Raw genomic sequence first — 288,358 nt, forward strand, 5'->3', positions numbered from 1 at the left:
AATGACGACAGCTTCATGTTCAGCAGTCAGTCGCGAGCGATTTAGTCAGTACCTTGCTGTGATTTTGGGATGACCTGTAGCTCATTTCAGACTGTGACCATACATAAAACACCATTGTTTGTCAGAGATTAGTAAATACATTATAGATGTGCAATATCATGCAGTTAAACGTAGTAAGTTGGGTTTAACATAGTGCCTTTTTGGCCAAGTAATTTATAATGTGGATTAAAGGCTAATTCCTCAAGGTCTGCCTAGCTATCTTTTCTTTAATGTATACATTATAAACAATATAAACATTACATGAACCTAATACATACATTCTTTAAATTGTGACTCCTGAAGTCAAATAGAAGTAACTTTCCACCAGCTGTGAAGTCCATTGCACATTGAAAACTATTAGATGCCTTACACCATTTTATAGTATCTGTCACATTCCAATATTTTGCCACACTGTCATCTATTAGTAAGGACAAGGTTACACTGGAGGTTGTTGGTAGCTTCACATATCTAGGCTTCACAATCACTCGCAATCTGCTGAAGTCAACATACACATTACAAAAGTGAGTTTTGAGAAAGTTTGTGGCTCAGGTTGAGTTTTGGACGTAGGTTTGCTTGCTGAGCTAGAAGGTTCATTTCCAGACGTTTCGTCACCCTACTAGGTAACATCTTCAGTGGGCCTCCAGGTGAAGCACTGCTGCTGATTCCTGCTTTCTATTTGTATGTTTGGGTTGACATCACCAATGCAAAGAAACCCAAACATATAAATAGAAAGCAGGAATCAGCAGCAGTGCTTCACCTGGAGGCCCACTGAAGATGTTACCTAGTAGGGTGACGAAACGTCTGGAAATGAACCTTCCAGCTCAGCAAGCAAACCTACATCCACATTACAAAAGCTCAGTGCTATGTCCAAGTTGACAAAGAGAGTTTGGAACAACAACAGTCTGAGAACACAAATGCAGGTTAACAAAGCTGTGTCCTCTGCACGTTCCTCTACAATGGTGAGATCTGAACAACCATAAACTGGGCAGGAGAACAACTCCAACAATTTCCACCTTCACCACTTCAAACTATTAAGAGATTGTGGGAAGAAATTTACATGTCAGCAAAACAGCTGCAATGAAGTTAGCCACTACAATTCTGAAGAAGTGTCATTGGACCCAAAATTTTGACTTTGATTTCTCTCCACAGGTGCTGGCAGACCTGCTGAGCTTTACCAACAAGTTCTGTTTTTGTTTCTCATTTCTCGCATCAGCAGTTCTTCTGATTTTTATCTACAACAGTTATGGATGGAATCAAATATGTTAGAGATGTATGAACCAAGAGTGTGATGTGATGGATAGAATGAGGTCACATTTTTTACTTTATAACTTTTAGTCATTTTTTGTATGTTAACTTAATTAAATTTTACAGAGCAAGTTCCATAATGCATCCATATTTATGCGGAAACTTCAAATAAGTGATTGTGTTTCCTTTAACCATAGAACTCAATATTCACCTCACCAGGAACAAAGCAGGCCATTTACCTATTAAACGATCAAGATATGGTAACATGATAAAGAATGCTTGGCTGAGAACTGTTCATTTGATTGCAGATGTTTAATTTATAATTTCAGATAATTAAAGGAAACAAACCTAATGATTAGAGATTTAAACTGGTGTCACTTTCTCCTCAAAAATGTATAATGGTTAAATGATAAAGTGCCAAATACATTTGTCAGTCTTCAGTTTAAAAATGCCTTTAAACTATTTCTACTTAACACTATATAATCCCACATAGTTATATAAAGAGAGATAGGTTTAATCTACAAATGCATATACACTATAAGTGATCTACATGGAACAAAATATATTTATTGTGTTTAAGAGAGTGATAGGACAGAGAAAAGAGAGAAAATATTAGTTTTTTTAGTTACTAAGTAACAGAATATAATTTAGCACAGATGGATTCACAGAGTGTGTTTCTGTCTTGTAACATAAAGATCAGTCTGAGGGTATTTTTTTTATCCCCAAGTATACATGCTGTTAATCTCCAACAATTTACTTTTAATAAACTCTTCAAACAAAGGTTTATGTCACATATCAGGATAAACTTATTTTATAATGCATTAGAGCTTAGTTTGCTGCTGATTGCCATGCTTTACATCCGAGAGTATTAGCTATGATTGTTTAATGAAATATTGCCAACAAAACAGAATAAATTTTAATAAAAATATTGTAAATTTAAAATAAAACAACTGTAAACAGAATTATCTCAATAGTATAATGTCCTGGCAACAAATTTCAAAAGAGTTGCAGACTGCACAAGGTCATTTGCCACCTTTGTTTATGCCACAATTTCTTCTCTGGAGAGTTTTCATTTCTGAGATATTGTGTTTTAATAACTTTGCAAGGGATAGGCCAACATTAAAATTGGGGTGAAAGTGTTTTTGGGGCAAAACACCACACTAAATTTGTGATCATATTCTAAATTCCTTCCCTCCAACCACATTTGAGCTGCAGCATTCTGCAAAGGAGGACATTATATTGTTGCCATGCCCTGAGGAGCTTCGTCCAATGACAGTTTATTACATTTCAAGTGACGCGTCCACAATGACCACTAGAATAAAACGTATTCCTTGGAGAAATTAATTTTGTAACCAAAAATAACACATTCTTTCTTTCTGTATTTTATCTTGACTCAAGCTTTAAAGTAAATTTAGCTTATATTACCAGAAACATTATAAACATAACATTCATCTAAGGCTGTACCATGAAAACGCTGGATCACCTAAAGCAAAGTTGTATGCATTCAAATGAGCAACTTCACTTTGGCAATATGAAACAATCTATTCTCCTGAAATATGCAAGTCAGTCATGACACGGTAAGGAGCCATGAACACCCATGTACAGACAAATTCAATCCTTTTGTTCAAATCCTCAGTTGTTTCTCTGCTTCACTTCCCCATATTTCTTTCCATTTCTATGTTCACATTGTTTCTTGTTCCAATCCACAGACTTATGTGTCAATGGTATGGAGCAGTTCTGACCTCTCTGAAGCAGCTTCAAAGGGGAATTGCTACAGTGGAAATTTAAAAAAAACTACAAAGGATTTGAGGGATTTGAAGCATTGAATGTGAGCACCTGATTTACTGACTTCTAATGTATAATGAAATGCATCAATCTTTGTTCAAAAGACATGCTGTACACACATGAGGAACTGAATACATTGTGTAGAGAAATACATTCAGTAACAGAAGTGTGCATGCACTCTGTCGTGAGACTAATCAAATCGACATCACAATATTAAGGGATGGGAAATTGAAATATTAAGTGGTTTTCTTGAGGAACAATATTGCATAAAACACAAAGCTGCACAATCTGGAGACAAACATTGGCCATTCTTACATTAGAAAGAAAGCTGCTCTGTAATTAAAAAATCCATTAGCTCAATAGTGTTTGGTGTCTTTGAGCTGGAAATATCAATATATTGCATATTGATTCCATGTCCTATATATTTTATATAATTATTCATGAAAATTCCTTGGATATTCATCTTTGGCTTTTTTTTTCATGTCTCAATGTGAATGTTGATGATCAGAATGCTCCATGTTGCTCCTGCACAATAGCAACGACAAGCAGAATATGCTGGCAATCTGACTACTTCCAACCTTCCAAAAAATAAGCAAGTCAAATAAGGGAAACAAAATGCTGACAGTACATTGCACTGTAAAAGAAGAAAGAATTGAGAATAAGACATGACTGCAGCCTTAAACCCCTTCCATAATAAAGAGGAGCTGTTGCTATTTCGCAACAATAAAGCCAATTCAATTCAATTCAGTTTAAGTATTTGATACAATATTTAAGATTTCTTTTTGTTTTGGCACTTAATCTTCATTTTCTCATTAAATATGGTATTAACAACAACCATACTCTATGATTGTGGATCTTCACCCACAGGGCAATGGCTGAACTCATTAGAAAATCCATGGTGTTTTACAGAAGATGGTTTTATCATTATGATATAACATTTGATCTTTCGTTGGGAGCAGATATTTTCGCTAGAAAAAATCTTGAGGGCATTCTCAGTGCTTAGTACTTCCATTGAATGAAAAGGGAAGCACTACGACAGTTGCTAGCACTCTAAACTAAGTACAAAGAGCCACATTGCAGTTCCCTGATTTTGGTGACCAGGAACAGTTGTGTGACATTTCTGATTGCTGATGTTGCTACGACCGGTGGAGGGTTGTGTGATTGGTGCTCCCATCTAGTCCCTCCTAAGGATCATCTATGATGGATTCTATAACCAGGCAATTACTCCCACTCCTTTTGAGTGGGTGGCTCTTTAAGCAGCATTCCAGCATATTAGTAAAGACATGAGCAGGCCCCTTTAACCTTCTGATATCTAGTTCAAAGCCTTGCTCAAAGGATTTTCACTACAATCTAATCAGGCTTCAAAGGAAAGCTGGAAGAAGGCCCAAGTTATGTCACAGAATGAAACAATTTCAATTTTAAACTTCAGCCAATGGGGTTTGGGAAGTTGGGGGAGCTGAGGCTTCATTCTCTGGCTAATATTGAATGTGTTTTCCTTGTGTCTTCTGGATCATACCATTTTCTGAAATGTTGGTGTAATATGAGATCTTCATAGAACCCCCATAGTGTGGAAACGGGCCCTTCGGCCCAACAACTCCACACCAAGCCTCCACAGAGTATCCCACCCAAACCCTTTCCTCTACATTTACCCCTGACTGATGCACCTAACTTATACACTGAACACTATGGGCAATTTAGCATGACCAATTCACCTGACCTGCACATCTTTGGACTGTGGGAGGAAACTGGAGCACCCAGAGGAAACCCATGCAGACACGGGGAGAACATGCAAACTCCACACGGACAGTCTCCCAAGGCTGGATTTAAACCCAGGTTCCTGGCATTATGAGGCAGCAGTGCTAACCACTGAGCCACTGTGCCACTTTGTTTTAGCAATGGCACAGACAAACTGACTGTGCTGAAACATTCCAAGCTTTCTGTGTGGGATTCTTAAAGAGGATGGATTCTGGAAAGTATCAACATCAAAGTTCATATTATCTCAAGTGATGCTGCTGCAACTGCCTGAAAACTAACTAAGTGCCATGTCATTTGGCCAGTCATGTGCTGGCATTACTGGAGAGAGATTTCTTGATCAGCCACAGCATATTGTGCTTTAGACTGCACAAAAGAACAAAGTAGGACAAAGTAGAAAAAAAGAAATGATTAATGTAGTGAGTGTAGCAAGATCAGCGAGGTGGACATCATTGAATATGAGTTCCCTAATTGGGGCTGGTAGCCTGGTCCAATCAGGGAACCCTGCATGACAGGTAAAAACCAGAAGTGTCAAAAGTTCTGTTCACTCTGAGAGCAAACTCTGAGAAAGCCAAACCACTTTCAAGGACTCTCCACATAAATAAAGGCTGACTTTGTGACAGGATGACAGGATACCGGCCACAGTGGAGTTATTTCAACGATGTCTACCATTACGTTTCTGGACATTTCCATAACCCCTGGTACACTTCCTGGCAATGAGAAGTCCACCGATAGACCATAGGCCAGTTTTGCTATTTACTGGAAAACCACATATTTAGGGCCAGTCTTGACTACATTTCTTTTTTACCTGGCACAAGAAAATAAAAAAAGTGTTCATATTATAGAAGGGGAGGTGCTGGAACTTTTGAACACATAAATTTGATAAATCCCTGGGGTCTGATCAGGCATTTCCCAGAATGTTGTGGGAAGCTAGGGAAGAGATTACTGGGCTTCTTGCTGAGATTTTGATAACATAGATAGCCACAGGTGAGGTTCCAGACAACTGAAAGTTGGTTAATGTGTTGCCATCATTTAAGAATGGCTATAAGGAAGAACCAGGGAACCATGGATTGGTGAACCTTGTATCAGTGGTGGGTAAGTTGTTGAAGGGGATTCTGAGAGACAGGATTTACATGCATTTGAAAAGGCAAGGACTGATTAGAGATAGTCAGAATGGCTTTGGGTATGGAAAATTGTGTCTCCCTAACCTACAGAGTCATAGAGATGTACAGCATGGTATCAGACTCTTCGGTCCAACCCGTCCATGCTGACCAGTTTTCCAACCCAATCTAGTCCCACCTGCCAGCACCCGGCCCATATCCCTCCAAAGCCTTCCTATTCATGTACCCATCCAGATGACTTTTAAATGTTGCAATCATACAAGCCCCCAACACTTCCTCTGGCAGCTCATTCCATACATGTACCACCCTCAGCTTGAAAAGTTGCCCCATAGGTCTCTTTTATAATTTTCCCCTCTCACTTTAATCCTATGCTCTCTAGTTCCCCGACCCCAGGGAAAAGGTATATTTATCCTATCCATGCCCCTCATGATTTTATAAACTTTTATAAGGTCACCCCTCAGCCTCCAATGCTCCAGGGAAAACAGCCCCAGCCTGTTCAGCCTCTCCCAATAGCTCAAATCCTCCAACCCTGGCAACATCCTTGTAAATCGTTTTTGAACCTTTTCAAGTTTCACAACATCCTTCCGATAGGAAGGAGACCAGAATTGATGCAATATTCCAACAGTGGCCTAACCAATGCCTTGTACAGCCACAACATGGATTCCCAATTCTTGCACTCAATACCCTGACCGATAGAGAAAAGCATAACAAACGCCTTCTTCACTATCCTATCTACCTGCGACTCCACTTTCAAGGAACTATGAATCTGCACTCCAAGGTCTCTTTGTTCAGCAACACTCTCTAGGATTTTACCATTAGGTGTTTAAGTCCTGCTAAGATTTGGTTTCCCAAAATGCAGCATCTCGCATTTATCTAAATTGAACTTCATCTGCCACTTCTCAGCCCATTGGCCCATTTGATCAAGGTCCTGTTGTAATCTGAGGTAACCCTCTTCACTGCCCACTAGACATCCAATTTTGGTGTCATCTGCAACTTACTAACTATACCTCTTATGCTCACATCCAAATCATTTATATAAATGCTGAAAAGTAGCTGACCCAGCACCGATCCTTGTGGCACTCCACTAGTCACAGGCCTCCAGTCTGAAAAACAACCCACCACCACCACCCTCTGTCTTCTATCTTTGAGCCACTTCTGTATCCAAATGGCTAGTTCTCCCTGTATTCCATGAGATCTAACTTTGCTAAGCAGTTTCCCATGGGGCACCTTGGCAAATGCATTGCTGAAGTCCATGTAGATCACATCTACTGCTCTGCCCTTATCAATCCCCTTTGTTACTTATTCAAAAAACTCAATCAAGTTTGTAAGACATGATTTCCCACACACAAAGCCATGTTGACTATCCCTAATCAATCCTTGCCTTTCCAAATACACCTACATCCTGTCCCTCAGGATTCCCTCCAATAACGTGCCCACCAAAGATGTCAGGCTCACTGGTCTATAGTTCCCTGGCTTGTCCTTACCATTCTTCTCGAAAAGTGGTACCACATTATCCAACCTCCAGTCTTCCTTCTCCTCACCTGTGACTATCAATTATACAAATATCTCAGCAAGAGGCCCAGCAATCACTTCCCTATCTTCCCACAGAGTTCTAGGGTACACCTAATTAGGTCCTGGGAATTTATACACTTGTATGATTTCAAGACGATCAGCACTTCCTCCTCTGTAATATGGACATTTTTCAAGATGTCATCATCTATTTCCATACATTCAATCTCTTCCATATCCTTTTCCACAGTAAATACTGATGCAAAATACTCGTTTAATGTCGCCCCCATCTTCTGCACCTCCACCCAAAGGCCGCCTTGCTGATCTTTGAGGGGTTTAAAAATGTGCTGCTAGAAAAGCGCAGCAGGCCAGGCCGCATCACAGGAATAGGAGAATCGACGTTTTGGGCATAAGCCCTTCTTCTCCTGTTCCTTTGATGCTGCCTGGCCTGCTGCACTTTTCCAGCAACACATTTTTAAGCTCTGATCTCCAGCATCTGCAGTCCTCACTTTCTTCGGGTTGATCTTTGAGGGGCCCTATTCTGTCCCTAGTTACCCTTTTGTCCTTAATGTATTTGTAAAATCCCTTTGGATTCTCCTTAACTCTATTTGCGAAAGCTATCTCATGTCCCCTTTTTGCCCTCCTGATTTCCCTCTTAAGCACACTCCTACTGCCTTTATACTCTAAAGATTCACTCGATCTATCCTCTCTACACCTGACATATGCTTCCTTCTTTTTCTTAACCAAACCCTCAATTTCTTTAATCACCCAGCATTCCCTGAACCTACCAGCCTTCCCTTTCACCCTGACAGGAACATAGTGTCTCTTAATTGAGTTTTTTGAGGAGGTGACAAAGACTGATGAAAGCAGAGCAATAGACATTGCCTATACGCACTTGAGCAAAGCATTTGATAAAGTTCCACATGGTAGACGGGTTAATAAAGTTAGATCACATGGGATTCAAGGGGAGTTTGCCAACTGGATATAAAATGGGCTTGGAAATAGAAGACAGAGGGTGGAGGGTTGTGCTATGGACTGGAGGCCTGTGATCAGTGGTGTGCCAGAAGGATTGCTGCAGGGTCCACTGCATTTTGTCATTTATATAAATTATTTGTTTGTCAATATATGCAATATGGTTAGTAAGTTTGCAGATGACACCAAAATAGGTGCTGTAATAGAATGACAGATGGAGTTTAATTTAGATAAATGTGAGATGCTGCATTTTGGTAAGGCAAACTGGGATAGGACTTACACAGTTAATGGTGAGGTTCTGGGGTGTGTTACCAAACAACAAAACTGAGGAGTGCAGGTGTATAGTTTCTGGGAAAATGGAGCCACAGATAGGCAGGGGATGAAGAAGGCATTTAGTATGCATGCCTTCATTGGTCAGAGTGTTGAGTATAGGATTGGGAGGTCATATCGCAGCTGTACACAACATTGGTGGGGCCACTTTTGGAATACTGCGTGCAATTCTGATCTCCCTTCTATAGGAAGAATGCTGTTAAACTCGAAAGGTTGCAGAAAAGATTTATAAGAATGTTGCTGGATTGGAGGGTTTGAGCTATAGGAAGAAGCTAAATAGGTTGAGTAAGGTGAATAGCCAAGATCTTTTTCCTAGGATGGGACAGTCCAAAACTACAGGGCATAGGTTTAATAAGAGGGAAAAAGTTTATAAAGGACTTGAGAGGCAACTTTTTCACGTGGAGTGTGATACATGTATGGAATGATCTGCTGGAGGAAGTGGTGGAGGCTGGTACAATTCAACATTTAAAAGTTATCCGGAGGGATATACAAATAGGAAAGATTTAGAGGGTTATGGGCTAAATGCTGGCAAATGGGACTAGGTCAGACTGGGATATCTGGTCCGTGCAGTTGAGTTGGATCAAAGGATCTGTTTCCATGCTGTGTGACTCTGACTCAGCCTTCACTGCTCTCTGGGAAGAGGACTCCAAAGATTCAAGACTTTCCAAGGGAAAAGTTTTATACTCTTGGCATAGACATCATTTGCATCAACAAGCTCTGGGTGTATTATAGACACAATGACGTGTTCTTCAATTCCTTTCTTTGTTATGGGCAACAGAAGCATGTCAACCTCACTCCGTGCTGCTTTTTCCATTGCACATCATGTCCTTTGTGGTGACGAGCAAGTTCCTACTTCCTCCTCCGCCACCAAAAATCGCTCAGCCCCACCTTGTCATATAACTCACTGAATGCAACCTCCTCAAGTTAACTAATCACATCTACTGTGATCTGGGATAGTACAAACTTTAATTATAGAGATACCAGGCTGTGTGGCATCGCTTTCCCAAAACTCATGGGTATAGCTTTAAGTCCAACTGGCAGCAACAGCCATTGAGCTGAACAGCAGGAAAATTTCTGAACAGAAAACTCCTGCAGAGAAACCACAAAGGACACCTGTACGTCAATGAAAGCTTTTTTTAAAACTAGTTTTAAGGCAAAGCAGTGAGAACGGTAAAAGCCGACTGGCAGCAAAGAGGATTAATTCAGGTCAAGGATCCACGAAATGAGGTTGATCTACTGAAAATAGATTTAAACCCTTTGAAGAAAATACCTGAAAAACTAAGTCAGGATGCAGAGTTATTATTAGCTTCAGATTGTTCACTTGTTAGTAAAATTGTCAACCAGCAAGTTAAAATATTATAAAAACAGTCATAATTGAAAAAAAATTTTGTTTTTCTGAAATTGGAAGATTTTGAACCCTATTGGTTAAGTGAGTTAAATCATTATTATTTTAATCGTGTGGCTGAGAAAGACAATTTTTATTCAGTAATTCAGATGTTTTGTGGAGTTTAATTTTTAAAAAGGCATTGGAGATCAAGTAAAAGAGCTCTGTCGAATTTCATGCAAGTATACCTCAGACATAGAAAGAAATCAGCAAAAAATACGTCATTTTTGAAATAATAAAAGAATCAATAAATCTAATTACTTGAAATCAATTTGAAAAAGTTTCTACCCATTGATCTTTTAGGAATCCTTCAGCCAGTTTGGAAATGGAATAGCATCACACACCTGGACAAAGATGCCATATTGGTAAAGGAAGCTAAAGTTAGCTAGAGTTTTGATCTCTTGGGGAAACAAGGGGCCATGGGAATGAGTGGGAAATATATGTAAAGTCAGAGTGCAGGCTCAATGGACTGCATGGTCTTCTCCTCTCTCCTCTTCCTATTTCTTAAGGTCTTATACCTCCAATTCCTTTCAGACATCGCATGGTAATCAAACAGAACATGCCAACCAAAGTGCTACACATGAATCATGGTTGATTTATTCTTATTTAAGGCCAACACTTCTAGTTGTTTCTTCAAAAAGCAGGCATTATTGGACAACATATCGCTTCCTCTAAACTTTCCCTGCTTTCAGATTGGAATGACAATAAATCAATCATGTCAAACCAAAGCTCTCAACATTTAATAGAGACTCAACAAAGATTAGCCAAGATACATTTCTGTGCATACACAGAGAGAAGTGCCTGGGAAAAAGCCTTGACTTTGGAGGTCTAATCATCTCCACCTGCTTCATTAGTAATCTTAGTTAGGAGTAGAGATGCTTGTTGATAATTCTGCAAAGTTTAATTCTGTGCAGAATTCTTTTAAAGAAGCTGCCTAAATCACCAACTGCATCCATGTTCAAGCTGACAGTGACAGGAAACATTTGTCACATTTTAACGCCAATTGGTGACCAAGCCCAGGAAGGGAAATGTCAAGCCTTCTCTCTGGGCCTCCGGTGGTAGCTACAGTCGATCTGTGACCCCATGCAGTGTTTTCATCAGGATCACGGGGGGTCCGGGCTGGTTCCCAATGGGAGGTTGCATCCTCATGCCTAGAGCCGTGAAGTGGGCTAAGTTGACATTGTCTTAAATTCTGTTTTTTGTAAATATTTTGTCTTTATTATATTATCATGGAAGGACTATTATTCAGAACTTTTTTTAATGTTTCCAACTTATTACAATGATTTTGTACTTTTTGAAGGTCTGTAATTCTGGACTTTTTATTTCTTTATTTTTCTAAATTATTTTCTGAAGAATTTGTACTCAAGAATTTGTACCTTTGTACTTTTGTACTTAAGATGGTGCCATAAGTGGCAACTTGTAAACTTTTCACTGTACTCACATGAGTACATATGCCAATAATGTTAATTCAATTCAATTCACCTTGCCTTAACATTCAACCTCATGATCTTTAGCAAATACTCCATTATCAACATTGATGGTTTCCCAGAACTATAAGTTTAACTGTAGAAATTAAAGACAGAAACTCTCATCTCCTGATCCCTCAAAGCCTCTCCTGCATCTCAAAGCTCAAACCAAGAGCGTGATGGAATAATCACCACTGTTCTGAACAGGTGAAGTTGAAGGAATGCTGAAGGTGGTCAACATAATTCAGAAAACTGATTTATGTCTTGTAACAATCTTTTGCAGTTTGCTTGAATACCCTTCTCCAATAAATTATTCCATGTGTGAAATAGTTCTTTTAAAGTCCACTATTTACATCTAATGTTGCCATTTATGAATTGTACCCACTGTTGCCAATGTGAATGTCTCAATTGTATAAGAATATCAAAGTCTTGGGCAGTATGCTCAATCAATTTTGTGTTTTAAGGGACGAATCTCATTAGCAACACTATGACATTTAAGCAGTTCACCAGCAGTTAGAATCTGCTAAGATCTGCAGCATGTATTTAAGAAAACAAACGCTGCTTTCTACAGCTTCAAAGAGAACAAGCACCTGTCACTTCAAAAATGCTTTTGAAATGAGATGGAAACACATAATATAATTTCAACCAGGCAGCAAAACTTTCCTCACACAAATCGGAAGGGTTTGGAGGGATATGGGCTGGATGCTGGTAGGTGGGACTAGGTTGGATTGGAATCTGGTCGGCATGGACGAGTTGGATCGAAGGGTCTATTTCCATTCAGTACATCTCTATGACTCTAAAATCATACATTAAGAGTTTATCATCGATCCAGAAAGTTAAACTAAGTTGTTGGTACACAGGCAGGCTTTCCCTAAGGTGGTAGGGGTCGGACGTGAGAACTGCATCAAGGTCCCCATTCCATCAGGGAAAATGGTCCTCCATTGGTATTTGGTTGCGGATGCCCCTAAACTCACCTGGAGGAAGGTTCCTTGTTCAATTAGGGAAGGTGGGTAGCTGTGTGTCCCCGTCCCCGTCCCCATCCCTACTAATGGAGGAAACTAAAGACCAACTGGACAATCCTAGTCATCTTCTTATAAGTGGGATTAACAAGGACTTTAATGAATCAATCAGTTACTAGCATAAGGGCAGGTAGATTTTTTTTAACTAGCAATAATCACCAGTAAAAACACTGTGTATCCAACTGAGTAATAACAAGCAAAGCCCATTACAGGCAACACATACTATCAAAGGTGGACGGGGGAACTGGTGGTGGTAGGAGAGCAGGAAGGGACTAAACCAAAATTAAGTTGGAGGTGGAAATAAAGCATTGTGTCCCAAGCAGTGTCCACTTCTCTCTAATGACATCAAAAGCAGTAATGGTCACTGTGTGCTCCTTCTCCAAGGATACTTGGGCATGGATCTAGCTGCAGAAGAGGGGCAGACAGTCAGCAGGGATTACCCCCACCACAACCTGATGCCTACACCTGTTTATAGCCCTAGTAATCTTCTTATTAGTGAGCTTAGCAAGGGTCTTAATGAATTCAATCAGTTACCTACATAACGGTGCATAGACCTGCCTTTACAAAAATGGACTCCTCTGGGAATGGTTGACACTGATACTTTCAGTTCCCAGCTAACTCTGTATCTATTTCTGGTGAGCCATGTCCCAATACTTAACTCACTGTCCTTTGCATATTAAACTATACAATATGGAGCAGCAACAAGCATCATCAAAATTCTGAAGTGATTTACTTTTGCAAAGAATTGTTCAAGTAGCTGTTTGGTAACTGAAAACTTGAGTATTGCTGAATAAGGAGATGTGCTATCAGAGCTTTTTGTCTTGAAGTCATTTGGAGAGAATCAGAAGAATACCAAATCTTAAATTAATATTGCATGAGAAGAGGCTGTTCAGTGGTTGGCAAAGGGATGATTTGCTTTGGGAAACAATTGGTTCAAAACATTACCATGGGGAGTGCACCAGGTATTCATTGCCCTTTCCCCACAAGCTTTAGTTTGGTTGAAAAAGCCATGATAAGACCATAAGACATAGGAGTGGTAGTAAGGGCATTCGGCCCATCGAGTCCACTCCGCCATTCAATCATGGCTGATGGGCATTTCAACTCCACTTACTCGCATTCTCCCTGTAGCCCTTAATTCCTTGTGACATCAAGAATCTATCAATCTCTGTCTTGAAGACATTTAGTGTCCCGGCCTCCACTGCACTCTGCAGCAATGAATTCCACAGGCCCACCACTCTCTGGCTGAAGAAATGTCTCCGCATTTCTGTTCTGAATTGACCCCCTCTAATTCTAAGGCTGTGTCCACGGGTCCTAGTCTCCTTGTCTAACGGAAACAATTCCCTAGCGTCCACCCTTTCCAAGCCATGTATTATCTTGTAAAATGATATATTATCTTTTTGTTTGCAAAGGTCAGTCCCTGTGTGTGTGGATGCATATGGTTTCTAATGTACAGAAGTGAACCTGACTGTAAGTTAAGACTGATAATCTTAAATTGGTTGTTTGTGCGATTCTTAGGGAATCAGGGTTGTTTTGTAAATGTTACCCAATTCTGGAAACACATCTAATGTTGAACACCGAGTTCTGAATTTTACAAGCGTGAGCTGGTTGGTTATGGTCAGTACTCTGTCTGTTGAAAGTAGCCAAAGGTTTGATATTATCCTCCAGACAGTGGAATGTGCAGCCCACATACCTGCAATCAGACTGGTTTTGAAATTCATATCCCCGCTATTCATTTGTGTTTTAGATAGAAAGTTTTTTGGAACGGCTAGTTTCATCTGCTTTCTCCCGTCAGAGGTCAGAGGTAAGTTGGGCACTTTCCAGGACCAAACATGCCTGAGGCCCATTCCCAAATTTGCATAACATACTGCAAGCAATGAATTGATTAGAGACGCCAATTGGATAGCACTTATTTGTATCATCAAGCATTAACAGTGAACAAGTGGTTCAGGCACTTTTTCCAAGATTGCTGGTAAGGACAATCCATAATTGTGGGAATTCCAATCCATATATTGACCAGTGAAAGTGGGGATTGCAATAAATCAAGGTAGAGATCCTATGAGTGGATTTATGAACCACTGTGTTGTGCAAGGGGAACTTGTTAGACTGTTCCATTTCAAAGGTGAGTTCAGGTGTGAGTTGGAATCCATTAAACCGTGTAAGGAAATTCTTAAATGAAGGCATAGATTAATACATGACAAAGGTATCATCTACATGTTGGAAGATGCAATGAATAGAAGGTTAAGGGTCATTCGATAGAAGGTATGGTTCTCATAAAGATCTGGGCCTAAAGGAAATCTGTCGTGATTGGAACGGGGTGAGGTGGATCCTGCTGACTACAAGATCCTTGATTGGGATTGTTAACCTGGGCCAATCAGGGATCTCACATTCAATGAGATTCACCTGGCCCTCATTCCAAACATTACAGAATCCTATGCTAATTCCCCTTCACTGTTTGATGACACAGCATTGCCTTCTATGAAGGGCACTGCTTGTCGCTGGCCACTTGGATGTTTCCTTTCTTCCTGGTGTGGAAATTGAATAAAGATTTGTACACCTTGTGTCTTTCACTGTGTCTCACACCTGTGCGCACACACAACATGGGTGCTGGGGAAAAATAAGCACTACTGCAGTTAGGCAGGAGTGTGGGGAAAGGAAAAAAAATTAAACAGGAGCATCAAAGGTTCTCTCCGCTCTGAGGAAGCTGGATCAGTGTCACGGCCTCTCCATTTGTATCAGGAAAGAAAAATCCTAAGCTAGTACCATCTATTGGAAAGAAAGTAAGCACGACTGCTGTACAATGGTAGTGTGAGGGAGAAAATAAAATCAACAGGAGACACAGAATCTTCTCAGTTTAGGGATTGACTCTGAATTGGCTGGTTACAGCCAGTGTACTGTGCACATGGAAATAAAGGGTGACTTGGTGACAGGATACCAGCCACTGTACAGTTATTTCAGAGGTGATAGGAGAAAACAGTACATGCCTGAAAAAAAACACCATCTTTTTGAGCAAAAATGGTGTTGTTGAAATCTGAACTCAACTATATAAAATTCAGAAGTTCAGATAAATACAGATTCAGACATTAACAACTAGATTACCGGGATATAATGACATAGTGCAAATATTCATGGCTTGATGAGCAGCACTAGTGAATAAGCTTGCCATAACAAGTGGACATAGTGTTGCTATTGGTCTGAAATACAAGTCCTGTTTGGTCTCCCCTCACAATTCATGCAGAACTGTGATCTGACATTCTTGCATCTGTCCTGAGAGTGCAAGATGAAAAGATTTAACAATGCATCTTTCTTCAGTAACTTCTCAAATCTTTAAAGAACAAGTAGAAGTAAAGATTTGAGAATCCCACAATTCCAAAATGTTGATAACACTCGCTCCTTCAATTGGAAGATGTCAGTGCTGCAATCTTTAGCAATAATTTCCTTTTTGGGGTCAATTTCATGCTTTCAGAAACAATCAGGCCTTCATACATCAGACGTAGCATGTGTTAAAAAGACCGAGTAAGGCTCCTTGCGCGTTACATTTGTACAATGTATCATTTTTAATCTCGAATATAGATCGACTGGTTAAACTACTGCTGCTATTTCCAATTTCCACACCAACCATCCTTACAGTCAGTCAACTTAATAAGTTACGGGCAGCTTTTGTACAGTAAAATTCTGTTCAGCAGGAATTGAGTTGAGACTTGCCCAAAAGTATTTGTTATAACTAGTGGAAGACAGAATATTTAAAAGCCATCAGTCAAGAGCTCAGCCAAAGTCCCATAAGTGAAATGAGAATACCACTAGCCAGAGTGTAACCACAGCTGGATTGAGAATGGTGAATCTCAGTTTTTGAGATTTTATATGTTGGCTTCCACCCTGTCTAAATAGAAAGTGAACAAAAAGCATGATCATGTGTACATAATGCACATGCATATAAATATGATGCAGCTGTAAGCATATAAAATATTCACACAAATAACTTATGAAGCATGTATTACTCTGAAATTTGAACTTCAACTTCCTTTGCAAACTCGTATGTTGTAGAGTTATTATGTGATTTTGTCATGTGGAAGATATAGACATCGCAATTGTAGATATAACTATGTGAAGAATGAGCACTGTGTTGCAGGCAGATAATCACAATCTTTGAAATATATCTTTCATTTTCTTATATGTTCATGCAATATGGGAGTTTCTGGCCAGATCTTTTAGTACCCACCCATGCTGTTAAGAGTCATCCATATTGTGGCTCTGGGATCATGTGTAGGCCAGACCAGGTGAGGATAGTTGATTCTCTGCTAACATTAGTGAACCACATGGGTTTTATGACAATCGATGGGGCAGGTAGAGACTTGGTCACCATTAGTCTAGCATTTTATTGAAGATTTTTATTGAATTCAAATCTACCATCTGTAATTGACCCATGTCCTCAGAACATTAATTTCGTGTTCTGGGTTACTAGCCTTGTGATATTCCCACTGTGCCTATTTTTTTTGAAAGAATAATAAACAATATTTATGAGTACGGATGAAGACAAAGAATTACGCAAAATTATTAGCATAGAAACAGATCATTTTCCCAAGTTAGCCTTGTGCTGGTTCTCATGCATTGACCAAGATTAACCCCATATTGAACAAGTATGCATCAGGTGTCTCACTTTCCTGCTCAGTCAGGAGTGAGACACCCAAGCTGACCCTTCACCAGGCAGTTTAAATGTCAGCAGCAGGCTTTTCACTGAATTGAAATCCCAGTGGTGGTGGAGGGACAGGGCAGGGCGGAGGGGAGAGTGGGGGGTGGATGGGAGCAAAATCCTGTTGGCCAAAGGCTGGCAGCTCTCTCACCCCGTGACACCACCACGGAGACTGCAGCAGTTGCCAGGGAGGATCTTGAGCAACAAAAACAGAAATTGCTGGAAAAGCTCAGCAGGTCTGGCAGCGAAGAGAAATCGGAGAGTTAACATTTCGGGTCAGGTGACCCTCCCTCAGAAGATCGCGAAGACTGTTTTTAGGAGGGGAGGGGGAGGTTTTCCTGGGATTGGGAGTCACGGGGAGAGGGGGTACTGGGGCTAGTGCTACATCCTTGCTTTAGGTCCACAGTCCCACACAAATGAGTGTAGATTGAGAGACACCCTACCCCCAGTTGACTCTGGTTTACCAATCAGTCAGGTTAACTGGTGTTTTTGTCTCACCTGGAGTTGTGGTAATTGCATCTCAGTTGGGAATAGACCCTTATGTGCTCACTTATTGACCACATAAGGACTTCAATTGGCAGTGGGTTGGGAATGGCATTCCTGGCTGGTGGAGGCAGGAAGATGGCATGATTCTGGGACAGTACCATCTCGCCTAATGGCACTGCTTCCTGACTTCCTGTTCCACTGCCCTCCCCGGGTCGGATAATCCTGCAACTATTTCGGCAGGCATAACGGGCAAGTGCAACCACATGCAGGAACCTCCCAGCCAGCAAAGCACCAAACAAAAACCTCCTGCGTTCCTTGATGCCACGAGCTGTCAAAATCCTGGAGCTAGGCAGGACCACTCCAAGATGGCTCATTATTTTGCTTTAAGCCATCAATCATTTCATGGACGTTTGTTTAGCCTTATCAGCATATTTTTGCAAAGAGGGTTTGATTCTTTTTCTCTGTACCTTTGATGATTGTGCCCTTTTCATCACTGCATCTTCAGTATCACACTGGAGAATCTTGCATCCTTTTTACAGATGGAAGCAGGTGTGACATGGTCAGAAGCTAATTTTAATTTGTTTTACTGGCTTATTGATGCTTCCTGCACAGCGTAACAGTTGGATTCTCCTTCATTCTCAGTCAGGGGTTTAATCAACATCCCTCTTCCAAACTGTTCTTGCTGGATTTGTATTTTCTGAACACAGATGATGAAGATTGCATTTATCCTAGTACGGGGAGAAAAGGACATTTCTATGGCTGATATGTAGTTCTATTCAATAGACTTAGAAATCTGGTTCTATATCTTAAAAACAAAAGCAAGTTTGGTTTTTCTAACAAAATTTAAATTGGCCTAGAAATTTATTGGTATTATTTGCAGATATAACATTAAAAAGCTATTGTAGGAAATGGCCTCTAGAAAGGCTGTAATATTTTAAATGAAATGATTCATTTTAATGATTTATCTGGTTAAGCTCATTCACATATGGTCATGATTACTTATCTTGCAAAATCAATCAAATTATAAATAGGATGGCAAATAAAACATTAAAGGATTGTCTCTCCTTATTGCAGTCTTAATTAAAATTAATAAAAGATGAATCAAGATAGTCCAGGAACAAAATAGTTTGGAGACTCATACGGCAAAAAAGGACATCACTTGGCCCTTCATGCTTGTGTTGGCTCTCTGCAGGAGCTATCCAAATAGACACACTTTCCTGTTCTTGCCCCCAAAACCATGCATTTCTTTTCCTTTTACAATGTTTACTTAATTTCCTTTTGAAAGCTACTAAGGCATCTGTGTCCAAGCAATGATTTCCAGATCATAACAACTGATTTATAGAAAGAAATCCTATCACATAAAGCCCCCTCCACCCTACCCACCCAAACTCTTCTTCTAATTAGAGGACTGTAAGATTTACATTTCATGCTAATGTTCCTATCTCCGGAGTTCTGAGCGAAAACCATGGCCTTGTTGTCCAAGTAGCTGTAATGATGGTCCAATTACAACTACTTTCAAACTTTCCCAACTCAACACTGCTAAGTGTTTTTTTCCAGGATATTCCACTCCTGGCTGTCACAGAATTATGGTGCACATTGTCCATTGTGATTCTTCACTGGAGTGGAATAGAGTTTGAGGATTTGCACGGTTTTTACGGCACTAGCCATTGTTTGGTAAATGTATAGGTGAGGTCTAAATGCTAATGCATGTATAAGAGAATTGCTGATATAGGTAAGTGGATAGAAGGCTAGGGTAGGTAAGATTAGTGAGGTAGTCAATGGGTGTTATTGGTAAGTAGGTGAGATGATAGGTGGATGAGATGGGTGAGGAGCAGGTAAGTGAATTGGGACTTGGAAGAGCTGGTCAGTAGGTGAATTGGCATGTGGGTCTGGAGACAGTTTGGTCTGATTGTAGGGGTAATCAGGTTGGGTCAGGAGGGTAATGAGGCAGTTGAGAGAGCTGGTCAGCTTGGGGGAGTTATCAGGTCAGATTGGATGGGTAGTTGGTTTGTCTGGGAGTAATCGGGACAAGTTGGATGGGGAATTGGATTGTCTGGGGGTCGTAATCGAGTCAGATTGGCACAGTTGTTGAGTGATCGGGGGAGAGAGAATAGTTAAATTATGGGATGGTCAGGGAGTGGGGCTGGTGATTGGAGGGGTCTGTGAAATGATTAAGAGATTAGTTGTATTTCTCTGTACAGTTGGTTCTGGTATTACATGTGTTTCTTCAATATGAATTGGCTAAAATGAGATTGAAGAATTTAGACCATTATTTGTAGAACACAAACTTTCCTTACTTATTGTTGTGGTTCTGTTCGCCGAGCTGGGAGTTTTTGTTGCAAACGTTTTGTCCCCTTTCTAGGTGACATCCTCAGTGCTTGGGAGCCTCCTGTGAAGCGCTTCTGTGCTGATTCCTCCGGCATTTTTACTGGTTTGAATCTGCCGCTTCCGGTTGTCAGTTGCTGTCCGCTGCAGTGGTCGGTATATAGGATCTAGTTCGATGTGTCTATTGATAGAATTTGTGGATGAGTGCCATGCCTCTAGGAATTCCCTGGCTGTTCTCTGTTTGGCCTGCCCTATAATAGTGGTATTGTCCCAATCGAATTCGTGTTGTTTGTCATCTGAGTGTATGGCTACTAGGGATAGCTGGTCGTGTCGTTTTGTGGCTAGTTGGTGTTCATGGATGCGGGTTGTTAGCTGTCTTCCTGTTTGTCCTATGTAGTGTTTTGTGCAGTCCTTGCATGGGATTTTGTACACTAAGTTGGTTTTGCTCCTGCTGGGTATCGGGTCCTTTGTCCTGGTGAGTTGTGCAATTTCTTGTCTGTATTTGTGGAGTCTGTTGTGAGCATCTGTAATCATTACCTGGATCATCCTGAGTCCATTCTGTCTGGCTGTGTCCCTGGCTTGTGGATTGTTGACTGGTGGTCTGTATCTGACACATTGTGTCAACTCACCAGGACAAAGGACCCGATACCCAGCAGGAGCAAAACCAACTTAGTGTACAAAATCCCATGCAAGGACTGCACAAAACACTACATAGGACAAACAGGAAGACAGCTAACAACCCGCATCCATGAACACCAACTAGCCACGAAACGACATAACCAGCTATCCCTAGTAGCCATACACTCAGATGACAAACAACACGAATTCGATTGGGACAATACCACTATTATAGGGCAGGCCAAACAGAGAACAGCCAGGGAATTCCTAGAGGCATGGCACTCATCCACAAATTCTATCAACAGACATATTGAACTAGACCCTATATACCGACCACTGCAGCGGACAGCAACTGACAACCAGAAGCGGCAGATTCAAACCAGTATAAATGCTGGAGGAATCAGTACAGAAGCACTTCACAGGAGGCTCCCAAACACTGAAGATGTCACCTAGAAAGTTTGCAACAAAAACTCCCAGCTCGGCGAACAGAACCACAACAACGAGCACCCGAGCTACAAATCTTCTCACAAACTTTGATTTCCTTACTTACATCAGCTATAGCATGATTCTGGTCCCGTTGGTTTAAATGGTGCTGTTATTATGTGATTTTCTTACATTGTGGGATTGCATGGGAACAGAACTATTGCTTTATATCACAACAGATTCTGACATGATAACGTGATAGTTCTGTTTCCATGTGATCCCACTGCATAAGAAAATTGTGTAATGGATGTAAGTATGCTTGCTGAGCTGGAAGGTTCATTTTCAGACGTTTCATCACCATATTGGGTAACATCATCGTTGAACTTCCAGTGAAACTTCGCTGGAGACTTTCACTAATGATGCTACCTAGTGTGGTGACGAAACGTCTGAAAATTAATCTTTCAGCTCAGTGAGCAAACTTACATCCAGAACCTCAAACTGAGCTACAAATCTTCTCAAAACTTACTAAGATCGTGTAATAGCAGCACTATTTAAACCAACGGGGCCAGAAATCATGTTATAGCCGATACAGGTAAGGAAAGTTTGTGTTTTACAAATAATGGTCTAAATTCTTCAATAGCGTTAAAGCCAATTCGTGTTGAAGAAATGCACATTTTAGCAGAACTGACTGTAGCATTCAGGTAAATCCCATAGAACTGTCCGAAGTCTCTGATGTTAACTCAGAGTTGGAGATGTTGACAAGGGGTGCCAGGGAGTAGTATGCTTGCCAGGCAGCTCCCACCCACACTGATCAGCATGCCATAAATGTGAGGTTATCCACTTTGGTCACAAAAACAGGAAGGCAGATAATTTTTTTGAATAGTGGCAGTTTAGGAAACGTTGAGGGGCAGCGAGACTTGGGTGTCATGGTGGAATAGTCGCTGAAGGTTGGCATGTAGGTGCAGCAGATGGTGAGGAAAACTAATGACGTGCTGGCCTTCGTAGTGAAAGGATTTGAATATTGGAGTAAGGATGTCTTGCTGCAGATATTAAGAGCCTTAGTGAGGCCACACCTTGAGCATTGTGTGCAGTTTTGGTACCCTTGTCTGTGGAAGGACATTCTTGCTATTGAGGGAGTCCAGCGAAGGTTCACAGACTGATTCGGTGGATGACGCATGAAGAAAGACTGGATCGGATGGGCTTGTACGCACTGCAATTTAGTAGAATTAGGAGGGAATTTCATAGAAACATGTAAAATCCTGATGGACTGGACAGGCTAGATGCAGGAAGAGTGTTCCTGATGTTGGAGAAGTCCAGAACTAAGTGTCACAATCTACAAAGAAGGAGTAAGTCATTCAGGACTGAGATGAGGAAGAATTTATTCACTCCATTGTGAACCTGTGGAATTCTCTCCCACAGGAAGCTGTTGGGGCCAGTTTGTTAGAGATATTCAGGAGGGAGCTGGATGTGGCCCTGTGGCTAAAGGGACCAAGGGGTATAGACAAATAGCAAGTTTGGGATACTGAGGTTGCATGTTTAGCCCTGATCATATTGAACGGTGGTGCAAGCTTGAAGGGCCGAATGGCCTACTCCTGCATCTATTTTCTATGTTACTAAGCCTTCCAAATGTTACTGACCCTCACCTTGTTGCAAACTGGAGCCTGGAAGACCTAGCCCCATGAATGAATTGTTTCTCCTGCTTTTCCACTCCTGTCCCTCCCTCTGTAACCAAGAAACTAACCTGTGATTTATCACCTTCTTTAAAAGAGGTCTCCATCCCACCCAGGTGCCCACTGAAAAATGACAATTAAATGAAGAGAGTGGATTTGTTGAACTCAAGGATGCATTGTCTAAGGAGCAAATCAAAACCATATTGCAATGAGATCTGCCTCTGTAGATTTTGTGATCAATACAGTGTGAACCTGTGTGCAGCAAAATAATTTGTGAACTTAAAAAAACAGGAACAGGAGTTGGCCCCTGACCTATCAAGCCTGCTCAGTGTAGATTCAAGTAGATCACAGCTGATCTTTCTGTGGACTCAGTTTCACTTACCTGCCCTCTCACTATAACCCTTAATACCCTTACTGTGCAAAAATCTATCTTTGCTGTAAAAAGATTCAACAAGGTAGCCTTAACTGCTTCACTGGGTAGGGAATTCCACAGATAAACAGACCTTTGGGTGAAGAGGTTCCTCCTCAGCTCAGTCCTAAATCTGCTCCCCTTTATTTTGAGGCTAGGCCCCCGAGTTTATGTTTCACCCACCAGTGGAAATGTCCTCCCTGATTCTGTCTTATCAATAAACTTTTGTCAGCCGGTTTTCAAAACAAATAAAAACTTTTCTCTCTCTTTCTGCCCAGTTCCCCAAAGCCTCTGAGATTGGATGTGCAAGTTGACCAGGGTGTGTTTTTGGTTGTGCACAGCATTGGAGATACAGATGCTCAGTGTGATGTGACAGAGACAACTCTCCTCCACCCCACCCCCTTCACCTCTGTCTGAGATGGGGGAGTGGGGGCGGCAGGATGATTGACAGTGGAGACAGGCAATAGGAGGGGCGGATTGTGCAGGACGGCTGTGAGGGTTTGTCCAATGATTGGTGGCGGTGGGCGGGTGCCCAGGAGCGGGCTCGCTGTTTGTAAAAAAAAGGGATCTCCGGAGCTGGCGGTGAGCACAGTAGGACAGGAATGGCGCTGGGCATGATACCTGCATGAAGCGAGTCAGCGGGATTTAAAGGGTGTTTACTGGGCGTCTTGGCTTCTAGTCGCCGCCAAGTTTTGCATTGCATTGATGTGCAGGAAGACTCGCAAGATTTGCATTTACAAAATAAAGAAAAGGAGAGAGGGGGGCGGTGGTGGAGAAGGAGGAAGGATTCAAGGGAAATAAAAGCAAATCTCTCTCATTAATAGGAAATGGAAACTTTCGGGTCAATAGACAAGCAGCTTCGACTGGAGAATCACAGCAGCCCAGTGGATTACTTGCACCAGAGGTACGCCAGTACTTACGAAAATACTTTCAACTCGTGGAATGATTACTTGGGGTTGAGCACTCTGGTGGGGAAGGCTGTGAGTAAGGGGGGGAAGAGCGGACTGCACCCGGCCAGGGAACTGAAGCTGCAGTCCCGGGCACCGTGTATCAGCCACTCCCTGGAGCTCCGGGGGCTCGGCTTCTGCTCCCACCACGACGCGCTGCTCGGCTCCGAGTTGGAAGGCAGCTTCAGCCCTTTTTCGGCTTACCCCGCGGCCGGGGAGCCCTTACCCCATCAGCAGCAGCAGCGCCTGGAGCGGGAGCAAGGGGGCGACTCGTCCTGGAACCGAGTGGATGTGATCATGATGGAGAACAGGAGCCACCTGCAACTCGCCCACTACCAGCAGCAGCAGCAGCCTCTCCCTCCAGCTCCAGCACCACCTCCTCCTCCTGCTGCTGTCCACAGAACCACCAGGGCTAAGGCCGAGCTGCAGATCTGCGTCTTCTGCAGGAACAACAACGAGTCGGTCACCTTGTACACCACCCACATCCTGAAGAGCCCCGATGGCAGGGTGCTCTGCCCCATCTTGAGGCGGTACACTTGCCCGTTGTGTGGTGCCAACGGGGACAACGCGCACACCATCAAATACTGCCCACTCTCCAAGCTCCAGCCCAGTATCCCAAAGGTGAAGACTAGAAACTGCGTTAGCAAGAGGGCCCGTTAATAAGGAACTATCGCCCCTATTACAAACAAGGAAGGCATTGTGAACCCAATTTACCCCCCACTCCCCCAGGCTTTGTAGACTAATACGTGGACATTTTATTAAGACTATATATTTTGAGTCTGGGAATAATCGTTTTATAGTGACTGAATGTACTCTTTGTCTAAATTTGTTTACAATCTAATGTTTCTGGTGGAATATCTAGCCCAGAAATCTACCTCAGTTATATAAAATATATAGTTTATGGAACTAAGAGAGCGCCATAATTTTTTTCTTTTGCAAAATCTACGGCGTGCATTTCATCTTCGGAGAATTTAAGGTAACTCAGTAATTATAATGTAGAAAATGTATTTTGATTTCCTTTTTTTTGAATGTAATGTTTGCTACTTTTTAAAAGTGAAATGTAAAACAGATATAAGGATTACTAATGAATAACTGTGTTAACAACAGTACGGGGAACCAATAAATTTTCACATTTTAGCAGCTCCTTTTGTGTGTTTCGTTTCATGGTGGGAGAGAGGCCAGATCTTCAGCATCTGTCTCCGGGCGCCGTCCTATGGACAACAGCTGAAATGCAGATTCCGCTTGCCCTCATAATGCAAAACCCTCCTTGAAGCCCAAGGACAGAGTACCATTGATAGGTTGATAGTCACATTTTGTTTTAAAAAAAAATAAAGCTAGTGACCCACCAAGGATCTCGTTGTAGCCGAACCGATTCGCTGACGTCTGCCTAGATTTTGGAAATACCAAACTGGTAATGTTTATTTTTAATTGGAACTTGCTATCTAGGCAAAATATTAGCAATTGATCTGCTTGTTATTTGAAGATTTTCACTTGTGAATTAAACAAAAATTGTGTTTTAAATGACAACCACTTCTTCAAGTATATCGCTTTTTGTTGAAGGTTCATGATTTTCTTTGGGTGGGGTAATCTTCTGGAGCAGGGGAGATAGTTGTTGGAGAGGACCTAGTCTTGTGGATGGATGTTGGTACTATTTCTAGCAACGCATCCATTTGTATGTTGTAGTATCTCCTACAACGGAGAAAGTGAGGAATGCATTTGCTGGAGATCAGAGCTGAAAATGTCTTGCTGGAAAAGCACAGCAGGTCAGACAGCATCCAAGGAGCAGGAGAATCGACGTTTCGGGCATAAGCCCTTCTTCAGGAATTATGCCCGAAACATCGATTCTCCTGCTCCTTGGATGCTGCCTGACCTGCGATTTTCCAGCAACACAGTTTCAGCTATCTTCTACAACGATCAAGTACAGCTGAAGCACTTTTGACACTTTTGAAGTCATTTCTGATATTGGTCATGTCGCCACTGTATACTCCAAATGTTAATGACTGAATATCTCCTTGTGATGATACTACGTGACACTACTGGTCTCCTGCCCAATATTTAATTCTTGCTTTTCTTTCTCTTCCATCCTAGCCCCACCAAGGTAAGTGTTGTGGGGATTTATTTACATCCATGTTGACTTGATGCCATATCTGAAATGCAGCATTTGTGGTACTACCAGGAGTATTGGGATTAATCTGCATGAGTCCTGGAATTACTTGTATGTTGTAAAGTGCTGAGTTCATGAACTCAGCACGAGTCTCAATGATGGGTATTGAGACAACTGCTGCTTGTAATCAACATCAATATGTTAGATGTAAAAACCCAAAGCTGGTCAACTTTGTAAGTATCAAACTAGATTTGGTTGATGCAATATACATAAAATAAATTGTACATCACCCAACAATTCTGTGCAAGTTTCACAGGAATGAATTATTTTTCTTAGCCATAAACATCACATGTGGAATTGTTTTCAAAGCAATTCCACCATTAAAAAGATTGAATACTTGACTTCCCTTTTCAACACAACCTACTCAAGATATTATGTCACATCTTCAATTTCCAAATCTGTGTATGTGTAAATATAGTTCAATGCTAGTATTCACGTAACATAAGGTTGTGGCTTTAAGCCCCACTGCAAAAAATGAAAACTTCAGTAATACTAATGTAATCTACATCAGAGATGCTGCATTATTAAATAGCAAAACGGAGGGCCCTGTTCAAGTGGTTATAAACGATTGCATACAATATCAAAGTTCAGGATTTATCTTAATGTCTAAACCAATGTTAAACAAAGATTTGTTATATATTGCCTGTTTGTGGGTTATTAGAGTGTATATATTGTCACTTATTTTCCTGTATTAGTGAATGTACACCAAAAGCCATTAATTGAGAAGTTCTTGGATTTCCTGAGAACATGAAAGGTAATATACAAATTAGTCCTTTTCTCCAAAGACTATCAAAAGCAGCAACAGCTTTGGATGTACAGGGTAACCTTGGAACAACGGTGTGTGGCATTTTATAAAATAGTAAGCATTACAGACTAGGTGGATAACAAGTCTTTTTTTTGTGGGGGGGAGGGGGGAATAAATTAAGAATGCGTAAAGCTGTTATTAGTGGTACTCCTGTGTGAATATGTTTATAATTAAATAAAGCCGGTTGTGTGAAAGTTGAACTAAGTCTTTTAAACTAGTATTGCACCTTTAGTTCACATTTCAACAGTATTGCATGCAGTTCTGGTCTTTCTACTATAAATAGAATATAGGGGCATTGGGAAAAAAATGTTTAAGAAGAGTCAAGGTCAATAACAAATATTTAACAGGTTAGGCCAAATAGTCAAAAGTGTGGCACTGGAAAAGCATAGCAGGTCAGGCAGCATCTGAGAATAAGCTCATCAGGAATTTGGGGGGTTGGGAGGAAAGGAATGCGTTAGATAGATTAAGGTGGAGGGTGATGGTGATAGGTTGGAGTGGATAGGTGGGCAGGAAGGACAGTTCACCAGGGCGGTACTGAGTGGGAGTGTTGGATCTGGGATAAGGTGGGCAGAGGGAAGATAGGCTAAATAGCCTCAGACTCTTACCTAGAGAGAGGATGACCATTTCAGTCCTTCAGACCTCCTCACCATAAATCTTAACTGCTTTATCCAGTTTTCTCATTGAGTTATTGTGTATATTAGAGGTACAATTGTCAGTCTTCATTAATCTTTGAAATTCTCTTTCACAAAATAATGACTTCTAAGAAATGCTTCCACTTTCCCATTTAAATTGGAATCCCTTTGTACCCCTTTGTCCTGGATTTGCAAGAAGAAATATTCTGCATTTACCATCTAAAGCCACTTTTAGAAACTTGTATTTTTAATAAGGCCACCTCATTCTTCTAAAGACCAAACCTGCTTATTTTATAAATGAGCTACCTCCAGTATATTATTTTTAAAAAGACCAAATTGTATACAGTAATTTAGGTATGATCTGAACCACCCATGTACTGTTGTAACAAGATTTCCCTACTCCTAATCCATGCCCTGACAATAAAAGGGGCACAAAACGTTCAGCACATGGGCAAGACCAGATGGATTAACAATAGTAGGATAGCATTAATGAATCAAATAAGGAACTTAGTACCAAATTGTTAGAGGTAAATAGGTGTATTTAGTTGGACGGTTTTTACGCAACTCAGTTATGAAAAACAATGGGAGAAGACCCAAGTGGAACATGAACACTGTGTGGACCAGTTGGACCAAATGGCCCGTTTTAATGCAACTATAATACTTCCATTAGTTTGTTGTTGTAAGAGAATAGGTATGCCTTTCAATTTTCTTTTACAACTTTAATTGTTGAACTGGTTATTCACTTTCAAATATCACTGAAGCAGCATTGGCAGTCTTAATTACATGCCAGTAGTTGAAAAGAATTATGAAATGTACAGAACAAACATTTTTATTCTCACACTAGATCTCATTATTTTCTGACTAGCCTAGCATTTATTGCCCTTAAGATGGTGCTACGTTATCTTCATGAACCACTGTAATTTGTGGTGAGATGGGAATTACAGGATTTTTGACTCCACAAAGAGGAGCGATAAAGTTTCATATCAGGATACTATGCAGCAAGGGCTGATCCATGCAAGTGCTGTCCTTTGTCTTTGTAGATGGTGGAAAGTTGGAAGCTTCTGGCATAGGAGTCTTCATGAGTTGTTTAAAACTAGAAGACTATTTGAATCCTCTTGAAAAAAAGACAATTTTGCAATAATTAACCTTTGACTGGACATTGCACACTCAGGACTGAATTTCCAGCCGATATAATTTGACTCCTACAAGTGGCAACAATATAACAAATTCAACAATTAAAAGCTAGAAGGGAGCATGAAAAAGCTTTAGCAGGTAGGATTTAGGAAAACCTTGAGGCGTTCTACATTCATGTAGAAACAAGAGGATGACCAGAGTGAGGATAGGGCCGATCAGGGATAGTGCAGGGAACTTGTGCTTGAAGTCAGAGGAAATAGGGAAGGTTCTTAATAGTTTGCTTCAGTATTCAATACGGAGAGGGTCCTTGTAGTTTGAGAGGACAGTGTGAAACAGACTGATATGCTCGAACGGGTTCATGTTAGGAAGGAGGATGTGCTGAAAATTTTGAAAAACATAAGGATCTGGTAATGATCTTTGTGTCTTCACTGTTCACTGGAGTATTCCCAGATGATTGGAGAGCAGCAAATATTATTCCCTTGTTCAAGAAAGACAGTATGCATAATCCTGGAAGTTACAGACCAATCCTTCTTACATCTGTGGTGGGCAAATTATTGAGATGGGATTTATGATTACTTGGAAAACCTCAGTTTGATTACAGATAGTCAGCATGGCTTTGAGGGGGGCAGGTCATACCTCGAGCCTTAGTGAATTCTTTTGAGCATGTGACAAAACACATAGAAGGTTAAGCAGTGGATGAGGAGTACATGGATTTTAGCAAGGCATTTGATAAGGTTCTCCAAGGTAGGCTCATTCAGAAAGGAGGCAGGGAAATCTGGCACAAAGTGTGGTGCCCTTCATCAGGAATTGTGCTCAAAACATTGATTCTCCTACTATGCCAGCACCACACTCTTAGACTCTGATCTCCAACATCTGCAGTCTTCCCTTTCTCCCAGGGAAATCTGGCTAGCTGGATACAGAATTGACTGGCCCATAGAAGTCAGAGGGTGGTGGTAGAGGGTAAGAATTCAGCCTGAAGCTTGGGGACCAGTGGTGTTCTGCAGGGATCATTTCTAGGACTTCTGCTCTTTGTGATTTTTAAATGTCATGGATGAGGAAATGAAAATGTAAGTTAGTAAGCTTGCTGATGACAAAAGTTTCGTGGAGTGGTGGATAATGTTGTAGGTTGCAATGGGACATTGACAGGGTGCAGAGCTGGGCTGATAAGTAGCAGATGGAGTTCAAGCTGGAAGATTGGGAGGTCATAGATTCATAGAGATGTACAACATGGAAACAGACCCTTTGGTCCAACTCATCCATGCTGACCAGATATCCTAACCTAGTTTCATTTGGCAGCACTTAACCCATGTTCTTCTAAACCCTTCCTATTCATACACCCATCCAGATGCCTTTAAGTATTGTAGTTGTACCAGCTTCCACCACTTCCTCCTTTAGGTCCATTTTAAAACTTTCCCCCTCTCACCCTAAACCTATACTCTCTAGTTCTGGATTCACCCACCCCAGGGAAAAGACTTACTTAGCCTATCCATGCCCTCTTTTTGGAACGTCAAATTTGAATGCAGAATACAGGGTTAAAGGCAGGATTCTTGGCAGTGTGGAGGAACAGAGGAATCTTGGGGTCCATGTCCACACATCTTACCTGTACTAACTTGGGTAGCAATTTGGAGAGAAGGCATATGGTGTGTTGGCTTTGATTAGGAGGGGGATTCAGTTTAAGAGCCATAAGGTTATACTGCAGCTCTATACAGTCCTAGTTAGACCACACTCAATATTGTGTTCAGTTCTGATCAACACCTTATAGGAAAGATGTGAAAGCTTTAGACAGGGTGTAGAGGAGATTAACCAGGATGCTGTCTGGAATGGAGGGCATGTCTTCAGAAGGGTGAGGGAGCGAGGGCTTTTCTCATTGGAGCAAAGGATGAGAGGTGACTTGATAGAGATGTACAAGGTGATGAGAGGCATAGGCAAGAGTGGATAGCCAGAAACTTTTCCCCAAGGCGGAAAAGGCAATCACGAGGGAACATAATTTTATGATTAGAGGAAGGTTAAGGGGAGAGGTAGGTCATTTACACGGTGGGTGCATGGAATGCACTGCCACCGTAGAACCAGGTACATGAAGAACATTTAAGCGAGTCCTGGATAGGCACATGGAAAACAGTAAAGTGTACGGTAAGTTAGTTCGATCTTGGAGTAGGATAAAAGGTCAGCACAACGTAGAGGGTCAATGGGCCAATGTTCTAATTAATGCAAGCATTTATTTAACAGGCAAAAAGTGACATAGTTACATCCTTAATCAGAGTTTAATGAAACAACGACCAATCAAATAAAGCTTATTCATTGTGGGGTGCCATGATGGTTAATCTGGGGAGCTCAGCCTGTTAATGACAATGTTCACAGGAATTTGATGTGGTAGAGGGAGATTGAGCTGAACCATTGGAAACTGCTTGCTGTTAGTCAATTCTACTAACAACCCATTTGCCATCAGATTATTTATTTTAGTGAATTAATTCTTGGGTGTGGGTTTGTAGCACTGGCAAGGATGACAATGATTGATTATGTCGCCCTAGTTACTCCAAAAGGTATTAGGCCTTTTTTTTTTTGAAAAGGATACAGTCCATATAGTGAAAAAGTACTATATTATTTCCAACTATGGAGCATCTGCAGGAGTTACAATTACACAACAGCAATACATCTCAGGCAGAATGAGGTAAACGAGATCCTGGAACTGATGGTGCTCCCATTTACCTATTACCCTGGGTTGTATGTTACATGACAGAATACAGAAACACCACAATCTACCAGTCATCTCCAAGCCACGTGTCATGCTTATTTGGAACTACTGTGCTGTCTATTCACTGTCACTACCAAAAACTCTTAGTGACTTGTCAGTTTCCTCTCATATGGCACAGTGGTACTGTTCCAACCACTAAGCCAGGATGCCCAGCTTCAAATCCCACCTTTCCTAAGTGGTGAGAAAGTACATCCCTAAACAGGTTGATTAGGAAAATATCCACCTTGATGAACACCTGCAATGACATCCTTACTTAGATGACTAGCCTTCAACAACGTCGATCACTCAATCCATTGGTACCGCAACGGTTTTCAACTACAATTCTGAGAGAAAGAATAAAGCTTTTTGGTTCCCGTTTGAGTACATTTTCAGCACTAATGGGACTGGATGAGAGACCCTACCATTGCAGCGCACTGAGTGGAGCCTAAAACAGTTATATGGCCTGGAAAGAGGAATTCACGGCAGGGAGGGGCTATATACATGTTTATGTGCTGCTGAAGCTTCGGCCATGGAGAATCCAGAGAAATGCCGCTCTGTGGAGAAACCATGGAAGTGTGGCAACTTTGGGAAAGGCCTTCGTGCCCCGTCTGTGTGGAGTTTGCACATTCTCCCTGTGTCTGCGTGGGTTTCCTTCGGGTGCTCCGGTTTCCTCCCACAGTCCAAAGATGTGCAGGTCAGGTGAATTGGCCATGCTACGAATTGTCCATAGTTGTTGGGAGTATTAGTCAGAAGGGGGTGGGTCACTCTTCGGAGGGTTGATGTGGACTTTAGATTAGATTAGATTAGATTACTTACAGTGTGGAAACAGGCCCTTCGGCCCAACAAGTCCACACCGACCCGCCGAAGCGCAACCCACCCATACCCCTACATTTACCCCTTATCTAACACTACGGGCAATTTAGCATGGCCAATTCACCTGAACTGCACATTTTTGGGCTGTGGGAGGAAACCAGAGCACCCGGAGGAAACCGATGCAGACACGGGGAGAATGTGCAAACTCCACACAGTCTGTCGCCTGAGTCGGGAATTGAACCCGGGTCTCTGGCGCTGTGAGGCAGCAGTGCTAACCACTGTGCCACCGTGCCGCCCACTTGTGGGCCAAAGGTCCTGTTTCCACACTGTAGGGAATCCAATTTTTTATAAAAACCACTGGGCACCATTGATGACCTTAATGCTTCCTTCAAGTTATTTTCAATATGTAAAATTACTGATTACCTGTGCCCTCAGCTGACTAATATGCTGGTTTCCTTGTTTGTGCTGTATTTATTCTATTCATTTCAGTGGATGCTAGGCTACTTAAACTACATGGTGTGGAATTGAACTCATGAGCCAGACAGGTACCAGATTCCTCTTCCCCTCCCACCCAAACTAGACTATTCAACAGACCACTCGCTGCTTTTAATTTCCAATCTTTAAAAAAAATTCTCAAATTTAAATTCTCTAGCTTACTAGTGTTACCAGACTAGCAAGCAAGCTAATCATTAATACTAGAATCTAAACTTCAGATAATGAGACACATCATTATTACAAAAACAAAAAAAATTCACTATGATCTTTCAAAAATTCCTTTTGATACATTTTAAAAACAGCTTTCATTCTTGATTTACCAACTGTATTTAAAAAGATTAAATTTGCATACCTTCCATCTGTCAGCATCACTGCTCCCTCTGCTGGCAGAAAAGAATATTGTTATTTTGCATTGTAAAGGAACTCATTTTCTTTCAATTTTGTCTTTTCTCTGTTTGTAGGATTAATATTTAATTTCATTGGCCAGAACAATATGTTTGGTCCAATTTGAACTTTTCCCATAGCATGGAGGAAAAAAATTGATTAATCCAAATGTAGTCACTTATGACAATACATCATGAAGTCCCTCCCTCAAAGTACAAACATCTTGCATTAAAAATGTATAACACATTGGCTTCAGAGTGCTGTGGAATGTGCAATAAAACACCATCCATTCTAGGCACCTTATTTGTATGTGAAAATGAAATAGTAAAACTGGCATCCAGAGAAGGTTTCAGATGCGCGTCTTCTACTCTTCCCCAGTGGAAAGTGTAGCTACAGGTTAACTAAATTTGAGTGGCAGAGAGGGCATGCAAGAGAAGTATGTAAATGTTGAAGTGTGATGGAAATAAATGCTCCGTCAGATAAATAGGAATTTAGTTCTTCAAATTTTGACACTGATCTTTATTATTCTTTTAATCAATACACATGACTAGCTAAGCCAGCATCACATCTTCCAAGTACTCTGGAGTTGTGGCAGCTACACACAGGTATCTGTGACATGTAGAGAAAAATAAACTGGGACAACTCACCTTAGTTGGTCATAAAGTGGTAACTGTATCAGCCACACAGGAGACCAAAGCACTTAGGTCATTCATTTGCAATATTCAGTGCATTTTCCAAATGAAAAAAACAAACTAATCATAGATTTATTTTAAAAATTTGACCATTTTAGCTGACTTACCAATAATAATATGTAACAATCACTACCACAAAGACAGATTTGATGAGGAAAACCTTTATTCTAAAGTTGGGAAGAAAATTAGGTCCAAATCAAGTTAATAATCCAAGTGAGAGGGGGTAGCAAACCTGACCAAAAATACTCCAAATTGCAAAAGGTTTAAATAGGGAGTATGCGACTTTAAAAATACACTCAATAATTCACAATGTATTATTTGTGAAAGTAGCAGACATACTGGCAAGACATGTACCGGTACCAAATAATTGGATGATAAAAGCCTTTAATCATGTCTCCATTATACAGCAAGGCTACTTTATCCATGTTAGCTGATCAAATTTGGAGAGAGACGTAGGCTGGTGTGTATTTCCTTTTCACATTACAGTTGCACTAGATGCTAACTGTATTCTGTTTACTATCAAAGTTGTCATAGCTCATTTAAGAAAACTGGGCAATCTTGAAAATTCAAGGTAGGCAGTTGTCATATTTAGGTTATCAAGTGAAATGTTGACAGAGTAAAGGCAAAGCTTTGACATGCAACAGATGTTTCATTTAGCAGGCTTCTATTATTTTAGCTGCATGATCGGCTTGTATTAAATTTGCTGTACTAAAATAGGTACATGCGTACAGTTTAACACGTCAATTTTACTGGTTACTTGCAAAAAATTTGATAGTTTGCCACAAAGTTACTGTTATTCAGATTCAAAAGAATTCAGCTAGTTGCCGTGGTAAATTGGACATGAAGATTAAATTTAGCGGCGAACAGTAGTCCAGCCTTCGTCATCAATGACATTTTTGATACGACGCGATGCCTCTTTGTCCTTATCAGTTTTCCAGATCGATTTGTCTTGGTCATTGTCCTTAAGTGGTGGACCTTTCACAGGAGTATCCTGCACCTCTTTAGCTTGGCTTTCACCTTGGCGTTCCTCACCACGTCGCCAGGTACCTGTGAACCAATTTAATTTTACACTGATGACTGGAGAAGGGGATTTAGAAATTAACTTAGTAAGGAATAATATTTTGTAACTGAACCACACAGACGTATTAGCTCACCAAGAACCTATATAAAAAGGTCCAATTTCAGCAACAGAAAAGCTCAAAATATTGCAACTGCATCCTCGCTCAGACCTGAAAAGGAGCTTACACTTCAAATAATTTGCATAATTGACTTCTCTAATACCAAATGTCTCAACACCATGAGCATACACTTGGACAGAATCATGTGAAATCATATTCAACGGATAAATTCCGTTCTAATCCATTTTATATCCCCCCTCCCCCCACTTCCGTTCCGTTCAAGTGTTATTTGCCACATATATGCCCAAGCCAGAACGTTATCCAGGTCTTGCTGCATATGGACAGACTTCTTCATTATCTAAGGAGTTACACATGAGACTGAATCCTATATAATTAGTAGACATATGAAAAGGGAACATGATGGTCAGGTACAGCAAATCAAATCTCACTGAAAAAATAACAAATTCAAAGTTTAAAATGAATAAATGTGTTATTCCACACATTTAAAGTTTATACACTATGCATATAATGGAACATTTTACACCATAGTTATTCATTTTGTCTAATGTGCCTGTGATGGCTCTTAAAGACCTCTTCAGTTTCCTTAAAATCTCTATAGTTGGCAACTGAAAGTTAGGCATTATAGAAACAAAATACAGTACTGAACATGCTGAAAATTGGAGCTAAAACAGAAAACGCTGCAAATGTTCGTGTGTGACAGCAACTGCAGAGGAAGAAACAAGTTGATATTGGAGGCTGATAATCTTTTACCAAATCACTTGATTTTGATGTAATACATTTGACCTAGTAGCATTACAGGGAGAAGTACATGTCAGTCTTCAATATATTTTGCAGTAAACTTGCTGAAACCAAGAATGTGCTGAAACCAAGTTCTTGCCCATTTTGCTGTACAATAGGTTATCTTTTGAGCACACTCATTCCATTTTTCTAATTCAGTTTTTTTTTAATCCTATAAACCAAATGCCTCACACTAAGCTTTAAAAACAACAGTTGGGGTGACAAATGGGATATTTACTTTTTGCAGCATTTTCATGGTTATGTCAGTGATGGATTTTTTTTTAAAGTAGCAGCACTTAGAAACTAGGAGAGAGAAGAGAGAGAGAGAAAAGAGAGAGAGAGAGAGGGAGAGAGAGAGAGAGAGAGAGAGAGAAAGCGCGAGAGTGAGAGAACTGCAGATCCTGGAGATCAGAATCAAAAAGTGTGATGCTGGAAAAGCACAACCAGTTAGTCAGCATCCGAGAAGCAGGAGAGTCGACGTTTCAAGCATAAATCCTTCATCAGGAATATGCTTTTCCAACACCACACTTTTTGGCACTGCAAAGAAACTCTAGTAAGAATGCCCTAAAAAAGAAAATGCTGAGTAAGTGATTCATTCTTCTTACAGAAATCTACATTATTTCAATCAAATTTTTTGTTTTACCATCATCTCGATCACTTCGAATAGATGCAGCACGGCGCTCTGGTTCATCTTTACGAGTCCTGATGTCTCTGCGTTCACGCAAGTCTCTACGATCTCGATCACCATCCCTGTCGTCACGTCGTGGAATTTCTCTCCAGCTACTAGAATCTTCTGAGCCGCCACCACGTCTCCAAGGACCATCATCTTTGTCTCTGTAAAAAAAGCAAATCCAAGTTAATAAAATGCTAGCATTCAGAAAAAAAATTTAGCCTCGTCTTCATGACTATTTCCATGTAGAATTTTCACTTCAACAGCAAAAATATACAACATGGTCTGAAGAAGTCATACTTTTCCGCACTTAGTTAGCATCTTAAATCAGCTTTGAAATCTGGGTGAAATGCTTGATAATTTTAAGTGGCAACAGTCCAGCTATCTTAATATTTCTCTCTGACTTTCAATTTCACAGACAGTGACTTGTAAAAAAAAAGTAAAATCTTGCAAGTGAACATGAACAGTTCTCCACCCATAGCTCAACAAGTTTATCAAATAGGAGGAAGTGTGGACGCTTGACACAGACTTAGTCTGGTATCTGTGCTGAGTGAAGCAGTCTCAGCTGGAACAGCAGTAAAGACTCCATACTCAATTATGGGCTTTTATGTTCCACATTAAAACAGCCACATGCGAAGATCAGAGTTCCCAATCCTGATTGCTATTTGTCTGGATGCACACCATCACAGATGAGGGAAAAACAAAGTCTTTCTGGCCACAAAGATGAATAACCTTTAGATTTACTGTTAAAGCAATACTTGGGAATGGTATTGGAGGGTTTTCAGCAGGATTCTGGAAAGGAGTTCACTTTTAGAAGGAAGTGGAATATTAAATTTTACTGTTTGGATAAAATCCAAAACATCCTAAATGTTGAGATAGGAACAGGGATGAAGAGCAATCAGAGTATACACCTTCGCCAAGCAATTAGAATGTGACATTTACCTTCTTTTCTTTATTACTTAAAGAAAGAGGAACATCCATAAGAAATGGAAATTTCATTAACTGAATTATCCAAAAAGAAAAAAAGAAGTTGTTCATAAATCTCTATTTACAAACCTAAATGCAATACGGCGATCACGATCTTGATCTCGATCCAAATCACGATCTCTGTTATCTTCTGAAGACCTGGTGTCTCTGGGTGGGCCCCAGCTTTCTTCACGTGCTTTTTCCCTTTCTCTCCATCCACCACCTTTAACACAGTAACACTTCTGCCATTAAAAAGATGCTCTACTTATAAGGGGCTAAAAGCTCCCTTGTCACTAAGTTAATCTATCAAGCACTTCTTAATTAGCAAAACTTCTAACTTATGCTGAAGGCTTGTTTTGAAACAACTACATTTGGACAGATGTACTGAAATTGTTTGTACTGACTCCCATTTCTACAATAATGAGCATGTGGAATGCAATTGCTCAAGAGGAAGGCCCACATTCGCGTTCCCAAAATTAAACAGGAAGAGACAACTCAAAGAAAAGTTCCAAAATTGTCAACAGTTTACTTTGCACCTACAACCAGAAATTGTACATTTTAAAACGTACAAGAACCCAAATGCCTCTGTTAAGCAAGAACACATCCAAAAGAAACAAAAAAGTTAAAAAGAATTTTGTACCTGGTTTATCAAGTGGTCTCCATGGGCCAGGCCTGGAATCGTCCACACGTCGAGGACCTCTGTCATCATCACGGCGGGGGCCTCTGTCATCATCCCGCCAAGACCCCCTGTCGTCATCACCTCGCCTGAACAACGGCCCACGATCATCGTCCCCTCTTCTAAACAATGGCTCCCTATCATCGTCTCGCCTAATTCGGTCGTCCCCACGACGGAATGCTGGCCTATCATCATCAAAGCCACGGCCTTCCCCTCGGCGCCACTCGCTAAGAAATATGACAAGCCACAAACCTATTACAAAATTTTCATAACCCTAACCTACTAAATGTCACAATTGACCTTTCATATACAGGACATAAAATTTCAGGCTATTTTTATTAACACAAGTAGTCATCAATGAGAGGAGTCCAGGAAAACACAGCAGCCCAAGTTTAATAGAGAAAGTTGAATTACTGCAATTGGAAGGATAAATGAGGTGATTTTACAGGCTCATTTCCCATTACTGAGATAAAGCTTTCAATTTCAGATTCCCAGATAAATGGAACTCCACCAACAGAGATTTGAATCCATGCCCCCAGAGCATAGGCCTGGATCTATGGGTCACTAATCCAGTGACCAATATTTCCACTAGGCTTCACAGCTGTGCTTCGAGATTCCATTCACAGCGATCAATGTCAGCATGCCAATCAGGGCACTGATGTCTAGTGCTGAAAGTCACTGCTGCACACAGACCTTGGAGGCATGCACAGGTGTAAATAAAATTAGAAGAAAGACTGATAGTATCACTGTCACCATATCCACAAATTCAGTTATGTGGCAATACTAAGAGCATCTGGAAAAGTAGAGAGAATTAGGAACAATAAAAGCCAAATTTGTTCAAAGTTGGCAAAGCAGGTTATTGAATTAAAGAGGCAAGTTACGATGAACCTGTACAAAATCACACATTAAGTTAAGCACTCTAATTCTAGGCAGCATTCTGGAAAGATAGGAAGGCTTTAGAGTATGCAGGATAAAGCTAAGTTGGTTCCATGGATGAGGAATTTGCATTACAATGACAAATCAGAGAAATTGAAGTACTTTTCCTTTGACAAGATTGATGTTCCACAAGCTGTCTAGATAGACTTGAGAGAAAATTACTCCAGCTAGAAAAAGGTCAGGAATAAATGGCACCATGAAAAGACTGATTCGTCAGCAAGTATCTACGCCAGAATAGTAATTCAAAGGAGAATTACATGAGCACCTAACAGGGAAAGAAAGCAAGGCTACCAGAAAAAAAGCAGGGGAATCAGGCCAATTAAATAGCTCTGCAGAGTTGGCACAGGCTCAAAGGATCAATAAGCTTCACTTTTATGATTTGGCTTTGTGACTGATTTTAAATGATTCTTTGAATGCTGCAAACCATATTCCAATAATATTGAATCTGCTTCCATTAGATTAAATCTCAGAAGTAAAGTAGATGTACTTAGAAGAATTTTTTCCAGGCATAATTATATAGTTACGGGGAATAACTGCATACTTTCCAACAAACAGTCAACATTGAGCTGAAAAGCCTGTCTGTGCTGGGCATTTTATGATCACTAACTTTGTTTTAGCCATTATTTTAATTTAATTACATACGCATCAGTTCCTCCGCGTCTCCATTCGGATTCTCTTTCTATAATACGGGAATCCCTCCAACCATCTCGTTCAGAGTCTCTGTCACTCCAGCGCTGAGATTCCTGACAAAAGAGAAATAAAATCAAATATATAACTACTGCACCCACAAATTCTGGCTTCTTCTTTCAAAACTTCATTGATTACTTAGTAATTAGTTGACTCTTAGGTAATTAGAGATGGAGAACAAATGAAGGCCTAGCCAGTGTTGTCCACATCCTATGATTTAAAACAAAAATTGCATCCATGTTAAATTGAAAAAAAAAGCAATACTTCAACAGAACAAATCTTGTTGTGTGCAAACATTATCTTAAAGTAAATTCAAAATTGACTGCAGGCGACTGCAATAACATGATTTTTAAATTTAGAGTTTGTCCACTAAAGACCCTAGATCAATGACTAATGTAGCAAAGCTCCCACTAGTTAGGAAAAGGGAAAAAAAATCATACTTTCAAATAACTGAGCTTGCAATAGATTGGAATGCATAAAAGCAAATCTTTGAACAGCACGAACAATTCATCTGAAATCATCTAACAAGGTAAAAAAATGGCAGCATTACAAATGATTACAAGAAAAGAGAAATCTTAAACATCAACTACTTTTCTAGTCTTTCTTGATCTTTAAATGAATAATACAGCATAAACAAGCCACTTCACGCAGTAAACACATCTCTCACAAACAAACTTTAGATTTGTGATGTCCCTAAAAATAATCTGCATTTCTGACAACTGGCCAAGCAGCAAGGTATTTGCTATGGCTCACGAGATTAACTTAGTTCTTTAGCTCAAATTACAGTTTTCTGTTAGCTATCGAAATGGTTTATTATTATCATGCTACTAGACCTCTTGCCTCCCTTCAAATGGATTACAGCACGCAAGTTTCACATTGACAATATTCTTTACTGAAAACTGGAGATGGTGACAAAAGCCCACGATGCAGCATTTAATTCTACCAGAGATGGGACAATGAAAGTAACCTTTTCACTTCCTGCGTGAGAAGTTTTAACTTCTCACTCAAAACAGTACATCTCATCAAACCCACACATTTCAGGCAACGCTCTGGATCCCTTCTGGCTGAATTGAGCAATTGAATACCTTGCTTTCATGCAGTGATCTATCGTGAATGTGAGGAATGCACATCCTAGATGATCAGATTTCCACTTTTGCTGTTATCCCACCAAGAGCAAATCACGATTATCAAGAAATTCTGTTATGCTTCAAATAGCTAAAAAGCATAGAACAAATACAAAGTTAACAATAAAGAGATTTTAATACCTTCCGGCGAAACTGATCTTCAGCATATTTCCTTTCTTCCTCTTTACGCCGTTCGCGTTCTTCAATTTCCATTTCTCGCTGGCGGCGTTTCCTTTCGGTTTCCTCCAATTTTCTTAGCTTTTCTTGGTATTCACGCTCTTCTGCTTCTCGTTTTTCACGTTCACAACGTTCCTTCTCTTCACGCTCTATTAAGGAATGCCAAAAATGAGAACCTTTCTTTGCAGTAGTTCATTTATTCATATGGTTGTGAAAATATATAACAACTAACCCTTCTTAAGTTTTTCTTCTTCCAATCTCTGAGCTTCTTCCTCTTTTTGGATGTAGTAGAGCCTGCGTCTTTCCTCTTTACGTTGTTTTTTACGCTCTTCTAAACGCATCTTTCGTTCTTCATTCAGCCGGTCTTGGAAGTTCTTTAGTTTCTCCTTTTCTCAGAATAAAACAGAATGCAACTTAAATACCACCTTTTACCTAGTTCTGCTATATTCAAGTAACAAAATAGCCTGCCAAGATGAAAAAATGCTTCAAAATCAGATGATTTCTTGGATTACATGGCCAAAAACATAAGTCAAGCTACAATATTATTAACAAGTTATTTAATAAATTGCAGACCTCATAGACAGTGCGACGTGAAGCCATAAGCTTGGTGAGGAACTGGTCTTGATCCTCCATCATTCTTGACATTCGATTTTTATGCTCCAGTGCTTTCTCACGCTCCACCTTCATACTGGTTATCTGCAAACAGAAGAACTTTACAATCAGTTACAGGCAAACATGTAATTTGCTAAACCAGAGAAAAACTTGAGCTACAACACAGAAGAATACAAAGAGCAATGTGTCTAAAAATGTGCGCTGAAGCAAAAAACAAAAAGAATATCTGAAAAGCATATTACATCACAAATTACATCACTCACCCTTTCTTCCTCTTGAAGTTCCCACAATTCCATATCTTTTATTCGCTGTTCCTCAAATGCTTTTTTGAGTAAAGGTATTTCTTCTAATCGCTTGGCTCTTTCATAAAAGTCAATCTGCAAAAAAATACCAAAGTTGGTCAGGAGAGTTACCAATAGCTTTAAAATCTGTCACAAATATCAAAGAAATTGGGAAGAGTTTTAAATCTTGGGTTAACAAACACAGTGTGACAACATCAAGGGCTACAGTTATCAGCTCTTCAAATTTAGAGTAGCAGCAATATTCTGCAATAGTTAGATTTACAGCACAAAACAAAGCTTCAGCCCACTGAGTCTGAAAAAACAGGCACCTAACCATTCTAATCTCACCGGCCTATAGACTTGTATGCCTTGGCAATACAAGTGCTTAAAATTACTTAAATGTTATGAGACTTTCTGCTTCTAAAAGGCAGTAATTTCCAGATTCCCATCATCCCGGGGGCAGCGTGGTGGCTCAGTGGTTAGCATTGCTGCCTCACATTCTCAATGCCTCAAAAATATGCATAGTTTAACAACATAGAGTCATAGAGATGTACAGCATGGAAACAGACCCTTCGGTCCAATCCGTCCATGCCGACCAGATATCCCAGCCCAATCCAGTCTCACCTGCCAGCATCCAGCCCATATCCCTCCAAATCCTTCCTATTCATATACCCATCCAAACGCCTCTAAAATGTTGCAATTCTAACAGCCTCCACCACATCCTCTGGCAGCTCATTCCATACACGTACCACCCTCTGCGTGAAAACGTTGCCCCTTAGGTGTCTTTTATATCTTTCCCCTCTCACCCTGAACCTATGCCCTTCTAGTTCTGGACTCCCCGATCCCAGGGAAAAGACTTTGTCTATTTATCCTGTCCATGCCCCTCAATTTTGTAAACCTCTAAAGGTCATCCCTCAGCCTCTGACGCTCCAGGGAAAATAGCCCCAGCCTCTCCCTGCAGCTCAGATCCTCCAACTCTGGCAACATCCTTGTAAATCTTTTCTGAACTCTTTCAAGTTTCACAACATCTCTCCGATAGGAAGGAGACCAGAATTGTACGCAATATTCCAACAGTGACCTAACCAATGTCCTGTACATCCGCAACATGACCTCCCAACTCCCTCTGACCAATAAAGGAAAGCATACCAAATGACTTTTTCACTATCCTATCTATCTACGACTCCACTTTCAAGGAGCTATGAACTTGCACTCCAAGGTCTCTTTGTTCAGCAACACTCCCTAGGACCTTACCATTAAGTGTATAAGTCCTGCTAAGATTTGCTTTCCCAAAATGCAGCACCTCGCATTTATCGGAATTAAAATCCATCTGCCACTTCTCAGCCCATTGGCCCATCTGGTCCAGATCCTGTTGTAATGTGAGGTAACCCTCTTCACTGTCCACTACACCTCCAATTTTGGTGTCATCTGCAAACTTACTAACAGTACCTCTTATGCTTGCATCCAAATCATTTATTAAATGACAAAAAGTAGAGGGTCCAGTACCGATCCTTGTGGCACTCTACTGGTCACAGGCCTCCAGTCTGAAAAACATCCCTCCACCACCACCCTCTATCTTCTACCTTTGAGCCAGTTCTGTATCCAAAGGCTAGTTCTCCTTGTATTCCATGAAATCTAACCTTGCTAATCAGTCTCCCATGGGGAACCTTGTCGAACGCCTTACTGAAGTCCATAAAGCATATTACTTTGAAATATTATTAATCTGTATTTTCCATTTCTTTACCAGCTGGCCATTCTTGACAGGCTGGAAGGACACTGGCCATTTGCCAACAGTGCTTAAAATAGTCACTTGTTACCATACTTTGCCCCACCTTCCGAAATAGGAAAACACTTAGCTTGAACTCTGTGCTCTATTACAATTTGGTAATTAACACATGGACAGTTGCAGATACATTACTTTATCACTTCATACTGCAATGTGAAGCACCACCCTCAATCACTGAAAGAAACTTTTGCTAGTATTTCTATTGTTAGGATGAAGACTAACACAGCCAGCTTGCCCTCATGATCACTTAGTCGTCTTAATTTAGCTATCACGTCAGTACCAGCACCCCTGCTCTATCTTTCCAAAGCTTTGGTACCATTTTCTTTTACTATAAAATAACTTTCACCTTTTTTTCCTGATTTTTCAGACGTTCTTGAAGTTCCTTCTTTTCTTTCTCCAACTGCTCAACCTGCTTCGCCATGATAAAATCTGGATCCAGTTCTTCAAGGTTCTGAAAAAAATCAAGGGATCACAATCAGATATGGCACACTGAAATATACTGAACAGAGTGTGTTATTGACATACAGATATTGCCTACCATACATGAAACTGAAGAAACAGACAGATGTTGGAGGAGGAAAAAAAAGGATTGAAAATTAACAAGTATGCATTGTTCGTTTCCAAATTGAACAAAGCCTTTATAGAGCAGTTAGCAATTCACATTCACTTCCTGGATTGAAGAAATGCCACTGAATAGCACGGCTATCTAATAAAAGGACTTAAAATAGTTAAAGACTTTGACGGAGTAGATAAGTGTTTTAACTTGGTGAAAAACAAAACTAGATGCTATTAATACAATTGAATTAAGAAATCAATTGGGGAATTCTGAAGAAACTTTTTACCTAATGAGAGTGTGGAACTCCTCTTTGCAGGGGATAATTGAGGTGAACAGATTATTATTCTGATTGCAACACATAGAAGAACAACAGGAGGATTAATGGGCCAGAAACTGTGGCATGCAGGGTGGGGTGAATAGCCCTTTTCTCTGTGAAAATTTGTGTAATATTATTGTCCCCAAACGAAAGCATTTTATATTGGAACTAAAAGATGTTCAAACAGAAATTTACTGAACTGTATTTTACCTCAATGTCAATATCTCGAAATGCCTTAGCTCCCAGTTCAGTTTTTTTAATCTGCTCCAGACGCTCTCGCACATGTTTCCGTTTGATGTTTTCATGCTCCTGCATAAGACGCTCTTTTTCTCTCTCCTGTGCCTCTTGACGTAAACGCTCTTCTTCAGCTTTGCGAACTTTCTGAAGTTCTGCCTCTCGCAACTCCATTTCTTCTTTCTCCCGCTGAACATTCAGACTTTCCAGACGTTCCTTTCTCTCCTCAATAGTCTGGCGACGGGCAAGGATCCGCTGGTGCTCCTTTCTGGCATTTTTCAAGTAAGCACTGACAGCTTGCTGATGCTGCTCTTCCTTTTCATGCTGAGAGATTATAGAGGAAACATGGGCAAGGAAAATTCATGAATACAAAGTCCTAACAGAACTAAAATTCCTAATACTTAAATTCATAATGTCTCGCAGCTCACTCGACCGAATTGAGACAGAAAACAGGAAGGTCCTGGCTCATCTTCAGTTCACGCTGAGTTACCACATCCCAGCTAACTATCAGGACTTATTAACTAAACTGATCTAACGAGATTGAATGTCCTTTAAGTCATCAGTGAGCATATGGTATTTATAACAGCTTATTTAAAACTCTGCAAACCAAATAATGAAAATGGTCAACAATGGAATGCATCATCTACATTTAGGATGCACAAACCATTTTCATTAGTCTGGTAAACTTTGTTTCAAGGTGGAAACAAGTCAAAGTGTAGCAATACTATGTCCAAGGCTGTAAAGTTTAACATAGCAAAACAACATGCTTGTATGCTGAGACCGCTACTCCTGGCGATTTAGAATTACTGGACCTATTAGGGTACTGATTTGCAAGGTTACTTAGTCAAAACAAAACTTACAAGCAAGTGTGTTGGCTTGACAACTTGGATAGCCTTCGCTAATGCGGCAGACATTGCGGTCAACTGACTTCTGATCTGCTCTGAAGGCATTGGCTGCAAGTAAGGACCCACTGGTGAATCTTCTCGTGGAGAATAGTTGAGATCTGAGCCAAAACTTAAAGTACGAGAAGAATGATCTATGCGAACCTAGAACAAAAACAGAGTTAACAAAAACAAAACAAATTTGTCAGTCATACAGCATGGAAATAGACTCTTTAGCCCAACTCATCCATAGTGACCAGGTTTCCTAAACTGAACTAGTCCAATTCGCCTGTGTTGGACCCATAGTCTTCTAAATCTTTCTGGTCATGTACCTGCCGAAATGTCTTTCAAATGTTGTAACTTCTCCTAATGAAAATAACTGCAAATGATAATTAAAGCCACATAAAATTACATTAATCATATCTGAACCAACCATTCTAGATCCATCTATTGACTGCACTTGAAAAATATACTTTTTTGAATATATCTGACCAAAATCCAGTCTTGGCTGGAGCAGAATTAAATCAACCCAGAAGATTATGAAATTTGTTTAAAGGACAATTTTACTAGAAATTACTGCACTCAAAATTGCATGGAACTTTTACAGAAGCTCTTCCAATCTCCAGCTGTGCCTTCCAGCATGAAAGTCAGCAAAATACATGTAAAAACAGCATGGATAACTACAAGTTACAGGACAGTCAGACAGAGTTATTTTCCAATACACATGTTGACAACTTCCTCTTGGAATTACAAGTTGTCTACAAGTACTCGTTCAGGATTTGCGAAATTACTCAGATACAAGTTAGATCTTTAATCTTACATTAGAGAGAATGAACTACATTGCAACAGACCTCCACAAATTTCTGGTCAAGTTTATTGTGTTATCAGCAGTGTAAACTCCCTCAAAAATGTGTCCAGAACTTCCGTCAAGTCTCTCAAAGGACTAATTTTAGCTAATTACGTGATGAGAAATACCTGCTTCTAATGCAACACAACATAAGATTTGATTTCTTAAACTTCACTCCAATAATTAAGCTCAGTATTTGAAATCCAACAGAACTCTAACACCACTGCACAGGTCAATATGTGATTGTTGGCATTACCTGCAAATCACAGTGTCTGGCAGCATCAACGATGGCACGCTCCAATTGAAAGGCATCAACAAAAGGAACCAAGGAAGCCAAACGAGTAAATTCTATGCTTTGATAAATCTGAGCTACCTGTGGAAATAAAAATGGTACTTTATCAATCAGGATTGAATCAAAAAAGCTTGCATGTTTTCCAAAGAAACTGTGTAGGTTTATGGCTATGTAATTAAGGCTGATGTATTAATTTTGTGCTTCAAATCAAATCTAATTGAGATCTATTGAACTAGGCTAAAACACATTTACACCAATGCCATTACAAGCTGCCTTCATCCTCAAAAAGGTAGGCAGAAAAAATCTGAAATGTTGTTGGAATAATTTTAGGATGCAAGTTTGATCACTTGCATAATTGGTTAGCACTGCTGCTTCAGAGAAAACATCAAAAAGGAAGAACCAGAACTTTCTAACACTTCTACACCAATACACTTCAAGAAATCATTCGCCTCTATACCATGGTTACAATTTGCAGCATCTACAAGAGGCATGTTACACAACTCCAAATCACTTTCTAGACTCCAATCTCTTGACTGCAAAGACAACAGCAGTAAATGCATGGGAAGACCATGCTTCCAAGTTCCCATTAAACAAGACTCTCTTGATTAGGAAATGTACATCTGTTTCTTCACCACTGAACCAAATTCAAGAACTCCCTAGCTATCACCACCATGGAAGCACATATATCAAGATCAGGGACGCTTCAGTCCAGTGTTGTTGTCACTGTGTTAGGAATCCACAAGTACAGGCTGCTGTTCTAGTGACATGGATTCTAATTCCATGACTGCAGATGGCAGATTATACAACAAAAAAATTCTGGAGTGGAAGTGCTCATCACATTTCATGAGTGATAAGAAAATATTTCAACTCTTTGAAGGCATTGTAGTCAGCGTTTTGGTACGGTTTACAAGTTGATCATGAAACAAAATACAGGATAAGTATCAAATTTAATTGTGAATTTCTAAATGACAACAGCTGAAATTTTATCCCCTGGATGTGACTCTTGGAAACTGCAATATTCTAAAACAGAACATCTAATTGCTTGGCTTTCCTGAACAGGACAGAATTGGTGCAACATTAAAATGCATGCAGGGTTCTCAAGTGAGAGGCTTAAGGCAAAATGGAGCAAAAATACTCTGCTGTCCAAAATATAACAAGAGTAACCTTTTCTAAAATGACAGCAAGATATCACCACATATTAGATTATATCTGAACTTGAAATCTTCGTACTAAGTTTCCTAATGTAAAAGGGAGTGATTTTTCTCAACTGTTCCATGAAAATATGTACACACCTGTTGAAGGAGCCGAAGGATAGTATTATTCTGCAAATGAGGCACGTAATGCTGGAGATCAGGTTCTTTCTCTGACTGGTCTCGGACCCAGTCAAGGACCTTGAGTAGAAGAGAAAGACAAAAGATATGGTTTACATCATGTAGACCTGAGTATTTATCTAAAAGAGTGTATTTAATTTGACTGTTATGCAGGATAGTGATTAAAGCAGAAAAACATGATTTAATGCAAATGCAGAAATGAAGACCTGATCAATTTTTAACATACTAAATCAAAGAAATTTCTGAATGCCAATTTTTTAAAAACAAACAAAACATGCTGTCATGATATTGGGAAAATTACTGGCTAGGCCAGTATTTATTGGCTACCTCTAATTAGTTGCAAAAAAGTGGTAGTGGGAAGCAATCCGTTTAGTACAGATATACCAACAATGCTGCTACAAAGCAAGTTCCAGGGTTTTGACCCAGTGACAGTGAGAGAATGCTGACTGGGTCCCAAGTCAGAATTGTATGCAACTTGGAGGGTAACTTGCTTGGTGCTCCTATGTATCAACTGTCTCTGTCTAAGTGAAAGAGATCGAAGGTTTGAAGGAGGCTGTTGATAGAACTTTGGGAAGCTGCTATGAATGATGATGGCTGGGAGGAGATAGGCAGCAGTCATGAAGGTTGCTTTGTTGTGGATGACTTCAAGCCCCTTGATTATTGTTGGAGCTGCATTCATTCAGGCAAGTGACCAGAATTGCATCTCCTTACTTGTGCCTTTTAGACGAAGGATAGGCTCCCAGGAGACAGAAGAGTTACCCGTCAGAGTTCCGATCCTCTGATCTACTCTTGTAACCACAAGATTTATATATCTGGTCCAGTTCAATTTTTTCAATAGGATGAGGAGAATTCAGATATAGTACAGAGCTAGAGTTAACAGTGAGCACCCTACCCCCACCTGGATATATTTGGTAATGTTAATACCATGTATAAACATATGTAACTATAAAATTACACCCTCAACAAATAATAATTAAATATAATAATACAAAATAGCAAGGGAAAACAACCCCGCTCCTAGAGGCAGAGGTAAAATAGAATAAGGTAACCACCTCCCCCCCCACCAACATGAACTAAACCCCCCGGCTATAATAAATATATATATTATACACACAATAATTAAAAAAAACAGCTCGGGGGGGGGGGGGGGGGGGGGGGGGGGGAAAGAGAGAAAATCGTTAAATCGACAACAAATAAATAAATCCCTCTCCCCACTCCCCAAGATAATATTAGACAGCAAGGTAAGAAGAAAAGAAAAAGGGGGGGGGGATATAAACCGGAGTGGGGGGAAAGGCAAACCAACATCCATTGTCTCTTACAATTTATCTAAGAGAGTCCAAAAATTCCTTAGCCTTTTCTGGCGATCCGAAGTTATACCCGGATCCTTCATGGTTAAAGCGTAGCGTCGCTGGGTAGCATAAGGAGTACTGAATATTTGAGTCCCTTAAACACTTTTTCGCCTCATCGAATGCCTTCCTCTTTCGGACCAGAGCTGGGGAAAAGTCCTGGAATAACATGATCTTGGATCCTTTATAGATCATGGCTTGGGAATCTTTTCCATGATTTCTAGAGGCTTCTAGGAGTATCTGCGTCTCCCTATAGCTCTGCAGCCGGAACAGGCCCGGGCGAGGGCTCTGGGTCGGGCCGGGCCCGCATATTGCAGGCCCATTCCACCCTTACCTGGCCTGATCCAGCCTCCACATTTAAAAGTTGTGACAGCCACTGGTCGAGGAACGCTGTAAGCTGGCCTTCCTCTTCCCGTTCGGGAAGGCCCAGCAAACGAATATTTTCTCGGCGACCTTGATTATCGAGGTCATCAATATGATTCTCTAAGGTCCGGACTCGCTGTTTGAGAGTCCGGACCCGATCCACAACCGATTGCGCTGTAGTTTCGGAGGTTGCGGCCTTTAGCTCCGCCCCTCCGACTCGGCGCTTGATTTCTTTAATGTCTCAGTCGTACTTTTACAGCGCGGCCGAGAGTGAGTCCCATCGATTTCAGGATTCTTCAATGAAAGCGTCGATCTTCGCATTCAGCTTGGAGATGATTTCCATAAGGCTTGCCACTGTAGGCAAGTCCCCCGGGGTGGCTGTGGACGCCTCTGCTGCAGCTGGAGATGATGGGGGAGGGGTTCCTGCTTGCTGAGAGCTGAGGGCTCTCTTCCCTTCAGTCATTTTTACTAAAGATTAGATTTTTTAAATTTAATACTAGACAACTAATTACATTAAATAAAAGCTATTTTAAATGATTTGGTGAGTGTGGTGGGGGTGGGTGAACCACTTTGCCCAAGTCTTGGAGGAGCACTGTAGACTCAGATTTGCTGGGTCGCCGCCATCTTGGATCCCCAGAAGCCAAAATGTTAATCGGGTCTTGATGCATTTTGAAATGGACAACATCAGTGTTTAAGGAGTGAGAATAGTGCTGAACATTGATGCTTGCCCACCCCCACCTCTGGCCTTTTAATGGAAGGACAAACAATGAAGACGACCATGAAAATGTCAAGTACGATCACTAACCTAAGGAGGTGCTATAGCAATTATCTTGGATTGACCTGAAACCTCTAATATCTGCTACCATCTTCCTTAGTGCTGGTATCACTCCAAAGAGTACAGCGCTCCCCACGCCATCCTCAACTCCAATGGTCATTGACTTCAGTTGTGAGAATCCCTTGATTACATACTCAAAGCTGCCTTAACGTTAAGGTCAATCATACTCACCTCTAGACTTCAACTCTTTTGTCCTGTTTAAAGAATCTTACCATTTTGCAATATAGGAAATAAACTTAACGTACTTACCTAAAATGTACGGAGGGGACTGGCAGTTATGGTTACATAATAAGACCATCTGCTAATTAACCTCCAATTTTGCTCTCGCACATTAGAAATATCATTGATCTCACAAGAACAAAGAGCATGACAATGAGAAGGTGCTGAAAGCAATATTACAGCAAATTGCAGTACAAAACCAGGAAGACAGGATTTGGCTGGTCAGTCCTTCAAATATTCGGTTAAACATTTTATGAAAATCATAGCCTAATATAGGAAAATGGACTTAGAGTATGTTCTCCGATAGGGTGTGCATGTTGCTGGGAAAGCACAGCATCCGAGCAGCAAGAGAATCAACATTTCGGGTATATGCCCTTCTTAACTTCATTACATTCTTCGATATCCTTGTCAAACACATATTGACTGCCATTTTGAAAATGATAATCAACTCAAAGTAAGAATGCTTTTCAATTTTCACCCCTAAATTTCAACTTCACACCTCACGCTGAATTCATCCTAGGTAGTTTATTTCCATCCACCGTATAGCATTTCTTTAACCATGCAACTTTGCTTAGAGGAGCTCAAATTTTCAAAATCTTAGGATAGTTTTTAAATTGGATTGTAACATAAATAATTCATTTTGTACAGTCAACTGATCACTTCTAAACAGTTCAGAATGTCAAAACTAAATGTTATTTGTTACCTTACTAACACGTCCACAAAGTTTGAGCGGGTGGAATTCCACTTCCAACCAATTATATACACCCTTCACTTCAGGTGCAGCATACTGCATCACATTGAAGCGAACCTTTGTAAAAAGAAAAGTTGGTTCAGAATGAAGGCTGAATGAACAGTTAAACAACTTACTCTCAAAGTCAATTAACAAAAGAATAATTGGCAGAATGTGCAATTGTGCTCCTATCAAAGTTGAACATTCTCACAATTGCACTTTACTGTACCACATGCCACAAACCCTGAAGGATCCCAATATACCAAGAAGATATCACCTGCATAACTGTGCCTTGTTTTGATTTTGATTCAGTCACACAATTATTAGTAGTCTCAAAAAGAATATCAAATCCTACGATTTTTCAACAGATTTCTGCTCAGTACAGGACCATCAGTGCCTGAATATTCCTTAATTACACTTCATCCTAAATTTAAAATTGGATTAAGCAAAACTGATCATCAGGATTGTGGTCAAATAAAAACAAGGTGATGGTTTTATGCTGTTGAAAAAAGGTGGTATGGGGAGCAAATGGAACAAATTTAAAGGTCAGAGGGCAAGGCAGAGTAGAAACCACAGGTATTTACCATATATCAAAAGGGGAAGGTAATAGCTGCAAAGCGACACAGGCTCAGAGTTGTTGTAAATGGAAGAACAAAAGACAGCTCTGCTGTCTCTGTTAAGAAGTGAGGCAGGACAATAAAGTGATTAACAGAATCGACGGTCTGAGTTTGTCCAACAAACATCAGTTGCTGTTCCTCACTGGACTGGAGCAACAGACCCAGAACAGAAATGTAAGTAAAGTGGCATATTTAAATGGCCAGCAACATTCTCAATTCCAAACTAAGTTATATTGGACTCAAGATGTTAACCATTTCCCTTTCGCAATTCACAGATGCTGCTCAACATGCTAAGTTTTTATTTTAGATTGCCAGCATCTGCAGTAACTTGATTTGTGTTTTGGTGGTCAACAAATACTTGATAAAAATTGATGGGGGAGACCACCTTGCATCTCCATTGCAGCACATCAGAAAATGTTTTGCAATCTAAAAAGAATCTAAATGAGCAACAGTTAAAATAAAATACATCTGCAAGTTATAATTCAACCCTGGAAAGTAAATTTATTAACTATTACTTACTTCATTGGGAACCTCACCACTTGAAGTTTAATATAGCTTGCTCACTTCAACTTACTAACAGTTCAAATTCTGTATCTGAATCACCTTGTCTGAAGGAGACTGGCAGCAGTAGTACACTTGAATCAGCCAAGCTGCTAATTAACCTTCAACTCTTATTCTGGCACATAAAAAATCTCTCAAATCTCAATAAGGCTGAGAATGAGATAATGAAGTGTGCTTTATTAGTGGCAAATCTGTCCATTAGTACTTTTTCAGCACAAGTGAAAATGCTTCTTCAAAAAGAAAAGGATGTGAATTTCTACCATTACATGTCTTTTTTGATGCTTTCCAATTCCCAATCCCTTACCTTAATTACTAAAACAAACTTCATTCCTATATTAAAATTATACTGTGGAATGGCATTGTAAATGTTATTTTTTACTGGATCAGTAATACATAGAATGCAAGTTTAAATCGTTTCAAAGTGATTATTAGGATTTAATTTCTGTCAAAAAGACCTGAAGTGCTGATGAAAAGATACAGGATAGTTCCAAAACCAAAAATGCTTCACCGAATTCCTTTCAGGAGGAATCCTATATTTTTTACTTCATCCAGCCTATCATATATGCCTCACCAATGCAATCATAAATGCTGGCCCTGCCAGTGGCATATCCTGAAAAAGGAATTACAAAATTAAAGCTTGCTCCAGTGGGATACAAACTTGGGCATGCTAAAAATCATACCATGTCATTAATCAAACTTTGTCGAGTTGGAGGTGCCTGTAAGCCCAACAGCGTAGCTAATCGTCTGTGCTTCTCAACAATAATACCGTCCATGTCGAGCAATCGGGCAATGTCTGTCCTTTCGGGCGTAATCGGAATTGATAGAGTAGCTAAAAGGACTCTGGTAGACATCCTGTAAAGACAGCAAATCAAAATGTTACAGGATACTAAAAAATTTGTTGCAACAAAGAAATGATGCATCCAAGATGAGCATTGATTAACTGCTAACAATAGTTTCAAAAGAGAAAAAAAAGATTTCACTACAAATTTGATGTCTGGGGAAACTGATTGTGAAATGCTTCATCTTATGTTATGTATATGAGCAACACACTTAACATCCTAAGAACAGAGTTGACTTTGGGTGTACTTAATGCAATAACCGATGATTTTGGACAGGCAAGCCTTTGGAAAGTAAACAGCAAATTGATTAGACAGTTATAAATGAAGAAATCAAATCTCACTCGTAAGCACAAGTCAAATTGGAAACGGTTTACTTTTAGACCTGCTATTACAATCCAAATTAGACATAAATTCCCAACATTATATCCATTACCACAATTAAAGGCATTCTAGCCTGCAGCTGTATGGTTTGCTGAAGCTCAAGAATCTTTCGAGAGAGGATTTTAGGCAATAATTAATGCCCAATTTTTTGTAAAATGTTTTACAGTTTACTTTCTTCTCCCCAAAAGGAAAAAAAACTGTGACATTTCAATATTCTCATCTTTTTTAGATTATTGTGATGAAGCTTAAAATAAAAGGAATGGTATTTTGTGATTAAACACTATGACAGCCCTCCCGATTTGTTTGATTTCGGATTGTAATAGTAGGCGGTTTTCATCAACAGCCCCTATTCGGTAGATAATGATTCTGTTTTCCCTGGATCCATCTTTTATTCCATTCCTTGCTCCATTACCGTCTCCTTTTGCCTTTTAATGCCTCCCATCTTATCAAAGACTTTCACTTTAAGTTTCAACTCCTTCCACTCATCTAAAACATATAATACCTTAATGATTTTTTAATTTTGACAGTGATAACTGACCTGAAGCATTAACTTACAGGGTGACATGGACTTTCAGCCTCTCTTTTACTTTCAATTTCCAGCTTCTACAATATTTTGTGGCGTGAAGGCCAATTTTCTGCAATTATATTGATATAATTCTGCCTTCAAAACCCTAAAACAGGGAGCCTCATCTGTGACAGCAACCCACTTAAAATCATTGTGCTCAATCTAGACTCAGTCACTGTATCATTCATCGCATTCAAACAATGAGAAGACCTACAAACAGACCTTGAGGTTGGCTTTATACCCTTATGGGAAATTTGGGATCCCTTACCTACCATTCAATGCATGTAGATAATAGTGCATCAACCACACTTCACAATCTAATTTTTGTACTGCTTCCACCTTTCAGTATGTCGTTTTTCTCCCCAATATTTATTTATAATCTACAGCACTTGTGTTTATCACTAGCTATGCATTTAAGTATTTCTCTACCTCTGCATCTCCTCTGGAGAAAGATTTTTTCTCATCTCTCTGGACAAATGGTATAGTCGGTGAAGAGTAGATGCATGAAACAGAGCATTTCCTGATTTCCAGAAAACTGTGGAAACTTTATTATAGTAGTTAGCCATTAGCTGGGGTTTGGGGGGCTTCTTGGACAAAGAAAATAGCCCATGAATGTCTTCTACAGCCTTGAAAGCTTCCTATTAAAAAAAAACAAACATACTTCATAAACAAAACATTATACCAGAATCCTCAACAATCCAGAGATTTATGAAAAGTTTTAACTCCACATAGTTGAATATTTATTAACAAGTTGCTTGACAGTTACAAAAAAAGTTAAATATTCACTTAGGGAGAGATGATTCCAGTACACACCTCCATCATCAAGACACTTACTTAATCGTGACGCGGGAACGAAAATTAAATCCAATGTTGCCTCAAATTTATTACTGATACATTCTGCAAACTTAGGTCAGTAATGCATAAGTGTGTACCATGGTTAATAAAGATTAATATTTGCCAGCAGTTTTTTTGCATTAATTGCTCGGCATTGAATAAACTTCATTGCAGCCGGTGTCTGCAACTTCAAACGCACTCTACAATGGCAAGCTAAGGAGGACATGCTGTGGTCAGTTGCTAACATGTGGAAATCATGAGTACTTTATTCAGATTCTAAATAAGCACATCAGTGCACAATAACTGCAACATTAACTTATTTGTAGTGCCGTACAAACCATGTGCAATACAAAATAAGGTTCTAGAATTTTGAAAACCCAGAATAAAGCAAGTTTCTAACCTTTTAACATCAGCACACAGCTATTGATCATTTTGAAAAAATGTTAAGTAAAAGAACCAAGCTCTATCAGTCAGTCAGTCATTCTGTGCATGTATCTTCACTCCTTCCATGACAGAAGCAGAAGTGCTAGAGGGAGAGCCCAGATGAAAACCTCATTCTGGATTGTTGGGTTAATTCAAGTTGATTACTTAAAACACAAGAATACAATTCTCTTCTAAACGTTTTGAGGTTCAGTCATATGTGACTATGGGAAGGATCTAATGCAAATAAAAGAACAAAGTCAACTCTGATCCAAATCAGTGCAGGTATCAGTTACAAAGGAGGTATGTCCTTTGCTACATGCTATTCAATTACCTCGAAAGTCATTTGTGTAGTGTTCATATTGTCATGCTTCATTGATGCAGTTAAGTGGGGATTGAACATACCTATCCACTTAAAAATTCTGACTCCCTTTATTATTAAAGATCCTACAAAGTAAGAATTTTGAATCCTTAATTTGTGCTGATTATACTCTGAGCAACCCCAAATTTTACAGCTATGCTTTGTGAAGCCAACTCATTATGGATGATCTGATGGTATTTAATGAAGTTCAAATATTACCTGCCAAAGTTCCATACTAATTGCACTATCAAGTTGTACAAGGCGAGTCTCCAGATGCATGGACTGGCTATCTGGATTGTTAAGGTTGATTGCTGTGCTTTGGTTGTGGTGACGCTGGATCTGTCCCAAGTGTGTACGCAGGTTGTCACATAGTTTGCGGAATTCTGCTTTTCGAGTGTACTGCAAGCAGAACTTAAAAGCTGAAAAAATAATTTGATCATATAAAAGCAATTCCAAAAACAAATTTCCAGAACCAAATGCAACAGATTACAAATTTCAGCAATAAGCAGAACAAGCTAGTAAACATTAGAATTCTGAGTTGCTCGCAGATGAGTATGGGAATAGAGACTCTTGTACATTCAATGGGATTCATCTAATTGCGGAATGTTTCAGATATTCAAGAAAAGACTGAAACGTCTCGGTCTAGAGATGTTTTTCAAGTAAAATTATTTTGTTATAAATGGAATTAGGCAGAGTCGATAAAACAAGTCTAAATTCTGCAGATAGTGAATGAGACGACATTAAAGTATAAAAGAAACATAGCACAAAGATGAGGAAAAACTTGTATAATGTTAGAGCCTGTGGAAAACAATAAAATTTTGCAATTAAAGCAGAGATGACATCACCATTAAATATTATTTTCAACAGTTAAGGGAAGGGAGGATTGAAGTCACGAGGAGAAAGAAACATGGGAGGGTCAAGCTGCAGTTGGTCATGGCACAAATTAGACAGAAAATGAAGGTCAGCGAAGAAACTCTACCTTGTTGTGCGATATCATGATAAAGGCGCTCCACTTTAGAGTTGTTCCGTAATAAATCCAAACATTGTCTGTAGGACTCCCAAAGAAATTTAACCCATGGAGTTAGCAGCAGACGATCTGTACGATCTTGAGTGTCTTCACCACTAACAGCACTAAGCAGCACGCTGCAAATATTCAACATCAAAAAGCTTAAATACATCTTGCCACCCCAAAAGTTTTTGTACAAGAAAATCAATAACATTTGTATAGAAAAATGGCGGCAGTGTAATAGCTTAAAAACTGCAAGTGTAGATTAATACTCAAAAAACCAAATTAACTTGGATTGCAGGAGCAACTATTTTGCACATTTATAAAAAGGTCCAAACCACGAGCCAAAAACATCCTTTCCAACCAGACTTAACAAGAACTAAATACCTTTAAAGAAGCAGCACGTCAAAACATTGCAGACAATACAAAATATTACAAACAAGCAGTCTTTAATGTGACATCCGAGTTTCAATGCTGTGCATAAATCTTAGCCATTTTGAGAAATACTGAAGTTTTATTCCCACCAATGCATGTTTCCACAAGTACATCCTACAGAAATTACATCAAGTTATCCACTTCAATCATTGAAGTCATTTTCTCAGCAATAGTATGATATTAGATGCCTGAATTTCAGGAGCAACTTGGTTCTTTTGCTTCAGTTCACTTGGCTTATTCGGATATTACCGCATTCTCAGTAATAAATTACATGGTGATCAGTCATCCACCTCCTCGCTGATTTATAATAACTAAGTTTAATACTGGTAGCAAAAGAAAAGTTCACTTTTCCAAAATTTGCCAATGTTTGTTCAGAATGCTCAACTATGTCATATGATTGATTTAATTTAAAAGGTGGTGGGAGTTTCAACAATTTATTTTTAAATGCTAGAATGGCAGACCAGCCAGTTACTTAAAAATGATTTTTTTTAAAAAAGTAACCTTTTATACAAGAAAACCAAGATTTTTTTTTAAAATTCCCAGTTGTGAGCAGCATTCTTTTCCCTCATGCACTAATTAAATCAGCTTGAAAACACTAGTTAGCCCCATTAGTAATAAAGATGTTTCCAGTACAGAACAAAGCACCATATAATTTGTCACATGGCCATGTTATACGATCTGAAATGCACTTCAAGTGATGGTGTAGTAAACTCTAGTATGACTCTCAAAAGGAATTTGTGGAAGTAGCTGGAGGTAAAATATCAGGGTAAGGGGAAAGTGCTGAGACGAGACAGATATGCAGGTGCACAGGTTCTTGAAAATGAAGTTGCAGGTAGAGTAGTGAAGAACACATTTGGCATGTTTGTCTTAATTGGTTAGAACACAATGCAGCAGTTGGGATGTCATGTTGTGGCTTTAAAGGGCATTGGTGGGACCACTTAGAATACTGCATTCAATTCTTGTCTCCCTGCTGCAGGAAGAATGCTGTTAAACTTGGGATGGTACAGAAGATTAAAAGAATGTTGCCAGGACTAAAGGGTTGAGTTATAGGGAGAGACTGAATAGTTTAGGTCTTTTTCACCCTGGAACTAAGTCAGTGGGGTAACCTTTCGGAAGTGTACAGGAGGGTGAATAGCCAAGATCTTTTTCGGGGGGGTGGGGGCATCCAAAACTAGAGCCATGGGTTTAAAGGTGAGAAGGAAAAGATTTAAAAAGAGACCTGAAGAGTCACTTTTGCACAGAGGGTAGTGCATGTATGGAACAAGCTGCCAACGGATGTAGTGGTGGTGGGTACAATTACAACACTTAAAGAAGGCATCTGGCTGGAAAAATGAATAAGGAGGGTTTACAGGGTATGAGCCAAATTTGACTAGCTCATTTTCAATTTTCGTGAAGATTTGTAACTCAGGTTGAAGTTCAGGTTGTAAGTTTGCTCACTGAGCTGGCAGGTTTGTTCTCAGATGTTTCGTCACCATGCTTGGTAACATCAGTGAGCTTCTAATGAAGTGATGGTGTTCTGTCTCACTTTCGATTTATGTGCCTTGGTCTCTTCAGTGAGTGATATAATTTCCAGTTCTTTTACTCAGTTTATTATATAAACAGGGTCCAAATTGGTGCATTTCTTTTGGTGTGTTCCGGTTTGATGCCAGACCTCTAGGAAGTCCCATGCATGTCTCTATTTAGCCTGTCCTAGGATGCATGTGTTGACCCAGTTGAAGTGGTATCCTCCTTCGTCTGTACGTAAGGATAGCAGTGATACGAGGGTCATGTCTTTTGGTGGCTAGTTTCCTGCCTGTCTCTCCGATGCAACATTTGTTACAGTCCTTGCAGGGTATTTTGTAAATGACATTTGTTTTGCTGGTTGTTGGTACAGAGTCCTTTAGGTTCATCAGTAGCTGTTTCAGTGTGTTAAGTAGGTTTGTCGGCTACCACAATGCTCAAGGGGTCACAGTAGTCTGGTAGTCATCTCCAAGATGTCTTTGACGTATGGTAGAGTGGCTAGAGTTTCTGGGTGCGACGTGTCTACTTGTTTGGATTTGTTGTTTAAGAATCGGCAGATTGTGCTCATCAGGTACCCATTCTTCTTGAATACGCTGTACAGGTATTTTTATTCTGCTGCATGCAGTTCCTGGGTGCTGCAGTTTGTTGTGGCTCATTTAAATACTGCCTTGGTGCAGCTGCGTGTGTGGATGTTCGCATGATTGCTCCTGGTAGTTAAGTATCTGGTCAGTGTGTTGGTTTCCTGGAGATGCTGGTCTGCAGTTCTCCATTAACTATTCCATTTTGTGATCCAACGCAAACTTTGGGTCTGCTACGTAGATGACACCTTTGTCATCACAAAACAGAAGAAATCAGAGGAAACCTACATCAACAACATTCTTACTGGCATAAATTTCACAAAAGAGAATAGACTCCCTTTCCTAGATATCACAGTGGAAGGAACAGTTAATGGACAACTACAGAGGTGCATCTACAGGACAGCAACACACACACAGACCTGATACTTAGCTATAGAAGCAATCATCCCAACACCCAAAAATGGAGCTGCATCAGGACATTTAAACGGACCACAATACACTGCAGTGCTGAGGAACTACGAACAGTAGAACAAAAAGTACCTATACAGTTTATTCAAGATGAACAGGTACCCGATAAATATATCCACAAATGCTTAAACAAAGCCAAACAAATAAACACAACACACCCAGAAAATCTAGCCACACAACCATACAAAGATGTCTCAGAGATGACTATCAGACTACGGTGACCCCCTGGAATCGTGGTAGCCCACAAACCTATCAACACACTGAAAGAGCTACCTGATGAACCTGGAGGATCCCATACCAACAACCAGCAAAACGAATGGCATTTACAAAATACCCTGCAAGGACTGTAACAAACACAACATCATAGAGTCATAGATGTACAGCATGAAAAACAGGCCCTTCGGTCCAACTCATCCATGCCAACCAGATATCTCAACCCAATCTAGTCCCACCTGCCAGTACCTGGCCCATATCCCTCCAAACCCTTCCTATTCATATGCCCAACCAAATGCCTCTTAAATGTTGCAATTCTAACAGCCTCCATCACATCCTCTGGCAGCTCATTCCATACACACACCACCCTCTGTGTGAAAATGTTGCCCCTTAGGTCTCTTTTACATCTTTCCCCTCTCACCCTAAACCTATGCCCTCTAGTTCGGGACTCCCCAACTCCAAGGAAAAGACTTTGTCTATTTATCCTATCCATGCCCCTCATAATTTGGTAAGCCTCTATAAAGGTCACCCCACAGCCTCCAACGCTCCAGGGAAAACAGCCCCAGCCTGTTTGGCCTCTCCCTATAGCTCAAATCCTCCAACCCTGGCAACATCCTTGTAAATCTTTTCTGAACCCTTTCAAGTTTCACAACATCTTTCCGATAGGAAGGAGACCAGAATTGCATGCAATATTCCAACAGTAGCCTAACCAATGTCCTGTACAGCCGCAACATGACCTCCCAACTCCCGTACTCAATACTCTGACCAATAAAGGAAAGCATACCAAACACCTTCTTCACTATCATATCTTCCTGCGACTCCACTTTCAAGGAGCTATGAACCTGCACTTTGTTCAGCAACACTCCCTAGGACCTTACCATTAAGTGTATAAGTCCTGCTAAGATTTGCTTCCCCAAAATGCAGCACCTTGCATTTATTTAAACTCCATCTGCCACTTCTCAGCCCATTGGCCCATCTGGTCCAGATCCTGTTATAATCTGAGGTAACCCTCTTCGCTGTCCACTACACCTCCAAATTTTGGTGTCATCTGCAAACTTACTAACTGTACCTCTTATGCTCACATCCAAATCATTTATGTAAATGACAAAAAGAAGAGGACCCAGCACTGATCCTTGTGACATTCCACTGGTCACAAGCCTCCAGTCTGAAAAACAAACCTCCTCCACCACCACCGTCTACCTTTGAGCCAGTTCTGTATCCAAATGGCTAGTTCTCCCTGGATTCCATGAGATCTAACCTTGCTAATCAGTGTCTGATGGGGAACCTTGTTGAACGCCTTACTGAAGTCCATATAGATCACATCTACATCAGACAGAGAGGCAGAAAACTAACCACCAGGATACACGAACACCAACTAGCCACCAAAGGACATGACCCACTATCACTAGTATCCTTACAAACAGACGAAGAAGGATACCACTTTCAACTGGGACAACACATCTATCCTAGGACAGGCTGAACAGAGATATGTATGGGAATTCCTAGAGGCCTAGCATTCAAACCAGAACTCCTCCAATAAACACAGATTTGGACCCCATTTGCCAACCTTTGAGCAAAAGAACCGGAAATGATATCACCCACCTTAAGAGCCTGAGTCACAAATAGAAAGTGGGACAGAACACCAGTACTTCACAAATCTCACTGACGTTACATATCAGTGATGAAACATCTGAAAACAAATGTGCCAGTTCAGCGAGCAAGCTTACAACCAGGACACAGTCACAGTCAGATTGGGATGCCTGGTCAGCACAGAGGAGTTTTACCAAAGAGTCTGTTTTCATTCTATATGACTTTGGAGCAAGGCTATCCAAATTCCTCTTGCAGAAAGCTGACACAAAATGTGCTAACCATTCCATAACACATACATTTGATTGAATTTAAAAAAGTGCAGTTTTATGCTTTCATAGGACGTGGGCATCACTAACTAAGCCAGCATGCCCATCCTTAATTGCCCAGAGGGTAGTTAAGAGTCAATCACATTGCTCTGGGTCTGGAGTCACATGTAGGTCAGGCCAGGTAAAGATGGCAGTTTCCCTCTCGAAAGGACATCAGATAGTTGGGAAAACCTATCTTCAATGTCATTAGACTCTTAATCACAGGATATTTTTATTGAACACAAATTCCACCATTTGCCATGGCAGGATTTGAACGTGGGCCTCAACACAATACCTGGATATTTGAATTAGCAGTCCATAATACCATCACTGGGCCATTGACTTTCCCCCTTAAAAAAAAATCAATCTAATTCTGTCAACAGAAATTCATGACAGCAATTAACCGGCCAGCTTCCATCAGGTCAGACACTGTACACAGAAGGTGATACCTGTAAGAAAAGTAAGGTAAAACAACCATGCACCAAAACTACACAGCTGTGTAAACACATCTTCAGTTTTTAAATAAATTACTCTGAATTTCCTGTATCATTCAATGCACACTGCTGTATTCTGTTGGAAGGTTACAGTTTATGACTTTAGGTAAATCAGAGCTTCAGGCTATTCACTGTTACCAACGAAGGAACTTCAGTGCAGAGTACTGATGTTACATATTCTTTCATATCTGCTTGGGGACTGCCAAACAAGAGCATGCAAGTGACCAGCACGTTAAAACTTTTCATATCCCACAATTTAAAAGAGCTCAAAACGATAAAACTGCCATCTTGAAATCAAAGACAATACCACTTTCTGGCCTTAAAAGAAAAACCATTTAAACAAAGCACTACCACTGTAGAATAATCAATTTAAAACTCCTATCAATCATTTATCACAAATTTATTTTCAGTAATTTCAGAGGTCAGCACACAAAATCACAAAAGTCAATTCTTTTGGACTCCAGATGCACAAGACACTGAAACCAAAACTCGTGACAGCTTACCTCTCTGGAGTTTGAATATTGTCCAAGTCTTCAATATCAAGTACCATCTGTTGAGACTCTCCTTTAGCAGCTTCAGTCTTTTCCTCAGCTAACTTCAGATAAGCTCTAACCACATCCTCTAAGGACTTGATATTTACCTGTAAAATGCAAAAAAAAAGAGAAAAAAACATAAGGTATGCCAGCAGAATCAAAGCCAAACTCTTGCCTAACATAAAACTGGCCAATTTGGAAATAACCAGTGTCACAATTAAGGATTTAAGTATCCATGAAACTGTTGAGGTATAGAATTGATTTCAAAATGTTGCTTTAATGCATCAAGCACTCACATTTAAAAAGTGGTAAAAACAGTTGCCATATTACCATGACCTGTGGATGTAACTGCTTGCTAGCTTACAACCATAATAAATATCACATCCATTTTGTTGGTGACACACTGAATGGTGGCTGGCAGGGAGTGTAGAAGTCTAACCCTTTTTGACAGCAAACAGCAAAAGACAAACAAAAAAACCCTAAACAGATACAGAGGTCAGGCTAAATCTGCAAAAACAGTATTAGCCAAAATAAAAAAGGTCTGTGGCAATATGCCAGTGAAATGAAGTACTGGAGAGAATTGTCAAAATTTCTTCAAATCAAGGCAGACAGACAATCTAGCATGAAGTGCATCATATGGCTTTTGTACAAAATAAGTCGAATTGTGCTGTCTGAATTGAGTAGTCCTATCATAACTGCAATTCAGCATCCTTGGGAGATAGAAGTATACACACATGTAAATGGTTATCATACAGCACCATAAATGATTACATAAAATGTCGAGTGGATAACAGCCAGTCGGAGCCAAACACTACTTAGGAGGAGCCACTGAAGCAAAATTGGAAGCAACAACTATTTTTGAATTTCAATAGGTAGAAGAGTAGATAGATAACAGGCTGACATTTCATTGAAAAATAATCCATCCATTCCGGGATTAAGGTCGAAACACTTAAGTGACCAAGTTCAATGACTTTCAATTAAATATTTACTGCTAGATCCTGGCTGAAAATGTGTTGCTGATTAAAGCGCAGCAGGTCAGGCAGCATCCAAGGAATAGGAAATTCGACGTTTCGGGCTAAAGCCCTTCATCAGGAATGAGGAAAGTGTGTCCACCAGGCTAAGATAAAAGGTAGGGAGGAGGGACTTGGGGGAGGGGCAATGGAGATGTGATAGGTTGAAGGTGGTCAAGGTGAGGGTGATAGGCCGGAGTGGGGTGGGGGCGGAGAGGTCAGGAAGAAGATTGCAGGTTAGGAGGGCGGTGCTGAGTTCGAGGGAATCGACTGAGATAAGGTGGGGGGAGGGGAAATGAGGAAACTGGAGAAATCTGAGTTCATCCTTTGTGGTTGGAGGGTTCCCAGGCGGAAGATGAGGCGCTCTTCCTCCAACCTTCGTGTTGTTATGTTCTGGCGATGGAGGAGTCCAAGGACCTGCATGTCCTTGGTGGAGTGGGAGGGAGAGTTAAAGTGTTGAGCCACGGGATGGTTGGTCCGGGCATCCCAGAGGTGTTCCCTGAAGCGTTTCGCAAGTAGGCGGCCCGTCTCCCCAATATAGAGGAGGCCACATCGGGTGCAGCGGATGCAATAGATGATGTGTGTGGAGGTGCAGGTGAACTTGTGGCGGATATGGAAGGATCCCTTGGGGCCTTGGAGAGAAGTAAGGGAGGAGGTGTGGGCGCAAGTTTTGCATTTCCTGCGGTTGCAGGGGAAGGTGTCGGGAGTGGAGGTTGGGTTGGTGGGGTGTGTGGACCTGACGAGGGAGTCACGAAGGGAGTGGTCTTTGCCGAACGCTGATAGGGGAGGGGAGGGAAATATATCCCTGGTGGTGGGGCTGGATCCTGGGACCAGTGAATCTCAAAAGGAGTCCTGAAAGTCTGGGTGAGGTCATAGTGAATTCCGTGCTTTTAAAATGTAACTTTTTATTTTGGTGCAGGTCAAAAAAAAAGAGAAACTGGAGTAAAAGCTTTATTTCCACATCCTACTCAACTATAGATCAAATTAGACATCATTCAACCTTCTTGCCTTGTATAATCCAGGTTTCTGTTTACAGAGACGGATTTATACGTTTTCAATATTTATTGTAAGTTAGAGTTTGAGATCTAGTAATCATGTTTCTGCATCTCCAAAAGTTAATTATTAACTTGCAAGTATTTCTGTAGCTATGGTGACTTTTTTTTAAAAAGTGTTACAGCCCTACCTTTAAAATTAATAGGGTTTTTGTATACACTAGTCATAAAATACTACTAAACAAAGTAAATAAAACTCTACTTTGCAAAGTCATGAACCTAAGAGAAACACCTTTGGCTTAGAGATCTTTTGTTGCTGGCAACATCCTTGGATGAATAAGGCTGTAAAGACCGATGGTCCTGAAGAGGGAAGAATATAGCAAAACTAGATGACCTTAGAATAAAAGGCTGTGTGTTAGCCCCAGTCTAGACTTGCTGGTATAAAACCTGGAAGAAGAGATTACTTAAAACGCCAAGTAGGTTTTGGTTCAGATGTACAGTAGCTCCAGAAAACCGCTGTCTGCGTCTCAGACTAAAAATTAAAGTTACAGGTGACTTAAACCTATTGAGATGGGGACACCTTTGACAGTATTGTACGAAGTGGTGTTTCTGGGTACAATACAAAAGCTACTGTTTTTCTTTTAGCTTAAAAAAAAATTATACATTGTATAAGTTGAAGTTTGTAAAAGATGGTTTGATTTATTCTATTTTATTTTGCATTAAACAGTTTTATTCTTTAAGCAAAATCTGCAGTATTGCTTCCGCGTATTTCAACAAGAGACCATTTAAAACCAAAACAAAAATCAAAACTCAATACATCAAGCCATGTTTGAACCTGGCTTATCTAGACATATAATATAAAAAATAAAAATAAAAAAAATTTATAAAAAAATAAAACACGGTTGGGGTCATAACATCAGTTTTAGCCCATTACTTGAACTAGTGGAAAAGTAACTCTCTTCTGGATTGGCATTTACCTCATCCCACTGCCACTAAAACTTGCACCATGACTCAAGCTTGATTTGTCAAAAAAATCTGCTGTTCAATCTTCTGCATTTAATTAGCATAAACAAAATTATGGAAAAGCACTTCACAAACGTACTCTTTTCACATTTCACTCCTATCCTTAAACTATCCCACTGGTTTCTTCATTGCTTTGCTCACCCGACCTCAAACCTGCTATCATCCTCCAATCCAGTTCATGTGCTCTCCTCTTGCCTCTAAACTTGTGTCCATCACACCCTAAAAAGACCTCTTTTTAGCCTTGTCTCTTTTCATGCAATCTATTTCAATTTACTTCTCTTCATTCTTATTCCACTTTTTTCTGTGGGATACTTGCACATTGAACAGATGTTGGCTGAGAGTTATGTCCCTGTTCATATGAATCTTTCTACTGCTGTATTTTCAAAGTGAAAAAAAAAATGCACAAGGACAAGTGAGAAATAGAAAAACATGCACATTAAAAGCAATGGTAAAATCATTAAGATTTTGGATTCCAGAAATACTATTTGAACAATAATTGGCCACTAAAAATGCTATTTGCAAATTTCCAATTGGCCAACTTCAGAAACATAAAACTTGAAAGAAATTAGATTATTAATGTTCATGCCATGACCTTTTTCAATCTGTGTACATAACATTCCACAAGTTCAACTTACCTGCTGGCAGATATTCTTGTATTGATACAATCCTTCCTTTGCTAAGTGGCTCTTGCGAAGATCCACACACAGCTCCAGGTATTTGAGCATGATCGGCTCGTGTATTTTCTGCCATGTTCGATGTTTTTTGCTTTTAATAACATCATACAACACATCAAGAGCAGGTTGTTTTTTGCCAACTTCCAAGAATTCTGCAATTAAACAATAATGTTTATATTAAGGATCCACAGATCACAAACTTGCAATAAAACATTCACCAAATTTTAAACAAGGCAGTGTAACCAAGAAGTCAAGACAGACAATAGAACTTTTCCACTTGATTTACTTAAAACAACATTTGTGGATGACTTCAGTTATCAAGCTTATAAATGTTATTCAATTAGAAAAACTAATTCTAACAAAAAGATCAACATTTTCTCAAGCAGGTCAGAAGTATTGAATTGAATTTATTGTCACGTATACTGAGACAGTGAAAAAGCTTTGTCTTGCTAGCAATACAGGCAGATCAAATAGTTAAGTAGCCTAGATAGTAAATAATAGACAGTGGCAAAAACAAAAACACAGATAAAGGCGAATGTTAAGAGTTTGAGTCCATTCAGTATTCTAATAAATCGGGCAGAAACTGTTTCGAAACCAGCTGGTGCGTGTGTTCAGACTTCTGCACCTTCACCCTGATGGTAGCGGTTGTAGAGAAACATTGCCAGGGCGGGATGAATCTTCGAGAATGCTAACGGCCTTTCCTTGACAGCAGGCCTGGTAGATGGATTCTATAGATAGGAGGTTGGTCTGTGATTGTCTGGGCAGAGTTCACTATTCTCTGTAATCGTCTCTGATCTTGAATGATATAGTTGCCATACCAGGTAGTGATACATCCAGACATAATGCTCTTGATGGCACACCTAAGTGTTGGCAAGGGTATGCGCCGTCATGCCAAATTTCCTCAGCTGCCCGAGGAAGAATGGCGTTTGTAACCAGCGCATCCACATGAAGAGTCAAAGAAAGCTTGTTGTGGATTACCATTTCCAGGAGCTTGACATTCTCCACTCGTTCCACTTCGCTGTTAACGTGTAGGAAGGTATGAGTGACATCCCCCCGAAAGTCAATAATGAGTTCCTTGGTTTTGCCGGCATTGAGAGCACGTTGTTCTGTGCACCATTTTTCCAGGTCTTCCACCTCCTAGCTGTAGTCTGTTTCATTGCCATCTGAGATTGGACTAACTATGGTGGCATCATCAACGAACTTGTAAATTGCGTTAGTCTGGTAGCTGGTGACGCAGTCATGGGTATACAGTGAGTATAGTAGGGGGCTGAGTACGCACCCTTGGTGGGCACCATTCTTGAGCGTTAGTGACGATGAAATATTGTCCCCAATCTTCACTGACTGTGGCCTGTGGCTCAGGAGACTGAGGATCCAGTTGCAGAGAGGGGGGCTTAGTCCGAGATCACCAAGTTTAGTAATCAGACTCAAGGCGATAATAGTGTTAAAGGCTGAACTGTAGTCAATGAGTAGGATTCTTACGTAGCTATTCTTGGTGTCAAGATGTTCTAGGGAAGAATGAAGGGCAGGTGATATGGCATCTGATATGGATCTGTCGGTCCGATAGGCAAATTGGAATGGGTCATGAGTAGTGGGGAGGCTGGACTTGATTAATGCCATGACCAGCTTTTCGAAGCACTTCATGACCACCGAAGTTAGGACACTGGGCGGTAGTCAAGGAGATAGGCTGCATGAGCCTTCTTAGGCACAGGGATGATGTTGGCCCTCTTGAAACAGGCAGGGATGGTGGTGTGCCGCAAGGAGAATTGAAGATGTCTGAGAAGACCTCTGCCAGTTGACAGTGCATGCTCCGAGTGCACAGCCTGATATGCCATCTGGTTCCATTGCAAATCCCAGTAAATTGCAAGAATTGTTCACAACATAATCAAACTCTAGATATAGAAATGAGGCCAGGGTATTTCTATGAAATGTAAGCATGATACTGGAGCAATATAACTCCAATTTACTTTAGAATAAAGTGGAAAACTTGCCACTGCTTGGTACGAAGAACACTGACTGTTGTGGAACGGATGTCCAACTGAAAGATTTGAACAAATAGGAGTGGAATTAAGAAGAAATCCAAGGCAATAATCTCAGCAAACTATAAGCAAACTGGCATAGAGTAAATGATTTTCCATTTACGGGACAGTGGCACTGGTACCATGGTAGAAAAGGTTTCAGTGGGGCAGGCAGTGCGTGTTTGTGAACGTGTGCGTGTGTTTGTGAACGTGTGCGTGTGTTTGTGAACGTGTGCGTGTGTTTGTGAACGTGTGTGTGTGTATTCGCATACATAAGTGGCAGGTCTATTCAACTATCTCAATGGACAAGAACCCGTACAAACCAAAAGGTGGATAAATCTCCAGGAGGTGATCAAGTGTATCACAGGACAATGTGAGAAGCTAGGGAAGACAGTGCAGGGGCCCTGGCAGAAATATTTGTGTCATCTACACCTATAGTTGAGATACCAGATGACTAGAGGATGGCTGATGTGCTTTTATTTAAGAAAGGCTGCAAAGAAAAGCAGGGAAATAATAGACATGAGAGTCTGACATCAACGGTGGGATTCTTACAGTTAGGATTTACCTGCACTTATCTGGCTTGATGGCAAGAGACAGAGTGGAAGAGGGGTGTTGTTTTTTAAATGGGAGGCCTGTGACCAATTGTGTTCCGTAGAGATTGTTGCTGGGTCCATTTTTGTCCATCATTTATATAAACGGCTTGGATGAGAATTTGGGAGGCATGGTTATTAAGTTTGTGGATGTCACCATTATTGGTGGTATAGTCAAAAGTGAAAGTTATTAGAGATTACAAAGGAATCTTGATCAATTGGGTCAAGTGGGCTGAGGAGTGGAGTGACAGATGGAATTTAATTTACATAACTGTAAGGTATCGCATTTTGGTAAAAGGGCAGAATTTATACAATTAATTGCAGGGCTGGGTAGTGTTGCTAAAAAGAGACCATGGGGTTCAGGTACATAATTCTTCGAAAGTTGCATCACAGACAGACAGGATGGTTAATAAAGTGTTTAGCATGCTTACTTTCATTGCTCAGACCACTGTGTAAGTGAATTGGATCATTTTGCGGTTACACAGAATGTTAGCGAACCCACTTTTGGAGTACTCTATATTGGCTGCCCTACAATGGGAAGGATGTTATTAAAATTGGAGAAGGTTCAGAAAAGCTCTACCAGGATGTTGCTGACACTGCTTGATGAGAGTTAAGGACAGGTTAAGACATTTTTCCCTGAAGCAGAGAAGGCTGAGGAGTGACCTTAAGAGGTTTGTAAAATCATGAGGGGCATCGAGGAAGTGGGGAGGCTGCAGAAGGATCTAGATAGTTTGGGAGATTGGTCCACGAAATGGCTGATGGAATTCAACATGAGCAAATGCGAGGTCTTGCACTTTGGAAAAAAGAATAAAAGCATAGACTACTTTCTAAACGGTGAGAAAATTCGTAAAGCCAAAGCACAAAGCACAAAGGGACCTGGGAGTGCTAGTCGAGGATTCTCTGAAGGTAAACATGCAGGTTGAGTCCGTGATTAAGAAAGCGAATGCAACATTGTCATTTATCTCAAGCGGGTTGGAATATAAAAGCACCGTTGTGCTACTGAGACTTTATAAAGCTCTGGTTAGGCCCCATTTGGAGTACTGTGTCCAGTTTTGGTCCACACACCTCAGGAAGGACATACTGGCACTGGAACGTGTCCAGCGGAGATTCAAATGGATGATCCCTGGAATGGTTGGTCTAACATACGAGGAACAGCTGAGGATCCTGGGATTGTATTCATTGGAGTTTAGAAGATTGAGGGGAGACTTAATAGAGACGTACAAGATAATACATGGCTTGGAAAGGGTGGACGGTAGGAAATAATTTGCGTTAAGGGAGGAGACTAGGACCCATGGACAGGCCTTAGAATTAGAGGGGGTCAATTCAGAACAGAAATGCGGAGACATTTCTTCAGACAGAGAGTGGTGGGCCTGTGGAATTCATTGCCGCAGAGTGCAGTGGAGGCCAGGACGCTAAATGTCTTCAAGGCAGAGATTGATAAATTCTTGATGTCACGAGGAATTAAGGGCTATGGGGACAAAGCGGGTAAGTGGAGTTGAAATGCCCATCAGCCACGATTGAATGATGGAGTGGACTCGATGGGCCGAATGGCTTTACTTCCACTCCTATGTTCTTATCACAGTTTCAGAACATCAGTACAGGAGTTCCTTGGGATACTGCCCTCAGCCTGACCATCTTAAGATGGTTAATTTCACCAGTGCGCAGTGTGTGCCATTTACAAAGATGCACTACATTAACCATAGAGCCTCAAAAGTACTGTACAACCAATGATCTGTGCAACCTAGAAGGACAATCGCAGCAGATGCTTGCTAACTCCAATTGCAAGCTTACCTCCTAACCACACACCAGACTTGGAACTATCACTGGGTTAAAAAAAATTCTGAAACTCCCCTAACAGTAGTGCAGCAGCACCTTCATTGAGGGACTGCAACAATTTTTGAAGGCGTCTCATCACAAACTTCTCCAAAGCATAAAGCTGAAATAGTTAACAACACCCATATCCCATGAAATAAAGGAGACATCCATGCCTCTTAAAAGGGAACCAATAATAGACACGTCACTGGCTTTTTGCAATCAGATATCCCGATAGCCACACTTTCCTCATTGGGATCTTGCCCAGAGGATCTGCTGGGTTCAAATTTCACCAGCCTCCATATTCTATTCATTAAGAGCTACCTATTTTGACTCTGCCAGTAGATCCATCAGCAGCCATCTTTCTAGTCCATTTACCCATAAACAAGTTTATAATTGCTTCGGGTCAAAATAGCATTGTGGTAATATCGCTGGACTAATAACCTAGCTGAAAATGTGTTGCTGGAAAAGCGCAGGTCAGGCAGCATCCAAGGAACAAGAAATCCGACGTTTCGGGCACAAGCCCTTCGGGTTGTGCCCGAAACATCGAATTTTTCTGTTTCTTGGATGCTGCCTGACCTGCTGCGCTTTTCCAGCAACACCATTTTCAGCTCTGATACTCCAGCATCTGCAGACCTCACTTTCTCCTGGGACTAATAACCTAGTATGTCCAGGCTAACGATGTGGGGATGCAGATTAAAATCTCACTAAAGGAGTTTAAATTCAATTAATAAATCTCACTAATTGAATTTAAGTCTCATTAATTATGACTGAAACCATCGTTGACGCGTTTTTACAGCAATGTCCTTTAAGAAAGGAAATAACTGTCCTAACGTGACCTGGTTCACAGGTATCTCAAGAACAGCAGCAGCAGCAGCAGCAGCAGCAATGTGGCTGACTCTCAATGTGACCTCAAAAGTGGTTTCACAAGCTGCTCAAAGTCAATTAGGGGTGTGCAACAAATGCTAATCTTTCCAGTGGTGCTCAATTCCTAACAAAGCATGTTGAAACTTCTCTTCAGAGGCCACTCCTTCAGCCATTAAATATAAGTCAACTTTGATTATTTTCTTGAACATTCACCATATCTCCCCATTTCCTGCCATCTGAGCACAAATGTGTCAGTCTCCCAATACCATAACAGAGACCTCAAGCACCATCCTGCTCTCAAAACTACTCACTACTACAGACTTCTAGCAAAGATAGTCTCCTGCTCACATCCTGTTTTTATTTCCATCAATAAAAACCAGTCCCTTCAAATCTTGAGTCCTGACTTGCTCACTCATTTCTATCATGAAACTTATGAATTTTTATCAGAATTAACAGCTTCCACTCAATCAGCTTTGCTACGCTGTGCTTCCTACTCCCCCAGGAAAGCATCTGTCCCTTCACATAACCCTGAACATGGATCACTCTCTCACATCATTCGTATGCTCAATACTGCAGGGTGTATACCTCTTTTTCTATTGATCCCATTCTTAATATTCCCTCTATACAATGTGCAACTAACTTCTCAATTACTGATACACTTCCTCTGAACACTACCATTGCTACCCATTTAAATTTCTACAACATTATAGCATTTAACTGACTGAACGGATATGACCGATTTATCCTTGTTGCATCACCTCTCCGCCACTGACCTGTTCAACAGGATTGCCCATGCTTAGAACACCAAATTCCATTTGAAATCCCGGTTCCTTCAAGATGCTTCTTAGAATGCACCTCTTCAAACCAGCTTTCAGTCACATTCTTTGATTTAGTATTAAGTGTTCCATATGCTTCTGGAACTTTTTTGTTCAAGGGAAGATGACAAAGATCTTATTTTAAATGTCATTTCAACATATCCAAAATCCAGTCAGTCAGTCATAGGTGTAGCTGAACAGTGTAAAAGCTAACTGTAAAAGGCAAACTTATCAGTACACTAGGCATCTCAAGTGTGTGCCAAGATACAGTGGAAATGAAAAGTGAGCCATTTCTCAAAAGAACACTTCCAGCTGTTACAAAAAAATTGATTTATAGTGACAGAATGATACACAATCAACATACATAAACCAAGTCAATAATTGACTCAGGGTTTTGTTTTTAATGCGATACAAGTATATTATATATGACTTAAATAAGAAATATCTTTTTGGAAAGTTCACGAGATCATCAGCAGAGCACTGGATTGTGCTTACCAATGATGAAATGCACGATCACTGCGTGCCGATACTCAGACCAATGTTCACTTGGACAAGGAAAAAGAGACTGACAATGATAGCCCATATATGACTGGTTATATCCCCCCCCCCCCCCCCCCACAGTGCAACGCAGTGTATCACTTGGAGCTGGTGTACTTGGCCACCTTCTCTGTTCCTGCTGACACTTCTTGACCAGTGCCACTGGCAGCAGTACACATGGTAGTCTGGATCTCTCAGAAGCTGATGGTGCCACACTTGTTGTAATAGGCCAGGTGTAAAGAGTCCCCTATGATGCACTCGAAAATATCATTGATGAACAAATTCATTATGTTCATGGCCTTTGAGATGTCAAGAGTCAGGGTGAACCCACTTCACTTTGTAGATGCGCATAAAGTAACTTTCCTGGACTTAGTCCTCCTCTTGCTGCACTTCACAGCTTGCTTAGCAACCTTCTTTGCAACTTGCCCTTCTTTTCCTCAACTATGGTGACCAACCTCTGAATTGGATTGATTAGGTGAGAAGGCAAAGGGAAATCCAAAGGAATTAAAATCATACAGATCATTATGTGGACCAAAGATAACAGTCAAAATGACTGCAAGTTAATTAAAGTCAGTGTGAGACTAACAATTGTCTATTTCATTTGTTAGCAGGAATTCCAAAACGAAGCATTCAGCACAAATCAAACATACTTCAACTACGAAAAAGTGATATTTTTCCAAATTTTTTAGATCTACATTGTTAGGTTTCAGAGCACCGCAAGACTTTGGCAAACTTCTTCTGACAGAGTCCTTGGGGACAGGAGGAGACACGTTCACTCATGTTCGATTGGTCTGTATTAGCTATACTTCAGAACCTATATGCAACCTGCAGTCATTATCACTCATGGCAAATGCTGCTTAAATACTTTTCAGAAGTTTGTTCACTCCTTCAAAATGTCTTGGCTTGCCTCTGCATGTTCACAATGTGTTTGGTGTCTTCCCGAATAAACCTTTTCCATTTTGGTCAGTGACAAGCTCGAGTCTTCTACGATTCAGCCAGCATGTTTGATTTCAAGACAATCACCAAAACATATCCAGTCCTCTGAGAGTTCCAAGTAAAGTAAAGGACCAGAACTCTGAGATTAAGCATTTAAGCAATGGTCCACCCAGTGGAGCATCTCAATCCTGGACAAGTTGCTTGAGGTGTTGCTATGGGGTCTTTTTTGACATAGGATTTGAAGCATCTTGTCACTGTGGTATGTCTCCAATGTTTTCAAGTGTCAGCTTCAATTGTCCAAAAATCTCCATCATGCATATTAACAAAAAAGTCACTGCAATCCATTAAACAAGAATGTTTCTTTTTTATAAGAAGAAACAGCATCAGCCACTGTAAATAGATGTTATCACTTTCACTGAAGCCTCAGACTTAACTATGATAGCTGATCAAGTTGTCTCAAATTTGACTGGCCTCAAGTCTGGCTGGAATCCTCTGCCTACACTGTGCAGACATGCAAGATGCGACTCTCACTAATACAATTAGAGACCCAGATCAATAAAAATTTGGATCAAACAAGGCTGCGTCATTGAACCAACTGAAAAAATTTCCTCCTTTGGTATACAAGCACCAATATTCCATTACCTCTAGGACTGTGTATGTACTGACACCGAATCCTTTTATTTTGCTTCAGGTAAGTAAATACAGTATCCAAATTTGTCCCTTAGATCCAAAATAGATGACATCACATCTCCATATTGAATAACGTCTACATTACTTTTGACTTGTTAATCTACAGCATGTCATAATTTCCCACTGTAAAACAGCTTATTGTGCCCTCCCAATATGCAAACTCCAAACTGTATGTTGAATAATATAGAAAAAAAAGGGCCACTCAGCCTCAATAGTCCATGCTGGTGATTATGTTGCACAAATATTTCCACACATCTGACCTACATTACTGTAAACTTTCAAACCGTATTAAATTTCTCTCTCAGGTACTTTAACATTCTTCAGAAAACAACCATGCTATTAGCCTCAGCCAGTTTTTGTTGTGCCAACATCAACATTCTAATTACCCAAGACAAGAAATCCCTGATACCTTACAAGGTTACCTTTAGCTACATCTTTTTATGGAACCCCCTTTGCAGAATCTCAGAGCAAATGCTTTCTGAAAGTTAAAACTACTAAATCTTTTGTAAAAAATATTTCCATAAGACATAGGCACTGGTCAAGCCACCATGAAAAGGTGGTGGCGAGTTGCCTTTTTGATCTACTACAGTTTTTATACTGTAGGTAGACCCATAATGTCATTAGGGTTAGAATTACAGGATTTTGATGCAGAAGAAGTGAACAGCAGGATAGTGAGTGCCTTGAAGGGGAAATTGCACATATATAAGCAGCAAGTCAGACAAGACTTCTCAATGTGATTTGTATTGATCAGATTAAACAAGTTAAACAGACATGAGAGCTCAGAAACTTCACTTGTACTGATGCTAAACTAAGTACTTTTTCTGATATCATTCCCTCCCCACGAGCCCCAATAATTTGTATTACTTTTAACATTTCCTGTCACGTATCATGCAAAACCTCCCTTCTTACTGGTTTCATACACTTCCTAATGGAGAAAGTAAGGACTGCAGATGCTGGAGATCAGAGCTGAAAATGTGTCGCTGGAAAAGCACAGCAGATCAGGCAGCATCCAAGCAGCAGGAGAATCGATGTTTTGAGCATGATTCCTGAAGAAGGGCTCATGCCCAAAACGTCGATTCTCCTGCTCCTTGGATGCTGCCTGACCTGTTGCTCTTTTCCAGCAACACACTTTCAGCTCTACACTTCCTAATGACCTAGATATCCTTATGGTAATTTTTTTAAAAATATAATCCTTAAAATTTCCAATTTCCTTGGCAAGACCCACTGTAAAATATAGTTTCAAACTAAACCACATTACACACCCCAGATAATCACACCCAACTCCCAGTTAATAGATCAATGACTAGCTTATCACTAACAAAACATCTCAGAGCAAACTAAAGCTAGATAAGACCATAAGCAGATCAGACAAATCAAACAAAAATTGCCTTAATTAGAATAAAAATCATTTAGAAAAAAAAGGGAGACCTATTATCATGGCAGTATTCAGAACATTCAATGAGGGGATTAATTGAGATCTAAACAACAAAAATAAATTATCACGACGTTGAATAAAAGACATTTGGTTTGTTCTGAGGGCCAGTAACAAAAGGGAAGATTAAGATATTCATGAATCATCAATATGGCTTTCAACCTCGAAACAAAACTAAACATTATATAGTACCAAACATGCAAAAAGGTAGAGATGTCTTATAATTAGTTTACTGATACATTAATCTTGGCTTAAAACTACAAATTAGATTTCAATTTAAGATCAGGAGAATTTCACTTCCGGGACAATGCACAAATCCAGATGCTTTTCTCAAAGTAAATAAAGGCAAGTGACAAGTGAGCTTGGTTTGCTATATTTTATATAAAAGCGAGTCACTCCTAAGTTGATAAGAGGTCAAGCAACATGTGCATGAGCCACAGGCCTGGTGCAAGGCCGCAGCCTCTCCCTCCTCCAGGCCTGCGCCACCTCAGCTATACGGCCCAGGCAAGATCTCACGCCACACTAACCCCAGTCGCTCACCATTGGCTCGTTTCAGAGCGTTCTCCGGTCTCTGGAAATATGCCGGCATGGTTTCAGACTCCGCACTCCCTCCCCAACCAGACCCACCACCAGCGGAGCTGCACGGCGCTGAACCGACGGCTTCAAAATGGAGGCCAGCGTCACGTGACACACACGACACCCACGTGGGCCGCCCGGCGCCCGCCGGCACCTTGCGCAAGCGCACTCTGACATCACGACGCTCAGCGCATGCGCTAAGACCCGTTGAGTTGAAGCGGAGAAGTCTCTCAGGTTCAGGAATAGCTATGTCTGTGGGCAATTTAAAAACCAGTTAGCAGCATGGTAGGGAAAAAAAGACCTTTCATGACCCCAGAACCCTTGGGTGCGCCAGTTTAAGACTGAGATGAGGAGGAATTTCATCTCTGAGAGGGTTGTTAGTCTTTAGAACTCCTTGCCTCAGAGAACTGTGAGGGCAGGCTCCTGTATATTTAAGGCCAAGGTAGATATATTATTCAGTCGGGGAATCAAGGGTTACGAAGAAAAGGCAGGATAGGAGTGTGGAATCAGTCATTATTCTATTCAGTGTTGAGTCGGCTGAAGGGGCCTGATGGCCTACCCTTGTTTCCATTTATTATCTTCATGGTCAATGGAATACTTCTTAAGTTTGATGTCATGCAGGAATGTGTTCAGCAAGCACCCAAAAACAACAACCAGATAATGACCATAATTTTCTTAAAATATGATGACAACTTGAGAGATGAATATTGACACTGGGTAGAAGTCTTCTGTCCTTCAAAATAATATCATAGGATTTTATATATTTTCCTGTGAGGATATAAACTTTAACATCTCATCCGAACAACAGCAACACTGATATTCCATCTGGGAACTCAGTTTGTTATGGTTTGGAATGGGACTCAACCCTTCTGACTCCAAGCAAGAGTGTGACCATCTGAATCGCAGTTGTCATGATAAGGAATGAGTTTGTTAAAAAAATTGATCTATTACTATTGTTTAGAACAAAGTTTGCAGTTAGGATAAACATTGGATTAAAAATCAAGAAAACATTGTACACTAGTTATTGGAATTATTATGTTAAAATTTTGCCTTATAGCCAAAGGGCACCAACTTCACAAAAAAATTATCATGCTTTCATCATCAGCAAATAATAATGTTTCCTGAGATTTCGCGTTGTAGTATTATAAATGTGATTATACTGCTGGACCCATAATCCAAAGAACTGAATTCAAATGCTGCTAGGCTATGTGGGAATTAGAGGTTACTTTTTAAAAATCTGGAAATAAAGGCTGGCACCAATAAAAGTGAATAGATAGTTTGGCATTTACTAATGTCGTTTAAAGTGGGTGAGTGGGATGCATGTGGTGGACCATCCTTACTTGATTTGATATAATGATGACTGATCTCACACTGATTCTTAAACAGGTTCTTTTCTTTTGAATGTAGACAAGTTTGGAAAATATTTATTTTCAGTACTACTATAATCTGATATTCTTCAGGTAAACAAATTTATTTTCCTTAAATAATTAAAATCTACAACTTCAATTTAAATAGTTTGTATTGATTTTTAATTCTTTTGTAAGAGTATCATGAAAGAAATTTTCTGTTTGGAATATCTGTTACATTTTTAAAACAAATGTGCTGATTTCAATTAATTTACAAATGGATATTATCAGATTAATTCTGCTTGAGAAAGTGTAGGTCCATGAGACACTATTAGAGTTTTGTCCAGCTTATTCATTATGTACATGCAAAACAAATCAAAATGTAGGGCATGGCAGTAAAAATATGGGAAATAATGCCATGCCCCAAATTCAATATCCAATCAAAGCAAACCGACTAAGGGACCTGGAAATAAATTATGACAATAGATTAGCAACAGATTATAACCCTGACTCCAAAGCACTGGCAGATAATGTGCAGTCACAGGTGTTACACTGAGACTTTGTGGGTAGATGGTGGATTGATAATTATATAAACTTGGTTTTATATTTATATAGCACAAAAAATAAAACTTTTGTTTGTTATTTTTCTTCATGGTAGATCCTGGTTGCACTTTAAATTTAAATAGTGACCTTGTGCTTCAAAAGTTTGGAGAGCACTGAGCTTAGAATATGTAAACAAAGGGGTATCCGACCAAGCACTAACACATGAACTGTTAATCATTTCATTTATACTTTGTATTTTTAATTAAACAAAAATATATTTGAATATGTAGCAGGCACAAGAAGACAATGAAATTCTGAAAAGATCTCAGCTTTTTTATTTGGGAGCCAATGTACAAGACTGTTTTATGTTATTATTTTAATATTTTAAAGAACACTTTTTAAACAGCTCATTTTGACAGGAGACAGGAATCATTGTGGAACACCCTTATCATAATATTCTTGAAGCTGTCACAAACTGACTTTTTTTGGGTGTTGATGGAATGGCTATGCATTTTATGTTAGTGGTGAGATGATGGCCTAGTGGTATAATCGCTAAACTATTAGTCTAATGACCCTGGTCATGTTCTTGAATGACAGATGACTAATGGTGAAATTTGAATCCAATAAATATCTGGAATTAGGAGTCCAATGATGACTGAAACCATTGCCCATCTGGTTCACTAATGTCTTTTAGGGAAAGAAACTGTCATCCTTACGTGGTCTGGCCTACCTGTGACTCCAGACCCACACCAATGTGTCTGACATTTAACTGCCCCCGGGCAATTAGGGATGGGGAATAAATAAGGAAGGAATAAAAAAAAAGTTTATTTACACAATGATAGGCTTCAATTTTGATTCCGAATAGTCATTATAAGATTCCTCAAACAGGAAGCAAAGTTCAAAATATCCTGTTGTCGTGAAGGCTTCAGTCCGTAAGCGTATGTAGTACCATTCTTTGCACGTCTCTGTCCGGTCAGCTCAATCTTTGCACAATCCCTTAGTGACAGCCGGACAGTTTTTAATGTGAAGCTAGAGGTCCTGAAAGATTACAGTGCGGAAAAGTTGTTTGCATTTTTGACGGAAAAATCACCCCTTCCGAAATTAAAAAAAAAGTGAAAGAGTAACAGTTGTAGTAAGGTTGCATTAACTCTAATAGCGAGAAGTTAATGACAACCTGCATTGTTGAAAATAACTGACATGAACAAGTGGTTGCATTAATAGTTACATTGTGTCAGACATTGTATCACTAGAGAACTTCAGTGATAGCTACAACTGGCAAAGTACAGCAACAGTTTCATTTCAGTCTGTAGTGATTTATTGTTCAATTCCTGTTGAAGATATATTCGGAGGGAGTGTTTCCCCATTCATTTATAGTAACGGAGCTGCTGACGCGTTGGACAGACCATGGCTGAGACGCCTCTGATGCTGAGTGTGGGGCTGGTCGGTAAGAGTCCGCAGTCAGGAATCGGATTGTAATGTACACTGACATCCTGCGTTGTCCTAAGAGTGCCCAATGATAGATGCTGCTATCCCATTTTTTTTACGTTTATACATTTCGCACTTCGGGCTGTCTTTTCCCCTTGTGTATGTTGTACCAGCTTGAAGAAATATCCAGTTTAATATAGGTTACAATCTGCGAATTTTATTATTTAATTGTAAACACATCCGCATATATGTCCTACGCGTTTTGTCTCCGACATCGAAGCAGTTGATCAATTGTAAACATTTATGTTAAAAATGGGATTTCCGTATTTCCTATTTGGTCACATGGTGTAGATTTATACCGAGGATTGAGGGCCTGTTCCGGCAGCTTTATCGATCTCTGTCTCGGAGAGAAAACGAGACATTGGCGTGGTCAAAAGCACCGTAAAACAGTACCAATTCGCGGAACAGGACTCGATCCTCCATTTCTCCTAACCAACTGATTTGAAGTCTCCCCGATCCCAGGATTGTGCAATTTTACAAGATGCCATCGCTCTTTTAAAAAAATGCCTTTCTTTACTTAGTGCAAAACAAAGTAATTGATAAAGGTTGATAATTGACTTTTGTAGCTCATACTCGAGAGTGGTGCTGGAAAAGCACAGCAAGTCAGGCAGCATCTGATAATCGACGTTTCGGGCATCAGCCCTTCATCAGGAATGAGGCTTTCGGGCCTGGGAGCTGAGATAAATGTGGGGGGTGGGGGTCTTGGAGGAAGGTAGATCGGAATGCCATGGGTAGATGAATGCCAGGGAGAAGGTGATAGGGCAGAGAGGAGGGTGAAGTAGATAGCTGGGAAAGACTATGCACAGGTCAAGAGAGCGTTGATGAGTTGGAGACTTGGGACTGGGATAAGGTGAGAGCTGGGGAAATGTGGAAACTGGTGAAATCTACATTAATCCTGTGTGGTTGTAGGGTTGCAAGGCGGAAGATGAGGCGTTCTTCCTCCAGGCGTCGGATGGTTACGGTTTGGCGATGGAGGAGGCCAAAGACCTGCATGTCCTTGGCGGAGTGGGAGGGGGAATTGGCATGATCAGCCACAGGGCAGTGGGGTTGGTTTGTGTGGGTGTCCCAGAGATGTTCTCTGAAATGACCTGCAAGTTGGTATTCTGTCTCCCCGCTTTAGAGGAGACTACATCGGGTGCAAAGGATACAGTAGATGATATTTGTGGAGGTACTGGTAAATTTCTGTTGAATGTGGAAAGATCCTTTAGGGCCTTGGACGGAGGTGAGGAGGGAGGTATTGGTGCAGGTTTTACACTTCCTGTGGTGGTAGAGGAAGATGCCAGGAGTGGGGTGAGGGCTGGTTGGGGGCATGGATCTAAAAAGAGTGTCGTGGAGGGAATGGTCTCTCCAGAATGCTGATAGGGGTGAGGAGAGAAATATATCCCTAGTGGTGGGGTCTGTTTGTAGGTGGCAGAAGTGGTGGAGGATGATGTGATGTATACAGAGATTGGTGAGGTGGAGGATGAGGACCGTGGGGTTCTGTCCTTGTTGCATTGGGAGGGGTGGTGTTCAAGAGCGGGTTGCAGGAAGTGGAGGAGATCATTGACCGCGTGGGAGGTAAGATTGCAGTCTTTGAAGAAGGATGCCATCTGGAATTTTTTCAGGTCGAATTGTTCATCCTGGGAACAAATACGGCAGAGGCAGAGGAATTGAGAATACGGGATGGTATTCTTACAGGAGGCAGGGTGGGAGGAGGTGTAATCCCGGTAGCTGTGGGAGTCTGTGGGTTTGTAGTAGATGTCTGTGGTTAGTCAGTCACGGGAGAGCGACCTTTTGTAGCTCATAGCCCTGTTCAAACACAAAACCATACTTGTGTGTTCGCATTTGGTGGACACTTCATTGTTAAAGACATTAGAGAAGTCCTGAGACTGTAAGTCCCTAGTAAATAGTGCATAGATAACCATTAAAAAGAGAGTCTCAATATGGTTGTATAGAGTCCTTTCAGGACATTCATTAATTCTTCCATATGATATTTGATTTGATTATTGTCACATGTACAGAGAAACAGTGAAAGTATTATTTTGCATGCTATCCAGGCAAATCATAGCATACATAAGTACAGGAGAAAGTGTGGTCTACAGATGCTGGAGATCAGAGCTGAAAATGTGTTGCTGGAAAAGCGCAGCAGGTCAGGCAGCATCCAAGGAACAGGAAATTCGACGTTTTGGGCATAAGCCCTTCATCAGGACATAAACCCTTCATACATAAGTACATCATGGTAACAGAACAGGGTATAGAATACAATGTTACAGAGAAAGATCAACTTTAATATATGAGAGGTCTGTTCAAAAGTCTGATAAATGGGGAAAAAACTGCTCTTGCATCTATTGGTACATGTTTTCAAATGTTTGTCTCTTCTGCCCGCTAAAGAAGGTTGAAGAAAGTATAACCGGGGTGGGAGGGGCCTTTGATTATGTTCACTGCTTTCTCGAGGAAGCATGAAGTATAGATAGATGGAGTCATACAACATGGAAACAAACCCTTCAATCCAACCAGTCCATGCTAAACATAATCCAAATTGAACTAGTCCCACCTGGCCCATATCCTTCCAAATCTTTCCTGTTCATGTACTTATCTCTTTTGTACTTTTTAATTGTACCCACATCCACCACTTCCTCATGAAGTTCATGCTACTGTGTACCACCCTCTGTGGAAAGAATTTGCCTCGCACATTTTTTAAAATCTCTCTCCTGTCATCTTAAAGTGTACTCCCTGCCCTTGAAATCCCCCATTCTAGAGAAAAGACAACTACCATTAATTCTACCTGTACCTCTCATCATTTTGTATATTTCTACCAGGTCACTTCTTGAACTTCCTACACTCCAGTGATAAAAGTCCCAGCCTATCCAGTCTTTCTATACAACTCAAACATTCCAGATCTGGCAACATCCTGGTAAATCTATTCTGAACCCTCTCCAGCTTAATGTTATTCTTCCAAAAACTGGGAGACCAGAACTGGACACAGTATTCCAGCAGAGGCCTCTCCAATGTCCTGTACAACCTGGGAGGCGGGTTTGTGTGATGGACTGGGCTGCATTCACAACTGTCTATAAGTTGGGCAGAGCAGTTGCCATACTAAGCGGTGGTGCTTCTGGATAGGATGCTTTGTAATGTGCTATAAAAATTGGTAATAATCATTGTGGACATGCATTTAATTCTTCACAACATATTGATTTTTAAAAGCATATCATTGTGAAATGTGGAGCTGCTGCTTTAAAGGTGAATTTCCTGACAAGAGTTTATATAAAATGCAAAGTTAAAAATCATACAACACCACATTATAGTCTCAACAGGTTTATTTGAAAGCAGTAGCTTTTGGAGCGCTGCTCCTTCATCAGGTGGACAACCATCTAATGACGGAGCAGCGGTCCGAAAGTTAGTGCTTCCAAATAAACCTGTTGGACTATAATCTGGTGTTGTATGATTTTTAAATTTGTCCACTCCGGTCCAACACCAGTTCCTCCACATTATATAAAATGCATTTTTACTATTTCAGTAGTGCTCTTTCACATTCTCATAATGAATGTCCTTCCTTCCTTAGAAAAAGACACAAATGGTGATGCACTGTGGGTGTGGTGCTATCCTACTGTCACAACAGAATTCCGTGAGCTGCTTTTGAGGAAATGCTGCCTTTCTGATGAAAATGATGTTCTTCACACCTTTGTCTTTGGCCAGTTCAAAAGAACCTGGTATTATATCACAACCACACAAGTCCAGGATCCCACTACATTGTCAAAGGTATACAACGCTTTATGGATTTGTTTTAATCCGAGGCCAGGCTTTCTTCTCTTCCTTGCTCTCAATCTCAGTTTCCACATACTACATACCACATACCACATTTCTGTAATGTCAATATTATGTAATAAGGCAGCATGAATATGGAGAACTGTATGAAATTATAGCCACATCAAATTGCATTCTTAATTTCTATTTCTAATTCTGCGTGAGAGTTAAGAATTGAAATAGAACTCTAATTGTGACAATGACGAGCATTAAATATTAGTTGTATCTTATTTTTCATTCTTATCATAGGTGACCCATTTTTCTATTGTTCTGACTGCCAAAGACTTTAACCCTGAGAAATATGCATCATTTGGGAGAGTATTATGTAGGTGAGTTATAAATTCTGAGATCACGTTACACGTTATATTGAACTCTTTATGGATTTAGGTGAAGGTTTTACATGTAATGGCTTTCATGGGATATGGTCATCATTGGCAAGGTCAACATTTGAAGCAGATTGCTCTTTTAAAACAAATTGATGATAGTTTCTTGATGGACATTACTGAGTCTAGATTTACAGTTTGGACACATTTTTGCTCCTCTATATTACAGTCCAGTGACATTACCACTAAACCACCATCTGTACTATTTTGCCCTGGACATTTCAAATGCTCAGTGACTCATAGCTAAAATAATTACAACTTACCAGTTTACATGCAAAGAAAAAAAATAAAATATTTAAACAATTTCCTCAGGGGATAAGTTGCTGAGGAACTTTCCTGACCTCAGGACATCCTAAAGAAATGTTTTACACATAATGAACTTTTCGTAAGGTTTCCTAAAGAGACAATGGAATCAAATAGAATTGGTTCATTAAAATACAAATTAGGTAGCTTTATTTAATAAAATAATATTTTGCGATGCAGAAAATGCTACTTTGAAATAAGATATGTAGTAGATGTAACCTGCTTGGCAGAACTGATAATTTTGGATCCAAAGTTCCTAATGCTGTGCACCATTGCAGTTTTACCTAACTTCAAGCCTGCATTAGGTAAGGACAAATTGATACTGATTGATATCATGATTAGGCAATAGTATCTGAGTAATTTCTGCACTGCTATCCTGTGTAATGCAGTTTATTGTGGCTTTATGAGTATCATAACACAGAGTAAACTCTCCTGCTTAATTTAAAACCAGCAACACAGAAAAGATTTGTCCCACGCAGTAATCTGTAATACTTAGAGTGGCCAAGAACTAAGTAAAAATTGTTATACTTTAAGAAATAAAGTTGTTAGAGTAAAATTAACTAACAAGTATTTACCATTCCTTATTTTAACCTATCTGTTACCTTCCCTTTTATTATGCTGTTCCGATAAAACTCCCAATTAAGACTTACAAAACATCACTTCTTATCTCAAAACCAGGCAGCTTTAGGTTCTTGGTCTTCGGATCTTCCTGTGTCTTCTTTTCTCCTTGTTAGGAATTTCTGTAGCACAGGTTACTGATCAAAAAGGTACTTTTAAGAGAGATTTTTTTCAAGCAGTCTGTTACATGCTAGGACTTGGCAGTTCTCCTCCCAACTGTTCAATTTCCCCTGTCTTATACCCCAGAGCACTGGATTCTGTCATTGGCTTTTAAGATTGTCAACATACTCAATTCAAACTTGATTGGAAATTGGTATTTTTTGGGGTATAATTTAAACTGTTTGGCCAAATTCAAATTGGTTTTTGTCTCCAAGCAATGAACTAATTGAGTTGTTTGACCCTGTGTTACATTGTTACCTTGTTGAGAACACTTGGTGCTGTGTCTGCTGCTTTTAACTCTCTTAAAAGATACACCCACATCTTTATAATAATGAGACAGTCACTTACTCTGTTCTCTACTCACCATATTATTTATTACAACATAATGATATTGTAGGTTCCTGAATTACATGTATAATATGTTTAATTGTACTAATAATACTTACATCGATACAATCTGGGATTGAAGTGCACATGCCTGATTATATTTTGTGTTTCTTCATGGGATTTTTGTGAAATTGGCAAGGCCTGCAATATTGCCCATCCCCAATTGCCCTTGAGATGGTGGTGATGAATTGACATCTTTAACAGCTGAAGTTCTTATTCTGCAGTTATGGAGGAAATTCCAGGATTTTAACTAAGCAGTATGTGGATAAAGAAAGCTCAACTCCAGAGTCAGAAACTTGAATCCGAAAATATTGTTGTTCTTGGCAATTTTGAAATATAATCTTTGTGTTTCGAAAAGTGATACTCACTTGAAAAAGAACCCTTTCTAAATCAGAAAGTTAGTATCTCTCTATATATATCAATAGCATAACAGTCATTAAAAACAAACATATTTCTTTACATAAAGGTAATTATCAACTTTAATGATGTTAATATTTCTGAAGGATATACATGAAATATGGTAGCCCAGCCAAAATGATGGAAGGTTACATTTCTGTTCTTACTAATGGCATCTGTCAAAGCGAAGAGAATGGATCATTTCTTATGAAGGATTATGATGCAAGAAAAGCATACCTTGCTGGATCCATTAAAGGTAAACACAAAAACCTGTTAAGGTTTTACATAAACATAAGATTCCTTTTGAAGTTTTGAATCTGCTTGATGTCAAGATTGAGCAAATATGGTCACTTACAATATGCACGAACAAAAACAAAAATTGTTGGAAAAACACAGCAGGTCTGGCAGCATCTGTAATGAGAAAACAGAGTTAATGCTTTGGGTCCGATGCCAAGCAGACCTTTACATCATTGACGCAGTAAGCTATTGTGTCAAAAATGGTAGTTTGTAATTATCACAAATAGTGGGACATCTGGAGCTGGGCAGGCTAGATGTAGAAAGAATGTTCCTGTTGTTGAATAATTCCAGAACTAAGGGGTCACGGTCTAAGAATAATGGGTAAGCCATTCAGGACTGAGATGAGGAAGAATTTCTTCACTCAAAGAGTTGTGAACCTGTGGAATTCTTTGACATAAGTGTTGGGGTCAGATTGTTTGATGTATTCAAGAGGGAGCTGGATGTTGTCCTTACAGTTAAAGGGTATGGAGAGAAAATAGGAGTGGGATACTGAAATTGCATGATCAGCCATGATCATATTGAATGGTGGTGCAGGCTTGAAGGGCCAAACAGCCTAACTCCTTCACTTATTTTTATATTTCTATCTACTCCAAATGTACTTACATCTTATGGCAGAATTGTTTAATTTTCTACTGAATTCATTTTAACTTAATTATTTTACACATTATGATCTATTATCCATTGTTCAGTAACTGTTCTTATTTTCATTTTGCACACAGCGGTCTCTTGAAAGTAGATAACCCTCAGCTGTTCACTGGTACCTCTGTGATACTCACATTCACCTAGGGATTCTATAGCATAGTGGTTAATAATGGTTAATTCTGGATAATAATCCAGAAACTCAAGTTCAAATGTCATCATGGCAGCTTTGGGATTTAAATTCAATTAATTTAGACATTTAAAAACAAACCACCAGTATTTGTGAATAATGTTTTGAAAAGCTGTCAGGTTCACCAATATTTAAGAAAAGAGATCTGCTGCTCTTACCCAGTCTAGTGGGTCACCATCACCTTTTCGTGGACATCTTCATGAAAGACTTGGAACAAAATTACAATTCTTAATGTAGCAGCGAGTGTCACACGACCATGGAGAACATTGTAGATTAACTCAACTCTGACCGCACTAGACTTCCACATATACAGATATTTATGCAGAGAAAATGAACAGCAACCATAAGTTGTGAGTATAGTTCACTTTGGCCTGAAATAGTTATTCCTCAGTTCAATCCTTCACTGAAACTAGATAACTGAGTAACACAGTCGCACAGTAGTTAGCACTGCAGCCTTACAATGCAAGGGACCACAGTCTGATTCCAGTCCGTGGTGACTGTGTGGATTTCCGCCGGTGCTTCAGTTTCTACCTACAGTCCAAAAATATGTAGGTTAGATGGATTAGCTACAGTAAATGCAGTTATGGGTATTGCAGATCAGTGCAAACTCAATGGGCTAAATAGCCTCTATCTGCACTGTCAAGATTCTATGAACTCCATACAAAGTGAAAATCATGTTGGTATGAAATGGTTCTCTTAAGGGAATAAAGTCACCGTATGCAATAAAGTGATAACGTTGTGAAACAAACTAGGAATTCTTTTGGCTCCAGTGAAATGCATTTTTCTTTACCAGATGTAGTAAATCAGTTTGGAATGGAAACTATTATCCTGTATACTGCACTTCTGTTGAAGAAAAGAATTGTGGTCTACCACCCACGCATAGAAGCATTGCAGGAGTTTACCAGGTAAAAACAACACATAGGGTGGCACATAGTGTTTCACTGCATTTGCATGATATTGTCCACATCTTCTAAACTTCCTACTTTGGGTGCCATGATAACCAGATATTGCTATTTCCATTGCTTTATCTCTGAACCCTGTCCTGCAATTTTAATGGAAAATGTTGAGTCACAATAAATGGAGACACATTTTAAAAAATCATTTATGACACCAGAATGTCTTTGGGTGGATATGCATTTATTGCTTGTCCTGATTATCTTTGATAAAGTGGTAATGAGCTGTCTTCTTGAACCCACTTCAATCCATTTGGTGTAGTTTTTGTGATAGTGACACAATGTATCATCTTGAAGCTAATAACTGGAAAAATGGCCTTTTCTGGTAGATCCTTGACTCTTGCCCTTGCAGAGAAGCCGGAAGAACAAAGCAAAATCACTGGCTTTAGTTCCCTGTTCTTTAAAAGTTTGTCATTTCAAAGTGTGGTGACAGAGAATTGTGACAGATATTCATTTTACTTTATATTCCAGGACCTTGCCTACATTAGCTTGGCATAGGCAGGATTGGTCAATACTTCATCCTTATGTGCATTTAAATCAAAATGAACTAGAGGCCTTGAAGACTTGTGCTGGTAGGAATACTGTTTCTTTTTCAAATCCACAATTAAATCAGTTTTTGCTGTGCTACTCCTGCAATATCTAATTTCACCTGGAACTTTGTCACTCAATAATAAAATCCCTTTGTCTAATTCTGGGATGTATAAAGTGGTTGTAAATTACCAACTATCGATGTATCTGCTGGCAAACATTGATGCTTTTTCCCCTGTAACTCAGAGTATATACTTCTAGTATTTAATGACAGTTCTAAGAATTGTTTTCATTCAACACACAGGCTATGTAGCTGGTTTCACAGACTTAAAGGTGACTGACCGCCTAGACATCTACGATGTGTTTGTGAACCTGGTGGAAAGTGAGATCGTTGTTGCCCCACATGCTCAAGGTATCAATGGCTCTTTAGTACTTCACTACATTTTTTGTTTTACTATCATCCTGTGATCCATCATCCCTTTATTCACTGACCTACACTGCCTGTACACTTTCAGCTCTCACTCAAAACCAATGCCCTTAGTATTTGATATTTCCATCTTCAGAAAGAGATTCCAATTAACAATCCTATCCATGCCTTTCATAATTTTATATACTTCTGGTCGCCAGCGACACAATTGTAGCGAATACAATCCAAGTTTGTCCAAAGCTCTCCTAAGAGCTAATACACTTCAATCCAGGCAACTTCCTTGTAAAACTGTTTTGCACCCTCTCCAAAGCTTCCACATCTTTCCTATAGTGTAGCGAAAAGGATGACACACAATATCTAAATGTGGTGTTACTAAAGTTTTACACAGGTGCAACACGTCTTGCCAATTTTCACAGTCAGTGCCCTAATCATTCAGGCAAGCATGCTGTTTGCCTTCTTTACCACTTATGCACTTGCCTTGCTACTTTCAGGGAGCTGTGGACTTGCATCCAAAGATCCCTCTGTATACCAATGCTCCTAAAGGTCTTGCTATTTGACCTCCTAAAATGCATCACCTCAAACTTGTCCCGACTAAACTCCATCTACCATTTTTCTTCTCAGCTTTCCAACTCATCTATACCCTGCTGTATCCTTTGATAACCTGCCTCACTATCTACAACTCCATCAATTTTCACATCATCTGCAAACATACTAATCAGACCCTCTACATTTGCTTCCAATTCATTTATATATATAAAAAACAAATCACAGAGTTGTCAGCGCTGATCCTTGTAGAACACCACTGGTCACAGACCTCTAGTCAGAAAAATACCCTCCACAACTCTCCCATATCTCCTACGACCAAGCCAATTTTGTATCCAACTTCCCATGGATTACATATAATATAATCTTCTGGATCAGGCTATGATGAGGTAACTTGTCAATTGTCCCTTAAATTCCCATACAAGAGCTCCTTCTGGACATTTTAGTCAGGTTGGAGGGGAGGAGGGGTAGTGGAATCTTTGGCCATTGATTTCTGGCCTGACAACATTACCAGTATGCTACCACCTCTCCCATTCTGTAGTGACTTCACATATGAAAAGGTTGAATCTCAATCTGGTCATGATGTCCCATGAGGGAATGGGATCCAGAATGCTGAATTTGCTTTCTTCACTGCCTCATTATTGTAGCATTAGCAATCACAGCATGATGCAACTTGCTTGTGTCATTTTGAACAATGGTCTAGCAAGTTCCTCCTAGTCATTGATGCCAATGCTGTTATATTTCAAAGAAAGCTTCAAAGTGACTTTGTAGCATTTTCTTCATCATCCCCTGGAATGCTGCAGGTGTGAGAGTTGAGAAAAGAAAATCTGACAGGAGGGATAATGTCATAGTCATAGAGTGATACAGCATAGAAACAGGCCCTTCAGCCCACCATGTCTACGGCAACCAACAAACACCAAACTACATTAACCTTACTTATCAGCACTTCGTTCTTAGCCTACTATGCCCTAGCATTTTAAGTACTCATCCAGATGCTTCTTAATTGTTGCAAGAGTACCTCCATCATCCTTCTCAGGCAGCATATTTTATAATTCTATCACCCTTTTGGTTAGAAAGGAACTGTTCCCATTTCCTCTAAATCACTTATTCCTCTCCTTAAACTTAGGCCCTCTGGTCTTAAACATGTCTGTCAAGGGGAAAAGAATCTCGCAATCTACTGTTTTTGTTTCTCATATATTGTATATCTCAAATCAGCTCCCTCTCAGCATTCTCTGCTCATAGGAAAACAGACTCAGCCTATCCTGTCTCTCCTCATAACTGAGACTTTTCAACCCAAATAACATCCTGGTGAATCTCTTCGGTACTCTCTTCAGTGAAATCATGTTCTTCCAATAGTGTGAACTGAACTGCACACAGTATTCCATCTGTGGTCTAGCTAATATTTTATAAAGTTATAGAGTCATGGAGATGAACCGTACAGAAACAGACCCTTCAGCCCAACTTGTCCATGCCGACCAGATATCCCAACCCAATCTAATCCCACCTGCCAGCACCCGGCCCATATCCCTCCAAACCCTTCCTATTCATAAACCAATCCAAATGCCTTTTGAATGTTGTAATTGTACCAGCCTCCATCACTTCCTCTGGCAGCTCATTCCATACACACACCAGCCTGTGTGTGAAAAAGTTGCCCCTGAGGTCTCTTTTATATCTTTCCCCTCTCACCCTAAACCTACACCCTCTATTTCTGGACTCCCTCATCCCAGGGAAAAGACTGTCTATTTATCCTATCCATGTCCCTCATGATTTTATACCCCCTTAGCTTCCAACGCTCCAGGCAAAACAGCCCTAGCCTATTCAACCTCTTCCTATAGCTCAAATCCTCCAACCCTGATAACATCCTTGTATACCTTTTCTGAACCCTTTCAAGTTTCACTTCATCTTTCCGGTAGGAAGGAGACCAGAATTGCCTAACCAATGTCCTGTACAGCTACAACTCCTCCTTGACCTCCCAAATCTTGTATTCAATACTCTGACCAATAAAGGAAAGCATATCAAATGCTGCCTTCACTATCCTATCTACCTACCACTTCACTTTCAAGGAGCTATAAACCTGCACTCCAAGGTCTCTTTGTTCAGCAACACTCCATAGAACCTTACCATTAAGTATATAAATCCTGCTAAGTTTTGCTTTCCCAAAATGCAGCACCTCACATTTGTCTAAATTAAACTCCATCTGCCACTTCTCAGCCATTGGCCAATCTAATCAGGATCCCATTGTAATCGTTGTAACTTTCTTCACTGTCCACTACACCTCCAATTTTGGTGTCTTTTATGTACCTTTTATGGTCACATCTAACTCATTTATATAAATAATGAAAAGTTGTGGACCCAGCACTGACCCTTGTGGCACTCTACTGGTCACAGGCCTCTAGTCTGAAAAACAACCCTCCACCACAACCTCTCTCTTCTACCTTTGAGCCAGTTCTGTATCCAAATAGCTAGTTCTCCCTGTATTCCATGAGATCTAACCTTGCTAAGCAGTCTCCCATGGGGAACCTTGGCAAACACCTTACTGAAGTCCATACAGATCACATCTACCACTCTGCCCTCATCAATCCTCTTTGTTACTTCTTCAAAAACCTCAACCAGGTTTGTGAGACATGGTTTCCCATGCACAAAGCCATGTTGACTATCTCTGATCAGTCCTTACCATTCCAAATACATGTACATCCTGTCCCTTAGGATTCCCTCCAACAACTTGCCCACCACCAACGTCAGGCTCACTGGTCTATAGTTCCTTGGTTTGTCCTTACCACTTCTCTTAAGCAGTGGTACCATGTTAGCCAACCTCCCATCTTCCAGCACTTCACCTGTGACTATCGATGACATAAATACCTCAGTAAGAGACCCAGCAATCACTTCCCATAGAGTTCTAGGGTACAGCTGATTAGGTCTTGGGGAGTTTTCCACTTTTATGCATTTCAAGACACCCAGCACTTCCTCCTCTGTAATATGGACATTTTTCAAAATGTCACCATCTATTTCCCTACATTCTATGTCTTCCATGTCCTTTTCCACAGTAAATACTGATGCAAAATACTCGTTTAGTATCACAAGACTTCGGTGCTCCTATATTCTACTAATGAAGGCGAACAACCCATATGCCTTCTTCACTAACCTGTCTACAAATGCTGACATTGTCAGTGATCTATGGACTTGGAACACCAAGGTCCCATTGTTGCTCAGTTCTCCCTAGGGACCTACCATTCATTGTGTAGGATATTCCCTATACCTGATGAAGGGCCTTTGCCCAAAACATCGATTCTCCTGCTCCTCGGTTGCTGCCTGACCTGCTGTGCTTTTCCAGCACCACTATAATCTAGACTCTGGTTTCCAGCATCTGCAGCCCATGTTTTTACCTGTTTCCTTATTAGACCTCCCAAAATGCATCAGCTCAAAACTATCAGGGTTAAATTCCATCTGCCACTGCTCTGCACAATTTACCAGCTGACCATTATCAAATTGTAGTCCAAGATCATCCTCCTCACTATCAACAACACCATAACTTTTTGTGTCATCTATAAAATTACTAATTATACTTTGCACATTCACATCCAAGCCGTTAATGCACGTAAAAAACTGCAAGATCCCAGCATCAATCCCTGTAATACACACTGGTCACAGGCTTCGAATTACAAAAAATCGATCCTCCACCATCATCTTTTCCCTCCGATTTGTAAGCAAGTTTTGGATTCAGTATGCTAATTTGCATTGGATCCCATGAACTCTTATTTTTTGGACCAGCTTTGATATGGGACCTTGTCAGAGGCCTTACTGAAGTCCATGTAAACAACATCAACTGCACATTCTTCATCAATACATTTAGTTACCCTTTCAAAAAGCTCATTAAAATTAGTCAGAGAGGATTTCGCTCTAACAAATCTGTGCAGTCTATCCCTGATCAATCCCTGCCTTTCCAAGTATTGTTTAAGCCAGTCCTTTAGAATTTCTTCCAATAATTTCCTCGCCTTTTAGCTAGCAAGATATAGAGTCCAGTCCATTGCATTTGGTTTTGTATAAAGTTTACCTGAATGCTCAGAAATTGGCTTCAGCATACCACTGGCATTTGTTCGATAATCTTCGCAGAGTCTCTAAAATGTGATAGAGGTATTGTTGATGGAATTTCTTTAGCATACTTACATGTTGCTGATAAACAGTCCAGGACTCACTACACAACAGAAATGTGGTGATGGTGACAATTATCGCATACACTGAGACTTTGTTGACTTAGAGATCTTTGTTGTCAAACCTCAGTGGCCAGAGTTTGTTGAAAGCTGAACTGATCTGGTGTTTGGTCTCCTTGTCAATGGTGGCCTTTTGAGAGAGGTCGCTGACAAGGTGTAGCAAGTGTTCAACATATTCCAGAATCTCTCCTTTTAGGAATTGGAATATTTGGCTGACAAAGTCTGAGTTGATATGAGAATAATTTTGCCAACATTTAGGGACAGGCTGAATCTCATGCATGCTGAATTTAAGAGGTCAAAAGTAGCTTGCAAACCTGGGGCAGAGTGGGCAACAGCACTACTGTCATCTGCATACTGTAGTCCTCTGGTACTCAGTTTAGTTTTGACATAGAGGCAACTGAGGTTGAAGAGTTTTCCATCCAAGTAGTATTTAGCAGTGAGCCAGGGACAGTTCATTTTGTACGAATAACCATTATCAGGTAGATTGTAAATTGTTGAATTCTTTATATTTTTCCAAAGCTTATTTTATATATGGACAGAGCAAATTAATACAGTAAATATTGGTGGCTGCAGATCTCTCACTGGTACTGTTAGTGTTTGGACCCATTTGAAGTTGTTGATTAAGAATAGTAAACAAGAAGCATATTGATATGATATTGAAGCATGAGTTTAAGTGTAACTTTATACTTTACAGGGCATTGCAAAAACCTGTTATTGTTAGCGTAATATTGTACCATTTTGAATACCTGTAATATTTGTAGTAGCTGTTGATGCCACTGCCATTAATATGTGATGTTAGTCAGAGAATCAAGATATGTCACCAATACGTTAAGTATTCTATATAGAGATCTCTTTTTGTATCACTTTAACATCCCATAAGATTTCCCTGCCACACTTTATTGGCAAAGCTAATTGTTGTAAACTGTCTTACTCATTAGGAACAATACTTCAGTGAGAATCGCAAACGCAGGATGAAATTATTACTGATCTTATTATTACAATTTGATGACAATGGTGAACTGTTTAAAATCTCTCTCCCACAGAATCAATGACAATGGGTAAACTGCACAAGGACATTGGGCAATTCATTGTTCAATCAGCTAATGACCCAGAGAAATCAGATGGTCAAGTGATTAAGGTGATTATTTACCATTAAGTCTTTGTAGAACTTTGCAGAGTGTATAGTGATTGTTCTAAGGGTCTTATGGCACAATGGTAGTGTCCCTACCTCGGGTCCAGCAGATCTAGGTTCATAACGCTATCCTGGAAGTATGTCGTAACATCTGATCAAGTTGATTGAAAATATCTTTTACTAGCAGACTACAAGAAGTGCCTTGTAGAGTCTTTATTGCTGAGTAAGGAAAGCCTCAGTTTGAGCCTCACCTGTTCCTTAGGTGTGTGATAACATGTCTGAACGGGTTGATTAATAGTGATTGTTTTGAGGGTCTTGGTGAGCAGTGGTAGTGTCCTCATATCTAGACTAGAAAATCCAGGTTCAAGTCCCACTTGCCCTAGTTGTCCCAAACAGACTGATTAAAAGTAAGTCCAGCAAATGGATCACTCAGTCGGAGTTAGATGTTCATATGTCTATTCATATCCTTACTTTGTTCTTTAAGTTACTTTTTGATGATTATTGATCCATGGATTCCTGTCCATCTGTTCCAAATGCATTCTTTCTTAAAACCTTTATTTCTACTAGCATCAGAGAACAGAGGGGAAAAAAAAACTTCTGATAAACTTTTCAGAGGTGTTTGGGGGATTGGCATTCTCAGCACTCCACTTTGACTTAGTATACCTACAGTCCGTCCTCCACTGGCAAAGCTCCCTGTTTGATATTTACAGGTATAACTGTAAATAATAACTTACATCTTAGAATCACACAGTTCAGAAGAGGCCCCTCAGCACATCAAATGTACACAAATACTTCTCAATCTACACTAGTCCCACTTTCCAGTACTCTGAGTAAAGAAGTTTCTCCTCATCACACTCTTGCTGACATTCTTGACCCCTAATAGTTACTGACAGACCAACTAGTAGGAACAGAATATCATACTTTACTCTGTCAAAATTGTTCATAACTGAACACCTCAGTAAGGTAATCTCTCATCTTCTCTGCTCCAAGGAAAATTAGCCCAATTTCTGTAATCTTTCTTTGTATCTAAAATCCCTTATTCCTGGTACCATTCTAGTAAATCTCTTGTATTTTGTCCAGGTCTTTAACATCCTTCTTAACTACAGTGCACAGAACTGGACAGAATACTCCAAATGTAGTCTGACCAATGATTTGTAGGGACATAACATCATTTTCTTGCTTTTAGACTTAATGCCTCTACTTGTAAAACAATGATCTTATAAACATTCTTAACTGTTTCAATTTGCCTGGTCACCTTCAGAGAATAATGCACGTGCATCCTGAGGTGCCTCTGCTCCAGTAATCCCCTCTAATTGTATCAGTGAGCCTGTATAGTTTCTCTTTCTTCCCTCTACCAAAATACATTACCTCACATTACTCTGCATTAAAATTAAACTGCTGAGTGTCTGCCATTTGGCCAACTTGTCAATATCCCTCTTAAGTCACTCAGCATCACTGTCACAATTTACAATTCTTCCTAGCTTAGTATCATCTAAAAATTTAGAGATTTTGCCTCAACACATATCTTCAAATCATTTGTATAAAAATCAGAAAAAGCAAGAGTTCCAAGACTAATCCCTAGGAACTTGTCTCCAATTTGAAAAATGCTCATCAGTACCTACCGAGTAAAAAATGAGGTCTGCAGATGCTGGAGATCACAGCTGCAAATGTGTTGCTGGTCAAAGCACAGCAGGTTAGGCAGCATCTCAGGAATAGAGAATTCGACGTTTCGAGCATAAGCCCTTCATCAGGAATAAGAGAGAGAGCCAAGCAGGCTAAGATAAAAGGTAGGGAGGAGGGACTAGGGGGAGGGGCGATGGAGGTGGGATAGGTGGAAGGAGGTCAAGGTGAGGGTGATAGGCCGGAGTGGGGTGGGGGCGGAGAGGTCAGGAAGAGGATTGCAGGTTAGGAGGGCGGTGCTGAGTTGAGGGAACCGACTGAGACAAGGTGGGGGGAGGGGAAATGAGGAAACTGGAGAAATCTGAATTCATACCTTGTGGTTGGAGGGTTCCCAGGCGGAAGATGAGGCGCTCCTCCTCCAGCCGTCGTGTTGTTGTGTTCTGCCGGTGGAGGAGTCCAAGGACCTGCATGTCCTCGGTGGAGTGGGAGGGAGAGTTAAAGTGTTGAGCCACGGGGTGATTGGGTTGGTTGGTTCAGGCGGCCCGGAGGTGTTCTCTGAAGCGTTCCGCAAGTAAGCGGCCTGTCTCACCAATATAGAGGAGGCCACATCGGGTGCAGCGGATGCAATAGATGATGTGTGTGGAGGTACAGGTGAACTTGTGGCGGATGTGGAAGGATCCCTTGGGGCCATTGTCTCAGCCTGCTCCTGCCCCACCGAACTCATCTCCCAATACCTCGACACGGTCCTGTCCCCTTTAGTCCAAGAACTCCCCACCTACGTTCGGGACACCACCCACGCCCTCCACCTCCTCCAGGATTTTCGCTTCCCCGGTCCCCAACGCCTTATTTTCACTATGGACATCCAGTCCCTGTACACCTCCATCCCCCATCACGAAGGACTCAAAGCCCTCCGCTTCTTCCTTTCCCGCTGCACCAACCAGTACCCTTCCACTGACACCCTCCTTCGACTGACTGAACTGGTCCTCACCCTGAATAACTTCTCTTTTCAATCCTCCCACTTCCTCCAAACTAAAGGAGTTGCCATGGGCACCCGCATGGGCCCCAGCTATGCCTGCCTCTTCGTAGGATATGTGGAACAGTCCATCTTCCGCAACTACACTGGCACCACCCCCCACCTTTTCCTCCGCTACATCGATGACTGCATCGGCGCTGCCTCGTGCTCCCACGAGGAGGTTGAACAGTTCATCAACTTTACGAACACCTTCCATCCCGACCTGAGATTCACCTGGACTGTCTCAGACTCCTCCCTCCCCTTCCTAGACCTTTCCATTTCTATCTCGGGCGACCGACTCAACACAGACATCTATTATAAACCGACTGACTCCCACAGCTACCTGGACTACACCTCCTCCCACCCTGCCCCCTGTAAAAACGCCATCCCATATTCCCAATTCCTTCGTCTCCGCCGCATCTGCTCCCAGGAGGACCAATTCCAACACCGCACAGCCCAGATGGCCTCCTTCTTCAAGGACCGCAGATTCCCCCCAGAGGTGATCGACGATGCCCTCCACCGCATCTCCTCCACTTCCCGCTCCTCCGCCCTTGAGCCCCGCTCCTCCAACCGCCACCAAGACAGAACCCCACTGGTTCTCACCTACCACCCCACCAACCTCCGCATACAACGTATCATCCGCCGCCATTTCCGCCACCTCCAAACGGACCCCACCACCAAGGATATATTTCCCTCCCCTCCCCTATCAGCGTTCCGCAAGGACCACTCCCTTCGTGACTCCCTCGTCAGATCCACACCCCCCACCAACCCAACCTCCACCCCCAGCACCTTCCCCTGCAACCGCAGGAAATGTAAAACTTGCGCCCACACCTCCACACTCACTTCCCTCCAAGGCCCCAAGGGATCCTTCCACATCCGCCACAAGTTCACCTGTACCTCCACACACATCATCTATTGCATCCGCTGCACCCGATGTGGCCTCCTCTATATTGGTGAGACAGGCCGCTTACTTGCGGAACGCTTCAGAGAACACCTCCAGGCCGCCTGAACCAACCAACCCAATCACCCCGTGGCTCAACACTTTAACTCTCCCTCCCACTCCACCGAGGACATGCAGGTCCTTGGACTCCTCCACCGGCAGAACACAACAACACGACGGCTGGAGGAGGAGCGCCTCATCTTCTGCCTGGGAACCCTCCAACCACAAGGTATGAATTCAGATTTCTTCAGTTTCCTCATTTCCCCTCCCCCCACCTTGTCTCAGTCGGTTCCCTCAACTCAGCACCGCCCTCCTAACCTGCAATCCTCTTCCTGACCTCTCCGCCCCCACCCCACTCCGGCCTAATCACCCTCACCTTGACCTCCTTCCACCTATCCCACCTCCATCGCCCCTCCCCCCTAGTCCCTCCTCCCTACCTTTTATCTTAGCCTGCTTGGCTCTCTCTCTTATTCCTGATGAAGGGCTTATGCTCGAAACGTCGAATTCTCTATTCCTGAGATGCTGCCTAACCTGCTGTGCTTTGACCAGCAACACATTTGCAGCATCAGTACCTACCCCTCTGTTTCCTATCTTTTAGCCAACTGCTGATCCATTGCTGCAAGGATTCAGTCCCCAAAATGTTCTAATTTGCTAACCAACCTGCCATGTGTCATATCAAATGCTTTCTGAGACTCCAAATATACAACTTCTACAGCAGTACCCTCATCCCAATGCCTGTGTCACCTCATCAAAGAACTCAGTCAAATTTAAAAATCACACACCAGGTTATATAGTCCAACAGCTGCCTGATGAAGGAGCAGCATTCCAAAAGCTAATACTTCCATATAAAGCTGTTGGACTATAACCTGGTATAGTACAATTTTTAGTTTTTTCCAGCCCAGTCCAACACCAGCACGTTCACATCATCAATCAAATTTGTCAGACATGACTTGCCCATGACAAGTCTAGTATTCTTTTATATTTTTCTCTAAGTGTATATTTACCTTATCCTGTATTATGGCCTCCGTAGTTTGCCCATTATTAATGTCAAGTTGATAGGTCTGTAGTTTACTTGACTCTCCTTTGCCCCTTTCTGAAACAATCGTACCATGTTTGCAATCCTCCAGTCCCCCAGGACTATATTTAGAAAAGCGTGGAAAATTTCTGTCAACAACTCTGCAATTTCCTCCCTCACTTCTGTCAGCAATATCAATGCATTCCTTCCCAACTTGGTGATTTCTCTACCTGGACTTCTCCCAGCCTTTTTTAAGAGTCTCTTCTTCATCTATCACTGTACTGCTCAGTTGTTCAATACACACGTTTTCAGCACGGCCATTGTCACCAATTTCTAATTTGTTAAAGATAGAAGCAAGGTACTTATTTAGCACCTCTGCCATAGCCTTTGCTTCAGTGAGCGGCTTACCCTGCTTGTTCCTTATGGGCCCTACTCTGTCCTTCACTAATCTTTTATTATTATTATTATTATGTTTGAAGAACCTTTTAGCATTTGTTTTCGAGCAGCCTGTCATCCTTTCCTTATGCTTCCCATTAGCCTTCGTTATTCCAGCCTTAGTCTCTCTTCTACATTTTAGATACTATTCCTGGCTCTATTGCTTTATTATTCCAGTTTGCATCATATGCTTCCTTTTTCTTATTTTCTAATTAATATTCTTAGTTGTCCAGAATATTCTTGTTTTGGATACCCCATATTTATTTCTCATAGGCTTGTACCCTGTTCATCTCTATTTTTCAACCACTGTTTTATCCAGAAATATGTGTTTCCAATCAACTACTCCTGTTTAAAGTTTAGATCCCTAATATCTACCTTTTTCCAGTCTGGCATTGTAATAATTTATCGATTTTAATCCTTTTACAACTTAATATTGATTCTTATTACGTTTGCTACTTCCCAAATGATCCCTCACTCTGATGTTCTCCCCAGCTGGCCTATCTCATTCCCTGGGACCAGATCCAGCACAGCCCCTTCCCTGGTAGGACTGGAATTGTACCGTTCCAGATAGTTCTCCTGCACATATTGCAGGAATTTCTCCCCTTCCATTCCCTACACTCTACATTAGCCAGTCTCCCCTAGGGTAATCATAATCACTAATTATCTCATGCTTACTTGCACTACAGATTTCCAAAATCTGCCAATACAAGGAGGCGATCTCCTTGTTCCTCCGAACTTCATAGATGGAATTTAGGGAAATCTGCCACTGATCTGTGCATCTGACCAATGTGTCCATATTCTCCTGTAACCAAAGATTTCTTCCTCACTGTCAATCAGCAAGGCTATCTTTGTGTCATCCGCAAACTTACTATCATCTTCCCACATTTTCTTCTCTATCATTTATATGTAACACAAATAGTAAGGCATCAGCACTGATCTGTGGTATTCCATGGGATACCAGCCTCCAGTCACAAGAAACAAACACTGCCTCCTGCACTCTATTCTGACCATTAAGAAATCGAGTTTCGGGCAAAAGCCCTTAATCAGGAATAAAGGCAGTGAGCCTGAAAGCGTGGAGAGATAAGCCAGGGGAGGGTGGGGGTGGGGAGAGAGTAGCATAGAGTACAATGGATGTGTGGGGAAGGAGATGAAGGTGATAGGTCAGGGAGGAGAGGGTAGAGTGGATAGGTGGAAAAGGAGCTAGGCAGGTCAAACAAGTCATGGGGACAGTGCGGAGCTGGAAGTTTGAAACTAGGATGAGGTGGGGGAAGGGGAAATGAGGAAGCTCTTGAAGTCCACATTGATGCCCTGGGGTTGAAGTGTTCCGAGGCGGAAGATGAGGCATTCTTCCTCCAGGTGTCTGGTGGTGAGGGAGCGGTGGTGAAGGAGGCCCAGAACCTCCATGTCCTCGGCAGAGTGGGAGGGGGAGTTGAAATGTTGGGCCACGGGGCGGTGTGGTTGATTGGTACGGGTGTCTCGGAGATGTTTCCTAAAGCGCTCTCCTAGGAGGCGCCCAGTCTCCCCAATGTAGAAGAGACAGCATCGGGAGCAACGGATACAATAAATTATATTAGTGGATGTGCAGGTAAAACTTTGATGGATGTGGAAGGCTCCTTTAGGGCCTTGGATAGAGGTGAGGTGTGGGCACAGGTTTTACAGTTCCTGCAGTGGCAGGGGAAAGTGCCAGGATGGGAGGGTGGGTCGTAGGGGCGCGTGGACCTGACCAGGTAGTCACGGAGGGAACGGTCTTTGCGGAAGGCGGAAAAGGGTGGGGAGGGAAATATATCCCTGGTGGTGGGGTCTTTTTGGAGGTGGTGGAAATGTCGGCGGATGATTTGGTTTATGCGAAGGTTTGTAGGGTGGAAGGTGAGCACCAGGGGTGTTCTGTCCTTCCCAGGATTGCGAATAGGCCACAGGATCCCTTTTATTCCAAGATTTCACCTTAAAAGAGATCATCTTGAAACAACAATTTTACAAATTTCAAAGTTATAACACTGAACCATCATCCCCTCACAGCAAATAGGACTGGGCAACAAATGGTTTTAAAAATTCCAGGAAAGTGTCAGTAACAGTTCAATTTTTGAGGTTGAAGATCCAATTAACTTGCAATTAGGTAAGGAACAAGCACAATATATAGCAGAATGGGGGTTTCGTCATGTGATGGTAGTGTCCCTCCCACTGAGCCAAAGGCCTGAGTTCAAGAGCCACCTACTCCAGAGGTGTGTAATAACATCTCTGAACAGTTTGGTTAGGAAAATATATAAAGCAGAACAGATTTGCCCCAAGTTATTTCCTACTGGAATCTGAAGCTTTTCCTTTTGGATTAGTTAACTCAATCATATCACAGTGGATTATTAGTGACCTCTTAGAAATATAAATTCAGCACAAAGGCTACAAATGCATTGGAAATTAAGCTGAGACTGCTTCACTCCCATCTTGTCTTTTTGCTGTGATGGGTTTTCCTTCTGTTAAAAAAAGGAGTCTCCTGTGCCACATGAGGAAAAAGAAAGCCGCAGATGTTGGGAGTCCAAGGTAGAAAGCAAGAGGCTAGAAGCACACAGCAAGCTGGGCAGCATCAGTGCATTAAGTGAGATAGACAACCCCAATACATTCTCAACCTCTCCCGAGGCCTCATGAAACCACCAAAAGTGGTCCCTAATTTTTTCCTCATTCATTCACAGGATGTGGGCGAAGCTGGCTATTAGCCACATTTCTTGTCCATCCCTCGTTGCCCAGGGGCCAGTTAAGAGTCAATGAGAGAGTAGCCCTTGGGTCTGCTAGGACTAGGACGTCTTTACCTTTTACATCCCCCCCCCCCCGAACGTTGACGGTAGCTTCCAAGCTTTAGGGAGGTTTTTACAGATTGCACATCGAGTTTGATCACGGGGGTGTTGGTGAACAGACAGCAAACTCTTTATTAAACACAACAGCCAAGAGAACCTGATCAATCTGACAGGATTAAAAGTCACACAACACCAGGTTATAGTCCAACAGGTTTAATTGGAAGCACACTACATTTCGGAGCTTCCAATTAAACCTGTAGGACTATAACCTGGTGTTGTGTGATTTTAACTTTGTACACCCCAGTCCAACACCAACATCTCCAAACCAATCTGACAGGAGCTCGCGCTCTCTCACACACACGCCCCCAAACAGCCCGCGGGACTTACAACAGCTGCGGCACGGCCACAGTAATACCGGCTGGCTTTTCTTCTCAGAAACCAACCTCCTCAGAACTCCTTTCGAAATTACACAATCGAATGTTTTTAACCTCCACCGCAGCAGTAGATTAAAGGACCCGTGGGTGACAGTTTGCAGCACCGCCTCATGGGAGTTTGACTCCGCCCTGCAACGTGACAATACGGGCGGCGCCATCTTTGATTCAGGAAGCTGCCGGTAGTTCGCCCCAGCTGTTTATGCGCGTGCGCAATATCTATGCCACCTAGTGGTGTTTACGCTCCTCTGTTCAAATCAATTCTTTTTTTGCCTGGAATTACAGTTCTATTATTTGCTTGGATTTTCTTTTTTCCTTTTCTAAATACGCTAATTCTTATGCCAGTGTGCAGTTTGGCTTTTTGCCTCAGCCACATTAGCACTCATAGCTGAACCATGGTATTGTTGGGTATGAAGGTATGGGTTACATCATAACCAAGGCTAACTCTTGTCTCCCAAGAGTATTTGCTGATTATATGACCCAAAGCAGGAGCCCATGCTAACTTTCCATTGTTCACAGAATCGAAGTCAGGGTAACAATGCTACTATTGTCCAGCTGAGATGAGCTTCTTCAACAATGAATAGACAATTAACCTTCAGACCTCCCTGGTTTCTGCAGTTTGTAGAGCAAGCAGAGGGTATAGATCTAAACAAAAATGAAAAGAAAAACAAGATTCCAGACTCCATTACTCTTTGTGCTGACTTCCATTTACATGATTCCTTTCAGGACATTTCACAGAAAACAAAAGAAATTTTGGCTAACTTAGCCTCACTGGCACCAGACGAAGGGGGAAAACCCAAGATCACTCTGGAGATTCTAAAGGAGCGCCATTTTCCACCTGCAATTGAGACCTTCCTCTATCACGTAGCAGCTGCAGAGCAAATGCTTCAGATCTGACTCTTGCTATTTACAGTGGGAAACCTTTCATGTAGTCGACCAAGGTGAATTCTTAGACAATATTCAGCTTAAAAGCTGCTTTGGGCAAATGAATAAATGATTAAAATTGAACTGGCGCACAGCACATTACTTGCTGTCTTTTCAGTAATTGGCCCATCAATTAAATGAATGTGTATATATAGACTTGCATATTAAAGAATCACCTTACTAAATCTTTAGTGAAGGAATCCATGTGCAAGTCCACATTATTCTTCACAAGTTATGTACTTAACTAGAAAAAACACAGTAAAAATGAATACTGCATTAACACCTCGAGTACACTTCAAAATTCAATATGACCAGTATGTTTATTAGCTTATTTCACTGCTTTTTTATGTTTGGGTTGTCAAAACTGATTTTCTATGAAGTGATGTTTAGGGTTTATTGGCCCTCTTCAGAAACAACCTGCACTGATTACAGGGTTCCACCATGGGAAGTTTATCCCGATCCTTTCTGTGTGAGAGTACCTTTAACACATGGCAGTGATTTAGCAAAGTTCCTAAGTTTATAAGATATAGGAGCACAATTAGGCCAAACAGCCCATCAAGTCTGGTCCACCATTCGATCAAGGCTGATCTGCTGATCATTCCCATTTTCCTGCCTTCTCTCCATATCCCTTCAATCCATTACCAAATAAACATCTGTCTAATCTGTCTCTTCCTTAAATATATTCACTGTCCCACATCCACCACACTTTGGAGTAGTGAATTCCACAGTGACTCAAGGGTAATCAGGAAAATAAATGCTGGCCTTGCTAACAATGCTCGAGAATTTATAACTAACCTTATGTAAAGTTCGGTGTGTATTGTGAACATAGCAATTGCTACATTCCAGATAGTTTTCATTCTGATGATTTTATGGTTGGTTCACATATTTCATTGACTTGATTTGTATTTTTCTTCTTTCTAATGGTCATCTTCTACTTGTTATTCAGCAACCATATTCCTCAAGCCTTTCTTTCAACCCACTGAATCCCACTAGCAAATATTCTACCTAATCTCACAACAGAAAAATAAATTCTCAAAACACACTCCCATGATACAGCCTTCCCAGTGTCCAATTCATAAAAATGTTGCCTTAAGTGTAATGGAGACTGAGATGAGTTCATTATTATAGGCAGAATCGTCTAGGGGGTTTCTAGGTGATGTGGGCTGTGGTGAGATTTGTGGCAGAATTGGACAAGACATTCAGTAACACAGACTTGGATGTCAGAGCATTTTGGATCATCTCTTCTTCTTTTGGAAAGTGGCATGGGAAGTTTTTCGCTAGAAGTAGCAAGTTGCCAATTAAGAAACCTAACTGGATGCTCACAGCATCCCTGCCTTGTCTTGTCCTTTTGCACTTTACCCTTGCAGCCACAGATACTAGGCTCATTATTACTTCTATCCTGCCTTCACTCAGCCCAAGCACCAAGGTAGTAAGAATGCCATGATTATCAGCGGGTCTGAATCAAGTCAAGCAAGGCAGCCTTTGTTCAGGGGCTCCTGGCATACAAAATCAAAGACAGCCTTCAATACAAGTGTAGGAGCATGGAAACTGTCAGTCAGGCACTCAGGATGTTCTACACAAAAGGGTGAGGATCCAAACATTAGGCATCCTACCACCCAGTCTTGAGTCTTTCTACTTTTTTGGGGGCTGCTTTCCTCCTGAAACAACAGAGTCCTATATTCAAAGGAGATGAAAGCGGGTGGCATAGATCTCCAGAACTGTGCAGGACAGGTCTAGACCAAGTGTTTGTCCAGGCATATAACTGGCTTTTAAAGATGGCACATATGCAAGGTGTGCTAGTAAATTCCAGGATATCTGCTGGGTGGTGTGTGTGGCTCTGAGAACAGTGTATGGGATGTTGTGTGGCAGGATATGTTAGTTAATGAAACAAAAAATAGAAGTTGCTGGAAAAGCTCAGCAGGTAAAGCAGCATCTGTGAAGAAAAATCAAAGTTTTGGGTCAGTCTACCCAAAACGTTAACTTTGATTTCTCTTCAAGGGTGCTGCCAGACCTACTGAGGTTGTCCAGCAACTTCTGTTTTTTTTTCTGATGCTCAGCATCTGCAGTTCATTCAGTTTTTATTTGTGTAGTTAATGAGACAGGCTTGGTAGATTTAGTGAGAAATCTCTCCACAAAAACTCTACACAAGTTGGACTTAATCAAAAAAAAACACAAGATTCAGCCATACATTCTCTTTGGAATAAAATAGCAAAGGTTACATGTGTAGCTATGTTCACGACACTGGTGTCAAATTCCTGAACCACCACAGGCCCATTTTGAAACCCAATTTGATGTTGCATTTTTTAATTACTCGTCAGCTTCAGTTGATTTTTATATTTTAGAAAAGATCAGCAATGGTAGCTGTGCTCATGACATTGAAGCTATAACAAATGCTTGTTTGAACTTCAGAGTTGAATAAAGCTTGACGATTTGGACTGAGACTATTCATTCTACCCTGGAGCAGTTTCTTTACCTCAGGGTCTTTGTAGCATGTTGGCTGTGGAGATTAGAAGGATGCTACCGAGTAAAGAGAACGTAGGAATGGAAAAGTATTGTGGCATTTTTATTTTGACGAGTATTGGGGATTTGGATGTATTTATTTAAAATATCTCTGAAATTGAACTGAGAGAATCTGGTCCTCGATAAAAGTAGATTGACAGGAACCGATACCAATATTGTCTTCCAACTTACGTTCTTGCTCAAAACAACAAAAATCGGGACAAATCCATTGCAGCCCATCAGTCTAACCTTGATCGTCAGCAAAATAGTGGAAGGGTATGTCAACTGTGTTATTAAGCGACTCTTTTCTTTAACATTCCATAGGATGTGGACATCATTTGCAATACCAAAGTTGCCTCTAATCCCTAACTGCCCTTGAAGTGAGTGGGTTGCCAGCTCATTTCAGAGGATAGTTAAGAGTTAAACACACTGTTGTGGATCTGGAGTCACATGTAGGCCAGGATAGAAGATTTTTCTTCCCTAAATTATATTAGTGAGACAGATGAGCTTTTATGATAATCAATGAGTGTTTAACGGTCATTATTTCTGAGACTAAATAGTTTTTAATTCCAACATAAGTGGCATGAGCACCTGTGGTGGGGTTTAAACCCATGTGTCCAAACATTAATCTGGGCTACTAGTTTGAGTCCAGGGACATTTCTATGACACCAGTAACCTGCTCACTTTGGGTTCTGACAGAACCACTCAGCTGCTTAACTCAACACACAAGTGTCAGGAAACAGCCACCGCCAATAAGAGACAATCTAACCATCTTGCTATTGACATTCAATGTCATTATCCTCTATGAATCCCTACTAACATCATCTTGGGATTCAAACGACCAGAAACCTGACTGGATCAGCCATATCATGGCTACAAAAGCATGTCAATAACTGTAAGAGTTGATAAAATGTGGAGCTGGAAAAAGCACAGCAGGTCAAGCAGCATCAGAAGAGCAGGCGAGTCGACGTTTTGGGCAGGACTTCTTGAATCCTGATGAAGGGTCCTGCCCAAAATGTTGACTCACCTGCACTTTTGATGCCACTTGACCTGTTCTTTTTCCTGCTCCACATTTTATCGACTCTGACTTTCCAGCATCTGCAGTCTTCACTATCTCCAAGTTGCTATCAACAACTGTAAATCTTGCAGCAAGTAACTCACTTTGGCTCCACAAAGTCTTTCCACCATCTGCAAGGCACAAAGAATATAATAAATATTACCTCATGAAGCTTGAAACCATCCAGGACAAAGCAGCCAAATTTTCACATTAACTGTCCACTCCCTCCACCTCTGAGCAGAACTGAAATGGACTAGAAATGTTTTTATGTTGTTGACAAAGGGAGGAGTGAGTGAAAGAAACAGGTAGTGAGAGTCCCTAAAGCAAAAGACAAAAGGGAGTGGTAGAGGAATGATCGAGATGTAAATAGGCGTTTGATACGAAAATAAGAAAATGGGCCCCCTTTGCAGAGAGCAAAGTACACAAGACAAATGTGATACTGGGGATTTGTAATCAAAATGGAAGTCAGAGGACATGCTCTGATGTTGTCAAATGGTCTGAGGTTCATATGTATGGAAACACTATTGCAATGAGTTAGACAATTAGTCATGACTCAGTTCATCCCTGAAACATAATACTCTAGGTTCAAATCCTGCTGCAGATCTTCAGCACAAAAATGAAGGCTACCACTTCAATGCAAGACTAAGGAAGTGCTGCACTGTCAGAGGTGTTGTCTTTGGGATAAGACATTACTCTGATCACAAACTTTGGTCTAATGTCTTGAAGGAGTTGAGAATATACAATATTGAGGGTGTGAATTAACTTCAGTAGAGACCATCATTAATTCCTCAGTCTTTAAGAAGTCATACAACTATATAGATTGGAAACTGTTGGTTTTTGTGGTGAAGAGATACCATTCATCCTTCCAGGACAGAAGATCTGGGTTTAGGTCATACTTGTCCCAGAAATGTGTTATAACACATCCAAACAAAAAGGTTAAAAATAAGTTTTAGGTAGGAAATAGTTTGAGAGATTAAACTCTAACTCGTTTTAATTCTTCCAAGTGTGTTAGTATTGTTTGTATAAACAATATTTTATATCAGAAAGAATTGTTGTGAATCTTGATTGGATTAAGCCACTTTAAAAGCATTGACGCAAGTGTCACTTCAACATGAATTGACGTATTTCATCTGTTTTAGGTACTCAAACTAGAACAAGCAGCTGAATGAAAAATAGGAGTTTTCAATAATAATGAAAAAAATTGTTGGTTTAAAAAAGGAAACATTATTACCAAGGTGTGCCATGATTATTCTTTTTACTTAAAAATAACAGATACAAAACAATAAATAACATGTTTGGCAATCATTCACAGTACACAGAGTTCAGCCGTCAGAGATGGATATGTGGAAATCTACTTTGGCCTATAATAGAGACTCAAGGCCCAACCTGAGTTGGGCCCCAGCTCTCATTAGCAAATTGACAACAATCTGTGGATGCCAAACAGCTGTGCAGAAACAACTTACAGGTTTCAACTTGAGATGATGGCACACCAGCTGGCTCCCCAGCAGTGGTACAAAGATCAGTCTTAGGTTATGGAAAGAGGAAATTGAGGGGGGAAAATTGGGAATTTATTGGAAGGGAGCTTCAAAAAGATGTTTGGTCCATGATTTGCAGATGTTAAGTGATCCAGCAGTTATTTCATTTGAGTCTCTGTGTACCTACCCTTCCATGTGTCATCTGCCATATCAGATGCTTAGGCATACGTGGCCTCAATGAATTTCAAGCCATAATGTTTCTGTACCAGAAAAGATACACATCCAAATTCCTCAACAACTTCATGATTAAATATACTTAGCAGCATGGGGCTGAGCCACCCATTCAGACTGGAAAGGTCTCACATTTGTTTGTGCTGTCATCAGGACAGAAATTATGGCAGTAAGATATAAACTTTGCATTTTTATATACATTCGATATATACCTCTGTACTTCCACGCTACAGAATGAAAGGCAAATCATGCATTGAGTGTTGTTCTTCATTACCATACAATGTCTTCTGCCAATGAGTGAGGTGATCATGGGCAGACACAATGACGTTCCATGGTAATGTCATCCCAAAAATGACGAAGCTCCCGTATAAACATGTTACATTTCCAAAGGAAATAGAGGACTGTACGCATGAAAATGTATTGCAGCCTTAAAGACAGGATGGAAAAATCTTGGAAATCCATTACAGATAAAAGGTATTAGACTACAACACATTAAAATGTGGGGAAAGTGGAACATTTTTTAAAAAACTGGTGCTAAAATAATTAATATTTAGTCAAACATTATTAGTTGTTACAGTATTTTACATTACTACAAATACTAATGCACCAAATAAAACTTCAGCTGAGTATGGGATCTTGAGCTACCTTGTTTTGAATTATTGTCTATGTATGATGAGATTGGTCCATGTGAACAATTTAACTTTAGGCACAATGCAATCTTATTTTGTGATATCTCTTTCATAACCCTCTGTTGTAATAAAGACTGTCTTCTGTTGTGGCCGATTGGATCAAAGCTTCAAGATTGTCCCGTTTTATCTGAAATAAAACTAACAATTAGTTTAGATTTTAAAAACAAATGCTACTTTGCTTGCAGAGTGCGGTTCTAAATTATCTACCTTTCACTCTTGTATTGTCCATCTCTTCCTCCAAAGCCAATCTTACTCTCAGATTGTTCCCTGCAGTTACTGGAATGGCAACTGAAGTTGGAAAAAGCTAATCATGTAACATCCACGTTTTAATGTTTTACCAAAGAATTGCGAAATGAGACACTTTACAGTCTTCTGTAATACTGAAATCTGTTCAGATTTTCAACCACTGAATTCTGTTCAGATTTGCAACCACTGAATTGATTGTTTGTATGAATTTCTCTATAGCAAAGATGGAAATTCACAACGTTTCTGATCTGGAAGCCTCAACACCAACATGATGGAGTTTTTGCTATATATTGAGTTGCTGGACAAGCCACACACAGAGTCATACAGCATGGCAGCAGATCCTTTGGTCCAGCTAGTCCACGTCAATCATGTTCCCAAATTAAACTAGCTCCACTTGCCTGCATTTGACCCATATCCCTTCAAATTTTTCCTATTCATGTAATTATCCAGGTGCCTTTTAAATGGGAAGATTGTACCAATTCCACCATTTCCTCTGACAGCTCATTTCACACATACTCCACCTTCTGTGTGAAAAGGTTACCCCCCCTCAGGTCCCTTTTAAATCTTTCCCCTCACGTTAAACCTATGCCCTCCAGTTTGGGACTTCCTTTACCCCCGAAGAAAAAAAAAGATCTTGGCTATTCACGCTATCCAAACCCCTCATATTATAAACATCTATAAAGGTCACCCCTCAGTCTCCAACACTCTAAAGAAAAAAGCTGAAGCCTATTCAGCCTTTCCTTATAGCTCAAATCCTCCTGTCCCAGCTACATCCTTGTATATCTTTTCTGCACCCTCTCATGTTTAACAACATCCTTCCTATAAAAAAGGCCACCAGAATTGCACACAGTATTCAAAAGTTGGCCTCACCAATGTCTGTACAACCACAACATGACATCCCAACTCCTATTCTCAATGTTCTGAATAATGAAGGCAAGATGCCAAACATGATCTTCACCACCCTGTCTATCTGTAACTTTACTTTCAAGGAACTATGCAGCTGCATCCTAGGTTTGGTGGCACTCCCCAGGGCCCTACCATTAAGTGTACAAATCTTGTCCTGGTTTGCCTTACCAAAATGCAACACCTTACATTTATCTGAATTAAACTCCACCTGGCACTCCTTGGTCCATCTGATCAGGATGCAAGTGTATTCTGAAATAATCTTCTTCAATGTCCACTACATCATCCTTGCCTGAAGATGTTACCTAGTAGAGTGACAAAACGTCTGGAATTGAACGTCCCAGCTCAGCGAGCAAACCTTCATCCAAAATCTCAACCTGAACTACAAATCTTCTCAAACCTCGCTAACCATCTATATTGGTGTCGTCTGCAAACTTACTAACCATATCTCCTATATTCATATTCAAATCATAGAAATTTTCACTTTTAAAATTGCAAACCTTGTTCTTCAAACTGGACTGCCCTGATCTACAGTACATCAATTCTCCCCCACCTCCACACAATTACAACCACAAAACAAAATGCTGCTCTTAGGATGGTCATTTGGAATTAAATAAAATATGAATTATTCTTTTTCTAACCCAGTCATCACACTTTCAAACCAGTAAGAAACTGCATCATCTGATTTGGCTGCCCCAGTCTTTAGATATCGCTGTTCTGACCCTGTTATAGTGTATTACTGAGACCCAGTCACAAAGTCACAAACACATTTCTCAATTTCAGGTTTTGCAATGATTCTTTTTTTAAGAGTTACTATAACTAAATATTATTTTAAGTATTTTCCTGCACTTAAATGCTAACACATTGACTATCAAGTTGCATAGTTAGAAACGCTGTGCTTTTTATCTTCATGTCCTGAAATGATGGGTTTGAAGCAGTGGTTTCCAAACTTTTCTGTACAAGTTACTATATGCAAGTATTAACACTCTCATGGTGGGTAGGGAACAGGGGAAAAAAAAAGCTCAAGTCTGCAAATCTTTCAGGACGTCTTTGTTAATATCAACAAATTCCAAGGGGATCAAGTCAAAACTAGATAAATCAAGCATCAGCTACTGAAAACAAAAAGGTGCTATCTTACAGTAAAGTTCTAACTCATCAGTAGCACTCTTGCCTGAATCAGAAGGCCATGGGTTCAATTCCTACTTCAAAGATTTGAGCACAGAAATCTTAGCTGACACTGTAGTGCAGCACTCCAACAGTACTGCACTACCAGAGGTGCTGACATTTGGAGAAGGCATTAAATCAAGGCCCTCTCTGCTCCATCAGCTGGATGTAAAAGATCCCTTGCACTATCTCAAAGAAAAGATGGTTCTCAATCAACATCTTTAAAAAGGACAGATCATCTGGCCATTGTTTTTTGTGGAAGCTCGCGGTGCACAAATTGGCTGCTGCATTTTTCAGATTATACTATACTTCAAACATACTTGATGGCTGTAAAGACCTTTAAAATGCTGATCATGAAAAAGTGCTAAATGCAATTTCCTTCTTTTTCATTTTGTTTAAGATACAGCCTAAAAACAACAGTACCAATTCAAGAAATCCAGTAAAACACAACCCTAATGAGAATTGGGAAAGAATCTGATAAGCCCACAGACAATAAGGGAATCCAGTCTGAAAACCATCATGACCATTAAATGAAAACATTAATTCCAAAGAACAGCAAGACAACTGGTGTTTCCAGCAAAATACAGAACAACAGAATTTTGAATAGAATATACTACATGTTAAACACATTACATACCTTCCCTCTCTGAGGATACAGGCTAAAAGAAATGGGGACCATTAGTCCAAATACAATAGCCGTCATTACATGTCTGAAAGGAGCTAGAGCAAGTGGAAATCTTCTGATGAAATTTGTCCTAGAGTAGAAAAAGTATTATTGAGTACTTAACATTAACAAGAATGTAGTAGGGAAAAAAAAAATCACAACATGGGCATTTGTATGCATGTTGTTCAAACAGCTACTTTGGCCCCAACAACGTCCAATTCTCAGTTGATATCTCTCCATCTCCTTCTACTAATTTAAGACTCTCTTGTGGACAGCTGGTAGCAATCTTGCCCCGAGTTAGAAAGCTTTAAGTTCAGATCCCACTCCAAGGCTTGAGAACAAACATCAAAGTTGACACTTTGGCAGACCTTTGGAGCTAGGGCCTTTTAGATGTGATATCAAGTTGCAGCCCTGTTTGGATGCACAGAAAAAGTTCCCATGGCATTATTACTGTTCTTATGAGCAGAAGGATATGGTGCAAAGACAGGTATATGGAATTAAGCTCAGATCAGCCATGATTTCATTGAATGATGGAACAGGCGTGAGGGGCTGAATGGTGTACTCCTGTTACTATTTCAAAGAAAGCAGGGGAATGACCCCAATTTCTTAGTCCTGCTCCTCCAATAATGTCACAAAAAGCCATTATCACCTTGCTATTTGTGGGAGCCTGCTGTGCACAAATGGCTACAAGTGTGTTCTAATAAGTACTTAATTAGGGAGAATCCCAACATATTCTACAAGTATTGCATGGAGAATGGAACAATCAGAGAAACAGTAGAACCCATTAGGGTCCATGTGGGCAATCTGTGCAGGGAGTCCTAGGATTCTGGTTGGGTATTAAACAAGCACCTGACATTTGTCTTCACTGTGGAGGAGGCGGATGCAGTGCTGCATTCAGGAAGGGGAATTGTGAGATTCTTGAACAGTCTGATATAGGTATTGAGGTGGTATTAAAGGTACACAGAGACTCAAATGAAATACCTGCTGGATCACTTAGCATCTGCATGGGTCTAGAGTCACATGTGTAGGCCAGATCAGGTAAGGATGAGTTCCCTTACCTAAAAGACACGAGCAACCTTGATGGGTTTTCCAACAAACAACAGTTTCATGATTATCATTTGACTCTTAATTCTAGATTTTTATTGAATTCAAATTCCACCATTTGCCATGGGGAATTTGAACTCAGGCCCCAAAACATTTTCTGGTTTTCTGGATTAATAGTTAATTAATAATAGCACCAGGCCATAGGTTAATAGGGTAGTTAAAAAGACATATGGGTCACTTGCCCTTACCAGCCATGTGACAAAGCTGTTCCTTTAACAAGGTTAGGTTGTCCTTTCTTTTCCCCTTGTAAATGATATACGTTCTGAATCGTTGTAGGTTGAAATGGATTTTAGGGCCAGTTTGTTTACAACTAACAGATACTGTCTCAGGCAGAAGGCTTTCAAGTTTTTAAAAAAGACTTGCATAATTAAAAGGGAGTGGTCAACTCTAGCAGCTCTGGTAATTCAGCAGTTGCAGTGAGTGTGTATGTGGAAAAGAAAGGTTGCGGAGTCTCACTCTCTCTTCAAGCCGATGGGAGCTTGTCTCACTTTATCTTTTGCGCCATGGGGTGTTTATTGGGATTGTTGCAAGTATTTTGGAACAGCATAATTAAATTGGGATAGTCTGTTTTGTATTCAGATAGGATAAGTTATTCGGCATTCTGTTTTCTGTTCTTTGTATTTCATTCAGTAATCTTGTAAATAAATTCTGTTTTGTTTAAAACTAAGTAATTTGACCAGCTGATTCGCTCCTGGAATATCCATTGGACACCTGATTAAATCAAATACAAAAGTTAGGGTCTGGGCTACCTTCTTGAAATATTTTGAGGGGTCTGGCCTGATCCATAACAGTCGTGGCATAGATTATAAGAGCAACAATATTAGATTAGAGCTTCACAAAACTTTGGTGAGGCCATGACTGGAGTAGTGTGTGCAGTTCTGGTCATCACACTACAGGAAAGATGTTACTGTACTGGACGGGTTACAGAGGAGGTTCACCAAGGCGTTGCCTGGGATGGAGCAGTTTAGCTACAAAGATAGGCTAGACTTATCCAGCCTGTTTTCTTTAGACCAGAGAAAGCTAACAGGAAATCTGATTGAACTGTGTAAGATTATGAGGGGCCGAAACATGCTTGATAGAAATTAGCTTAGTTCCTCCTTAGTTGAACAGCCAATAACAAGGGAGCATAACTTTAAGGTGAATGGCAATAGATTTGGAGGGGATTGGAGGATTTTCTTTCACCCAGGGAATGATGTAAATCTCGAAGTGGAAGTCGAAAACTTCATAACTTTTAGAAAGGTACTTGGATGAGCACTTGAACAATCATAACATTCAAGGCAATGGGCCAAGTGCTGGATAGTGACACTAATGTAGGTTTAGTAGTTTTTGTCAGTGCAGACTCAATGGGCCGAAGGGCCTCTTCAGTACTCTTAAGACTCTGAAGTGCCTTGGGATAACTGGTGCTCAAGAAAAGCGCTATAAGAATGCAAGGCTTTCTTTTTACTTCCTCATCTATGATGTAAGAAAGCTAAAAGAAGTGAAGCTGGGGAATAGTATGGAAAATGAAATAAAACACTGTTTAAGATAATGCAGTGAGTTTTTATCAATTTCTAAAAACTGGAACAGTGTTTAGAGAAGAACATGGAGGCAGAACTTTGATGCAATCTAAAAGGCAATGTAAGACTTTTTCAAGAATATTTCCTACCTTTGTAAATAACTGACAAGTATGTTGGGTGCAGCCACTGTAGTTCCAACTAATACTGCTCGAGAAAACGCTGTCTCTTTTATTGCCTAGAGGGGAGTAAATCAACTTTGTAAATACTGTGACTAATCTCACAGTCAAAGATGCAACTTTTGGTTTTAACCCACAAGCTCACTTAACCCTTTATCATATCCAATATATAGAAAAATAATCACATCCAGGACACGAGAGTGGTGAGAAGTCAATCAGCAATAATGAATAAAATATCAAGATCAATTAAATGCAGCACTTCCTTTATGAAATATATATGGAATTTAATTTTTGAATATTACAAATGAAAATAAAAGCATGAGGTTACATCAGTGTAACATAACACTCCCATCTTCAAGAGCTGCTCATTAATCCCAGATGTGTTCCCAACAGCTCCAGAAGTATATAATGGTCTCTAGTGGGACCAAAAGCAGTCACCAAGAAGAAAAACATGGATAACCAACTTGAAGTCAAGGCATTTATTTGAAGAAAGGATTGGAGACTCCAGGTGAGGGAAGAGTTGGATTGGAGGGGTTTTAGAGGTTGTGGCAGGAGTCAGAAAGTGTGTTTCTTTAGCAACAATGCCAGGAAGGGATGGTGGGACTGGTTGGTCAGGGAGAATAACCCTACCTTCAAGCCAATTTTGTATCCATTGGCTGACTCCCCCGGATCCCATGTGATCTAACCTTGCTAACCTGTCTACCATGCCTGCTGCTATGTTCTTATTGATAGTCAACAGTGTGGTGTAAAACATGTGTAGGTCAGACTGAAAAGGTTTTGTTAACAATATTTAGGACTACTTTTTCTGGCATTAGCTTAAATTTAAATTTCACAAAATTATGTGACAAAGTCAGAGTTTACAAACTTTTATTTGTTAGCTCATGAATATAGTCAATATGCAGTAAGATGCCTTACCTTAGTTCCAGCTAATTCAGAGATTCCTACCACATTTCCATTCTTATCGACAACTTCAATTCCTTTGTCAAATTCAATGCCTCTAACTATTGCCACATTCAGAGCACTTGCAATCGCTGTGAGGAAAGACAGCAGCGAAATCAAAATTTATCTTAAACAAGTATCAAAATCAAAAACATAAAATAGCATCTTAGCTCATTTTGTGAATCATTCTTGGATATAAATCTTAAGTACAAGAGACAGCGATAACTTATGGCTGGTCAAGTCTGAAAAATTAAGGAAAATGTCCTTGACTTTATCCTCATGTTTTCCAATAGTGATTAAAAAATAGAGGAACAAAAAAAATAAGCTTTCCCCTACTTTATGCATTTTCCCACAATCCCTGAAGTAAGACAGTGGGAAAATATCACTGCTTCTTACTCTGCTGACTCTCTCTAAACAGAAGCCAAAGGTTTATGAAAATGCAAACAGGTGATTTGTACTCCAATTGCTTCCTGGACTTGTAGGGTAAGCTCCCCAGCTTTGTTTGTGGTTCAGTGTTTCATAATAAACAGCAAAACTGAAAATTACAAAAGACAAGAAACAGAAAACCTAACCTGAAATGTAATGACCTGGAGAACAAATTCTCACGCCACACAATTGATGTGCTTTTATGCAGTTGCAGAAATTGTATCATTTCTTTTTATGTCAAAATTAAATTAGTCTTTTTATTAAGATTAGACAGATGCAATGCCTCCCTACTCTACTCCTTCATATCATTATCAAAGTTAAAAATCACACAACACCAGGTTACAGTCCAACAGGTTTAATTGGAAGCACCCTAGCTTCCTGGTGTTGTGTGATTTTTAACTTGTACACCCCAGTCCAACACCAGCATCTCCAAATCATATCATTATCAGGTAGTCATGTTCTAGATGCAGCGTGAGGTATCTTTCACTATTGTACTTGAACTTTAACCTCTTATTGCACTATTCTGATAATCCCGGTGCCCTCTCTGGTGCTTCAATTAATTGCCTACTTACCAAGTACAGGAACTGGTAGAATCTTTCTGAACACAGTATGTACTATAGGACTGTTAGAGGTATAGCGATTCATCACAAATTGAGGGAAAACCTAATTTTAAAAAGGTTTTAGAAATGAGTAAAACATGAATATAAATATTTCTAAATGTTTGATATACAATATATGACATGCTTAGGATTTATTAAGTAGCAGCTTGTATACAAATGAGCATATAAATTAGGAGGAATAGGCCATTCATTGCCTATTGTTTAGCTTTTGATAAGATCATGGGTGATTTGATCACTACATTCCCAAAAAACTTGTATTACCTTGTTGATCAAGAATCGAATTATCTTAGCCTTAAAGATTTTCAACAATCATGCTTTCAATGCTCACTGGGAAGAGATCCATAGACTCACCACCTCCAAGAGAACACATTTATCCTCACCAATGTCTTAAATGGCTAAATAGCCACAATAATTTCTGCATTCTTATTTTCTATCAGATGGTTTGCACTGCAAGTGGCTGTGGATTTCAGGTGAGCACAGAAATGGACTAAGATATATTCTGTTGCCGAACTATTGGCTGACATTCAATGGGAGGGCTCAACTTGGTTGAGTACTGAAGGACCATCAGCTCAAATGGAACCACGTCACAGAGCAAATTAGCATCATCAGAAGAGATTGTACAACGAATAAAGATGCAAAGGAATGAGAGTGGGTACATCTTTTCAATACTTTTACCTCGTATCAAATGATAATATTTTGAATGGTATTAAAGTGAACATGAAGTTAACAAAAGCCGTGGTAGGAGATAGATGTTAGAGAAGCATTCAGCCAAGTATAAAGATAGAAATACTTGCAATATGCACACAGTTTGTATTTTAGAATAAGTTCATGTTGGTTCTTAAGAATAATCTATTTTTTCCAAGTCAAAAATAAAAATCACCTTTTACTGCTTAAAAAATGAAAACTAGATTTTTACAAAGTCCAAGATGCATCTCCAAACAGATGAGGGTGCTGCATGGCACCATTGTTGAATTACATTGCATAATTTCCCATAAAACACATAGCATTTTGATTACATACTCCCAAACATGTAGTATAGGTTGCAGCTCCAACCAAAAGAAAACCTTGTTGTAGAGAAACATTTTCATCCTAAAAAGAAACAGCATTGTGAAACAAAAAATTACTTTGCTTCAAACACGAAATGTAGATACAATAATTGACATTTAACATGTAATTTTAAAAAAATTAATTATTTTCAAATGTGTATAGTTTTATATATTCATAAATGGCGAGTTCATGTTATGGGAGATCTGAAGAGACCATTAACCTGAGACTGAAACAATTAGTGACACAGAGGAGGTGGCTGTGTAATTATTCTGGATTCCAAGATGTTGTTCAAGATCATTAAGTTATCTGACCCAAGTACTTTGAGCTCTTTGTATGAGATTTACTTTAAGCAATTTCAGCTTACTTCCTCCATTTTCTTGCGACATTGAGTACAGGAGTTGGGAGGTCATGTTGCGGCTGTACAGTACATTGGTTAGGCCACTGTTGGAATATTGCGTGCAATTCTGGTCTCCTTCCTATCGGAAAGGTGTTGTGAAACTTGAAAGGGTTCAGAAAAGATTTACAAGGATGTTGCCAGGGTTGGAGGATTTGAGCTATAGGGAGAGGCTGAACAGGCTGGAGCTGTTTTCCCTGGAGCGTCGGAGGCCGAGGGGTGACCTTATAGAGGTTTATAAAATCATGAGGGGCATGGATAGGATAAATAGACAAGTTTTTTCCTTGGGGTGGGGAGTCCACAACTAGAGGGCATAAAAGAGACCTAAGGGGCAACTTTTTCATGCAGAAGGTGGTACGTGTATGGAATGGGCTGCCACAGGATGTGGTGGAGGCTGGTACAATTGCAACATTTAAGAGGCATTTGGATGGGTATATGAATAGGAAGGTTGAGAAGGGATATGGGCCAGGTGCTGGCAGGTGTGACTAGATTGGGTTGGGTTATCTGGTCGGCATGGACAGGTTGGACCAAAGGGTCTGTTTCCATGCTGTACATCTCTATGACTCTATGATTGTTTTTCTGTGGAGTACCTCCAGCAACGTTGGTGCTCGTACTCAGACTTTAGTGAGAAGTCAGTCATCGGCTGAGCAGGATAAATCTGGGATTACCCTCTTTTATTGGGGTTTGATTCAATGTGTGGCTTGTCAGGCTACTTAAGTGAGCAGTTAAGAGCCAACCCTATTATTGTGGAACTTCAGTCACATTCAGGGAGGTCTGGTTAAAGATGACAAGTCTGTGTCCATAAAGATGATTAATTATCCAGGTGTGATTTTGGAATCTGAAACATTCATAGCCGGCATTTTCTGGAACCATTGTACGCATTCATAAAAAATATATTTGACTCAAGCTGAAAAGTTTTGCACTTACTTTACGGGTAGTTTTATTTCTGTTTGCGAGGTTAAAACCTGCACTGTATGACTGAAAGAGAAACTATAAACAAATAAAGGAAATAATATTAATATATTTTCTAACAGCAAGTGTAAGTTAACATTAAACAACCGAAATTCTATTACAGACAGGTGTTACAACTGTTTTAGAACTAACAGCCCAATGGGAAAGTGTAGAAAACGTGAAATACTTCATTTTTAGTTCAGTACTCCTGTTAAGTAGCTAAAAGAATGTCCTATAAAATTAAGACCTCTCCATGTGTGTACGTGTGAGTGAGAGAGTGAGAGAGTGAGAAAATAGTGGAAATACTCAGGTCAGGAAGTACCTGAGAGATCAAAGAGGTTTCTCGCGTGAACGGTCTTGAAAAAAAAAAGTTACAGATGAACAGCTTTCAAAAAAATGAAACAAAAGGAATGGGTAGGACAGTAACATCAATAAATAGGTTAATAAAACAAACAACTGTGGATGCTTGAGATCTGAAACAAAGAAAACAATAATTGCTGCAGATACTCAACAAGTCTGACAGCATCTGGGGAGTTGAGAAACAGTTAACATTTCAAGTGCAGTGACCCCTTTTCAGAGCAATACTTATTTACCTATTCAAGTTGAAGATAAACGATTCCTTGCTACTGGTTCAAAGAAGGGAATTATTCTTCAATCATTGGCACAAATTAAGATTATTTAGTTATCATGCTGCTGTAAGACAGAGCTTGAAGGGCAAAAATTAGCCATGTTTCCTACATTATAACAGTGACAATACTTCAAACAAACTTTATTAGCTGCAAAACATCTTGGACTTTCTTGTGGCCAGGGAAGACTTTTGTGACGGCATGGTGGCTCAGTAGTTAGCACTGCTGTCTCATAGCACCAGGGGGCCTGGGGTCAATTCGAGCCTCAGTGAAACGTCTGTGTGGGGTTTGCACTTTCCCCCCATACCTGCATGGGTTTCCTCTGGGTGCTTCAGTTTCCTCCAACAGTCCAAAGATGTGTAGGTTCGGTGGAATAGCAATGCTAAATTGCCCATATTGTCCAGGGATGTGCAGACTAGGTGGTTTGGCCATGGGAAATGCAGGGTTATGGGGATAGGTTAAAGCAGGGGGTGGGGGGGGAACTGAAGGGCCTGCTTCCACACTATAGGGATTCTATGATATAAAATGCAAGCATTTCATTTCTCAAGCCACTGGTTCCTTAGAACTAAATATTTTTGAATAAATGGTGTATAAATTTGCTTCTTCTCTGATATGTCAAATTGTGCAGTGTCTAATGCAAAGATGGTTGATCCATAGGTCACTCACAACAAAGTTTTGCCCTTCGTTTTAAGCTTAATCACCATTAATTGTAATTCTTCTCACATTCATTTGTAAAACCTTTATGAGTGATGACTTCATGCGTTTGACACATAATGCTAGGTTATTTTTCATCTATGACACACATGCACAATACTAACACACACAGTTGTCCCAATTACTAGCTTCTCACAAAAATGCCATACTGTTTATGTTTATTCATACATCAGAATAGTTGGAAACAAATTACGTCCAGTCCAAATTACCTGCCAAAATAAAGCTGGTTTCATCCCTCTGTGAGGCAGAAGCATAGCCACAACCTGATTAAAAGCAAACTAATTAGATCATTTGAAATCATATAATAGATGTATTTTATTAAAAGGTGATATATTCATATAGTAGATCAAATTTATATCCATAGTCAAAAAAACATTTCATGAACAAACATCTCTCACTCCAAGTTCTTTTTCCATTCAAGTTTTTTTACATGTTTAAAAAAAATTAGAACTTTACTACATTAGAAGGTTTTGTTTGTTGCAAAACAGCAAAGAATTTGGGAACTGGGATTTTGTACTCATATAAACAACATCTCTCCCTATGATTCAATTAATCTAATTTAAACCTTTAACCATTTTGAAAATAGAACCAGTCTACTAAATATTCACGGAGTTTTAGCTCTTACCAATGGGATAGCAAGTGGTGTAAATGCTGGAAGGAATGAAGAAAGATAAACGATTGATTAGAAACAAAGAAACATTTATGGCCCAGATGGAGGCCATTAGGCCACCTTCATCTGTGCTATTGCAGCCTAATCCCAGACAAGCTCTCTGTTGGTAGTCTTGTTTTGGAATCTAAAGCGTACATCCACATTATCTACCAACTGCCTCTACTGTTCTTTCACAGTGTGTTCTAAATCCCATTTCCTTCCGAGTGAAACTAAATTACATGACGCATCACTTATCTTTCTATCAACTATTTATATCCATGACCCCAGTCTATCAACTTCTCTGCTAATGGAAACAGGTCCTTCCTCTAACTAGACCCCTAATTTTGTTTACACTTTAATGAAATCTTTGATTTCTATTTCAAAGAAAACAACTCCAGCCTTCCTTCTACTCCTTCTGAGCTAAAATTTTCCATTCTGTGTATCATCTCTATAACCATTATATCCTTCTATATAGTGTTGACCAGAATTCCATGCAATACTCTAACTGCTGTCTGGTTTATACACAAGGTACCAATATTTTGTGAACAATAGCATGCATAGAGAATTTATTAATGGATAGTGAGTATAATCGGGACATTTTCAAATTGGCAAGCAGTGTGTACTGAAATGCCACCGGGGCAGTGCTGGGGCATCAGCTATTTACAATCCACATCAATCACATAGATATATTACTCTATATAATTATAGAAGAGAAAGTGAGGTCTGCAGATGCTGGAGATCAGAGCTGAAAATGTGTTGCTGGAAAAGCGCAGCAGGTCAGGCAGCATCCAAGGAACAGGAGATTCGACGTTTTGGGCATAAGCCCTTCATCAGGAATGAGGAAAGTGTCACACTTTCCTCATTCCTGAAGAAGGGCTTATGCCCAAAACGTTGAATCTCCTGTTCCTTGGATGCTGCCTGACCTGCTGCGCTTTTCCAGCAACACATTTTCAGCTCTATATAATTATATCTAAGTTTGTTTGCTGATGCTAAGCTAGATGGAAAGCACACAAAGAGGCTGCCCAGAAATATAGAGAGGCTAAATAAATGGGGAACAAAAGGCAGATGAAGTGTAATGTGAAAAAGTGTGAAGTTACAGAAAATATTTCATTTTCAACAAGGTATGAAACTTCTAGGTGTGATATTCAGGGAGAATTAAACATACTCATGCAAGGCACACATAGTTAGGATGCAGGTCCAGCAAGCAATTAGAAGGTCAAATAGCATTTTGGCCTTTATTACAGGAGAATTGGGATACAAGGATAAAGAAATGTTATTTCAAATGTATAGGGCTTTGCTGAAACTACCATCTGGATACTGAGTAAGGTTTCAGTTTTGATATTTAAGATGACAAATGCACGGTAGAGAGAGAAAACAGCAGTTGGATGAATAATGGTGAGCTAGAGAGAACGAAAAGTTGCTAATAGGGATTATTAGAGGGTACAATGGGTTGGCTCTGATGAAAACAGCCCATGTGATTACATAATCAGGGGTGTGGGGGTGGATAAAGGACATGGAAGGCAGTGTTCAGGCTATAAAATGATTAAACTTGATATTGAGTCTGAAAGCTGCAGGGTCCCCAAATAGAAAATGAGATGCTGTGTTCTTGGGATTAAAGGCTGTCCTATAATGAGAAGCTGAGCAGTTTGTGTCTTTATGGTCTGGAATTGAGAAGAATGAGAGGCCACCTCATTAAAATGGACAAGTTCCGAATGAAGCTTGATAGCGTCGATTGTGGAAGATTGCTTCTGGTTGGAGAATCTAAAACACAATAGGAGTCTCAAGATGAAACAGATCATTTTAGACTGAGGGGAGAAGAAATTTCTTGACTCAGAAGTATTGCAGATTTTTCAAATTCTCTGCCCCAGAGTGTGTGTTGTGGAGTCGATTATATTTAAGGCTTGGATAGACAGATTTTTGGTCTCTCAGGGAAGCAAGTAGAAAGTGAAGCTGAAACCCAAGATCAGCTATGATTGTACTAAATGGTATAGCAGGTTCGAAGGCTATTTGTTTCACTCCTGCAGTGCTCGTATAACCTGCATGTTGTTATGCTCAGAGGATTTCCATCTCTCAGTAGCAGTGAATCTGTGGAATTCTTTACTGCAGAAGGTTATAGATGCTGGGTCATTAAATATATTCAAGGTTGAGATAGACAGATTATTAATCATTAAAGAGAATCAAGGGTTATGGGGAAAAGAAAGAAAAATGTCCAATGATTATAAGATCAGCCATCTCATTGATTAGCAAAGCAGGGACTGAATGAGCTGAATGGCTTACGACTGCTCCCATGTCTTATGGTCTTACATATCTGCTAAAAAGGAACATATCTAATTTCCGCTTACAACCATCCCATCTACCTGTTTTGCGACCTTCAAAAGGTTTGTGGACATGCAATTAAAGGTATCTCTATTCCTTTATACTTTCTAACATTCAACTGTTTATTGCTTATTCCATACCTCGTTAACATCACCCCACACTCCTCTGGCTTGAGATTCTATTTCCTCCCAACTGATCAGTCCATTGATATCTTCCAGAAATCTACACTTTTTTCCACTAATATATCTCAAAATATTTCTATATAATCACACGTCACATGCAAATTTGCATGCAGTCAATTTATACTGGTTTCTTTGAACTTAGCAGGCAGTGATTTATACGGAGCTACAGCTGAACTTCAAGCAGTTAGGCTGCAACTGGCCTAAAAGGTGCACTGATTTACAGTAAGTGAAATTTTTAGCTTTTAAAATGGAAAGCAGCATACATCATAACTGGGTTTGAGATTTCCTGTAAGCACATCACAAGAGATCACTTACAATCCTGAAGCAAAGAAATACAAGAAAGGAAGCTCACAAATATTGAATAAAATTCACCTGAAGCACGGAAAATGGTTGGTAACACATCTCCAGTATCTGGATGAACTGAAGACTAAGGAGACAAAAGGGTAGAGAAATAGGCATGACATTAACCACATCAATACTAGAGGCAACTGCCAAAAACACCAAGGTTTAAAAACCGATTACTTAGCATTCATCACCAAACTCCACAGCACCTGTATTGAGAAGTAATTACATTTGCTTTATTTGCCCCAACAAGATGCAAATAGAAGACATTTCTAAGGTGTATAAATTCACAAAGATTTTCAGCTATGCCAACACCATCTCAAGTACTGTGTAAATAGAACACAGATGGTCAAGTGTTGCAACCAGTCTCTTGTAAGGAATTGTGTTATCACAAAGGTTAATAGAACGTTAGCCTTCATCACAAGGGGACTGGAGTTCAAAAGGGGAGCAAGTTGTTTGCACAGATACTCTATCTTATTTCCTCAACTACAGAGGACTGAAGAATGATGTAATCAAAGTATTTAAAACTTGAAAAGGATTTGATTTGAAATATTATTTCAATGGGCTTGGGAATTAAGAACAAGAGGACGGAATCTTAAAATTGAAGCAAGACTGTTTAGAAGCAAAATCAGAAAACACTTCCTCCACATAAAAAGGTAGCAAAAATCTGAAACACACTTGGGTGGCACAGTGGCTATAACTGCTGCCTCACAGCGCCAGGGACCTGGGTTCGATTCCAGTCTCACGTGATTGTCTGTGTGGAGTTTGTACATTCTCCCCATGTCTGTGTGGGTTTCCTCTGTATGCTCCAGTTTTCTCCCACAGTTCAAAGATGTGCAGCTTAGGTGAATCAACCATGCTAAATTGCCCATAGTGTACAGGGATGTGTAGGTTAGGTGCATTAGTCAGGGGTGAATGTGGAGTAATAAGGTCAGGGTGGGTCACTTTCGGAGGGTCAGCGCTGACTTGTTGGGCCTAATGACCTGTTTCCACACTGTTGGGATTCTATTACTATCTTTTCTAAAAGTGTCTAAATACTAGAGCAATTGGACTTTCCAAGATTGAGAAAGAGACTTTTGTTAGGCGAGGCCATTAAGTCATATGAAGCCAAGGTAGAAAAATTAAAGTGAGGTACAGATCAACCGTGAACTAAGTGAGCAATGAAGCTGGATGATGTGGTTGAATAGTCTTTTCAAATCGCTCTTACTTCCTGTTTCTAATATCAAAAATTCATACATTTATTCACTTATCCATATTTTTGTCCCTTTTTTGTAAGTAGTTAAGTTTCAAAATAGACGAAGAGCTTCCAGAAGTAGAACCTTATTTGGGTATAGGGGTCTCTCCTGTTGGTTTAGGAGTCAGTGAGAGATCCGAGAATGCCCTTTTTCATGAAGGTCTGCTGTATCATGATCCAATCAGGCAATGGCAAGGCTAGCAGCAGACCTGTCTCAAGGATCAAGACCCCCGATGGTGGTGTTCTCCCCCCAGTGAACACAGCTGGTCAATCACAGATCAGCAGCTCCACTGAAGAGACCATGACTGCTGCCAGAAGGAGACCCAACCACCAACCTCACACAGACCCACTACCCCAGGAGACCCCATGATCATCCAGTGACTTGAATCACAGATAGATTGTATGGGGTGGGGGTAGTGGAAGGGTCAGGAGGAGTAGGTGGAATGGATAGCCAAGTTGAACTCACATTGGCTCCCACATTTTGCAATATCCAGTCCTTCAAGCAAATACCTATTGTCTTTAATTGACCCTTCCCCCCACCTCCCACTTTAACTGGCACTTAATGCCCTCAACTGGCGGTAGGGCAAAAAAATCTTATTCTACCTTATGAAAGCTCAAGCACCTTATGATAAGTTTTGCTCACCAGAGTAAGTTTCAATGCTTGCTTAATCTGAAAGAGAAAAAGGGTAAAGATTTACAAATCAACTGGAGCATGTAAAGTCAGTCATAAAAATAATTATGGAATGAAAACCTATAATTATGGGTACACCTTAGAGCCTTACTTACCTTTTCATTTTCCACCATTTCTTTCAGACTTGGGAGGCTGCCCTGAAGCAGAGTTTGTGCATTTTCTACTTCCTTCTGTTGAGGAATATATGAAAAGCATTTCAAAAAAAAGACAGCCGATTCTGTGATTTGCACCAACCATCTGTATCTATCCCTGACAACTTCTGCTCATTAAACTTTATAGTGTTCAAATTAATGTGGTATTGTCAAATCATTTTAATTCATCTTAACCTTTAGAAATTTTTCATTAGGTGATGCATTCACCAACAAGACATCAGGCCCAAAATGTCTGCTCCGTTAAGTGGTAGGACATGGATTCACATCATGAGATTCCAGTGAGGAAAGGGGATTCACTTTGCCTCATATTTCACAGCATGAGGACCTGGACAAAGATGTATATTTCATCACAGATAGGAAGAAATAGGACCAGGAAATGCCCAAGGGATAGTATCACATCTCTGGCAGCATGAAAACAGGAAAGGCAACAGTTTGACTGTTCCTCCCCACTGCATAAGAATGGTTGAGTAACCTACAAACTAGATTGGGCAAATTGAGGGAACAGAATTGTGTTCCTTTTCCACTTCAGCTAAAACAGCTGATTTAATTCTACAAAGTGAACATTTCATCATCCTATCCCCTACATGTCAATACATACATTGAATGTAGACAGCAAGAATGAAAGACACATCCCTTCCCTCGACTAAGGTCACAGATCAAAAGAAAATGATCAGCAAGTTAGCATGGCTCGGCTAGATATATATGTGCATTTTTGTTTGTAAAGGCTGTAAAATATTGTTACGAGGTAAAAGTTCTAAAGGCATTAACACTCAAGTTAAATTGACACCACCAATTCTACTGATGTAATATTCTGTGCATAAGATAGTATTTAGAGGAACTTTTAGAGGAAGCAGATGTACCTATACGAGCTGTCCAAGATCTCTGTAATTATACCTGGTCAAATATAGTTGTACTTATTGTTTTCACAAAATAACACTTCTTGTTATCGAAAAATAGTATCTCTTCCATAGGAACACTCCATAGACACTGGTATATCTGCGTGTGCTGATAACTGGATAGGCCCAAGAGAAAATAAACGCCACGGGTAATAAACCATCCAATACTACAAGTTGGCAAATACTATCAGCAGTCATCAGTTGTCTCATACAATTTTCAATGACTTTCTCAACAACATCAGTGCATATTGTTCTCTCTAAGTCTGCAAGGTAGCAATCCTGGGGTGAACAATAATTCATAGGTCTAATCATCGTCAAGCTGCTTCATGAATGGCCTTCCTTTTGTAATAAGTCAGAGTTGAGATGTGTGCAATTATCAGTGAAAGGTTCAGCACCATTCAAGCCTCCTTGAATATTGAAGCAAGTGTGTATTCAAACAAGAAGGCCTGGACAATATCTGCATCTGGGCTGAAAAGTGGCAAGTAACATTTGCACCACACAAGTGCCAGGCACTTTAAGAACAGAACATCTAGCCATCACCCAAGCCATTCAACAGCATTGCCTTCACTGAAGCCACGTTATTAATGTCATGGGGTTACCACTGACCAGAAACTGAACTAGCCACACAAATACTGTGGCTTTGAGTGGAAGTCAGAGGCTTGGAATTCTGGAGTAACTCACCTTCTGACACCCATATTTGTTTACCCATCTTGGGCACAAATCAGGAGTGTGATGGAATACTCTCCACACACATGGGTGAGTACAGCTACAACAACACATGACGTTGACACCACCCAGGACAAAGCAGCCACTTGACTGGCATCGCATCTACAAACATTCGGTCCCTCCACCATCTATGCTCAGTTGCAACAAAATGCACTCCAGAAATTTACCACAACGTCTTAGACAGCACCCTGCAAAAACATGACCATTTCCATTTAGAAAGAGGAGGGCAGCAGATGGATGGGAATGCCACCACCTGCTAATTGTCCTGCAGGCCACTCACTATCCTGACTTGGAAATAGATCACCATTCCTTCAGTGTTGTTATGTCAAAATCCTGGAACTGCCTCCCGAATGGCATCGTGGCTATATCTACGCTAAATGGGCTGTAGTGGTTCGAGAAAACTGTTCACCATCACTTTCTCAAGGATGACTAGAAATGGTAAGCAAATGCTGGCCCATCTAGCAATGCCTATATCCCGTGAATGAATAAAAATTTTCAATGAATACAGCATAAGCCATCTCAAACTTTACAAATAAAATTATGTTGCAATTCATAGAAATATGGGCATTCCTTTGTGCTGGGTAAATGGAATGAGTATTTATAAAGCAATTGAATTGTAACATTTCTTTCCACCTGGTGAATAGAACAATTTGAGATTTTGGCCCTCAGATGAAAATACTCAAGGTGTACCTAATGCTGAGGCAAGAGTGATTTGTCAATAGGTTGAGCAGCAACTCAGATATAAAGTAGCCACAACTGGATACCTGTCTTGTAATTAGCTTACAGGTATTCACTAGTAAAATTTGCTTTAAAATAATCTACCTTTCCGTGGATGGAGTGAAATTATCCTGAAATAGTAATGACAGAATTGGTCTTTAATTAACACTAATTCAATATTGTTTTTAACTTTCATTGTCATGCTTCCGTTCTGCTGTTAATCTGGATGCAATTGATGATATCGATCAAAGTGAATCAGATGCTATATTATTTTTTGTCAACCTGAAGACATATGTTTCGAGCTTGCAACGTGTTATATTGAGATTTAACAAGTTTGCAATTCGGCAACAGAAGGCACAACTATCAAAAGCTGAAATTATTAAAATCAGAGATGTTCACAAGATTACAAATTACACATAGATCTCCCAGAGGGCTGTGGGACTCAAAAGATTAAAAACATAAAAAGCAGCAAAGCCCAACATTGATTTGACAATTGGAAAGGGAATTTTAAAATGACGAAACATTAGAACCAGAGGCTAGGAATATTGTAGTGAGTAACTCACTTCCTCACTCCCTGAGGCCTCTCCAACATCTACAATGGCACAAGTTAAGAGTGTGATGGGATACTTCTCACTTGCCTGAATGGGTGCAGCTCCAACAACACTCAAAAAGCTGGACACATCTACCCCAGTCCACTTGATGTGTGCCACATCCACAAATGTCCATTGTCTCTACCAATGGTGCTTAGTAGCCGCAGTGTGTACCATCTACAAAATGCACTGTAGAAATTCACTCAAGATCCTTACAGAGCACTTGACCACTTCAAATTGGAAGGACACAGGCAGCTGATACACAGAACACCACCACCTGCAAGCTCCCCTCCAAGCCACACAGTATCCTGACTTGGAATTCCATAGCTGTTCCATCACTGTCACTGCCTCAAAATCCTGGAATTCCCCCCCTAATGGCATTGTGGGTCAATCTACATCACAAAGTACAGCAGTTCAAGACAGCAGTTCACCACCACCTTCTCAAGGGCTACTAGGGATGGGCAATAAATGTTGGCCAGCCAGCAATGCCTATGTCTTGAGTGAATAAATCAAATTTAAGTGAAAAAAGCACATACAATTAGCCGTAACTCTACTTGTAATCAATTTTGTTTTAAATTAAACTCTGCTTACATTTGATGCTAATAATGTTGTTGGATCCAAGATATCCAGCCATTGAAGCAACCTACGAAAGAAGGGCTGTAGAACACAATAAATTAACTTTAATAAACACAACATGAGCAAAACTAAACATATAAACAGTGACTGTAACCTATTATCAAGTTAAACATGGACAAGGAAACCTCCTGTTGATGACCAACAAAGAGCCCCCCCACTCGTCCTTCAGTGTCAGTGGGCCAAGATCCTTCCTAACAGCACTGTGGATTTACTTACACGTAATGAACTTTAGCGGTTCAAGAAGGCAGCTCACTACCACGTTCTCAAGGGCAAATAATAATGAGCAATGAATGCTGACCTGGGCAATGAAACCCAAATCCCAGGAAGGTAAACTTTCAAAGTGTTTTCAATTTTATGAACTTTGAACATTTTTTTTCCAAGGAAGAATATTTTTGAACAGTGAAGTCATGGCCATTCTATTCTATTAAGCTAGTTTGTTGTCAACAATTGTCAGGAACAATCTTTCCACAACAATTAAAAGTTTATACTCCTTTTTTAATGTTTAAACAACTAAGAAGTTAGTAAAGTTTTGTTATGTAGAAAGTTGAAAGTAATTAAAGCAGCATTTTACTAAATTTTATACCTGTCATGATCATAGTTTTCAGAAGCCGAGTCTTTGAAAACAAAAATGGATTTAAAAATAGCATTGAACAATGTGGATTGTATTCAGGACGTGATGCACTGTGTTTTGATGTTGGAATATCTAGCCAAGGTCAAAGGTTGTCGTTATGGCAGAGTGCATTTCAGCAGCGCATGTATTGTTTAGGATAATGATTTTGGTTGCACAGGCCAGCAATCTGGTGAGGAAGAAACAATTGCTGTTCCACTGTTCTGCTGCATGTAGGCAACTTCACCTTCAGCACATTAAAAGATGGCAGTGGGCCACTGCCTCCTTTTAGCAGACATACTTAGTAAAACTAGGCACTTCAGGTGATTAAACGTGGATGCTCTGGTTTGAAACAGCAAGCAGCTGACTGTCAGGAGGTTTTTGAGCATATTAGGCTAGACTAGATAAAGACAGATTTTCATCCTTAAATTATATTAGTGAACCAGATGGGTGTTCAAGACAAGTGATGATAATCATGAAACTGTCATTGAGACTAGCTTTCAATTCCAGTTATGTTAACTGAATCTAAACTCCACCTGCTACCATGATAGGATTCGAATATGTGCGGCAAAGCATTAGCCTGGTCTTCCAGATTACTGGATCACTGCCGACTACAAGAGAGACCAGAGGGTGGACAGAACGTGGAGGCTGAATGTGTAATGGTTGACCCCAGAAAATACTGAGGAACTCAAAAATGGATGACATTTTGGAGAAATATTAAAACTGTACTTCAATTCTTTAGCAGGGAAGACAGTAACTCAGTTGTGACATAATCCAAAGGTTGCTTCTGGAAAGCTATCAGTAGAAGATTAGCTTTGGCCTACCAAAAACATATTGGTCTTCCACTGCAAGAATGAATTTCATGTCTTCAGCAATGTGGTCTCGCTTTCAATTCAAGGTCGAAATTATGACCCGCAGTAGTGGTTTAATGTTGTAAATTGGCACTTGGATTACATGCTGAAGGACACCCTGAAGTGTGGTGCAATTACTGCAAAGGCTCAATGTGGATGAGGCCACACTGTAGAACTGGCTTACCACAGCAAAGTGAGTGGTGGAAAGCCAGTTTTTTAAAAAACCCTGGTGTTGTCTGAGGAAAACCAAACTGATCAATACTGTGATATGCAATTTCTGAACTGCACTAAAATAATAAAAGCAAAATAGAGTGGATACTAAAAATCTGAAACAAATGCAGAAAATGTTGGAGAAACTCTGACATCTGACAATACTTGTGGAGAGAGGACAGTAAAATATTCTGAAGTCATATCAAACATGAAATATTAATTCTATTTCTCTCTCCACAGATGCTGCCTGACTTCCTGAAGTAAGTGAGGACTGCAGATACTGGAGATCAGAGCTGAAAAACATGTTGCTGGAAAAGCACAGCAGGCCAGGCAGCATCCAAGGAGCAGGAGAATCGATGTTTCGGGCATAAGGAGGGCTTATGCCCGAAACATCAATTCTCCTGTTCCTTGGATGCTGCCTGACCTGCTGCGCTTTTCCAGCACTGACTTCCTGAAGTGTGCAGAAATTAATCTTTCTACAGCTTACATATGCATGCATTTTTGAAGCAAAGTCAAACCATGTTCTTCACAGTGCAAGCTAAGAAAGCAAATAAAATAGCCTCAGCTTAGAAGAATGAACGTTGGAACGCTTTAATGCCAGGATAAGAGATGATTTTGAGATGCCAGTGTTGGACTGGGGTGTACAAAGTTAAAAATCACACAACACCAGGTTACAGTCCAACAGGATTATTTGGAAGCACTAGCTTTCGCAGCGCTGCTCCTTCATCAGGTGACTGTAGAGTATGGAGGATAAGAGATGGCTGAGTGAGATTTCTGTATGGGGACGGTGATTTTGAGTAGTTTGAAAGAAAAGGTACCGGCTGAATGGGACATTTGCTGCCTCATAGCAGTCATTTAGGGGCTAATATTTCATGAAAGTACTTAACGGGTTAAAATATTTGTTAAACCAATACAAATACCTGCTCTCTTCTCCACTGGTTGCAATTGACCTCCATTGGATCCTAATATCTCAGAGTCAGGCTTCAACCCAGAACCTTCCCACAACCGCCATCTTGAACTGAAAGCGAGGCCACATAACTGAAGGAAACGAAGACATGAAGATTCAACCGCAATTGGAATCATAATAACACAGCAAAGCGCCTTTAACCTCAACATCGCTGTGCAATTCCAAAATATAGAGAAATGAATAAATTCCAAATCTTTATCAAGCGGGGGAAAAAAAATTATTAGAGCCAGGGACAGCGACACCGCGCGGCCGGGAGGAGAGGGAGCAGCGACGCCGCGCGACCGGGAAGAGAGGGAGCAGCGACACCGCGCGGCCGGGAGGACAGGGAGCAGCGACACCGCGCGGCCGGGAGGAGAAGGCGCAGGAGTCGGGGGTGGGCAGACAGGCTGCCTCCATGCGGGTTCTGAGTGTCGGTGAGGGCCGGGCCGGCGGACGGTGTGTGTGTGTAAATGAAGTGTCGGCCGGTGCGTGGACGGTGTTCGCTTCCGCAGTCGGGGCGGTGAGAGGTTGACGATGTCGTTGAGGTAGGTCGGGGCCCGGAGGTTGCGGAGAGAGCTGGGTTAGTCGGGGATCAGAGCCGCTGTCGGCCCTCAGCAGCCGGCAGCTGGGTCACAGAGACCCCTCCCCCAGACAGGGAGGGAGTCAGACTGTCAGGAGGGAGCAGAGATTGAGGGGAGCCAGAAACTCAGGCAGGTGTGTGGAGGGAGACCATGGACAGGGGGGGGGGAAACATCCTCAGGAAATGAACCAGGACAAAGTGAGAAACTCAGAAAGGGGATGGGGATGGGGATGGGGGGGGGAATTCCAACAACGTAGAAAAAGATTGAGGAAACAGTGCAATCAATGGGCAGCAAAATCAAACTCTTGTGATTTGAAGGGAGAGGGAGGAATAACTTGACTCCCTGCCCCCCTCATCTGGGGGAAAACCAAAGATCATTTGGGTTATTTGAGATAAGATCCACTGCCAGTTCAAGAAAACTGGGGTGGGGTGGGATTTGGTTGACGTTTCTGATCAGTCAGTGACACAATCCAAATAAATCCATTCACAAAATAAAGGGCTGTATGTGAGTGTGTGTGTGCGCGACACACTCTCAGAGACCAAGCACTTAATGTGTAACTCTGTGGAAAATCAACCTTTTTGGCCAGCTTTTTGTGAATTGTGTTTTTTTTTTCTAAACTAAAGAAAGTTAGCTTGAAAGATGAGACTTGTGACATTCTTCCAAAAAGATATAAACAGGTTAAGCCAGTGAGCTGAAATTTGGCAGTGCAGTATAACATCAGAAAATGTGAGGTTGAGCAATTTGGCAGGACGAATAGAGGAGCTGAATTTTATTTAAATGAAGAAAGACTGCCGAAAACTGCAGCACAGAGGTATTTGGGAGTCCTTACACATGAATCTCAAAAAAACAACAAGCATCAAAGTTCAGCAGGGACTGTGAAATGTTAACCTTTATTTCAAAGGGAATAGGGGAGAAAGTAGGAACATCTGACTAAAACATTACAAGGCACCAGTCAGACCACAGCTGGAATACCTTGGAACAGTTACCTACTGTGATATTTGTGAATTGATAACAGATCTGTTGTGGTGCCACTTGTGAAATATCTGTCATGTTTTAAACTTTACAAAATGTTTTCAAAAACAAACTCTTTGATTTTGTTGTTGACTATGCCCGCTTGATCCCAAAGTGAATATGTGCAATGTATTATTTATATCATTGCAAAAGAGTAATACTGCAGATGCTGGGAACCTGAAATAAGAACCAAAATTGCTACAAATGTTCAGACCAGGCAGAATCTGTTTTTAGTCTCTTCAACCACAATCTGTGAATTTATAGCCCAATTTATCCCTGCTGCTTACTATTAACATCAGTTAAGGCTATCTACGCTCGTTCAATAAGGAGTTCTGGAGAATGTGCCAAGAACAGTGCCGAGCATGTCTTAAAAAGAAACAACCTGATATGATAGAGCTACAACTCAGTGGATGCAGCTTGCGCTAGACCAAGCAAAATGATCCCAAAACCGATGGGTCAGATCAGTGGTCTGCAGTGCTGTCATGTCCATCATTTGAATGATGCTGGAGAATTAAACAGTTAACTAGAAGAGGACTCTCCACAAATATCCCCGTCCTCAATTGTGGGAAACCTCAGTTTGCCAGTGCAAAGGACAAAGTTTGAAGCTATCTTCAGCAAGATGTATTGCTTGAGTGCATGATGCATTTCAGCCTAGCAACACACATGCCAATGTGATACAATGTGTTTAATATCAAGAAATGGCTGAAGGCACTGGGTACTGCAGTAGCCTGGCTGTAAAACTGAATAATTGTCTCCCTCCGCCATCTGCATTCATAGCCTGGATATTCCAGTAAAACTATGACATGTCATTTACCTGAATATTTGGTTGCTTGAGTATGGGAACAAATCCGATTTAACCAATTACCACCCTATCAGTCATCAGCAAAGTGATGTGAGATGTCATCAACATACAATGAAGTGACAAGTTTTACTCAGCAAAATTTGTGAATGCATAATCAGTTTAGGTTCCAGTCGGGTACTTGGCTTTTCACTTCATTACATCTTTGGACCAAAATATGATAAAGGAATTCAATTCTAGAAGTGCATATGATTTCTCATGATGCCAAGGCAACGTTTGATTTAATGTGTCATTAAGGAGCCCAAGCAAAACAGGAGTCAGGATATATGTGTCCAGTGGTTGGAATCATGACTAGCACAAAGGAAGATGGTAGCTGGAGGTCAATCATCTCAACATCATTGTAATGGATCCTTAGTGTAGTGCGGCAGACTCATGTTCAGCTGCTTTATCATTGATTTTTTTTTCTCCATCATAAGATCAGATTTTGATTTTGGCTGATAATTGAGACTGCACAGAATCTGAGGTAGTTCATGTTCAAGTTCATTATCACCCAGACAACATTTAGCTTGGGCTGACAATTGGCAAGTAACATTCTCATCACGCAAGTGTCAGGCAATGATTCATCTAGCCTCTTTACTTGATTCCTTCAATGCTGTTACCATCACTGAATTGCCCACCGTCAACATCCTAGGAGTTAGCATTGTGCAGAAACTTAAGTGGACTGCCATATAAATACTGTGGCTACAAGAGCAAACTAGAGCTAGGAAATCCACGGCTAATGAGAGTCCAGAGAAAGTATATACCTTTTAAGGTGAAAGGAAAGGCTGGTAGGTACAGGGAATGCTGGATGACTAAAGAAATTGAGGGTTTGGTTAAGAAAAAGAAGGAAGCATATGTCAGGTACCGACAGGATAGATCAAGTGAGTCCTTAGAAGAGTATAAAGGCAGTAGGAGTATATTTAAGAGAAAAGTCAGGAGGGAAAAGGGGGACATGAGAGATTTGGCAAATAGAGTTAAGGGGAATCCAAAGGGCTTTTACAAATACATTAAGGACAAAGGGGTAACTAGGGAGAGAATACAGCCCCTTAAACATCAGCAAGGCAGCCTTTGTATGGAGCTGCAGGAGATGGGGGAGATACTAAACCAGTATTTTGCCCCAGTATTTACTCAGGACATGTAAGATGTAGAATGTAGGGAAATAGATGATGATGTCTTGAAAAATGTCCATATTACAGAGGAGGAAGAAATGCTTAAAAGTGGATAAATCCCCAGGACCTGATCACTGTGGGAAGCTAAGGAAGTGATTGCTGGGCCTCTTACTGAGATATTTGTATCATCGATAGTCACAGGTGAGGTGCCGGAAGATTGGAGGTTGGCAAACGTGGTGCCATTGTTTAAGAAGGGGGGTAAGGACAAACCAGGGAACTATAGACCAGTGAGCCTGACATTGGTGATGGGCAAGTTGTTGGATGGACTCCTGAGGGACAGGATGTACATGTATTTGGAAAGGCAAGGATGATTAGAGATAGTCAACATGGCTGTGTGCATGGGAAGTCATGTCTCACAAACTTGATTGAGGTTTTAGATTAGATTAGATTCCCTACAGTGTGGAAACAGGCCCTTCGGCCCAACAAGTTCACACCAACCCCCGAAGAGCAACCCACCCATTCCCCTACATTTACCCATGACTGATCCACCTAACACTATGGACAATTTAGCATGGCCAATTCACCTGACTTGCACATCTTTGGACTGTGGGAGGAAACCGGAGCACCCGGAGGAAACCCATGGAGACACGGGGGAGAACGTGCAAGCTCCACACAGACAGTTGCCCGAGCCGGGAATCGCACCCGGGTCCCTGGCACTGTGAGGCAGCTTTGCTAACCACTGAGCCACTGTAACAAAGAGGATTGATGAGGGCAGAGCAGTAGATGTGATCTATATGGACTTCAGTAAGGCATTTGAGAAGGGGGACTGGTTAGCAAGTTTAGATCCCATGGAATACAGGGAGAACTAGCCATTTGGATACAGAACTGACTCAAAGGTAGAAGACAGAGGGTGATGGTGGAGGGTTGTTTTTCAGATTAGAAGCCTGTGACCAGTGGAGTGCCACAAAGATTAGTGCTGGGTCTACTACTTTTAATCATTTATATAAATGATTTGGATGTGAGCATGAGAGGTATAGTTAGTAAGTTTGCAGATGACACCAAAATTGGAGGTGTAGTGGACAGCAAAAAAAGGTTACCTCAAGATTACAACAGCATCTTGATCAGATGGGTCAATGGGCTGAGAAGTGGCAGATGGAGTTTAATTTAGATAAATGTTAGGTGCAGCATTTTGGGAAAGCAAATCTTAGCAGGACTTAATGGTAAGGTCCTAGGGAGTGTTGAAATTAGAGTGGTGCTGGAAAAGCACAGCAGGTCAGAAAGCATCTGTGGAGCAGGAAAATCGACGTTTCGGGCAGGAGCCCTTCATCAGGAATGTGGCTCTCATTCCTGATCAAGGGCTCCTACCTGAAACATCAATTTTCCTGCTCCTCGGCTGCTGCCTGAGCTGCTGTGGTTTTCCAACACCACTCTAATCTTGACTCTAATCTCCAGCATCTGCAGTCCTCACTTTCTCCTAGGGAGTGTTGCTTAACAAAGAGACCTTGGAATGCAGGTTCATAGCTCCTTGAAAGTGGAGTCGCAGGTAGATAGGATAGTGAAGAAGGCATTTTATATGCTTTATTGGTCAGAGTATTGAGTACAGGAGTTGGGAGGTCATGTTGCAGCTTTACAGGATGTTGGTTAGGCCACTGTTGGAATATCGCGTGCAATTCTGGTCTGCTTCCTGTTGGAAAGATATTGTGAAACTTGAAAGGTTTCAGAAAAGGTATACAAGGATTTTGCTAGGGTTGGAGGATCTGAGCTACAGGGAGAGGCTGAACCGGCTGGGGCTGTTTTCCCCGGAGCGTCGGAGGCTGAGAGGTTTACAAAATTATGAGGGGCATGGATAGGATAAATAGACAAGGTCTTTTCCCTGGTGTGGGGGAGTCCAGAACTAGAGGGCATAGGTATATGGTGAGAGGGGAAAGGTATAAAAGAAATTTAATGGACAAATCTTTCACACAGAGGGTGGTACGTGTATGGAATGAGCTGCTAGAGGAAATGGTGAAGGCTACTACAATTGCAACATTTAAAAGGTATCTGGATGGATATATGAATAGGAAGGGTTTGGAGGGATATGGGCCAGGTGCTTGATTGGATTGGGATATCCGGTCAGCATGGACGCGTTGACCAAAGGGTCTGTTTCTGTGCTGTACATCTCTATGATTCTAGTGATCACCTCCTTATTCTCACCTACAAGGTGCAAGTCAGGAATGTGATGGGCTATTCTCCACTTACACAAATGACTGCTAGTCCAACTACATTGAAGACATTTGACTCCATCTGTACTCGCCACTGCCTCGGGAAGGCGACCACATAATCAAAGACCCCTCCCACCTGATTATATTCTCTTCCACCTACTTTCATAAAAGTCTGAATACATGTATGAACAGATTCAGGAAAAGCTTTTTCCCTGCAGTTATCAGACTTTTGAAATTCCAGATGTTAATTCTGATTTCTTTTTCTCTCTCTGCAGTTGTAACACTGTGTTCTGCTCTCTATTCTGCTGCTTTGATGCACTTTGTATGGTATGATCTACCTGTATAGCATTCAAAACAACATTTTTCACTGTATCTTGATACATGTCACAACAATCAATCAAAATCAAACTCAATCTGGAAAGTGGCACCCCATCCACCACCTTCAGCATTCACTCCCTTCACCACCTACGTACAGTGACAGCAGTGTGTAATACACCAGTTCACCAAGGTTCCTTTGACAGCATCTTTTTTGAAATTAATTCATGGCTCATTTATTGACCAATTTAAGAGGCAACTGCATTGCTGTGGGTCAGGAGTCACATGTAGGCCAGACCAGGTAAAGACAGCAGATCCTAAATAACATTGGTGAACAAGATGGGTTTTTCTGACAATCGACACCAAGTTAATGGTCATCATTAGACCTTCAATTCCAGATTTGTATTGAATTCAAATTCCACCATGTGCCACGGTGTGATTCAAACCCAAGTCCTGAGAACATTACCTGGGTCTCTGGACTAATAGTCCAATAATAATATAATCAGGCCATTGCCTCGCTAACTTCCAAACCAAAGTTCTTTACCATCTGGAAGGACATGGGCAGCTGATACTTTGGAACACCACCATCTGGAAGTTCTCTTCAAGACAGAGACCAGACTGACTTTGGAATTATATTCTTGTTCCTTCATTGTGGCTGGATCAAAAGCCTGGAACTCTGAAACAACAATGTGGATGTACCCACCCCCTAAAGGCTGCAGCAGCGGTTTAAGCACGAAGTTCACCATCACTTTCTGAAAGGTATTTAGAAATGGGCCACAGATGCAGCTCTTGCAAGATCAACAACCTTCTCTTGGAATTGGAAAACATTGGAGTTGTAAAAGATTTTAAGCAACTTAAACATTGTAGGCTGATGGGAGAACCTATGGTAGGATGGAATGCAGGAGTGATTACATGACAAAATGGATGTTAGTATAAAGCAAAAGGCATTTAAAGGAATAAAAGATGAGCCGCAGTGAGTTGTGAGTAGTAATAAAGGAACCATCATCAAAAGCTGCTGTCAGGAAAAATGGGGTTATTTTTATTAATAGAGTTGGCAGCATCTGAGGAGAGAAAAGCATAGTCAACATTTTGAATAGAATATGACTATTCCATGCTAAGATAAATTATATTTGTCTTGAAGCATTAACTCTGTCCTTCTCTTCACATATACTACCGAATCTGCTGAGTATTTCCAGCTTTGTTTTTATTTCAGATTTCCAGCAACTACAGTACTTTCTTTATATTTATACCAATGCATATTTGAAAAAGGACAGGTAAAGGTTTTCTGACTGCTTTTCCATGGAGATACATTTCCTTTCTGTCAACCGTACCTATGGAAAAGACTTACGCACAGATGTTGACTGTCAGGGTAAGCTTTAACTGGCACTGAGAATAAGATTCATTCATCAGTCGACCTGTATCCTGTTTGTGTTCCACAACAAAAGGACAGTTCTATCCAATTAAGCGGTTGTGAGTCTGTGCTGACGCGTGTTTTTGTGGCAGTGATCCCTTCACTTGGCTTAGATGGATCATTGTGAAGGTTGGAAACCTGCTCCACTCCAAATGTGCTTGCTTGAAGTTTTAAAATGCATTTATATATAAATAAAGGAGGGCTTTATATTACTACAATGACCTTATGTTTGTTGTCTCTGCATGTGATTGTATTATAGTTTGACGGAAATGTAATACAAGAAAGAAATCGAAAATGCTGCAAGTGTGAAATTTCCAGGACACTAGACATCAAAGAGGATTTGAAGGAAAAGTTTAAGTAAGTGAGAAAAGATTAATTGAAGGGGTAGGTTTGTAGAAGGCTTTTGAAGGTGGAGGAAGTTGAATATCATTTAACACTTATTCTCGAAGATAAGAAAATGCTGATTAAAAGCTGCCACTTAGAGTTGGATGTTGGCAGCTCTGTACTTGAAATATTATGTTTTTTTATAAAATTTGATGTAAGACTTTCTAAGGTAACTTCCTGGAATGTGCTTTCTTTTTCGGGCGTAATTTAGTTCATGTTAGTGAAAGTTTTGATTTAATTAACTTTGGAGAGTAAGACCAATTTAAGCCAGAGTGAAACTATAATTCTCCCTGACCCAATTCTTAGGCTCATTAGAGTTGCTGTTGCAACTAACCTATTTGTAACTGAAAGGTTAACTTAGAATATAAAAGGTAACACAAGAGTTACCAGAAGTTTGTAGTGAGTTTACATTAACAGATCCTTTACTTATGAGTGCATTAGCTTTCCAGTGCAAATAATCTGCTTCTCAATTATTTTGAAAGCTTTTTCAGTCCCGTGCAGTTTGATCCGGATCTCCTCCTCCAGTATACTACAATGGCTGCTTTGATTATTGCATAAAATGAAAGCTCAATATCTGGTTTGTAGCGCATTCGCACTGAGAGTTCAGTGATGGTATGAAGCCTGAAGATACTAAACCCGCATAGTCTGAATCTCTCCGAATAGAGAGTACAGGACACAGAGTCTTTGTGAGTTTCCCTAATGAAGAGCTGAGCCTTGACACCAAGGTCATACTATGGTTGTTTCCCTTGTTTTTAGTTGATTTGTTCTGGGAGTGTGGTTGTTAGAAGGAGTACCGATGCTGATTTGTACAACAACAGGCCAGGATCTAGCAGTTTATTACTCCTGGGAAGGTGTGGCTATCATCTGAGTTGGTCATCTTTGTTACCCCTGCAAGATCACCCCATCATGCCACACAGGAGCAAAAAAATATTTGGGTGAACCTATAGAACGGTGTCCCAGCAGCTAGGGGCTGCCTTCAGGAGAAAAGGTAAAAGATGGGACTAAAGTTCATAAGAATAATAATGGAATGATAGTGGATCCAATAATCCATAGACCTTTGTGATTCCAACCTGTAAATTGGGATTTGCAGATTTTGGATGGTTATGTTCAATCATTATATCAGATTGACATTCTGGAGTTTTATCCCATCACTTTAGGTAATTGGTGACTATGTTTCTGAATTTCCTCATAAAACGGTCATCTGTAAATGTCATTTTTCTCCAGATTAAGTACTGGGAAGAGTATTATCATCCAGATTAAATGTGTCATAAGCCTGCTTCCTAATTGGATTACTTGTACCTGCAATTGTGGAATAGCTAATGAAAGGTACCAAACAGCAATGTACTTAGTATTCCATTGACAGATGTAAATGGAGACCCAAGGACTCATGAAGCACAAATATTGGCAATGACCACAGCTGAAGGGGTACAAATTGATACCAGGCAGTTCTCGGAGGTTTATTTTTACACTTAGTCATTTGAGTGGAAATGGGCTTGATAGCTTGAACTTTGTTCTCATTCTGATCAGATGTCATTATTTGACAATAAGAAGTTCCCTTGCTGAATTGAGAAAACAAATCTTTGCATTAGTTTCCCTGATAACTGTTTTTCTTTGTGGATGCTGGCAGGGATTGAATTACAGCTCCCCTGTAATTAGCCCCATGGTTGAACAGCCAACTGACACTCTACATCTTGATTATTTGAGGTGGTCAGACCAGGGACATTCCAGGTTTCATCTTGTTCTGTGTTTGGTCAAGAAAGATGTTTGCGGGAATTTTTATAGTTGTATGTCTCAAGGCTGAGAAGAAATATCAAAATTAAATTTATATGTGCATCAACTTGTGGATACTATTAATTACTTTCTTAAAAACGTTTCCCATTATTAAAAATCACACAACACCAGGTTATAGTCCAACAGGTTTAATTGGAAGCACACTAGCTTTCGGAGCGACGCTCCTTCATCAGGTGATTGTGATAATGTTATACTCCCTGTGCGTATCTGAAAGAGGGATGCCAGAAGAGTAGAGTCACAGAGATGTACAGCATGGAAACAGACCCTTCGGTCCAACCTGTCCATGCCGACCAGATATCCCAACCTAATCTAGTCCCACCTGCCAGCACCCGGCCCTTATACCTCCAAACCCTTACTACTCATATACCCATCCAATGCCTTTTAAATGTTGCAATCGTACTAGCCTCCACCACTTCCTCTGGCAACTCATTCCATACACATTACAACCTCTGCGTGAAAAAGCTGCCCCTTAGGTCTCTTATTTATCTTTCCCCTCTCACCCTAAACCTATGCCCTCTCATTCTGGACGCCCCGACCCCAGGGAAAAGACTTTGTCTATTTATCGTATCCGTGCCCCACATGATTTTATAAACCTCTATAAGATCACCCCTCAGCCTCCGATGCTCCAGGGAAAACAGTCCCAGCCTGTTCAGCCTCTTCCTATAGCACAAATCCTCCACCCCTGGCAACATCCTTGTAAATCTTCTCTGAACCCTTTCAAGTCTCTCAACATCTTTCCAATAGGGAGGAGACCAGAATTGCACGCAATATTTCAACAGTGGCCAAACTAACTTCCTGTACAGTCACAACATGACCTCCCAGCTCCCATACTCAATACTGCAACCAATAAAGGAAAGCATGCCCAACGCCTTCCTCACTATCATATCTACCTGCGACTCCACTTTCAAGGAGTTTTGCTCTTGTTCTTTGTTCAGCAACACTTCCATTAGGACCTTACCATTAAGTGTATAAGTCCTGCTAGGATTCCCTTTCCCAAAATGCAGCATCTCACAGTTATCTGAATTAAACTGCATCTGCCACTTCTCAGCCCACTGGCCCATCTAATCAAGATCTTGTTGTAATCTGAGGTAACCTTCTTCGCTGTCCACTACATCTCCAATTTTGGTGTCATCTGCAAACTTATTAACTATATCTCTTATGTTCACATCCAAATCATTTCTATAAATGATGAAAATAAGTGGACCCAGCACCAATCCTTGTGTAAATGTTCTGGAAATTCTACACAGTATGGTCGGTCTTTTTTTTCCCCTGGTTCCTTGGTGAATCAACTTTATGGTGTGATTGGATTATTTACCAGAGCAGGAAGGAGGGACTTTACATAGAATTTATGATTGTATTCTGCAATACTATTTTAATTTACCCTTTTTTTCCCAATGTGTAAAACCACTGTACTTTGTATCAAATGGTTTGCATTCTGAGTTTTCAGTTTGGAATATGTGTTTGTAAGCATGAATTGGGTGCGAAAGAAAGTACAAGAGAGCAACTCCAGCAAGTTCCACCTTCATGGTAGTGACCTTCAATTAAATAATACTGAATATCTCTAATACACTGAATCTGGTATTGTTTGAAATGACAATACAAGCTATGTTTTTGCACCAATGCCAGTTGTCAACACATGTTAATAAATAGCTGATGAAGTAATCTTGTGGTCAGCCTTCAGAGGCCAGCCTGGTGCTTGATTGGTCTGGGTTCTTGCATGCATCTCCCACACTTCCAAAATAAATTATTCACGCTGCCTTAATTACTGTTGCCTCGATAAAGAGCTATGAGGTCTGGAACTTTAAAGATCCACTTTTTTCTGGAATATCAAATATTGTTGAATTTGTTTGTGGTGCAGGTGTTAAGTAAGCAGAACCTGGTTTGAACCAGTATTTGAATAACAGTGGTACAGGATTACTAGTTTTGATGTTTAAAATTTAGAATTTTACCCTCATTTTGGCTTTTCTTATGTCTTGAAGTTGTCAGCATTGATTGGGAGGCCAGATGTCTTAAAACTATCATCAAGCTCTACTACTGAGCAAGTACATAGAGCATAGTCATTGAAGGACTCATCATTAGCTCTTCCTTCATGTGTGGTTGCCTTGAACTCACCGAATGGATGGTTGAGTTGATGTATGCCTGCCATCATGGATTGATACAGAACAGGAAAGTGTTAGATTCAATCTGAGCCAAAGTGATATTGAAGGATGCAGCAACATATGGATATGAGGGCAGAGAATGGTTCCCACTGTCAACTACTCCCCATACTAGAGATAGATATTCTTTGTGGATGCTGGTAAGAATGGGATGAAACTTAGCTGTGATTAGCTCCATGATTGAATAGCCAATTCACATGCAGGATTTTGGTGAATGAATACCAATACGTTTCACGTACGCTGTTTTCCATGGAACTGTATTTTAGTAATGCCAAGTGACATCTGAAGAGAAAGTTCAAAAATGAGGAAATAACGAGAAAGTAACATTGTCATATTCATGAGAAGCAAATTTAAAGCATGACTGTTAATTTTATAGTTTGTCCATTTTGCAAGGTTATGATTTTTCCATGTTCAATTTTGCACGTGATTCTGTAATGAAACTCCTGTCTCCCAGTGACATTGCAGGACTTGGTACTACCCCTGTTCATTCAGCAAAGTCAAGATCCTGCAGTACTCTGCAGCAAACTCTTTTAGTGAATTACCTGGTCAGCAAAAGAAGATCAAATGCTGAATAGAGGTTATTTCATTGTGCAGTCTGCTGCTGACCATATCTGTTTTCGGTTGAATCACTGAAAAGCTGTAAAATTACCTCAGTCTTCAAAGATAAAATGATTTCTGTGTAATTCATGTTTTTTTTAAACAATGGTTTCTTCACATCCAAGTGTCAAATGATGAAGAAGGGTGTCAGCTGACCCTCACTCAGTTGGTTATCCTTTAGTTGGAGATAGTGAGGACTGCAGAGGCTGGGATGTCAGATTGCTGGTTTATCTGACAATCCTGTACTTACCTCACATCCTTAAATGCTTATAAATTAGCAAGCATATTGGCCGCAAGATGCGCCCTTAGCCCTGTTTTCTCCTCTCTCGCCTGAATGCAGAAGTCAGAAAAACTAAAACCGAGACTGTGATCCAAAAGCATCACAGTCCCATGTAACATTGTATTAACTTGCTTTTATTAAAATAGAGCGTGAGATTTTTGGAAGGAGAAATTTGAAGGTGAGAGCTTTAAATCTTTGAATGCAGGACAGTTACAATTTGGGCCTGGTGCAATTCATAGAATACAGATAAGAGGGCCGGATGCAACTATGTTAGAATAATCAAAACTGGAAGTGGAAAGCATACATGCGGGTTATGGCATGGGCGCTGAGGTAGGCATTTTATAGATGTGGAAATTAGTAGTTTTGGTGATGTGAGGGGCGTGGGATAGGAAGCAAAGTTTAGAAATGAAATTATGCATTGCCTGCTGAGTCATAGGGGTTGGATAAATACTGAAATGTATCTTCTTTATTTATGGGTCTCAGCAGTGTGCATTGTTCCACCAAAAGCAATGAGATCTTCGGAAAACAGGAAAACAAAAAATACATCCTGATTCAGTATCTAAATTAAGACATACTGTGATGTTGTCACCTTGCTCAGAGAGTCAACCTTCCACCTTGATGATTTCTTGGGCAAAACCTGTTTAAGGAGCTTGTTACATCTTTATCAGTCTTGACATGTCCATTTAGGATTTTAGGCCTGAGTGTATGTGGATGTTTACTAGTAATCCTGCATTGTTTATCATGGTTTCCTGGATGCTGAGATCAATGCATTAATCTAGAAGTAAATTCTAGTAGAATTAGTAGGTGTCATTCTCTTAGGGTCATAGAAATATATAGCATGGAAACAGACCCTTTGGTCCAACTCATCCATGTCAACTAGATATCCTGAATAAATCTAGTCCCCTTTGCCAGCATTTAATCCATACCCCTCTAAACTCTTCCTATTAATATAACCACCCAGTTGCCTTTAAAATGTTGTAATTGTACCAGCCTCCACAACTTCCTCTGGCTGCTCATCCCATACATAAACCATCCTGGGCACGAAAAGGTTGGCCCTTAGGTTTCTTTTAAATGTTTCCCCTCTCACCTTAAACCTATGCCCTCTAGGTTTGGACATGCCGAATCCTGGGGAAAAGATCTTGTCTATTCACCTTATCAATACCCCACATCATTTTATAAACCTCTGTAAGGTCACCCCTCAGTCTCCAAGGCTCCAGGGAAAATAACTTCAGTCTATTTAGCTTCTCCCTATAAGCTCAAACCCTCCAACCTTGGCAACATTCTTGTAATTTTTTCTGAACCCTTTCAAGTTTCACAACAGCTTTCCAATAGAACAGAGACCAGTGAAAACTTTATATTTTAACTTTATATCAAAGGATCCTTCCCTATCTCTTAAACACATGTACTAAACTTAAATGGAAATTATGCCCATGATGGTCCTGGTGTTCTCTGCATTGTTCCTTGAGAAAGGGGCAGAGTCTCTATCTATAGCTGTGTGAAATTGGCTTTTCAATCTGCTGGCTGAGCAAGTGTGTCAATCCATTGGGCTAAGGAATTGCAAGATTGGAGCTAACAGACACTTTTCCTTTGGCTATTATGCAATCTGAATCACAGGAGAGTAGACCCACAGCAGCTCTTGCACTCAAATGACCAAACCAGCTCTTCTATGGCAAGAGTCATGTTTTTCACTTTTGTTTTTGCCCCAATAAATGAATTAAGTTTCTTAATTTGCAGCTCTCTCCAATGTTTGCACAGGCTAATGTATAATAACGGTAGCATTGTCAATCTGGTCACATGTTGGCAATCTTCCACATCTCTCACTCTGACAATTTGCTCTGAAAGAAGGTGGAAGGAAAACACTGTGAATGTCGCCGTGCCTTACTTATCTGTTTCCAAGAAATTGGCACAGGTACCAAACAGGGTATTTATTAGGAGACAGTTGACAGTTTCCGAAGCATGCTGTAAATATTAGAATTTTGTAAATCATTTGTAAGGTGTTCAGATTCAAGCATTTTGTAACATGATTTATTTTACTAATTAATTACGTGTGCCAGTTCACTAGTTGATACTTTGTGCTTCAACGGTCATCTTTGTTTCAAGCAGTCAGAAGCAAACTAGCTTCACTTTATCCTAAGTAAAAACTGGAAGAACTCCAGATGCTGTAAATCAGAGACAAAACCAAAAGTTGCTGGAAAAGCTTAGCAAGTCTGGCAGCATCTGGAAGAGAAATCAGAGTTAACATTTCAGGTCCGGTGACCCTTCCTCAGATCTGAGGAAGGGTCACCAAACCCAAAACGCTTCACTTTGTCCTGCCTGCGACCAAGTGTTAAAGCAAGGAAAGTGGTAAATGGAGGGGCAAAGATTCAGTTTGAACTCTGTTTCAGCTTACTGTGTGACAGGATTTGTTACATTGTCATTTTCTGTATTAAATATTTGATTTGTAGAATTTTCATAACAGGTGGCATACTTTTAAATAGATTTTAAGATGCAGTAATGTGTTATCAGGTTTCATTGCCTTAACACAAAAATATGAAGCATTGGTTATATGTGTATTTATAAAATTCATACTTATCATAAAACAATTAGCAAAACAAATAGAATAGTACACCAAATAGCCAACAGTTTGTGGACAATGTATTGAAAGCAATCATGTTTGAACAGCATAGTGCCCTAGTTTGAAACATATCTTGCGTATTGTGTCTCATTCTGCACAACCACGATAAAAAAGAAGAAACTTCAGATCAAGGACATGATGGGAGAGGAGACTGACTCTTTTGTTCAGGACTGAGTTGTAAGGAGTGAAGAAGCTGAGACACTTTCATCCATGAAAGAACGGAATGCAGAGGAATTGAAGGTAATAGAAAAGTGCCGCTTCAAATAAAACCACTGACAGGAGAAAGGAGCACAGATTCAGATTAACAAAAAGATGAGTTTAAGATTAAAATCAGAGAGTTTTTGGCAATTATTGGAATTTATTATCTTATTCACCCCTTCAGTTTTAAGGAAACCATTGTCTCAGTTTCTGTATCCCTCCGTGAGCTGATCCCTTACTGTCTATGTAACTCTTTAGTCCGAAAAGCTTTTGAAATCTTTGTGCTCCTCTGATTCTAGTTTCTTTCACATGTCTAATTTTCACTATTCCATTACAGAGGAACCTTGATTATCCGAACGATACAGGGGGGAGTATTTTGTTTGGATAATCAAATGCCTGATAACACTGTTTAGCTAAGCATCGGGACCTTGCGGTCTTGTTCGGATAATCCAAAATTCTGATAATCGACGTTCGAATAATCGGGGTTCCTCTGTATTGGTGGCTATGCCTTCAGCTGCTTTGATCCTTGTTTTGGAATTTCCTTTCCACCTCTCTTTTGTTAAAATACTCCTCAAAACTTACCGTGCTGACCATGGCTGGGCGACAGAAAAGCTTTTGTTCTCATTTCTCTGTTGCTCTTGCTAGTTGGGTTGTTTCATTACAATAAATAAAGGTGCTGTGTAAATGTGAGTTGTTGGATGCAGGGGAAAACAGCAAAAGTTGAAACCCTGCAATCAATTAACAAAGATTTAGATCTGTGATTTTTGGATGAACTGAACTGAGTTGCACAACCTTTCTAATCTGTCTGCTATTTTCTCCTATGAATTTCAATTGTCAATTTTTTTCCCATTTATTTTACTCTAATACCAATAAGTCAGCAATTTATTCCATTGCAAGTGGGATCTTCATCTGTGTCCTATCAATAGTGGTAAAGTGTTTTTTTACAAAGTTTCCTATTTCAGAATTAACTTGCAAGCCTTAATTGTCGGCTGTGTTGAAATGGGGAAGAATAAAACTTAAAATCTTCAACATTATCGAAATTTATCACCTTTGTACATTGTTGAATGCAGTTATGATTTCTTCGATTTTGCATTTAAAAATGCAATTGATAGTTATTTCAAATTATATATTATTCATCTGCCAAATCTCTTTTGGGAGCCTTTAAAGTAGTAGAGAGACAGGGTGGGGGTTTCCGAAGTAGTAGTAAAAATAGAAAGACAGATAAGGATGGTTCTGAATCAGAAAAGAGCATGTTTGTTAAAAAAGGCAGACACAAGCAAGTCAGAAAACGAGCTAACTAATTAATTGAAACTCAGGGAGGATAACATTATCAGCCTTCTTAAGTTCTGTCGGGCTGCTAAGATGCAATTAAAGTACTTTGATAATATCTGAATCGAGAATGTGGTGCTGGAAAAGCGCAGCAGGTCAGGCAGCATCCAAGGAGCAGGAGAACCGACGTTTTGGGTATAACCCCTTCATCAGGCTTGAAACAGGGCTTTAACTATTGCTGTTTCCCCAGTATCCAGCAACTTACTTTTACACAGCACCACTATTTATTGTCATAAAACAACCCAACGAGCAAGAGCAACAGAGAAATGAGAAAGAAAGCTTTTCTGTCACTCAGCCATGGTCAGCATGGTAAGTTTTGAGGAGTATTTTAACAAAAGAGAAGTAGAAGGGAAGTCTGATGAAGGGCTTATGCCCGACATGTCGATTCTCCTGCTCCTCGGGTGCTGCCTGACCTGGTATGCTTTTCCAGCACCACACTCTTGACTCTGATCTCCAGCACCTGCAGTCTTTACTTTCTCCTTTAACTACTCTCTAGTAAGTTCTCTTGATTGTGTTTTTGAAGTGCAAGATTATCATCCTTCCCTTCAAATGAATACTTGATCTTTTTGTTGAGGCAGAGTACACATTTTACTGTACAGTAGGCCTTAGAATCACAGAATCCTACAGCAGAGAAGTCCATTCAGGCCTATTGTGCTTATGTTTTGAAAGGGTCACTCAGTTGCTTCTAGTGTCCTCTTTCCTTTTTGCACTGCAGAAGGTAGGTTTTCAAGTATATATCCAATTCTATTTTGAAAGTTACTATTGAATCTGCTTCCACCACCCTCCTGCTATAGCCAGGTCATTCAGAAGTTAGGGTGACCTAATTTGTAAAATGTTTACATCGTATAATGACCTGTTTAGAAATCAGTCTAGTTCTACAAATTTCAAAGCAATCCAATTAACTTTTGACGCTGACTTTCAAATATTCACATCTTGGTGCATTGAAAAAAAATAAAACAGAACAGTATAAAGTCATTGTAGTGGTTTGCTCAATTTTAACAAAGCAAATACAAGAATGTTTAACTTTTAAAAACTGAGTTTTGGTGGTAAGCCAGATAGTTATCCATTGGGCGAAAGAACCAATGGTAAGTCAGTTACCAAGGGCTGATGTGACTCAAGTCAGATAATACCAGCAAAAGGTTATTGTAGTTTAACTTCTTATCCAGCACTTTTCCTGAAGTTGAAGTACTTAAACTATGCAGTGGGCTCATAATTTTAAAGTAGAAATCCAGTTATCATTGGAGCCCCAAATCACTGTTTGAGATTTTATTTTGTTTAAAGCTATCTGATTTTCCTGATCTTTATGTAAATATAAGCTTTAACTTAGAAGCAAGTTTGTGGTGCTGTCTTTGATACTTCCAGAACATTATGTGCTCCTTTATAAACCTAATAGCATAATCTTGTATGGAAGGAACATTGATAAGTTCAATGAAGTTAATTAACAGGAGGAATAAAAGCTGGCACCTACTTCTTGTTACAGAATATCTTTGGATGTTTTACAAAGCAGATTGGCTATGAAATAGAAATTGGGAAGAGGAAATTTGAGGAGGGATTTGAAGGGGCTGATTGAAACAGCAAGGCAAGGAGTTTCAGAGGTGAATTTCAGAATGTTGGCCTGCATTGGTTTGAAGCCTTTCCACTAAGGCGAAGGATACATAGTATTTCTGAGTTGTAGGAGAGGGCACATGCTGGGTTGAAGATCTAGGGGAGGTTTTGGAAGGCTTGACTTAAATCACTGAAAGATCTTTAAGCAGATGTAAAAATTTTGAAATTAATGGGAGCTTTGAAAACCAGCTAGGTAGGATTTACCACTATACCCATTACAAATTGTCATTATATCACAATAGCGATAAGTGTTGACCCAGCCAGCAATGCCCACATCCTATAAATGAATTAAATACAAGAAGGGGTGCACCAGTAATGAAGTTGACCATTATTATAATTTCATATCACCTTATGAATCATGTCATTACTGTCAACCAGTCAGTTGTCAACATGAACCTCATGTCAGTAGTGAACAGCAAACTTTTGAAAAAAAGTATTGGACAGAAGACTTGAAAATGTGCCAGTGGTGTTGCAACAATGATTGCTATACTAATAGCATCAACTAGTCAAGAAAATCAGGGAACGACGTCGTTTCATGTTTCATGTCAGGGAACTTATAATTGAATTTCAATTGTATACTATCTACTTTCTCAATTGACTGCTTGAAGTTTGATGGACAACAGAGCCAGGATTATCTGCTAGATGAAGGGACAATGAGAATTTGGTGAAAGAAGGAATTCACTTGTAAGTAGTTCATATAGTATGTTACTGGATAAAAGTATGCAAGTCTAAGGACATATTAAACTAAAAGTATATGTTGTCTAGGTAGATTGATTATTACACAAAATGTCCATCATGTGGAAAATCCAAAATGATTTGTCTGTCTGAAGTAACCACAAATAAAAGATCTACCTCAAATTGAACTCGGGTTCCTAAGTTTAAGGAGTGGTTGCAATCACTGAAGGATATGTAGGAGGTTGAGAATTCCCTGAAGCATACTCTTCAGGAGTTGATCATCCTGCAGCTGCAGAGAATTCAGGAGAATAGTGAGTGGGTGGCAATTTGGCAAGATATAAATAAGCAGAAAGAGCAAGAGTCCTCTGAGAGTGTAACACGGTGAAACCAGTTTCTAGCACTGAATACTGCTGACAACATTTGGGGATGGGGCTATTTTTCCTACAGTGTTGGAGGCTGAGGGGTGACCTTATAGAGGTTTATAAAATCATGAGGGGCATGAATAGGGTAAATAGATAAGGCCTTTTCCCTGGAGTGGCGGAGTCCAAAACTAGAGGGTTTAGGTTTAAGGTGAGAGGGGAAAGATTTAAAAGGGAACTAAGAGGCAAGTTTTTCAGGCAGAGGGTGATGTGGGTGTGGAATGAGCAGTCAAATGAAGTGTTGGAAGCTGGTACATTTAAAAGGCATCTGGATGGGTATATGAATTGGAAGAATTTAGAGGGATATGGGCCAAATGCTGACAAGTGGGACTAGATTAATTTAGGATATCTGTTCGGTATGGATAAGTTCAACCGAAAGGTCTGTTTCTGTGCTGTGAAGCTCTGTGGCTCTATTTCAGCTTTACACAGTCAGAAACACAATAATGGCAGAATGAGGTAACCAACTGGGGAGCACTTCAAATTATAGGGGAAAAAATGGTATTTGAGGTATTGGAGGATTGATGGATAGACGTTTCTGAGAGCACTAACTTAAATGATGCCTGGTGTCAGGGTGAAGGCTATCTTTGAGACATTGTGAAAGATTTTGAGAAGGATACCTGCCCGAATGGGCACTGTGTAGGAACCAATGATATATGTCAGAAGGAAAGGGTTATGCTCTTCAATTGAAGTTTCATGAGGTTATGAGTGTGGTGATCAGGGACAAATTGATGTTTGTGGCAGCAGATTCTGTAGTAACATACGAAAGAGAATTGGATAAATACTTGAAAAGGAAATATAATTACAGGGCTTTGGGGAATTGAGAAGGGTTGAAATGAATTGGTGAATTTTTTCAAAGGCGCAATGCATTGAATGGTTTCCTACTGTAATGTATCATTCTTCATTTTAACACCTTGTTCAGGCGTGTGCTTCACTTGTTACACCAATTGTCTCCTTTCTGACTTAAATCATCCTCACTTCTCCTTTAAATTTGGACGATGCATTTACTGTCCGGTGTCCAGGATGTTGCTGCATGAGGCTATCATGGCAGATAAAAGAGGTCTTATTGTGCTGATCCTGTAGGATTGCTTTTCCTTAAGTTCCCACTTCCCTCTGGCCTTAAAGAGTTGATTTATGCTGATGTACAGTCCTACAGTTGACCAGGAAGCGGAACCAAGACCGTACAACTCTGCTACTTGCTTGCTCTAGTATCCAGGTTTTATGTAAGAGACTAAAAGCGGATCCTAACTTCCTATTGTTCATCTTAAACCATGGCTCACTAATTAACAGGGAGAAGAGCTTTGACTTGTGTTCTTTTCTGTCTGTTGCCAGTGTCTACTATAGGGCCTCTACTGTACATGATCAGACAACACAGAGCACACTTGGGATTCTTAGTGGTGTGCAGTACCAAACCAGTAAATGTATAAACAAGAAACAAGAGCAGGTCACTCGGCCGTTCGATTCTGATCCATCATTCAATAAGATTCATGCTCCTCTGATTTTAATCTCAACTCTACGTTCCTTCATGTCCTGGATAACCTTTCATTCCCCTGTTATCAAGAATCTATCTATCTTTACCATAAAAATATTGAACATTCTACATCCACTACCCTTTGGGAAAGGAAATTCCAGATACTTACCTGTTAGGGAAAAAAATCAGCGTGTGTATACATCTGTTGATATCTACCCTTGTGTATCCTTATATTAAAACAGATGCCATGCTCATCTGTTTTAACATTTCTGGTATTACAGTATCTAAAGCAGAGTTGGAGTTGCTTCCTTTGTCCTGACAGGTATTCAACCTTCAACAAATACCAGTAAAATCTGCTTAAACCAGTAATTCAACTTTACCTTGTTGTGGTCGTTTGAGTGCAGAATGATTGATGTGATTCCCCACATAACAGCTGTACTTTGAAGCCCTTCTGTAAATAATATGTATATGAAGTATAAATAACCTGTCAGCTGTGGCACTGTTGAAAACACACTTGCCTCTAAATCCAATGGTGTTTGTTAATGTTTTACTTCAGTATTTGTTGAGCACAATGTTTAATGCTGACATAACTAGTACAGAACTGAAGGAGTGCTGCATTGTCTGCCTGATCTGCGTGCTTTTCCAGCACCACTTTAATCTAGACTCGGGTTTCCAGCATCTGCAGTCCTCACTTTTGCCTTGTCAGAGGGACCTGTCTGTCCTTTTTATTCTATGTGAAATACCTGATGGTGCAATTTCGAGAAAGCCAGGAGTATTCTCCACAATGTCTTGGCTAATACTTATTCCTCAATCAACATCAGAAAATCATATTTGATCATTGTAACATTGCTGTTTGTGGAGCTTGTTGTGCCAGTTAGCTGACTTAGCTTACATTTCCTGATTTGCAATTATGACCAAATACTTAGAACACTTTAGTTATGAAAGGTACTAAATAAGTGAATTTTTTATTATTATATGTGAAATGCTTGAAAATATTTCTGAGATATAACGAAAAGCAAATGTGATTTTTTTTAAAGAAAAAAGGAATGTTTTTGCAATGTACAACTTCATTACATATCTACAGTTTTATATTCAAAATGTATTAAGCTTTAAGACCCTTTGGCTGTTCCAAACTATTAATCATCAGTTGGGTTGCAAGGATAAGATGCAGTGCTCTTTGAGCTGAGATCACAAGGTTAAGTGGGATCTCTCTGAGTTCAATACCAATTTCTATGTTATCACAATGCTGCAGCAGTGTCTGCAGCCTTTTCCAATAAACACAATGCAGTCCCCAATCTATCACTAGAATATGGAGAGCAATTTAAAAGTAATCTCCTAGGCACTGTAAGGCAAGTGAAGTGTGAAATTAGACCTGCCAAATGCCTGGATGGATGCTGTACCACTCGAAAAACATCCCAACTATTCATTTAGAGCCAGCTTGAACATTTGTGGCCCTTCTGTGTTTGAGTTTGTATCACCTGAAACATGGTTTTTCCTGTTCACACAAGCAGTTACAGTCAGGAAATCTTTATTTATTAATGTCAATTGCAATATTAAGATTTATTGCTGTAATTAGCTTGAATATTTTAGAACTAAACTAAGTTACTAACCACACGTTAACATACTAGCCATTTGTGTTCCTCTAAAGTATACTTAGATGCTTAGTAACATTTGTGAACAATTTGGTGCTGTCACTCAAGAAACTTGCATCATTTCTTGTTGTTATACAGTGAAAGACTTATATGGTACATTGTCACAATTGGAGAGGTCGTAGTAAGAGAACATAAGAACTCGGAGCAGGAGTAGGCAATTCAACCCCTCAAATCTGTCCTGCCATTTAATGCAATCATGGCTCATCTCCACTTTACTGTCCACTCTGCAAAAACCCATTAACAAATTAAACATTTGTCTGTCTCCTCCTTAAATTTACCCAGCACAGAATCCAGCACACTTAGGGATAGTGAATGCCATTTCTCCTCATTTGTTTTAAATCTGCTGCCCCTTATCCTAAAAATGTGACCCCTCAATCTAGATTGCCCCATATGAGGAAACATCCTTTCTGTACCTACTTTGTCAATCCCTTTTAGCATGGTATATATGTCAATTAGGTCTCCTGTCATTTTCCTGAACTCTAGAGAGTACAGGCCTAAACTGCTCAAACTCTCTTCATAAGACAAACCCCTCCTCTCTCGAATCCATTTAGTAAATCTCCTCTGAACTGCTTCCAATACGACTGCATCCCTCCTCCACTAAAGGGGTCAAAACTGAACACAGTACTCCTGATATGATTTCACTGATTTGTACCCTCTATTCTTTTCTCAATAAATACCAAAATTCCATTTCTTTTCATTATTACCCGCTGTACCTCCATCCTAGTTTTCTTCGATTCATACACTAGGACATCCAGATCCCTCTTTACTGAAGCACTTTGAAGTTTCTTTCCATTTAGATCATATGTTGCCTTTGTATTCCTCTGACCAAAATTGATAACCTCACATTTATCCACATTAAATGTTGTCTACCAAATTTCAACCCATTCCCCAATTCTATCCATATTCATTTGTAAATTTCTTATTTCTTCATTACAATTTACTTCCCCACCTATTTTAGTATCATCTGGAGGAGCCACAACCTAATGTCCTGCGGACATGGGTTCAAATCCCAGCATAACAAATGTTGAAATTTGAGCACAATTTTTTTAAAAAACTGGGATAATTTGCCAGAGCGTTAAGGGCTTAAATGAGGTGGAATTTGTTAAGTGCATTCAGAAGGTTTCCTCAAGCATATATAGAGGGTCCTACTCGGGAGAGGGAAAAACTCGCCCTACTCTTGGGAAATACGGCGGGACAGGTGACGGAGGTGACAGTGGGGGAGCACTGTGGGACCAGTGATCATAGTTCTATTAATTTTAAAATAGTTATGGAGAGGGACCAAACTGGTCCACAGGTTTAAGTTCTAAATTGGGGCACAGCGAAAGTTGATGGAATTAGATAAGACTGATTGGAGTAGTTTGTTTGCAGGCAAAGGGACGTCTGGCAAGTGGGAAGCCTTTAAAAGCGAGATAGGCAGAGTTCAAAGCCTGTTCCTGTGAGGCTGAAAGGTAAGATTGGTAGGAATAGTGCACCCTGGATGACAAGAGATATTGGTTCTTTAACCAGAAAAAAGGTGGAAGTATGGCTCAGGTACAGACAGCTGGGATCAAGGAAATCTCTGGAGGTGTACAGGAAATGCAGCAGTTTACTGAAGAAGGAAATGAGAAGGGGGAAAAGGAAGCACGAGATAGCCTTGGCTGAGATTGTAGGGTGAATTCAAAGATGTACTTTAAGTATATTAAAGGAAAAAAATACTAGAGAGGGAATAAAGCCCCTTAAAGTGACATGTATGTGGAGAACCGCAGGAGATGGGTGAGGGTCTCAATGAATATTTCTCCTCTGTGTTTACCATGGAGAAAAATATGAAGACTTGGGAATGTGGGGATGTTAGTGATGATATCTTGAGGACAGTCCATATAACAAAGAGGAGGTGTTGGATGTATTACAATGTGTGAAGGTGGATAAATCTCCTGGTCCTGACCAGATATATCCAAGAAAACTGCAAGAGGTTAGAGAAGAAATTGCGGGGCCCCTGGCTGATATTTTTGCATCATCATTAGCTACGGGTGAGGTCCTAGAAGACTGGAGGGTAGTGAATGTTGTGCCATTAGTCAAGAAGGCCTGCAAAGAAAAGCCTGAGAACTATAGACCAGTAAGCTTAACATCTGTGTTGGGTAAGTTACTTAAGAATATTCTGAGGGATAAGATATACATGCATTTGGAAAGTCAAGGAGTAGTCAACATGGCTTTGTGAGTGGGAGATCATGCCTCACAAATTTGTTAAGGTTAATTGATGAAGTGACCAGGAAGGTTGATGAGGGCAGGGCAGTAGACATAGTTTATATGGATTTCAGTAAGTCTTTTGATAAGGCTCCACATGGTAGGCTGCCCTGGAAGGTTAAATCGCATGGAATCCAGGGCGAGCTGGCAAATTGAATGTAAAATTGGCTTGATGGTAGGAAACAGTGGGTAATAGTGGAAGAATGTTTGTCAGACTGGAGGCCTGTGACTAGTGGAGTGCCTCAGGGGTTCGTGCTGGGCCCATTACTATTTGTTATCTATATCAATGGTTTGGATGATAATGTACAAAGCATGATTAGTAAGTTTGCTGATGATCCTAAAATAGGTATTATTGTGGACAGTAAGATCAGAAATTGCCGTGGGATCTTCATCAGCTGGGCAAGTGGGTGAGAAATAGAATTTAATATAGATGTGTAAGGTCTGGCATTGTGGAAAGTCAAATCAAGGTAGGAGTTTCATGGGGAAAAGTAGGAGCTTAAGGAGTAGTGGAACAGATCCCAGTTCTGTGACAGTGGAGTTATAGGTAGACAGGACAGTGAAGAAGGCTTTTGGCACACTGGCTTTCAGTCAGGGCATTAAGTATAGAAGTTGGAAAGTTATGTTGCAGTTATAAAGGACATTGGTGAGGCCGCACTTTGAGTATTATGTTCAGTTTTGGTCACCTTGTTATAGGAAGGGTGTTATTAAACTGGAGAGTGTGAAAAAGAAATTTACAAGAATGTGGCCTGGGCTGAATGGTCTGAGTTATAGGGAGAGGTTGAACAAGCTAGGACTTTTTCTTTAGAGTATAGAGGTGCATAAAATCATGAGAGGCATGGATAGAGTGAATGCGCTCAGTCTTTCTCCCAGGGTTAGGGAATCGAGGATGAGAGGGCATCGGTTAAATGTTAGAGGAGAAAGAATAAAAAGGAAACCTGAGGGGTAACGTTTTTACACAGAGGGTCGTATGCATATGGAATATGCTGCCAGCGGAAGTGATTAAGACAGGTACGTTAACAACATTTAAAAGACATTTGGACAAATACATGGATAGGAAAGAATTAGAAGGATGTCGGCCGAGTGCAGGGAAATGGGATTAGTGTGGACGGACATTTTGGTCAGCATGGACCTGTTTGGGCCGAAGGGACCATCTCAATGCTGTAGGACTCTATGACTCTATCTAGCCTATTAATACCCATGTGACCACTATTCAATTTTGCAATAACCTCTGGTTCACTAATGTTCTTCAGAATAGAAAACATTTCATCCTTACCTAGTCTGGCCTCCATGTAACTCCAGACCCTGCATAAGGTGGTAGACTTTTAACTGTCCTCTGAGGAACTAGGGTGGACAATAAATGTTGACATCAGGTGTGACACTGATATCCCATGAAAAATTAGAAAACAATGTGTTGGAATATTTCTAAGGGAATCATAGAATTTGTTAATTTAAATTTCTATATCTCATTATAACAGCAAATATGGCAGACATTATCTTAGCATAGCAGAAACCCTGAACGGGCCCAGAAACGACAATAAGCTTATTGACCATTTAGTTTATTTTTATAGTGTTCATTGAGGAAGCTGCATTAGTCAAGGCACGAAGCATGCCACTTTTTATATTGTGCCATAGATCCTAAACATCCACCTGAATATTTGGAATAATATGACCTTGTTTTAATTTCATTTGTATTTTGTTTTTGTTGTGATGAGTCACTTTCTTGTTATGGGAGTTTAATATGTGTTAAATGGCTGCTGTGTTTCCCCATGTAACAGTGACACTTTGAAGTAATTCTGCATCTAAAGTGTGCATAAGGTATAAATTGGGTGCCAGTTTTTGATCAGCTGGAGGCAGTCTTACCTCTGAATTCAATAGTTTGGTGCAGAACATTTTTATTTGTGCCCCAAAATAGGCCTTGAACTCCCATAACGTTTTGACTCCAGTTGCTCCAAGGGAAACTTTCAGTAATGTTTTAGTAGTGATCCTGGTGCAGATGACTTGATTTTTTTCAAGACCACTGTCACATTTGTGGAATTCCTGTCTTCCTAGATAAGCCATTTTTAAAAAAAATTCCTGCTATCACACTGTTGCTAAAATAAAATCTTTAATAATAGTAGTATAACTCCTCAATTGTCAGGAGTAGCTTTATGCTGATGATTTCCTTGTAATGAGATATGCTGTTATGAGTATTAAAGATTATACTTTTTCCTGCCTTGCTCTCTTCCATTTCTTCAATACTAATCTGCACAATAAATAACATTTTTAAAATCTTGAATTCCATATGTGAAGCTCAATAATGCATGATTAACTTGTCCATTGTGCTCTAAGTGAAAATTAATCAAAGAAAAAAATTGTAGTAAATCACTTACTTGTATCGCTCTGAATCATGTACTGTTGCTTTCAGGTTATTGGGTCAGTATTCTCTGTCCTTTGTAATAAATCAATGGCACTTGAGTAGTTAGATTTCTCAGTATTTTACAGCTATGCTTTGGTATTTTAATCATGATGTACTCTGTGCATGTCATAGTTTATAGGAAAATAGTTACATATTGAGTTGTTAACAGGGTTATGTGCACTGAATGGGTATTAATCCACCTTTAGTAAAGACAACTCGATTCCTTATGAGTAATGGGTTGTGGCCCAGGAGTTTGTCTTGTTAGGGAGATCCAGGAGAATAATTAGAAAGGTTCAAGTGAACAATTTTGCAGAGGTTGAGAAAAACAACGATACAAAAGAAGCATTTAATGTATTTCTTTTGTATCTTTCTACATTTGCATATTGTAGACATTGGCTGAAAATGCCACTGGAATGTGCTTGCAATGTTAAAATGCCAAATGCTTATCAGATCTGAAATGAGTAACACTGTTTTGATATGTTAAACTCTGCTATAGTGAGATTGTTTCAAGCAGAGCTACAACACACAAGAAAACTGAGTTGAATTTTGTGTTCATTATTTTGTCTAAAAACAGTATAACTGCATAGTTTGTATTTATTCTGAGAAAGAAGAGGGGAAGCTGTCTAGTTTGAATATTGCCACAAATGATGTTAAAGCATCCGGCAAGATCAGGACCAAACAACTAGTCAAAGCAAATGTTAAAGGTAGAACTTGACTTAAAAATAATGCCTCTAATTTTTGAAATCCAAACAAGTAACCTGTCATTCAAACTTCAAACCAGAGGATATCTTCAGGAATCCTGAAGAAGGGCTCATGCCCGAAACGTCAATTCTCCTGCTCCCTGGTTGCTGCCTGACCTGCTGCGCTTTTCCATCAACACACTTTCAGCTCTGATCTCCAGCATCTGCAGTCCTCACGTTCTATTAGATATATTTCCATGGTCAGTGGGAAAAGGGTACCCATAGCTAAGTGCTTAACTGAACAAATTTATGATGATTTGGAGGTGCCGGTGTTGGACTGGGGTGTATAAAGTTAAAAATCACACAACACCAGGTTATAGTCCAACAGGTTTATTTGGAAGCAATAGCTTTCAGAGCACTGCTCCTTCTTCAGGCGGTTGTGCTATGATTTTAATTTATGATGCAGTATTTATCTTAGAGTTGCTGCAAACAAGGGCCCTGACCTCCATGGCAACAAATGATGCTGTGTTATCGCCACAGAAGTTCTGAACCATTTAACAAAACCAACTTTCAATGTTATTTTCTGATGCTATTATGCTTTTTAGCATCGGAGGGTTGCTACATTTATCCCTCTTATAAATGAGGCATATACTTGTTGATGTGAACTCGTCTTCCCCAGACATCAAGGAGGCCTATACAAAGAGAAATGGGACAAATCAAATCAAAGCAAAGCAAAGCAAAGGCTCTGTCCACCTACCATTGATGAGTGTTGGAAGACTTTGTTCATTGATTTGTTCACCCTTTTCAGCTGTATTATTGCTCATGGAATGGGACTTCAGCTAGGAACTTCTGGCCACAAGACATCCAAGTAATGTTTATCTATTGACCTGGACATTAATTAGATTAGATTAGATTACATTCCATACAGTGTGGAAACAGGCCCTTCGGCCCAACAAGTCCACACCGACCCTCCGAAGAGCAACCCACCCAGACCTATTCCCCTACATTTACCCCTGACTAATGCATCTATCACTATGGACAATTTAGCACGGCCAGTTCACCTGCACATCTTTGGATTGTGGGAGGAAACTGGAGCACCCGGAGGAGACCCACGCAGACACGGACAGAATGTGCAAACTCCACACAGACGGTTGCCTGAGGCAGGAATTGAACCCGGGTCCCTGATGCTGTGAGGCAACAGTGCTAACCACTGAGCCACCATGTCGCCCATCTTTTTGTGTGTGTGTTAGGTATTCACCCTGAGTTGTTTCACAGATTAGTTTAAATGTATGATCTCTGGTTACTGATCCACAAGCCAGTGTGAAAAAAATTCAACTTTCTCAGTGAAACCGCCTAATAGATTTCCATACCTCTATTAGATACCATCCCCCCCCCCCAAAAAAAAAGATCTTTACATCCTGGGATTGATCACATTGTGCCCTGGGGATTTACCTACATTCAAGTCTTTCAAGAACCCAGTACCAACTCCTCCTTAGAATCAACATGCCTCCCCTATCCTTCCCTTCCTCCTTGGTGAATACAGATGTAAAATATTCATTAAGAATCTTCTCTCCTGCCTGTGGCTCCATGCATAAATTCCTGCCTCTGTCCTTGAGTGAATCTGCCCTTTCCCTTGTTACCCCCTTGCTCCTAATATATGCATAAAATTCCTTGGGATTCTCCTCAATTCTACATGCCCAGGACATTTCATGGCCCCTTTTGCACCTCCTAATTTCTTGTTTGAATTATTTTCAACTTCCTTTAAATTCCTCAAGGGCCTTGCTTTTCTTGTTGATGAAACATTCAATATCTCTTGTCATCGAAGGTTCCCAAATCTTTCCATTTTTAACTTTCATCCTAACAGGAATATGCTGGTCTTGAACTGAGGCCCTTCCCTGAGCCTAGATCATAAATCTCATAATGATACAACATTGGAAGAAGTAGTGAGATCTGTCTTGTCTGGAAGATTTTTCCAAGTAATCCTACTTTCCTGCCTTCCCCCATTGCCTGTAAAATTCTTCAGAATAGTTTTTCTCTTGAGTCCAGGCGATATATTCCAGGTCAGAACAACTCATTATCTAGAAAAAAAATTCTGCATGGTGCCTTTGGTTCTTTTGCCAACTACTATAAACCGTAATGAATTACTGAACCTCTACAATTAAAAACAAAGGTTTATCTTTGTTTACTCTCTCCAAATCTTCATGATTTGAATAGTTTTGTAAAGTATTCTCTTAATTCTGGGGGACCTGCAAGCCCGGTAAAAGTGGAAGCTAGCAGCTTCAATCCTAGAGTCAGACTGTGTGTCAGATTTGGTTTACTTGGTAACTCACAGACCTTACAAGTCCTCTCAAATTCAAGTTTCTTCCATGGTTTGCTAACAAAAATGAAGGTTGATGCTCAACAGCAACATTGAGGGATCACTACAGTCTTGAAGGTGCGATCTGGGGTGGCACAGTGACTCAGTGGTTAGCATGCTGCCTTGCAGAGCCATAGATCCAGGTTCATTTTCACTCTTGGGTGACTGTCTGTGGAGTTTGCACATTCTCTCTGTGTCTACATTGGTTTCCTCCCACAGTCTAAAGATGTTAAGGTTAGGTGAATTGGCCATGCTAAATTGCCCGTAGTGTCCAGTGATTTATAGGCTAAGTAGATTAGCTGTGGGAAATGCAAAGTTACAGGGATAGGGTAAAGTGTGGTCTGCACGGGCTGCTCTTCGGAGAGTCAATGCAGACTTGATGGACTGAATGGCCTGCTTCCATATTGTAGAGATTTTATTATTCTATCCTTCAGATGAGGCATTTAATTGAGGTACCACCTGCCTCTGGTGGATGTAAATCATCCCCTGAAGAATGGCAGAGAAGTTATCCCTGGTGTCCTGGCTAGTATTTATTCCTCAATCGACGTCAAAAAGACAGATTATCTGGTCTTGATCACACAGCTGTTTGTGGATTCTAGTTGTGAAGAATTTTACTGCTACGTTTACTACATGACAACAGTGACTCACTTTACACACCCCAGCTGTAAGGCACTTTGGCATGGCAGGTAGTTAGGAAAAGTATGATATATATGCACATATCTGGTTTTATTAACAACTTCAGTTTCTCCACAAGTAAAGACAAGCCAGTGAACTATAGACCAGTGAGCCTCACCTCGGTGGTGGGCAAGTTGTAGGAGGGAAGCCTGAGGGACAGGATGTGCATGTATTTGGAAAGGGAAGGACTGATTCAGGATAGTCAGCATGGCTTTGTGCATGGGAAATCATGTCTCACAAACTTGATTGAGTTTTTTGAAGAAGTAACAAAGAAGATAGATGAGGGCAGAGCAGTAGATGTGATCTATATGAAGTTTCTCCGTGGGGGACTGATTAGCAAGGTTAGATCTCATGGAATACAGGGAGAACTAGCCATTTGGATACAGAACTGGCTCAAAGGTAGAAGACAGAGGGTGGTGGTAGAGGGTTGTTTTTTAGACTGGAGGACTGTGACCAGTGGAGTGCCACAAGGATTGGTGCTGGGCCCTCTATTTTTTGTCATTAACATAAATGATTAAGATGCAAGCATAAGAGGTACAGTTAGTAAGTTTGCAGATGACACCAAAATTGGAGGTGTAGTGGACAGCGAAGAGGATTGCCTCAGATTACAGCAGAATCTGGACCAGATGGGCCAATGGGCTGAGAAGTGGCAGATGGAGTTTAATTCAGATAAATGCAAGGTGCTGCATTTTGGGAAAGCAAATCTTAGCAGGACTTATACATTTAATGATAAGGTCCAAGGGAGTGTTGCTGAACAAAGAGACTGTGGAGTGCAAGTTCATAGCTCCTTGAAAGTGGAGTCGCAGATAGATAGGATAGTGAAGAAGGCGTTTGGTATGCTTTCCTTTATTGGTCAGAGTATTGAGTAAAGGAATTGGGAGGTCATGTTGCGGCTGTACAGGACATTGGTTAGGAATATTGCGTGCAATTCTGGTCTCCTTCCTATCGGAAAGATGTTGTGAAACTTGAAAGGGTTCAGAAAAGATTTACAAGGATGTTGCCAGGGTTGGAGGATCTGAGCTACAGGGAGAGGCTGAACAGGCTGGAGCTGTTTTCCCTGGAGCATCAGAGGCTGAGGGGAGACCTTATAGAGATTTACAAAATTATGAGGGGCATAGATAGGATAAATAGACAAGGTCTTTTCGGGGAGTCCAGAGCTAGAGGGCATAGGTTTAGGATGAGAGGGGAAAGATATAAAAGAGACCAAAGGGGCAACTTTTTCACGCAGAGGGCAGTATGTATATGGAATGAGCTGCCAGAGGATATGATGGAGGCTGGTACAAGTGCAACATTTAAGAGGCATTTGGATGGGTATCTGAATAGGAAGGGTTTGGAGGTATATGGGCCAGATGCTGGCAGGTGGGACTAGATTGTGTTGGGATATTTGGTTGGCATGGACGGGTTGGACCGAAGCGTCTGTTTCCATGCTGTACATCTCTATGACTCCCAGGATACTCGTTTTTCCAAATTCTCCACATCACTGAATTTTCTGATGCTTGACATCATCTCGGCAAATTTTCTCTGTACCCTCTCCAGGGTGATGGCACTGTCCCAGTGGTACACAGAATTATGCACAGTACTCCAGTTGAGATATATTGTTAGATATCTCCAAGTGAGTGAATGAGAAATGAAGTATATCAGGGAGTAGTGATTAGGTTATTGTAATCTTTTGACTTCTAAAGCTTAAAGGTTGTTGGAGAAAAATGGAGAAGGGGTCAAGTAGTTTTTAAGAGCCATAGAAAGTATAGAATGGAGATTTTTGAAATGAGAAATTGAGCAGTAATTTAGGTTGCAAAGTTCAAACTGCAAATAAGGTAGAGCAACGCGTCACCAACAACCTTGAGATATATGATTGTGTAATATCAACCCACTTTATACACATTCATTAGTACTTCTGGAGCCCTTAAGGTTGCAGTTTCTTTTGCTGTATGCAGTTAGGTTCAGAAAATGTCACGCCCTGCAGGAATAACGAATGCCGAAACCCTTTTGATCCAAGAGCCTTTTTTTGCAAAGAAAGGAGCATTTCCATGTTTTCAAGCAAATATGTACTGCAACTGTCCTTGAATTTTTATTTCACCGAATTATCTAGCTGGCTGGTGTCATTTTCTGCTGGAAAGTACAATTGCTTTGGAAGAGGGTTTCACTGTGGGACCACAAAAATGTGAAGAATATGAAATGTTTTCTTATTGCCTAGTTTCTCTTACTGAAGACTGCCAGCGGTAATGTTACTATGATGCAATTAGGAATCGAGGGGAACCTTAATATCTTTTTGACAAGTGAGTACAGATCAGATTTCCTAAGCAATACCTCTCTTAAGGTGGAGTGTTGGTTGGAGGTGCCTACCTGGAAAATTGGGATTAATTATCATACTTCTGCCCAGGTCAGTGACTCGCTTTCGTGGCTATTTCAAAACAAATGAATAAGACCCTTTTACTTGCTGGACATAAGTTTACACCTGACAATGTGATTCATGGAGAAAAACATTCCAAGAATCTAACATGGGGTCAAGGTTCAGATAAAATAACTTATGCTGCCGCGTGTGTTTCAAGGTATAACTTTTTCTGCAGATTGGTTCAATATTGTTGCAAGACTTTTTCTAAATCTGTTTTAATTTGTAGCATTTCACAATTAGGAAGTAGGCAGAACAGTTTTTACTTGGCAATTTTTCTTCTGAAGGTTTTGAATTCTTCTTGGGATAAGTTTGACAGACAACTTTCTCCACAGGTTAGACACCCCTGACCATTTGAAGCTATTGGATAGCAATCTGTGCTGTTTTACTTTGCTGCTTCTCATCCCAGAGTTTTGGCTCAAATGTTTTAACGGTTGAATTTGACAGTTTGGTCTTAAAGCATAATTCAGTATATAAATGGATTAATGTAAAAATCAATACACTTGTCCTTCCTCCTGGCTTGTAGTTCATCAGAATGTTAATATTGGTTCCTTCACAATGAGATCTGCTTAGAAATTAAGTTATTTCAGCATATTTAATTCTGATTCTTAACATTTGTCCTCAAGTGCTATGTTGACTCAAACTTGCAGGTTGGCCCCACTCCAGTACCTGAGCTCAAAGTAGGTTGAAGCTGTGTTAAAAAATGCACCATTTAGCTGGAAAACTAAGCTGAATTCTTGGCAGCTTAATAATATAGTTAATGATAGTTAGTTATCCCATAATACTATCTGGAGAAAATTAGGATATTCTTCTGGTACCATGTCCAAAATTTTGCATCATGTATCAAGCTCCTCCTCCCTCAAAAAACAAATCACTAGTCATTCATTGTCTTTTTTTTTAATTGGGCATTGTTGAACACAAACAGGTTACTACTTCACAGCCATGACTATATTTTAAAGGTAATACTTTGGCTGTTAGTGTTTTGGCATATCTGAAATCTGCTCAGCAATTTATTGGTTATTTCTCCTGTCATCCATTCCATGTCGTTTCTAACATGTGTTATGGCTTCGTGGATTGATGCTAGCAGTCCTCTGCTGCCTCATTTCAATTGCCATTCTTCACAATTAAGACTATGAGACTATTTGACCAAAGACAGTATCATAGAATCACAAATGTTATGATGTAAAAAGAAGCCATTCGTCTCATCGTTTTTGCATTGGCTCTTCAAATAAGCATCATCACAGACTGCTTTTCTCCCCCTGTGCCCTTGTGCATTATTTCTATCTATTTAATCATTCAGTACCTTCTTGAATGCCTCAGTTGTACCTGCCTTCATTGCACTTCCAAGCAGTATGTTCTATACCCTAACTATTCACTATGTGAAGAAGTTTATTTTGTTGCATCACATTTATTTCTTTTGCAAATCACATTAAATCTGTGCCCTCTGGTTCTTGATTTTTTTTTTCAAGTGGGCAAAGTTTCTACCTATCTATTCTGTCAAGTTCACTTATGATTTTGAAACACTATATTCGATATCTCTTAGCCTCCTCCTATCTAAGGAATGAGCTCCAACTTCTTCAATTTATCCTCATGACTGAAAGTTCTCATCCCTGGAACCATTCTTGTAAATTCATTATGCTCTCTGTCCAAAACATTCCCATCCTTCCTGTAATGTGGCACCTGGAACTCTGCATAATACTCCAGTTGAGGTTTAACAACAACTATCTCATACAAATTCAACATCACTTTTTTGACCTTAGTCATAGAGTAAACACAGCATGCAAACAGGCCCTTCGGTCCATGCCACCCATGGTGCCCACTCAGCTTGTTCCAATGCAAATACTGTATATTTTATTAATTGCTCTTTCAACCTGTGTGCTACCTTCAGTGATCATATATACATATATACCCAAGTTTCTCTGATACTGCACCCTCTTTACAGTTGTACTCCCTATTTTGTATTGTATTTCAATATTCTTTTTGCCAAAATGCATCACCACTCACTTCACTGCATTGAACCCCATTGTCACCTGTCCATCCACTTCAACAATTTGTCTCTGTCCTTTGGAAGTTTAAACTATCCTTTTCAGTTTCCAATTCTTCCAAATTTCATGTCATCTGCAAACTTTGGAAGTATTCCCTGTGCACTAAGATCTAGATCATGAACATATATCATGAAAAGCAAGGTCACCTTGTGTTTCCTACGTCATTCAGAACCATACATTTTTCTAGCAAAGTCTCAGGTTAAACACAAGCATGAACTGAGCCTCAGTTCATGCTCATGTTTAACCTGAGACTTATTGTTATTAAAAATTTTAACGCAAGAGCATTAAACTCGCCTGTTGCTCCACCTGAAATTACAGACTTGACACTGCATGGAGAGAAAAAATGTCAATCCTTATTGACCTGTGTGGCTTCATGGTGCAATGCTATTTGAGGAACATACTGTAAAATAGTTTTATTCTCTGTGACAGTATTTCATTTTGATGTATATGGGATCAGTTTTATAATGACCTTACACCCTTAAGTTGACAATGCCAGACTTGTGCATTGGGCGCACATTCAAGTTTTAAAAGTACAAACATTGTGCCTAACTTGATGTCTTATCCACCTTTGCAAAGCAGGTCTGGGAACCCTGTCTGAACCATGTCAGTCTCCATTTCAAGTAATTGTTCAGACATCCGGCTATGTTGATCTAGTTATCAACATTTTTATAAATGTTTCCCTTGCCAGCCACTTGAAATGAATGAAGAAATTTTACATTGCAGGCAGTCTGCGCTGTCATTTGCCTCTGTTTGGCATTGTTTCACTTGAATATCAATACGTCATTTGGACTGGAAATTAATTGAGCATTATGATGTTGTTTACAGCAGTACATTCCCTGCACACTCATAGCATCATTTTGGTGTAACCTGCAATCCCTCCTGTGTCTCGCTGTCACCTGAGGTCTCCGATCCAACATGCCCCAGACCGTCTGCCGGAGCTGCTGCTTGCCTATGGCCACAATGTCGCTGCTGCCCAAATGCATCCTCCTGGTCAAGGGACACCAGCCACGCCCGATCTTGGTTGCCATCTCATCCCCAACTGGACTGCTGGATTCCAGTGCTTTGGTAACCTGGCAGCTCCTCCCTGGCCCACGGGGCACGAGCAGCGTTGTAGCTTGACAGAACCCCAGCTTGTGATGCAGCAATGACATCAGACCCAAACACCCCCACCATTCATTTGAAGCAGAGATTGAAATAGTAAGGATTACAGGACGCAGACATCAGAACAAAGTGGGAAAGTCGTTAAAGTACATGTGCACCCATGGCCCCACCAGTCTGTGGCCTAAGCCAACCCCAGAGGTGGCAGCAGCCCACCCTTGAAAAGGCACCACCAAGCAGAAACCACAAGGGGACTTGGAACAAGTGAGGCCCTTAGCAGGCAATCCACAACCTAGTGAGCGATGGCCCTGCCTGCCATGTGTATGTAAAATATTAATTTAATTAATATTAATTTTAATTTATTTTAGCAATTGTTTTTAACATCTTTCATTTAAAATACTGTATTTCAACTTAGAGAGTACAGGTATAATTTTTTTTGTGTCTGCTGAGCAAGCCCCAACAGAACCTAACTCCAACGTTAATAATTTTCAGGAATGCAATCTTGACTTAAGTGAAAACACCCTGTTTTTCCAATTTGTTTGATTTCCAGAATTAGATTTATTATGTCAAAGCTCTGTTTTTCTACAATTAATTGAATTTTAAACATTAACTCTTGACCTTAAAAATTCCAAATTACTCTTAAGTAATTTGTAGATTTTCCTCCTGCACATGGTTCTTTGAATAGTTTGTCAGTTAATTGACAAAATAATTTTAAGCAGCTTTTTTGCTTGATGAATTCACTGTTTGATGAGGTAATGAAACAAATAATTCCATTTATGTCGCTTCCCTTCTTTGGAACATCTTAAACTTTGTTAGAGCTAATAACACACAGTCTATTGTGCCACATGAAAAATACAGCAGCCAGTCTGTGTATGTTAATTCTCCCATACAGAAGAATCACAACCTAAATCTGATATTAGTTGAGGCTTGAAAACTTTCAAAAATTCCAGAAGAGCCATGCATTTTCATATAATGTGATGGGATCTTTTACGTCAAGAGGAACTAGCCTTGCTTTAATGTCTAGTCTGAAAGATGCTATCTCTGACAACATAGGACTCTCTTATTAACCAGACTGAAGCTTCAATCTGATTTACTTGTCCTTGTGTATGGTGTAACTGAGTAACTGTTAAACTAACCCCATGCTTTCTTCACGCACGCAATTAACACCTCTGGCAAAGCTTGACTCCATTCCCCATTCTTGCCAAATCAGACCCAACACTACTCCACTCTTCGCTGAAGTGAACCAGATGGCCTGACATCCCACTTCAGCTGAGCTGGGGGCAATCTCCCCCAAACTCTGGACCCAATCCCCCATTTACTATACTCAACCCAGCACAGATTTATCCCAATGCTAAACCCTGTTGACCCTACCTACCCTAAACACTGCATCACTCATCTTGCACTTTGACACCCTGCCCTTCCAACTTGGCATTCTACCACTCCACTTGCCACCCTGTGACCCTACTTTGACAATGTTTCACCCCTGCTGATCTGGCATACTATCTCTTATACCCTATGTTCTTTTCATCTGGCACACCTAACACCCTACCGTCTATTCATTTGACACCTTATCCTCCTAGAGCCTTATATAATTCCCTTATATACTCAACTTCTGACAGCATCTGTCAAAGTGGCTGTCAGGATGTTTAAATTTCAGGGTATAGCAGCTGATTGCTGTGAAAAGGGAGAAAAGTGAGATTACCACTGTTCAGAAAATCCACCCATGACCCTAGGAAGGTCAGTGAGCACACACCAGGGGTTGAATTGGGGTTCAGTTAAAAGGTGCATTCTTTAATGACGAATTCCCACTTTAAAACAAAAGTTACATTGTGTTCCAAGTAATCCTTAGTAAATGTGTTTGTTACTGGAACTGTTGAATTGAGATCTATCAGCTTCACAAACTAAGCATTAGCTTAATCACAGTAGATTTTGTTGGCATTCGATGGATACTTCGGGTATTTTGAATAAACTCCTGGATAGGAGGGTGAATTTATTGCATTTGTTAAACACGTATCCTGAAAAAATCGTAATTCATTGAGAGAATTTGACCGTCTTTTAATTAGTGGAAAGCTGTTTTTTGTTCCTTTAAGGAATGTGAGCTTAGCTTGCAAATGATCAAAATTGCCAACCCAATATTGTGAACAAAATTAATAAAATTTTAGAGTCAAACCTTTAACAAAGAGAGTGAATTTTCAATTGGAAAAGAATTCTCTGATTAAGTGAACCACATGATGAATGCAGCCATTGAGATGACACCCTTTGCATAGGACAGCAGAATAGACAGAGCTGATGAAAGGAAATAAGCTGAATTTATATAGCAACGCCATCCATGAGTGCAGGATGCCCTTAATCACATTTCAGAATTAAGTAATTTTGAAATGATTGTATTATTGCAAAATGGGAGAACTGACAATCGGTTTGCAAATAGCAGCACACAGAAGCTGTCATAAGTCACATAACTAGATAATCTGTTGCAGTGCTGGTTGAAGGATAACTTTTAGCTTTTAAGAACTTTCATGCTGATCTTTGCAAAATGCCCTGAGATTTTGTGTGTCTAATTCAGAGAGCAGCCAGGGCCTCAGTTTAACATTTCATCCTCAACAATAGTGCAGCATACTTTATTATGTGCTGCAATGTCTACACTGCAGCTTCCTAGAGGTAAGAGTGATAACACTGAGCCAAGGCTAACAGGTTTAATCAGTAACTGAAGAATCAGTTTTGTAAGATTAAATATTAAATATTTCTCTTACAAATTTTCATATCTTTTATATTGAAAATTTAACTAATGTTTAAATTTTTTTTTAACTTCATTTGCAGTACTTGAGTGTGTAAGATATATGGTTGAGTCGGTGCTGATTACTTCTGTGATAGACCAAGCCTATTTGCCAAACTCAAGAGCACAGGTTGGCAGCAGAATGAGGAATTCCAATGATGAACCAGTAAGCAAACACACACTATTGTGTTATAGAGTGTGATTTATATATATTTTAATAACAATTACTTTGTCTGAAGAGTGTAACAATTAACTTGGAGATATTTCAGGAGCCATGGTGATTTATTATAAAACAGTGTGAGAGAGTTAGCTCAGGGTTAATGGGTTTTTGTGTACATTAGGAAGGTTTATGATTGAGTGAGGTAAAAAAAATTGATCATCAGAGTTTTTGTTGGAAATTTCTGGACTTGTTTTTGGTTAAGCCTAGAGGAAATACCTGTAGCTTGAAAACTAAAGTTCTTTTTATTTTCAGTCTGAGTCAGTTTTGCAGAAGTTCTTGGATGAAGATGGATGCATGAAGCAGTGCTCCTAAGAAAGAGAGGGTCAAGAACAACAGCTTAGCCTAGAATCAGGGCTTTAGGAGTCCGAGATTAGACATTCCTGGATAAAATCTTGAATGGATTATTTGAAGCTCATGTGAATGACGCTCCAGGAAAAGGCTATTCAATCCAACATTTGTGTAAAAATAATATTAAAATAAAAACTTGATATTCTTCAGAATCATCAGTTTTCAAGTAGTCTTCTCTTCAGGCTCCCTACCCCATTTGCTGTGCCCAGAAATCACTCCATTGATTCCTTTTGCTGGGGGGGAATAGCCTTCCACTTTTGTTACTTGGAACTATATCACTGTTCTTATCACTGTTTAAAGTCCTGGAACTCCCTCCCTCACAGCATTGTAGCAGTTGGACTGTAGCAGTTCAAGAGGTTAACTGAGCTGAGCTGAGCTGCTTAAGTCATGGACCCCATTACAGAGGACCTCTGTGATCACCATCAACAGCAGCAGAGTCACTTTGAGTTAATTAGAGTTGATTAAAATTTGTTTCAATGGCTGTAAGCTTCAGGTCAAAGTTTCTAACTGTACACAGGCAAATGTTTTAAATAGCTGTGGGAGAATATATTGAATAATAATGTGCTTTCCTTATTTTCTTTTTAAGCAGAGGATTGTTCAGAAATGTCTGTTGATAGCACATTCTTAAACCTGAAATCAGTTTTGCTAATTTCATTGTCTGTATTGTTCATCAAAATACCTCTTCCTGACTCTCCAGTTGTAATATTTTACAGGTAGAGTACAGTCCTCGTGCTGTGTTTCGATCTGCAGCTGCTACGGGAAAGAAGTTGCTTCTGACCAGGAAGCAATCTTTCGTTGGACGGTGCTGCCATGTGTGCTCTCCAATAAGCAGGGTAATTGTACTGATGCATATTAAGCATTTGTCCTTCTAAATGTTTATTGTCTATTATGTATAATTTGGTTAATACTTATGTAATGAATATAGCATATATTTGGCTCCATTATTTAATGAAGAGTCATTATAGTATCGAAATAGACCCTTCGGTCCAACTCGTCCATGCCGACCATATATCCTAAGTTAATCTCGTCCCATTTGCCAGCATTTAGCCCATATCCCTCTAAACTCTTCCTACTTATGTACTCATCCTGATCCTTCCACTTGTTGTAATTGTACCAGCCCCTACTACTTCCTCTGACAGCTTATTCTATATGTGCATCACCCTCTGTGTGAAAAGTTGACCCTTCGGTCCCTTAAAAATCTTGCCCCTCTCACCTTAAACCCATGCCCTCTACATTTAGATTCCCGTACCCTGGGAAAAAGACCTTGGCTATTCACCCTATCCATGCCTCTCATGATTTTACAAATGTAACCCCTCAGCCTCTGACCCTCCAGGGAAAACAGTCCCAGCCTATTCAGCCACTCCCTATAGCTCAAACCCTCCAATCCCAGCAACATTCTTGTACATCTTTTCTGAACTGTTTCAAGTTTAACAACATTCTTCCTATAGCCGGGACTCCAGAATTGAATGCACTATTCCAAAATGTCCTGCACAGCTGCAACATGAAATCCCAACTCCTGTACTTAATGCACTGAACACAAGAGCAAGCGCTCCAAATGTCGTCTTCACTACCTTGTCAACTTGCAACTCCACCTTCATGAAACTATGAGCCTCCACCCCTTGGTCTGTCTGTTCGGCCACACGCCCTAGGGTCTTACCATTAAGTCCTGCCCTGATTTGCCTTAACAAAATGCAGCACCTCACATTTATCCAAATTAAACTCCATCTGCCACTTCTCAGCCCATCTGATCCAGGTTCCATTGTACTCTGAATCAACCTTCTTCACTATCCCTATCTCTCCATGCTTCCGGCTCACTGCCTTTATTCCTGATGAAGGCTTTTGCCCGAAACGTCGATTTCGCTGCTTGTTGGCTGCTGCCTGAACTGCTGTGCTCTTCCAGCACCACTGATCCAGAATCTGGTTTCCAGCATCTGCAGTCATTGTTTTTACCTCGTTATCTGCAACCTACTAACCATTCCTCCTATATTCACAGCCACGTCATTTATATAAATGACTAAAAGTGGACTCAGCACCAACCCTTACGGCACATTGCTGATCATGGGTTTTCAGTCTGAAAAACAACCCTCCACCACCACCCTCTGTTTCATATCTAACATTCTATAAAATTGGCTAGCTCTCCCTTGATTACATCTGATTTAACCTTGCTAACAAGTCAACCATACGGAACCTCATTGAACATCTTACTAAAGTCCACATAGATAGTGCCCACCGCTCGGCCTTCATCAGTCTTCTTTGTCACTTTTTCAAAAACTCCATCAAGTTAGTGAGTCACAATTTCCCACGCACAAAGCGACGTTGACTCTCCCTGATCAGTTCTTGCCTTTCCAAATACATGTAAATCTTGTCCCGCAGAATCCCGTGCAACAACTTACCCACCACTGACGTAAAATTCACCAGACTAGAGTTCCCTGGCTATTCCTTACCACCTTTCTTTAAAAAAATGCCACCACATTAGCCAACCTCCAATCTTTTGGCACCTCACCCGTGGCTATTGTTGATGCAAGTATCACCACAAAGGACCCAGCAATCCCTTTCCTGCCTTCCATTCAGATGTTTAATTATGAGCCACTAAATTTTAGGTAATTTTTTGTAACCACTAAGGCAGAATTAATCTTTCAAATTTATTGACTTTCTAGGTTTCTTTTGTTATTGCAGAGCAGAATTCCAAAGGGGGAATTGGGAAATGAGAATACAGTTTTTTTTTGTATTTCTATATCTTAGAGGCTTCATATCAATAATCAAGGAAAAATGTTTCTACCTATCAAAATAGTCTACAGAACGGGAGTGAAACAAATAATAAAGCTATGAATAACCAAATAGTACAGGAAAAGTTCCTGTAGGTTAAACATGTTTTTTTTAGAAAGTTAGAAGGAGTCCATGGCAATAAGTCAGAACATAATAGATCTAGGAGCAGGAACAGGCCTTCTGGCCCTTCAAGCTTGCTCCACCATTCAATAAGATTATAGCTGATCTTTTTTTGGCCTCCACTTACCTGCCCTCTCACTGTCTCCCTTAATTCCTTCATTGTTCACAAAAAATCAATCTTAGCTTTAAAAACATTTACTGAAGTAGCGTTATCTACTTCACTGGGCAGGGAATTCCATAGATTCACAACCCTCTGAGTGAAGAAGTTCCTTCTCAATCCAGTCCTAAATCTGTTCCCCGTAATTTTGAGGCTATGCCCTCTTGTCCTCGCTTCATCTGCCACTGAAAACGTTCTCCCTGTGTCTATCTTATCTATTCCCTTCATAATTTTATATATTTCTAGAAGATCCCCCTCCCCCCTGCATTCTTCTAAATTCCAATGAATATAATCCCAGTCTACTCAGTGTCCCCTTATAAGCCAACCTCCTCAACTCCGGAATCAACCTAGTGAATCTCCTCTGAACCCCCTTCAGTGCCAATACATCTTTTCTTAAGTAAGGAGGCCAAAACTGCACATAGTACTCTAGGTGTGGCATCACCAGCACCCTGTACAGCTGCAACATAACCTTCCTGCTTTTAAATGCAATCTCTGTAACAATAAAGGACAACATTCCATTTAACTTCCTAATTACCTCTTGTACCTGCTTGATTCATGCACAAGGACACCCAGATCCCTCTGCACAGCAGCATGCTGTAACTTCTTACTGTTCAAGTAGTAGTCTTTTTTTACTATTATTCCTATCAAAATTGATGTCTTCACATTTATTAACATCGTATTCCATCTGGCAAACTTTTGCCCACTCACTTAAAGTATCTATGTTCCTCTGCAAAGTTTCACAGTCCTCTACACACTTTGCTCTGCCACTCATCTTAGTATCATCTGCAAATTTTGACACATTACACATGATCCTCAACTCCAAATCATCTATGTAAATTGTGAATAATTGTGGTCCCAACACTGATCCCTGAGGCACACCACTAGTTACTGATTGCCAACCGGAATAACACTCATTTATCCCCAATCTTTGCTTCCTGTTAGTTACGGCAGCATCCAAGGAACAGGAAATTCGACGTTTCGGGCCAGAGCCCTTCATCAGGAAGGACTGATGAAGGGGTCTGGCCCGAAACGTCGAATTTCCTGTTCCTTGGATGCTGCCTGACCTGCTGTGCTTTAACCAGCAACACATTTTCAGCTCTGATCTCCAGCATCTGCAGACCTCACTTTTTACTTCCTGTTAGTTAACCAATCCTCTATCCAGGCTAATACTTTACCCATAATGCCATGCATTTTTAGCTTATGCAGCAACCTCATGTGTGGCACCTTGTCGAAGGCATTTTGGAAATCTAGATGCACCACATCTACTGGGTGCCTGTTGTCCACATTGCTTGCAATGTCTTCATAGAATTCCAAAAGATTAGTTAAACATGACCTGCCCTTCATGAACCTTAATCAAGGTTAAAAGAATCTGAAAGAAGGGAAACTAAAGTTGAGACGTACCAATTGGAACATGCAGAACTGCAGTACATTTAGTGCTGGAGTGATAGATTTGAACAGAATCATAGAGTGTTTGCAGCAGAAAAAGAGGCAATTTCTGACATAAGAAGTATAAAGAAGAGCTGCTTTATTGGAACGGTAGGGGAAAGGGAAAGGATAGGAGAGCTGTTGAGAATCGGGGCAGACTTTTGGAAGGGCCATCAAATCCTTGGCAAATGTATAAGGTGTGGTGAACTTTATGTTCTTATTCTCTGCTTGTTGATTTATCAGCTATTTATTTAAGATGTGGAGAGCATAGAACATAAAACATTACAGTGCAGTCCAGGCCCTTCGGCCCTCAATGTTGCGCCGACCTGTGAAATCAATCTGAAGCCCATCTAACCTGAACTAATCCATTCTCATCCATAAACATATCCAATGACCATTTCAATGCCCTTAAAATTGTCACGTCTATTCCTGTTCCACTCCCCTACTACTCGCTGCGTAAAGAAACAACCTCTGATCTCTGTCCTACATATTTAAAGCTATATCCCCTATTAAAGCTATTGCCATCCGAAGAAAAAAGGCTGTCGCTGTCCACCCTATGTAACCCTCTGATTATCTTAAATTGCCCAATTAAGTCACCTCTCAACCTTCTTCTCTCTAATGAAAACAGCCTCCAGTCCCTCAGTCTTTCCTCATAAGACCTTCCCTCCAAATTTCTGATGAAGGGCTTTTGCCTGAAACATCGATTTTCCTGCTCCTCAGACGCTGCCCTACCTGCTGTGCTTTTCCAGCACCATTCTGATCTAGACTTTTGCCTTCCCTCCAAATCAGGCAACGTCCTAGTAAATCTCCTCTGAAACCTTTCCAAAGCTTCCATATCCTTCCTATAATATGGTGACCAGGACTATACACAGTTCTCCAAGTGTGGCCACGCCAGAGTTTTGTACCACTGTAACATGACATCACGGTTCCGAAACACAATTCCTCTACCAATAAAAGCTAACACACCGTATGCCTTCTTAACAACCCTATCAACCTGGGTGGTAACTTTCAAGGATCTATGTACCTGGACCCCGAGATCTCTCTGCTCATCTACACTACCAAGAATCTTACCATTAGCCCAGTACTCTGTATTCCTGTTGCTCCTTCCAAAGTGAATCACCTCACACTTCTCTGCATTAAACTCCATTTGCCCCCTCTCAGTCAGCTCTGCAGCTTATCTATATCCTTCTGTAACCTGCAAAATCCACAACTCTACACCCTCAGTGTCATCCACAAATTTACTAACCCAGCCTTCTATGCTCTCCTCTCAATCATTTATAAAAATGACAAAACAGCAGTGACCCCAAAACAAATCTTTGCGGTACACCACTAGTAACTAAACTCCAGGATGAATATTTCCCATCAACCACCACCCCCTGTCATCTTTTCGCTAGCCAGTTTCTGATCCAAACCACTGAATCAACCTCAATCACATGCTTCCGTATTTTGTGCAATATTCTACAATGGGAAACTTTATCAAACACCTTACTGAAATCAATGTTTTTGGTTTAAACATTTTTTCTTGTTTTTTTTATTTTCAACCTCTGATGTAAAAAGCAGAAGCAGGAAATTGAAGGCTTAATCTTCTGTCTTATGGCTTTCTGCAGATTTTGTGTTTGCCAAGATAAGTAATAGTTGAGATAATGGATAGGCAGTTTCTGCAACTTGTATGTAGAGATACAGCTGTGGTGCATTCTAAGTTAAAGCATTGCTTAAACTACCCATATTTTTCCTAGAAATTTTATTTTCCCTCTTTCTTGTCTGATCAAATTGACTCCTTGCTATTGTATTAATCCAAACACTTTGGAAATTCTTGCACAGACTACTATTATTCCTATTCAAACCATGGGAATCTTAGCAGGCTGCTCAGCCAACATCATAATTTTGTTTTTGCTTAATGTCCACACGTACACAATTACAGCAGATTTTGGTGAATATCTCTGGGAGTCCTGATGATTTTCAGTTCCCTAATCTAAGGAAATGAACAAAATTTATAATGTTCGTGACACCTGGCTGAAATTGGGTAATTCATCGCAGACCAGCTTAGAAATCCCTTTTCTGGTTATGATTGACAAAATGCCCTCTTTCTTGTTTAGAGCTATTTTTGTTACTGTCTGTCTGAGATTGTTAGTTTATTAACGAAATTATGGAATATTTGAGAAAGCTGGGCTTGTTTCATTTAGAATGCTTATAGAGGAGATGTTTTGTATCAGAGGAGTGTCTGGATTCCAACCCAGGTCAGAGGTGAAAGGCTAATGAGTTTAACCCAATCTGATCACTATGTTTTAACTCACTATTCAGAATTTTCATGCTGCAGTTACAAGAAGTCACTTTATTTTTGGTGATTGAACAATGTGGTTTTAATATTTCTGAACATAATGCAAAATCATGACTTCAGTCTTTTATTCTTTGCTACCCAGGATAAACTTTTCAATACCAGCATCCCTTCTCAGGGACTACGGAATGTAATTTATATTAATGAAACGCACACCAGGTATGATCTGTATCTGTCATGAAAATTAACCAAACAAAAAATGGAGAATGACTTTTTTCTTTTAATAAATAGATTATAAGCTATACTGATCCAACTTACATAATCTGAGAGGAATCATTAGAATTCCCACACTGCAGATAGAGGCCATTTGGCTCATCGAGTCTGCACTGATCCTCCAAAGAGCATTCCAACTTATCCCTGTAACCCACGTATTCCATAGTTAACCTGGTCTGTACATCCCATAACACTATGAGGTAATTTACCATGCCCAGTTCACCTAGCCTGCACATCTTTGGACTGTGGAAGGAAACTGGAGCACCTGAAGGAAACCCGTGCAGACAGGGGGAGAACGCGCAAACTCTACAGTCGCCCAAGGCTGGAATCAAACCCAGGTCCCTGGTACTGTGAATTAGCAGTGCTAATCTGGACTGATATGACACCTTTGCATAAAACATTCATTTAGTTAAATTTTGTAGACTAATCTTAATGTTGCTTCATTCCATTTTTACAGAACTCCTTCTCAGATTATACTACTTGAAAGATTGTGTGAGAGTAGTTAGATGCAACTCATGTCTTTTAGTGTATGTTAAGATACTACATGTAGCTTGTTTATAATTGTGGAACTTAGCCCTCTGTACAGTGAAAAATTAAATGGTTATCTTGAATCAGATTTTACACTTTGTTGACAGTACTGAGAAAAATGTACATAGCATTGTTAAATGTTCATGTTACTTAAGATTTGAAGCTCATTGAAAGCACAACCAAATTGAATTGAACAACAAGCATCAAATTAAGCTTGCTTGAGTTGATCAGCAGGTGCCAACTTGTTTGTTGGAAAAAGCATAAATGATTTCTCTCTCACACTGTTGAATCTTTCACTTGGATGATTCAGCAGCTTAAGTCAAGGCACATTTTTAAGAGACATTTTTAGAGCAGCACAGTGACTCAGTGGTTAGCACTTCTGCCTCACAGCACCAGGGATTTGGATTCAAATCCAACCTTAGGTAATTGACTTTGTGGAGTTTGCACCGGGTACTCCGGTTTCCTCCAACAGTCCAAAGATGTGCAGTTTACGTGGATTGGCCAAGTTGTCTATAGTTTCTAGTGATGTTCAGGCCAGATGGATTGGTCATGGTAAATGCGGGGACAGGGGAATAGGCTAGGGGATTGGATTTGCTGGAATGCTGTTCGAGAGAGAGTGCAGAATAGAGGGATCGAACAACCTCTTTCTGTGCTGTAGGACATGTGACATATGAGCTTCTCAGTAATGTTTGTCAGGTTATCCTAAATATACAAATAATATGATGAGTTTACATCTTTGATTGCCACAGTTATCTGATGCAACCCTATGAAGGTGGCATCATTTGGGAGGCTCTGCAATTTCTAGGCAGGTGCATTACATGGCATCCCAGCCAGTGTGATTATTGTCGAATATTTCCTCACGGCCAGCTGAGAATAATGCTATCATAGGTCTGAAAATAGATTTCTTGTGCACCAACATTATAAAGGGGAAATGGTGTGTGTTGCATTGGGAATGAAGAGAACAGACAAATAAACCAACTATGGAGGAGGAAACAAAAATCACGAATTGCACCAAACAACTGTCATGTATTTTTTGCCATCACTTAAAAGTATGTAAGGTGAAAAGTATTTCTTTAACAATTATAGTTCAGCAGTATTTTCATTATTTTTCCTGTTGTTAAATCAATTTCAAATCGTTGTGAGGCCATCAAGAAAAAAATGCTTTATGTTGAAAGTGTGAGCTCTGGTGTACTTACTATGGGGCAGTGATTGAAATTATTCAGCATTTGCCATGTCTTTATTTGGTGATTTTAGATATCGAGGCTGGCTGGCACGGCGTCTCTGCTATGTCTTGTTTATTCAGGAACGAGATGTGCATCATGATATGTTTTCAAGGAATGTGATTGAGAATGTTTTGAACAACGACAGGTATGAAAAACTGAGCTGCTTTGATTTACCAGCTGTTTTTTGTAAAAGATTTTCTTGAAGTTAAATAATATCATGAAGACTTGTCACTTTCACTATCTAGATAACAGGATTGATGATAATAAAATAAACCCTTCAATGTTTTTGGTGCTGTCTGAACCCCTAACCGAGAGAACCACTTGAGTTGGACGTGGAATATTCAGTCAGTATCATGCTTTTTTCCAAGGATGAGCACCTCCAAGTCAGTTTTCTAGCCAGCTCAAAGTTATGCTTCTATTTCCAAAGAATGCACAAGTGTCATTAAGGTCATCTGGGTCAGAGAAAAAGAGAGATTTCATTTCAAATAGAGTCATGTATGACCACAGTGGACTGCTGGAAGTTTATACCCGTTGTCACTTTATTTTATAAATTGGGAGTCTACTTGAAATAATATATATTTGGAACTAGCTTTTAAATAATTTAATGCAAGATTACCGATCCTTCAATGGTTCTGTCAGTACATTTTAGATAATAGCACAATGATGATTAGCGAAACTGGGGTAGTCACTGGCATGTCACTTTATCGGCTATGGTCAACTAGCATGATGATTATATACTTAAACAAGTATGAAATCTTGGGTGGATTTCTGTCATGTGAAGAATCAAAATCCCAAAATAGCTCCTGCTGTTGTTTTAAATTGGATAAGCAGTGAATTATACCAAAGAAACTGCTGGTGAGTTCCAACAGTTTGCCACAGTTCCTACAAAAGAGTGATCATGAGGAATCGTGGTTTTAATTCTGCCTGTATTGAAAGTGGCAGCATGATTTGAAAATTTGGGGGGGGGGGGGGGCAGGAAAAATGGATGGCAAAATCTTAGGCCCAATGCAGTCACAGTCCATTCTCAAACAAAAAGGTCAAGAATTTTGCTCAAGACCACAAAGAATGTTCTCATAAACACAAATAGTTTATAGGTATGATTTATTTTGTTTTAACATTTTCATCCTGTTTCACTAAACATGATGTGGAGGTGCTGGTGTTGGACTGGGGTGGACAAAATCAGCTGTCACAAGACATCAGGTTATAGTCCAACAGATTTATTTGAAGTCACAAGCACTGCCCTTTTGTTTTTCTTTCAGTTGTTTGTACGCTTCTTTGCAGTAGTCCATTCCGTTCTGTACGACAAAGGTTCCTCCTTTGTCTGCTGGTTTGATGACGATGCTGTGGTTAGTCTTGAGAATATGGATAGCAATGCATTGTACTTGGGTGACGTCTGAACTATCTTTTGAGCACAGCTGATAAATTTGACATTGACATATCTTCTGACAGCTTGGGCATACATGTTGAATCTAAGGCAGCGGCCTTCCAGAGGAGTCTAGTTTGACTGTTTTCTCTTTGGTTACTGCATGTCAGATCTGACAAAGGAGCAGCACTGTCAAATGTTTTGATTTCAACTAAACCAGTTGGACTATAACCTGGTGTCATAGAGTCCTACAGCATGGAGACACGCCCTTTGGCTCAAACTGATCCATGCCGACCAAAATGTCCATCAATGCTAATTCCATACACCTACACTTGGTCCATATCCTTCTAAATCTTTCCTATCCGTATATTTGTCCAAATGCTTTTTAAAATGTTGCTAATGCAGCCACCTGAACCACTTCTGCTGGCAGCTCATTCCATATGCATACCAACCTCTGTGTAACAAAGTTGCCCCTCAGGTTCCCTTTTATTCTTTACCCTCTAATCTTAAACTGATGCCCTGTAGTCCTTGATTCCCAACCTTGGGTTGTGTGACTTCAGACTTTTTTCACTAAAGAATACACTACCAGACAATGAAATAACTAGGTAGAGAATTTGTATTTATGTTTGATTAATTTTGTATACATCTCCCAAACACGGGTATAGTTGCAGGAAGATGCTGTCATCTTACTGCATATCAGATTGCAACAGAATAAAGCAAAATAAAGTAACAGTGGTCTGTGTTTGGAGCATTGACCTTATTAAGGAAGGCACATTTGGGATCAATCAACGAGGTAGGTGCAGCTCACAAAAGAGGTAGGATCCCAGTTTAATTCATCAAAATGAGGTTCATGCTTGTTTCAGGTTTAGCCCGCTAGCTGTCTACTTCGACACCCATGCAATGATCCCCATAAGTTACATAATCTCACCAGATAGCTGCTTAAAATTCCCCTCCCCTTCCTCCAGGTGCTGATCCATATTGAAGTAGGATTCAGTGGATGCCAGCAACCCTCCTAGATTAGGCAGAATCCCATTCTTTACAGGTGAGCATTCACATTTTGGGTATTTTTGTCATGAGACCACCAAAATTCAATCGTTAGCCAAGCTAGAAATAACGGGTTATAGTTCATTGTTTTTCCGTCTGGGGTAAGGTTAATCGTGAAGTTCCTCAGGCCCATGTTAGGTGTTCCTGATAAATATTAGTAACCTAGATCTTTGTATACAGGGCACAATTTCAAAATTTGCAGATGATACAGAACTTCAAGTTGTGGTGAATTATGGGAAAGATAATGTAGAACTTCAAAAAAGGGCATAAACAGTTTGGTTGAACGTGTGGACAAATGGCAGATAAAATTTGATTCAGAGAATTGAGAAGTAATTTATTTTAGTTGAACGAATGTAGAAGTACAATATAAAGCAAAGGGCACAATTCTAAAGTATATATACATTATAGAAAGAAAGGATTGATGGTGGCAGTTCAGGCTGAAAGTGATTAATAAATAAAACATATGTCATCTTGGGTGTTTTCAATAGTGGCATAATGTATAAAAGAAAACTATAGAAAATACTGGTTTGACCTCAGCTGGAGAATTATGTCCTGTTCTGGGCACTATGCTTCAGGAAGCATATGAAGGTTTTAAAAAAGTGCAGAGAAAGTACCAAGAATGGTTCCAGAATTGAGGAACTTCAGCTATTTAGGTTGGAGAAGTTGGAATTGGTCTTGGAAAAAGTTGGGAGGTGATCTCGAATATAAGAAATAGGAGCAGAAGCACACCTCAAACCTGTCCTACTGCTCAGAAGATCATAGCTGGTTTCCCCAGGTTTAAACTCCTCTTTCATGCCAGATCATCATTGTTCTCAACTCCCCAATATTTCAAATAGCCATCAACCTCCTCTTCAAATTCTTTCAGTTATCTCACCTCCATAACTCTCTGGTTAGAGAATTCCTAGCATTCACTACCCTCTGAAAAAAATGTCTTCAGTTTTAAATGAGTGCCCTTTTTTTTCAGTGACTATATCCCTTATTTCATAATTCCCTCACTGGTGAAAATATCTTCTCTGCACTTAGCTTGTTAAGCCTCTTCAGAATCTTGTATCTTTCAATAAGATCACCCTTCATTCTTCTGAACTGTAATCAATAAAAGCCTAACCATTTTAGCAGTCTTGACTACTCAGTCGCTTCAGACCAGTAATGAACCTAGCGAATCTCTTTTGAACTGCCTCTGCCACTATATCCTTTCTTAAATACAGGACCCAAAATTGTACAATGTACATCAGTTACAGCCTCACCAACAATCTGTACAGTAATAACAGGACATCTCTGTTTTTAAACCACAGCTCTCCAGCAATGAACGCCAAAATTCCATTTGCCAACTAGAATGTTGTCAGGGCTGATAGCCTTTTTTATATTCAATGACTAGTGATCTCTTATCATCACATGAAGTGAATCAAATTGTCTGACATCTAGGATGATAGAGGCCTCAAGCAGAGGCAGCAATGTGTTGTTCACTCAGCACTTCTGGCTCAAGGTGGTTGCAAATGCCCCCCTTCAAATACTTTGTCTTTTGCTCTGGTGTGCTGGGCTCTGTCGATCACAGAGGATACGATGTTTTTGGAGTGTTCTTCTCTTTATAGTTATGTAATTGTTCACTACCAGTCCAAACTGGGATGTGCCAGGACTGCAGAGCTGGGATCTGATCTAGACAACATCTGAGGAGAGATAAAAAAGCAGAGTTTAAATGTCAGGTTGATGGCTTTCATCACACCCAGGCAAAGTTAGTTCTGTGATGATTTCAAACAAGTGCAATTGAAAAAGATGAATGAAAAACAGAAAGGGAAATCTGTGATAAAGTGGAAGATTAAGTGATACAAAACAGGGCTAAGCAATGTGGTAATGGGGCAAATAAAAGAAACAAAAGATGTGCACAGGAGAGGTGTGAATGGCAGAATGAAGAGCAGCTACTGTAAGAAACAAAGAGAAGAGAAAGAGTAACGTCAAATAATGAAAAGAAAAGGAAACAAGATGCAGACATCGTGGGGAAAGGGTGAGGGAGAATGGAGGGGAGGAGGCAGTTCCTGGAAGGAGTGAGCGGGTAGGTGTAGATGGAACCCAGAGAAAGAATGACAGGCAGACAAGAGGATGGATGATATTTTCTCAGAGAGGAAGAAAGGCTGCTAATGGGGACCATCAGTGGGTGAAAATGGGTCAGCTATACTGAAGGCAGCCCCCCTCATGAAGGCTGAAGGGTTCTCAAATGAGATTCTGTTCTACCTTGCGCTGAGTTTCATTGGAGCACTGCAGCAAGTTGAGGCAGAAATGTTCGCCAGGGAACAGGGTGATGTGTTAAAATGGCAGGCAACTGGAAGCTAAGGGTCATTTTTGTACACAGGCGTTCCACAAAGTGGTTGCCCAGTCTATGTTTCATCTCCTTAGTGTAGAGGAGACCGCATTGTGAGCAGCAAATACAGTAAACTAGATTGATTGAAGTGCAGGTAAGCCGATAGAAAGATGGTCTTCAGCTTTCGATATTGAGGAGGTGGAAGGTGAACAAGCGATTGCACAGGAAGTTGTTGTGGGGAGGTATTGAGAATGGAGGAGGAGTGAACCAGGGTGTTCTGGACAGAGCAGTGCCTGCCAAATACTGACAAAGGCAAGGAGGTGAATATGTGTCTGGTAGTGGCATCCCACTGGTGAAATGAGAGGAGTGCAGGAAATGGGTCAGACATGGCTAAGGTCCCCATCAACTTCAATGGTGGCAAATCCTCAGTTAAGGTAAAAGTTGGATATTTCTGAGGCCCCTCTGCAGACAGTGGCTTCATCAGAACAGATGTGATAGAGAAACTGGGAGAATGGAATGGAATGGAGACTTTACAGGAAGCAGAGTTTAAGGATGTACAGTCCAATAACTGAGAGAGTCTGATTCGAAGTGGATATCGATGACCAGCCTATCTCCAGAAACAGAGATGTCAAGAGATGGAGCAGTCAGAGATGGACCAGTGAAGGTGAGAGCAGGGTAGAAACTTGAAGTGAAATTGATAAATTTTTCAAATTCCAAATGGGTGAAGGAAGCTGCACCGATGTTGTCATTGATGCACTGGAGAAAGAGTTCTAGCTGAGGTCTGGAATAGTACTGAAACAAAGAATGTTTCATGTACCCCACAAAGCGACTGACATAACTGCAGGCCATGCAGATACTCATGGCCACCCTTTGATCTGATGAAAGAGAGTGAAGTTAAAGGCGAAGTTATTCAAAGTGAGGACAAACTTGGCCAGGCAGAGGAGGGTGGTGGCGGGTAGGGACGGTTCAGGCCTTCTTTCTAAGAAGAAGTGGAGAGCTCTAAGATTGTCCTGATGGGGGAATGTGCATATCGAGGAATTGCTCATTCTGAAACTAATGTAAAGGTCAGAAGAATCGTGAATGTAAGTGGGAAGGGACTGGGCAAGTGGAGAAAAAAAGTCAAGCTGAGGTAGAAACAAAGTATTCCGCAAACCAGTCACACAATCTGCATTTGACCTACCCAATATAGAACCGATTGCATTGTGAGCAGCGAATACAATATATAAATTGAAAGAAATACAGGTTATCACTTTACATCCAGAAGCCATGGAAGGTAGGGAAAGGTGGAGGAGGTTAAAGGGTACTTACATTGAAATATACTATGGGAAGGAAGGGGGTGTAATGGGGTGTTTAAGGAATGACCAGACTGTGGAGGGACTGTTCCATTTGGAATGCTGAGATTAGAGTAAAGGGGAAGCTGTGTTTGGTAATAGCATCATTCTGAAGGTAGCCGAGCTGAATATGGAACGTGGGGACAAGGGGAACCTTGGAGGGAAAAGAGCAGAAATGCAATAAATAGAATGCCAGATGCAGAGCCCTGTCAAATATATTGAGGGGAATCCTCAGTTAGGAAAATTGAAGACACATCAGAAACATTGGTATGGAAGTCTAAGTCATGGCATGATGGCTCAGTGGTTAACACTGCTACCTCACAGTGCTGGGGACCTGGGTTCAATTCCAGCCTTGGGTGACTGAATGTGTGGAGTTTGCACATTCTCCCTGTGTCTGTGTGGGTTTCCACCAGGTGTTCTGGTTTCCTCCCACAGTCTAAAGATGTGCAAGTTAGGGGGATTGGCCACGCTAAATTACCAATAGTGTTCAGGGATGTGTAGGTGAGATGCATTAGCTGGGGGAAATGCAGGGTTACAGGAATGGAGTAAGGGGATGGGTCTGGGTGGGTTGCTGTTTGGGAGGTTGGTATGGACTTCTTGGGCAGAATGGCCTATTGGAATTCTATTAAAAGAAAAGGTAGAAGCTAGGAAAATGATGTTGTTATGGGAAGCAGTGTGTAAGGAAGTATAGTTGAAAAATGTGTTGCTGGAAAAGCACAGCAGGTCAGGCAGCATCCAAGGAGCAGGAGAATTGACGAAAAGTCAATTTTCCTGCTCCTTGGATGCTGCCTGACCTGCTGCGCTTTTCTAGCAACACATTTTTCAGCTCTGATCTCCAGCATCTGCAGTCCTCACTTTCTCCAAGGAAGTATAGTTGAACTGTCTGACTGTAGAAGTGGGCTTGAAGTGAATACTTGTTGATAACCTATCCTCAAATGGAAACTGAGAAGTCAAGGAACTGAAGAGTCGCAGAAAATTGGTGCAAAGGTGAGAGAGAGGAAGGGGTATTTGAAATTAAGTTGGTGATGTTTTCCAACAGACTCCAGTACCGATATCATCAATGTACAGTATTTGAAAAAGAGGTGAAGTTGGTTGAGGTGGGTGTGGAGAAGAGAAGGGAAGAAAGAGAGGTAGGAACAGAATGCCAAGGAACTCTGCAACCAAAAATGTTCTCAATATCCAACAAGATATCCAAATACTGTAGACTGTATTTGCAATGCAGTCAAAATGAAATTCATGAAATCTAAATGTAGCATTTGGCATTTGGATTTCTCAATATAATATGAGCATTAAAATTGCTTTTGTAGGGCTCAATCATGAGCATTAGCAATACCATTTTTAAAACAGTAGAGTTAGGCATTGTTACTTGAAAATATCCAGTTTTTAAAAAATTAATTCTGTAAACTTTCGATTAGAGTGCAAAAAGCTATTATGGAGACGGTAGCTGAAAGAATGCCTGTGGAAACTCTTGCCCAGCCAGACACCAAAGCTGTGAGTAAAGTAAAGAGAAAAGCTCGAGGAATCCTTCAGCAGATGGTGGCCAATATCTCACCTGTTGTGATCAGGTAATTGATGAGATTGTGACAAAACATTGCTTTTGCCAATTTTCTGTTGTAATTAATATAGATATTTTAAAAAATGGTCAAATTATCTGGATTAAATTTCCTGTCATATTGCATTGAAAGTGGCTATTTAGGTGTGCATCTGATCTGAAAGACTGCACCTTGACAATACAAACCACTGAAGTGGCAGCTCCTATCATTAAAGATTCAGGTATGGACCTCAAACTCAGCCAAGTGAACTAAGCTGACAAACAAGCTTTTAAGCTCTGAATTTTGGTAGAGATACCGTTCCTTTGGGCAGAGAGCTACTGGGTAGCAAACAGGTTGCTTCCCACCCTTTTGCTTTCATAGCTGTTAAACTGAAGGTAGAAATGGCTGCAACACAGTGCTTCATAGCAGTGTTATTTGATTTTTTAATTCTAATCTTGTCCTCCAGTATTTTCCTTTTTCCAGGAATGGTTTTCAAGGTCATGAGCTCATCAAACAGGTCAAACATGTTCTCCCATGTTCATCACAAATTCATGCCATTGTTACATTGTATTTTATTTCTTTTCGTACTTTTCTTCCTCTTGTGTTTCTTCTCTCCTCCCATCTACCCCTCTACCACCATATCATTTGATACTTGGAAGGTCATTGTGATACAAATTCCATTCATTGCACAAAATCGCAGTATTGCCAGCATAAGCGGAAAGCAAAGATCCTAATCCTGCTAGATTGTGTACTGTTCTCATCTGTTCCCTCAGAGAAAACAAATAGCTTTATAATCAGTAACCGCTAAGAGCTTCTTATAATTTATCAGAAGTTTGTTCAGATTTCTCTTGCTGGCTTGTTACATAAATGCATTGGGATTGGACTGTACAAAGGTCCCATTTCTGATCAGTGCTGCGTTAGTTGATCAGTCAGAACAGTCATAGAGGGTCTTAACTGTCCTGGAAGGCTGACTAACTACCCCAAATTTTATGGGACCACCCCAGATCAATTAAGGCTGTTTGTTCTTTTGAATGTTGTACATTCTGTAAACCTTATGACAGCCCACTTGTAAAACTTCAGCAGTAGCCCCCACCCTCTGCCATGCTGAGCTACAGCAGGAATCACCATCTTCCTCTTCCTCTCACCTCCCCTCTCCCTTCTGGCTATGTTTCATTTTCACAATAGAATATTTTTCATGCTCCAATCATTTAATATATACATTTTCCAATAGTAGCTGTATAGAACCGCTATTGATGTCACAAGATGTTTGCTTCAGGTTCTGTGCAGAGAAGAGAAATGCAAAGCCTAGTTTGCATCCAATAAACGTTTGCGTAAATAACCTATTTTGTTTTTTTAGATTGACAGGTTGGGTGTTGCTAAAACTGTTCAATGGCTTTTTTTGGAGCATTCAGATACACAAAGGGCAGCTGGAAATGGTTAAAAAAGCTGCAGCAGAGGTAAGCAATTACAAATAAGTGCAAACTTAATGAAGTGCAGTGTACTTGAGTGGGAAATTATATCTGCTTTGCTGGCTGGTTGCTAAGAGGAGAGTGAGAATGATGAGGGTAACTACCTGTTGTGTTGGGAAACACCTGGATCCTGTGCAGTGCCTTCTGATGAAGTGTTTACCTTAGCTCACTTGCTCTACGTGGAATCAATAGCAATTTAGCATGTTGTTGCTCAGGTATCCAGTTGGCATGAGTTTGCTGATGATACTGGAACAGTTCAAAGCTACTTACTGCTTGCTGAGCTTTAGCACCAATGGAGATAAGTAGTTCAGAAGCCTGACACAAGCCTCTGAATGGTTTCTTTGGATTCAGATGCCATGAAAAAGCCAAGCTTTAAGCTTGCTTTGAATGAACTCAGCCTTTTCTCATCTGGTACTTTTTCCGTAAAACTTTTGAACCTATAATACCTTCATCATAAAAATATCATTCAGAAAATACCAATGTATTAATTAGCAACAAGGTTCATTTCTCAAAAGTATCAAGTTTTAATTCCTAAATTATTGTCCTAAGGTCATGATTATGGTTATAATTAGAAGTGGGTTGCAAATAGACACAAAATTGAATGATGAGTTAACCAGGCATGCTTGTGACCCAAATACTTTTTATCTGATGTTAATTTAAGAGAAACCTTTGCTAGGAAGGAAGAAATTTAAGTAACTTGAAGAAATAAGAGGACTAATTGGAGGGTAATTAGTAGCATTTTTGTTTGAACCTTTATTTCTAAATAGTTAGACTCAGTATTATAATTTTTTGTCCAATTTACTAATTATTCCAGGAGTGAGTAGATATTTTTAATCAACCTGTTCAGACTTGATATGATGCATCTCTGGAGTTAGTGGGATTTGATTCTGGGCTTTCTTGCCCAGAGGTATGGACACTGTCATTTCATCATGAGAGCCCCTGCAGGAGTATATATGCTGGGGGAGACTTGAGTCATTTTGGCTGTCAATGATGCTGATTTGAACATCAAATTAAACATGATGTTCTTGTATAACATGCATTATTTTCCCTACCTTGTGACCTTCTCCATTGTGGAGAAAGTGAGGACTGCAGATGCTGGAGATCAGAGCTGAAAATGTGTTGCTGGAAAAGGTCAGGCAGCATCCAAGGAACAGGAGAATCGACGTTTTGGGCATAAGCCCTTCTTCAGGAATGAGGAACTTGTGTCCAGCAGGCTAAGATAAAAGGTAGGGAGGAGGGACTTGGGGGAGGGGCGATGGAGATGCGATAGATGGAGGGAGGTCAAGGTGAGGGTAATAGACCGGAGTGGGATGGGGGCGGAGAGGTCAGGAAGAAGATTGCAGGTTAGGAAGGCAATGCTGAGTTTGAGGGATTTGACTGAGACAAGGTGGGGGGAGGGGAAATGAGGAAACTGGAGAAATCTGAGTTCATCCCTTGTGGTTGGAGGGTTCCTAGGTGGAAGATGAGGTGCTCTTCCTCCAACCGTCGTGTTGTTATGGTCTGGCAATGGAGGAGTCCAAGGACCTGCATGTCCTTGGTGGAGTGGGAGGGGGAGTTGAAGTGTTGAGCCATGGGGTGGTTGGTCTGGGTGTCCCAGAGGTGTTCTCTGAAACGTTCCGCAAGTAGGCGGCCTGTCTCCCCAATATAGAGGAGGCCACATCGGGTGCAGCAGATGCAATAAATGATGTGTTTGGAGGTGCAGGTGAATTTGTGGTGGATATGGAAGGATCCCTTGGGGCCTTGGAGAGAAGTAAGGGAGGAGGTGTGGGCGCAAGTTTTGCATTTCTTGCAGTTGCAGGGGAAGGTGCCGGGAGTGGAGGTTGGGTTGGTGGGGTGTATGGACCTGACGAGGGAGTCACGGAGGGGTGAACTCAGATTTCTCCAGTTTCCTCATTTCGCCTCCCCCCACCTTGTCTCAGTCAAATCCCTCGAACTCAGCACCGCCTTCCTGACCTGCAATCTTCTTCCTGACCTCTCCACCCCACCCCACTCCGGCCTATCACCCTCACCTTGACCTCCTTCCACCTATCGCATCTCCATCGCCCCTCCCCCAAGTCCCTCCTCCCTACCTTTTATCTTAGCCTGCTGGACACACTTTCCTCATTGCTGAAGAAGGGCTTATGCCCGAAACGTCGATTCTCCTGTTCCTTGGATGCTGCCTGACCTGCTGCGCTTTTCCAGCAACACATTTTCAGCACCTTCTCCATTGTGCAATGCTCTATATAAAGTTGCACTATTTTGATTTCCCAGGCAACACTGTGTACTATTTAAAGTTGCATATCAGTGCAATACCAAATTGTTAGCTCCATTATTTTCCTTTGCTAATTTGGAATGTTTCTAAGAAGATTCTCAATTGAAATGCAGCCTCAGCACTACAAGGCTGTACCTTGCCAACTAAGAACAAAGAAAAAGTGATGGAATGCAAGCAGTCTTTCTCAGGCTGGGGAATGGTGGTTGTGAGTGGGAGCAGAGAAATAGAGAGATTACAGCCAAAAAGGACAATAAGACTAAGCACTTTGGATTTTCATAAAGCAGTCCCAATGAAGCAATATTGGCAATATTCAGTATTGTCTGAATTTCTAAGATCTTGCTGTTAAACGTAATACATTGAGTTGCCATGAAGTGAAAGGAAATATTCTACATTGAGTAATCAAGAACAAAATCAAGCTGTTTATGTTTAACTTGTGACAGTGTTAATTTAGGCATCACAGATATTCAAACCTAAGAAGGTAAAGTCATCATGTAACTCGTCCTCCAATTCTTCAATGATCCTAGCACAGAACTATTCAATGATAACCAGAGTTGTTCCAAACCTGATTCATCTTTTAAATAAATGTTATATTCATTTGTGTAAAAGTGCTTTGGGAGTAGTCAGTTAAGTTAAAAGTAATTGATGCGCATGGTCGGTGCAAATTGTATGACATTGGACACTGGGAGTGCTTTCATATTCTAATGTAATTGAGATATTTAAATAATATTCTAAATTGAGAGCAATGCTTGAATTGCTTTTAATTATTGTTTGAATTCACATTTTAAACAAATTGGTGGCAATTTCTTCCTCTCTTCAAATCATGTTTATTTAATTTGCTTTTTCTTTGCTGGATTTCACATTCACTGTATAATGGTTGAGTGTCCAACTATATTCAAGAGGGGCTCATTAACTGGGGGCTCACTTAGGCTCCTATAAATATTTTTAATCATTCTGTTCAGGAATATTATGGTACACCTCAGGAGTAAAACCATAAGACATAGGAGCAGATGTGGGGCTATTCAGCTCATTGAGTCTGCTCTGCCATTCAATCATGGCTGATAAGTTTCTCAAACCCATTCTCCCACTTCTTCCCCATAATCCTTGATTCCCTTTGCAATCTGTCTTTGTCTTAAATAAACTCAATGACCTGGCCTCCACAGCCTTCTGTGGTAGTGAATTCCATCGATTCACCACTCTATGGCTGAAGACGTTTCTCATCCTCTCTGTTCTAAAAGGTCTTTCCCTTACTCTAAGGCTGTGCCCTTGTATCCTAGTCTCTGTCATCAATGGAAACCTCTCCCCAATATCCACTGTGTCCAGGCCATTCAGTATTGTGTAAGTTTCACTTAGATCCCCCCCCCCACCATCCTTCTAAATTCCATTAAGTATAGACCCAGATTCCTCACACGTTCCTCATATTTTAAGCCGTTCATTCTTGGGACCATTCACATGAATCTCCACTGAACACGCTGCAGGACCAGTACACTCATCCTGAGATGTAGGGCTCAAAACTGCGCACAATACTCCAAATGTGGCCTGACCAGAGCTTTATTGAGCCTCAGAAGTACATCCTTGCTTTTATATTCAAGTCCTCTTGAAATAAATGCCATCATTGTATTTGCCTTCTTAATGTCATAGAATCCCTACAGTGTGGAAACAAGCCATTTGGTCCAACAAGTCCATACCAACCCTCTGCAGAGTATCCCACCCAGATCCTTCCCTATTGCTTTACATTTCTCATGACTAGTGCACCTAATCCTACACATCCCTGAACACTATGGGCAATTTAGCAAGGTCAATTCACCTACCTTGCACATTTGTGCACTGTGGGAGGAAACCTGAGCACCCGGAAGAAACCCAAGTAGGCACGGGGAGAATGTGCATACTGCACACAGGCAGTCACCCAATGGTGGAATCGAATCCAGGTCCCTGGTGGTGTGAGGCAGAAGTGCTAACCACTGAGCCACTGTTAACTACTGACTCACCAGCAAGTTTACCTTGAGGGAATCCTGGACTAGAACTCCCTACTCTCTTTGCACACCAGACTTCTGAATTTCCTCCCCATTTAGAAAATAGTCCATACCTGTATTCTCCCTGCCAAGGTGCATGACCTCACACTTTCTCACGATGTACCCCATCTGCCACTTCTTTGCCCACTCTCCTAACCTGTCCAAATCCTTCTACAACTTTCCCACCTTCTCAGTGCTACCTGTCCTTGTTGTATCATCTGCAAACTTAGCCAGAATGCCCTCCATTCCTTCATCCATACTGTTAATGTGTAAACTGAAAAGTTGCGGTCCCAACACTGAGCCTTGCGGAATATTACTTGTCAATGGCTGCCATCCTGAGAAGGACCCTTTTATCTCCACTCTCCACTTTCTGCCAGACAGCTAAGCTTCTATCTATGCTAGCACCTTGCCTCTAACACCATTGGCTTTTATCTTATCCAGTAGTCTCCTATGTGGCATATTTTCAAAAAGCCTTCTTGACATCCAGGTAGATAACATCCATTGGTTCTCCTTGATGTTAACTGCTTGTTAATTCCTCAGAGAATTCTAGCGGATTTGTCAGGCGTGACCTCCCCTTGATGAAACCATGCTGACTCTGTACTATTTTACCATGCATTTGTAAGTATTCAGAAATCTCATCCTTCACGTTGGATTCTATGACTAAGGTTAGGCTAATTGGTCTGCAATTTTCCATCTTCTGCCTTACTCCCTTTTTAAAAAGTAGTGTTGCTCTAAAACCCTCCCTGATCTAGTGATTCCTGAAGGATTATCACTAGCACCGCTAATATTTCTTCAGCTATCTCCCTTAGAACTCTGGGGTGTAGTCCATCTGGGGACGTTTTCATCTTCAGGCCATTCAGTTTTAGCTAGCACCTTCTCCTTGGTGATGACTACGATGCTGAGGCCTGTCCCCTCACTCTCTTGAGTAGATGGGACTTGAACCTGATTTGGGATAGAGACACTGACACTGCTCCACAAAATCCCTGTTTGGGCTACTATATATATATTAGGGATGTAAAGGGGCTCTTGTGGTGCATTGGTAGAGTTATCGGCGAGATGGTCTTGGCTCAAGTCTCATTTGTTCCAAAGATATATGCCTGTATAGATTAATTATATATATCTATGGGAGTCTAAGGGGTCTTGTGGCACAATGGTAGGGCACCTTCTCTGAGTGCCAGAATATCTGAACATGTCAATTAAAAATAATTGTTTACCTTATATGGAAGCATATTGAAAACTTGTTGATAATTTGTAATGCATGTCTCTGTAACCTAAAAGCTTTTAAATCTGTGAACATTTAGCTTTAGTACTGTCCTTCACATCTGTCTGTTTGAAAGAGAACAACATGTACTTTGTGTTTGTACTTGATTGATCACACTCTGAAATCTCATTTGTAACATGTTAACAGGATTTATCCTTCGCATGTTTGAGAATATAATTATTGTCCTGTATTAAAAGCGATGTTATGTTGAGAATTGTTGACAATGAGAAATAAGTATAAAGGGTTTGCAGGTTGGTAATACTCATCTGCAGCTTGAAGTGAGATTTTAAAAGCTTGAATTAATTTGCCAATATGCTGGCTTTAATATGTTGTGTATATATTGTGTTGCAGATCTCCATGCTGTTCGTATGATGATATTATCTTTGAAAAAATAGGAATTCTAATAATACTGCAAGATTATATTCAAGGCAATTGTGGCAAAATAAGATGTACCACTTATTCTTGTAGATCTGATCGAGCGTTACAATGGATAAAACAAAGGATGAATATCATGCATTACATAGCTTTTTATATCCAGTTTTATTCAGCTTTTATTTGACCACATTTTTGCCTATTACTGAGAGTTTCCTCAAATAATCATTTATAGTCCATTAATCTTGTCTTTTTTCTCTTTTCACTGCAGAATGTTCCATTGGTGTTTCTGCCAGTTCACAAATCGCACATTGACTGTTTGCTGCTCACGTTCATTCTATTCTGTCATAATATCAAAGCACCGCATATTGCTGCGGGGAATAATCTGAATATCCCCATTTTTAGGTGAGTCAGGTGGATCCAAAGCTATTTCTCTTTACTCAGTTCCTGCTGGCACAGACACACTGGGCAGCTTATTGTATGCCGGAAACCTGATGAGACACTTGCTATTAGATTTTGCTTATAGATATGATTGGCCTGTTTGTTTCAAAGTTGCAGAAAAAAAAAATCTTCATACAAAGGAATTTAAAAAGGTGAAGTTTTGTTTCGGAGGTCATGAAACAGAATTAGTGCAGCAAGTAATTAAGAAGGCAGATGGAATTTTGGTCTTTATTGTTTGGATCTATTTGGTGCAATAGAAATACAGAAGTTTTGTTATAACTGTATAGGATATTGGTGAGGTCACACTTGGCATACTGTGTACAATTTTAGTCCCTGAATTTAAAAAAGGGATATACAGAGGAACCTCGATTATTCAAAGGACGCGAGTGGGGAATATTTTGTTTGGTTAATCGAATTCCAAATAATCAAGTGCCAGATAACATGGTTTAGCCAAGCATCGGGACCTTGCGATCTTGTCGGATAATCCAATACTTGGATAATCGAATGCCAGATAATTGAGGTTCCTCTGTACTGGCATTGGAAACAATTCAAAAGGCAGTCACTAGACTAAATCCTGTGATAGAGGGCTTGACTTATAGAGATTGCCTTCAGTTTAGAAGAATGAGAGATGATTGTATTGAAATATACAAGATTCTGACGGGGTTTGATGAGTTAAATTTCGAGAAGCTATTTCCACTAGTGGGGAATTTTAAACCAGGGGACATACTTACATAATAAGGGAATGTTCATTTAAGACTGAGATGCAAAGGAATTTCAAAGGGTCATGAATGTATGGAATTCCCAACCCCAGAGATTTGTGGAGGCAAGATCACTGAAAATATTTAGAGGAGGTGGATACGTCTTTGGTATGTTGAGATGTTGAAGGTTATGCATAGAACAGTACAGCACAGACCCTTTGGCCTTCGATGTTGTGCCGACCTTTTTTTCTACTCTTAAGATCAAACGGTTGCTCAGTGGTTAGCACTGCCTCACAGCACCAGGGACCCGGGTTCGATTCCAGCCTCTGACAATTGTCTGTGTGGAGTTTGCACATTCTCTCCGTGCCTGCATGGGTTTCCTCCTGGTGCTCTGGTTTCCTCCCACAATTCAAAGATGTGTAGGTCAGGTGAATTGGCCATGCTAAATTGCCCATAGTGTTAGGTGCATTAGTCAGGGATAAATATAGGATAGGGAAATGGGTCTGAGTGGGTTACTCTTGGGACTTGTTGGACTGCAGAGCCAGTTTCCTTACTGTAGGGAATCTAATCTAAAACAAAACCTACATACCCTTCATGCACTATCTTCCATATGCCCATCCAAGAGTCGCTTAAGTGTCCCTAATATGTCTGACTCTACTACTACCGCTGGTAATACATTCCACACACCCACCACTCTCTGAGTAGAGAATGTGCTTCTGACTTCTCCCCTAAACCTTCCACCAGCACAAAAACACAGTTGAGGTCTGGGACAGATTGACCTTAATTTTATTGAATTGCAGGGTTGTTTTCAGGAGCTGAATGGCCTGTTTCTTATATTCTTACATAAGATTAGTTGACGTTCAACAAAACAATAACTACTTTAATTTATAAGTAGCAATAATAGATATGGAAAAAGAGCAAGACGTTGGAATTAAAAGAACAAATCTGCCTCAATTAACAAAATAGAACAGCCTGAATGGGATGAAATATCTATTCGTCTTTCATCTGTAATTTTGGTGAGGGGCGAGGTGCGAGGTTATTTTGAGTTTTAACTGATTTTTTTTTTAAAGAAAGTGCTTGGTGAGAAAAATGTCCAAGATGCCCCATGGGGACAGCATGGAGTCTCAGTGATTATCATTGCTGCCTTACAGCGCAAGGGACCCAAGTTTGATTCCAGCCTTGTGTGACTGTCTGTATAGAATTTGTATATTCTCCATGCGATTCTTCTGGATGCTCTGGTTTCCTCCTACTGTCCAAAGATGTGCAGGTTAGGTGGATTGGCCATGCTGTAGTGTGCAGGGATGTGCAGTCTTGGTATGTCATCCATGGTAAATGTGGGGTTATGGTGGGATAGTCTTTGACAGATTGGTACAGGCTCGATGGGCCAAACGGCCTCTATCTGCACAGTAAGGTTTTGATTATTAAACGGTAAATTTTATTTACACTGTTTAATTAAACACGTTGCAATGGATCAGCACCCTTCAAACACTAGTATTTCTTTTCATTGATGGGATTAAATTCTCTTTTTTTATAAATTCTGAGGGTTCTGAGAGCGTGTTTGAGCAGTTGATGAAATTATTGATGAACGTGAGTTTGCAGCCTTAGATTACTTATTTTTTTATAAATTGACATTCTTACAAAACAAATTCAGAACAATTTTTGCTGTGGAAAAGGGAAATATGATGCTGGTACGTTAGCCTGTATATTTGAGTTCAGTTTAAAGTTTGTTGTTGGAAAAAATTGTTTGCTGTTTTAGTCTACATCTTATTCTTGCCATTTTAGCATAGATCCCAGCAGTGCTTAAGTAGGAGAACTATTGTGTGACACTGCAATAAATGGAAGGTTTTAGGTGATCATCTGATTTACTGCTCTAGCTTGGTGACTTGCTTTAAAAATAAAGCTTTAGAATGCCATATAACTATATGGTTATAATAACTATTCTGACACAGAATAATGGAAAAGAAGCTGCTTTAAATTGAAGCTGCTAAGATCTTCTACTGCTCAGGAGTCTTTATTTGCCTGAAAAATGGCCCAAGTTACTGATTTGTCATTTGTACTCATCACTGTGGCTAGATTGTTGTGGCTGTCCTGATTCACCTGTTTTAAGACGGTAAATGTTGATTTTTCAGCACTCTCATAAGAAAACTAGGTGGCTTCTTCATCCGTCGAAAGTTGGATATTTGTGCAGATGGACGAAAGGATGTCCTGTATAGAGCCGTTCTACGTGTGGTAAGTTTCGATGTGAATAGTAGGGAGTTGAAGCAAATCCTTGGAAGGATTAGCAGTGTTTGCACTGTGGATCTCATGACAGCCATAAATAAGTGGGTCATTTACAGTGAGAAAGTTCCGAATTGATTTCTCTTTCACTGCACTGTGTAATTCTGTTATTTTTTCAATGCAAAGTGGCCTTTGATGTCTACCTGTGTGCCGAGTCTTGAGGGAAGTTTTTTGTTGCATTAATTTGTGTTATTGGTACTCCCACAGACTGAAGTATACTTTCAGTCTGGTCATAAACTGAATTTAAGGTTTTGTCTGGCAGTCCACTGGTTCATACAGAACTTTCTAAACAGGACTTTCAACACTTTTAGTGCTGGGAAGAAAATTGCCCTTATTATCTAGGGTTTGCTGGGTATGTGCTTAGCCAGAAATGCTCAACATCCCATGAAAGAATATAAAAACATTCTATTGGTCCATGACTGAACATCTAGTATAGCAGTATATTCAGTGTTGCTGGAATTAGTTCTTTCAGCATATATCATATTAAAATATATGTTCAGTGATGATAGGTGCAAGGAATTGTTGGAAAGCTAGTCCAAAGTGTATGAGTACGTAATTATGCATCTGGTCTATTTTTATTTGAATGTTATCTGTTCCATTTTGTAGTACATTGGGGAACTTCTCCGTCAGCGGCAATTTATGGAAATATTTGTGGAAGGCACACGGTCTCGGAGTGGTAAACCATACAGGGCCATGACAGGCCTTCTTTCTATTGTGGTTGATAGCCTTTATGAAAATACTGTTACCGATGTTATGATTATTCCAGTTGGAATTTCATATGACCGGATCATCGAAGGCAATTATAACAGTGAACAGCTGGTAGGTAGTATTATGTGGTTTTGGTTATAGTCAGGAGTGCTTTTGCAAAATTGTTTTTAAAACTTTGCTGTGGTGTTGACTGGAAGTGATATGGATTACAGATTGTTTAACATAAATGATGCATTATTGCTTCTTGCTACAAGGAAACTCTGTGCCCATTGTACCACGCATTTCTTACAAAACTTTGACCATTAATCTTTTAGAGAATGCATACCCAAGAGAAATGTCAGAGACTTTTTACAGCTATTTAAATATTCATTGTTAACTGTAGTCAGTTCACAATATATGTACATATAACTACTGTTGATTATTCCTTTCCTGTGCATTTGTCTGAATCTTATAAATTGAGCATTGAGAAGCAGGTGAATTGCTTAATTTTATGAACCAGTGGGAGCCAAATGTATTGCCATAATTTTGAAGACAGAGGGCTACTTGGTGGATTTGGCACCATTTATTAGTTTTATGGCAAGCAACCTGCACTGTTCTTTTAAATTAAAATAATTTAGTGACTGATTCAATTCTGAATTATGTATAGCAATGTAAATAAAAATGCTATTTTCTAGGGAAAACCTAAAAAGAAAGAGAGTCTTTGGGGTGTTGCACAAGGAGTCTTCAGAATGCTTCGTAAAAATTTTGGCTGTGTCCGAGTAGACTTTGGACAGCCTTTTTCCATTAAGGTGAGTGACCAAACCAGACAATCGCCTGCATTTAGCCCTTTAAAAATGTGATCTATTCAATATGGTCAAACCAGTTTTTCCACAGACTAATTTATTCCCACTATAACCTGAAATGTATAAATTGTTATGCACTTTAGAAGTGCCAAAACAGTGCAATTGTAATATGTGGTTTACAATATTAAGCATAAAAGGGTTATGTGATGTGAAAGAACATGGCTGATGTTCTCAGAGCCCAAAGTAAGGTCATTAAAAAGATTGTTTTATTTCCTCTGCATCGATCATTGAGTTGTTGCACAATTTTGGACTCCAAATACCTAGAAACAACATGAGCCCCTCCTGTATCTGGTCAGTGCTCCCCATGCTTTCATCAATTAGTTTGTTCTTCCCTGAGATGATGGCGAATGTTGCTTTAAGGGTTAAGTTTTTGTTTATTGCCAGATTAAACCACCTTATTATTGTCATTATTTTTGCATCTCTTGGACACCAACCTTTTAAAAGTAAGTGGCTCACAATTATGCTGTGGAAATAGTGGCGTTCACTTTAAATTTCCTTGCTATGTTCAATGAAAAATCAGCTTGTTTAAAAGGTGCCATGATTGTTGTTAATCAAAGTAAAAGAAAAAATATAATTTTTGGTACTACAGGAGTATATTGATGCTCAAAGGAACCGTCCATTGCCTGTTGAACTCTCTCTTGAGGAAATCCTCCTTCCAAATATTATCTCTGATAGGTAAGATTTATGGTAATAAATGCAAGAATTTGTGATATTTGGTTTATTGAAATGAAGCCAATTGCACACTTGTGTAGATTGTTGCAATGGCAGTCTCTAGTCAAAAATGCACTGTAGTCCATCGTGCACCATCAAACAATGTGATTACCATTCACACTTTAAATTGTGGCCCTGTCTGCCACACCAACAAACTGGCTTGCCTATGAAGATATTGGCCTTGTTTTTAGACCAATGATGAAATGCTCAGATCTACCCATATCAGACCAGCAAGCATGATTACTTCCATTGACTTGGCTAGACCGCTATTGATGAGAGTGGACCTGTTTGAAACTAGCGAATTTTTGCAAAGAACTTCAAAAGCTAGCATAGTGGGAATTGTTGTAGAGGAGCTTCAGATTCAGATATGTCCCTATCAGCCTATTCAGAGGTATTGTTGCATGCTTATGGAGCAGGTGGGATTTGAATTCAGGCCTTTTGGCTTAAATGTAGTGACATTACCACTGTGTCATAAGAGCCCTCAAGATCAGATTCAGTGATAGAAATAATGATTTTGCTACAAATGGTGCCTATGAAATCATCCAGGATTTGTTGCCTCTGAAAGTTATTTTTTTGTTGGAAGCTAATGTGTGTTGTCACTTCTTTTCTTCTCCATGTATTTTGATTTAATTCCTTATTCTACAAATGAATGCTATCTCCAAGCCAAGCAATTAAGGCAGTCTGCTTCCAGACCTCTTCTAGTGTTTTTTTTTTGGTTACTTAACCTTTTTTTTCCAAATCAACCTGTTCAGATGTTATTATACACCCTGGAGCAGGGGGGATTTGAACTAAGGCCTTCACGGTCTAGGGGTGAGAATACTACTAATGTGCCACAAGAGGGCCCTCCTCTATGAGTGTTGATCTGTAGCCCCAACACAAGAAAATTTGACTTTTATTTGCAGTGTCCTTAGGGTTGTTTGACTCAAATTGGGAATTAAATCTGTGGGGAGTTACAGGTGTGAATCTGTGAACTAATTATGTTATGTCATAGTTCATGGAATCTCTATCATTGCACTTCTGTGCTGTATTAATTAACAGTCTCTGAGGGATTTTTCAGAAACATTCATTGTTTTTGTACTGTAGTTTGTTCAGCTTTCCAAGAAATGATTGAACTATAAGAAATTGTACTCGACTGAACTGAAACTTACAAAGAGCTAAAAGATAAGTTTTGGGCAAAAACGTAATTTCCATTTTAGTTTAGGTTCCATTGGATTCCTTTTTGATCATTGATGTCTGATCTGCTTCACAATGTTTTCAAAATTTTCTGTTATTACCTTAAGTAACAATATAGTAGATATTTCATTTATATGTTATTGCACTCTGCTCTTTTTCTCCATACAGACCAGCCCTTGATTATTCTGATCCCGTTCAGGTTCCAAATATCAATTTTTCAGATGAACAGTACAAGCGTCAACTGATTTCCAATGTAGCTAGACATGCATTATTCAGTAAGTATCAACTTGAATCATTTGAGTATTGACATTTTTGCAATTTTCAAATTATACTTGCTGTCTGTCTACCTGAACCAAAACACAATGCTATTTTATGAATCAGCAATGCAAAAAAAAAGAGCTAAATATATAAATATAGAACTTCCTACCACATTTAGTAGTTGAGTTGAATAGCATAAATACATATAAGGGAAGTCAGATGAGTTTGCAAGGTGAAGGAGTGCTCTAATAGGATTTATTGAAACTGTTAGCTGGTAGAACTGGAAGAGTGTCATGCCTCTCCCCTCAACCTTCAGCTTCAACTGGCATAAACCAATTAAGCCAAATAGTCTGTTTCTGACCTCTTAACCTTTATGTGGTGCTATGTAACTTATAGTGCAATAGCCATTGTCATGTAAGGCAGCAGTGGCTATTCTACAATTAATTCTGTTGAGCAAGTGAGTGATATCCAGTAGTTCCCTTCTTAATTGTTGACCACAGTTTCCAAGGGGTGGAAAAGGATCAGGCTTAGCTCATGATGCATATGACCATCTCTCAGTTGAATAGCTTTCTGACATATGCTTTCTGTGTTCAGGCACAGGTAGGTGACTAAGGTATGAGTAAGATATTAATGTCTGTTACATTTCAGCATATTTCATTGCCTATATGAAAAAAGAGAAACGCATGCAAACTTAATTTGATTTCTTTCCAAATTATTTGAGGGGGAATATTTTGCCATCTTCCTCATTCTTCTAGTTTCGTTTAAAAATTAAAATCAGTAAATCTTTTGATCATTACTCATCCTGGTTTCTTTTTAGAAAGAAATTTGTAGCAAACACATTTAGAATGTTTAGACATCGATCATGAATTTGCTGATTAATGCATAAATTGTCTACAAATTGATTTAGGCATTGTATTTATATTCATTGTTTGATTCATAAATTCCAGCTGCCAGTAGATGTTCTGCTGTGATGTCCACTCACATTGTTGCATGTTTGCTGCTTTACAGGCACAGAAAGGTGAGAGCTTTTCATTTGTGAGCCATGTATTGAGGATGACAAGTGCTACCATGCGCAAAAGATGCAAGTGTTATTAAGTATTTTACTTTGGAGAATTTTAGTCCAACTGCAGAGATAAGTGTGTGCAGATGGATGACTAAAATTGTGTCTCATATGCCATTAAATTTCTTGAACAAAATCTTTGTCATTTCCATGTCTGAAGCCTTGCAAGTTGGAACATAAACTTGGCAACAGTTTACTTTAGTTGTGTGCACATCTTCAAGTTCCCTGTTTGCCACAAACAACCTATAGTATTGTGTATTGCAATTACACAAAATAAATTATTCAGGCAAAAGGTTTGTCCATGTGTGGAGTCTAGTTATTGTACGTACATTTGCCAAAGACATCAAAAAATAAATATGGGAGCACAGTGAAGGGATACATTTTAAAAATAACATTTGATATCTTGAAGTAAGTTAAAATAATCAGGTAATTCTAATATGTACCTTATTCTGTTTACAATAAGATTCTCTGCTGTTTGCAATTGTAGTCCTGCACGCAGTAGAATAACTATTGGGTGCTCCATGATTGTCATTGGCAAACTTTACAAGCAGTACCAATCACAATCCAGCCACAAATTACAGAATCATGGAATTTTATGGTAAAGAAGAGGCCCTTTGACCCATCGTGTCTGTACATAGTTCCTGAAAGAACTACCCAGCTAGTCCCATTGTCTAGCCCTATCTCCATAGCCCTCTCAATTCATCACTTCCAATACATATCCAGCTCTATTTTGAAACTTTATGGAATCATCCTTCACCAGTCTCCCAGACATTGCATTCCAAATTCTGACAACTCTGAGTAAAGACGTTTCTCCTCATCTCACTCCTAGCTCTGTTGCTGACAGTCTTGAAATTGTGATCCCTTAGTTACTGATATACCAACCAGTGGAAACAGAATATTCTTTTGTAATTCATAGAATGTTACTTTGAAGGTCTTCAGTCCAACTGCAGAGATAAATGTGCTGATGGATGACTTTAAAATTGCATATCATATTCCCTTAAATTTCTTGAACTAAATCTTTGTCATTTCCATGTGTGAAGCCTTGCAAGTTGAAATGTAAACTTGGCAACATAAATGCCTCAATAAGGTCATCTCAAAATCTCCTCTGCTCCATAAATTAAATCTATTAATTATTTATACTTGTATTGGGGTAAATCCTTAGATAGATAGCTGAAAGTCAAGTGCAGGTTTGATTTTATTCTTACATCTCTTCGAAATATCAACATCACATATGCAGAATAGAGATAATAATGAGGGGTTGAGTGAAATTTTTGTTTCACAAACATTGTGGCCCAAACAACATGTCCATTCTGGAATACCTCATGTATGAGTCTGTGTAGAAACCATTGGTTAGGCCACTGCTTGAGTATTGTGTGCTGTTGTGGAATCCACATTAGGAGGAATATGATAGCACTGGAGAGTGCAGACGAGATTTACAAGAATACTGTTTGGGCTTGAGAGTTTCACTTAAATTTAGAGATTGGATAGATTAGAGTTGCTTTTCTGAAAGGAAACTGGCAGGGGACATGATTGAAATGTATACAATTATGTGGCAGAAAGATACAGTAGACAGGAGGAACAGGGATCAGTGACTGTGGACATTGATTTTAAGGGAAGACGGAAAAAGTTTTGAGGGGTTGCGGGGAAAAATGTTTTCACCCAGAGGGTGGTGGAAGGCTGGAACTCACTGCTGTAAGGGTGGTGGAGCCAAAACCCCTCGTAAACATTTAAGAAGCACTCAGATGCACTTGCAATGCCAAGGCATACATGGGTATGAACCAAGTGCAGGGAAATGGGATTAGAATAATGAGATGCCTATTTTTGACTACACACTCGATGGGTCAAAGAGCCTTTTTTCAGTGCTGTAGACCTCTTTGACTATGTCTGAACTATAGACCTGTTCCATAATCGAATAAAGACTTGCTTCACTTTCCAGTATTCTTTATTATTTAATGGGTTGCTTTTTGGAAAGTTAGAGAGAGTTCAAAGTAGAAATTGGAGAATTTTGACTCCCAGGTGAAGCAACACAGTACAGTAAGCACAAAGGGTATTTAAGACTGATAAATACGAATTTCTTAGAGTTTAGCTTCTCTCATAGGGCTGCTCTCTCCTTCGAGAGAGAGAGAGAGAGAGATGACTGGTGATGGGTTAACCTAAGGGTTACCATGCCTCAGACGAGGGGAGCTGTTGAGAAGGCAGGAACTTCAAAGTAACTTCAGCCGGTGTGGGAAGTTGAACCCACACTCTTGGTGTTATTCTGCACTGCAAACTAACTGAGATAACTGTCTCCTGCTGTGTTAAGTTGTTCATTGTATTGTTATAATGATCCCCAGTTAAAGAAGCAAAATCATCAAAATCAGGGTGAAGGACCCCTTTGTTAAGTTACTTGTGAGATTTTATCTGATTTGCATGCTCTCCCTAAAATAAATTGCATCCCCTTCGTGCCTGACATGGTAAGGATCATAGGTTCCAGACAGTGACAGTTTTCAACATGTACATTAACTGATGATATTGCCTACATCTTTGAGTATGGTTATTTACAACATAATTTTATTCATTGTTCAAATTATTCAAATTGTTAACTGTAAATCTGGGCTTGTGATTTCGTATTTGGTAAGGTCTTGACTTAATTAGAGACTTATTTTTCCCAAATCGTTGCTCTTATTCAGGGTGTCCACTTATCAAAGTTGGTGGAAGATTTCTTCTGTATGAAGGAGGTGGTGTTAGCTCGGGATTTTGATTTGGGATTCTCTGGAAATTCTGAAGACCTGGTTATGCATGCATTACATTTACTGGGAGAGTGTGTCAATGTCAGAAGCTCCCGTCGCAATAGTGAGTTTTTTATTGCTCCAACCACAACAATTCCAGCCTTGTTTGAGCTGAATTTCTACAGCAATGGTATCTTCCAAGTTTTTCTCACCGAAGCAATACTTGGTAAGTACTAAGTCAAGGTGTCACCACTAGATGGCAGTTAGCTGCTGCTTCTATCTATTAATTAATTTCCAGTTAATCCACTTAGACAAGCATAATATTCAAGCCTTGTGCAAGTTGCCAAGCAAATAACAAAATCAGAAAATCTCAGTAAATCTTAATTATAGTGCAAGTATTTTTAAAATATGTACATTTCTAAATTGATGGAAAATTATGGGTATGAACTTTGAATCTGCAATTGCATACCCATTAAAGCATTAATAATAAAAAGTGTGAGATTTATGGAAATAGCCAATTTCTTTATTTATTTCAAACAACTCAATTAGTTCATCTTTTGTGGAAATCTTCCCCAGGCTTTATGCAAAGCGTGAAGGAGTTGAACTAATCGGATATTCTTTCAAAGCAGCCACACATGGATAATTGGTGGAATTACCTCCTGTGCTATCAAATTCGGTGATTAACTTGTACCAAGCTTGCTTACTCAATCTTATCTTAGCTCAGTCCCTTCATTGTAAGTATCATCAGGATGAAAGGTGTTTCCAACACCAAAAGCAGTGGTTCCTTGAAATTCTTTATCACAGAGGTCTGTGGTTGTAGAGGTTTGGATATTAAGGGGATTAAGGGATATGGTTGTAGTTCAGGAAGCTAGAATTTATGATCGGTCACTGTATTCAATAGCAGAAGAGACTTGAGGTGAAGTGGCTTGCTGCAGTTCCTATTTTGATATCGGGGACATTGCTGACAGGGTCAGCATTTATTTCCCATCAGTAGTTGCCCTTGAGAAGATAGTGGTAAGCTATCTTCTTGAACCACTGCCATCCATGTACTGTAGTTAACCCCTACAATGCTATTTGGGATGGAATTCCAGGATTTTTTACCAATGACACTGAACGAATGCTAATATGTTTCCAAGTCAGGATGGTGAGTGGCTTGGAAGGGAACTTGCAGGTGGTGGCATTCGCAGATATCTGTTGCTCTTGAGCCATAAGACACAGGAGCAGAATTAGGCTATTTGATGCATTGATTCAGCTGTGCCATCCAACCATAGCTGATACATTTCTCAACCCTGTTCTCCTGCCTACCCCCTGTAATCTTTAATTACCAGAGCCTATCTTTCTCTGTCTTAAATCGCCTCCCCAGCCCTCTGCAACACTGTGTTCATGTGGCTAATCCAGTTGAGTTTCTAGTCAATGGTAATCCCCAGGATGATGATTGTGGGGGATTCAGTAATGGTAGCACCATTGAATGTCAAGGCACAGTAATTAGATTGGCTTTTATTCGAGATGCTCATTGCCTGACATTTGTGTGGCACGAATATTACTTGCCACTTGTCAGCCCAAGCCTGGAATTTATCCAGACTTGGACATGGACTCCTTCTGATCTTATGGATGGAAGGCCATTGATGTAGCAGCTAAAGATGGTTGTGCCAAAGGCACTAACCTGAGGAACTCCTACAGAGATACCCTGCAGCTGAGGTGACTAATGTTCAACAACCACCGCCATTGTCCTTTGCGCTAGGTATGACTTCAACCAGTGGAGAGTTCTCCTTTGATTCCAGCGACTTCACTTTTGTTAGGGATCCTGCATGCCACACCTATACCACAATACGGTCTTGCCCTCCTAAACTGAACACAGTGTATCAGTTGAGGTCTAACCAATAAGTCTTCAGGAGAAATGGAAAGAAAGTAACCTTTTTTTTACTAAATTGTTGGAATTTAGTTGATGATAAACTTATTTTGCTGATAAACTTGAGTAACATGTAAAAACAGCATTGATGGCATTGGTATTAGTCCTTTCAGCATGCTATTTCTGGTGGGTTCATTTCATGTATTTTCCAATTTGTCAGTGTTTGTGCTGCACGTCAGTAAATTTTGGTAAAGTGAAATGGTATTAAAATTGATATGTGCTATGTTTGTTTTAATAATTACATAAAATTTATGAGGCAACCTAAGAAATGTCTTCTGGTATTTGTTTTAGAGCTGAACAAACTGCCCCTGTGACTTGGTAGTCTCTCTGTCCTGTTTCCAGCTAATTCTCATTCTCCCTTTCACTGTATTACAGCCTGTTCTCTCTCTGCTATTCTGAAGGAGAAGATTATAGAACCAGGCCAAATGGAGTTAACAGTCAGCCAAGAAAGGCTTATTCGCACAGCTGCTAGTCTGTCCCACCTCCTTTCCAATGAAGTCACAGTGGCATTGGTAAGTGCAAATGAGATGCATAAGCCTTGCTATTCTATTAGATCTCTGTGGTGATTTCAATAATTTTGGCTTAATAGACAAATTGTGATAAGTCTGAAATAATTAGAATAAGATGTGCAACATAGCATTTTTAATAAGATGTGTCAGTTTTGATCGCAATGTAAATAATTTATTGTGAATTAAGTATAAATTTATCTTGTCCTTCCCATTTCTGTTTGTAGCCCTGCCAGACACACTACCAGGTTTTCCATCATACTGTCAGAAAGTTTATTCAGTATGGCATCCTGATGGTGGCAGAGGTGAGCAAACAATTGACTGGACTTGTAAATGCATGAACAACTACATAATTTATAAATTCTCAACCGCATGTATGAAGTGAGATAAGTGTTGTTGTCTAATGCACCTACCCAAATCTGACTTTTCTTTCTCTGCTTGTGCTAATTCTCTAGGAGACAATGAGGTTACATTTACAGGAAATCAGGTTGAATTACAGAAGAACACCATTAAAGATGCCATATTCTTGATTTGCCTTGACCTGATAATATATAGAACCTTAGTTCCTGTGGCAAGTTTCTTGACTATTTTGGCTACAATTCTCAAACAGAACTTATAAATTATTACATTTTTAATAATCCAGAATTAATTAGAAAATTATCCTCACTTCCTTAAAATGTTGCTGGTCTAAATCCCACACTGAGGGTAAACTGCTCAAAATCTCACTCTAGTGTTCTGGTGGACTTTGAATTCCAAAGTATCCCAGCAACATATACTTTTTCACTCTCTTTCTTTGTGAATTTTTGTGATTGTAATTTCTGGCATCCTTTAATGCAAGGTGGTTTGTAAGTCATTCTGTTGCAATTCAATTGTTTTTATGTAGATTGAATTGAATTGAATTTATTGTCACGTGTACCAAGGCACAGTGAAAAGCTTTGTCTTGCGAGCAATACAGGCAGATCACAGTTAAGTAGCATAGATAAGTAAATAATAGGTAAACAGCAGCAAAAACAAAAACACAGGTACAGGCGAATGTTGAGGGTTTGTGAGTCCATTCAGTATTCTAACAACAGTAGGGTAGAAGCTGTTATGAAATGGGCTGGTACATGTGTTCAGGCTTCTGTACCTTCTCCCCGATGGTAGAGGTTGTAGAAAAGCATTGCCAGGGTAGGTTAGATCTTTGAGAATGCTGGTGGCCATTCCCTGACAGTGCCTGTTGATGGATTCTATAGATGGGAGGTTGGCCTTTGTGATTGTCCGGGCTGGGTTCACCCCTCTCTGTAACTGTCTCCGATCTTGAGTGGTACAGTTGCCATACCAGGTAGTGATACATCCAGACAGAATGCTCTCAATGGCGCACTTCTTAAAGTTGGCAAGGGTATTCATCGTCATGCCAAATTTCCTCAGCTGCCTGAGGAAGAAGAGACAATGTCGGGCCTTTATAATTAGTGCATCCACGTGAAGAGTCCAAGAAAGCTCGTTGTTGATGAGCACTCCCAGGACACTCTCCACTTGTTCCATTTCTGTGCTGTTAATGTGTGGGAGGGCATGAGTAACATCCCACAGAGAATCAATAATGAGTTCCTTGGTTTTGCCAGCATCGAGAGCTAGTTTGTTCTCAGTGCACCATTTTTCCAGTTCTTCCACCTCCTGTTTTTAGTCTGTTTCATTGCCATCTGAGATTCGATCGACTGTGGTGGTGTCATCAGCAAACTTGTTAATGGCATTAGTCTCATATTTGGCAACGCAATCATGGGTATACAGTGAGTACACATCCTTGGGGCCCCAGTGTTGAGCGTTTGTGAGGATGAAATATTGTCCTCAGTCTTCAGATTGTGGTCTATGGCTCAGGAATGAGAATCCAGTTACAGAGAATGGGGCTTAATCCATGACCACTAAGTTTAGTAATCAGTCTTGAATGGATATTAGTGTTGAAGGTTGAACCGTAGTCAATGAGTAGGATTCTTACGTAGCTGTTCTTGGTGTCAAGATGTTCTAGGGAGGAGTGAAGGGCAAGTATATGGAGATATTAGATATTGTCAGAAAGATAGATTTGCACGTTTATAAAGCCATGACACAGTATATAGCCTTTGACCCTACTGTACACTTTTAAGGTTACACCCCCAAGATGATGACATAAAATATTTTACTATTTGCTTGATCTCGCTACCCTCCTTCTCTCTCACATGCACTTACCTGTGTGCGCATGTAACCCCATCCAGTCAAGATAGTACCAGACCTTCGATGGTCATTCAATTCTTGAGGTAACCATATTGTTGCATGTCAGCTTTTTGCATGCCCAGATGCATAATGCTTGATATTAAATTGTTATAATGCAGTGTATTGTTAGCCATATGTAACTCATGTACTTTTCAAATCATATCTAAGTCTTTGTTTATTAACTGTTTAGGAGGATCTGAGCCCCAGTCCAACAGAGGAAACATGGGCTAATAAATATCCAGATGGTTTATCATGGAGAAGCGATGAAGAAGATGACAGTGATTATGGGGAAGAACGGAGAGATCGTTATCTAAAGGTGTTGTCTTACAAAATTGTTTAGACTTTTTTTATCAGATTGTATTATTTCAGCAGTTTCATCCTCAATTACAGTGTAACATTGGTTAGCACTCAAAAATTGAGTGTTTAAGTGCGAACAGTGTGATTACAGTGCTTTCTGTAATGTATCATTTGGTGCTGGAAACATGTAAAATATTTATGTTCTTATTTAAGCAGTGTTTGACAATCAAAGTTAATAGAATTGATTGATCTTTTCTAACGAAGTTACTTAACTCTCCAGTCTGAATAGTCTATGCAAAATGCATGAAGTGGTCCCTGCTCAACATCTTGGTTGATTTTCTGTTCTGTGCTCTTGTTGTATGTGGGCAGCATCAGAAGGTTGGAACCTGGATTACTGACTATACTGTAAAGTGTTGGAAATCAGTTCACACGATTACCCAATAATTGAGCAATATTGCCCAAAATCAACTAGTGTATTAAGATATTGTAAATACAAATACAAGTTATTCTTAAACTTAACTGTTCTAGGTGAGTCAATCTCAGGATCATCAGGAGTTTATCACCTTCCTACAGACACTGTTGGGCCCTTTGTTGGAGGCTTACTTTGCAGCTGCTGTTTTTATTCAAAACCTTAGAACTCCAGTTGAAGGTGAGTTTTATTGAGGACTTTTAGTTGTGATTTTTTTTACAAGTGCGTTCACTCATGAGCTAATCATCAATTCTTTTCTTACCCTTAATTAAACATCATCAAAGGTTTGTTTATTAAAATCAATTTTTATTGTGGCCAAGAACTTAATTGAGGTAAGCTTTACAATCTACTATTTTTCTAACTACAAAAAGCAATAGGTTAGGGTAAAACAACACATAGATCTTTAGATTTATATCTTGAGTTCAATAACTTGAAGCTGCAATGTGATCTGTCCGGAGGTAGCAAATAGCAAGGTTTGGTGTTTGCCAGTGATCTAACCAAAGACCAGCAAAGTTGTTCGTGTCTGTTCATGACTGCATCTAAACCATAATCATATAAAGCATTTGTCTAAAAATGGTAACTAGGGCCAAGAATGGCTTGGCAAACCTCTTATTAACACTCCACTTTACTGCTTTGTGATTCTACTTGATCACACAGATGCCCCGTGTTCCAGGATAACTGATGTTGTGTAATTGACTTTGGGAAACTCTTTTTTTAACTGCTGTGATGCATGTGGTGTAAGCCAATCCACAATGCTGTTAGATAGGGAGTCTGAGCATTTTGACCCACTGATGACAAGCAACAATAGTATATCTCCAAGCCAAAATGGCATGAAATTTGAAAGGTGACTTTGGCGATGGTTTGTTCGTATATGCCCTTGATCTAGGTGGTAAACATTGCAGTTTGGGAGGTGTTGTTGAGGGAGCCTTGGTGGATTGCTCCTGTGCATTTTGTAGACGTTATACACTGCTGCTATGATGTGCCAGTGATAGAAGGTGTTGAATTTTTAGGTGGTAGATATGATGTTGATTAATTGGGTTGCTTTGTTCTGAGTATTGTTGGTGTTTATACTAATCCAGGCATGTGGGCATATTCCCTTCCACTGTCATCATTTATGTGGTCATGGTGGAAAGGAGTCAGGGTGTGAGTTGCTGCAGAATTCCCAACCTTTGACCTGTCCTTGTATTTTCAGTATTAATGTGACTTGTCCAGTTATATTTCTGATCAAAAGTGAGCTGACTGCAAATCAGTGTCTTTCAATTTATCATTGAATAAGGAAACAGCTTTCATGGATATAAATCAAGTGAGCTTTTAAAAAGAAAATATAAACTTCTATTAATCTGGTTATCAGGGTCCTTACAAATGTACAGAGATCCTGGAAAAGCACCAGGAGTGCTCTCAAGTTTGAGAAATATTATAATGGATTTTTAAAAATTGTTCACGGAATATGGATATCACTGGCTAGGTCAGCATTTGTCACTCATTCTAATTGCCCTGGAGAGTTGCATTCTTGAATCGCTGCAGTCCTTGTAATGTATAGGCATCCACAGTGCTATTAGGAAGAGAGTTTCAGGATCTTCACCCACCAACAGTAAAGGAACAGTGAAACAGTTCTATGTCAGGATGATGTGTGGTTTGGAGGAAATCTTACAGTTGTTGATGTCCCCCTACATCAGCTGTCTTGTCATTCAAGGAGGTAGATTTGGAAGATGCTGTCAAAAGAGTCTTGAACAGGTAATACTATATATCAGCGAAAGGGTAAATCTTGAAGGTGGTGAATTTGGTTTCAATGAAGTAGACTGATTTGTCCTGAATGTTTTCAAGCTTCTTGAACCTTAGTGGAGCTGCATTCCTCCAGGCAAGTGGAGAGTATTCCATCACACTCCTAAGTTATGTATTGTACTTGGTAGATAGACATTGGTTAGGCCACCTCCTGTTTCCAATGTCCTGTACAGCTGCAAGATGACCTCCCAACTCATATACTCAATGTTTTGACCAATAAAGGAAAGCATACCAAATGCTACCTTAACTATCGTATCTTCCTGAGACTCGGCTACTTTTGGAATATTGCATGCAATTCTGGTCTCCTTCCTATTTGAAGGATGTTGTGAAACTTGAAAGGGTTCAGTAAAGACTTAGAAGGATGTTGCAAGGGTTGGGGGATTTGAGCTATGGGGAGAGGTTGAATAGGCTGGGGCTGTCAGAGGCTGAGGGTGACCTCCTAGAGATTTATAAAATTGAGGGACATGGATAGGGTAAATAGACAAAGTGTTTTCCATGGGGTGGGAGAGTCCAGAACTAGAAGGCATAGGTCTAGGGTGAGAGGGGAAAGATAAAAGGAACCTAAGGGGCAACTCTTTCGCACAGAGGGTGGTGCGTGTATGGAATGAGCTGCCAGAGGAAGTGTTGGAGGCTGGTACAATTGCAACATTTAAAAGGCATCTGGATGGATATATGAGTAGGAAGGGTTTGGAGGGATATGGGCCAGGTGCTGGCAAATGGGACTAGATCATGTTGGGATATCTGGTCAGCATGGATGAGTTGCACCGAAAGATATGTTTCCTTGCTGTACATCTCTATGACTCTGGGAGGTGAGTTACATGCCGCAGAATTGCTGGTTTTTATCTGCTCTTGTATCCATAGGTAGTTGTGTTTAATTTCTGGTCAGTGGTAATCCCCATGATGTTAATAGTGATATTCAGCTTTGATAGTGTCATTGAACATCAAGAGTGGTTGGAGTTGAGGGTGTGGAGTGGGAGTAGGGGTGGGGCAGTTGAGTGGGTGGTGAACAGTCAGGTTATTTTTAGTTGAAGTGTTCCTAGGCCATAGGAACAGGATTAGGCCATTCGGCCCCACCAAGCTTGCTCCACCATTCAAGAGGATCATGGCTGATCCAAAACTACTCACTCCTGCTTTCCTACCCTTTCCCCATAATCCTTGATTCCCCTACTGATCAAGAATCTATCTATTGTAACAACTCTGCCTCCACAGCTCTCTCTGACAAGGAGTTCCAAAGACTGTCAATGAAAGAAGAAATTCCTCCTCCTCCTCCTCAGTCTTAAATTGGCACCCCTTAATTCTGAGACTGTGCGTTCTGGTCCTAGATTCTTCCATGTGGGAGAATATTCTCCTAGCACTTACCTTTTCAAGCCGCTTAAAAATCTTATATCTCAATGAGATCACCTCTCGTTCTTCTAAACTCCAGTGAGTAGAGTCCCAACCTGTGTAAACTTTGCTCATAAGACAATCCTTCCATAGAAGGGCTCATCCTTGTAAACTTTCCCTGAACTGCCTCCAGTGAAATGATATACTACAAATGTTACCATCTTTTTTTAGTCCAAACCTTGATGTTGCTCAGGTCCTGTTGCATATGGACATGGGCGGCTTGAATATCTGAGGGGTGATGAATGATGCTGAACATTGTGCAAACATAGTGGAGATTCCAACTTCTGACCTTATGATGGCAAGAAAGCCATTACTAAAGCAGCAGATGATGTTTGGGTTGAGAACACTATCCTGATGAACTCCTACAGTGATGTCCTTAGAATGAGATGATTGACTCCAGTAGCCACAATCATCTTTGTTTGTACTCAGCACGACTCCAATCAGCAGAGAGGTCCGCTTGATTCCCATTGACGCAGAGGGTTGTACGTGTATGGAATGAGCTGCCAGAAGAAGTGGTGGAGGCTGGTACAAATGCAACATTTAAAAGACATTTGGATGGGTATATGAATAGGAAGGATTTGGAGAGATACGGACCGGGTGCTGGCAGGTGGGCCTAGATTGGGTTGGCATATCTCATCGGCATGGACGGGTTGGACCGAAGGATCTGCTTCCATGCTCTACATCTCTATGACTCCATACTTTGCTTGGATGCCTTGATGAGATACTTAGTCAAATACTGCCTTGATATTATGGACAATCTCTCTCACCTAATCTGAGGAGTCCAGTTCTTTTTTCCATATTTGAATCAATGAGGTCAGGAGCTGAATGGCAATTGCGGAGCGCAAACTGAGTGTCAGTGAACAGATTATTAACCTTCAAAACAAATCATAAAAATCATACCAAATAATTGGAAATAAATCTTTGAAAGAAAAAATGTTTTGGCCAGTATATTGGTGTAATAGCTGTTCTCTTTGTTCAGCCGGTCAAGCAGCATCCGAGGAGCAGGAGAATCGACATTTCAAGCATAGGCCTCACTCCTTATGAAAGGCTTCTGCTCGAAACGTCGATTCTCCTGCTCCTGAGATGCTGCCTGACCAGCTGTGCTTTGCCAGCATCACACTCTTGACTCTGATCACCATCATCTGGAGTCCTTACTTTCTCCTAGATCTCTTTGTTCAGCCTGGTCACCAGCTGTGTCAAATAATTTCTTAAAATTCAGCACTAAACTGCAACTGCTTTCATTAGAGAGTTTTTTCCATAACCATAATCAATTATAAACAATTATAAAAGAGTTACTGTGAATTTTTCTTTCCTTCTCAAACAGTAGTTTATTCATCAATTGATTATGGTTGATGGAAAAAAAACTCTCTAATTGATTATGGTTGATGGAATGCTTCACAAAATAAAGGAGTAACTAAATATGCAATCTGATGTTCTGTAATAATCTGTTTTCATGTGTGAATGGCTATGTAATTAGTTTTCAGTAATATCATTTTGTTTTTCAGAAGCTGAATACATCAGCAACTTTCACAAGTATCTGTTATCCAGAACAGAAATGAAGGTTGCAGTATTTGGTGAGTTCAAATAAATACATTATGTTACTATTATCTCAACTTCAATCTTATTTACACAGAGTGAGTGAAATGCATCCAGGAACTTCTAAATTTAATGATTATTATTCATTTCTGCACATATTAAAGATCAATCCTAATCTTTCTGGTGTTTTATATTTGCCTGTTCAAAAACATCCTATTACAGTTTATAAAGTAAACCAGAAGTAGCTGATTGAGTTTTGGCGTAACTTTTAAATCATAGGACAGCACATTTAGCAATACAGCATTCCCTTAGTACTGATGTAAACCATTATCCCAGATTTTGGGTTCAAATGCTAGAGTTAGACTTAAACCAAAAGCTTCCTGAGTCCGTGGCTAAAGTAAACTGTAGTAGCGCCGAGTGATATTTGATAAATTCTAGTCATCACCCTGCAGGGAAAACAAAAGTCAAAATTATTTTGGACAAAAGAACGCAGAAGACGGTCATCTATTAACTTGGAACAAGAACATGCTGCTACCAATTTACATGTTATCCCAACTTGCACTGTTTCTAAACATTTAACACTGTTGAACCCCAGACAGTAATTCGACTTTGTGGTTTTAACAAAAACAAGTCAGCATAAACTGTTGGTTCTTCTCAGCAAAATAATACATGCTACATATTATTGTATAGGTTGACTAGAGTATACATATACAGAACAACCTCGGTTATCCGAACGTCAATTACCCAAATTTCTGATTATCCGAACAAGATCTTAAGGTCCTGTAAAAACATTATTCATTATCCGAACAATCAGTTATCCAAACAAAATATCCCTTGCTTGTCTCGTTCAGGTAATTGAGGTTGTTCTGTAATTACAGATTAATTTGATAAGATCATGGCTGATCTGATTGCTCAACATTTTCGACTACTCCCAATAACCTTTCACCTTCTGGCTTAGCAAAAAGCTAATTGTGTCTTAAAAATTTGCAATAATTCTTCCTGAAGAAGCAGTGGAAGCAGACTTCCAAAGAGACTAAACCTTCGAAGAGGCACAATTTATCCTTATTTGTTTTAAATGGGCAACCCTATTTATTTAGCATTGACCCCCATTTCTAGATTCTTCCAAAAGAGGAAGCATCCTCTACACGTACACCCTTTAGGACCCGTTGTAATCTTATAATTATGTTTCAATTGTTGTTACCTGTTTATCTATGACAGGTCTGAGTCTAGCCTGTCCAGCCTTTCCTACTGGGTAACCATTCTACTAGAAGAATCAAGGCTTTAAAAGGGAGGGAATGGCATCAGTTTGTGCCTATGATTTCCTTGATTTGAAGCTGAAAATACAAAGGAACAATAAAATCTACAAATTTACCTTGTCAAGTAGCAACTAAACTCTGTCTTCAGCAAGCATTTTCCTACAACAACTAAGATTATGACAATAAAGGAATGCAAATCCATCGTAGCGCTGGAGTAGCATATTGTGCCTTACTTGGTGTATTACTCCGGCTGTATAACATGTCCTGTAACTTACCACATGTAACAACAGCGATCATTTCCTGGTTCAATACTTTTCCTTTTCCTGTAGGTGAGAGTGCCACCTTCTGCCTTGCAAAAAGTGCAGTGAAGACTCTTAAAGATCTCGGGGTATGTACTACTTTCCACGATCCCTTTCATTGAGTTCTGAAGTACTGCATGAATGATTTAGTAAGCCCAAGTTAATTTATAGTTTCATCAACTGCAAGTGTGAAATACAGACTGAAGCTGCAAGTTATGACCTAGTCATCCTAGAACATTCAGAAGCAGTGTGCACCACAAGTATAGTAAAGATAGTCTAAGGTTTCTAACAGCAACAAAGGTGTGCAAATTCTTTGGAAGTGGTAGATTTAAGACTGAAGTAGTTATAGTCCTTCCTTATTGGTCGGGAAAATTATTTCACCCCTGCCTGTACAGGACCTTCCTATAATCTATTTGTTAAATTGACCCGAGAAATAATCCTTCAAGACAACAGCTGTTGTTGTGAGCTTTTTAGAAAATTATCACACTTGTAATCAGATGTAATTGTGAGAAGAGAATATCATGGTTCCTGCAAGCTGTGTGCCTGCATAAAATTGTCAAGTGTTTCATAGAAAAGTCAAATGTCATGTGTTTTATAAAATCACCAAATATATAATACAAATAATTCTGCCTGCCCCAGGTTTTCAAAGTTCAGAAGAATGGGTGCTCCACCTTGGAATTGAGCAACACCTTTCTACCTCTCATCAATCAACAGAAACTGCTGGAATACATCCTTAAATTTACTAAAGAATAGAAAGTGCTGGGCAAAGTGGTGCAAATGGTGATTTATTGATTTGGACTGATTAACCCATTTGAATTGCAAATTGACATTTAAAAACAGAATTGAATATTTCACTTGCTGCATTTTCTAATTTGATTTTTTTTCACTTTTACTGAAAAGCACATGGCTGGATGTCTTTCTTACCCATACAATCAAAGTTAACATAGCATTCCCCTTGGTGTCACCTATCTGTGTCTTTTGATGCGGGTATATGAAAGTATATTTCCCTAAGAGGTGATTGCCATCATTGCTGCTGATCTGTTGGATACACTGATATTTTATGGCAGCCCAAGAAACTGCATATGTTTGTTTGACCTCTACTGCTTATGTAATTTATGCTTGTTTACACTATTTCTGATAAATTGAGTCATAGGCCATAGGTTGTAGTGTCAAATTCAGCAATAATGAATGAGGTATCAAGTCATCAAGGTTCTTAGGACACTGGGGAGCATATTGCCATGTGAGAGAGCCATTTGCTAAAACATTTTGCTGTTCTAAAACCTAAGTGATCTAACACTGTGAGTTCTATTAAGATTAGGCTGTGGGCTTTCCTTGCAAATAATGGTTTTGATCAGCATCTACCATTCTCCAGACTTCATATCAATACCTTCAATACAATACAATTGTTTTATATTTGGGAGTGACTCTGAATGCTGGTTATAGACTTAATAAGAAATCTTTACCCAAACTTTAGCACCAACCATATTCTGGTGGAAGATCGCCTATCTTGAAAGATGACAGTTTTTACAATAATCTATAAATTCTATGATGCAATGTCTGCTACCTAATGCACTTACAAAAGATATGCTACATTAAGGTCATCTTTTAGATTCTTGTATAGGGCCCTGACTCCTCCAGGTAGCTGATGGTTATATTAAAAATGGTTATCTTATGAAAGATATTTCTTTCCATCTTCCATTTGGCAACTCATTCCCATGCATGGTTTCAAAATAGGGGACAGCATCTGACTTGGCCCCTGCTTTTTGCCATGCTGCATGAAACAGTTATACCAAGAAATATGTGACAAATTTGTGAGTTCATGTGACCTCAGCTGCACACTATAAATGAATAATCCAGATTGAAATATGCTTCTCCTTACCACTCCCATCCCCCAGCACATGCATGTTTTGTCTGTTTCTTTTATTCCCCTTTCTTATCCCTGCCTTTCTCATCTCTTCTCTTCTTCTCCCCTGTCCCCTCCCCCCCAACACCACCATTTTCCTGACTCTTTAGTCTGGCCAAATTGACATTGGGTACTTGCTGTTTGAGGTGTAATAATTATCAATCTATGCTCAAAAGCACTGTCCTGTAAAAAGGACTAATTATATTAACAGTTATTTGATCTGTACTTTGTGTGTGCTGTATCTCAAATTACAGATTGCTTTAGGCTTGTTGAAATACACGTACTTTGATTAAATCCAAAGTACTTAGTGACCAAGACAAAAGCCATATAAACTTCAAAAAGGCCAAATGTTTACATTTATTGTACCTTGGCAATAAGGTAGTCATTCCAATAGTTGTGTCTATTTTGGGGTAAGCAATATGCTATAAGAATACTGTGCATGGCTACTAATCTATAGACTATTAAGTTCAAATCCCAGCCTTGACAGAATTGTCACTAACCAATCGTTGCATTGCCCTTCTCCCAACATTCAGATTGCCCATTGTATGATAACCATATACGTGGCAATATGGAGGGGGAGATAAAATAGTTTTTAAACCATCCTAAAGTTTTTCAATGTGCATTTGTTTCTACCTGATTAAAGATCGACCCTGAGTAAAAAGTGGGGACTGCAGATGCTGGAGATCAGAGCTGAAAATGTGTTGCTGGTTAAAGCGCAGCAGGTCAGGCAGCATCCAAGGAACAGGAAATTCGACGTTTCGGGCATAAGCCCTTCATCAGGAATGATGAAGGTCATTCCTGATGAAGGGCTTATGCCCGAAACCTCGAATTTCCTGTTCCTTGGATACTGCCTGACCTGCTGCGCTTTAACCAGCAACACGTTTTCAGTAAAGATCGACCCTGGCTATGTGTGAAGGCTGCAACAGAATTACAACCAACAGTTTTCAAAGTATAGTACCAGGGACTGGAACCATATGATCTTATTAAAGCAAACACTACAATATAGAGTCCAACTCATTCCTTTGATGATGCACATCAACCTTAAATTTATAGTATATGCCAGTACTGTATGGGCATAAAATTCTTACAATTTGCAATATTTTGTCCTTTTCCTCTTAAAGAAGAGACTTTCTAACCTGAAGTTTTAGGCTTGCAATACCATCAGTAAGAGAAGTTGATTTATGTAAGCTACACTTCCAGCTTGAAACAGTGTAGTGAACAAATTGTAACTGGTATAATGGTGGACCACCTCCTTACAGATATTTAATGAGAAAACATTTCAATATCATTTATGAAGGCTGGGATTAGGAAACCACTTTTTTGCTGTGATATGTGTAAATACTGTGATCCATTAACACATTTGTACAGTTTATTTTATCGTGTATCTATTTATTGAAGGTCTCAGCTATTCCCTTTTCATTGAGTTAACATGAACTCATGCTAATTTGAATCTTGGGAGAAAAGAAGTTAGGCCTTAATGGTTAAATTTCCACAACATATAACTGAATAAGTTAAATCACTGTTGTGGAAAACATTACCTTTGTGTTAGACCAAAGATTTTCCACAACCTAGTTGCACTGTATTTTAGCTTGTATTTGTTCATTTTTGTGAATGTCCATTTCTAATATATGCAATATGTTATGTATGTAAAAAGATGATACAAAGTGCTGCATTATTTGATGTTTTGATTTTATGAGTGAATGACTGCAGAACTGGCAAGTTGAATTTCTGCCTTGTGTTTGGGTGGGGGTGGATTTGTACCGTATGCTTCTGGTGTAGGATGGGGTTCAAAGAAGAAATGCCTATGCTGTAAATACAAAATAAAAGCAGAAACGTTAACTGTCTTTTCTCTTTCAGATGCTGACTGGCCTGCTGGCATATTCCCAGCAGTTTCTAATTTTCGTTCAAGTGTATAGTTTGTTTATACCCAAGCGACCTTTTCTTTTAACTTGTTTTAGCTTTTAAAATCAGTTTCACGTTACAGTATCAGGGTAAGAAAAGGCTGGAAGATTTATTTCTAGAAGTAGGATATTGATGTACAGACAGCTTAGAACTATTGGGTTGTATAAGTTGAACTTTTATGTTGGTGAGAACAAAATTCTCACATTCTGAAAATAAATTGAAACATATTTTAAAGGTAATGAGGTGAATGTGCAGCAGATTTTAACTTACTGAGAAGCAATAGCTGGAAACAGTTGCACTGATCAGTTAAGCTCAGGACTGTGACATAACCTAGATTACTAGAAGCCTTAATTATTTGGTGCTTCCAAAATTAAGAAAGATCTTAGACCATTATTAAAGCCATATAGGAAATAAATGTGTCATGGATAAAAACACAATATTACAGCAGTTCACTGTCATTTTATGGTATTTACTTTGTTGTCTGCCATTTGATATATTCTGTTTCTTGAAATCAAAATTGATGCAAAATTCAAGATAATTGAGATGTTTTGGCAAAGACCAACTGTGTGGAGAAGACCATCTCACCATTTCAAATTGTTTTCAACATGGCAATTGTCACATTCAGAAAACTAATGGAATGTTTAAGTCTAAATATCAGTAAAGCCATGAATTAAAATAATTCACCTTTCATCAACCAGGTTTCTACCTTATCCTCCTGAAAGCTACAATGGATGAATTGGTTGGAATACATGAATTCCATTAACCTTCCAGTAGCCTCCTGAAAGTGACATCTCTTCATAATTGGGCCTAGCCTTTGCTGTTTGTGTGTTAACATACAGGTTTTTTGCAACCGTGACCAATCCTGTCCTTGCTTGACAACAGCAACAACATTCACCCAAGCAGAGAGGTTTCACACTGGGGCAAGGAATCAGGATTGAGATCAAGAGCAGAAATCCCAGCCAATTTATCTCCCAATCATAGCCACAAAACACTGAAGCTGAGAACAGCTGACTCAGCATATTCTAGAAAGTTAAACCTGTAACTGGATCTTTGTAGTCTGGAACTATTGTTATGGCACATTGCATATTTATTGGACCACATGGGATTTCCATTGAATGCATGTTAGAGGTAGTTGAATGTTTGTCCTTTTTATGTATCACTAAGATTCCAATTTTGACTAACTACATTAAACAAATATTGCTAAGTTTTCAGTAATATCATGAAGTGATGGAAAGTAAGTAAAAGTATAAAACAAAAAAAGGTATAACTCAATGTTGGGGCTTAGTTGTATGTAAGTGATCTTGTCAGTGTATATACCAGTATATATCTTGACCTTGAAACCGTGAAGGATTTATTCTTCCATTCATGTATCACACAATGTCACTTTTTACCCTATAAGGTCAATCTCTGACAGACTGCTGCAGTTACTCACTTGTTTAGTTCCAACTTGGTAATGGAAAAGGTTAATTGAGGAGGTTAACTGCTTTCTTTAGTTTACAAACTGATGACTGAGTGGCATTGTTTAAAATGTTGCAAAACTTTATTTTAATTTAGTCCAAGGATGTTGCCAGTTTAGCAGTGGATGAAAATTTGAATGTTAAGATCAAACATAAAGATTGAGGTTGCAGTGTTCTTGGACAAAGAGGACTTGGATTCAACCTATCTTGCTACAAGTGCTGGCAACTGCAGTATTCATTCAGTTCTGTCTAAGCTATTGCATGGAATTGCGTTTTGACTATCAACTAATGTCTGCCAAGGAGAATGAACCTTTTTGGTTATTCTATTTATTGTTATATAAGCACAGTTATTTTTACCCATTCGAGATAGGTATTTAATATGCCATTAAAATACTTCAGATCAGTGCGATATTTTGAAGATTATTGACCACTAAAGCTCAGATGTACAAAAAGAAGCTGCTTGTTAGGAATCTCAACATTTGGGAATGTGACCCAAACACTAGTTATTGCTCAGGACATAATCATTACTGCAGAAGCAAAAAAAGGCAGTGACTTTATTTGTGTACAGTTTGGGCTGTTTTGTCTCTCCATAGCTTTCTTGATAGAGAGGGAAAAAGTGGAGAACGAGAAAATGTGCAAGTGCTGAAACCACTTAACTGTTGTGACCTTGATGTTTGAAATGCAAATTCAAGGAAACAATCCTTAAAAACCACATATCTTGTTTGAGGGAAACTGTTTCATCACCTCTGTAAAATAAAAGTTTATAAAATAGTTTTGTGCTGCTTTCTTCAATGTTCTGACCTAGCAGATACTTGTCAGTAGCTTGTAAACTCAATATGTACCCTAAGTTTCTTGCACCATTGTTTTTGATAAATCTGTCCAAAAACATATGTCAACAACTGTTCTCTTCAGGATCAATGCACAAGAGAAAAGCTAATTTATTTAATTTTGCATTAATGCCTGCTTCTGTTTTTCCTGGACTTCCATGTGAAACAAAATAAAATGGGGAAAGTGAACACAAACCTTGGCCTATTACGGGCTAAAGCACAAATAGGAGTTTTACTCTGTGCTGACCCTACAAAGTCAACTAACTTTTAGCCAAATTTAGAGGTTTTAGTTATGAGGAATGGTTTGGAGAGTTAAAGAATTTGTTAAGCTAGTACAGAGGAGGTTGAACTGTTTCTAACAGAAGTTTTCAAAATGGTGATGAGATTAAAATTCTGTGGTGGTGGTTGTGGAGGTTTTTGGTTCTCTAACCTTTTGCAACTCTGGAAATCCTGTAGAAGCAACTTTTATTCCAGAAATGGTCATTTCTACAAGGTTCATGATAACCTTGCACTTTGATATCAGAACTCTTCCAAAATTAAACTCTGCTAACCATTGGTTAGCCAATTAGTAACAATGGAGCAGCAAGCTGAGGAGAGTCAGACGAATAAGAACATAAAAAATAAAAGGGAAGTTAGATTTTTGTTTGCAGAAAGATTTACTGGAATATTTTTAATTTCCCAAATCAATAAAACATAGACTATAACAGTGGAAGTAGAAATGGACAAATAGTTGAAAAAGAGCAATATATGACAGTAGAGGTTTACGGAGTACAATGGGATAGTTCCAGTTGAAGAACTGGCATTGATGAGATGGATCAAATGGTCTTTAATCTGACCTATACTTTCTGATTCTGTTAGAATAAATGTGATAAATTGCTGGCCAATGATTGATGCTAATCTTAAACAATTTTCTTTTGTGTTATAATTTTTTCCCCTGTATACTGTGATAACATTCAAGGTCATTGGCCATTTTTCTACAATTATGCTCAAGTATTGTATCTTAATACAATGTATACTCAAGCTCAAGAAGAAAGATGGTCAAAATGCAAATTTTCCACAAGGACAAAAGGCGCTAAGTAATTTATTAGCTTGTCTCTAGTAATTGATGAGCACCTCACACCTGTTTGAATATCTGTGTCTCCAGATGTCAGTGTTATTGTCTGGCAGGTCATCCTTTTTGGTTAGGACACAAGGAAGGAAGGAAGGATTAAAGCAAAGGTTAGTAATAGAAGCAGGTTTTACTGGCATAGAAATTTAACTTGCAGTAAGTTTGGTTTGATTTATTTTGTTTTAAGTAAAGGCACCTGATTTGTATGGGCAAGTGTGGCATGTTTATTATTCTATATTGTGCAAAGATAAGTTGTACTGATTGAAATAAGTGAGCCAATCATAACTACTGTTGTTCATTGACTGTGAAATAAAGCAGGTTAACAATTCTTATCTCACCTGTACTGTCTTGTCTTTTCTCATCCACCCTCAAAATGGTTGAAATGTTATGTTTATATAACAGTTATAAATAACTGGTTTATATATCAAAGGAATTGCATCTATTGGTTTACAGTATGGAGATTTGTTTCAGATAAATAAGCACACTCCAAAATGAAAGCCATTCAGAATTACTTGCATGAGTACCATCTCTACCCAAGAAGATATGCAAGGTAATGCTCCAAACTTATGCAGTGCTGGCAGTAACCCAAATTGTTAGGCTGGCCAAGGTGAATAAACTGAGCATATACCACAATTCTGGCCTGGGCTTTTCCTGATTGCTGCTTTTCTACTTTTCTGCCTTTCTCCTCTAAATCTTTACTCCCTTATAGTCATAGAGCCCTACAATATAGAAACAGATCCTTCAGTCTGCATCATCCATGAAAACCAAGTATCCCAAACTAAAAGTCCCACTTGAGCTGAAAATGTGTTGCTGATTAAAGCACAGCAGGTCAGGCAGCATCCAAGGAACAGGAAATTCGACATTTCGGGCCAGAGCCCTTCATCAGGAAGGAAATTCGACGTTTCGGGCCAGAACCCTTCATCAGGAAGGGCTCTGGCCCAAAACGTCGAATTTCCTGTTCCTTGGATGCTGCCTGACCTGCTGTGCTTTAAACAGCAACACATTTTCAGCTCTGATCTCCAGCATCTGCAGACTTCACTTTTTACTAAAAGTCCCACTTGCCTGTGTTTGGCCTATATCCCTCTCAACCTTTCCTGTTTGTGTACCTATTCAAATGTCTTTTGTAACATTACCTGCATCTCCCGCTTCCTCTGGCAGTTCATTCCATGTTCAAATCACACTCTGTGTGGATAAGTTGTCACTCAGTCCCCTTTTAAATCCTTCTCCTCATACTTTAACGATATGTCCTCTAGTTTTTAGCTCTTATACCCTAGAGAAAAGACCTTTGCTGTTCAACTTATCTATACCCCTCATGATTTTATAAATCTCCATAAGCTCACTCCTCAATCTCCTACCCTCCAGTGAAAGAAGTCTTAGCCTATCCAGCCTCTTCTTAGAACTCAAACGTCCAGTCCCATCAACATTCTTACAAATATTTTCTGAACCCTTTCCATTTCAATATTATCCATCTTATAGTAGAGCGACCAGTACTGTACACAGTATTCTGAAAGTGGCCTCACCAACGTCCTGTATAACTGCAATAAGACATCCCAACACCGATACTCAATAGTCTGAGCAATTAGAGTAAGCATGGTAAGTGCTTCTTAACCACCCTAACTGTGATGCAAATTTCCAAAGAAATATGTACTTGAACCCCTCGGTCTCTGTTTGACAACACTACTCAGGGTCCTGCCATTAACTGAGTTAGTCATGCCCTTGCAACACCCCTCATTTATCCAAATTAACTTCCATCTGCCACTCCTCAACCCATTGGCCCAATTGATCAAAATCCCTTTTTAATCTTAGATAACCTTCTTCACTGTCCACTATAACCATAAATTTTGGTGTCATCCGCAAGCTTACTAACCATGCTTCCTAAATTCTTATCAAAATCATTTATATAAGTGACAAAGTGGACCCAGCACAAATCACTGCAGGTCACAAGCCTCCAGTCTGAAAAACAGACCTCCACCACCAACCTCTGTCCCCTACCATCAAGCCAATTTAATAGCCTTTTCCTTAATCCCACGTCATCCATAACTGGTGATTGGTCAGAGTTTTCCAAGCACTACCAACCTTCTATGAAAAGAAATTCTTCCTCACTTGCCTTAAATGGGAGACCCTTTAGTAAAAGCAGTCCCTAGTTCCACTGTTCCATGTAGAGCAACACCCCCCCCCACCCCCCCAACTTGGCATTAACCTGTCAAGTCCCCTCAGAATCTTGTATATTGCAATAAAGTTGTCTGTCATTCTTTTAGATTCCAATGTATGATGATTTGGCATCTCAATATAAACTGGCTGAGCTGTTGAGCTAATGTGATCACACATTTAAAATTTAATCATGGTTCCAAGCTAAAATGGAAAATCGCACACCATTTTTGCAAAAGAGTCATTTTGAAGACAAAAAGGGACATTGTTAAAAAACCAGCAGAGTAGATTGCAATGGTGCAAACTCAAATGTGTTCAATAATTTGGATCAACATTGTGCTTTTCAAAGTAAATTGTGGTATCATTTTTCACTACCAGCCAAACTCAGCATCCCGGTGCAGTGCACTGTGACCTGATGTCTCTGTACGAGGTATCTTCAGGTGTGACACAAAATTTTATTCACATTTTGCTTTACACATTGCAGTCAATGACATGGTGAGAGATTTTGATCATTCTGCAGAATGGCATGGAAAATATGCAATTTCAAATTAACCTCTACACTGAGCCAGTTTAACCTATACTTCTCAAAATGTTAAAAATCACACAACACCAGGTTATAGTCCAACAGGTTTAATTGGAAGCACACTAGCTTTCAGAGCGACAGTCCTTCATTAGGTGATAGTGGAGGGCCCGATCATAACACAGAATTTATAGCAAAAATTTGCAGTGTGATGTAACTGAAATTATACATTGAAAAATTGATTGTTAAGCCTTTCATCTGTTAAAATACAATGATAGTTTCACTTCTTTCATGTGTAAATCATAAAACCTTTTTTTTAAAGTTGCATTCTCGGGTTAGCTGCTAACAATGGTGATAGCTAGACAATATGTTGAAGGTGTTAGCCCCCTGTGTTCTCTGTCTATGACCTAATGTTTAGAATGATTCTAATCTAAAAAGTGAGATAACAGAGTTTACATAAATTCATGCAGTTTTTGAGCTCAGAGTTCTACATGAATGTATGCAGTTTTTGAGCAAAGTGCAATGTAACTCTGCAAGTACAAATTCACCCCACAAAATATATGTGTGCATGTGGGTCTTTGTGTGTGTGTCTGTCTGGGGTGGAGGTTGTGTGTGAGAGAAAGTGTGTGTGTGTATGTGTAGTGAGTGCAGAGTGTCTTAAGTCTGTGAGGGGATGCATGTGAGAGTGTGGGAGTGTGTGTGTCTCTAAGGGTGTGTGCGGGTGTCTGTGTGCGCGTCTGTGTGTACCTGTGTCCGTGTGTGTGTGTGTGTGTGTGTGTGTGTCGTGCAATGGTGATCACCTGTAATGTGACATGAACCCAAGGTCCCAGTTGAGGCCCTCCCTATGGGTACCCTATGGATCACTTTACAGGTGATCACCATTGCACTACACGCACACACAGATATTCCTACACACACACACTCACACATACACATGGACACAGGTACACACAGACGCACACAGACACCCACACACACCCTTATAGACACACACACTCTCACATGCACCCCCTCACAGACTTAAGACACTCTGCACTCACTACACACATACACACACTTTCTCACACTCTCAACCCCCACCCCAGACAGACACACACACACAGACAGACAAAGACCCACATGCACACATATATTTTGTGGGGTGAATTTGTACTTGCAGAGTTACATTGCACTTTGCTCAAAAACTGCATACATTCATGTAGAACTCTTGAGCTCAAAAACTGCATGAATTTATGTAAAACTCCGTTATCTCACGTTTTAGATTAGAATCAATCTAAACATCAGGTCATAGACAGAGAGCACAGGGGGCTAAGACTTTCAACATATTGTCAGAGGATTGTAGCATTCAGGGAGGAACAGAGAGGGAGAAGCAAAAATGGAGACACAAATGAGAAACAAACAGATGAGGACAAAGAAGGAAGGAAAATGGAGAGTGATAAACAGTCTGAGAGACAAAATAAGAAAAAAAAGACAGTGGGAAAATCAGGGTTCATGAAAGAAACTGAGATAAAGAGTGGGGAAAAAATTGGGAGAAACAGAAAGAAAAACAAAGGGTTGGACAGAGAATGTGAGAAGAAGTGTAAAACAGATAGGGCTAATAGTGATGCAGAAAACGACAGAAACAAACAAAGGGGGAGAAATAGAGTGCAGAAACAGAAAGTGCGAAGTCGAGGGATAGAGAAACAGAGGAGGGAAGGCAGAAAGGGAAAAATAGAGGAGAAGGAACCAAAGGGGTGATACAGAGATGAAGAGACAGAGTGGGTTAAATAAACAGGTGAAAAAGAGACTGGGAGAATCAATATTAGAGAAAGAGAGTGGGAGTAATATAATGGGAAAAACAGATTGGGACAATCATAGAAAAACAGAGAAAAACAAAGAGATCATAATTCAGAGGGAGCAACAAAGGATTAGGAATAATCAGAGGGAGAAACAGATGGTACAAACATATGGCAGAAAAACAGGGTAAAAGAGGATGAGAAACAGGTAGGGAGAAGAGAGAGCAAGTTAGAAAAACGGGAAGCATAATAGGAGAAACAAAGTGGGGGAAATCATTGAGGAAAAGCAATGAGGAAGAAACAGGGAGAGAAACAGAACATGAGAAATAAAATGGGAGAGAGAGGGGAGCAAATAGAGAAGGAGAAACAGGTGTGAAATAAAGATATGATATGCAGAAGGGAATGCAGAAAGGGTGAGCAACTAAGAGAGAGAAAGAGAATGGGACAAATGCTGTTGGAGAAAGAGAGTGGTAGAATCATTGAGGGAGGACCCAAGTGGAAAATACAGAGGGAGAAAAATAAAAAGTGTTCTCAAAGGGATAGAAGCAGAGAAACTGATGGATAGAAAGACAGATGCTGAAACAGAGAATCAGCGAGAGAGAAGCAGAGTAGGCAGAACATAAAGGGGAAAATGAATGGGTACAAACAGACGGGGCGAAAGAGGGGAGAGAAAAGAAAGGGTGAAACAAAATGGGAGAATCAGAGGAAAAATAGAGCGGAAATACTGACAGACAAAATTAAAAAGTGAGAATCAGAGGGAGAGAACCAGAGAATGAAAAATACAGGGTAGAACAGTGGGGGAGAAACAGAGTGAGAAACACAATAGAACAGAAAGAAAGAGGAATGGAGAGTGAGAAACAATGGGGGAAAGCAAAGTGGTAGAAACACAGAGGGAGAGATGGAGAAGAAGAAGCAATGTAGGAGAAACAGTGGGAGAATCAAGGGGGGAGAAACGAAAGGGGAGAAAGCAGAGGTGGAGAAACAGATGGGGAGAAGGAGAAAGGATAAAACAAAAGGTTGAATACAGGGAGTGAGAAACAGACAGGATAAAACAGATGGAGGCATTAGAGAAGCAGAAACAGATGTGGAAAAACGAATGAATGAGAATCATAATGGGAGAAACAGAGAGTAAAAACAGAAAGTGTGTAACAGAGGAGTAAATAAAAGAGATGCAGAAACAGGAAGGGTGAAACAAAGCAGGGGAGGCAGAGAAAGAGAATCAGATGAGGAGAAACAGAGTAAGAAGCAGAGAGGAAAAAACAGACGGAGAAACAGATGTGGGATCTCAAGAGTGAGAAAAATTGTTAGTAGCATTCTGGAAGGAATAGAGAACCAGAAACAGAGAGGGAGAAACAAGAATGGAGGTATAAATGAGGAGAACTGAGGTGGAGAATGAGAGAGAGAAAAAAACAGGTGACAAGAAGGTAAAACAGAGGGGTAGGCACAAACATAGACACAGAACCAGGCAGCAAGAACAAGAGTGAAAGAAACAAAAAGTGGGAGTAAAATCAAAGAAGAAACAGAGAGGGAGAAACAGAAAGAGAAACAAAGAGAGAGAAACAAATGTGGAGAAAAAGAGAGGGTGAAACTGAGGGTAAGAAACAAGAGAGGAGAAAGAGAACAGGAGAACTAGTGTTGAAGAAACAGAGTGGGACAATCATAGACAGAAAAACAGAGATGAAGACAGAGGGGGAGAAACAGATAGGGACGAACAAAGGGAGAAACATAGATTGGATAGAAAGAGAGAGAGTAAAACTAACAAGTACAAACAGATGGAGAAAAACAAAACAGAAGAAAGTGAGAGTGAGAAACACAGCAAGATAAACAGAAAACAGAAACATAAAGTGAGAAACAGAGGGGTAGAAAGAGGGATGCAGAAACAGTGCAGGAGAGGCATGAGGAGAAATAACGGGTTAGATATGGGGAATTAAAAACAGGAGGGTAAAACAGTGGGGGAGAAACAGAGTGAGAAACATAATGGGAAAGAGAAACAAAGTAATAGGGAGGAGAGAGAAACAAAATGTTGAATAGCGAGTAAAAAAAAACAGAGGGCAGAACAAAAATGGACAAATAGAGATGCAGAAATGATAGGACAAATAGTGCGGGAGAAATAGGAACACTGAAACAGCAAAGAAACAGAGGCAGAAACAGGAAGTGAGAAACAGAGGCAGAAAGAGAGGCATGGAAACAGAGGCAGAAAGAGGCATGGAAACAGAGGCAGAAAGAGGCATGGAAACAGAGGCAGAAAGAGGCATGGAAACAGAGGCAGAAAGAGGCATGGAAACAGAGGCAGAAAGAGGCATGGAAACAGAGGCAGAAAGAGGCATGGAAACAGGCAGAAAGAGGCATGGAAACAGAGGCAGAAAGAGGCATGGAAACAGAGGCAGAAAGAGGCATGGAAACAGAGGCAGAAAGAGGCATGGAAACAGAGGCAGAAAGAGGCATGGAAACAGAGGCAGAAAGAGGCATGGAAACAGAGGCAGAAAGAGGCATGGAAACAGAGGCAGAAAGAGGCATGGAAACAGAGGCAGAAAGAGGCATGGAAACAGAGGCAGAAAGAGGCATGGAAACAGAGGCAGAAAGAGGCATGGAAACAGAGGCAGAAAGAGGCATGGAAACAGAGGCAGAAAGAGGCATGGAAACAGAGGCAGAAAGAGGCATGGAAACAGAGGCAGAAAGAGGCATGGAAACAGAGGCAGAAAGAGGCATGGAAACAGAGGCAGAAAGAGGCATGGAAACAGAGGCAGAAAGAGGCATGGAAACAGAGGCAGAAAGAGGCATGGAAACAGAGGCAGAAAGAGGCATGGAAACAGAGGCAGAAAGAGGCATGGAAACAGAGGCAGAAAGAGGCATGGAAACAGAGGCAGAAAGAGGCATGGAAACAGAGGCAGAAAGAGGCATGGAAACAGAGGCAGAAAGAGGCATGGAAACAGAGGCAGAAAGAGGCATGGAAACAGAGAGTAAGAAACAGAGCAGTGGAGGAAGAGAAGGAGAAACAGTTGGACAGAAACTGAGATTGTGAACCAGAAGAGGATAAACAGAAGGTAGAGAAAAATACAGAAAAATTGTGGGAGAGAACCAGAGCGGGTGAGAGAGAAGAAGAAATAGAGGAGAAACAGATGGGGATAAATGGAGAAGGAGATATAGGTTTGAGAAATTGAAAGGAAGAAGCAGAGTAGAGACACAGAGGTGGGGAAGCAGTGAGTGGGAAATTGTGGGTTAGTAGCATTCAGGTGAAGCTGAGAGCAAGAAACAAAGAAGGAGAAACAAAAATGGAGACAGAAATGAGAAGAAACAGAGGTAGAGAATCAATGTTAGAGAAACAGAGAAGGTGAAAGAGGGGTAGAAATAGATGGGATAAATACAGAAACAGACATCAAGAAACAGCGCAGAAAACACAAAAAGCTTGAGAAAATATGATGGAGAAACAGAGAGAGAGAAACAGAAAGTAAGAAACAGGGATAAAAGATGAGAGTGAAAAGTGAATGGGTAGAACAGTGGGGGAGAAACAGAGGATGAGAAATATAACACAGAACATAGAACATTGCAGTGCAGTACAGGCTCTTCAGCCCTTGATGTTGTACTGATCTGTGGAACCAATCTGAAGCCCATCTCTCCTCCACTATTCCATTCTTGTCCACATGCCTCTCCAATGACCATTTAAATGCCCTTAAAGTTGGTGAGTCTACTACTGTTGCAGGCAGTGCATTCCACACCCCTACTACTCTCTGAGTAAAGAAACTACCTCTGACATCTGTCCTATATCTATCACCCCTAAATTTAAAGCTATGTCCCCTCAGGCTCGCCATCATCATCTGAGAAAAATATGGTCTCACCTTATTGAATCCTCTGATGATCTTATATGTCTCAATTAAGTCACCTCTCAACCTTCTTCTCTCCAATGAAAACAGCCTCAAGTCCCTCGTCCTTTCCTCATAAGAGCTTCCCTCCATGCCAGACAACATCCTAGTAAATTTCCTCTGAGCCCTTTCCAAAGTTTCCGCGTTCTTCTTATAATGCAGTGATCAGAACTGTATGCAATACTCCAAGCACGGCCGCACCAGAGTTTTGTGCAGCTGAGCATTACCCCGTGTTTCCGATACTCAATCCCTCCACCAATAAAAGCTAACACACCATATGCCTTCTTAACAACCTTATCAGCCTGAGTGGCAACTTTCAGAAATCATTGTCACCGAGATCTGTGGGCGGCACGGTGGCAGTAGTTAGCACTGCTGTCTCACAGCGCCCGAGACCCGGGTTCAATTCCCGACTCAGGCGACTGACTGTGTGGAGTTTGCACGTTCTCCCCATGTCTGCGTGGGTTTCCTCCGGGTGCTCCGGTTTCCTCCCACAGTCCAAAGATGTGCGGGTCAGGTGAATTGGCCATGCTAAATTGCCTGTAGTGTTAGGTAAGGGGTAAATGTAGGGGTATGGGTGGGTTGCGCTTCGGCGGGTCGGTGTGGACTTGTTGGGTCGAAGGGCCTGTTTCCACACTGTAAGTAATCTAATCTAATCTAATCTCTCTGCTCATCTGCACTACCAAGAAACTGACCATTAGCCCAGTACTCCTTATTCCTGTTGGCCCTTTCAAAGTGAATCACTTCACAATTGTCCAAACTAAATTCCATTTGCCACCTCTCAACCCAGCTCTGCAACGAAACTATGTGCCTCTGTAACCTACAACATCCTTTGGCACTGTCCACAACTCCACCAACCTTAATGTCATCCGCAAATTTACTAACCCATTCTTCTACACCCTCACCCAGGTCATTTATAAGGATGACAAACAGCAGTGGCCCCAAAACAGATCCTTGCGGTAAACCACTAGTAACTGAACTCCAGGATGAACATTTCCCACCAACCACACCCTCTGTCTTCTTTCAGCTAGCCAATTTCTGATCCAAACCATAAATCACCCTCAATCCCATACCTCCATATTTTGTGCAATAGCCCACCATGGGCATCCTTATCAAACACCGTACTGAAATCCATACACACCATATCAACCGCTTTACCCTCATCCACCTGTTTTGTCACCATCTCAAAGAACTCAATAAGCTTTGTGAGGCACCACCTACCCTTCACAAAACAGTGTTGCCTATCCCAAATCAACGTATTCCTCTCTAGATGATTATAAATCCTATCTCTTATAATATTTGCCAACACTTTACCCACTGGTCTATAATTATTAGGGTTGTCTCTACTCTCTTTCTTGAACGAGGGGTCAACATTTTCTGTCTTCTGGCACTATTCCTGTATACAATGACAACATAAAGATCAAAGCCAAAGGCTGTGCAATCTCTTTCCCGGCTTCCCAGAGAATCCTAGAATAAATTCCATCCGGCCCAGGGAACTTATCTATTTTCACACTTTCCAGAATTGCTAACACCTCCTCTTTGTGAACCTCAATCCTGACTGGTCCAGTAGCCCGTATCTCAGTATTCTCCTCGATAACATTGTCTGTTTCTAGTGTGAATAGTGATGAAAAGTATTCATTTAGTGCTTCCCGATCTCCTCAGATTCCACACACAACTTCCCACTACTGTTCTCGATTGGCCCTAATCTTTCTCTAGTCATTCTTTTATCCCTGATATACCTATAGAAAGCTTTAGGGTTCTCCTTGATCCTGTCTGCCAATGACTTGTCATGTCCCCTCCTAGCTCTTCTTAGCTCTCTGCTTAGGTCTTTCCTGGCTAACTTGGAACTCTCAAGCACCCGAACTGAGCCTTCACATTTCATCCTAACATAGTTAAAAATCACACAACACCAGGTTATATTGTCTAGCTATCACCATTGTTAATAGTTAACCCGAGAATGCAACTTTTAAAAAAAGGGTTTTGTGAGTTATACATGAAAGAAGTGAAACTATTACTGTATTCTAACAGATGAAAGGCTTAACAGACAATCAATTTTTCAATGTATAATTTCGGTTACATCACACTGCAAATTTTTGCTATGCATTCTGTGTTACGATCGAGCCCTCCACAATCACCTGATGAAGGAGCGTCGCTCCGAAAGCGAGTGTGCTTCCAATTAAACCTGTTGGACTATAACATGGTGTTGTGTGATTTTTTTTAAACTTTGTACACCCCAGTCCAACACTGGCATCTCCAAATCATCCTAACATAAGCCTTCTTCTTCCCCTTGATAAGAGATTCGACTTCTTTAGTAAATCACAGCTCCCTCACTCTACCACTTCCTCCTTGCCTGACAGGTACATACTTAGCAAGGACACAAGGAGAACTCACCATTTGGATACAAAATTGACTCAAAAGTAGAAGACAAAGGGTGATGGTGGAGGGTTGTTTTTCAGACTGGAGGCCTGTGACCAGTGGAGTGCCACAAGGATCGGTACTGGGTCCACTACTTTTCATCATTTATAAAAATGATTTGGATGGGCGCATAAGAGGTACAGTTAGTAAGTTTGCTGATGACACCAAAATTGGAGGTGTAGTGGATAGCGAAGAGGGTTACCTCACCTTACAACGGGATCTTGAGCAGATGGGCCAATGGGCTGAGAAGTGGCAGATGGAGTTTAATTCAGAGAAATGTGAGGTGCTGCATTTTGGGAAAGCAATCTTAGCAGGATTTATACACTTAATGGTAAGGTCCTAGGGAGTGTTTGCTGAACAGAGACCTTGGAATGCAGGTTCATTGCTCCTTGAAAGTGGAGTCACAGGTAGATAGGATAGTGAGAAGGCATTTGGTATGCTTTCCTTTATTGGTCAGAGTATTGAGTACAGGGATTGGGAGGTCATGTTGTGGCTGTACAGGACATTGATTAGGCCACTGTTGGAATCTGGCACGCGATTCTGCTCTCCTTCCAATCGGAAAGATGTTGTGAAACCTGAAAGGGTTCAGAAAAGATTTACAAGGATGTTGCCAGAGTTGGAGGATTTGAGCTATAGGGAGAGCTTGAATAGGCTAGGGCTTTCTTCCCTGGAGCGTTGGAGGCTGACGGATGACCTTATAGAGGTTTATAAAACCATGAGGGACATGGATAGGATAAATAGACAAAAGTCTTTTCCCTGGGGTGGGGGAGTCCAGAACTAGAGGGCATAGGGTGAGAGGGAAAAGATATAAGAGACCTAAGAGGCAACGTTTTCACTCAGAGGGTGGTACATTTATGGAATGAGCTGCCAGAGGAAGTGGTGGAGGCGAGTACAATTACAACATTTAAAAGGAATCTGGATGGGTATATAAATAGGAAGGGTTTGGAGAGATATGGGCCAGGTGTTGGCAGGTGGGACTAGATTGGGTTGGGATATCGGGCCAGTATGGACGAGTTGGACCGCAGGGTCTGTTTCCATGCTATACATCTCTCTGATTCTATGTCACACAGTAGCTGTTCCTTGAATAAGCTCCATATTTCAATTGTGCCCATCCCCTGAAGTTTCCTTCTCCATCCTAAAAACACAGTAAAAAACAGAAAGCAAAACAAAACAAAACAGGAGACAGAGACAGAATAATCAGAGAGGTAGAAACAGATGGATAGAAAAAGGGAGTAGGAAACAGAGAGGGAGAATGAGTGTGAGTATCAGTGTGGAAGAAAGGAAGAAATAAAAACAAAGATGGAGAAAGAGAGTGGAAGGATAGTGTGAAAAACACAACTGGAGAAAACAAGGCTGAGAAACAATATATGACAATGAGGAACAGAAAGGGAAAAACAGAGAGAAAGAAACAGCTGGTTAGAAACAAGTGGGAGTGAAGGGATGGAGGGGGCACAAATGGTGAAGGAGAGATAGAAACTGAGAAACAAAACAGAAACAGAAAGAGGAAAACAAAAGGGTAGAAAGAGACGTGCAGAAACATGGAGAAACAGAGGGAAAGAAACATGGAGGGTGAGACAGATAGTGGAAAGCAGACAGGTAAAAATAGATGGGAAGAAAGGAGGGGGGAAGAGGAACAGGAGTTAGCTGTTCAGCTCCTTGAACCTGTTCCGCAATTTAATACAATCATAGCCGGTCACATCCCTACCTCAACTCCACCTTCCTGCTTGCTCTCCATAACCTTTCTACCCACGATTAATTAAAAATCTGTTTATTTCCTCCTTCAATTTACTCAATGACCCAGCATCCAACGCACTGTGAAGCAGTGAATTCCACAGATTCTTAACCTTTTGCGACAAGTAATTTTATCACCTCCCTGTTTTAAATCTGTTGTCCCTTATCCTAAAACTATAATCTCTCATTCTAGATTACCCGACATGAGGAAATATCCTCTCTACAACCACCATGAAAATCCACTTTTGCATCTTATACATACCTCAGTTAAATGTCCTCTCATTCTTCTAATCTCCACAGAATCTAGGCCTCAATTGCTCACTCTATTTTCATATGACAATTGCTTCACTTCTGGAATCAATCCAGTAAACCTGCTCTGAGTTGCCTCCAATGCAACCACATCCCTCTTCAAGTAAGGGAACCCAGAATTATACACAATGCTCCAGGTGGAGTCTCACTCATGCCTTATACAGTTGCAGAATCAGTTCCCTACTGTTATGGTCTACTCCTTTAGCAATACAGGTATAACGCTGTAGTTGCATTGCAGAGAAACCTCGCTTAATAGAAAATCTCTTATTAGAAATAATGGGGTCTCTGGGAAAAGTGGGGTGAGGGGCAGACAGCAAATAATATCACTCACGATCGCTCAGAAGTCTTAAAGTAAAACATAGCACAGCCAGAATGAAGGTTGAAATCATATTTATTAATAAAACAAAATCAAATTTAAATAATGTCAGAAAGCTCCTCTCTATAGCATACCTCTCCACTGAAAGCTGCTCAGTCAGCAGCTGACATTGGCGCATGTGCAGGACGGTATAAAGGCTGGCGCGGGCGTCGCTCATGCGCAAACACCGGAGCATGCGCAGAATGGTAAGAACACTGGCACACGCGCAAGACGGCACAGAGATTTCAGCGCGCACATCAGTGCATGCGCAGAACAAAGGGCATGAACCAATGCCCATTGGAATCACATTGTTGCCAATGGAGGTTAAATGTTCTTCAAAATACCACTACTTAATGTTTCAGTGATGTTTTTGCCAAATCACCCTGCAGAAATGTGTGTTATCCCAGAACTACCTGCAAATAACAAAATTCCATTTTCCTTCCTGCTGAACCCACTACTAAAACAAATCAGAAAGACACTCAAACGAGAGGAAGACAAAGGAAGTGTTTCAAAGACTCCATGAAGCCTTCCCTTGAGAAATGCTACATAGACATCAATACATGGGAGATCTTTGTTCAAAAGCAACCAACTTGTAGGAAACTCCTCAATAAAGGGACACAACCCTTTGAGAACACTTGTTGGCAAGAAGACGTTTGGAAAAGGAACCAGAGAAAGAAATGCCAACAACCTCAAGGCCAAGGATCTCCCAGAAACACTGGCCAAATGTATAGTCAGAGATGCAACTCTACATCTTTGACAAGTAGGGTTAAGGAGAATTCCATAGGGATTCTACAAATACATTAAGGGCAAAGGAGTATCAAGGGAGAAAATTGGGCCTCTTATAGAGCAGCAAGGCCCCTTATGTGTGGAACTACAGGAGATGGGGGAGATACTGAATGGGTATGTTGCATCCATGCTTCCAATGGGGAAGAACATGGGAGATATTGAAGTTAAGGAAATAACTAGTGAGATCACCTCAGAGGAGGAGGTGCTGGACATCTTAAAATGCATAAAGGTGGATAAATCCCTGGGACCCAATCAGGTGTACCCTAGAATTCTGTGGAAAGTTAGGGAAGTGATTGCTGGGCCACTTGCTGAAATATTTATAGCCACAGGTGGGGTGTCAAAAGACTGGAAGTTGGCTAACATGGTGCCATTATTTAAGAACGGTGATAAAGAAAAGGTAGAGAACTATAGACTGGTGAGCCTGACTTCATTGGTGGGCAAGTTATTAAAGGAACCCTGAGGGATAGGATTTACATGTATTTGAAAAGGTAAGGACTGATTAGGGGATAGTCAACATGGCTTTGTGTGTGGGAAATCGTGTTCCACTAAGTTGAGTTTTTTGAAGAAGTGATGAACAGGGTCCTTGACATAATTTGACAGGGTTTGGTCTGGTTCATAACACCTTGAAAGAAGGGCACTCCTACTATTGATCTTGCTGGGTTTGGGACCGCAACAGCTTCATATAGAAGGTGATCAATTGTAAGGAATTTTCTGTTGAGTTTGTTGAGAAGCAACAGCTTAGATATGATACATTAAGTATTTAGACAAAAAGAAAGTAGGTAACCGTGACAACTGAGGATGTTTCATTGATGCAAGAGGATGAACAGGCAGTTTGACACAATGTGTCAGTCTCATTACAGCTGTGAAGGGAACATCTTGTTCTATAGTTGAAGTGTTAGGGAAATCTTGCCTTGGCCTTCCCTGACCACTTCAGGGCCATATTCCATCTGAACAAGAAAGCTGCCTGGTGATCACAGCCCTCTGCTCTAAGCATTTCCTGATAGACCCTGTTCTGAGGATTGTTAGCTTACACTGTGTAAAATAAACCATTTGAACCCTTCTTGCCAATGGACACAGGAAAACTAGTCACAATGTCAGGACAACTGGTGTCCCTTGCCCACCATCATCTGAAGGTTAGTTTTCAATCTTTTTGGGAATAAAACGTCTATTATCATAAGCATTGCTTTGACAATGAAATACCACATGGCTCCAGATAGCGCCTTGACATCGTTTTATGGAAACAAGTGGTCTTGATGCTCTTTATTGTAGCCTTCCATTTGTCCTGTTTATGAGAAATTGTCTATATTTAAGGAATACAGGTGTAATAGCAGTGAAATGAGATCTCATGCTGCACAGAAAAAGAAGCAATTTTAAAGAGACCCCAATTTTCATCACCACTCCTAAGTCACTAGCATCAGTGACCATTTTAGTAGGTTTAGTAAAATCAGAGACGGTCAGCACACAGTCATTTATTTGGATTGCCTTCAGCTTCTTGAAAGCTGTGTGGCACTCTATCACCTTTGCTTGTTTTTCTAACAAATCCATTAACTGTGCAGCTATTGTGCTGAAGTTAGCCACACATTCCCAGTTCGCTCAGAGTCTTGGAATCATTGAGATCTGCAGCACAGGAAAAGGCTCTTCTACCCATGGTGTCCGAGCTGGTCAAAAACAAGCACCTAACTATTCTAATCCCATTTCCAAGTACTCGGCCCACAGCCTTAGCATTGCAAGTGCACATCTAAATACGTCTTCAATATTATAGAGTTATTGCCTCTACCACCTTCACAGACAGTAATTTCCAGATTCCCACCATCTCTGGGTGAAGTTTTTCCTCACATCTCCTCTAAACCTTCTGTCCCTTACAGTAAATCCATACCACTTGGTCTTTGATCCCTCTATCAAAGGGAGTATGTTCTTCCTGTCAACTGTATCTGTGCACCATATAGTTTTCTCTATCTCAGTCGTGTGCTCTCTCAATCTCCTCTGCTCTGAAGGAATCAACTTCAGTCTGACTCTTCCAGCCCAGGCAACATCCTGGTGAATCACCTCTGCACCTCCACTGCAGTGACACTCCACTGACAATGTGGATCCCCGAACTGCACACCATACTCTAGATATGATCTAACTAACATTCTAGATTGTTCTGCCACTTCCTCCCTTCTGTTAAACTCTATGCTTCGACTAATAAAGGCAAGTATACCATATGCCTTCTTAATGACTTTATCCACCTGTCCTTATACCTTATGGGACGAGTGTTGCTGCATACATAGGTCCCTCTGATCCTTGGTGCTTCCCAGGTTCCTACCATCCATCATGTATTCCCTTGCCTTGTTTGTTCTGCCCAAGTGCATCACCTCACATTTATCCAGATTGAATTCCATTTGTCACTGATCAGCCCATTTGACCAGCTCGTCAATATCATCTTATAGTCAAAGATTTTACTTCTTTTTTTGCAACCCAGTAATTTTTATATAATCTGCAAACTTACTGAATCAGAGATTCCTACAGCACGGAGACAGGCCTTTCGCCCAAACTGGTCTATGCTGAACAAAATGTCCATTCACACTAACCCCATTTCACTGCAGATGGCCCATATCCTTCTAAACCTTTTCTATCCATGTATTTGTCCAGATCCCTTTTAATTATACACTTAATTGTAAGGTCCTGGGGAATGTTGCTGAACAAAGAGACATTGGAATGCAGGTTCGTAGCTCCTTGAAAATGGAGTTGCAGGCAGATAGGATAGTGGAGAAGGCGTTTGATATGCTTTCCTTTACTGGCCAGAGCATCAAGATGGGAAGTTCTGTTGCGGCTGTACAGGACATTGGTTAGGCCACTTTTGGAGTATTGTGTGCAATTCCAGTCTCTCTCCTATGGAATGATGTTGTGAAACTTGAAAGGGTTCAGAAAAGATTCACAAAGATGTTGGCAGGGTTGGAGGATTTGAGCTATAGAGGGAGGTTGATTAGTGGTGGTGGCGGGTAAATTACAACATGTAAAAGGCATCTGGACGGATATATGAATAGGAAAGGTTTAGTGGGATATGGGCAGGGTGCTGGTAAATGGGATTAGATCAATTTAGGATATCTGGTCAGCATGGACGAGTTGGACTGAAGGGTCTGTTTCCGTACTGTACATCTCTATAACTCTATAAATATTGTTAATGTACCTGCCTCAACCACTTCCACTGGCAGCTCATTTCTATATGCATACTGCCCTTTGTGTAAAAATGTTGCCCCTCAGGTTCCATTTTATTCCTTCTCCTCTAACTTTAAACTGATGCTCTCTGGTCCTCAATTCCCCAATCCTGGGAAAAAGACAGTGCATTCACCCTATCCATGCATCTCATGATATTATACACCTCTTTAAGGTCTCCCCCCTCAGTCTCCTATGCTCTAACGAATAAAGTCCTAGCTTGTGCAACCTCTCCCTATAACTCAGATCATGAGTCTTGGCAACATCCTTGTAAATTTATTCTGCACTCTTTCCAGTTTAGTAACAAACCCCCCCCCCACCCCCATTTATCTCTCCACTCTGCAGACACCCTGCCTCTATTCCTGATGAAGGGATTTTGCCCGAAACGTTGATTTTCCTGCTGCTCGGATGCTGCCTGACCTGCTGTGCTTTTCCAGCGCCACTCTAATCTAGACTCTGGTTTCCAGCATCTGCAGTCCTTGTTTTTACCTAATTAAAACTGAACACAATTCTCCAAGTGCGGCCTCACCAACATCCTATATACTGCGCCATAACTTCCCAACTTCTATACTCAATGCCTTGACTGATGAAGGCCAGTGCCAAAAGCCTCCTTCACTGTTCTGTCTACCTGTGACTCCACTTTCATAGAACTGGGACCTGTTTCACTACACTCCTTAAGATCCTACTATTCACCATGAAACTCCTATCTTGATTTGACTTTCCAAACTGTAAGACCTCACACTTGACTATATTAAACTCTATTTGCTATTTCTCAGCCCACTTCCCCAGCTGATCAAGGCCCTGCTGCTTTGATAACTTTCCTCACTGTCCACGATCTTGTCTATTTTAGTGTCATCTGCAAACTTACTAATCATGCCTTGTACATTCTCATCCAAATCATTGATATAGGACGTCACGATGGCTCAGTGGTTAGCACTGAAGCCTCACAGCGTCAGTGACCCAGGTTCGATTCCTGCCTCGGGTGACTGTCTGTGTGGACTTTGCACATTCTCCCATGTCTGCGTGGGTTTTCTCTGGGTGCTCCGGTCTCCTCCCACAGTCCAAAGATGTGCAGGTGAGGTGAATTGGCAATGCTAAATTGCCCATAGTGTTCGGTGCATTAGTCAGAGGTAAATAAAGGGTAGGGTGGGTCTGGGTTTTACTCTTTGGAGGGTCAGTGTGGACTTGTTGGGCTAAATGGCCTGTTTCCACACTGTAAGGAATCTAATCTATCTAATCTAATCAAGATAACAATGGGCCCAGCACCAATCTCTGAGGCACTCCATTAGTCACAGGCCTCCAGTCTGACAAGTATCCTCCCACTATTACCCTCTGCTTCCATCATCAAGCCAATTATGTGTCCAATTTGCCAACTTGCCCTTGATGCCATGTAATCCAACTTTCCAGAGCAGCCTACCATGTGAAACCTTATCAAAGGTCTTATTGAAATCCACATAGACTATGTCTACTGCCCTGACCTCATCAACCTTCCTGGTCACTTCAGCAAAGAAATCTTACAAACTTGTGAGGTTCAAAGCCATGCTGACTATTCCTCCTCAAACCCTGTCTTTCCAAATGCATGTATATCTTATCTCTCAGAATCTTATCACTGACTTACCTGCCACAGATCTTAGGCTTATCGGTTTATAGTTCCCAGGCTTTTCTTTGCAGCCCGTCTTTGTGGTCCTCATCTGTGAATGCAAAAATACTAGCAGGGCCCCCTGCGATTTCTTCTCTAACCTCTTGCAGTGATCTTAGACCAGGAGATTTATCCACCTTCATACATTTTACTACATCAAGCACCTGCTCTACTGTGTTATGGACTGTCCCCAAAATATCATCACTAACTTCCCCAAGTTCCCAAGTTTTCATGTCTTTCTCCGTGATAAATTCTGGAGAGATATTCATTGAGGATTTCTCCTGCTTCTACACATACATGCCCACTTGGTTCTTGAGAGGTCCTATTCTCTCTCTAGTTATTCTTTTCCCTTGAATATATTGAATATATTTAAAGAACCTCTTTGGATTCACCCTAATCTTCTCAGCCAAGGCTATCTCGGGCCCTCCTTTCGCCCTCCTGATTTCCTTCTTCAGTAAACTCCTGTATTTCCTGTATACCTCTAGGGATTCCCTTGATCCCAGCTGCCTGCACCTGAGCCATACTCATTTTTTTTCTGGTCAAAGCCTCAACATCTTTTGTCATCCAGGATTCCCTATTCACCCTTGAATTCTATCTTTCTCACTTTTAAGGGTCTCCCACTTGGCAGAGGTCCCTTTGCCTGCAAACAAACTACTCTAATCAACTATTGCAAGCTCCTATCTAATTTCATCAATTTTCGCTGTGTCCCAATTTAGAACTTTAACTATGGCCCAGTTTTGTCCCCCTCTATAACTATTTTAAAATTAATAGAACTATGGTGACTAGCCCCAAAGTGCTCCCCCACAGCCACCTCCATCACCTGTCCTGCCCTATTTGTTGGGTTTTGCCCCTTCTTGAGTAGGACCCTTGAAATATTGCTTGACGAAACTTTCCTGAGTGCACTTAACAAATTCCACTCCATCTAAGCCCTTAATACTATGGCAGTCCCAGTCTATGTTAGAAAATTTAAAATCCCTTACTGTGACAATTCTATTGCTCCTGCAAGTCTCCCTAGTGTCCCTGCATATTTGTCTCTCTAATTCCCAATGACTATTTGGGGGTCTATAGTAAAACCTCATTAATGTTACAATCTCCTTCTTATTTCTTAGCTCCAGCCAAAAAGCCTCACTGGATGATCCCTCAGTTATTTTCTCTCTGGTTACAGCTGTGAGACTCACTTGCATTAAAAATGCAACTCACCCACCCCTCATTCCACCACCTCTGACCCTTCTTGAGCACCTGTACCCTGGCATAATAAACTGCCAGTCCTGTCCCCTCCCTTAACCATGTTTCAGTAATAGTTACAATATCCCAATCCCACGTAGCTATCCATGCCCTGAGGTCATCGGCCTTACCTGTTGCATCTTGCAATTTAATCCAACAGGCATTCCTTGCTCCCTGTTGTGTTCCAGCTTGACGTGTCTCTTCACTTTACTATTTCTGATTACTGTATCTCCTTCAAGCCTTGAACTTGTTTTCCTGCCATTGAGGATCCACCACCAATTTAGTTTAAACCCTCCCTTTTAGCTTTAGTAAAGCTGGCTGCCAAGATATTGGTTCAACTCCAGTTCAGATGCACCCATCCCTCTTGAACAGATCACCCCGCCCCAGAAAAATTCCAATGATCTAAATCCCTGTCCCCACCCCAATTCTTTAGTCACACATTCATCCACCATATTCTTCAGATCAAACCTTCTATATTCAAGTCTGATTATTTGTATAAACCACAAACAGAAAAGACCCCCAACACTGACCCTGGTGGGACTCTACTGTACACAGACTTCCAGTTGGACAAATTACCCTTCAACCATTGCCCTCTGCTTCCAGCCACTTAGCCAATTGTGGGTTGAATTTGCGAAATTTCCTTCAAGCACATCGGTTCTTCTCTTTGCTATCAGTCATCTATGTGGCACTTAACAGAAGCTTTGCTGAAGTCCAAGTAGACAGCATCAAATGCATTGCCCTCATCAACACATCTGGCCACTTCTTAGAAAAATTCAAACACATTGGTCAAACATGACGCCCCCTTAATTAAAGCATGTTAACTGTTATTTGTTCATCCCTGGCTCTCTAAAATGCAGATTAACTTTGCATTTCTTCACTTCACTTTTGCTGCTTTTTGACAATATTTGTCCCTGCCCTTGTCATGTGTTTGAAGTAAGTTAGTCTCGCTTCTGTCAATTCACTCTTGACAAGATATTTTATTGAGCTAGCGAACTAATTCCTTCCATGCATCTACTAATTGTTTATATGTTCTTCCCAGTTGTTAATGTATATTACAATATTGTCTAAACAAACTTTAGCTATGATATGATTCATGAATCTTTGGATATTAACCAGAGAAATTTAAATCCAAATGGCGTGATTAAACATTGATATAACACATTTGGTGCAGCAGAAGCTGATACCTCTTTAGCTTTTGACATTAGCAGTACTTGCCATACACCCTTCATAAATCAATCTTATAACGGAATGATATATTGGCAACCCTGGTGATTCAATCTTCCAACTGAGGAACTGGATATGAGTTGGCCTTCATTACTGCATTTCTGTAATTTACTCAGAATCTAATTGACTCATCCAGTTTAGGAATTACCTCCAACTGCTTTGACTAGGTTCAATCAGATCCAAGATGTACAAATCAGACAACTCTGACCTGTACAGGAAATCCAGATACAACCTTCATAAGGCTATCGGAGATGCCAAGAGGCAATATCAAAAAGCGACTCATTTTCCACTTGAGAACTCAACAGTCTTCTGGACTCAACATCGAGTTCGACAATTTTAGAGCATAAAGCATCTTCTCCAATGTCCTTACCCCAAGCCACACACACCAGGACTTCTTATCACATGGTCCTTTATTACTTACTACCCACTTTTAGTCGCTAATTGTCCCCATTAGCAGCTATTCAATCTCCCAGGCTAATCGTTATTCACTCCTTTGTTTGTCCAACTGTTCTTCTCTCTCTGTGAGCTTCTACACCACATATGATTTACTCCTTACTCCCTCCTCCCACTTTATCTTCTGCATAAAAGCCAACATTTTTCTACCTACCATCAGTTCTGAGGAAGTGTCACTGGACCTGAAGCATTAACTCTGATTTCTCTCCACAGATGCTGCCAGACGTGCTGAGATTTTCCAGCAATTTCTCTTTTTGTGTCAGTGAAATAATGTCACCGTATCTAACAGCCTCGTATACATGTGTATCCAAGATCGCCACCGCAGACGTTAGATCAGCCTTCTTGAGAGTGAACCCATGGAAAGCAACTGGTCCAGATGGAGTCCCTGGCTGTGTGTTCAGATACAGTGCGGACCAGCTGGTGGAAGTACTCATGGACATCTTTAACCTCTCCTTACTATGATCTGAAGTCTCCACCTGCTTCAAGAAGCCCACCATCATCCTGGTGCCAAAGAAAGATCATGCAGCTTGTCTCAATGACTGCAACCTGGTGGCACTGATCTCCATACTTATGAAGTGCTTTGAGAAATTAATCATGGTTCACATCGACACCAGCTTACCAAATTGCCTTGGTCTTATCCACTTCACCCATTGGTGCAACAGACCCACAGCAGACACCATCCCTGCAACATTTGGATAACAAGGATATTGTCATGACATGGTGGTGAACCCTTCTGTTAATTGAACCAAACTCCCAGAAAAGCTCACCTCATCTCGTAATCTGTTAAAATATGAGTGACAGAGAACTCCCAAATTCCACTATTTAACAAAAGTAATATCAATTTATTCTTTAACTCTAGAAGTGAACATTAAACAACAACTATTCACAACTCTATGCCCTCCTCCTTTCTCTTAAATGCTTATTACCTGCCTCCAACTCTAACAATATACTGTTCCAACAGAACACTTATTAAAATTACATGAATTTAAGTTCAAAACCACATGGCAGCTGTCGTCGTCAGTTCTTTCCTCTTCCAGCTGAAGATCTCCCTTTACTGTGAAGATGTTTCATATGAAAAAATAATTTTGATAGAAAGTGTTTCAATGTCTTGGGTCTCTTCCCCATCCCCACCCCTGCTACCCCCACCTTTCTGTCTCTCTCAATGGCATTTGCTTTGTCTGATTTTCAAAAAGCCTGCCTTTTTTATATCCCCAACATCAGGTTGTCTGATTGGTTCAACGTTGGCAAAACAATAAATTGAAACTCTATTGGGTTTTAATATCCTTGGGCATAATTTAAACTGATTGGTTAAATTCGAATTATTGTCAGAACAGCAACCAATTCAGGTATGTATTTCACAGTCAAATGTTACATAGTTTCAATTTTCCAGTACACTCTGAAACTGCTCTTGTAAGTTCTCAGTGCAGAACAGCATTCACTCTCTCTTAAAAGTACAGTACACGCCTTCAACTTCATAACATCTTCCCCTTAAGAAAAGAATGAAACATCATAATGAAAAGGTGGCTTCATTTTTTTTCTAATTCTTACTCCATTACAATGAATTACATCAAAGTTCATATTAATTTCTGCACAGATACATATAACAACGGAATCTGTTCAATCTTATCTGTAGGTTTTCTTTTAAAATGCAATAACGCATCTGCTATCACATTTTTATGACCCACAGCATGTACAATTTATAAATCAAAAGGCTGTAACATAAGTCTTCAATGAAACAGTCCCATATTTTTGCCTTTAAATCGTTCCAAGAGGATTGTGGTCCGTGTACACAACTCTTCGACACATTGTTCGTCACATAAACATTAAAATGTAAGGCCAGTACCAAACTCAATAATTCTTTTTCAGTGGTAGCATATTTTCTCTGGTGGGTGTTGAGTTACTTTGAAAAGTAACCAATTGGCCGTCCAATTCCACCACCATCTCCCTGTAGCAGTACAGCTCACACTCCTATGTCGATAGCATCAATGGCAACTTTGAAGGCTTTCAAAAAATTTAGTGTAGCTAAAACTGTGAATACTGCTTTTATGTTCTCAAATGCCTCCTGGCATTGTTCAGTCCACTGAAATTGTGTGTACATCTTTAGTAAATCTGTTAGCGGTGCCACCACGCTGTAACAGTAGAATCAACTCAGTCACAAAAATCAAAGCACCTCATTCTTTGAAGATGATTGTGGAAATTCCTCAATGGCATTCATCTTCATGTTCCTTGGGGGTCAACCTTCCATGATTGATGTTATGTCCCAAGAACGTCACCTCTGCCTTCGTGAATTCTGTTTTCTTTAAGTTTATTACCAGTTTTGCCTTTCAAAATTGATCAAAGAGCTCTATCAACTATACCATATTATCTTTCCATGACTCGCTAAAGATCACTACATTATCCAGATAAACTGCACATATTTTTAACTCAGCCACAACTCTTTTCATGAGTTCTTGGAATGTTGCTGGTATGTTCTTCTTTCCAAAAGGCATCACTTTGAATTGATATAGCCCATCTGGAGTTACAAATGCAGAAACTTCTTTCGCTTTGTCTGAAAAAAGTACCTGCCAATAACCACACAATAAGTCCAACTTAGTGATGTAACTGGCTTGTCCAACTTTCTCTGTATAGTCCTCCAATCTTGGTATGAGTTCAATTTTTTTACAGTGTCGACCTTCTGATATTCTGCACAAAATCTTTGAATCCCATCAGGTTTAGGAGCTAACATAATCGGTGAACCCCACTCACTCTGACTCGTTTCAATAATATCTTCATTGAGAATTGCATCCACTTCCTTCTGGACCTGTGTGGCTTTGAAAGGATTAAGCCTGTAGGGGTGTTATTTTATCAGAACAGCATTCCCTACTTCTACCTTATGCACAATAGTATTAGTCCTCCCCATCTTATTCCTGTATATGTCCTCATACTGCTACAACAAACCTTTCAACTGCATCCTTTGCTCCTGAGACTGATATTTCGATAACCAATCCCACTACTGAAGGACCTCCTCATTGTTTAACATATTTTGAGGCACATCAAACTCCATGACATCTGGATTTGATTCCCCATTCTGTGGGGCAGTAACTAACACTTGTCTCTGCAGTTCTTTCTCTTTATTATAATAAGGTTTCAACATATTCACATGACATATCCGGTATAATGTTTTCCAATCTGGCATCTTTACCAGATAGTTTACCTGACTTAACTTTTTCTCAATTTGATAGGGACCACTAAACCTGGCTTTGAAGTGATCTTCTTCCACGGTAACAATACTAATACATCATCTCCATAGGAAAACATCTGAATTCTAGAGTTTTAATCTGCCACCTGCTTCATTCAATGCTGTGTCCTCTTCAGGTACTGTTCAGCTAACTCACCTACTCGATTTAATCTCTCCCTCACCTGCAGTACATAATCCAAGTGTGAGATCTCTGACTTCAGTGCTGTCAATTTTCTCTTTAACTAATTTCAAAGACCCTTTCACTTCATGTCCAAATATTAATTCAAAGAGTGTAAACTGAGTAGATTCACTTGGAACATCTCTAATGGCAAACAATACGAATGGAATACCTTTATCCCAATCATTCGGGTAATCCTGACAGTAAACTCTTAACATGGTCTTCAGGGTCTGAAACTCCCTCGGATTCAAGATGATACACACTTGATTTAAAGTGCTGTATGCCTAAGCTTTCCTGAAACAGCCTAGCGATAACATTTGACCCTTGGTCTGATTGTATCTCTCTGAGTCACCCATACCATGTGAAGAAAGCTACTAACTCCTCTACAGCCCTTTTTGCCTTAATACTCCGTAATGGAATTTGCCTCTGGAAATCTGGTAGACACATTCATTATGGTTAACAAGCTGGTTCCACTTATAGTTTTTGGGAATGGACCCGAACTATTAATATTAACCTGTGTAAAAGGTTCTTCGAATGCAGGAATTGGCAATAAAGATGCTGGTTTTGTTGCTACCAGTTGGCATGTATGACATGTACGGCAAAAGTTAACTACATCCTTGTGCATTCCAGTCCAATAGAAATGCGTTTGTACCTCAGCCAGAGTCTTCCTTACACTTAGGTGACCACCAACTGGTAATTCATGTGTTCCCTGTAACACTTCCTGTCTATATGCTACCGGCAACACATTCTGGTGCACTTCTGCCCATTTCTCCTTTGCATTAACCTGCCATGGTCTCCATTTTCATCTTAGGATTCTATCTTTAATATAATGACCTTCAGGAATATTCTCTGACTCCAATTCTGAGTTTGCATCAACATATATATCTTTTATTGTCTTGTCTTTTTGTTGTAAGTCCATTAGCCTTTCAGGACAAAACACTTCTGTCTGACCCTCTGCCTGTTCAGGTTTTTCCTGCACCACTGCGTCAAACATAGTGTCAGCTAAATGAACCTCAACTCCTTTGTCTTTCTCTTTAGTTTTTGTTTTGTGCTGTGACTTATGATGATGGGATCTTGTTATTGCACAGTCTGGAAAAATTCCACGGAATTTTCCTTTTAACTCCTCAGTTCCCTGGTCTTACTTTGGCTTCTCCACAACAAGGGTGTCACTCCCACCTTAGATCCTGCTAAATCGTTCCCAAGAACAAACTGTATTCCTGGAACTGACATTCTGTTAATCACTCCCTCTGTCACTTGCCCAGTCATGAATTGGCACTACAACCTGATCTTCCATAGGGGAACACTAAATTTCTATCTATCCCATAAATTACCACTCTCTCAGGTAATAAGTCAGAAAGAGTTCAAATACGTTCATGTCTTACTATTAGAGACTGATTAGATCCCGCATCTCTCAAAATGATAACTTCTTTCCCATCTCCCCTTGTTCTTTCTGAGTAAACTTTATTCACAGAGGCAAATTCTTTATGGAACTCAGGTACTAATTCCATACCCAGCCCCTGCCTAGGCTGTGCATGCTCCTGCAGCTCCTTGACTTTTCTTGGGGTTTCCTTTACTACTTTCACTAATGCCATTGGCTTAGCCTCTTTGGCCACATCTTTTCACACAGTGCCTTTAACGACCAGCACTGTTACTTTATGTGTCCCACTTTACCACAGTGGAAACACCTGAGGCTTTTCACCTCTGTTCCATCTTCTTGGGCTCTTTTTTAACCTGTAGTAAACTCTATTCTTTGTTTTGTAGTGTAGGATTTCCCCTTCTCCCAATTTCATCCCTCACAGGAGTAAATTCTTGCCCAAAGCTAAATTTTGCTTATGCACCAATGCATATTCATCTGCCATCTCTGCTGCTCTTCTCATTTCTTGAACTTTCTGTTCATCTACATGAATTCCTATCATCTCTGGACGTGAGTTTTTAAACTCCTCCTGCAGAATACTCTCTCTTAGAGCCTCATAGGTCTTATCTATTTTTTTAAGGCCAGCACGCATCTATCAAATTTACTCTGTTTAATTCTTTCAAACTCAACACAGGTCTGACCTGGTTCCTTCTTTGTGCTTCTGAACTGCTGCCTGTACTTCAAAATAGCCTGTTTGACATCTTCATAATCTCTTGACCCCTCATCTGACAGCGCTGCAAATACCTCACCAGCTCTGTCTGCCAGCTTAGTCTGAACTAGCATTACCCACAAGTTCTCTGACCACTCCATCTGTCTAGCCAAATTTTCAAATGAAATAAAGAAGGCTTTGACATTTTTCTCATCTAAATGTGGCAATGTTTTAACATATTTGTATATATCACCCCCTTCACTCTTCATCTCCATCCTGTTAAACTGACTTTCCTGACTGACTCACAAGTTCTGAATTTCAAATTCTCTCTCCTTTTCTCTTTCTATTCTCTTTCTTTCCCTCTCCTTTTGCTCAGCTAAGAATCTTCTCTTTCTTTTTTCTCTCTTTCTCTCTCTTCTCCTTTCTTTATCTTCTAAGCCAAATTCCTCAATTGTAACTTATGTTTTTCTAACTCTGCTGCACTTGTGTGTTTCTCTGAGACACCTAAGTGTTGACTAACTCCCTTACAATTTCAGCTTTACTTTTGTCCCTGGTTAGACTCAATTCTAATTTATTTGCTAATTCTAAAAATATGTCCTTCTCTCTTTCTAAACTTTTTTTGGCAAATTTGGGAATCATCTTCAAACCCCAGAACCTCTTTAGCAATCTTAAGAGCCATTTCTTTCACTTTTAATTTAACCAACCACAACAGCACACAAAACCACACTTTGCACTGCAGCTCAGTGCATGTGACAGCAATAAATTTATCAATAACCAATTTTCTAGTATGTCTAGCATGTTGTTTTCTTCGAGGAGAAAGTGAGGACTGCAGATGCTGGAGATTAGAGCTGAAAATGTTTTGCTGGAAAAGTGCAGCAGGTCAGGCAGCATCCAAGGGGAGGGAGGAAGAGAGCTTCTTCAAGGAAGGCATCCTTGCAAGAGGATTCACAGTAGGTTAAAATCTTTGAGGGGAAAGTGAGGACTGCAGATGCTGGAGATTAGAGCTAAAAACGTGTTGCTGGAAAAGCGCAGCAGGTCGGGCAGCATCCAAGGGGAGAGAGGAAGAGAGCTTCTTCAGGGTTCCTGAAGAAGGGCTCATGCCCGAAACGTCAATTCTCCTGCTCTTTGGATGCTGCCTGACCTGCTGTGCTTTTCCAGCAACACATTTTCAGCTAGCATGTTGTTTTGTTTTGCAAGAGATAGCAGTATTTCTGAGGATTGGAAAAATTATAAATTATAACAAATGAGAACTAAGAAACTGAGAAGTGAGAATAGAACACGAATGCAAAGTAGCAAAAAACATAAAAATCCGACTGTTCAAATGTTTCTATAGTTATGTAAATAGTAAATATTTGTCTAAAACAAATGTGGACCTCTTTTATTGTTGGTCAATATTTGGCCGCATTGGAGTTTTGTATAGGAAATTAAGAAAGGGTAAAGTTTTAGGTGGTGAATTATAAGTTATCATTTCATATTTTGTTTCCTTGTGGCTAGAATGGATTTATTTATAATACAGGACAATTTATTGCTATTGCAGAAACTTGGTCACTAATTTGTGTTAATTTGAATAAATCAGGCAGGAAACATAGGGATTTTGAGTAATTTAATTAACTTGTTAATTTTTGTGATGATCCCAAGAACAGTGGAACTTGATATCAGTACACATTCTCAAATGGATTGTGACATAGGAGCTCCCTTATCATGATGGTAGTTAAACCAATAAATCACAAAGATTCTGTATTGATTATTACAAAGTCAAAGTGGTAACTAGCAGGGATCCTGTTCCATAGTTGGAAGATTGTATTGAATGAATTGGAATTGCATGATTTGTGGTAAAAACTGATTTGCTAAAATAATGTTATCACACTTTTTGTCTTTTTCCAAGGTTATTATGCCCTTGAGTTTTTTTTTCCAGAGAGGGGTAATTGGCCAGGCTCCAACTAGGCTGGGTTTGAAAGGTTTATTGGAGCTCTTTTTGTTTGTCCTGAATAGATAATGCCTCTGGCCTAAGGCTTTCATGTCTTTAAAAAAAAGTATAATCAAATGGGCGTGGTCAGCTGGCGGTGTAGCTAACCTTCATTCAGATTAGAGCTTTTGATTCAGTTCAGCAGCGGTGTGTGTGAAGAAAGGCTGCTGGGACTAGTCTAGTGTGATACTCATTCTCCCTCTCTCTGACCTAAAACCTGTAAGCCCTGGTTTATTTCATTTTTACTCTTTGTGCTGAGGAATGTGTTTATTGGGACTGTTGCAAGTATTTCCGGAGCAGCATCAATAAGTAGGGATAGTCTATCGGGTTTTGGATAGGTTAAGTGTTCTATTTTCTGTTCTTTTGTTTCATTCTGTAATTTTGTAAATAAATTCTGTTTGTTTAAAACTTGGCAATCAGATCAGCGAATTCACTCTGGGAATATCCACTGTACACTTACCTGAAACAAATAGCAAAGTTACGGTACATAACCGATTGGGGGTTTGTCCGGGATTTAGACACGAGTGGTAGGTGTTAGTGTCTTTTATTTTGGGTGTTGATTTGGTTGGTCTAAACAGTGCTTGGACAGCAATGGTTCTTTCAGTCACCAAGTTTGAGGTATGATTAAAATCGGTAGAGAAAGAAAACAAATGAAGGGCTTCAGCAGAAGAGAAAGAAAAAGAGAAAGAATTTGAACTTCAGAAAAGGACACTTAGAAGTCAGCTTAAAAGGATGGAGATGAAGGCTGAAGATAAGCTTAGTGAGGAATAGTGCAAACTCATATGGAAGAGCAGAGAGTTAAAACGACAAGGTTAGCAGCTACACTGGCTGATGATTATGAGCTGGTCCATAAAACATGGTCTGAATAGAAATTGGGCAAAGAGAAATCCTCATATGGAAGGGGAAAGGTATGTCTCGGTGAGGGAAATAAGGATAACTTCCCACAGGGTAAAAAAGGAAACCCTTAAAGTGAACAAAGAAAGTTAAAAAGCTCCAGTGTTTTCCTTGCAATAAAGTAGACCACATGAAATCGCAGTGTTGGTGGACTAGGAAAAAGCCAGATGTAGGAAAACAGGACAGGTCTGGGAGTTCTTTTGGAATGGTAACAGAAAGCACAGTAGAAGCTAGAACACTGCATCAGAGTCTACAAGCTGGCTAGAGGTTGGGTAAGGAGGAAGTGCCAGATCTGCTGAAAAAGTATACCTGCAAAGGTAAAGTTTATTCACATAGGCCAGGAATAGCAGGTAAAGAGGTTACAATTTTAAGGGACACAGGATCCTCTCAGTCTGTGATGCTGAAGGATGAGGAGATATGTACTCCTGAAGGGCTATTGCCAGAAAAGGTACTGGTAACAGGAATTCATGGTGAGACAAAAAGTGCCCAATTATGTAAAGTGAGGCTAGAGTGTCCAGAAAAGAGTGGAGAATCTGTGGTGGGAATACTGGACAAACTCTACGTTCCAGAAATACAATTTGTCCTTGTGAATGATATAGCTGATTCACCAGTAGGCGTGCTACCTACTTGGGTTGAAAAGCCAGTGGAGATTCAGGCAACGGAAGCAATGCAGGATTTTTACCTCGGAATCTTCCCTGATTGTGTTGATATGAGGTCACAGTGTCACCAGTTGAAACAGGAGAGATCAAAGGATGTAGATAAGAAAGCTGAAGTGGCATTAGCAGAGACTGTATTTGATCAGATAGATGAGATAAAGGAAGAGCAGATAGCTAATCATGCAAATATCTTTAGCTTTGCAAATCTCATTGAATTACAGCAAAAAGCTGAAAAGAGAAAGCAGTTGTATAAAAAGGCATATACAGAGAGGGATTCCAAATGTATCCCTGAGTGTTATTACCTGAAAAATGATGTCTTAAAGAGGAAATGGAGACCATCACATATTTGAGCGAATGAGAAATAGACAGAAATTCATCAAATTGTCTTGCCAGTGGGGTATAGAAGGGTCGTGTTACACGTGGTGCATGAGCTACCAGTTGAAGGTCATTTAGGGGTGAGGAAAACACAGGCTAAAATACAAAGACATTTTTACTGGCCTGGACTGCACAAGGGTACAGTTGAATTTTGCCAGACATGTCATACATGTCAGCTAATCAGAAAATCACAGGCAGTAATAAAACCGATACCTTTAGTACTTATTCCTGTATTTGAGGAGCCTTTTACAAAAGTCTTAATTGATTGCCTAGGTCCCCTACCTCAAAAAAGTGGGAATCTGTATATGTTAACAATAATGGATGTATCATTTAGATTTCCAGAGGCTATTCCATTACACAATATCATTGCTAACAGGATTGTAAAGGAATTACTCAAACATTTTACTAGATACAGACTACCAATAGAGATACAGTCGGATCAAGGGTTAAACTTCACATGCAAACTATTCAGGGAAGTTATGGACAGCTTAAGAATAAAACAATTCAAATCTACTGTGTACCATCCAGAATCACATGGAGTGCTAGAAAGGTGGCATCAAACTCTTAAAAACCACGTTGAGGGATTATAGTCAGGCTTATCCAGATGATTGGGATAAGGGAATTTCGATTGTGTCTTTTGCAATCAGAGATGCACCAAATGAATCGAACAAATTCAATCCATTGAAATGAGAGGACCATTAAGATTGATTTAGGAGAAGTTAGTAAGTCAGAATTCAGAGACCACCTATTTAAACTATGTGTCAAATTTTAGAGCACAATTAAATAGAGGTGGGGAGTTGGCTAGACTGGATTTATAAATATTGCAGCATGTAATGAAATGGAGCAGACGAGAAATCAAAACTTCACAATTTTGTTATTGGGGATAAGGTATTAGTGTTACTTCCAATAATAGGTAAACCTTTAAAATCAAGGTTTAGTGGACCTTATCACATCAAAAAGAAATTGAGTGAGGTGATAGAGACTCCAGACATGAAGAAATCTCTCAGAGTGTTTTGACAGGGTAGGAAAGCAAAAGGAGAAGGTGTTGATGATTACAACATAGAAGGAAGAACCAAGTTCAGAGGATTCTGAATTGGACATTCCTCAAATTAAATTGGACAATGAGGAAGTTGTCAAAATTTGGGATAAATTATTGAATTACCTTCCTGAGAAAAATTGAAATGACCTGAAAGAGTTATTACATTCACATGTGGGTATATGCAGAAATAGACTGGGAAGTACTAACCTAATTGTGCATGATGGAGATACAGGAGATGCTGTTCCGATTAAGCAGCATCCTTATAGGTATAACTTTCTAAAGTCAGCACACGTTCAGAAGGAGATTGGACACATGCTCTAAGATAACATAATCAAAGTGAGTTACAGTGACTAGAGCACACCTAGAGTAATGGTGATAAAGCCAGATGGTATCCAATGGTTATGTGTGGATTATCGCAAAGTCAATGCAGTTACAAAGACTGATGCATATTCAATTCTGTGGTTGGGAGACTGTGTTCAAAAGGTGGGACAAGCAACTTACATTTCTAAGTTGGACTTGCTCAGATGCTACTGGCAGGTACCTCTGTCAGAGAAAGCAAAGTCAATTTTGGCTTTCGTAACGCCAAATGGACTGTATCAGTTTCAAGTCAGGCTATTTGGTTTGGAACATGTTCGGGCCACATTTCAGAGACTAACCAATAAGGTCATTGCCAGATTACTCAACTGTGTCATGTACATCGATGATCTGGTGACTTTTAGTTACTCATGGAGGGAACAATATTGCAATTTACAATATTTATCGGACTTGTTCGATCGATTTCGGAAGGCAGGCTTGGTGATAAACCTGGCTAAAAGTGAATTTGCGAAAGCCCAAGTCATCTTCCTGGACCATGTTATTGGACATGGACCAATGGCCCCACGAGATATGAAAATGAAAGTAATTGGTGAATTTCCCATACCATCAACAATAAGATCAGTACTGCAGTTCCTGTGATTGAATGGATTTTATCAAAAGTTTGTGCCGAACTTTAGCAGTGTGGCTGCTCCACTCACCTAATTGCTAAAGAAAAGGCAAGAAGTTTCAGTGGACTGTCAGAAGGTGTTTGATGGCCTGAATGCCGTGTTAACCATTGCCTCGATATTAACCACACCTGATTACACAAAGCCTGTCAAGGTGGCTATTGATGCCAGCGATATGGGTGTTGGTGCGGTGCTCCTGCAGGAAGACGATGAGAAGATAGAAAGACCTATTGGGCATTTCTCCAGGGAATTGAATATTCAATAACAGAAATATTCATCAGTTGAGAAAGAGACTTTGAGCTTGGTGCTGGCACCACAACATTTCAGTGTTTATATTACCAGCAACATATCTGAGACAATCGTATACACTGATCATAACTCATTGAAATTTGTGAAGAAATTTAAGGACAAAAATGCGAGACTGTTTAAATTGAGCCTGTTGCTACAGCCATTCAGTTTGAAAATTGGTATGTGGCAGGTCAAAAAAACGTGATTGCCAATGCATTATTGAGACTCAAATGAGAGATGGAGGTATTCAGTGGTATGAGAACATTCGACTGATTCCCAATGTAGTTATGCATGTTTTCATGTTCATCGTCAGTGAATGTATATGTGTGTTTTAGGATACTAACCACTTTATCTTGAGGTTTTGAAAAATGGAGCCATCTTTGGATACTGATGGTTCATTTTTTTAAGGGGATGTCACAACTTTGGTCTTTTTCCAAGGTTACTCTGCCCTTGAGTTTTTTTTCCAGAGAGGGGGGTAAATGGCCAGTCTCCAACTAGGCTTGGTTTGAAAGGTTTATTGTGGCCCTTTTTGTTTACCCCAAACAGATAATGCCTCCAGCCTAAGGCTTTCATGTCTTAAATAAGAGACTAGTATTATCAAAGCGGAGTGGCCAGCTAGCTGTGTAGCTAACCTTCATTTAGATTAGAGTTTTTGATTCAGTTCAGCAGCAGTGTTTGTGAAGAAAGACTGCTGGGGCAATCAGGTTTTGGATAGGATAAGTATCCAGTGTTTTTTTTTTGTTCTCTGTGTTTCTTTCTGTAGTTTTGGAAATAAATTCTGTTTGTTTAAAATTTGGCAGTCAGATCAGCTAATTCACTCCAGAAATATCCACTACACACAAACCGAAAACAATTAGCAAAGTTAAGGTCTGGGCTACTTGCTTAAAAATGTTTTGAGAGCTCGGGCCTGGCCCATAACAACGAGGCGTGGTTTGAAAGGTTTATTGTAGCCCTTTTTATTTGAAAGTGACAAAGAGATATTAACTTTTGAAACATTACTCGACCAAACTCTTCGCTCAACTGCAAAAAGTCAATTTGGTTATAAATCTGACTAAACGTGTGGAAGACACAGTTGTTTTTTATGGCTCATGCTCCTATCATTTCCTTAGAAAGATTTTAGGATATGATTATTTCAGAGGACCTTAATTCTCCAACCACATAATTTGAAAATTATTCATGCCGAGAAAATGTTGTGGAGGGCATTTCTTGGGGAGCAATATGAAGAACAGAAAATGCTATGATGCCATGGGCTTGTGTAAAATATGTTTGCAGCGTAAGTCATTTTATTCTTTTAATGTAAATGTGTACTACTGTTAGTGTGACTACTGTAAAGATTTGAGATAGTTTTTGATGAGCAACCAAACTGCCTGAAAGCCACATTTTTATTCTTCTTAGGAGACAGGTGTGGTATTAGCTGAAATAACTCTCCAGCACCTTTATTTATACATGAATAATCCTTGACTACAGTACTGTCTCATACAGAGTCAGGCACCACCGTTTCTAGGTCCTCTACTTTTTGTCATTTACATAAATGATTTGGATGCGAGCGTAAGAGGTACAGTTAGTAAGTTTGCAGATGATACCAATATTGGAGGTGTAGTGGACAGCGAAGAGGGTTACCCCAGATTACAACAGGATTTTGACCAGATGGGCCAATGGGCTGAGAAGTGGCAAATGGAGTTTAATTCAAATAAATGTGAGGTGCTGCATTTTGGGAAAGCAAATCTTAGCAGGATCTATACTCTTAATGGTAAGGTCCAAGGGAGTGTTGCTGAACAAAGAGACCTTGGAGTGCAGGTTCATAGCTCCTTGAAAGTGGAGTTGCAGGTAAATAAGATAGTGAAGAAGGCGTTTGGTATGCTTTCCTTTATTGGTCACAGTATTGAGTACAGGAATTGAGAGGTCAGGTTGTGGCTGTGCAGGACATTGGTTAGGCCACTGTTGGAATATTGCGTGCAATTCTGGTTTCCTTCCTATTGGAAAGATGTTGTGAAGCTTGAAAGGGTTCAGAAAAGATTTACAAGGATGTTGCCAGGGTTGGAGGATTTGAGCTATAAGGAGAGGCGGAACAGGCTGGGGCTGTTTTCCCTGGAGCGTCGGAGGCTGAGGGGTGACCTTATAGAGGTTTTCGAAATTATGAGGGGCATGGATAGGATAAATAGACAAAGTCTTTTCCCTGTGGTTGGGGAGTCCAGAACTAGAAGGCATAGGTTTCGGGTGAGAAGGGAAAGATATAAAAAACGTTTTCACACAGAGGGTGGTACATGTATGGAATGAGCTGCCAGAGGAAGTGGTGGAGGCTGGTACAATTGTAACATTTAAGAGACATTTGGATGGGTATATGAATAGGAAGGGATTGGAGGGATATGGGCCAGGTGCTGTCATGTGGGACTACATTGTGTTGGGATATCTGGTCAGCATGGATGGGATGGACCAAAGGGTCTGTTTCCATGCTGTATATCTCTATGACTCTATCAATCTATGATCTCCAACATTAACCCCATTTTATAAATCAGCCAGGGCTCCCTAATTGGACCAAATTCCCAGCCCCAATCAGGGAACTCATATTCTATGAAGTCCACCTGGCTGGCCTCATTGCAATCACTGCATTAGCAATATGATTTATGGAGATTAATATAATTTAATTTTGAGCTTGCATTTTGAATTAGTGACATGTAAGTTTGTTGTCTGTATGCATGAGGTGGTTCAACAATTACATTTTTAGAGTCAGGACTTTTAAACCAGTATGCATTAGAGAGCTGCTGTTAGAGTGGTGCTGGGAACATTTTTGTGCTATGCGAGTTTTATTATCAAAAAGAGTAAATATTGAAAATTGGCCTTTTTCACTTGAAAAAGCTTTTGGTTTCAGTTCTCAGGTAATCTAACTGAATGTAGTTAGAAGAACTGTTTTTTCTGGAGAAAAGAGTTAGTTAAGAAAAGTTAAGAAACAGATTACTTCAGTGGAAGGAGTTCATTTTGAAGATTCCAGACCAGGAGTGTTTAGTTAAAAATATGAAGGCATTATTCAAAATTAATAAAGTTTAATCTCAGCTACGGGATTTATTAAGGAAAATTCTATCATATTGTCAAGACACTCTCTTGCTCCTTGGATACTTCCTGACCGGGTGTGCTTTTCCAGCACCACATGTTTTGACTCTGATCTCCAGCATCCTCACTTTCTCCTAGTTGATTAAAGAAACAGTTGACTCTAACATATAGGTATGGCAGAATGGAACTTTTTTTTAGTATAGTGAAGTACAGGTGTCATGATGTTGGATAGATGGCATTTTGTTTATATGCATGTTGAAATCTTTCAAATTCTGGTGTATGTAGATAGTTTGTCTTCTTCTATCTTATCATCACTTCTTTCACATAAAAGAACTTCTGCTTCATTGATAAAACTAAATCTGCTGCTAAACCCCTTGTGATTCACTGAAATAAAAATAAATCAACAAAATATGGTCCATCAAGCCAGATTTCAGTTGGGATTTGACTTATGCAGTAATAATGTCAGCTGGGATCAAAAGAATATGTGTAAGAGCTTACATCAGTTGTGTAAAGGTTCATTTTAAGTTTTGTTTTAATCTTTAAATGGAGAAGATCAACAAATTTATTTACAGAGCACAGTGCAGTGTGAAACAAATGATGTAAAATCAATTTATGAATTTCATTACATTAACCTTTGCTTCATCTTTTCCTATACTGAATTAATTTAAAGATTGGAGTAATCAAGTATTTAAGTGCATCCCTCACTTCTTTTCTGAATTTATTCTGGGTTACGGCATAAATGCTAGTATTTGTACAGGAGCTCAAAAGCTGAAGCATTGATCCAGCTTGTTGGGCCTTAAATAAAGGATCATTTAAACTCGTGTGATAAAAAGCTTTTGTGATTCGTACATATAAGAAATAAACAACGTAAGTTGTCCATAACAATATAAAGCTGCCAGAGATGCTAAAAAGTAAAATGATTGATTTTTTACGATTTGCTATCTCGGGATCATTGTAATTCTCACCATGGTGGCTGCTTCTGAGGTTCCTGCGAGCTTTGCTTGCCACTAAAATATTCTTCACAGTCAGAATATTGAACAATAGAATTAAACCAAATGGAAGCAATGGGGTCAAAATACGATGGAGCCAAGCGAATACTGCCCACATTTCTGAGCCATAAAATGTTTGTGTCAGGATACAATCCCACTGTACATTATTAATTACATGTCGCGGTCCAAATGCAAAGTACCATGGAATACATTTTAAACAGAATATTACACATACAACTGTGATAACAATGGCTGCTGTTTTGCTAGTAGAATATTTTCTTTTTATCTTCTGGCAACAAATGGCAATGAAGCGATCAAAGGTAAAGGCCACTGTTAGCCATACTGCACAATCTTGACTCGAACCATAAAGAGCAATAATGAGACGACATATTGGTGTTCTGTCAAAAACAGAACCTTGAAAATAATAATAGACAATCTTATAAAATATTACATTTGTGATAATGACCATCAGATCTCCTACTGCCATTGACACCAGGTAATAAGTGATGCATTTGGATAGGCCACATTTTCCACGGGACAGGATTACAATTGCCAACAAGTTAACTGCAAAACAAGCAACAAAATGCACAAATTACTGATAAAGTTCTCAGCAAAAGAATCAATTTTGATTAAACTTACAGTTATTTCCTGTTGATTGGTAATATAGTGTAGAGGCACAGGAGGAAGAAAATGCATAGTCCATATGCATAATACAGCAGTATATCTGGAAAAGAATTATGATTAGAGGATCAAAGTTAGTGAGATATGGAAAAGTCATTGTATAATTTATGGCACAGAGATGAGCTATTTCATTTATTAAGTTGTATGAGGATTTAATGGCACAATTCAGTCAGTACTATTCCATCCACTTTGTCACATGGCCCCACAAGCTTCTGTTTCCTTCAAGTTCCCATGAAGTTTTCTTTTCGAACTATTTAACATTTCCACATCCACAAATGGAAGGAGTTGGTGTAATGCACCCAAAGATCAAGGATCATTTTGGGACTCCAGATTAAAAGTGATGGAGGCCAGAAAGGCTTTGTGGAGTTAGACTGCAGGAGAGGGTTCAGGGAGTCAGAGCCAAAGGTCAGGGGTGTTTTTCAGCATTCCAAAGCTGAGTCTAATGTCACATGACCTGCCAACCTGTGAAAGATCCCAGGATACCATGACCGAATACATAAAGATGTACTGTGAAGCTTTCCAATGGCACAAAAAATCCCATTTAATCCCTAAGAGACAAATAAATGGTACAGTCCAAGATACAGAGTGTCAATGGGTTAATTAATAGTCTTATACACAATGGTGAAAGTTGGGAATCCTGTGTAGGTACTTTCTATACCAATGCTTCCTCCCTTCCTCAAACTTTATTGGTGTAGGTTTTGTCACCTTGGGTGATTGATGCAGGGCCTCTTTTACAATAATGGAATATAAGGAAATAGCAAATGTTTTGGACAGATATTTTGTGCCAGAGCTCACTTTAGAATACTTTTTGAAAAATTTCCCAAAGATGCTTGAAAATTATTAGATGAATGACAGGGCGAAGCTTAAAACAATCACCATTACTAGCAAATGTGCTGGAAAAACCATTAACCCTAAAGGTCAAAATAAATCCACAGGATCAGGTTGCCTCTGATCTTGGATCATAAAAGGTGTGGCTGCAGATATTGTAAACTATTGATTATAATCTTCCAAAATTCCACAGGTTCTAGAAGGGTCCTAGCTGATTGGAAAATTGTCAATGTAACTCCTTTATTCAAGGAAGGTGAGAGACAGATGTAGAAAACTATGGGAACATTGAAATACAGAAGGATGTTGGGTCTGGGTCCACAGCTCCCTGAGACTGACAACATAAGTGGGTAAGGTGGTAAAGAAAGCATATGGCATGCTTGCCTTTATTGGTCAGTGCATTGAGTATAAAAGCTGGCAAGTCATGTTGTAACTGTATAAGGCTTATTTGGCCACATATGGAGTATTGTCTGCAGTTTAGGATGCCACGCTCTAGAAATGATATAGAGGCTTTGGAGAGGGTGTAAAAGAGGTTTGCCAGGATGTTGCTTGGATTGGAGTGTATTAACTGTAAGGAGAGGTTGAAAAAACGTGGATCGTTTTTGCTAGAGCACCAGAGGCTGGCGGGGGGCATGGCAGTGGGAGGTGGGGAGTGGGGTCACAAACTGGTACAAATATATAACATCATGAAAGCCATGGATAAGTTGGATAGTCCGAGTGGGAATGTCAAATACTAAGGCACAGGTTTAAGATGATAGGGGAAAGATTTAAGGGAGATGTACGAGGAAAACCTTTTACACAGAGGGTGGAAGGTCCCAGAATGCACTGCCAGGGGAGGTGGTAGAAGCAGATATGTGAGTAAAATTTTAAGGGGTTTTAGACAGATACATAAACAAACGGAATAGAGGGATTTGGACCATGTGGAGGCAGATGGTCTTAGTTTAGAATGGCATCATAGTCGGCACAGACACAGTGGGCTGAAGGGCCTGTTCCTGTGCTGTAATGTTCTATTTTCTATAGGCCAGTTATCCTCACATCTGTCATATGGAAATTGCTAGTATTTGGGAGAATTACATGAGATGTCAAGTGAAAGCTTACTTGACATGAAGATCAACAAGTTGCAATTTTCAACTAGACTGCAGGCTTTTGTGATGGAATTCTCTCTAGTGAATGGCAAAAGGCCTATTAAAAAGGATTGTCCCTCTTTAGAACACCCACATTATTACTTAATCTCACCTCATTGATAATATTCTCCCATTCTACCAGCTAGAAACTAGATGCTGGGAATTCCTGACAGAAAGTTCAGAGAGGCTACCTGGAGGTTCCAGTCCTAAGGACCTCCATCTTGGACACCCCGCACCAATGTCTCAGAACATGCTTCATGGGCAGTGGTCACATGGACCCCACATTCCTGCTTTTGTCCATAACCCTTGATTCCCTTAATGTTTTAAAAATATCCCTCAGCCCTGAATATACCTAATGAGTCAATCTCAAAAGCCCTGTGCAGTAAAGAATTCCACAGATTCACTACCCACCTGAGAGAAGAAACATCTCCTAACCTCTGTTAAATGTGTGACCTCTTACCCTGAGATTATGCTCTCTGATCCTGGACTCTCCCACCAGAGAAAAGAAACTTTCAGTCACACTCTCCTGTTCCTGACCATTGACCATATTAGAAAACCCTATCTTAAGAGCTGAGATTGCTTCCTGGTATAAAAAAAAATCCCCCTCCCTGATGCATCACAGTGTCTGTAGTTCACCTTCCAGTTCATAAACTCTGAGCTAATGCTGCTCGAACTTTATTCACTCACCACCGATGTTTGCCCTGGAGCACAACAGCTTCTTGGAGATCCCACATATTGCAGCTTTCACACTCTAATCGTACTGCCATTCTTAATGAGCTTTCAATTAATTATTCACATTATTTAGTTATTTGTGTTGCTTTTTATGTTTATACTTACTTTACCACCAATGTGAATATAATCTCCAAACCTGAGAATAGAATCGGCTTTAACCAATTAATGGATATTCACCAAAGCTCTCTCCTTCTCCTGTAGTGGAACAAGAACCAATTCCTACCAATTAGCTCTCTACTTTGTGCTGATGTCACTTTTACCAGCATTTGGAATTTTGAGATGGTTGAGGTAAAACCAATATCGTTTTGTAGTTGCTGTTGGCTCTTTCTGTTGCTCTCAGTGTTTTTCCTGAGGTTTTCTCTCTGCTCACTCTTTCATATTGTTTTTTTTTAGATTACTTACAGTGTGGAAACAGGCCCTTTGGCCCAACAAGTCCACACCGACCCTCCGAAGAGCAACCCATCCAGACCCATTCCCCTACACTTACCCCTTCACCTAACACTATGGGCAATTTTACCATGGCCAATTCACCTAACCTGCACATTTTTGGACTGTGGGAGGAAACTGGAGGAAACCCACAGACACAGGGAGAATGTGCAAACTCCACACAGACAGTTACCTGAGGCGGGAATTGAACCCAGGTCTCTGGCGCTGTGAAGCACCAGTGCTAACCACTGTGCCACCATGTTGCCCATAAATACAGCGGTGCTCAACACAGCGTTTTAAAATGCTGCAGTGTTTGAGTTGATTGGCAGAAATGGCAGCGGTGGGATATCTGATTATCTGATATCTGCCCTCTCTCTCTTGCAGTGATTCATCTGGTACTCATTCCCTCTCTTTCAGGCTACATCTCAACGCTGTTCCTTTGTTTCCTTAGCATTTACTCACTTTGAGCTTCCTGTATGCTCACAGCATTCTGGCCTGGCATCCCTTTCTGCTGGATCTTTAAGGATTACAGCACTTCTATCTTGCCTTGCTTTTAACCTGAACATGTCCTGGTTGTTAGCAGTGATAAGTCATGGGGGTGGACAGGTTTCTTTGTTGCACTATGAGAAGTAACCCTCACATCTGCACCATGTGCCTGCAGTATATACAGCAAACACACCAACTGAGCATCAACTGAAAGGTCAGGTCTCATAGTCTAAGGGAAGTAGTTCTCAGTCTTGTCAAGGCAGACACCCTCCCCTCAGTCGGTCCCAGCACAGTCAGTCAAGAGCAGTCTCCAATATCAATCCAGGGGCTTGGACACAGTTAGTCAGCCCTGAGGCAGACAGGGTCAGGCTCCTCTCCCATAGGGGGTCAGGAGCCAAATCTTGGGCAACCCACCACCTGTCTGCCCTATTAGTGCTGTTGTGGGCTGTGCACACTGAGAATGGGACAAAGGGAGGGATCAAATTAGATGAAATTTGGTGACACTGATATTAGTGTTGGTGGAGGCCAGGTGGGGGAAAAATAAAATAGTGAGGTGCCCTGATTGAATGAATGTGCAGTGCAGAGACCATGCAGGGTTCATGGTGTACGGGATTCAGGTGGATGAGTGGGAAAGAGAAAAGATGTTGCTGCCAACAGTGAGAGTGGTAAAGTTTGAGCCTTGATTTGGGGTGGGGGGGGTGGGGGGGTGGGTGCAGTAGCAGAGATGGACAGGATGTGATGTAGCAGAGAGAAGATGGTGGCACTTACATTGGCATTGCACGGAAGAACATTGAACTTCATTCTATACTGATGGATAATTACTCCAGACAACTGAGGCTGCACTGACCTGGGTAGTAAGCTTGGAGGGGGTTGGCAGGATCTGGTGTTGTGACCTCCTCTGCTGGTACTGGGGGATGAGGACAGCCTCCTTTGCACCACATCATCTAACAGGGCCTCCAAATCCTTGTCTACAAAGTGTTCAATTTCCCCTTGTCTGGTATTCCTAGGCAAATGTCACCAACCACGCAGGGCAGCTCCACATTGACAGTGTCTGTTCAGGTGTCAACGATGGTGCTCATACCAGGGACCATGGAATAGTTCAGGCTATCTTGGCACAAGCAAACACCTCAAGTGTGAGAATTGGGCTAGCATTGGATGAGAGAATGATGCAAGATAGTGCAAGATAGTGCTACTAAGCCCCACAGTGACAACCTTTCCATGGAATTGAACAAAAATGTCACTTAACCAAAAGAAGCGAAGGTTCAGCTCAATGAGCCAAATCACTCCTTATATTTTTGGTTGCTCTGTGTTTTCTTCTTTACCAACTGACATTGATTTTTTTCATCTCCTGTGACATTCCAGAATCTTAACAACAATGTTAATTCTACAAAATTCTTATGTCTCATTATATTGACATAAGGTGCAATATTTCTGCATTAAAACTATGTCCATCACATCAAGATAGCACACACGCAACAGCAGTACTCTAATCGCATGTTCACATAACATTCGTGTTCTAATGACTTGCCTGGAATACCAAAAGCAGCAAGAACAGGGTAGTAAATGAGGTCCAAAGGATGAATGAGTTCTTGGCGATGCATTTTGGGTGAACAGTAATTATAGTTCCACCTGACTGGACATAATACTCAGAAATTTAACAGGTCTATTTATACTCAGTTGAAACCTCCAGTGAGATCATTAGGCTGCCACATCACTTAATTTAGTTACAGATAATTGAACAAATTAAAAACAGGTTTTGTTTGAGTTAAATGAAATGGATATTTTAAAACCTTAATTCCAAACCATCCAAGTTGCTAAATGTTGTTCCCAATGTGTTTTCTTCAGTAAAAGAATAAAGAAATGTAATACTTTTAGACAACCTGGTTTAATATTCAGTTCTTTTTTGAGATGTAAATGTAAGAGTGGAATATTCCACATTCAAGTCCCTAGTTTTAGCTGAAATCCAATCCTGATTTAGACATATGAAACGTTTCTTTCAATATTCATTTGTTTCAATAACAGGACCCTTTCAGAATCAGATTTTTGTAGATTCAGCTCTCAGTCTGACGTTTGTAAAGTGGCATTACACTGAGGGAACACTATGCTTTCAGAAGAGCAGTACTGAGGGTGCCTTTCACTGTTGGTGGGTCAATACTGTTGGAGTGCTACAGAAACACAAACCTGAGAGGCAGAGGCATTTTCAGATCATCAGTATTAAGGGAGTGCTGCACTCGTAAAGTGCTACACATTCAATGTGTCAGTACAGAGGGTGTGCTATACTACAGGAACATCAGCTCTGTCAAAGTGCTGCACTGTTAGTGAGATAGCAATGAGGGAGTTCTGCACTGTTGAAGAATGAACACTGAGAGTGTGCTGCACTTTTAGAGGGACAGGTACACAGATATTGCTGCACTGTTGGATAGTCTGTTTTGTGATGGGGGTGATTGTTGGTCTGAAGAAATATTAGACTGTTGGAGAGCCAGTACCTGGAAATTTTTATTTTGTTAGACAGGCAATGTGAAGGGAGTATCACAATGTCTGAAGGGCAGCATTGAGGGAGAACCTCACTGCAAGTGAGGCAGCACTGAAGGAGAAAAAGTAAAGTCACTATCATCCTACTCTCTCATGAAAGGGAGATGACTGGCAGTGATTTAAGCTGAGGGTTGCCATACCTCAATTGAGGGTTATCTTCATGGTAACTTCAGCCAGTGCAGGAACTGAACCTATACTTTGGTATCATCCTGTATTGAAAACCTGCTAACTGAGCACCATTGCAGACAACTACTCTGCTGGAAATAATGAAGTATTGTCCTGAACGGGGGCTTAACTGAGGAAGGATTGTATGGTCAAAAGGTAAGTACAGAGATGGTGCTGTACTGTTGGATGGTTAGTGTTGAGGAAGTGCCACACCATTGGAATGTCATGGCTGTAAGGACCATATCATTTTATGTTTATGTTATTTTTAATTGTGTACTTAAATGAAAAACAAACTTTTCAAATCATTGTTTTGAATGGATGGTTGCATGTTTTGAAAAGTAACTTGACACCCATGGTAAGCATCATGAATAGCTGTTTGAAAAAGTAGAAATTGAAGAGCTCGCAGGTGAATAGGAGCTGTGAGATTCTGTACAGATGTAGCTGGGTGGCAACAAGATGTTGGTCTATGGACTAGTAAACAGTTGTCAATAATAATGACCTTTTGCCTCTCTACAGCTTTGTGATTTGTTATCAGGTAACTGACAAAGGAATTGGGAATATGGGATGGCGTTTTTACAGGGAGCAGGGTGGGAGGAGGTGTATTCTTGGTAGCTGTGGGAGTTGGTCGGTTTATAGTAAATGTCTGTGTTGATTCGGTCGCCCGAGATAGAAATGGAGAGGTTCAGGAAGGGGAGGGAGGAGTCTGAGACGATCCAGGTAAATTTGAGGACGGGGTGGAAGGTGTTGGTAAAGTGGATGAACTGTTCAACTTCCTCGTGGGAGCACGAGGCAGCGCCGATACAGTCATCGATGTAATGGAGGAAAAGGTGGGGGGTGGTGCCAGTGTAGCTGCGGAAGATGGACTGTTCCACATATCCTACGAAGAGGCAGGCATAGCTGGGGCCCATGCGGGTGCCCATGGCTACTGCTTTGGTTTTAAGGAAGTGGGAGGATTGGAAAGAGAAGTTGTTCAGAGTGAGGGCCAGTTCAGTCAGTCGAAGGAGGATGTCAGTGGAAGGGTCCCCCAAGTCCCTCCTCTCTACCTGTTATCTTAGCCTGCTTGACTCACTCTCCTCATTCCTGAAGAAGGGCTCATGCCCGAAACGTCGATTCTCCTGCTCCTTGGATGCTGCCTGACCTGCTGCGCATTTCCAGCAACAAATTTCCAGCTCTGATCTCCAGCATCTTCAGTCCTCACTTTCTCCTAGCTCAATAATCTATACCTGTGTCCGGGACAGGGTGCACATTGGGATTGAATGATTGAGATAGAACATAGAACATAGAAAAATACAGTGCCTACAGGCCCTTCAGCCCTCGATGTTGCACCGACCAAGCCCACCTAACCTACACTAGCCCACTATCCTCCATATGCCTATCCAATGCCCGTTTAAATGCCCATAAAGAGGGAGAGTCCACCACTGTTACTGGCCGGGCATTCCATGAACTCATGACTCGCTGAGTAAAGAATCTACCCCTAACATCTGTCCTATACCTACCACCTCTTAATTTAAAGCTCTGCCCCCTCATAATATCTGACTCCATACATGGAAAAAGGTTCTCTTGGTCAACCCTATCTAAACCCCTAATCATCTTGTACACTTTTATCAAGTCACCCCTAAACCTTCTTTTCTCCAATGAAAATAGCCCCAAGTGCCTCAGCCTTTCCTCATACGATCTTCCTACCATACCAGGTAACATCCTGGTAAACCTCCTCTGCACCCATTCCAGTGCCTCCACATCCTTCCTATAGTATGGTGACCAAAACTGCACACAATACTTCAGATGCTGCCGCACCAGAGTCTTATACAACTGCAACATGACCTCAGGACTCCGGAACTCAATTCCTCTACCAATAAAAGCCAGTATGACATATGCCTTCTTCACAGCACTATTTACCTGGGTGTCAACTTTCAGAGATCTGTGTACATGGACACCAAGATCCCTCTGCTCATCTACACCACCAAGCAGCCGACCATTAGCCCAGTACTCCATCTTCTTGTTACTATTACCAAAGTGAATCACTTCACACTTAGCTACATTGAACTCCATTTGCCACCTTTCTGCCCACCTCTGCAGCTTATCTATATCCCACTGTAACCTGCCACATCCTTCCTCACTGTCAACAACTCCACCAACTTTCGTATCATCTGCAAACTTGCTCACCCAACCTTCTAGCCCCTCTTCCAGGTCATTTATAAAAATGATAAACAGCAATGGTCCCAAAACAGATCCTTGCGGAACACCGCTGGTAACTGCACTCCAAGATGAACCTTTACCATCAACTACTACTCTCTGTCTTCTTCCAGCCAGCCAATTCCTAATCCAAACCTCCAACACATCCTCAATGCCATACCTCCGTATTTTTTACAGTAGCCTACCATGGGGAACCTTATCAAATGCCTTACTAAAATCCATATACACCACATCTACCACTTTACCCTCGTTCACCTCCTTAGTCACCTTCTCAAAGAATTCAATAAGGTTTGTGAGGCACGACCTGCCCTTCACAAAACCATGCTGACTATCCTTGATCACATTATTCCTATCCAGATGTTCATAAATCCTATCCCTTACAATTCGCTCTAAGACTTTGCCCACAACAGAGGTAAGACTCACCGGCCTATAGTTACTAGGGTTATCCCTACTCTCCTGGGGTTCCGGGGCCCCACTATGTTTATGTTGAGGGTGAGAGTCACTGCATATGGGTCAGGGGCAAGGGGTCAGAGGTTAGGGGTTAGTGGTCCAGGGCCAGGTGCAGAGCGAGAACCAACAGCATTAGGGTCCACGATGTCTGTCCCTGGGCTACTTGTGGTGTGTAGTGGGAGCTGCATTATTGAAGGAGCAGTACTGAATGCTACAATGTTGGGAGGTTACTTCAGCACAGAAGAAGTGCTGGGCTATTAGAAAAAGAGTATTGGTAGAGAGGCCGACCATCTGTGCTTTCATATTCATGGTGAATTAATATCAGAACATCAGAACAATCTCACATTTTTAATTTTTAAATTATCTACAACAACTGAAGAATTGTGGTCAGAGTAAGTTAATGGGTTTTTTTGCAAATATAATGGGCATACTTCAAAATGTCAAAGAGTCAGTAATCATCCCAGCTCTGACGAAGAGTCATCTAGATATGAAATGTTAGTTTGCTCTCTCTTCACAGGTGCTTACTGACACACTGTGATCTCCAGCATTTTTTGTTTTCAGTACCATTTCCAGCAATTTGCTCCATCATCCTGAAGTCTCCTTTTCCACTATTTCCACAGAAAGTCCTTCTTTTGGTATTTGTTTATGAGTGAGCCGGGGGGAAGGGAAAGAGAAAACGACAGGAAGTTTGATGGTAAATAAAAAGGTATACAGCAGGTTAGCTTGTGTGCAGTAAGGTTTAACTACAAGGCAGACTAAGAAATAAGTAAAAAGGAGACATTAAATATTGGAGATTTTGGAAATCATGAGAATATGAAAACTAGCATAATGGCACTTTACATGAATGCTCATAGCATTCGTAACGAGGTCGATGAGTTAATGACACAAATCATCATGATTTGGTAGCCATTACAGAGACGTGGTTACAGGATGGTCATGACAGGGAGTTAAATATCCACGGGTATCAGGCTATTCGGAAGGACAGGCAGGAAGGTAAGGGAAGTGCTTTAGCTCTAATATTCAAAGACAACATCAGGGCGGTGCTGAGAGATGATATTGGTTCTATGGAGAATAACGTTGAGTCCATTTGGGTGGAAATTCGAAATTCTAAGAAGAAAAAGTCACTGATAGGTGTAGTCTCTAGGCCACCAAATAACATCATCACATTGGGGTGGGCAATATACAAAGAAATAACTAATGCCTGCACAAATGGTATGGCAATTATCATGGGGGATTTTAATCTACATGTGGATTGGTCAAACTAGCTCAGTCAGGGTAATCTCGAGGAGGAGTTCATCGAGTGTATCCACAATAGTTTTCTTCAACAGTACATAATGGAACCAACGAGGGAACAAGCTATTCCCAGATCTGATTCTGTGTAATGAGACAGGAATAGTTAATGACCTGATAGTTAGGGATCCTCTTGGAAGGAGCGATCACATGATGGTTGAATTTAGAATACAAATGGAGAGTGTGAAGATAAAATCCAATACCAGGATACTGTGCTTAACAATGGAAACTACAATCAGATAAGGGAAGAGCATAGAACATAGAACATTACAGCGGAGTACAGGCCCTTCAGCCCTCAATGTTGTGCTGACCTGTGGAAGCAATCTGAGGCCTATCTATCCTACGCTATTCCATTTTCATCCATATGCTTATCCAATGACCGTTTAAATGTCCTTCAAATTGCCAAGTCTACTATGTTGCAGGCAGTGCGTTCCACACCCTACTATTCTCTGAGTAAAGAAACTACCTCTGACATCCAGCTTATATCTATCACCTCTCGATTTACAGTTATCTCCCTTCGTGCAAGCCATCACCATCAGAGGAAAAAGGCTCTCACTGTCCACCCTATCTAAACCTCTGATTATCCTATATGTCTCAATTAAGACACTTCTCAACGTTCTTCTCTCTAATGAAAATAGCCTCAAATCCCTCAGCATTTCCTCATAAGACATTCCCTCCACCAGGCAACATCCTAGTAAATCTCCTCTGATCCCTTTCCAAAGCTTCCACGTCCTTCCTATAATGCAATAGTCCAGGTACGGACGCACCCGAGTTTTGTACAGCTGCAGCAAAGCCTCATGACTCCAAAACTCAATCCCTCTAACAATAAAAGCTAACACACCGTATGCTTTCTTAACAATCCCATCAACCTGGGTGGCAACTTTCAGGGATCGATGTACATGGACACTGAGATCTCTCTGTTCATCTACATCACCAAGAATTTTACAATTAGTCGAGTACACTTTCTTCCTATTGTTCCTTCCAAAGTGAATGGCCTCACACTTTTCTGCTTTAAACTCCATTTGCCATTTCTCAGCCCAGCTCTGCAGCTTACCTGTATCAATCCATAATCTGCAACATCTTTCTGCACCATTCACAACTCCACCGACCTTAGTGCCATCCACAAATTTACTAGCCCATCATTCAATGCCCTCACCTATAAAAATGACAAACATCAGTGGACCCCAAAACAGATCCTTGCAGTACACCACTAGTAACTAAACTCCAGGATGAACATTTCCCATCAACAACCACCCTGTCTTCTTTCAGTTAGCCAATTTCTGATCCAAACCATTAAATCACCCTCAATCCCATGCCTCCATATTTTGTGCAATAGCCAATCATAGGGAATCTTATCAAACACCGTACTGAAATCCATACACACCATATCAACCGCTTTACCCTCATCCACCTGTTTGGTCACCTTCTCAAAGAACTCAATAAACTTTGTGAGGCATAACCTACCCTTCACAAAACCGTGTTGACTATCCCTAATCAATTTACTCTTCTCTAGATGATTGTAAATCCTATCTCTTATAACATGTTCCAGCACTTTACCCACTACCGAATTAAGGCTCACTGGTCTATAATTACCAGGGTTGTCTCTACTCCCTTTCTCGATCAAGGTGACATTTGCTATCCTCCAGTCTTCTGGCACTATTATTGTGGACAATGATGACATAAAGATAAAAGCCAAAGGCTTGGCAATCTTCTCCCTGGCTTCCCAGAGAATCCTAGGATACATCCCATCTGGCCATGGGGACTTACCTTTTTTCACACTTTTCGGAATTGCTAACATTTCCTCCTTGTGAACCTCAATCCTGTCTAGTATAGTAGACTGTGTCTCAGTATTCTTCTCGACAACATTGTCTTTTTCCAGAATGAATACTGATGAAAAATATTCATTTAGTGCTTCCCCTATCTCGTTGGACTCCACACACAACTTCTCACTACTATCCTTGATTGGCCATAATCTTTCCCTAGTCATTCTTTTATTTCTGATATACCTATAGAAAGCTTTCAGGTTCACCTTGATCCTACCTTCCAATAACTTCTCATGTCCCCTCCTTGCTCTTCTTAGCTCTTTCTTTAGATCTTTCCTGGCTAACTTGTAACTCTCAAGCACCCTAACTGAGCCTTCACATCTCATCCTAACATAAGCCTTTTTCTTCCTCTTGACAAGAGATTCAACTTCTTTAGTAAATCATAACTCCCTCGCTCAACCACTTCCTCCCTGCTTGACAGGTACACACTTATCAAGGACACACGGTAACTGTTTCTTGAATAAGCTCCACATTTCAATTGTTCCCATCCCCTGCAATTTTCTTCCCCATTCTATGCATCCGAAATCTTGCTCATCGCATCATAATTGCCTTTCCCCAGCAATAACTCTTCATCTGCTTTATATATCTATGCATTTCCATCGCTAAAGTAAACATAACCGAATTGTGGTCACTACCACCAAAGTGTTACCTACCTCCAAATCTAATATCTGATCCGGTTCATCACCTCGTACCAAATCCAATTTGGCTTCGCCCCCCTGTTGGCTAGTCTACACACTGTGTCAGGAAACTCTCCTGCACACATTAGATAAAAACTGACCCATCTAAAGTACTCAAACTATAGTATTTCCAGTCAATACTTGGAAAATTAAAGACCCCATAACAACTACCCTGTTACTCTCCCTCCTATCCAGAATTATCTTTGCTATCCTTTCCTCTACATCTCTGGAATTATTTAGAGGCCTATGTAAACTCCCAAGACGGTGACCTCTCCTTTCCTGTGTCTAACCTCAGCCCATACTACCTCTGTAGACAAGTCTTCAAATGTCCTTTCTGCCTACGTAATACTGTCCTTGACTAACAATACCACACTTTCCCCTCTTTTATCATCTCTGTTCTTACTGAAATATCTAAATCCCAGAAACTGCAACAACCATTCCTGACCCTGCTGTATCCATGTCTCCGAAATGGCCACAACATCAAAGTCCCAGATACCAACTCATGCTGAAAGTTCACCCACCTTATTCCGGTTGCTCCTGCGTTGAGGTAGACACACTTCAAACCACCTTCCTGCTTGCCGGTGAACTCTTGTGACCTTGAAACATCATTTCTGACCTCACTGCTCTCAACCTCCTGGACACTGGAACTACAATTTAGGGTCCCAATCCCCTGCTGAATTAGTTTAAACCCTCCCTAACAGCATTAACAAATTTTGTCCCCAGGATATTTGTAACCTTCTGGTTCAGGCATAGACCATCCTGTTTGTAGAGGTCCCACATACCCCAGAATGACCCCCAATTATCCAGGTACCCGAAATCCTCCCTCCTGCACCATCCTTGTAGCCATGTGTTCAACTCCTCTCTCTCCCTAACCTCGCGTCATTAGCACGTGGCACGGCCGACAAACCAGAGATAACAACTCTGTTTATTCTAGCACTAAGCTTCTACCCTAGCTCCCTGAATTTCTGCCTTAAATCTCCATCCCTTTTCCTACCTTTATTGTTAGTACCTATGTGGAACACGACTTGGGGCTGTGCCCCCTCCTCTTCAAGGATTCCGAAAACACGATCCAAGATATTACAGACTCTGGCACCTGGGAGGCAACACACCAACCGTGAGTCTCTCTCGTTCCCACAGAACCTCCTATCTGTCCCCTAACAATGGAGTCACCAATGACCAAAGCTCTGCTCATCTGCTCCCTTCCCTTTTGAGCAACAGGGACAAACTCTATGCCAGAGACCTGTACCCCCTTGGCTTACCCCTGGCAGGTCATCCCCCCAACAGTATCCAAAATGGTATACTTGTTATTGAGGGGAATGGCCACAGGGGTTCTCTGCACTGCCTGCTGGTTCCCTTTCTGTCCCTGACTGTAACACATCTGCCTCTTTCTTACACCTGAGATGTGACTACCTCCCTGTAACTCCTCTTAATAATCCCCTTCGCCTCCTAAATGATCCAAATTTTACCCAGCTCCAGTTCCCTAACACGATTTTCGAGGAGAGGAGCTGCACTTCCCACAGATGAAGTCACTTGTGGTGACCCTTACCTCCCACATTCTGCAGGAGGAGCTTCCAACTGCGCTAACTGCCACTCCCCCTGTTCTAAATTCCCAAAGAGACTGTAGAAAAATAAAGAATTTTTTAAAAAACTAGTTACCTTACCAATCCGGCGTACTGAACTTTTTTTTGGTTAGAGGAGGAGGATGGGTGGTAGACACTAACTAAGTAGTGTTTCAGGTAACGCAACCGCCCAAATATATTACTTCACCTACTCAGCAGTTCTGTGTCCACTCCTGATCAGCATGCGCTCCACCTATTCATGAAGTAAGTTTATATCATTTTAAATTTACCTTCCCGGGAGGCCCCGGGTCCTCGCTGTCACTCCTCCCACTGCTGCAGCTACTGACTAAATGGAGACCGCTGAACACATGAGGCAAGCTTATATAATTTTAAAACAAGACTTGGCTGAAGTTGACTGGAAACAAAGATTTTATGGTGGGACAGTTGACGAGCAGTGGAGGACTTTCAAAGCATTTTTTTCAAAGTGCTCAACAAAAGTATATCCAGTGAAAAGGAAGGACTGTAAGAAAATGGATAATCTGCCCTGGATATCTAAGGAAATAAGGGAAACTATCAAATTGAAAGAGAAAGCAGACAAAGTGACCAAAATCAGTGGGAAACTAGAAGATTGGAAAAACTTTAAAGGTCAACAGAAAGCCGCAAAAAGAGCTATAAAGAAAAGTAAGATTAAACATGAGAAAAATCTAGCACAGAATATAAAGACAGATAGCAAAAGTTTCTATAAATACATAAAATAAAAAAAGAGTAGCGAAAGTAAACGTTGGTCCTTTAGAGGATGAGAAGAGGCATTTAGTTATGGGATACGATGAAATGGCCGAGGCATTGAACAGGTATTTTGTATCAGTCTTCACAGTGGAGAGCACTAATAACATGCCAGTAATTGACAAGAGACGAAGGTAAGTGAGGACCTGGAAACAATCATTATTATGGAAGATCTAGTGTTGGGCAAGTTAATGAAGCTAAGGACAGATAGGTCTCCTGGCCCTGATGGAATGTATCCCAGGGTACTGAAATAGATGGCAGGAGAAATAGCAAGTGCACTTGTGGTAATTTTCCAAAATTTGCTGGACCCTGAGGCAGTCCCAGCAGATTAGAAAGCAGTAAGTGTGTTGCCATGGTTAAAAAGATAGGTAGACAAAAAATGGGGAATTATAAACTGGTTAGCTTAACTTCTGTAGTGGGGAAGATGCTTGAGTCTATTATCAAGGAATAAATAGCAAGGCATCTCAATAGAAATTGTCCCATTGGGCAGTTGCAGCATGGGTTTATGAAGGGCAGGTCATGCCTAACTAATCTTTTGGAATTCTATGAAGACATTATGAGCAAGGTGGACAACGGGGACCCAGTAGATGTGGTGTACCCAGATTTCCAAAAGACCTTCAACAAGGTGCTGCACAAGAGGCTGCTGCATAAGATAGGGATGCATGGCATTATGGGTAAAATATTAACATATACAGATAGGATTGGTTGATTAACAGGAAGCAAAGATTGGGGATAAATGAGTGACATTTTGGCTAGTAATCAGTAACTAGTGGTTGCCTCAGGGATCAGTGTTGGGACCACAATTATTCACAATTTATACAGATGATTTGGAGTTGGGGACTATGTGTAGTGTGTCAAAGTTTGCAGATGACACTAAGATGAGTGGCAGACCACACTGAAAAGGACTGTGAAACTTTGCAGAGGAACATAAATACTTTAAGTGAGTGGGCAAAAGTCTGGCAGATGAATACAATGTTAATAAATGTGAAGTCATCCATTTTGGTAGGAGTAACAATAAAAAGATTATTACTTGAATGGCAAAAAGTTGTAGCATGCTGCTATGCAGAAGTACCTGGGTGTCCTTGTGCACGAATCACAGAGGGTTGGTCTCAGGTACAGCAAGTAATTAGGAAGGCAAATGGCATTTTGTCCTTCATTGCTAAAGGGATTGAGTTTAAAAGCAGGGAGGTTATGTTCCATCTGTACAGGGTGCTGGTGAGGCCACACCTGGGGTACTGCATGCAACTTTGGTCTCCTTACTTGAGAAAGACTGTATTGGCACTAGACGGGGTGCAGAGGACATTCACTTGGTTGATTCCTGAATTGAGGGGGTTGTCTTATAAGGAGACACTGAGGAGACAGGGTTATATTCACTGGAATTTAGAAGAATGAAGGGGGATCTTATAGAAACATATAAAATTATGAAGGGAATAGATAAGCTAAAAGTAGAGAGGATTTTTCCACTGGTGGATGAAACTTGGACAAAAGGGCATAGCCTCAAAATTAGGAGGAGTAGATTTAGGACTGAATTCAGAAGGAACTTCTTCATCCAGAGGGTTGTGAATCTATGGAATTCCCTGCCCAGGGAAGTAGTTGTCGGTACATCAGCAAATATTTTTAAAGCTAAGATAAACAATAAATGAATTAAGGGATACGGTGAGAGTACGGGTAAGTGGACCTAAGTCCAGGAAAAGATCAGCCATGATCTTATTGAATGGCAGAGCAGGCTCAAAGGGCCAGATGGCCTACTCCTGCTCCTAGTTCGTATGTTCATATATTCATTGAAAAATGCCCCACTGGTTTTTCTATTCACCATCTTTGTGATGATATGTGCCTTTGAAGGGGATTTGTTCTGTGCTGTTTCTCTTCCAGAGGTGTTGCCAGTGATGCTGGAATATCTGCTTCAGAAGCAGTGGGTAAACTGCTTTGAGCTCCCTCAGCATTTTCCTCAGTTAGACAAGACAAGCATGGGTGGGTGGAGTCAGGGTCACACAGACCCAGGCTTTTAGTTTTGCTTTTAGTTGAGGTTAAAGTTGGCTGTTGAAGCTACTAGATACAGCTCTCTCTGCTGCAGCTAAATGTTTGAGTTCTTTCTCTGTTTATGTTTGTATTCCTTTCTCCTGAAGATGGCACATGAGAGAAGCTATTTTGCTGAATTTGTAAGGTGTGTCTATGGGATGCTGCTATATTGGAACAGTTCATGATTGGTAATAAAATAGTATATTATTTCATTAATGATTTCAATAAAGATATGCCAATTCTTCTTTGTTTGCATTTTAACTGTGGTGTAAGAATGAAATGTGTTTTGCTTAAAGCCTCGAAATTTGACCAATCGAATCACATCTGGAACACAACACCTTACACTTGCCTTTACATAAAATAACAGGTAAGATCAAGGCCAGCTCCTTGATATATTTTGATAGGGTTTGGTCTGGTTCATTACATCTTGAAAGAAGGGCACTCCTACTATTGATCCTGCAGGATTTGGGACCACAGCAGCTTCATATAGGAAGGTGACCATTTGTAAGGAATTTTCTGATGATTTATTGAGTTTGTTGAGAAACAACAGCTTAGGTTTGACACATTAAGTAATTAGATAAAAAGAAAGTATGTAACTGTGACAACTGAGAATGTTTCACTGATGCAGGAGAATGAACAGGCAGTTTCGCACAATGCGTCAGTCTGATTACAGCTGTGAAGGGAACATCCTATCCTATAGCTGAAGTGTTAGGGAAATCTTGCCTCAGCCTTCCTTGACCACTTCAGGTCCATCTTCCATCTGAACAAGAAAGCTGCCTGGTGAGCACAGCCACTGCCACAGACAGCCCTCTGCTGCGAGCACTGATCTGAGGATTGTTAGCTTACACTGTGTAAAATAACCATTTGAATCCTTCTAGCCAATGGACACAGGAAAACTAGTCACAATGTCAGGATAACTGTTGTCCCTTGCCCACCATCATCTGAAGGTTAGTTTTCAATCTTTTTGGGAACAAAACTTCTATTTTCCTAAACATTACTTTGATAATGAAATACCATATGGCTCCAGATAGCTGCTTGCCAGTATCTTATGGAACCAAGTGGTCTTGATGCTCTTTATTGGAGCCTTCCTTTTGTCCTGATTGTGAGAAATTGTCTTTATTTGGGGAAAGCAAGTAACTGTGTAATAGCAGTGAAATGAGATCTCATGCTGCACACAAAAAGAATCAATTTTAAAGAGACCCCAATTTTCATCACCACTCCTACATCACTAACATCGTGACCATTTTACTAGGTTTAGTAAAATCAGAGATGGCCAGCACACAGTCATTTATTTGGATTGCCTTCCATTTCTTGAAAGCTGCGTGGCACTCTATCACCTTTGCTTGTTTTTCTAACAAATCCATTAACTGCGCAGCTATTGTGCTAGCCACACATTCCCAGTTCGCACGGAGTCTCTACCACCCTCACGGACAATGAGTTCCAGATTCCCATCGTCTCTGGGTCAAGTTTTTCCTCACATCTCCTCCAAACCTTCTGTCCCTTACAGTAAATCTATATCCCCTGGTCATTGATCCCTCCATCAAGGGGAATATGTTCTTCCTGTCAACCCTATCTATGCAGCGTATAGTTTTCTCTATCTCAGTCCTATCATCTCTCAATTTCCTCTGCTCTGAGGAAATCAACTCCAGTCTATCACTCTTCCAGCCCAGGCACCATCCTGATAAATCGCCTCTGCACCTTCTCTGCTGCAATTACATTCCACTGACAATGTGGATCCCGGAACTGCACAATATACTGTAAATATGATCTAATTAACTTTCACTTCCTCCATGCTCTTAAACCCGACTCCCCGACTAATAACATGTATACCATATGTCTTCTTAACAACTTTATCCACCTGTCCTTATACCTGATGGGACCAGTGTTCGTGCACATGTAGTTCCCTCTGATCCTTGGTGCTTCCCAAGTTCCTACCATTCATCATGTATTCCCTTGCCTTGTTTGCTCTTCAGGTGCATCACTTCACATTTATCCAGATTGAATTCCATTTGCCACTGATCAGCCCATCTGACCAGCCCATCAACATCATCTTATACTCAAAGGTTTTCCTTCTCCCTATTTACCACCCAGTAGTTTTTATACCATCTGTGAATTTACTGATCAAACCTCCCACATTCAAGTCCAAATCATTTCTATAAACCATAAACAGAAGCAGCCCCAAAATTGACCCCAGTGGGACCCTACACTATACAGACATCCAGTTGGACAAATACCCCTCAACCATCACCCTCTGCTTCCTGCCACCTTGCCAATTGTAAGTCCAATTTGACAAATTTCCTTGACACATTGGCTCTCACCTTTGCTATTGGTCATTTATGTGGGACCTTATCAAAAGCCTTTCTGAAGTTCAAATAGACAGCATCAAATGCATTACTCTCATCAACTCATCTGGTGACCACTTTGAAAAATTCAAACACATTGGTCAGACATGACCTCCCTGTAATTAAAGCACATTGACTGTTCTTGATTTATCACTGGCTCTCCAAAAGGCAGACTAACTCTGTGGCATGGTGGTTCAGTGGTTGGCACTGCTGCCTCACAGCACCAAGGATCCAGGTTTGATTCCAGCCTTGGGTGACTGTCTGTGTGGACTTTGCACATTCTCCTTGTGTATATGTGGGTTTTCTTCCACAGTCCAAAGATGTCCAGGTTAGGTGGATTGGCCATGCTAAATTGCCCATAATGTTCAGGGATGTGTAGGTTAGATGCATTAATAAGGGGTAAATATAGTACAGTAGGTTGGGTGGGTTACTCTTTCGGAAGGTCTGTGTGGACTTGTTGGGCCGAAGGGCCTGTTTTTGTATCGTAGGGATTGTATGATTCTTCATTTCACTTTTGCTGTTTTTTGACATTTGCCCCTGCCCTTGTCATGTGTCTGAAGTAAGTTATTCTTACTTTTGTGAATTCACTCTTGACAAGTTATTGTATTGAGCTAGCTAACTAATTCATTTCATGCATCTTCTAATTGTTTTGTATGTTCGTCCCAGTTGTTAATGTATATTACAATATTGCCTTAACAAACTACACAGGTAGGCACTTTAGCTGTGATTCAACTCATGAGTCCTTGGAAATTAACCAGCGAATTTTAAAATCCATATGGCGTGATTAAACATTGATATAACACATCTGGTGCAGCAGAAGCTGATACCTCTTTAGCTTTTGACATTAGCAGTACTTGCCATACACCCTTCATAAATCAATCTTATAACGGAATGATATATTGGCAACCCTGGTGATTCAATCTTCCAACTGAGGAACTGGATATGAATTGGCCTTCATTACTGCATTTCTGTAATTTACTCAGAATCTAATTGACTCATCCAGTTTAGGAATTACCTCCAACTGCTTTGACTAGGTGCAATCAGGTCCAAGACATACAAATCAGACAACTCTGACCTGTACAGGAAATCCAGATACAACCTTCATAAGACGATTGGAGATGCCAAAAGGTAATATCAAAAAGCGACTCATTTTCCACTTGAGAACTCGACAGCCTTCTGGACTCAACATCGAGGTCATTAATTTCAAGGCTTAAGGCACCTTCTCCCACGTCCTTAACCCAACCCACATACATCAAGACTTATTATCACATGGTCTGCTATTACACACAACCCATTGTTAGTCACTAGTTGTCCTCATTAGTCACTATTCATTCTCCCAGGCTGATCGTTATCCAATCCTTTGTTTGTCCAACTGTTCTTCTCTCGCTTTGGGCTTCTACTCCACATATGATTTACTCCTTATTCCCTCATCCCACTTTATCTTCTGCATTAATGCCAACTTTTTTTCTACCTACCATCAGTTCTAAGGAAGGGTCACTGGATCTAAAACATTAACTCTGATTTCTCTCCACAGATGCTGCCAGATGTGCTGAGATTTTCCAGCAATTTCTCTTTTTGTGTCAGTGAAATAATGTCACCGTATCTAACAGCCTCGGATACATGTGTATCCAAGATCACCACCACAGACGTTAGATCAGCCTTCTTGAGAGTGAACCCATTGAAAGCAACTGGTCCAGATGGAGTCCCTGGCTGTGTGCTCAGATGCCGTGCCAACCAGCTGGTGGCAGTATTTATAGACATCTTTCTCATCTCCTTACTATGATCTGAAGTCCCCACCTACTTCAAGAAGAGTATCATCATCTTGGTGCCAAAGAAAGATCATGCAGCTTGCCTCAATGATTGCAACCTGGTGGCTCTGATCTCCATAATTATGAAGTGCTTTGATAAGTTAATCATGGTTCACACTGACACCCGCCTACCAAATTGCCTTGATCCTTTGCACTTCGCTACCAGTGCAACAGGCCCACAGCAGACACCATCCCTGCAACATCTGGATAACAAGGATACCTATTGTCAAGCTCCTACTTATTGATTACAGTTCTGCCTTCAACACCATATTTCCAAATAATCTCATCTCTAAACTTCAAGATCTAGGTCTCGGCTACCCAATTGTCTTGATCCTTTGCACTTCCCTCATTTGCTGGACGCTCAATTTCCTGATTCATACACCACAATCAGTAAGAATTGATGGCAATACATTTTCCACCATAGTCCTCAATGTCAATCCCCTGTAAGGCTGTGTACTCACCCCCTATTATAATCTTTGTACACTCATAACTGTGTGGCCAAGTTCTGCCCCAACACCATTTATACAAGTTTGCTTATGACACCATCGTTGTAGGTTGGATCTTAAACAATGATGAGACAGAATACAAGAAAGAGACAGCATGGTGTAAAAATGAAAATGTCTTCATCAAGATCAGCAAAGTAAAGGAGCTGGTTATTGATTTCAGGAAGCAAAGTGGAGGGCATGCCTGTATCCACATCAACGGTTTTGAGGTGGTAATGGTCAAGAATGTCAAGTTCCTGGGATTTCCTGATCACCAACAATCTGTGCTGATCTACCCACATCAATGTGACAGTCAAGAAAATACAACAATGTCTCTACTTTTTCAGAGACTAAGGAAATTTGGCATGTCCACCAGGTGTCTGACCAATTTTTATAGATGTACAATAGAAAGCATTGGATCTGGATGCATCACAGTGTGGTTTGGCAACTGCTCTTCCCAAGACTGCAAAAAACTACAGAGAATTGTGAATACAACACAGTCCATCACACAAACCGGCCTTCCACCCATTGACTCCACCTATACTTCCCAATGGTTGGGAAAGCAACCAACAGAATCAAAGACCCCTCCCACCACGGTTTTACTCTCTTCCACCCTCTTCCATTGTGCAGAAGATATAGAATTTTGAATATGCAGACAAACAGATTCAAGAACAGTTTCTTCCCCATGGTTATCAGATTTTTGAACAGACTTCTCAAATGTTAATTCTGATCTCTCTCTCTCTCTGCACCTTCTCTGCTGGTGTAACGTTGTTCTGCTACCTTGGTGCACTTTATATGGTATTGCCTGCCTGTAGAGCACGCAAAACCACACTTTTCACTGTATCTCAGTATGTGACAGCAATAAATCAATCACTCAATCAATTTAAGAGCATGTCTAGCATGTCATTGTGTTTAGGATGAAATAGCAGTAATTCTGAGGATTGCAAGGTTTATAAATTATAACAAAGGAGAACCAAGAAACTGAGAATAGAACATGAATGCAAAGTAGCAAAAAAAAACAGACTGTTCAAATATTTCTATAGATCAGCAAACAGTAAATGTTTGTCTCAAACAAATGTGGACCTCTTTTTTGCTGGTTGATATTTGGCTGCATTGGAGCCTTGCACAGGAAACTAACAAGGGGTAAAATGGAGATCCAAGATGGCGGCAGTCTGATGACCTGCAACGCTGAGCTCTGTGCCATACCTCCGGGCAAGGTGGACCTTTACCTCCCTTATCAACCACCCCCAGG

General features: G+C 40.3%; 5 protein-coding genes and 1 non-coding gene across 10 annotated transcripts; 3 read left to right on the forward strand and 3 right to left on the reverse strand.

Moving 5' to 3' along the window:
- Nucleotides 1-23,830: 23,830 nt before the first annotated feature.
- LOC132826499 (nanos homolog 1-like) lies at nt 23,831-25,162 on the forward strand. Its single transcript, XM_060842461.1, has one exon. The coding sequence runs from the start codon at nt 24,068-24,070 to the stop codon at nt 24,845-24,847; it is 780 nt and encodes a 259-aa protein (XP_060698444.1). The 5' UTR covers nt 23,831-24,067; the 3' UTR covers nt 24,848-25,162.
- An 8,673-nt stretch (nt 25,163-33,835) lies between these two features.
- Nucleotides 33,836-77,564, reverse strand: eif3s10 (eukaryotic translation initiation factor 3, subunit 10 (theta)). The gene is made up of 22 exons (XM_060842130.1): nt 77,449-77,564; nt 67,176-67,366; nt 63,486-63,622; nt 57,373-57,536; nt 56,613-56,812; nt 55,208-55,416; nt 53,674-53,845; nt 51,789-51,893; nt 48,284-48,382; nt 46,956-47,072; nt 45,832-46,017; nt 44,948-45,295; nt 44,212-44,316; nt 42,065-42,178; nt 41,763-41,885; nt 41,422-41,575; nt 41,154-41,338; nt 39,844-39,944; nt 38,230-38,492; nt 37,680-37,812; nt 36,597-36,787; nt 33,836-35,084 (listed from the first exon to the last, which is right to left on the reverse strand). The coding sequence occupies exons 1-22, from the start codon at nt 77,495-77,497 to the stop codon at nt 34,891-34,893; spliced, it is 3,540 nt and encodes a 1,179-aa protein (XP_060698113.1). The 5' UTR covers nt 77,498-77,564; the 3' UTR covers nt 33,836-34,890.
- On the reverse strand, nt 53,035-53,170 carry LOC132826549 (small nucleolar RNA SNORA19). Its single transcript, XR_009645890.1, has one exon. It is a non-coding gene; the product is annotated as a small nucleolar RNA SNORA19 (small nucleolar RNA).
- Nucleotides 77,565-78,926: 1,362 nt separating the features above from the next.
- Nucleotides 78,927-106,012, forward strand: dennd10 (DENN domain containing 10). 3 transcript variants are annotated; one of them, XM_060842133.1, is made up of 10 exons: nt 78,927-78,944; nt 80,711-80,817; nt 84,400-84,596; nt 84,891-84,970; nt 86,995-87,143; nt 88,807-88,918; nt 89,438-89,538; nt 89,799-89,906; nt 95,716-95,810; nt 104,767-106,012. In XM_060842133.1, the coding sequence occupies exons 2-10, from the start codon at nt 80,778-80,780 to the stop codon at nt 104,935-104,937; spliced, it is 1,053 nt and encodes a 350-aa protein (XP_060698116.1). In that variant the 5' UTR covers nt 78,927-78,944; nt 80,711-80,777; the 3' UTR covers nt 104,938-106,012. The 3 variants fall into 3 exon arrangements, with proteins under 3 accessions (XP_060698116.1, XP_060698115.1, XP_060698117.1); XM_060842132.1 differs by lacking the exon at nt 78,927-78,944 and having other exon boundaries at nt 80,394-80,817; XM_060842134.1 differs by lacking the exons at nt 78,927-78,944; nt 80,711-80,817; nt 84,400-84,596; nt 84,891-84,970 and adding an exon at nt 86,795-86,888.
- Nucleotides 106,013-109,758: 3,746 nt separating this feature from the next.
- sfxn4 (sideroflexin 4) lies at nt 109,759-134,310 on the reverse strand. The gene is made up of 14 exons (XM_060842135.1): nt 134,105-134,310; nt 131,472-131,537; nt 127,895-127,969; nt 127,752-127,778; nt 125,905-125,959; nt 123,011-123,036; nt 122,595-122,648; nt 121,022-121,084; nt 119,674-119,742; nt 118,606-118,696; nt 117,584-117,699; nt 116,642-116,727; nt 113,866-113,983; nt 109,759-111,042 (listed from the first exon to the last, which is right to left on the reverse strand). Exons 1-14 carry the CDS (start codon nt 134,138-134,140, stop codon nt 110,965-110,967), a joined length of 960 nt encoding a protein of 319 aa, XP_060698118.1. The 5' UTR covers nt 134,141-134,310; the 3' UTR covers nt 109,759-110,964.
- Nucleotides 134,311-134,498: 188 nt separating this feature from the next.
- gpam (glycerol-3-phosphate acyltransferase, mitochondrial) lies at nt 134,499-227,696 on the forward strand. Of its 3 annotated transcripts, XM_060842137.1 has the most exons (24): nt 134,499-134,675; nt 141,856-141,953; nt 173,440-173,561; nt 174,677-174,796; nt 180,852-180,925; nt 182,762-182,875; nt 190,177-190,326; nt 191,651-191,750; nt 197,927-198,060; nt 200,924-201,023; nt 201,678-201,890; nt 202,454-202,567; nt 203,211-203,296; nt 204,674-204,780; nt 205,711-205,781; nt 208,493-208,757; nt 210,816-210,952; nt 211,174-211,251; nt 213,357-213,482; nt 213,992-214,112; nt 218,603-218,671; nt 220,219-220,277; nt 220,828-220,968; nt 223,949-227,696. In XM_060842137.1, the coding sequence occupies exons 3-23, from the start codon at nt 173,460-173,462 to the stop codon at nt 220,939-220,941; spliced, it is 2,454 nt and encodes an 817-aa protein (XP_060698120.1). In that variant the 5' UTR covers nt 134,499-134,675; nt 141,856-141,953; nt 173,440-173,459; the 3' UTR covers nt 220,942-220,968; nt 223,949-227,696. The 3 variants fall into 3 exon arrangements, with proteins under 3 accessions (XP_060698120.1, XP_060698119.1, XP_060698121.1); XM_060842136.1 differs by lacking the exon at nt 223,949-227,696 and having other exon boundaries at nt 220,828-222,795; XM_060842138.1 differs by lacking the exons at nt 134,499-134,675; nt 141,856-141,953; nt 173,440-173,561; ... (1 more) ...; nt 180,852-180,925; nt 223,949-227,696 and adding an exon at nt 185,059-185,135 and having other exon boundaries at nt 182,811-182,875; nt 220,828-222,795.
- The last annotated feature ends 60,662 nt before the right edge of the window (nt 227,697-288,358 follow it).

Source organism: Hemiscyllium ocellatum, chromosome 22, assembly GCF_020745735.1.
Source record: "Hemiscyllium ocellatum isolate sHemOce1 chromosome 22, sHemOce1.pat.X.cur, whole genome shotgun sequence".
NCBI lineage: Eukaryota > Metazoa > Chordata > Chondrichthyes > Orectolobiformes > Hemiscylliidae > Hemiscyllium > Hemiscyllium ocellatum.

Bases quoted from the DNA above. Each gene is read 5' to 3' on its own strand.
- LOC132826499 (XM_060842461.1), top strand. From the start codon at position 24,068: ATGGAAACTTTCGGGTCAATAGACAAGCAGCTTCGACTGGAGAATCAC.
- eif3s10 (XM_060842130.1), bottom strand. From the start codon at position 77,497: ATGCCGGCATATTTCCAGAGACCGGAGAACGCTCTGAAACGAGCCAAT. The intron at 41,576-41,762 runs GTCTGCAATTTA...TTCTGAGAAAAG, and splicing joins CACGTCGCACTGTCTATGAG to GAGAAACTAAAGAACTTCCA. The intron at 41,339-41,421 runs GTTAGTTGTTAT...ATTCCTTAATAG, and splicing joins AGAAGAAAAACTTAAGAAGG to AGCGTGAAGAGAAGGAACGT.
- dennd10 (XM_060842133.1), top strand. From the start codon at position 80,778: ATGGCTGAGACGCCTCTGATGCTGAGTGTGGGGCTGGTCG. The intron at 88,919-89,437 runs GTAAAAACAACA...TTTATATTCCAG, and splicing joins GCATTGCAGGAGTTTACCAG to GACCTTGCCTACATTAGCTT. The intron at 89,907-95,715 runs GTATCAATGGCT...TCTCTCCCACAG, and splicing joins TGTTGCCCCACATGCTCAAG to AATCAATGACAATGGGTAAA.
- sfxn4 (XM_060842135.1), bottom strand. From the start codon at position 134,140: ATGGAGGTCAATTGCAACCAGTGGAGAAGAGAGCAG. The intron at 131,538-134,104 runs GTATTTGTATTG...TGTGTTCTACAG, and splicing joins ACCAGTGGAGAAGAGAGCAG to CCCTTCTTTCGTAGGTTGCT. The intron at 111,043-113,865 runs GTATGTAATGTG...GTTTTATTTCAG, and splicing joins TGTATCCTCAGAGAGGGAAG to ATAAAACGGGACAATCTTGA.
- gpam (XM_060842137.1), top strand. From the start codon at position 173,460: ATGGTTGAGTCGGTGCTGATTACTTCTGTGATAGACCAAGCCTATTTG. The intron at 174,797-180,851 runs GTAATTGTACTG...TTTGCTACCCAG, and splicing joins TGTGCTCTCCAATAAGCAGG to GATAAACTTTTCAATACCAG. The intron at 190,327-191,650 runs GTAATTGATGAG...TTGTTTTTTTAG, and splicing joins ATCTCACCTGTTGTGATCAG to ATTGACAGGTTGGGTGTTGC.